Source organism: Ceratotherium simum, chromosome X (genome assembly GCF_057802395.1).
Source record: "Ceratotherium simum simum isolate JZ-2026a chromosome X, ASM5780239v1, whole genome shotgun sequence".
Taxonomy (NCBI): domain Eukaryota; kingdom Metazoa; phylum Chordata; class Mammalia; order Perissodactyla; family Rhinocerotidae; genus Ceratotherium; species Ceratotherium simum.
This window is the reverse complement of record NC_141940.1, coordinates 79,310,085-79,598,442: the sequence shown is the minus strand read 5'-3', so window position 1 is coordinate 79,598,442 and position 288,358 is coordinate 79,310,085. Positions and strand designations below refer to the sequence as shown.

The following is a 288,358-nucleotide window of genomic DNA, read 5'->3' as shown; positions in this document are numbered from 1 at the left end:
ACATCAAGCGCAGTAACATCCGTGTTATAGGTGTCCCAGAAGGAGAAGAGCAAGACAAATGGGTAGAGAATATATTTCAAGAAATAATAGATGAAAATTCGCTAACCTAAGGAAGGAAACAGACATCCAGGTACAGGAAGCACAGAGAGCCCCAAACAAGATAAAACCAAAGAGGCTCACACCGAGACACATCATAATCACAATGTCCAGAATTAAAGATAAAGAGAGAATCCTAAAAGCCGCAAGAGAAAGACAAGTTACATACAAAGGAAACCCCATAAGGCCATCAGCTGACTTCTCAGAAGAAACCTTACAGGCTAGAAGAGAATGGCATGATATATTTAAAGTGCTAAAAGGAAAAAATTTACAGCCAAGAATACTCTACCCAGCAAGGTTATCATTCACAATGGAAGGAGAGATCAAAAATTTCCCAGACAAGCAAAAATTAAAGGAGTTTGTCACCATGAAACCAGTGCTACAAGAAACGTTAAAGGGACTGATTTAAGGGGAAAAAAGATGACCACAAATAGGAAAAATCATCTATTTCCATGATAAGAGGGTAATGGATACAAATGCACAAAAAAGAGGTTAGATATGATATCAAAAACATAAAAGGAGAGAGGAGGGGAGTTAAAGAGTACAGCTTTCAGACAGAGGTCAAACTAAAGAGACCACCAATTCTGTATAGAAGAAGAAAGGAATAGAGAGGGACTACTAAAACACTGAGAAAAAAAAATTTAAAAATGGCAGTAAGTACGTACTTATCAATAGCTATTTTAAACGTCAATGGACTAAATGCTCCAATTAAAAGGCATAGGGTGGCTGATTGGATAAAAAAACAAGATCCATATATATGCTGAATACAAGAGACACACTTCAGACCTAAAGACACTCACAAACTGAAAGCGAAGGGATGGAAAAACATACTCCCTGCAAATGGCAATGAAAAGAAAGCTGGGGTAGCAGTACTCATATCAGACAAAATAGACTTTAAAACAAAAACTGTAAAAAGAGACAAAGAAGGGGCCGGCCCTGTGGCTTGGTGGTTAAGTGCGCGTGCTGCAATGCTGGTGGCCCGGGTTCGGATCCCAGGTGCGCATCGAGGCACCACTTCTCCGTTCATCCTGAGGCCGAGTCCCGCATACAGCAACTAGAAGGATGTGCAGCTATGACATACAACTATCCACTGGGGCTTTGGGGGGAAAAAAAATAAAATAAATAAAATCTTAAAAAAAAAAGAGAGACAAAGAATGGCATTACATAATGATCAAGGGAACAATCCAACAAGAGGATATAACACTTGTAAATATCTACGCACCCAATGTAGGTGCACCTAAATATATAAAGCAATTATTAACAGACATAAAAAGAGAAATAGACAGTAACACAGTAATAGTAGGGGACTCTAACACTCCACTTAGACGAACGGATTGATCATCCAAACAGAAGATCAATAAGGAAACATTGGCCTTAAATGACACACTAGAACAGATGGACCTAGCAGATATATACAGAGCATTCCATCCAAAAACCGAAGAATACACATTCTTTTCAAATGCACATGGAACATTCTCCAGGATTGATCACATATTAGGCCACAAAACAAGTCTCCATAAATTTAAGAAGATTGAAATAATACCAAGCATCTTTTCTGACCACAGTGTTAAAAAACTAGAAATCAAGTATAGGAAGAAAATCAGAAAAGCCACAAATATGTGGAGATTAAACAAAATGCTACTGAACAACGTCTGGGTCAACGAAGAAATCAAAGAATACCTGGAGACAAATGAAAATGAAAATATGGCATGCCAGAATTTATGGGATGCAGCAAAAGCGGTTCTAAGAGGGAAGTTTATAGCAATACAGGCCTATCTCAACAAACAAGAAAAATCTCAAACAAACAATCTAACAATGCACCTAAAGGAACTGGAAAAAGAAGAAGAAACAGAGCCCAAAATCAGTAGAAGAAGGGAAATAATAACAATCAGAGCAGAAATAAATGAATTAGAGACTAAAAAAAATAGAAAAAAATAATGAAACCAAGAGCTGGTTCTTTGAAAAGATAAACAAAATTGACAAACCTTTAGCTAGACTCACCAAGAAAAAAAGAGAAGGCATAAATAAGTAAAATCAGAAATTAAAGAGGAGAAATTACAACAGACACCTCAGAAGTACAAAAAATTATAAGAGAATAATATGAAAAGCTATATGCAAACCAATTTGACAATCTGGAAGAAATGGATAAATGCTTAAAATCATACAACCTTACAAAACTGGGTCAAAAAGAAGTAGAGAATTTGAGTAGACCAATAAACATTAAGGAGATTGAAACAGTAATCAAAAACCTCCCCCAAAATAAAAGTCCAGGACCAGATGGCTTCCCTGGTGAATTCTACCACACATTCAAAGAAGAATTAATACCTATCATTCTCAAACTCTTCCAAAAGATTGAGAAGGGGGGGAAGCTCCCTAACTCATTCTACGAAGCTAACATTACCCTGATACCAAAACCAGACAAGAACAACACAAAAAAAGAAAATTACAGGCCAATATCATTGATGAACATAGATGCAAAAATCCTCAACAAAATACTAACAAATGGCATACAACAATACGTTAAAATGATTATACATCATGATCAAGTGGGATTTATTCCAGGTATGCAGGGATGGTTCAACATTCACAAATCAATCAACATGATACACCACATTAATAAAATGAAAAATAAAAATCACATGATCATCTCAATAGATGCAGAGAAAGCATTTGACAAGATACAGCACTCATTTATGATAAAAACTCTGAATGAAATGGGGATAAAAGGAAAGCACCTCAACATAATAAAGTTCCTATATGACAAACCCACAGCTAATATCATCCTCAATGGTGAAAAACTGAAATCTATCCCTCTAAGAACAAGAACCAGAAAAGGATTCCCACTGTCACCACTCCTATTTAACATAGTACTGGAAGTCCTAGCCAGAGCAATCAGGCAAGTAAAAGAAATAAAAGGGATCCAAATTGGAAAGGAAAAAGTGAAACTTTCACTATTTGCAGATGACACGATTTTATATATAGAAAACCCTAAAGAATCCACCAGAAAACTTTTAGAAGTAATAAACGATTATGATAAAGTTGCAGGATACAAAATCAACATACAAAAATCAGTTGCATTTCTATACACTAACAACGAAGTTGCAGAAAGAGAAATTAAGAATACAATCCCATTTACAGTTGTAAGAAAAGAATAAAATACCTAGCAATAAACTTAATCAAAGAGGTGAAAGATCTGTATGCCGAAAACTATAAAACATTGCTGAAAGAAATTGAAGAAGACACAAAGAAATGGAAAGATATTCTGTGCTCTTGGATTGGAAGAATTAACATAGCTAAGATGTCCATACTTCCTAAAGCTATCTATAGATTCAATGCAATCCCTATCAAAGTTCCAACAACATTTTTCTCAGAAATAGAACAAAGAACCCTAAAATTTATATGGAACAACAAAAGACCCCAAATAGCTAAAGGAATCCTGAGAAAAAAGAACAAAGCTGGAGGTATCACACTCCCTGATTTCAAAATATACTACAAATCCATAGTAACCATAACAGCATGGTACTGTCACAAAAACAGACACACAGATCAATGGAATAGAATCAAAACCCAGAAATAAACCCACACGTCTATGGACAGCTAATCTTTGACAAAGGAGCCAAGAACATACAATGGAGAAAAGAAAGTCTATTCAAAAAATGGTGTTGGAAATAGTGGATAGCCACATGCAAAAAAATGAAAGTAGACCCTTACCTTACACCATACACAAAAATTAACTCCAAATGAATTAGAGACTTGAATGTAAGACCTGAAACTATGAAACTTCTAGAAGAAAACATTGGCAGTATGCTCTTTGACATCGGTCTTAGCAACATATTTTCAATCACCATGTCTGACTGGGCAAGAGAAACAATATAAAAAATAAACAAATGGGGGCCGGCCCCGTGGCTTAGCGGTTAAGTGCGTGCACTCTGCTGCTGGCGACCCGGGTTCGGATCCTGGGCGCGCACTGATGCACCGCTTCTCCGGCCATACTGAGGCCGCGTCCCACATATAGCAACTGGAAGGATGTGCAGCTATGACATACAACTATCTACTGGGGCTTTGGGGGGGGAAATAAATAAATCAATAAATAAAAAATAAAAATAAACAAATGGGACTACATCAAATTAAAAAGCTTCTGCACAGCACAGGAAAGCATCAACAAAACGAAAAGACAACCTAACAATTGGGAGAAGATATTTGCAAACCATACATCTGATAAGGGCTTAATCTCCAAAATATATAAAGAACAAATACATCTCAACAACAAAAAAACTAACAACCCAATTAAAAATGGGGCAAAAGACCTGAACAGACATTTCTCCAAAGAAGATATACAGATGGCCAACAGACACATGAAAAGCTGTTCAACATCATTAACTATCAGGGAAATGCAAATCAAAACTACAATGAGATATCACCTCACGCCCATCAGAATGGCTATAATTAACAAGACAGGAAACAGCATGTGTTGGAGAGGATGTGGAGAGAAGGGAACTCTCATACACTGCTGGTGGGAGTGCAAACTGGTGCCGCCACTATGGAAAACAGTATGGAGATTCCTCAAAAAATCAAGGCTAGAACTACCATATGATCCAGCTATTCCACTCCTGGGTATTTATCCAAAGAACTTGAAAACACCAACGCATAAAGATACATGCACCCCTGTGTGCATGGCAGCGTTATTCACAATAGCCAAGGCTTGGAAGCAACCTAAGTGCCCATCAAGGGACGAATGGATAAAGAAGATGTGGTATATATACACAATGGAATACTACTCAGCCATAAGAAACGATGAAATCCAGCCATTTGTGACAACATGGATGGACATCGAGGGTATTATGCAAAGTGAAATAAGTCAGAGGGAGAAGGTCAAATACCGTATGATTTCCTTCATTAAGTAGTAGATAATAACAACAACAAACAAACACATAAAGATAGGGATTGGATTGGTGGTTACTAGAGGGGAAGGGGGGAGGGAGGAGGGCGAAAGCGATAATTCGGCACATGTGTGTGGTGATGGGTTGTAATTAGTATTTGGGTGGTGAACATGATGTAATCTATGCAGAAATAGAAGTATAATGATGTACACCTGAAACTTTTACAATGTTATAAACCAATGTTACTGCAATAAACAAAAAATAAAAAAAATTAGGTATCTCCCTCTCTATATTGGGAAGAGGGGGATGGCCTCATTTCTAGAGACTTATCAATGTGGAAAGAGAGGCCTTAAATGTGCATAATAACCTTGCTCTTGTTTACTGTGCTTTAGTGGTAATCTCCTGTAACTGACTCTCCCCCAACATCCTCCTTTGTCATTGGCTGAACATGGTATTTAAGCCAAGAATTTCTGCTATTGTGTTGAGAAACGCAGTCTCCCTGCTTTCTCCCATGTATACATGTTATTAAACTTGGTATAATTTTCTCTTGCTAACCTGTCTTGTGAATAATTTGGCCAGCTATGGCTGGAACCTTAAGGAAAAGGGCAGAGGGAGATTCTCCCTCTCTCCCAACAACCCCTTACACACTCATCCACACCCCAGTAACCATCAATCTGTTCTCTGCATCTATGTTTTTGTTTATCTTCCACATATGAGTTAAATCTTATGGTATTTGTCTTTCTCTGTTATTTCACTTAGCATAATACCCTCAAGGTCCATCCATGTTGTTGCAAATGACACGATTTCATCCTTTTTATGGCTGAGTAGTATTCCATTGTATATATAGACCACATCTTCTTTATCCATTCATCTGTTGATGGGCACTTAGGTTGCTTCCAAGTCTTGGCTATTGTGAATAATGCTCCCATGAACATAGGGGTACATATAACTTTTTGAATCAGTGTTTTTGTGTTCTTTGGATAAATATCCAGTAGTAGAATAGCTGGATCACATGGTAGTTTGATTTTTAATATTTTGAAGACTCTTGATACTGTTTTCCATAGTGGCTGCACCAATGCTGATTTTTTAATTTGGTTGTCTTTTTATTGATTGTTTGTAAGAGTTCTTTATGTATTCTGGACACTACACCCTTATCAGATATATGATTTACAAATATTTTCTCCCATTTGTGGATTGTCTTTCTCTTTCTTGATAGTGTCATTGGACACACAAACATTTTTAATTTTGATGAAGTCCAATTTATCTATGTTTTCTTTTGTTGCTTGTTTTTTTTTTTTGTTTGTTTGTTTGTTTGGCGTCCTATGTAAGAAACCATTGACTACTATAAGGTCATGAAAATTTACTCCTATGTTTTCTTGTAAGAATTTTATAGTTTTAGCTTTTATATTTAGGTCTCTGATCCATTTTGAGTTAATTTTTGTATACAGTATGAAGTAAGTATCCGAATTCATTCTTTTGCTTGTGGATATCCAGTTCCCCCAGCACCATTTGTTGAAAAGACTGTTCTTTCCACCATTGAAATACCTTGGCACCTCTGTCAAAAATCAATTGACCAGTAATGTCATGGTTACTTTCTGGACTCTCAGTTATATTCTGTTGATCTATATGTATATTCTTATGCCAGTACCACACAGTCTTGGTTATTGTAGCTTTGTAGTAAGATTTGAAATTGAGACTATGAGTCTTCCAAATTTGTTATTCTCTTTCAAGATTATTTTGGCTATTCTGGGTCCCTTGCATTTCCATATGAATTTTAGGATCAGCTTGTCAATTTCTACAAATAATTCAGCTGGGATTTTAATAGAGGCCGAATTCAACCTGTAGATCATTTGAAGGAGTCTATTTTCTCTGACATTAGTATATTCACTCCATCTCCCTTTTGACTACTGTTTGCATGATATATCTTTTTCCATCCTTTTACTTTAAACCCATTCAGGTCTTTGAATCTAAATTGTGTCTCTTGTAAACAGTATGTGCATCATGTTATGTGTATCAAATCTGTCAGTATCTCACTTTTAATTGGTGAGTTTAACCCATTTACATTTAATATAGTTATGGATAAAGTAGGATTTATGCTTGCCATTTTTCTATTTGTTTTCATACGTCATGGTTTTTGTTCTTCCATTACTGCATTTTTTTAGTTAGATACTTTCTTATGTACCATTTTAATTCCCTTGTCATTTCTTTTACTACATATTTTTGTTTCATTTTCTTAGTGGTTTCCCAGAGGATTACAAATAATGTCTTCTTGTATAATGATATAGGTTGGATTAATATCAACTTTATTTCAATAGTATACAAAAATTTTGCTTCTATATCACTCCATTTCCCCTCCATTATGCTGTTATTGTCACAAATTACATCTTTATACATCACGTGACCATCAACAAAGATTTATAATTATTGCCTTATGCAATCATATTTTAAATCAATTAGGAGTTAAAGTGAGTTACAAACAAAAATAGATTTACAATGTCTTTAATAAAGACTCCAGAATTTCTATTGGCTCCTTTTTATAATTTCCATCTCTTATTGATATTTGGTGAGAAATCAGTCTCATACTTTCTTTTATGAGAAAAGAAAATATCATATTTATTTCTTTAGATATGGTTTCCTTTAGCTCTTTATATTTAAAATAAATAAAATTCAAAATAAAATAAAATAAAACATATTTAAAATAATGGATTTAAAGTATTTGTCTAGTAAGTCCCAAGTCTGAGTTTCATTAGGGACAGTTTCTATTGATTGCTTTTTTCCTTGTGTATGGGCCATACTTTCTTTTGTCTTTACATGTCTCATAATTTTTCAGTTAAAACTACATTTTAAATAATATAATGTGGTAACTCTAGAAATCAGATTCTCCCTGCTTCTCAGAGTTTACTGTTGTTGCCGCTTATTGTAATTGTTTTTTGTTACTTTTGTAAATTTTATGAGCTACTATTTGCAAAGTTCATATTCTTTGTGAGTAGCCACTGAAGTCTGTGGTCAGCTTGCTTAGTCATCAGCTAATGGTTGGACAGCAATTTCCTTAAATGCCTGAAACCAATAAATATCCCAGCCTTTGCTGAGGGGCACTATGTGTATGTTGGGGTATGCGTTCAACAAGCAGCCAAGCAGGTTACAATTCCACCTTAGCTTTTAGTTCCTACTTGTACAGAACTTCAAGGTAAGCCACAGCTGAGAGGGTCCTCTCAGGTCTTACCTGAGCATGTACACAGCCCTAGGCATGTCTATGGCCTTCTAGATTCCTAGGAATATGTTGGAGCTTTTCAAAGTCCCTATGTACATCTCAGTCCTCAGCTTTTCCTTTTAATCTTTTGGATAGTCTACTCTTTGCCACAAACATTATCCATTATCTCAGCCAGCTGCAAATTTACAACACTTGTCAGTGATTGTTTTCAACAAAAACCTGCACCCTTCACAGAGAGAAGTCTTTTATCACTGGGTGAGATCTGAGTCAGTCTTGTTAGGGGAATCTTCCAGGAAACCACCAGACTGGTAAGATAAGGACAATTCTTTGATAATAAGGCTTTAAGAGAGCTGTAGCTCCATTCTGCTCACTCTAGTGGCTGCCAAGATGCTTGCGAATGTGGGCTGTTATTTTTCAAGGTTACTGCATAATTGGAGAGTGGAGGGTGGAACAAGGTCAAAGTAAAATACCACAAATCTCACTGTTCTTACTGAGCTTCAGTTATATTTCTTGAATAAACACTACTTGGGTTGCTGCAAGCCTTTGGCTAACTTCCAGTGTTCTGAAAAAGTTGATTCTGACAAATTTTACAAGGTTTTACATTACTTTTATGGAGGGGCAAATTCTTGGAGGTCCTTACCACCCACCGTTTTCACTGACGTCATCCTATGCAATTACTTTTTAAATTGGTTAAGAGAAGAAACAATAAACAAACATGTAATTGTGCCATCTATTATCATTACCTACATAATTACATTTATTGGAGCTGTTAATTTTTCATGTGTATTCAAATTAGTATCTGGTGTCATTTCCTTTCAGCCTGAAGAACTTCCTTTAGTATTTCTTGTAAGGCATATCTTTAAGCAATGAATTCTCTTAGTTTCTGTTTACCTGGGGATGTCTTAATTTCTCCTTCATTTATGAAGGAGAAATTTGCCACATATACAATTCTTGTTTGACAGTTTATTTCCTTTCTTTCTGCACTTTGACTATGCCATCCCACTGCCTCCATTATTTCTGATGAAAAGTCAGCTGTTAACCTTGTGATTTTCTTGTATGTGATGAGTCATTTTTCTCTTGTTCCTTTCAAGAGTCTGTCTTTGTATTAATTTTTGGCAGTTTGATTATAATGTTTAGGTGTGGATTTTTAAAATGTATCCTACATGAGGTTCATTGAGCATTTTAGATGTGTAAATTAAAGATTTTCATCAAAATTGGGATAATTTTAGCTATTATTTCTTCAAACATTCTTTCTCTTTCTTTCTTTGCTTTCTGGGACTTCTATTATTTGTACCCTTTATGGTGTCCCACAGGCCTCTTCATTCTTCTTCATTGTTTTTTCTTCCTGTTCTTCAGACAGGACAATGCCAATTGATCTATCTTCAAGTTCATTGATTATTTCTTTTGCCAGTTCAGATCTTCCATTGAGCACCTCTAATGAATTTTTCATTTCAATTATTTAACTTTCGTCTCCAGAATTTTTATTTAGTTCTTCATTAGACTTTCATCCTCTTTATTAACTGTCTTTATTTAGTGAGACATTGTCCTAATACTTTTCTTTAGTTCTTTAGAAATTTTTTTCTTTAGTTCTTTCAATATATTCAAAATAGCTGATTTTAACTCTTTGTCTAGTAAGTTCAAAGTTTTTCCTCAGGGACAGTTTCTGTTGAATGCTTTTTTTCTGTGTATAGGTTATACTTGTTTATTTTCATGTGCCATAATTTTTTTTGAAAAATTGTCCTTTTAACTAATATAATGTGGCAACTCTGGAAATCAGATCTCTCTCTTCCTCAGGCTTTGTTTTTGTTTCTCTTTTTATTGTGATGATTTATTTGCTCAGTGGCTTTCCTCAACTAACTCTGTAAAGTCTGTATTCTTTGACATATGTGGTCACTAAAGTCTCTGCTTGGTTAGCTTAACGGTCAGCTAATAATTGTATAGAGATTTCCTTAAATGCCTGGGACCAATAGATTTCCCAGCTATTGCCAAGGAGCTCAGTGTACATGTTGGAGCAAGCCTTCAACACTAGATCAGGCAGTTTTTGACTCTGCTTTACCTCTCATGTTCAGCTTGTGAAAAGTCTAAAAGTCAGTCAGAAGTGAGAGATTAAGGCCTTTTTATGTCTTTCCACTCAAATAAAGAATAGAGCATAAATAAATGAAATAGAGAATAGAAAAACAATAGAGAAAATCAACAAAACAAAAAAAAAAGTGTTCGTTGAAAAGGTCAAACAATTGGCAAAACTTTACCTCAAGTGACCAAGAAAAAAGAGAGAAAACTCAAATTACTAAAATCAGGAATAAAAGAAGAGACATTAGTACCAATTTTACAGAAATAAAAAGAATTATAAGGGAATACTATTAGCAACTGTATGCCAACAAATTAGATAACCTAGATGAAATTGTCAAATTCCCAGGAAGACACAAAGTACTAAAAATGACTCAAGAAAAAATAGAAAATCTGAATAGACCTATTACATGTAAAGAGATTGAATTAGCAATCTAAAATCTTCTTACAAAAAAGTGCCAAGGATGAGATGACTTCCATAGTGAATTCAACCAAAGGTTTAAAGAATTAGCATCAATTCTTCATAAAGTCTTCCAAAAAAATGGAAAAGAAGGAAACACTTCCCAAATCATTTTATGAGGTCAGTATAACTCGAATACAAAAATTAGATTAAGATATCAAAAGAAAATAAAGCTGCAGACCAATGTCACTTGTGAACATAGACACAAAAATCCTCAACAAAAATACTAGCAAACAAAATCTAGCAGCTTATAAAAAGGATTACACATCATGACATAAGTAGGATTTATTCTAGAAATGAGAGGTTGATTCAACATATGAAAATCAGTCAATTAAATACAGCATATCATAAAGGACAAAACTATCAAATGATCATCTCAATAAACACACAAAAAAAGCATTTGACAAAATTCAATACCCTTTCATGATAAAAAATTCAACACATTCGGAATATAAAGGGACTTACTCAACTTGATAAAAGATATCTACAAAAAACCCACAGCTAACATCATACTCGATGAAATACTGAAAGATTTCCCTCTAAGGTCAAGAATAAGGCAATGATGTCTATTCTTGCCACTTCTATTCAACATTGTACTTGAGATTCTAGCCAGGGCAATTAGACAACAAAAACAAATAAAAGTTATCCATATTAGAAAGGAAAAATAGAAATATTTCTATTGGCAAATGGCATTATCTTGTATATAGAATATCCCAAGAAACACACACAAAAAAGTAAACATTAGAGCTAATGAATTAGTTTAGCAATGTTGGAGGATACAAAATTAATATAAAAAAATCAATTGTATATGCTAGCAATGAAGAATCTGAAAATTAAAAAATTTTAATTCCATTTATAATAGCATCAAAAAGAATAAAATACATGGGTATAGATCTAACAAAAGAACTATAAGACTTGTGCATTGAAACAACAAAACGCTGTTGAAAGAACTTAAAGAAGACCTAAATAAATGGAAAGAAATCCCATGTTTATGGATTGAAAAACTTAATATTAAGATTGCAATACTCCCCAAATTGATGTATAGATTGAATGTAGTCTCTATTAAAATCCTAAATAGCTTTTTTTTTTTTGCAGAAATTAACAAGTAGATCCCAGTATTCATATGGAAATGCAGGAGACACAGAAAAGCCAAAACAATCTTGAAAGTGAAGAACAAATTTGGGAGACTCATATTCTCAATTTCAAATCTTATTACAGAACTATAATAACTAAGATTTTGGAGTACTAGCATAAGGATAGACACCCAGATCAATGGAATAGCCTGAGAGTCCAGAAACAAACCCATACATTACTTGTGAATTGATTTTTGACAATGGTGCCAAGCCACTTCAATGAGAGAAAGAATAGTGTTTTCAACAAATGGTGCTGGGAGAACCGGATATCCACAAGCAAAAGAATGAATTTGGATGCTTACCTCACACCACATGTAAAAATTAACTCAAAATGGAACGGAGACCTAAATGTAAGAGCTAAAACTATTCAAAAATTATAAAAGTTTTACAGAAAAACTCTTATGGGTTAAACTGTGTTCCCCCCAAAAAGATATATTGTATTCCTAAACCCCAGCAACTCAGCATGTGACCATATTTAGAGATACGTTCTTTACAGAGGTAATCAAGTGAAAATGAGGTCATTAGGGTGAACCCTAATCCAACTTGACTGGTTACCTTACAGAAAGGGAAAATTTGGACACAGAGAGACACACACAGAGATAATGTCACAGGAAGATAAAGACTGAGATTGGAGGATGCTTCTACAAGCCAAGGAATACCAAAGATTGCCAGCAAACAACCAGAAGCTAGGCAAGGGACATGGAACACATTCTTTCTCACAGACCTCAGAAAGAACCAATCCTATGGACACCTTGATCATGGACTTCTAGCCTCCAGAACTGTGAGACAATACATTTCTGTTGTTTAAGCCACTCATTTTGTGGTGCTTTATTCAAACAGCCTTAGCATACTAATATAAAAACATAAGAGTAAATATTCATGACCTTAAGTTAGGCAATGGTTTCTTATATACGACAGCAAAAGAACAAGTGACAAAAGAAAAAAAAAAGTAGATAAATTGGACTCCATCAAAATTTTAAATTTTTGTGCATCAAAGGACCCTATCAAGAAAGTGAAAAAATAACCCACACAATGGGAGAAAATATTTAGAAATCATATATCTAAGTGCCTAGTATTCAGAATATATAAATAACTTACAACTCAACCAGAAAAAACGCAAATAACCTAATTAAAAATGAGAAGAGGGTTTGAATAGACATTCCTCCAAAGAAGATATACAAATGGCAAATAAGCACAAGAAAAGATGCCCAACATCATTATTTATTAGGAAAATGTAATTCAAAACTGCAAGGAGATACAACTTCACACTTGCAATTATGATGATAATAAAAGATATTTTCTCCCTTTATGTAACCTACCTTATCATCCTATTAACAGAGTCTTTTGCAGAGCAAAAAATTTCAATTTTAGGAGCTTCAATTTATCAGTTTTTCTTTTTGTGGATCACACTTCTGTTATCAAGTTTAAGAACTCTTGGCCTAGCCCTAGATCTCCCCAAATTTTCTCCTATTTTTTTAATTGTTAGAGTTTTACATTTCACATATAAGTCTCTGATCTGTTTTGCATTGTAAATAATATTGAATTTTGAATTCTTTTTTTACACATTCATTGTTATTATATGGAGTTGGAATTGATTTTTATGTATTGATCTTGTATCCTCAACTTTTCTTAGTCTTGTTTTGCCGACAATACCTTTACATTTCTCCTTCATTCACAGGACATTGAATTCACAGTTGACTCTTTTCTTTCAGCATTTGAAAAATGTTCTGCCACTTTCTTTTGGCCTCCATGGTTTTTGATGAGAAATCTGCTGCCATTCAAGTTGTTGTTCTCCTATATATATCATTTCTTTGCTTTCAAGGTTATTTTATTTTTTTTTAGTTTTCAAAATTTATTTATGATTTATTTGGGTTTATCCTATTTAGAGTTCACTCAGTTTCTTGAATATGTAGATTTATGTCTCTCACCAAATTTTAGAAGTTTTCAGCCATCATTTCCTCATATATTCTTTCACCTCCACTCTTTATCTCTCCTTCTGGGACTCCAAAGATATGAATGTTACATCTTTTGTTTTTGTCCAACAAGTCCCTGTGGTTTTGTTCATTTTTTTCAATCTATATTCTCCCTGTTGTTCAGATTGCATAAATTCTACTATGTCCTCAAGTTCACTGATTCTATCCTCTGTTATTTCCACTCTACTATTGAGCCTATCCAGCATTTTTTTAAATTTCTGTTACCGTACATTTTTAGTTTTATAATTTCCATTTGGTTCTTTTTTGTCACTGCTAATTATTTGCTGAGATTTTCTAATTTTTTATTTGCTTTAAAACAACTTGTAATTGGTTATTGAAGCATTTTTATGATGGCTGCTTTAAAATACTTCTCAGATAATAGCCAACATCTGATTTGCCTCAGTGCTGGCATCTGTTGATTGTCTTTTCTCATTAAAGTTTGACTTTCCTGGTTCTTATTATGATGGGTGATTTTTTTATTGTATCCTGGGCATTTTGTGTAGTATGTTAGGAGACTTGAGGTCCTATATAATTCTTTTATTTTAGCAGGCAGTCACCCTGTTTAGGTTTAGCATGCAGGTCCTGGCCTACTTTTGTGGGCTGTGGTTTCAATCACCATTTAACTTCCTTATGGTATTTATGGTACTATTTTAGTCTGTTTGGTCTATCTGGTGCTGATGGAGTTCCCACTCATTTATGCTGATGCTTCCTGAGGGGTGGAAGAAGGCCCCCAGGCCAGGCTACCTGGTGAACCTAGGTTAGAGAAAAATAGTCACTTTGCAATAGGGAGGATGAGCACATCCAAGGTAAGGCCACTTGTTTTTGTAGGATACACCTTGATGGTTCCATCTAGTCACCTAGTGTCTCACAATGGGAGAGAGGAGTTTCAGGCCTGACAGAGAAGGAGAGTGATTCCTCTGGCCACTTATTGTCAGCAGAGCTCCCAATCAATCCTCTTTTCTGGTGCTGCTGGGATCACATGTTGTTGTCAGAGGGACATCTATTATATCTGGGGGCGAGTTGAACCTTCCTTAGCTGCCTTCTCTTGTTAGGTTGGGTGTCAGGAAATGCCATGTCTGGGTCACCTTCTTCTCACGGGTTGGAGGACACATAATGTCCTGCTGTTGTGCTATTCCTCCAATCCTGTGATCTGTAATCAGCTCACCTTCTTTTTACCACTTTTCAAGTTCTCCTTTGGCTGTGTCTTGTGTTATTTCCAGAGTTTACAGTTGTACTTTGGGAGAAGATCTGGACCAGAAGACCCTGTAAAGCATTTTTTAAAAATCTTTATTAACTCTCATAAAGATGAGTAATACATCACTTCTGCCCTCAAGGAACTACCCTCAGAAAGATGAAACAAGAATATAGATATAATAGCAGCATTTACTATTTACTATGTTTCAGTTTATAGTTAGTAAACATTCAGTTTAAGTTAATAAATGTTTAACGTTTTATAACAACCTCTGAGGAAGGTACTAATATGTTTCCCAATTTAAACATGCACAAGAGAACTTAAGCAACTTGCTCAATGTCACACAGTTAGTAGGTAGAAAAGTCAGATTGGGACCTAAGCAGTCTGAATTAAAAGCTGCTATTCTTGGGTCGGCCTAGTGGCGTATTGGTTAACTTTGTGCACTCCGCTTCAGCATCCCGGGGTTCACAGGTTTGGATCCCGGGCGTGGACCTACACACCACTCATCAAGCCATGCTGTGGCAGTGCCCCACATACAAAATAGAGGAAGATGGGCACAGATGTTAGCTCAGGGACAATCTTCCTCACAAGGAAAAAAAGAAAAAGCTGCTATGCTTACCAGAATGCTAAGTTGGATGCCAACAGAAAGAGGCAAATGAATGTCCATAGGGTTCAGAAGAGCAAGTGAGCCTGCCATGATGTGAAAACCAGAAGGAGGTGGCATATAGGTGGTGTCGTGAGGAATAAATAGGATTTTAATGGGTGAAGGTGGTGGAAGTCTATTTAAAAGGGAGATCATGTATAGAGGCCCTGTGGTGGTAATAGTGGGGGCCTACTGAGGAAACAGCTGAAGCATCTAGTATATAGAGTGGTGAGAGTTGAGACTACAAACAAGGCTGGAGACATAAGATAGAAGGCTTTGAATGCCAGGTTGAGGAAGTCAGTCTTGACTTTGTAGGCAACAGTGACTTCACAAAAGGTTTGGCCCTGAGCACCTGAGTGATTTCTAAAGGATATCCTGGTGGCCAGCAGAATGGAGGCATGGAGCTCAGTGGGGGCTAGGGATGAAGGTCTGACCTAGGACCACGGCAGCTGAGATGGAGAGGAGGGGATGAATTCAAGAGATATTTCAGAGGTAGAATCAACAGAATTCGGTGACTGATTAGATGTGGAGACCCAGAAGAAAAAAGAGTCAATGATGACTCCATTTAGGAGCCTGGCTGGCTGGTAACACCATTAAATGAAATTCTGAATTCTTCTGGCTTCAGGAAATGGAAGAAGGCAGTATAGCATCCTCTGTATGTCAGTCTTTTGAGACGTGAAGACTATTATTCTGTTGACAGGCAAAGTTTTTTTCTCAAGGTAAAATTCCTTTTAACTTTCCTCATAGATCCTATTTCGAACTGTTATAATCATTTTCCTTTGCTCTCTTCTGGACGTGCTCTAATTTCTGGTACTCTTAGAATGCAAGACACAGGCAGCGTGGTGAGAGTAGGGTGGAGAGAAAGAGAGAGAGAAAGTGTGTGTTGGGACAATGGGGCTATGGCATAAGGATATGGCCTGAATTCTAACCTTTAACTTAGAGGAGACAATGAGACAAAAGACCTGTGGTTATCTTACCCCATCAGTACTGTGTTTCTCATGTCAGAGCCTTGTCAATTTTGACAAGGAATCAGAGGAAAATAAGGCAGTAATGGAGACTTCAGGGTTAAGACAAGGAACTAGGAGTCCTACGGCCTAACTCAAGCTCCACCTCAGATCATCTGAGGGGCCTTGGGAAATCATCTTCCATTCCAGGTACTCTCCTGTGCTATAGATAACATTCTATTAGGTTGAACCACGTGAAATTGCCAATACTTGGTTAGTTTCAACTGGCACAAACAGCAATATCACATGGTTCGATTTAGTACTTTTGTCTATTGTAATCATGTGCCTGCTTACCTTACCACGTTGCCACAGCATGTATGCATGTGCATTCACATACACACACATGTACACACACATCACTACTAGATTGGCAGCTCCTTTGTGTCTGAAAAAGTTCTGGATCTCTGAAAAATAAAAGTCCCGTATTTGCAGTGTTTGCCGATTTCTATGGTGGAAATCACTCTCATCATTGCCAATTTCAGATAACACTGTGATGTCACTGAATGTGGAGTTGGGAAAAGATGTGCACAATTGGCTCTTGAGAGCTAGTATAAGCTGGCTGTAGCACAGCACTGCTTATCTCTTCATCCCCTTATAGCACTTAGCACAGGGTCTCAGACTTAGCATGAGGGCAGTAATTGTTTGTCAATTTGAAGATGCAGCCTCCTCCTAAAGAACCTAAGCTTCACAGGTAATGCCAGTAATAATGACGACCATTTTGGTACCTTGCTTTACAGTTTTCCAAATACTTTTTATATCCATTTCACAAAAGGGAGACAGGGCAGAAATTAATATTCTTACCTGATGGATGAGGAAGCTGAGGCCCAGAAAAGTGAGGGGAGTTCCCAAGGTGACACAGTCACGGGCAGGCCAGGACCAGAGAAGCAAGCCCCTGATGTAACTCCCGGGCCAGGCAGACACTCCCACTGCTGCTGGACTCTACTCACTGGAGCTCAGCTCCATCTTGGGCTATGGAGAAAAGACTTCCTGGTTCATGAGCCAGGAGCTGGGAGGCTGCAGACTGTTTCCACTAGCTACCCACAATTACTCTGAATAGTGGCTGCTATGAACATGACCAGCTAAGGAGGAAGCCACATGAGGCCATCTGTACTCTGTATGGTCCTCTGCCCAAGCCAGGAACTTGCTCAGCCTTGGTATTGAGAATGAGAAAGACAGGCAGAGAGACAGAGAGAGATCAAAAGACTGAGATAGGAACTGAGAGAGACAAACTGAGATTGAGGAGTTGGGAGCATTAAGAGAGTGAATTCCTTTAAGTATGGCAATTTTTCAAAATCCTAAACACACACACACAGAAGTCAAAAATAAAATTCTGCAATCACTGTGTCTAATGACTGGGCTATTACAGTGTAGGATCTGGCTGCTGGCAGGTGCAAATGGCTTTTCACACGGCCCTGGCCTTATGAGAGAGATGAACTCATAAAGGGCAGACAACCCATGCCAAAGCATTAGAGTAATACTACCACCTTGCATTTCTATAGCCTTTTACAATTTTAAAAAAGTACTTTCACATCTTGCATCTACTGCATTTTCCAGTAGGATAAATGAAGATGGTCTCTGCTGGAGCACAGGATTGGTGGGAAGGAGGCTGAGTAGGCTTACTGGCCCCATTCCCCATTTAGCAGGTGAGAAAACATGCTCAGGGCTGGGGACAGACCTATCCAGGTTCTCAAGGACTTGCCTGTTATATACTCTGGCTCTTCCCAGCACAGTCCTGCCCCAAGCCATTTTTTCAACTTCCAGGTGAGTAGAGTCCCTCTTCAGACTGGCCTACCACTTAGCCCAGCACCAGAGGTGGCATTATAAATACCCTATAAATTCTTGGTTTTAAGGCTGGGCTACCCTGAAAGTAGCCCTCAAGGTGGGCTGAGGCTTTACCCTAAGTAAAGCATTTTAGTGAGTCCTCTGCTTGCACCATGTATGCAAATACGGCTCACTCACCTGCACAGAAAGCTCTTGGGAACTCATAATAGCCCAGCCTTGGCACCAAGCACCAGCCACTGTCATCTCCTTTCCACACACCTGTTTGGTCCCACTCTTCCTCACTTTCCGTCTCTCTTTGCCCACTTTAGTCTCCCTACTTGGATGATTGTTTTCATCCTGATTATGAAGCTAAGACCTCAGTCTGCTCTTCCAGGTACAGCCTGCTGCTCCTGGCTCCAGGCACTTCTAATTTCTGGAAAAAGAACCACTTGCCACCCTTCTCTTTGAAGTCTCCATTTCCACCTTCCCTTGGGGTGGGGTATTGGACCTTGAGCTTGGATGCTGACAGCCCTGGCTCATCTGGGACTCTCAGGTCCAGCCACCAACAGGAATTCACAGAGCTCAATGGGAGAAGCACAAGGGGCCCATACTCTTTCTTCCCCAGCTCCTGAAGCCTCCACAGAGGGTGACCAGGTTGACTGGATTCTCTCCCACTACAGGGTCCAGGCCTACCAAGGATCCAAAGTGAGGCTGCCTATGTGCCAAGGATACAAGCACAATGACAGGTAAGACTGACCACCATCTGGGCAGGGCCTGCATGGGCCAGGCACTGCAGAGAGAGGCTTTATACACATCATTGCTAATCCCCATAAAGTATAGATTATTTCTTTCATTTTACAGATGAAGATGCTGAGGCTTAGATAAGGTCTAACTTATCCAGGTGAGTAGAGTCCTTCTTCAGACTGGCCTACCACTAAGCCCAGCCTCAGAGGTGGCATTATAAATACTCTACAAATACTTGGCTTTAAGGCTGAACTACCCTGAAAGTAGCCCCCATGTGACCTAGTATTCAAGGTCACACAATTGATAGGTCATAGAATCAAAAATAGGACCCAGGTCTGTTAGACTTCAAAACTCAATATCTCTTAGCCTCTTACAGGTTTCCAGGAGTAATGACAAAGGGCCTAGGTGAATTTCTCCAAAGTGTTCACACTTAGCATATTAAAATGAATGGAATTACCTGCTCTGTGGTAATGAGTCTTTAAACTTTGTTCATTCTTTTATTCCTAAAAGAATGTCAATGTTAAAAGGATATTAGAGAACATCAAGGAAAGCAATGGTCCCACATCCCTCTGCCTAGGTTAGGCCATCCTTGTGCAATCATGTCTTGTTCTGGGACCCACACTTGAAGAGGGCCACAAACACTGGAGTGTGTCCAGGAGGGAGTGAGAAGGCTGGTAAGGGGGCTGAGACCCAGGACACATGAGGAAAGATTGGAAGGACCTGGAGCTGTTAAGCCTGAAAAAGAGATGACTCTGGGTGACATGAGTCAGGTGTCATTCTCTGCTCCCATCTGACTCAGGACAAGAGCCAAAGTCTTTACAATGGTCTACAAGGCCCTTTTCCATCTTCCCCACCCCAACATTACCTGTGTGACGTCATCTCCTATTACCGTCCCCCTCACTCACTCCACTTCAGCCACACTGGACTCCTGGTTGTTCCTGGTATCCATTATCTGCTCTTGCCTCAGGGCTTTAGCTCCTCTCTCAAATGTAACCTGTTCCTTGTGTCCTCTCTTGATCACTCTATTTTAAATTGCAACCTCTTGTCTCTTCCCCTCTACTTTATTTTTCTTCATTGTACCTATCACCATGACATACTATATCTTTTGTTTATTTATTTTGTTTATTGTCTGTCCCCCTGCAAAAAAAAAAAAGTAAGCTCCATGAGGGCAGGTGTTTTTATCTCTCTTGTTCACTGCTGTACCCTCGGCACCTAGAACAGAACTTGGCATATAATAGGTATCAATATTTGTTGAACCAATGAACACATTCTCTGCCTTCAGATTTAGAAGAGCTGTTATAGGCAAAGAGAGTAGATAGTAGACAGGATCTGTGTGGCTCCCAGGGACTAAGTTGGGCCAATTCCAGCTCAATATAAGAAGGGCCATCTTAGGCATTAAAACTGCCCCAGGAATCTATGCCAGTGAAGATGAGCAGGAACAGAACAGATGGTGTAGGAGGAATTTAAGGATCAAAAGGGGAAGGGTGAGGAAAGGATTGCAGCCTGAGATTCTAGGTTCTCCAACTCCCTCATTTACAGATGAAGAAACTGAAACTCTGAGAAATCACCCAAGTTTCTATCAGTTGCAGGCAGAGCAGGGACCAAAATCTCGGTGTCCTCAATTCTAGGACAGTAAAATCATTTTTTTTTTTCAATAAGAAGGTACTTTTGTGGCAGAGTAATTTCTGGAAATATTTACATGTGTTTGTGTCTGTTGTCCCTCTGTGTCCTCACTCCTCATTTCCCTGCTCCATGGACCTCTCACAAGAGGGATTTCACAGTATATAAAGCAGAAGAAGGCTGAAGCACCGAATCTATCATGCTTTTATAAAAGCCTGAAAACCCTATTGAGGACATAATGTCATAAAGGAGAAGGAAGAGGCTTTGGAAAGCCCAGAGAGAAAAAAAAGAAGAGCGATTCCTACCACTCCCAGCCCCACCTGGAAAGGGAGAGCTCCTGAGTCTCTCAGTAGGAACTCAAGCACTGCTTAGGGCAGTGCCTCAAGGATGGGGAGGAAATGGCCCTGAGGTACCCAGAAGGAGGCAGAACCTAAGTCTCCAGGGCCCTCAGCTTCTTCTCCCCCACTGTTGGCATGGAAAATGAGGGTATCAGTGGTGATTGGAATAAAGATTAGTTGCCCTTGCCCTAATTTCTGGGTACCACAAGCACCCTCTGGATTCCAGTGCCACCCTGAAGGGGCCCCCAGTTATGACCGACATGAAATTTTCTGCTTCCCTGTTAGGATGGGGAGTTTGGAGTCAGAATTCAGTTACTTTAAAGAAAACAAACAAGGACTATTTCTTGTCCACTCACATCTGAGTTTGTGGACAAAGATGGATGCCCATTCCATTTTCGGCCTCTTGAAGGATGTAACATTACATTTAATCACAGCATTTGTGGCCAGGCAGAGCATCCACCTTCTGTTGATGATGGGTGCTGCACAGGAGCCCTTGGGAAATCTCATGAGATGCTCCACGGGCTGGGAGAACCACATAGAAAATGTGCTCAGGTATCCAGAGGGAGGAAGTGAAAAAGCAGGAGAGAAACTGAAGGAGCAGAGGAGAGCACCCTTCAAGAACCCATCAGACAACCATTATTCTCCCAGAGAATGAGACTGTTTCCCACTGTGGCTATTAAGTGATTTACAATTAAGTAACTCTTCACGAGGTGGTGCTCCAATTGACGGCGAAGGTCTGAGTGGCGGGAGGCCCGTTCTCCAGGCATCTAAGTGCTCACATCTATTAACTCACTTTGCTATTCATCATCTTTCCCAGGCCACTTATTAGCATATTTAAGTGGGAGGAGGGTTGGGACCACCTGGCTGGGAACAATTCCCAGAGATCCAAGGCTGGGGGTGGGAGTTGGGGAAGGGAGTCCCTCCCTGGGTTCACAAGGGCCTGTGACCCAGGCATGGAGCTGGGAGGCTGGGCTGGGCCCAATGGGATAAGGAGCCAGCCTGAGGTCCCTTTTAGCTTTAGGATGCTCTGACCTTGGGCCTGCTGCTGGGAACATTGCTAGGATTCACCCCTAGCATCCTTAATGCACAGCTAACCAGCAGCTTCACTACAAGAGCAATGGAGAAAGCAGGAGATTTGAAGGCCAGTGATCTTCCTGTGTGAACTTTGGCAAGGGTCTTAACCTTTCTGAGGTTCAGTTTTCTCATCTTAAAATGCAGATAACAATGTCAACCTCATAGAGTTATGATAAGGATTACACAAGATAATGTAGTTAAATTGTCTAGTGCCTGGCACATATCAATGATATTATTCGTTTTGTGCTTGGAGAATTATTAGCAGTAATCTTTCTCTTCCATCAAATCTTCCACCCCAGCCTGCCCACCCTCTTTCTCACCCTGACTTGGAGTCAATGTTCTATATTACCATGAGCAAGTCATTTCACTTCTCCATGCATCCATATCCTCAGCTGTAAAGTTGGGATGAAATCATCTGCTCTGTCCATCTGCTTCAGTGAACTTTTAGAAGATAACGGAGATGGAAAGAGTTAGCAGACTAGAAAGTGCTACCCTCAGGGCACTTGCTCTTATTGGCTAGGTCTGGCTCCCAGAAGCCATACAGCCCAGCCAAAGTTTAGGAATTATCCAGAGAGAGAATAACATGGTCAGTAGAGCCTAGAGCCCACCCAGGGTGAGGGCAGTGGGGAGTTAGTAGCTTGCCCACAGCATTCTCCAAAAGGCTTGCACAACGGTCTCTTATCTGTTGGGTTTACATTTGCTCTAAACAGAAACTGGGAACAAAGGCAGCCCTTTTGCTACGTACAACCCCAGCCCTCAAGCGGACCAGAGAACAGCATTGGAGTTAATCAAGGTGGTTTTCTTGAAAATCCAAGAAAAGTCTTAGAAGGTTTCCTCTACAAATGCCCCCTCCAGTATCACAGAGGAACCCCTCTGGGGCCACAGTGAAGGCAGCCATTGGTCACAGCAGAATAGGAGCTCTTATCACTCATCTTGTCCAGCATGTCCAATGCACCAGAGTCAGGTGGGGTACCACAAAAAAGAACTCCATTTGTGGTCAACTGAGTCATAATCAAGGCGGGGAGTGCTGGACTTAGGTAGTTGAAAAAGTTCCATGGTTCACTCTGAGTAGCCACAATCTTCTGACTTGCATATGGAAACCAGTCTAGTCAAATCTATGCTCATGCCACCTGCGTACTATTGTTAAGGGAACTGAGACTCAGAAGGTGAAGGGATTTGCCCAAGTCCCAATTGATTAATGAGGGGCAAAAATCAGGGCAGAAACCCAGGCCTCCCTGATTCCATGACCCCCGTGATATTCCAATGGATATAATAAGACTTTCCAAGAAGGTCTTGCTCCAAAAGCTCCCTGATCAACCACAATCCTCTTCTGCCTTCCATGAGCAGCCCAGGGCAAAAAATTCAATTTCTATGAATTATCAACTCCCCTCCTCACTTTCCTCTCTAATTTGCTTTTATTTTGGCTTTACTTGATTCATGAAGTCCTGGGGGCCACCAAGCTTCTTTGCCAGTCTGGGAAGAGACTCCAGGGAGCCCTCCAATTGTGTCTGTGGCATCACTGTCCATAGCACTTTCAAGCAGTTGCTATTTCAGGCCTTCTGGCTTGGACACGGCAATCGGGTGGAACTCAAGGAAGCCCACCACCAGGTGCCGGATGCCCTTGCTTGCCAGGGACCAAGGGTAAGAATCTGGATTAGAGAAACCAAAGCCATTAGCACCATCACCTTCTCCTGGTTGATGGCACAGGTAGGCCTTTGTGTGGGTAATAGAAAGGGGCAGGTGATTCCTACCTAGGCTAGGACAAGCCTGGAAATCAGAACATGACCCTAAGGTGACTGGATTGTTGCTGTGGTACACCTCTGGTGCCTATCGGATGAGATGCCATGCAATAAGGGACAAAAGCCACATGCTCCCCACTCAGCTCCACAGCTGAATAGGTGGGGCAGGCAGCTGCCCGGCCAGCATCTCTGCCCATAGGTCTGGGTCAAGGATGCCATTCCTGTGGCTTAGCCTGAGAGTCCCACTATTAGACACATCCTTTTGATGGAGCCATCAGTAGGAGGTCCACACCTCTGCCTCCTGGCTGGTGGGAATGCCAGCACATTTACATTAATGAAAGCTAATTTCAGAAGCGCTAGCCAACCCCTGGAAGGTCTCAGGGTGTGGAAGGTGTGATGGAATGTTTACCAACATAGCATCAGACTGAGATGCATGGCATGCCTTGGATGAAAAACTGAGGTTTCCTCTACTTTCAGTTTCAACTCTGGCATCTGTTTCCCCTGTTGGGTCCCCAGCCCCTCACCCCCAACTCCTTGCTTTCTCCATTTCCCTTCAAGGGTAAACCCAACAACCATGGTTCACAGGCATGCTGCTGTGGAACAAACCACAAGAATGCACTTTAGTGACTGGGGGGCTCCCTCTTGAACCAAGTTTATTAGCATTCAGCAAAAGAAATACGTTACAAACAGGCAGTGCATCAAGATATCCACATGTCAGTGAGAGCTAGGATTGAAGAGGCTACAATCCAGGCAATTCTGTGATGTCTCAGGGATAGGGAAGAGGAAGCTAGCACACATCCAGGGGCCACGCTCCCCTTTCTGCACTGGGAGAAAAAGAACTCTTACAACTGGGGTGGGAGGTACTACACTTCCCAATTTCTTCCCTCTGTCCTCCAGCCATTTTATTTAACAAGACCTAAGTATACATTCCTGGTTTCTTCCTCACCCCCCAGCCCTATATACAGCAGGGAAAATAAGCACCAATAGTAATAAAAATAATAATTAAAGCCCTGCCTCTGAGTAGGCCCAAACCTCACACACATACATGCCATGTAGATTTTCTTCTTTGGAGTGACTATAGGATGGAAAAGTGGGGATCAAGCCAGCAATCCATCACCCTGACAGTCACTGTTCCACAAACTACCATCCACATGTGATCTGGAGGAGGGCATGGGAGGGGGAATGATGTAGGGGGAGAGATTCCCCCAAAGCAACAAAAGGGGTCAAGGAGTTCCCCAACGTCTCATCTGGGCAAATGTCACTATCAACCGGGCTCCTGGGAAGTCCCATGCAAGAGTTTCCTAAATGAGACGGCAATTCCTGATGGTTCAAACATCACTGCCATCTGTCTCCCCCAGCTTCTTTGGGAGAGGGGTAATGGTTGAAAACACCTGCCCTCCTCAATGGGTGGAGAATGTCCCCAAAATGCTCCTTTGGAGAAACTCAACATGACAAATAGCACAACACGGACACTCTGGTTTCAAAACGAAAGCACAAAACATAAAGAGGGAAAAAGAGAGACAGAGAGAGACATGAGTACTTTCAGAAGGTCTACACATGGGGAGGGCACAGAGCCCAAAAGAAAAAATAAAGCCATAAGACGACAAGCTGTCTACCAGGGTCCACATGCCTGAGTCACCTGGCATTCATCTTAGTATCTGGGCATCTTCTGCTGTCTCTATCATGGAGGGAGGGATTGGACAGTGAGATACATCAGGAGTGGGGAGAGGGGAAAGAGGGTGGGCCCTGGGCAGTTGAGATGTCAGCCCTCTGCATAAGCAGCAGCAATTTTTGTGTCATCTTTGTTTTGTTTAAAACTGTAAACAGCACCGCTTAAAAATAAAATATATCAGAAAAGAACAATTGATAAACATTGTTTTCCATGAATATAAAATGCAAACAATACAAAAATAGATAATTGACTTTTGATATATATATATATATATATTAAAAACAACTTGGATGCAACATACACATGGGTAAACTTGAAGTCTCCCTGCTAAACTCCCCATGCCTCCCTCTTAGCAATTGGGCCCAGGGGCCGAGGGCAGGTAGGGTGGTAGCACTGGCAAGGGTGGGAAAGTCGCTGGCAGCAGAATGAAGGGAATGCACTGTGGGTGAGGAAAGCTACTTCCCTCCTTGGTACAGCACTGAGGAGGGAGGGAGACTAGTGTTGACCGAAGCCTTTGGCCCAGGAGGCTTCTGGACTGGTGCCCAAGCTGAGTCAAGATGGGCAGGGCACGCCCCAACTGGGCCCCAAAGCAGGGCTTCCTTGAAGGCGCTAAAGCACCAAGAAACTAGCAGCCCTGGTAGAGGCCTGCTAGGTGGCCTTCTCTATCCACAGTCACTGGTTCCCCAAGGACTGGTCTCATCTGGGAATTCTCAGGATCAGAACTATCTGGCACAAGTTCAGCCTGCTGGGTAGCAAAATGAGGGCAGCCACCACCTCTCAAGTCATATCTTCCCTCGAAGTCACATCCAAAAGCATTATCCCAGGACCTTGCAATGCAGATATGGTGTTCACCTGGTCACAGACTAGGAGATGTGGACTTGACATTGATGCCTTGAGTAGTCCGGGGCATATTTGGTGCTAGCCAAGCATGCACTGGCCTATGTTTGAGGACAGGCCTGGAGCTTAGCTAGCTCTCCCAGTGTCACCCTGAGCTACCATCCCCATGTGTCCCCAGCAAGGTCTTCCTTCTTCTAGTCTGCAGCTTGGATTTGGCCATGAATTGCTTAGACCTAGAGTAAGACTCAAAGGAGCCTCCTTCTGCAGCCATGCACCCTGACTGCCCTTCTTCTAGTGGTGAGGATCCTGCTCTTGGGCTGGCCAGGACAGTGAAAAGACTTGCAGGCAGCAATGTTTTCCAAACCATGAGCTGCTGCTCAATCCTAGGCCCTACTCTGTGGTATGCGACCTTCCAAAGCCCAGCAAAGTATGTCAGGGCTACAAATGCTCCCTTCAGAGGCAGCACCTCTTGCTGCCCTCTTGTCACTGAGGGCCGCTCTCACCCTTGGCCAAAGGCTGACTACCTACTTTTTTTCTTCCCAGATAGGCTGGTGGTCCAGCAGCCTCTGAAGGCTGGTGATGGCTCTACTACTTGCTGTGGCTGGCACAGTCCACATACAGATAGGAGCTTAAGCTGCCTTGAAGGACAAGCAGAGACAGAGGAGACAAGTGATCGATGTTCCCCTGTTGTAAAGGCATTTGGTGAGTGTTTACTTCCCGCCAAACAGCCAGGCCAATTTCAGGCCTACCTTCCCAGGGAAGCTTTGGTGAGAGGCCAGATGGTTGAAATTTTGGCACTTCTCTCCTGGAATGGACAGGCCTGGAGCTTAGCTAGCCTGGGAGCTTAGCTGTGCTTGGGGTGAGGAGGGCCTTCCTTACTCTCTTTCACTCTCCAGCTCCATGACTCTTGCATTTCTTCATGACGCAGACAAAGTCAGCCTGGAGAGTTGGTCTAGGTCCATTGAGTGGTGGTGTTGGTGCCATGTAAACTCATGTGGTACTTCCAGGGGTATAGCTTCTACCAGCCAGGTATGTGTAGGTGCACTGGGCCAACCCCAATCTGAGAAATGGTGACAAAGAGCAGCATGGACACATCCCCTGGCCAAGCAGCAGTTTGCCCACAAAGTCACCTTGACTCGAGATGCCAACAACACTCTGTACCCAAGCTAAGTTGCCGTATCTCAGGAATGGCAAGAGCTCTTACTGACCTCTTCTCTTAACAGGCATGGAGATGGGTGGAAGATGGGGGCAGAGATGGGGCAGGGGGTCAAGGATCATAATTTGGGCCAACATACCCAGGCAAAACATGTTCCATATGCTATTTCCAATTAATAAATTTAAAAGGAACCCTCTCATATTGGTGATCAATGAGAGATTGAGCCTGGTAAGATTAGCCTGTTACAATGTCTTCCCGACAGCAACTCTTCCCTACCAGTATTGCCAAGCTGGTTTAATATGAAAACTGTGTGGATATAGGAGAAGGGAAGGTGTCATTCCTTCCATAAAGGGCTGCAACTGCCAGGTATATCAGAGTCCTACAGCTTGGCAGAGTGAGGGCAGGTCACAGTCTTTCCTCTCAAGAAGCCCGGTCCTCTGATGATGCTAAGGACTTGGCTAATTGGAAGATGAAAGCTCTTTAGAGAGCCCAGAGCAGCAGCCTACATGCCTTTGGTATCCTGTCTCTTGGGAGTGCTAGCCTGGATCCTCTTATATCATCCAAATGAAGGGATGGGCAATGCTTAAGGAACTTTTTGTTTTTGAGGGGGAAGCAATTTTCCCTTCTAAGAAGCTGGGTTGCCTCGAGTTCTGCAATGTCTGAAATCTTCTTTCCTGCTGGCTGGGACGAATGGACTTCCTTTTCCTATCCTTCCCTTGCAACTTGCAAAAACCCCAACACCTATGGTCAAGCCTAATTTAGGCCGCTTCTCTTCCTGTATCTCAATTAAAAGAATGTGTTCTTTGTGATGAGATTATTAAAATTTCCTTTGGATGAAAAAAGAACCAAAATTCAAAAGCATCTGCAACTCAGGCAGTCATAAGCTTAAGAAAGGAAGAAGGAAAAAATCCTATCATTCCAGAGCTCAAGACTTAGGGCAGTGTCTACGATAGAACCCTATTTTGTCTTCTCTTTGCAACTTGATGAATTTGATCACTCCATTAAGGGGATTAGCATTTTTGTCTTCAGCCCAAGCTATGGCACGCCAGGTTAAAAGGCCTCCACCTGGGTACGATGCTAAAGTCCACAGCAATAGGCAGTGAGACACATGCTACTTGATCCTCTCTAAGGACAGCTAGCTGGGGTGAATAGATTATAGTCATCTGGTATAATGGTGGCAGCTATTCCAAGACCGAAGGGAGTGGGGATGAGGAGGATCTGTACCAAAATTTCACATTGCTAACAGGAAACAAGCCCCCTGTCCCCAAGTGGGAGGCAGTGCAGACCTGGCTGCTCATCAGTGGTTCATCATTCACTGGGTTGGGAGGGAGTGCGGGGCCCTAAGGGTTCAGCCTGTGTCAAGGATGCATGCTATATATATCATCACTAACTCAGCAACTGGAATAGGCACAAAATTACAGCATCCCAAACCCTGCGTGGGTCACAAGAAGAAACCCCAAAAGCAAAAACCAGAGCACAGCAGCAGCAGCAGCCTCCCTGGGCAGATGGACTCAAGCTGAATGTGGCCACAGATGGCAGAACAGGGAAGTGGGAAAACAAAGGTGAAAACTCATAGGAGTTTTCCCTGGCCAAAAGGATTTTCAAGTTAAACAGCAACCCCCAGTCCCCACCCCTCTGCCCAACCCCCGATCCCCATTCACATGCTCAGGCCCCATGCCCCTACTCCAGAATTCATGATGACTATTCAGCTAAGTTTCCATTTACGGCAGTGGAGGAGTAGCTGGTGGGGAGAGAGGCACCTTGTTCGGCCCTCTCTTTTGACAGGTCAAGGCTGGAAACCTCGTAGTGAATGGGCTGAGGCTGTGGGGTCTCAGGCCGGATGCTGGGCAGCTGAGGGATGCCAAGGGTGATGCCCACAGGCTTGGCATGGGGCAGAGGGCTAGGGCTCAAGCCTCCAGAACTGGAGGAGCAACTAGGCTCATGGATAGGCAGCAGCACATCTCGAGGCCTGGCCCTCATACTCTGGGAGGCCCGAGGCTGGAGGTTATAACAAGGGCCCATGGGCAAGGGTAAGTGCGAAGGCCGAGCTAGCTGAGGCCCGGATTCCCCATGTGCCCTTGACTCTGGCCCCAGTACAGACAACAACATTGACATGGGCACAGGAGGTACACAACAGGCTGCCTGCCCATATGGAGACTGGCTGGAAGCCCCATCCAACTGGCTGTGACTTATCCAGGAAGGGAGTGACCCCACTGGGAGAGGACAGGGGGCCCAGGCAGGCCAGTCATAGGCCCCTGGAGGTTCAGTATAGAGGGACAGGGGACTGTCTCTACCCCATTCTTCTTCCTCTTCTTCATCTGAATCTTCCTGCTGAGCCTGAAGCTCATCAGATTCCATGTAGCCCTGGGCCAGGTGGGAACTGGAGAGCTCGAGCTCCAGGGTATCTGCAGTGTCGAGGGAGCGGCTCCTTCTATTGAGGGCCATAGCAGCAGGTGGAGGTCGAGGGTGCATGCCAGGCAGTCCCAAGTATCGAGGGAGACTGCTCACACCCCAAGGCAGCCCTTGGTAGAATCGGCTGCGGTAGTTGTCAAAGGCATGTTTCTGGTAGTAGCCCAGCTCAAAAGCTTCCAAGGAGGCTGCAAGGTCTTCGTCATTGTGGAACTCAGGATTCTCTTCACACTTGCCTTCCCCATCCCGTTCCACATCAGCGATGTCAAAGGTCACCATGGGGGGTAGCTCAGGGAGGTTTTGAGTGAAGGATGAGTCAGAGTCAGAGCTGCAGGACATGCTGGAGAAGAGGTTCCCATTGCTGGTGAACTCCACGAGGGCCTGTGAGAAACTCACAGTGGCATTCCCTTCCTTTTCAACCTCCTCATCCTCTGGCTCCTCAGGGGGTGAATAAGTAGGGTAGGCCCTCCTGGGAGAGCCTCCAAAATTTGCTTCTTGCATGTCTGGCTCAAACATAGCATCGCTCTGGAAGAGATGCATCAGGCAGGTACTTTGATCTTTCTTGGAGCAGCTTCCCTCAAAACGCTTCTCCAGAGGACGGAAGTCCCTCCAGTCTGGCTCACTGCTTCCAGTAGCAGGGAAAGCTGAGGTAGTTCCCCGTTGGGAAGTCTGAGAGGCTCCTGATGCCCCTGCCACCAGGCCCATCACTGATGGGCCTAAGGGCCTCATCTTATACTCCATGATGGGCTTCTCCTGCCGGGCCTGGAGCTCTCGGACTTGAGCCCCTCGAGCACGGGCCTCCTGGGTTTGGGCCTCTCGGGCACAGGCCTCCCTGACATAGGCCTCTCGGGCTTGGGCCTCTCTGACATGAACTTCTCGGGTGTGGGCCTCTTGGGCATGGGCCTCCCTGGCATGAGCTTCTTGGGTATAGGCCTCCCTGGTGTGAGCCTCTCGGGCATGTGTCTCCCGGGCTTCCTGGGCCTCAAGCTGCTCCCGCTGAAGCTCCCAATACAACAACTGTTTCTGGATAGTCACTAGCCGTTCTTCCTCTGTTTCCATTGCCCCAGGTGGCCGAGAGGAAGAAAAGGGCTCAAAGTTCAAGAATGGGTCAAATATCTCAGAGCTGTGACCGTGGAGGTCATAAAGGCAGTCATCCCCAGGTGGGGAGTTCTCAAGACTGTCATCTGGTTCATAGAACTCATAGAGGGCATCTCCACTGTAGCTGTCTCGGGGCAGGCAATCCCTGTGGACAAGCCCCAAGGCCTCACCTGAATCATCCTCAAATCCAGGTGTGGTGGAGTCATAATATCCCTCATCACTATTGGGGGCAGATTCTTGCTGGTCACTCTGAGGAGTCAAAAGATCCCCGGGGGCTAGACCAGGATAAGACCTGACTGGGTCAAGCAGTATGTAGCCATGGTGGCCTGGGGGTGTGGTGGGATGGTAGCCCAGATTCAGATTGGGTCTTGGGTACATCTGGGCACTCGCCCACAGATATTCTAAGTTATCATCTCCTTCCTCCTTGACTTCCTCTTCTTCCTCTAATTCCACCTCCTCTTCCTCCTCCTCATCTGGCAAGGCCATCTCCTCCCCACCTCCTTGGTAGGTCACCAGGCAGGAACTTCGCTTGGTCCCATCTCGGTTGGCCCTCTGGCCTCCAGAGGCCATGCTATCTGTCATACTGTCCATGTCCTGCTCTGCTATGATATCACCACAACCTGTCAGTGAGTCAAAACTTTTCAAGGATGTGACATCCCCAAACAGGAGGCTCAGCTGGTCCCCCACAGGGCCATTAGGTGGATTTACTTCTCTTGCCTCCACCTTCTCCCCTGTTTCTGGGCTGTGGGGCTCCTCTGGGCCACTGGCTCCAGGGACAGCTTTAGGCTGTAGAAGTGCTGAGGCATAGCCCTCACAGGCCCTGGGTTTTTCTGGATCTTTACAGGCTGTCTTCTCAGTGGCTGCTGGAGAAGGTTCTGGTGCTGAAGAAACTTTTGGCCAAGGGGCATCTTGGGGTTTGGCATTTTCCTTTCTTGGGGCTTGGAGGGTCTCCTCAGTGTGGGACAGAAGGGCTGAGCTCACATGCTCATGAGGCCTGACTCTGGTCCCCTCAGGCCCCTTGGCCCCTGGTTCACTTTGCTCAGACCCAGAGACCTTGCTCTTCCGGTGACGGCGGATACTGCTGAAAAAACCTTTTAGTCCTTTCTTTGGCTTGGGCACAGAGGGGGCCTTCTGGGCCCCAGCTTTCTCTGTGGCTGCAGCCATAGATGTCTTGCATCTGGAGCCTGCCTCCAAAGCCCCATGGGCACTCTGGGAGCTAGGAAGTTGGCAGCGTGACTCAGGCAAAGGTAAGGAAAGGCTGGTTCTTTCACTGACAATGTATTCAGGGCCATGGGCTGCTTCACTCAAACCATCATGGGTCTTGCTCTTGCTAAGACCCTTCTTGGAGCTGCCTTTCCCAGAACCTTTGCTTCGTCCCCCTCCAAATAAACTAGGCAAGGTACAGATTCCCTTCTTACCACCAAAGAGTTTCATGGCAGTTTTCTTCAGCCTACCTGGGCCAGATGAGGGTAGCTCTGATGCTGGCCCTTCTGTCATTTCAGCTGCTTTGTTCTTGGCTCCTTTCTCTTCCCCTTGGTCCTGGGTATCCACAGAGGCTGCTGCTCCCTTGACCTGAGCAGCTTCATCCTTTTGGGTCTCCATGGTGATGGGGACAACTCAGGTATATTCAACTGAAAATGCAGCCTTCTGGCTTCCAGGCACTGTTATAACATCATCAATCAGGAAGCATCACAGTTGGGTCTGGAAGAGACGAAAGAGACAAAGACAGAGAGACAGTACTGGTGAGCAAGCATCCAGACTGGGTTTGTTTTCACAGGTGTCTGTGGTTTCAAGCTTGAGTGGAACCAGAGAGAAAGAGAAAATGTAGGGAAAACCTTAATACACTCCATATGCTTGGCTTGTTAGCCAGCCTCCTCTGGGGCCCAAGGTAGTGAAACCCTACACTCATCAACAGGCAGCCTTCACCCCTACCCCTTTGCTGGGTCCACTCTCTTCAGGCCACCCTAAGCTCAGGGGAGCACTGGGCAGGGGGAACTGCAGATGTGAGAAAGGCCTAGTGGTACTATTGACTGCGGGAGGGATTTTCAAAGGGGGTAGGGTAGGGAGAGGCAGGAAAGGCAGGAGGGAGGTTGGCTCTGACAACACAGAATTTTTGAAAAGCATCTGGCAAAACAGTCCATTGAGTCCTCACCGGGCTCTTCAGGGTCTAGGCCTCGATTTCACATTAGCCAGGGCTCTCAGTGACATTTTGCCTGTGGCTGGGAAGAAAAGCAGACCTGAAGTTTCACCTCCTCCCCACAGTCTCCCTAAATTGCCTGCAGGACCATGCTCAGATCTTCAGAAGTCCAGAGTAGGAGCCTCGCAGACCCCTATTCCAGAGCTGCAATCCAGAATCTGCTAAAACAGCACGGTGGCCTGGGGGCAAGGCATTCTCTGGGCTTCAGTATCCTTAGTCCAAGAGGCCTAGCATTACCTCCCCCTCATAGTGGTTATGTGAGAGGTAGGTCTAAGTCACATTCTCTATTGACTGTCTTGCTGGGAAGAGATTTTTCTTTTTTTCTGAGGAAGATCAGTCCTGAGCTAACATCCATGCCAATCCTCCTCTTTTTGCTGAGAAAGACCGGACTTGAGCTAACATCTATTGCCAATCTTCCTCCTTTTTTTTTCGTTTTTTCTCCCCAAGGCCCCAGTAGATAGTTGTATGTCATAGTTGCACATCCTTCTAGTTGCTGTATGTGGGACACGGCCTCAGCGTGGCTGGACAAGCGGTGCGTCAGTGCGCGCCTGGGATCTGAACCCGGGCCACCAGTAGCAGAGCGTGCGCACTTAACCGCTAAGCCACGGGGCTGGCCCCTGGGAAGAGATTTTAATTCAGCCCTTGGCAACTAGAATGCCCAAGTTCCACTTTAGAACCATGAGGCAGACTGTTTCTTCTCCACTCCCTTCATTATTTTGGCCCCCATCTAGCTCCCTATCTAGAAAGGGAACTCCTTGAAGGCACAACTCCACATGATTCATATTCCTGGCTTGGAAGTTAGCCTCTTAACAGCTATTTAAATAAATAAACCTGGTGCAAGGTACACCCTTCTGGTCTAGGCTCCCAGTCCTCCAAACTTCCAAATGCCACAGAGATGGATAAAAAGAAGAGCTAGCTACTACCCACCCCAACACATGTCCCCCAACCCCCCACAGGTCTGATGTATTCATTCCAGTGACTACAGATGGTCGACAGCTAGATCAGTGACCAGCCTGCAAAAACCAAATGACCCCTCCCTGGAAAGTCCCTCACCACTGTGTCCGCTCTCTGTAGAGTAGCCACCAGCAGATGGGGAGCTAGGGTAGGGAAGGGAGGCAGAACAGCTGCTGGGAGCCAGAGAGAGGCAAGCACCACTGTTGTCCTGGGAGCAGCTGGCTAGCACATCAGCCATGCCACAGTAAAAAGACTCACACATTCACCTGCAGTGGGAGACTATGGACCATCACTGGGGGTGAAGAGATGCTGGCAGCTACACTCTAGCCTCTGACGTCATTTGAAGAACCCTCTTGGAGTCCTTGATCCTGTCTTGCAAACATTAATTTTCTGCCTTGTGCCTTGCTTGACTTGACACTTGAATCATCAGTGTGGTCCATGCTTCCATCAGGAGCACTCTGCAGAACTGAATATTTAACTTGGAGCAAGATAATGGCTGGTTATCCAGAAAAGAGAGAAAAAAAAATTCTTCTGATCCCCTCTCTGAAGAGATCTGTATTGCCATTTGCTCAGGTTAGGGTTTTTTTTCCGTGTGAAATATTTTTTCATGACATTTCCGTGTGACATATTTTTTCCAGTTCAGCCTTGCAACTGATAGCCCCACAAACACACAGTGCCACCCCCCCCAAATACACAATCATACATACACACACAACCACTCAGAGTCTTCTGTCCCAGAGTCTGATGGGAATAGGGGGCCTATCATCTATCTGAATCCCCAACTTTCCAAAGCACAGATGCTTTTACCTCAGCCCTAAAATTACTGACAGTGTTGTCATTATTGTGCTGGGCATGAGGGAGATGGGGTGGCAGTAGTGGAGTTGTTTGTGAAGTTGTATTCCCCCCTGTGGAATTATGACGAACCTCTCCTTCACATTCAGTAAGTGATAGACATTGAGCTCAGAGCTGCAAGGCAGGCCAAGAAGGGAGAACCCCAGCCTTTGCTTTTGGGGAGCTCCTAGGCTAACAGGGAGAGAGTCCTATATGTAAAAGTCTGAAGGAACAGCATGATGCAGGCCTTAAAGAAGAGCCCCCATTATTGCTTAAGCTGGGTGGTGGGGTATCATTCTTTATACTTTGTTATCAAATTCCAGGATAAATTTTAAAGGCAGAAAGATACCCCTTGGGCTCAGAAAAGCTGCCTTGAGGAGGAGGCATTCAATCTGGGCCTTGTCAGACAGGAGTGAGCAGAAATGGCAATGATTTAGGGTGAGACTAGTAAGTTTGGCTGGGCATCAAGGAAGACCAAAGGCCAAGTGAAAAACCTTATGGGCCTAGACATCCTTGTGAATCAAAGACTGAACTGTCCTGCTGAGTTTGGGGCTGGAGTTCCTGTGAACAGAGGCATTAGGCAAATTGAACCTCAAAGAGGGCTGCTTTCCAGAACCTTGATGCCCTGGCTGGAGGGCAGTCCCTTTGGGTCTTCTCTTGCCCTTGCTTCTGTGCTCTGTTGGGGTAAAGGCCAGCCCACTGCTCTCTACATTGTCCACTTCCCTGCCACAGGCATCTGGAGCGTGTTATGGAAGGAGCCATGGGCTACAGGGCTGGGGTCCAGGCTATGCCAGGGGATCCTGAACAGGCCAAGGCACCCCTCCGAGCCTCGGGCACTTGTGAAACAGAGATCAAAATAACTCCTCTATCTATCCTCCCCATCTCCCCAGTCCACTGCAGTGGTGCGAGGATTAGGTGGGATAATGGACACCAAAAGAACTTTGTAAATTGTAAAGTGCAGTACAAATGAGAAAGATTGGCATTACTGTTATTATTACCACCTTCAAGGTCAGATGCTAGTTTTTTAGGAAGTAGCAGACCATGTGTAAAAGGCTGCTCCTTTGGGAAAGTCATTCACTGCGGGGAGCCTGAGGGACCAGCTGCTTTGGCCCAGGCTGAGGAGGAGCCAGGTGTGAGGGGATTTTAAAGACATGTGTGGATTTATACAAAGTCCTCTACTTAGGGAAGTTTAAAAAGCCCTCTGCGTGTGTGGTGGCAGTGGGTGAACTAGGCAGGGTTGTGTCCTCGGAACTGAGATTCTCTCTCTCCAGCTTCAGGCCAGCCTCCTAACTAGGCCCACGGTCATCTTTGCTGGTAAGAACCAGCCTTGAAACTGTGCTGTCTCTCACCTCCCTGCCTTGTCCCTTCCAGGATCATGGACCCCGCACAGCCACTCACAGTGTCTCTACCTGTGTCCCCCCAAGACAGTAGGACAGGAGGTAGGTGGGATCATCCATAGCTGGTAGCCCCCTAGCTCAGCCACCTCTGGCCCAGGCCCCTTCTCCACATTCCTCGTTACCCCACCAGGTCCCAGTGTTGTCCTTCACCAATAGGCTATGCTGCCTTTACTTGGGACCACAGAGTTCATTGGCCAGGAGAGTGAGGTGGGGTAGAAGGCAAAGGGGACAGTGAGGGATAGACTCTGCAGCTCCCCCAGGGTGGGGCTGCCATCCCTCATGGTTCCTGCCAAAAAAGTGGTCCTGCCAAATGCAGGGCCCCTCAAACCTTAGGTTTCTCAACCTGTATGGCTGTCTAAGTTTTAGGTGGACTGGCAGGTAAGAGAATCTTCTAAGGCCACTCTGTGGTCCCTGGCAGGGGCTGCTTGCTGCAGCTGCTGCTGTCATGGCAGGGAGTAGGCTGTGGCCATCCCTGCTCCCAGGGCCAGCCTCAGGCCATTCTGGGACCAGGGCAGAGTTTCTTCCTTCTCCCCTCCTCTCAAAACACAGGCAGGAGACCAGCCACAAACCTGCCCCAGGGATCCTTCTCAGTGAAGAGGAAACAGCTGCAGCATGAGCCTTGCACATTTTGCTCCCAGCCCAGCTTCCTGGGGCCAGCTCAGCCAACTTAGAGAAGGCTGAGTTCAGGGAAGAAGTGTGTGAATTTATGCAGTAGCTCCAGAGGCATGGCCTCAACCAGTCACAGTTCCCCAGAACTCCAAGCAGTTTTCCTGGGAGCAAGCCCACTCTGGTCCCATTCTGCCCTCGTGTATGGGTGGGGGAGGTGGGCTAAGGAAGGAATGGTGAGGATATGGAGGCCCCCCTCCGCAACCCCGCCTAGAGAGTCAGCCAGTTCTGCACTGTAATCAGCTGTGCCTACCTGGGGGAAATCCAACAAGTTCTTTCAGTTTCCTCAATTGGTAAAGGAGGCTATTGAGAGTGCTTACCTCTTAAAGCTAATGTAAGGGACAAAACCAACGTATATAAAGCACCAAATAAAATGCATTATACAGCAGAAGCTCAAAAACATAGCAACTAATTTTCTAAATATTTTATTCAAACTATAGTTGGACAATTTCTAGCAGCAAAACTACCTCAGTCAACATTGAAAAGGGTGCTCCCCAGGGCTCTATGGGTAAGTCACCAAACCTCCTTGGGCCTCAGTTTCCCCAAATGGTAAATGAGGGTGACTGTGTAGTCACTTCACAAGAGGCTTTAGTTGCTCTTTTAGCCAACTTTTGATATTCAGCGAGTCAAAATATTGCCTTGAGTCAGCTACTGGCTAACAGGTCTGGATTATCTGGGAATTTCAACTAGCTAGGTTCTCTAGCCCAGGCCAGAAAGATCAACAATTCAAACTCAGCTAAAAGTACCAACATCAAAGGAAATGCAAATCAACAGACATCCTTCATCCACTCAGGGTACTTACTAGTTTACAAAGTGTTCCCCACTCCCTCACTCCCCATTTGCCCTTCCCACCAATCTATTTATCAGGCCTGGTGGGGAATGGCAACTCCTTGTCACAGAGAAGTAAACTGTCTAGGATTGGGAAAAGACTTTCCTAAGGTCACACAGCGGGATGATGACAGAGTCACACCAGTTCCCAGGCCTCTTGAGTCCCAATTCCATGCCCTTCTGCTTCACTGTGCTGGCCCCCAATCAAAGGAGGAAGACTGAGAGGAAGAACTGTGCAGATTCCCTTCACACCTGCAAGAGCCATCATCTCCCCCTCCCATCGCACCCCTGTCCCAGCCCAGCTGAGCCTTCTCTGCAGCATTTCCAGTTCTCACTGGCTGCCACTATTTTGGCCCCACCTAGCACATTCCAGAAAGCCTGCTGACTTTAGAATCCAAGGGCTGCCAACCCAGCCTGTGGCTGCTCTCCTCATCAGCAACCCCACCACCACCACTCCGAAACCATGGAACATGTTCCTCTACTCTCCTTTTCCTTGGGATATAAGTTTGAGGGGCCAAAAAAAGGTTCAACAGAAACCTGCCAGCAGGGACAAAGATGCAGAATTTGAGCTACTGTTCAAGGAAAATGACCGGTGAGATGATCTGGAACTTGACTCACTCATTTCTAAAGCCCACAGCCAAGGTCCACTCTCAAAACCATTTGTTCACTGCCTGAAGGAAGGGCTGCCTGGCTTGGTACCCTTTGAGCCCCACCCAAGTTACCTCTGCAACCACCCCTCCCCTAATTTGCAGCCCTCCTGTTGCGGGGCACGTTCTCTCAAGGGGGCATCCCACCAACTCTAGATGCAGCACAGATCCCAAACTGGGCCCTCTCATCCCTGCTCCTATTCCCCAACCACTAGCCCCTCAGTTGAGTTGTTAACATACTCAGCCTTGGGTAATTCATTCTGGCAGGCCTCAGTCTGTCCATTCATCTCTCTCAAATGGACCCTCCTTGATCTTATAATCACTACATCTAGCACAAAGCAGGAGCTCAAACAACATTGATTCAACTGAATTCTAATTCAGCTGGAGTTTGTCAGCCCAGAACTGAAATGCCGACTTCACCCCTTACAGGCTGTGGGGTTTGAGCAAGTGGCCTAACCTCTCTGAGACTAAAATGCCTTATCTGTAAAATGAAGAAAGTGCTACCTGCAATGCAGAATTGCAGTAAGGATTAGAGATGATAAATGTAAGTGGCAAACTGCTCGCTAGGTACTGAGCAGATGTTCAATAATGGGCCTTTGCGATGGGGCCTTTTGCAGCCACCTTCTCCACTCCAGCTCCTCAGCTGCCACCCCATGTCCTCTGAAGATGACACAAGCCTCTTAGCTGAGCTCCCTCTGGTCCCTACCTGCTGCAACACTGAAATCCTGCCCCCTTCCATCTCACCCATCCCGCTCACCCTTGCCAGATTAATTTTCTCAAAACCCTGATTTCAGCCCATCACTCCTCTACTTACCAAATTATTCCACACTGCTTACAGGATCGGGGCCAAACCCCTTTGCCTGACCTTCATGACTTGCTCTCCCTGCATGCCCCTTGGCAGGTTTCCTAGCATCACTTCTCCCCTTAACCCCAGCCCCAAATACACAGGGGCTTCTCCAGTCTGGGAGATGTGGTCACCCAGACAATATCTCTCCCTAGAAATGGGCTTTCCTGGTGAGTCTTCTTAATGCTCCAGCTTTCTCCTCAGGCTGCTGAGGTTACCCTCCCCAGCTTGCCTAGAATGACAGGGGCTCTGGGAGCCACCTACTTGCCACTCTCCTCTCAGGATCCCAAACCTCCTTAGAAAGGGATGTATCTGAGGTGGGTGCCATGCCTGCATAGTAAGGCTTCCACTATGTCAGTACTAACCCAGCAAGGGTGGAATCAGAGACAGGTGCCACCCCTCCCCCCACCGCACCGTAGTTCAGATGAAGAACAAGAGAGGAGCTAACCCCAGGGAAATAGATGTGACAAGGCAGCTAAGGAAAGCATGCAGAGGAACAGCTGGGCCAAGTGAACAAAGGAGACCCCTGACTTACCTATGTATCCACTCCCCTATACAGAGCACACCCTATGTGAGAGGCCAGGTAAGAAAATCGAGGCTTGGAAAGGGATTAAGATCAGTGTACTTAGAAGAGGAATCCTTGAATTGAGGGCCAGGAGCTTTGTGCTCCTGTGTAACCTTGGGCAAATCCCTTCCCTGTTCTGAGCCTCAGTTTCCCCGTCTAGAAATGGGAGATTGGACCAGAGAGTCTGCTTGCCCCAGGTTGCATAAGAAGCTAGGGGAAGGGTTGTCCTGTGCCCAGTTTTCTAGTGGCTGCTGAGTCAGGAGACATGGTGGGGGCATTGATTTGGGAGGTCCTAGGCTTTGCTGGGAAGCCTGGGTTCCTAGCTGGGTGAGCCCAGTCCACCACTGCAGGACAGAGGTGCACTGCAGCCTAGTCTCACTCCTCATGCTTCCCCCTGCAACCCCACCCAACATTTTGCTCTTTTAAAATGCACTAGGCCTGGCCTATGAATATTTTCTGTGTGTCCAGAAATAAGGGGTACCAGAATTGGCCCGGCCCAGCCCTCTCTCCCCTGAGAAGAGCTGCAGCCCCCAGCAGGGAGGACTAAGGAGTGCTGGATGGAGGAGGGGGGTTAGCATCTGCTTGGAAGCCCAGCAGGGAAATTAAAAAACCTGTAGGAAGTGAAAGCAATAAAGGCTCTGCAACAACAAATGCAGATAAAAGGGTCACAAAGGCCCCTGCAGCACCAGTATGCTTGCCTCTGACGCCACCAAGCTCCCTTGGGCCATTTTCTCCATTGTCCATATTATCCCCTAATCCCAAAAGGGGAGGTGCAGGGGAGCAATGCACCCTCACTCAGCTGGCACCTGCACCTCTGCAGTGGTTCTGGTTTTCCTGCCTGCTTTGTCAGAGATACACTTACACATACACAGGTTTGAAAAATAAGACCAAGGAGAGGAGATAAAAGGCTCTGTGATTATTTAATTCAGAGAACAGAAGTTGGGGGTGGGAGAGATGGTTTAATGACCATGAAATCGCCAATGGATTGTTAAGCAGAAGAGTAATAATGGTGGCCAGCTGCTCTCAATCCCACTTCCCAACACACACACACACACACACACACACACACACACACACACACACACACACGCACACACACACACGGTTTAAGTATAGCAAGAGGCTCAGATTAGCTCTGAGAAAGAACTTTCTGGCAGTGAGATGGGTGACCCAGGAATGAGTGACACAGGAAGCCTATGAAATGCCTCCTCTGGGGGCTTTACCTTTATCACCAAGTCTATCTGCCCGGATAGCATTTGAGGCAGGGGAACTGATGGAATAACACTGGGCATGCCCTCTTCTAGCCTCAAGTAGCCTATTTGTAAGTGAGGGGACTGAACGCCCCTTCTCCCTCTTTGGTTCTACAAGCAAGCAGGTGACCTGCCAGGCTTGCTGTTATTTCTCTCATTCCCTTATTCCCCTGGACCAGTGGAGCAGGGCTGTTCCCCTACACACACACACACACACACACACACACACACACTCTCACTCTTTCTGAGAGTATAAATGTAACAGTTCTTGAGGAATTTTTAACACCTCCACTATACTAGGTGAGACTCATTGGACTGCCAAATTCTTCCAACTATCTCCCCTCCTTAAACTTTCAGCTCTGGACAGGTTGCAGACCAAGACTAAGAAGCAAAAGAGACATGAAAGGGAAGGAGGGGTTCCCCGGATGGGGCCCCCAAACTAACTCAGCACCCTTTCACTCTTGAGGAATGGGTGAGGTGAGACGAGGAGTTGGTTACTGAGATTTGTGTTGAATCGAGGCTGCTAGAAACAGTGAAATACCGTGGAAAGAGCCTGCACAGGAGGCAGCAGCTTATCCCTAATTGCTGTGTGACCTTAAGCAAGTCCCTATTGCTTTCCAGGGCTCAAGATTCCCATCTGTAAGCATAGGAGTCAAAACTGGTGCTCCCTGAAGGTCTGTCCAGCTGGGAGGAAAGGGGTCAGCAGAGGCTTGAGGGACATTTAGCATACATTGGTATGTAGGCTTCAGGCTCCCTCCTTTCCATCCCACCCCCTGCAAAGCTGAAGGGAGGCTGATATGATACAACTTCCCTCTAGAAATAGCCTGCCCCCCAGCTCTACTTCCAGACCCAAAGGTGGCCTCTTACCTGCCTGACTTATGACATGCTTCCAATCCCTTTCTAAGACCCCATTCTAGAACTCTTTCTAAAACTCTGTTTTTATTGTGGCATATTTGCACACACAAAAAAACCAAAACCTCCCAATTCCCCATTCTTCGACGGCTCCTTCCCCCATTCCTCCAAGATCAGATCCCCATTCCACAGCCTGGCATTTGGGAACCCCCATAACTGGGTACCAACATCCTCTATACCTTAGAGCCATACAATGTCAACCAGAAAAGACTCAGTCATCTCAATCAGCCTGCCTGCCAGCCACCCCCCTCCCATCTCTAATTTTGCTTACACCACTACCTTTTGCTTAACCAAACTCCTCTTTCTGGAAGCTTCTCAGGATGATCCCCCTGCATATACAGATCTCTCATCTCTCTCCATAGTAGTTTCTCTCTAGGTTCATGAATCAGCAAGGAAAGGTATGTGTAGTCTGGAGTCTGGGCAGTCCAGATCCTGAGCTTGTTGTTGAAGGGAGATATCACGATTGATTTTTGTGTTGTAATTGCAACCCATTCCCCTTCTCCATCCTCATTAGGCATACTCAAATATCTAAGCCTTAAGTATCATTTCTCCAATCACTTTCATATGGATCAGGACAAGTGCAAGCTGGCGAGGTAAACGTCTTCTCGAAAGCTCTACTACGACAGCAAGTCCTTCCAGAGCATTCATTAACTGCTATGCATTGCTAGGCTTTGAGGGGGTTGTGGCTGAGTTCCAGATTTCATTTACTTCTCTGAGGGATTCTGAGAGAACCCAGACATCCATGATATCAGGGAGACAAAGTAAAGGCAGGGAAAGTTAATTATAGTTTGCCTCCTATTATAATTTAAGCCCCAAAATGCCCAAGGGGCACAGGCAGTCTGGAGGAGCTCTGAGAAAGAAGAGGTCATCACTGGTTGCAAGAAACAGGCAGGAAAGGCACCAAGAAGGTGGGCCCAGAGCTGAGGCATGAGAGAGAAGAGAATTTGGACAGTGTAGGGTGAGTGAGTTTCAGCGTCGGGGAGAGGAGTTATATATGGTAGATATGTTAGGTGGCTTTTGGTTTGAGGCAGGGCAGAGGGCAGATCCAACCCCGGGCTGGAGATGCCTAGCTGCAAGCAGGGCGTTTGTGTTGGGGCCTGGTCAAGGTGGGAGGTGACTGTAGTGTGGTATCTGCAGTCCTGGCTGATGTTACAAAGCTCCCCAACTAGCCTTGCCCCAAGTGAGGGATTTACTGGGTCTCATTGTCTCCTCTCAAAGGTGACTAAGCTTTGCCTGGGCCCTGCAGACCACAGGGTTCTCCACCCTCAGAGGTTAGTCAAATGTCCAAGAAGAGCCTGTCAAAGCCCGTCAGTGATTCCCTCTTTCCTGTTCCTCAGAAAGGCCTAGAGTCCGTTTCCAGAGGCACACTGCCTTGCAGTTACTGAGCAGAGGGTGGGGTGGAATGAAGGGAGCTGCATTGGGGGAGGGGGCTCTGCTGGAATCCCCTGGGGTGGGGCAAAGAGTCCAACAGCACAGCTCCATTCACCAGGCCCATGCCCACGCAGAGGCAGCAGGTAGGCAGAGCCTCCTCTAGAGGGAGGTGTTGTGTGTAGGACAAAGCTCGACTTGACCCCACGGCCCACACCAAGAGGAACCTGGCCAAAGGGAGGCCAGCTCCGCAAGGCCAGTCCAGCAGCTGCCCAGGCGCGTGGGCTGTGGTGCGCCTGGCCGGCACAGCCCCTCACCACCGGGGAGCCTAGGCAAAGTCCCGCGGTCCAGGGGTCACCAGTGTCAGAGGTGTCTGCAGCAGACAATGACAGCGGCCCCGCGGGCTGGGTATTTTAAGAAACTGCTAAGTTGCAGGGTTTGGCTGCTGCTCTAGCTCTCACACACACCCAGACGGTGCGTTCCCTATTACAATAATTGCTCCCTCAGCCTCTGGCACAGAAAATCCCCCCCCCCACACACACACACAACACCTTGCTTATCGCTATTTTTAAACGGGAGGCTGGAGAGAAAAACGCAGCTAGTGCTCTCCGAGGGGAGAAAAGGCGAGGAGAGTGGGGGAGACAAAGCGGCCTTGCAGCTCTAACCCAAGATCCAGAAAGAGCCCTATGCCAACCCTCTTGTCCACGGGGACAGATGCCAGATGTGCCTGGAGGCCCAGGAGCAGGGGGCACGGCTGGTTGGGGCTGCGAGGCCGAGGTTCCAAACGGAAGTGGGCAGCCCACAGGCCCAACTGAGCTCCCTGGGAAGGAGGGAGACAATGTAGCTACCCCAATCCACGCCAAAGGTAGTGTCCCTCGGGGCCAGGCCAGCGCGCTGGCTTCGTCCGCAAAGGGGAAGGAGAAGCAGGAGATGCGCAGGGGAGGGGAGGGGCGGTAGCAGGGCCGCTGGGGTAAGCGGTACTCGCGTTAACACAGCTGTTCCAGCTAACGTGCTACAACAAAGCTGCGGGGCTCCCGGCCTACAAATGCACCGCTGTGGGTGCTGGCTGGCGGCTCCCCTTCTGGGACAGAGGGGCAGCACGTGCGGGCCCCATCTCCACCTCTCCCGAGAGCCAAAGGCATGGCCCAGGCTAGCCCGCCCGCCTGCCTGCCCGCCCGCCCTCTTCCCCTCCTCTAGCCGCGGTCGCCCGCGCTCAGGGGACTCTGCTTTGCCCCTCACCACACAGTACTCAAAGCGGGTTCCAAGGGGGAGCGGAGAGCGGCCCGGACGCCGACTGGCCCAGCCCCTAGAACCCCTCTCCAGGCAAGCTAGAGCTGAGCACGCGGGACTGCACCAGACAGCGGGCAGGCGGAGGCTCCTGGCTGCGCACAACGCTTACCCGGCCCAGTCACGTTTCCAGTCCGGTTATTGTCTGCTGCGCCACCCTGGATGAGGCTGCCGCGGCTGAGACTGCAGCCACTGCTGCTCCTGCCGCCGCTACCGCGGCTCCAGTCACCTCCTGCGCTGGCTCCCCTTCTCCAGGCTCCGGGCAGCTCCCCCATACCCCTCCCCCAGACTCCACAGCCACGGGGGCGGGGGTGGGGTCAGCGCCCTGATTGGCAGGCGTGTGGCCCAATCGCCACGGTGGGAAGGCGTGCCCCCGCCCGCCCACTGTTTTCCTTGGTGCGTTTCTCTTTAAATGCAAATAAGCCCGGGCGTGGTGTTGGCAGCGGGCAGAGAGGCTGCAGAACCCCTTGCTGGAACTCCCGACTCCCGCCCCCAAGCTGGGCGGGTCGCTGCAGGGTGATACCGTGAGCTCGCGGGGCAGGTCCCGCCCAGGTGTGGCTCGCCGGAGCCATGGAGCTCGGTTTCGATTTTGCATGCGTTCCCATTTCCGTGGCCACAGTGCAATCGCGCTGCAGCGCCCTGGCTGCTACCCGGCAGTTTATTCCAGGGCGAGAGGCGGGCGGGGAGAGGCGGGGCGGAGAGGTTGGGGAACCTAGGGGACTGTAGAGCCTCTTGGCACCTCGCCGGCCCAACCTTAGGCATACAGATAGGTTCCCGTGGCGCGCGCCCCCAGGCCGCGCAGAGGAGGGACTCACCTGCCAGGAAAGCCAATTGCAGTGCCCGCGCCCCACCTTCGTCCGCGTCTCCGTGTCCGTCACACTACGGCCCTTAGAGACCATCGAGGTCAACTCTCACCTCTTACGGAAGGGCCTGCTGCTTCCCAGGTTGGCCAGGCACTTCCCCAATGTCACCCAGTCCGACAACGACGGGGGCAGATTTGGAATTCAGAAACCCTTGCTCCTCGTCCAGGGCTGCTTTCACTTTTCTTCTCTGGAGAGAACTGTTTCCGTAGTTTGACCCTCACCCAAATTTCCCACCTTTCACGGTACTTGAGGAGATCCCCAAGGTCTCTAGAGGATCCTTCAACCTTTTAATCATGAGCCAGGCTTTGCACAGTTCCCTTTCCCTTAAAAGTCTAGATATTGAGAGAAAAATTTTGTCTGGGCCCAGACCAGAGGTCAAGGCTAAGAGTGGAGTGAGGAGGCCTGTACCAGCCTTGCCTGCTGCTGTGTCTGTGTGGCACGATGTGGCAGGGGGCCAGCCTGAACTTGGGTCTCTAACTAGCCCGAGGGCATCAAGTGGTGTAAGTGGCTGCCAGGGCCAGGTGAGCTGAGGCAACAAAAAATCCAGTTCTACCACTAGCTGAAGAATATCCAGAAGGCCCAGCCGTAAAACTCTGTGAATGTCCAAAAAAGTGGGAGGAGGATTAAAGTTGAAGAGAAGGGAGGAATTAGAGAACAATGCCTGCCATTTTTGCATTGCAGAAGGATTGTTCTCTGCTGCTCTACTGGGTCTTGTCTGCATTGAAAGGATCCAGCTGTTAAACTGGTAAGAGGAGGACTGCTGCCTCTGCATGTGTGGAGCACAGGAACTGACATAGCTGCTAGGACTGGGATCTGGCTCCAGCTCTGCCTCAGACTTGCTGTATGACCTTGGCCAGTCCGTTTGCCTCCCTGGACCAGTCCATCACCCCATTTCCACAAGGAAGGGGTAAGATTAGTCAAGCTCCTTCATCTCTTCCAGCTCTGTCAGTTCAACTCAATACTTTCTATAATATTCTGTGATGTTCCATGCCCTTCCATGACATTCTATACATCTCCTACAAAAATCACCAATTTGAACAACAGACCTCTTACCCTAGTCCCAGGTCAAAATAAATGGCAGGGAGGAGGGAACTGCTGCTGGATCATTGTGCAACTTTATTTGGTAAATCTCTTCTCCTCCTTAGCCTCAGTTTCCCCATCTGGATGGTTGAACTATAATATTTCCCTGGAGCTGTGCTTTCCTGCTTTGCAAAGTCCCGATTCTCATTTGTTGGACTTGATGTGGAGGTGTCTTTTTTTCAGCGCCTCCTTCATAGGCTTTCCTACTGCCTCATGCCTCTGGTTGCCTGCCACATGTTCACATTTCACCCAGAACCTTGATTCTCTGATGTTGGCTAAAGATTACAATTTGGAGAAGACAGTTTCCAAATCTGAAGCCCAGGGAAACACAGGGCCAGGGTAGAGATGAGGTGTGCAAAATAGTCAAGTGGTGGGATTGAAATAACCCTGAGGCGAGGGGGCACTGTTGCACTGCTCCTGTCACAGGAGCTAGTCCTCCATGTCCTCTGCCCAGTTGCCAAACAATGCCACACCAGTCGGCTTTGAGACTGACGGATATTGGACATTGGGCTGGGCCCAAAAGAAGTAGGACTTCAGGAAAATGGAAGTAGTCTTTGACATGTTAAAAAGGTCTCCCAGCTGGGTGCCCTTCTTCTTGGTCCTGATATTTCCAAGTCTCAGGAGGAGATTGTGTATGTGTGCATTAAGGAAGGAGGGATGTGTGTGTGTGTGGGGGGGTGACACAGATTCTAGTTTGTATGGCCCACTCCTCCCCCGGGACAATGTATGGAAAGACCAAGTGTGGGCATAAACTTGTACCTCAAAATGCCTTCTCAAAGAGGGAGGTCTCCAGGCCTCCATTCCACATGCTGACTAACACATGATCAACTTGTTTGGTCACTACAGGGGCTGGTGGTGGGGAGCAAGAATACTTTCTTGTCTTAAGTTTCTTAGCCTACAAAATGGAGATAATCCCTCTGCTGCCCAGCATCTTGTGACTGCAGTGAAAAGCCCATGAGAACAGATGTGCAGGCTGAGTGTAGCAACTCCATAAACTCAGGTAGACATATTGGTCCACATGTCTACAATGCTCATTTCTTTCTTCACCAAATATTCCATAGGAACCTTCTCTATGCCAGGCCTTGTTATAGCCATTGAGAGGAGAAAGTACAGTGGTAGCCTTCTGGGAAAAGGGGGGCTCTGGGGATGGAGTTCTGAGAGGAGCTGAAAGCTAGACTAGAGGTCTGGCAAAGGTGATCTGGAGTGTTGCAGCTGAAGAGATTCCTTCTCTCCAGGGTGGGGAGGAGCATCAGAGAAAAGTTCCATGGAGCATTGCCTTGACGATTATGTCAAGTCAGAAAAGTAGGGGAAGGATTCCTGCCCAAGTCAAAGTCCATCTGTGTGAGAGAGTATGGTGGGTTGGGCAAGAGCTAAGATTCTGGACATCTGGGGTGAGTATTTGTATAGGGGGAGAGGAAGAGCTGGAAATTAGGCTGGAAAGATAGATATGGAGCCAAAGTATAAAAGACCATGACTGTGCAGCTAAATTGAGGATCAGCTAGCCAAGTTTGCCTTTCCCAGGGAAGCAAGCAGTACAGTGTAGACTACCTGGGCTGGGATGCTGGCTCTACCACTTAGAAGCAATGTGACCTGGGCAGGTTATTTCACGTCTCTGAGTCTCAGTTTTCTCTTCTGCAAAATGAGAATAATAATAGTACCCATGTCACAGAGTTTTAGTAAGAATTGAGTGAGTATTCCATGTAAGTGCTTAGCACAGAGCATGATACATACAAAGCTCTCAATAAATGTTAGCTGCTACTACTATTATTATTATTGTCGGACTCCTTCTGGCTCAAATACAGATCTTCAAAGTTATAGAACTTGTAATATGACTTTGAAGCCACGTTTTGATATAAACACACATGAGTCTATGATTCCTTATACACAGATTCCTTTTGATTGTGCAGAGCCAGACCAAGTTTCCCAGGGTAGAGGGTTTCTTTGTTCATCTTTGTTCATCACTTCAGCACCCAGCAGAGAGTTTAGCGCAAACTTAGTGCTAAGTATATGTTTGTTGAACATTGTCAATCAAGGCATTTTCTGGTCTAATATCAAGCTTAGTTGACAGCATCCACCAGGAAGTGTGATGTCACTCTCTGAGCACCTCCTCTGTTCCAGACCCTGTGTTTGGTTCCACACCCATAATGGTGAACTAGACACAATTTCTGGCCTCAGGGCAGCCAGTATAGTGCCAGAGGCACACAACCCGTCAGACCAATGCCCTGCAGTTCCAACTTGGGCAAGGCACTGGATGGTGTTGCCATCCACTGAAGTGAGGAATATAGGAATGGGATTAGGAAAATGTAATGATTCTATTTAGGATATTATGAGTTTGACTTGCCTGAAATCCCACCTTCATACCTTTGCACTTGCTGTTCCCTCTACCTACAGTGTTTGTCCTTTGAATACTGACATGGTTTGTGCCTCATTTCCTTCAGATGTCCACTCAAATGTCACCTTATTAGTGAGAACTTCCCCGGACACTTGAAATATGATATAGCAATCCCCATTCCTACCCCCTTCACTCTCTAATCCCTTAATTGTCCTTTTTTTTCTTACCCATAGCATTTACCACATCCTGGCATATTATTTTTTATTTTTATTTATTCATTTTTATTGTCATATTTAATTGTCTATTTCCCATCAAGATAATGAAAGCTCCATGAGGGCTGACAAATGATAAAAAAAAATACATAAGTAAAATATATAGTATGTCAGATGGCAAAAAATATTATGGAGAAAAATAGAGCAAGAAAGAGGTACAGGGATTATTGGTAGCAGGGCGTTTTTTTAAATAGGGCAGTGGGGTAGGCCTCACTAAAAAGGTAACATTCAAGCAAATATCTGAGGGAACTGAGGGAGCAAACTATGAGAATATCTGGAGGAAGAGCATTCCAGGCAGAAGGAACAGCAAGCACAAAGGCCCTGAGATGAGAAGATGCTGGAATTTTAGAGTAACAACAAGGCAGCCAGTGCAGCTGGAGCAGAGTGAGTGTGGGGGAAAGTAGTAGGAGAGGGGGCCAGAGAGGACATGGGAGGCAGATGGTGTATGGCTTTGTGAGTCATTTCAAAGACTGTGGATTTTGCAGAATTTGGAGCTGAGGAGTGGCATAATCTTAATGAAATGTCTAGGGAGATATAGCAGCAAGAGAAGAAGCAGTGAGACCAGGAAGGAGGCTCCTACAGTGATCCAAGTGAGAGGTGATGGTGGCTCAGACCAGGGTTGAGGCAGTGCAGGTGGTGAGAAGTGGTTGAATTCTGGATGTATTTGGAAGATAGAACTGGCCAGACTTGGTGATGGCAACTTAGGTGAAGGGTGTGAGAGAAAGAGAAGTGTAAGGAACAAGAGCCCACAAAGCCCTGAGAGGGAGAGATTGGCAAGGTGAGACTAAAGCCAGGAGAGCTGACTCTTCCAGAAGCTAAGGAAGACAAGGGGGTTTTGTGAGAGGTGGTATTACCAAGAATGTATGTGTCAGATACTTCCCAGAGGTCCAGCAAGATAAAGGTAGAAAAGATGCCATTGGATGTGAATCTGGGAAGTCACTGGTGATGTGGGCAAGGCCAATTTGGAGCAGGGGTGAGGGTGTACACCAGACTGCAGTGGGGTGTCAAGAGAATGATATGCAAAAAAGGGGAGAATGTAGGCAGCCTCCTTGTTCTAGAAGTTTGACTTGCAAAGAGATGGTGGCTAGAGGGAGCCCTGGGTTTTGGGTTTGTTTTTACAAGATGGAAGGATGTGAGCTTGTTTATATACTGAGGGAGAAAAAATCAATCAAGTTGAAGATATAGGAGACAGGATAATTGATGGGTGGGAGGTCCTGGATGGGGGTGGGAGATGGGATCCAGAGCCCCTAGAGATGAGTTGGCCTTGGCTGGGAAGAGGGACCAAGACAAAATGGAAGGATGGGTGGATGCAATCGAGTTTGTTGTTATAGAAAGTTTAAGATGTCAAGCCTAATGACCTCCACCTGCTCTGGGAAGTGGACGGCAAAGTCCCCAAAGTGAGAGGAAAAGCAGTAGGGGGGAGATTCAAGAAAGCTTGCTCATATTGGATCAGGTTTAAAATAGATACTGCAGAGAATGGGCAAGTTAATAAAGGCCTACCTGGGCTGTCATCCAAGAATGTACGGTAATTCCACACAGTTTTGTGAGAGCCTGTTGCTTCCCAGCTCTGTGACCTTGAGCAAGTTACTTAACCTCTCTGCACCTCGGTTTTCTCATCTATAAAGTGGGCATGAGTAAAACAAAGCCATTGAATTAAATGATTTAATCTATGCCCAGCAATTACTGAGCACATTGCCTGGCACATAGTAAGTGTTCAATGCATATTAACTCTTTAGATTTCTATGATGATTAGTTATTTTGATTTCTTCTATGGTGTTCATCAGATTCCCAGGCCTAGGAGAGGATGATGGCTTGATCCAAAGTTAGTGTGTTACTGGGTGAGAGATTGAAGTGATTGAATGAACACAGGGTCAAAGATGGACGGGGAAGGAAGTGAAGAAAGGGGAGGGGGGCAAATATAGAGAAAGTAAGGGATCACTTTATGTCTAAAACACAGAGTCTGGCACAGAGTAGGTCTCAATAAATGTTGGTTGAGGGAAACAATGGGAGATTCTGTGGGGTCAAACCATAGGGTTCCAGGAATGTCACTTCTGGAAAAGCAGGCAATTCTGGCTGGAAAGAGGGACTTGCATTTCCAGATGAGGCCAAGGGAGTAGGTAGTAAAATGGAGGGTAGATGATCATGTGAGAGTAAAGGAGGTGAAGGACTGCAGGTGAAGACATTGGAGGGGTCACTGGACTGGACCCTGCCATCAGCCCAGTCTCTGCTTTTCTACTGGGAGGAGGCAGCCTGTGCTTGGAGGAGACTGGCAAAGTAGGAGCTAGCAAGCAGACTAGTGTCTGGAAGCTAATGTCGTCTGCAACTGTAGGTGGACAGAGCTCAGTAGGTACCAGGATGAAATAGATGGTCGTTCATCTTGCATCTTGGTCAAGCAGATGCCTTGACTGTGGAAGAACAGAGTTTCTCCAGGGGTAGGGGAGCAATGAGGCCCCTTTAGAGTTTAGAAATAACCAGCAAAAGTAAAGCAGGGAAAGGGAAAGCTTTGCTCTCCCCATATGCCCAGCCCCTCACTCTGGACTCATCCCAGCCCCTTTAGCCTATCCCCAGTGCCTGGAGTTGCCACCTTTCCCTGCTTTACCACATCACTCCTTAGTGCCAGCTCTATCATGGAGGCCAGGGCTGGGGCTTCTGACAACTAATGGGGTGCCATCTCTCTCAGTGAGAGAAAGCCACACATACACACTGCCCAGGTCTGTGAAATGAAGTCAGGGCTTGCCCCAGCCCTTCCCCTGTGCTCCGCCCACACATGAGGCAGAACATGGCATCCTGGGAAGAGCCCCATGGCTTCTAGTCCTGGCTTTACCATTTCCTCACTATGTGACCTTGGACTAGTTCCTTTTCTTCTCTGGGCCTTAGTTTCCACATCTGTACAAAAACTGTTCTGCCTACGTCATAGAGTTGTTCTAGAAGTAAATGAAATGATTGGTGTGCAAATAATTTGCAAGCAGTCAAATGCTCTGTGCCTGCAAGAGAGTGGTTAAATTAATTCTCCCAGAATAAACCCAAGAATATGTGGTCAATTAATTTACAACAAAGTAGCTAAGATATACAATGGGGAAAGAACAGTCTCTTCAATAAATGGTGTTGGGAAAACCGGACAGCCGCATGCAAAAGAATGAAAACTGGACCACTGTCTTAGATTATACACAAAAATTAACTAAAAATGAATTAAAGACTTGAATGTAACACCTAAAAGCATAAAACACCTAGAAAGAAACATAGGTGGTAAACTCCTTGACAATAGTCGGCGATGATTTTTTGGATCTGACACCAAAAGCAAAGGCAACAAAAGCAAAAATAAACAAGTGGGACTATATCAAACTAAAAAGCTTCTGTGCAGCAAAGGAAACCATCAACAAAATGAAAAGGCAACCTACTGAATAGGAGAAAATATTTGCAAATCATATATCTAATAAGGGGTTAATATCCAAAATATATTAAAAACTCATACAACTCAATAACAAAAGAACAAACAATTTGATTAAAAAATGGGCAAATGATCTGAAGACTTTTTTCAAAGAAAACATACAGATGGCCAACAGGTACATGAAAAGATGCTCAACATTACTAATCATAAGAGAAATGCAAATCAAAACCACAATGAGATACAACCTCATACCTGTCAGAATGCCTATTATCAAAAAGACAAGAAATAACAAGTGTTGGTGAGAATGTGGAGAAAAGGGAACCTTTGTGCACTGTATGTGGGAATGTAAATTGGTGCAGCCACTATGGAAAACAGCATGGAGGTTCCTCCAAAAATTAAAAATAGAACTAGTCTGTGATCCAGCAATTCTACTTTTGGGTATTCACCCAAAGAAAACAAAAACATTAATTTAAAAAGATAGCTGCACCCCCATATTCACTGCAGCATTATTTACTATAGCCAAGACATGGAAGCAACCTAAGTGTCCATTGATCAATGAATGGATAAAGAAATTGTGGTAAGTATACACAATGGAATATTATTCAGACAAAAAAAAGGAATGAAGTCTTGCCATTTGCTACAACATAGATGGACCCTGAGGGCATTATGCTAAATGAAAGAAGTCAGACAGAGAAAGACAAATATTGTATGATCTCACTTATATGTGGAATCTAAAATTTAAAAAAAATGAGCTTATAGGTACAGAGAACAGATGGGTGGTTGCCAGAGGGGGGGTGGGGACTGGGCAAAATGGGTGGCAACAAAAAGGTACAAATGTCCAGTTATAAAATAAATAAGTCCTGGGGGTGTAACGTACAGCATAGTGACTATAGTTAATAATATTGTATTGTATATTTGGAAGTTGCTAAGAGAGTAGATTTTAAAAGTTCTCATCACAAGGAAAAAAAATTCTGTAACTATGTATGGTGATGGATGTTAACTAGACTTATTGTGGTGACCATTTCACAATATATACAAATATTGAATCATTATGCTGTACACCCGAAACTAGATATGCCAGATTTGCCTTGTGGAGTCAGAGAATGTATGTTCTCCATACATTCAGCAAGTCATTCCTATGACTGTGCATGCCTCATTCTAAGAACTGAAATCTTCAAGTCCAAAAGACCAGAGTATTCAGGGGCCTCTCTAGTCTAGTTCGCAGCCTAGCTCTTGTTCATATACATTGAACTTGAAACAAATTAAACTGGTTACCCAAACTGCCCTGCTTTTTTCCACTTCTATATCTTTGCTTTCTGAGTTCTCTCCACTAATACCTCTTCTTTCCTCTCTACTGATTAAAACACTTTCTACCATTTAAGGCCGAGATCAAATACCACCTCTTCCATCAGACTTTCCCTCAAGTTAGCAGCTGAAGGGGATCTCTCTGGTTTCTGAAGTCCAGTAGGCCATTTTGCACTTTGGATCTAGTATTTGAGGGCCACCTTTCCGAATAAAGCAAAAAAATTTTTCCATTGCAAGAGAGAACGCAGACTGATCAGTGTCGTGTAGAGCAGAGCCGGCCCCAGGCTCATGGCAATGCTAAGAAGGAAGGGAGGGAAGGAAGGAGGGAAGGGGGGAGGGTGAGAGGGAAGAAGGAATGAAAAAAAAGGAGAACAGTATAAGACAGGGAGAGTGGGAGAGGAGGGAGGGAAGGGGCCTAGTTCACCTGAAATGGTTAAGATTCGGCTTTCCTGGAAGCTAGTGGTTATAGTGAGGGGTAGAGGAGGGAGATTGGGTTATCATCTGGGGCCAGTGCCAGCAAGAGACTAAAGGCCAAGGGGGAGATTTCACTCCAGGAACAGTGACATCACCTCTGTCTCCTCCTCATGCCTCCCCGGGAAAGTTGCCTCGGAAGATTCATCATTAGAATTTGTGATGGTCCATTCCAACCGTTGGCCTGTTGTCTGGATGGGAATGGTTAGGCCTGGGGAGGGGAAGAAACTAAGGCACCGGGCCTTGAAGTTGTCTCTGCCTACCAGAAGCACAGGTAACTGGAAAAATAACAGCTGAGCGTAGTCTGGAGAGCTGGGCCACCAATAATGTGGGCACTTAACTTTGTCAGGTTCTCAGTCCACTCATCTGGGAAATGGAGCTAAGGATTTCAGCCCTTGTTCTCTGCCTAGAATTTGGTATGCTCCTACATTCTCCTCAAATGCAAGTCATTTGAAATGCCCAGAGTATACACATGCTTTTATGGGTCAACCAGAGAATCTGTGTCCCAGATGCCACAGGGAAAGCCACCCTGGCCAGGCCCCATTTCAAGGGTCTACTTTCCTGGTTGCCTATAGCAGATGGGGCTGCTGAGGTTGACCCTTAATTCCCAAGGGCCCTGACTAAGGTGATGGGGTCCAGAGCCAGGGGTGGGGTCCTGGACAACTCACCCCTGAGGAGCCCGGATTGAAGGAAAGGTAGAATGAGCTGGGCTTTCCTTCCCTGAAGCCCTCTGTCTCTGCTTATAGCCTAGTCCTTCAATTCTCTTGCTTATTGGAGATAAACAGTTGCACTGCTCTCCAAAATGCATAAGAATGAAAGTCTGGAAGCTGACTGGGGCAGGACCAAGGAGATAGATGTACAGTTTTCTTGCCATACTTCCTTAAGTGTCTTAGACACTAGGAGCTAGGAAGAGTAGGGGAGGTAAAAGGGGGGAGTGGCAAGTCAATTCAAGACCTCATTCCCTGCCTCCCTTTACCCATGATAGGAGATCATAATGTAGGGGAGCTGTCAAAGCAGATCCCAGGAAGAGCTCTAAACATCTAAAGTGTTTCCCAGGTACAGATTATCTGTGCTTTTCTCCTCCACCCCTTCATCTTGTTTCTCTTTTACTGCTCATCCACGTCCATACCCACAGTTGTGCAGGAGAAATACAAGGTACTGTGGAAGGATAGAGATTTAGCAAAATGAAGGTGCCTGGATCTGGATTTGGGTGGTTATCTGTGCCAGTCCTAGGGCCTGTTTGCCTTCTTCTCCTGCTCTTATCTACATCATAGGGGGACTGATCACTGCAGGCTGCATTTCCCAGGATCCCTGTCAATCATCTTCTGGCTGGATTCAACCAATGGGAGGCACTGGTGGAAGGGCAGGAAAAGAGGAGAAGCCAGAGTACAGAGAACCTCTGCCTTTTGTGCCTCTGGTGGTGTCTCTACTGTGTTTCTTCTACGCTACTGCTGTCAATGTGATCCCGGCTCCTGGCTCAGGTCATACCACCTCCTGCCGCTGTCCCTCCATTCTTCAACTTCCCCTGCTCTGCCCTATATTGCAAGAGGGCTGACCCCTGTAGGCTGTATTTCCCAGGCTCTCACATTAGTTGACTTTCAGTTTCCCCCAGTGAGAGAGACATTGGAGGCAGATTGAAGGGCAAGAATGAGGGAAAATAGAGGGTACTTTTTCCTTTCCTCTGGTTTGCGCAGCATCAGTCTTCTATGGTTCGAGCACCCATGTGCTTGTGATTCCACTTTCTATAAGGTGACCCCTATCCCTGGACTCTGGACATACCTCCTCCCTTACCCCTCCAGCCTAGGGGTGGTGTTGGTCTCCTGCTGTCACTAATCTCTGGTTTACCTTCCTGTCCTGCTTGCATTCTCAGCCTATCACCTATGTAACCAATTTCTTTTCTGCACTAAATTCTCTGTCATAAATATTTGGTAGTTTGTTTTCCCAGTTAGATCTTGACTATAAACTGAACTAGTGGGAATGCAGCCTATGATTCAAGGTGAGTGAATGGGAGGCTCCTTGGTCATTTGATTCAAAGTAATAGGGGGTTGGGTGACAGCCCCTGAAAAGGTGCCTTGTAGCAGCCAGAGAAGTGAAGGGAGGTACAGGGCTGAGCAAGCTGATGCTATCCTTTCACCCACTTGAATTCTTCAGGACTTGCTTCTAAGACAACACAGCTCCAAATTCTCTCAAGGGTCTTGGTTGGGAGGTGTGGGCCATTGGGTTAGTTTTCTCTTTTTCTCTTTTAGTGGCCAGGACTCCTATCCTGTCAAATGCCATATCATTATCATCCTTCCCCATGGCCAACCAGATACCTTTCCCCAGTGAACCCCCTCGCCCCGCCCCCGACACACCAGACACAGCAGCCACCAGGATTTATTTTGTTGAGGATTTTATTGTGGAGGATAATACAGGAGAGCAGCTCCAGGTGAGTGGGTAGAGCTGTAGTGCCCACCAGATACTTGAGTGCCTGGGTAGTTTTTGAAGGCATCGTGGGTTTCTGGGCAGGTTGCAAGATTACAGTTGGTGTTTGAGGTAACTAATCAACATGGGGGGAATATCCAGCTGGTTTATGGCTTGTGGCTGGCTGGCCTGGCGTAAGGCTCTGCGGATAACTAAACGGGCCTGTGATAGTAGTGACCGTGGAGTGGCTACAGCAAGGAGAAACAGGTCATGAGAAGCAATTCTCCCACCCAAGCATATATCCACCCTGCCTTGGCTACTGCAGCCCTAATTTCTCTCTCCCTTCTAAGAAATGTCCCCCACCCTGCCTTCAATGCATGGTACCAATGGGGACACACTGAGGCCTAGAGAGAGCATGCTCAAGGTCACAAAACAGTCATTTCAGAGCCAGAACCAGAAATTGAGCTAGTGCTATCCCCCACCTTATCATAGTGATCCCTTCTCCAATAAGGAATCTGTAACCGCTTCTCCACTGGGGCCTCAGGAAAGGGAGGAACATGGTGTTTTCTCCAATTTATCCCAGAAGGATTGGCTTGGGGGGAGTCATCTGGAGCTCTGGGACCTCCAAGCCAGGAGGCCTATAGGGCTGGCCTGTTTGACACTCACCTCGGGCCTGTAGCAGCAATGCAGTGCCTTTATCATCTTGTGAGTTCAGGTCCAGGGAGACAGATGGAAGGTAGACGTTAGCGCCAAAGTCAATTAAAAGCTGGATGTACTCTGGCTCACAATTATGGTGAAGGCAGATTTCAATGAGGGTGCGGGGCCGTGGGACACGAGCCAATAGGTGCTGGTCAGTGCAGTTGTAGTTGGGGTCTGCCCCATACAGCAAAAGTAGGCGGAAACAGTCAAGGTGCCCATAGACTGCAGCCAAATAGAGGGGTCCAGAACATGAAGCTATGTTTGATGCCCAGACTGGTAGTTTAGCCTTGACGTTGGCTTCTGCGCCATGGCCCAGGAGCTCCTGCAGGATGGCAACAGCACCATCACGGGCAGCTGTGAGCACAGGAGAACAGTTGTTGTAGATGCTACCACCAGGACAAGCACCAGCTTCTAAAAGCACACGCACGCAGTCCAGATGGCCATGACTGACAGCAGTAAAAAGTGGTGTCTGTGCCTTGACATCCAAGCTGTCAACATCAGCACCATGTGCCAGGAGGACCTGCAAACAGCTAAGATGGCCATAAGAAGCAGCCAAGCGCAAGGGTGTCCCAGGAACACCCCAGCCACTCCTACTGTTGATGAAACGTTTGTAACGCTCCTGGCGCAAAAGCTGGTCCAAGGTATAGGAGTCATTGTCGTACACTGCTTGATTGAGAGCCTGCTTCTCCCTCGTGTCGGTGTCCTCCTCCTCCTTGTCGGGCTGCAGGAGGGAGAAGATCTTGGTGATGTCCATGAGGTTCATCTTGGCTGATTGGAGCAGAACTATTCTCATTATGAGCAGAAGGATATGCCAGATCTGTGGGTGACAAAAACGGGAGAGAGACTGAAGGCCCTCATCAAAAGCCTGGTTGCCAGCCCTTGCCCCCACCCTTCACCATCAGGCTCTTCACTGCTGGATCCCTTGCTTCTAAGTCCTACTTCAGTTTATTTCAGGCTCCAGAGATGGCTGCTGAAACAGATCAGACCATTTCACAGCTTGGTGCCTTTGCATATGCTGTTCTGCCTGCCCTTCAAACATCTACTTCTAGGAAGCCTTCCCTAGTCTCCTCCTCCCTCCTGCTCAGGGATTCCAAAGGATCACAAGTAGACTTTAACTATGAACTTTCACACCACGTTTCCACATATCTGTGCTTCATTAGTGTGTAAACTCCAGGGTGAGGACCCCTAAATCCATCTTGTATTACTCCACTCCCAGTAGGGCCTACATCATGGCTGATGATTTGGTGGATGCATTTTCCTGACTTCAGCATGTGTGGACTAATGAGACGGCTCTGGTCTTGCAGTTGCTAGACCAACAGGATGGTGCTTTGTGGTGTCAAGCTGTCCTCCCTGAGCATTTTGACATCAGTTTCATGGGGCAGGCCCTCAATTCCACCTCTCAGCTTTTTAGATGGAGTTCAACCTCTTCACAGCCCCTCATATGTGACCTCCCCTCAGACAGGCCCCATGCTTGGGGCAACAGAGTTGCTCAGGAAATGAATGTTGCACGACACTTGTTGATTAAATAAAGAGGTGGCATTACAAAAACACATTCAAGTAAAATGAAGTCAAAAAATGGCAGGAAATATTTGAGGTTTCCAGGGCAAGTCCTCCTCTCTGGTGACAACTGGTTTCTCCCCCAGGACCACTTCAATCTAGGAGTCCCTTTGATTGCCAGCACCTCCTTGGAACCTATAGTTTCCCCATCCCTCTGGGTCAAGCCTTTTCCCATCCTCTCTGGCCTACCCAGCCTGGAGCCTTGCCTCAACCCACAACTCTTCTCTTTCCATCATCCCCAGGCCCTACAAAATTACCCATGGCCAGTTACTGACTCAACCTAACTCCTCAACATTACCAGTCCTGTTCTTAGTGCTCCAAAGTCAGTCACCCACCTCAGTTTGTAATGTCATCAGGGTAATCTGGTAGGGTTTTCAGAGCTTGAGTCTGCCTACTCTCCCATACCCTGCAGCCGTGGTCTCAAGTCCACACCCCTCCTTTTATTCACTATCTGCCTCCACCCCTCTTTGTTAGCCTGGGATCTCAGGTATACACCTCATAGAAAAAATTGTGAGGTGGCTGGGTGGGTGGGATCTCTCTCAACTTTAGGCCCCTCCCCAACTATCAGCATCAACTCCATATATGGTCTTATTATTTATTCATTTTTGGGGTACAATTATAAGAAGAAGATTTTAGATATCAGGCCAGACCTGTTTTCAACTCAGTACCTCCAGTTTCCAGCTGAGTAACCTTGGGCAAGTCTCTTCCCTTCTTTGGGACTCACTTTCTTCATCCAGAAGACAGAAATGATAGTCCCTGCCTCATGGGGCTGTTAAGAGGAAAAGAGCTAGCATATATTAGATCTTCAAAGGTGAGGTTCCTCTCTCTGCACCTTTAATCTTCTCACTGGCTCCTCCCCCTCAACCATCTTGGGAAGCAAAACAAAACACTTCTATGGTCCTTTGTTTCACTCTAGTTACCTTTCTCTTCATCTGTCTCTTCTTCACCAAACATATCCAAAGTATTGTCTACCGTCTACTTCCCCGCCTCCCATTCACTTCTCCACCATCTGCAGTCTGGCTCCACCCACCCTCAATCACACACTGATATAGTTCTTTAAAAAATCATCCTGTGGTTAAATCTACTGGCTGCTTCTCAGATCTCTCCTTCTCTGACTTTTCTGGGGCATCTGTCCCCATTGACCACTTCCTTCTACATACTCCTCTCTTGGTTTCCTGGCCAGCACACTCTCCTGATTTTTTCCCTCTATTCTCCCCTGAAATAGTTATGTTCCTCCTTGTTCTTTCCTTGATCTTCTTCTCTCCAGTCCCAGAGCTGTAGCTCTCACCTTTATTCTGCACTCTCTTCAGCAAAAGGTATGTATTCACTGAGTTTCTTCAGGCACATCGAAGTCAGCAGTATCACACCACCACCATCACCAAACTTGATTCCTATCTCAGTTCCTCACCATACACCTGGTCAACGAAACCAAAAATCCATGACTCATCTAAGTTCTCTTATCTCTTTGTCCCATTCCCATCCAATTGGTCATCAAGTCTTGTGGATTTTGCTTCCTAGAGAAATCTCTAGGCCATCCTCCTCAGGCCCATCCTCATTGCCAGTGCTTTAACTAGGCCCTCATAATCTTTTGCCTCAAATGTTATAGTAGTCTCCTAACTAGTTTCCCTTTTCATTATTATCTCCAATATTGTAGCTAAAGTGATCGTTTAAAAATACAAATCTGGTCTGTGCCAATCCCCTGTTTTAAATCCCCTAATGGCTCCCCTTTCTGTCAGAGTATAACCTAGATGGCTTAGCCTGGCTCACAGGCCCTTCATGAGCAAATCTTGGACAACATCTTCAGTCTCACTTCCTACTAATCCTCTACTTATACCCCAAGATCCAGTGATAAGAGAAGAGAAATGATGGCTCTCCATATACATCGTCCCTCCTCTATCACATGCTTCTGATTGGTTAGTTCCTCCAGAGTCTGTGCTTTTATAGCACTATAGCAGTTATCACACTGTATTTTAACTCCTTCTATATGGGTCTGTTTTGCCCCCACTGCAGATTGAGAGACCATATAGGGTGGTGGTAAAACATGGTCTGGGATTCTGCTTCAACCCCAGCTCCACCACTTAGTATCTGTGTGACATAGGGCAGATCACTTACCTCTGTACCCGTTTCTTCATCTATAAAGAGAGAGTGATTGTAGTACATGCCTCAGAGGGTTATTGTTGGGATTAAATGAGTTTATACATATTAAGTATTTAGAATAGCATGTGAATGTAGTACTCAGTAACTATTTTTACTGTGTTGATTATTATTACTTAGGTCTCCAATTTCTACAACTATTGCTTTCTCCTAAAAGTCCTATAACCTCAGAGCTGGAATGCACTTAATAAATAATTTAATTTATTTTTCTCAATTTAGAAATGGGTAAACCAAGACTCAGAGGAGAGCAGGGACCTTTTCCTAAGGTCACATGGCTGTTATTGTCAGTTGTCTCATTTGCAAGAACCCTGAACACAACTATAATCTTGTGGTTTTCAAAGCTATTTCACATAGTGGAATACGTAATGTTATCCCCATTTTGTGGATGGAGGAAACTGAGGCCCAGGAGGGTAAGGGATTTACTGGGTGCCTTACATCAAGGCAATAGCAAAGCCAGAAATAGAATCCAGGTTTTCCTACTCCCCATCCTGTTCTTTCTATTGCAACCTGGAAAATAAATGCATGCCCCTCCCCCATGCCTCAAGCAGAGTCACATTGCAGCTCCCAGAATCCTCAGCTTTGAGGGTCATGCTGAATTCCAGGGACTTCAGTCATGGACAGTTTGTTTACAAATCATTTCTTCTAACAGCCAGTAGGGATTCCCTTCTTACTATTTTATTTTGGGGAGTGGTGATCCAGGGAGATGAAGAGGGCAGGAATTGTGGAGGGAAATGCTGAAGCTCTCACCAAGGTCATACCACTAGCCAAGCTGACAGCAGGGCCCATCTAATGAGTCTCCAGAGGGAGATCAAGCCATGGCCCCCAGCTGGCTTGGGCATTTGAGTGAATTGCACCTATTAGATAAGATAAGAAATCTAAGTAGTATATTGTCTAACCTCACCTTGCTGTATTTTATTAATCAGAGTTATTATGTGACCATTCTGTGCAAGGATCCCCTTCCTGATCCCTGAAATGCAGGAGTTTTAACGTTTTCTTTGTGAAATTGGCACCTGTGGCAATCTGGTTAAGTCTCTGGTCCCCTCTCAGAATGGTTTTTAATACATAAAATAAAATATATTGGATTAAAGGAAACCACTTATATTGAAACATAGCTATCAAACTATTTTTAAAACTGCATGGTATAGTAATAGATGTTCTTTATTAACACATTAAATAACAAGATCTACTAATAATTTCTAAGTGATGAGCATAAATGACATTTCCAGATCTCTGCCACAACTGTAATGTGATATGAAATGTCTGTGATTTCTTTTGGTGACCAAGCTACAGGAACTGGTAATACTACTGCCATTTGCTGCCTGCATTCATCCTTGAAGGAAATGGTAAATTTCAGTTAGAGATTAGGGGGAAAAAAGGTAATTGTCTGCCCCATCCATGTTTTTGGACCCTTTGAATTCTATCTAAGGCCCTCTTGGGTGTCTGTGAATCCAAGTTAAGAACTCCTATGGGAGAGTGACTGGTTTCTGCGGGCCCTAGAACAGTCCTCCGGGCATTAGTAGACTATTTTTAAGCCTTACCTTCCCCCGCCAACCCTGAGGAGATTTTCCATTTTGCCCTTGAGTCCACCCCTCTGCACCCCCCAACACAGACTCACAAATACCAAAGACAGACCTTCACCCTCCCTGTATTGTATAACTTCAGTTTCCCTCAAGAAGTAGGTCCAGTTGGACCCCAGAGCCTAGACAGACACACCCGCTTCGGACAGACATGCCAGGAAGCCGTCATCATATCTTTCTTTTCCTCGGCAGGAAAGTTTCCCTACCAACCTCCAAGTGCCCCCAGAAACCAGATCCAGTGGGAACAACCTACAAAGGGTAGTGGTCACAGGTCCATGGGCCCACAGCCCTAAGTGTTCATTCCTCCCTGGCAGCATCGGGTCCTAGGTTCCAGGTACTCACCGGGCTTCGGCCAGAGGCTGCGCTGCCCAGACTCGCTGCCCCTGCTCCTCTATGAAGCACTGGGCCCTGGTGGCCCCTCTGGGGGAGCCCCTACTGCCCAGGGGCTAGAGCAGATGGGGCCTTCGGTTCCCACTGTTAACAACACTGTCTAAAGGCTAGGCGTCAGCCCCTGGGCTAGGTCCAGGGGGCTAATTTTAGGCTACCCTCCACCCCGCCCTCCCAGGACCGTGTTATCTTACTAGTGCCATTCTGGGAGCCATCCTAGCAAGAGGAGGGGGGCTACCCATGAGGAAGTCCTGGAAGGACTGACTGACAGACAGGTGCCTGGCAAGGCCAGGGCTCAAGCTCCTAATGTGTCCCAGCATATCCCTCCTCACCATTCAAATGGGCTACAGGGCCAGGCCTCTGCACTGTGGGTGTTGCCACCCTTCCACCAAGGGGCCTGAGAAGGCCCAGTCTCGCCTAGCACAACTTTCCTCTGGGCCTGGACCGCTTTTTTTTTTCTCTCTCTCTAACTTAGCTTCTCTGGATTTCCATTTTTGTTTCTTTAAGGTCCAGCAACTCATCACCTTCCCCTCCCCTCCAGTCCACGACCTCAACTCCCAAGAGTGAGGAGGAGGGTGGGGAGCAGAGAGCTCCATACTTAAATGTGTATCAGTAAGGTTTTCTAAAGTTTAAGAAGGCACTGATCATTTGTAAAGGCCTCCTCAGTCCACTAACCCACTAGGCTCAGCCTGAAGAAAATGTCCAAGGCCTCTCCACTCTTCTCACACCTAAGGCATCAAACCAGATTAATGTGCTGAGCACTGGGAAGTTTGTCAAAAGCTTAGCTCTGAAGAGTATCATTTTACCTCCTTGGTTGCCTTAAATGAAGGAAGTGGTAGGGAGATACCTTTGGAAATTGTCACATTGTCTATTTTAAGCATCACCCAAAAAGAAACTGGGAGGCAGCTTCCTCTTCCCTCTAGGAGGAAATGCCAGCCTAGCATTTGGTATACAAATTATACCACAAACAATCTGATCATGTCTGAGAAACTCATTATGGAGAAACTATCAAGCAGCCACCATGTGTAAGGTTCTAAAGGAAGAACACAAAGAAAAGTAAGACAAGGTGTCCCTTAAAGAACTCACAAGTTATTAGGAAAAACAGACATGGAAACAATTATATTTCACATAGTGCAAAAATACCAGAACTAAAAGCTGCCTATGGTTATCCTGTGCCCATGTCAATCTCCCAAATTAAGTCCAGGGGGTTACTGCAGGGTTGTGTTCCTACATGCCACTAAAAACAATAATAACTTGAATTTTCCTGCAGAGATTCCAGTCTATACAGAACGCTGATCCCAAGACCTCAAAGTCTTTCTCTTTCTTTTCCAGTCACCAAGGAAGAGAAGGTTCCAATCAAGAAAAACAAAAGGCCAGTGAGGAGACCAGAGATGTGTTGGGATAAAGCAGTAGCAGCCCTGTTTCACATGGTTATTTTGGTGTTAGAATCTGCACATTGAAAGGGATTTTTTTACATTTATGAGAGATATTCAATGACTTCTGTTTAAATGCTTCCAATAATAGGGCATCCAGAAGCAGCACATCTCATTATTAGGCAGCTTAGTTAGTCTGAATCTATAAAGCACCCCTGAGGTTACCTACTGATCCTATCTTCACGCACCCTTAGGACCTCAGAGAACATGATCATTTTCTTTGCCCCAAGACAGCCCTTTAGGGGTCAGAACCCAGGTCCTATCCTTCATGTCACCTTGTCTCAGGGAAAACAACCCCAGCTCCTTCAACTATTTCTTTGAAGCTGGTAACTATCCAGTTTCTTCCCCAGTCTTGTCTACCACACTCATGAAGTGGTCATTCAGCCTGCTTACACATTGACAGAACCACAGAGTTCACAGGAGGTCAGATGACTCCTTAGGAAAGTATCAGAGAATCCCAGTGTGATCAATCACTCTGAAGATCAGAAACATCAAAAAGCCTATCTGCTTCAGCTTAGTTTGAGCCAGTGGCCTGTAGCTGTTCATTATCTGAGGCCTCATGCAAGCCTGATTAGCAGCCAATAAATAAGCTATTATGATGCTAAAGATGACAGAGTAGGGTATTATTCTTAAAAAAATGATTAGTAGGATTTTTAATAGAAAATTTTTTTCAGATAATTGTATATTCACATGCAGTTGTAAAAATAATAGAGATCTCTTGTACACTGTACCTTTTCCTTCAATGGTAACATTTTGCAAACTATAGTACAATATCACAAGGAGGATACTGACATTGATACAATCCACCTATCTTATTCAGATTTCCCAAGGTTTACTTGTAGTCATTTGTATGTGTGTGTATTTACTTCTATACAATTTTATCACATATGTAGGTTCTTATGTATACCACTACAAACAATATACAGAATAGTTCTATCACAATGAGACTATCTCGTGTTGCCTTTTTATAGCCATATCCACTTCCTTTCCACTCCTCCCACCTGGGCAACTTCTAATCTGTTCTACACTTCTATAATTTTGTTATTTAGAAATTATATAAATGAAACCATACCTTTGGAATTAGCTTTTTTCATCCATCATGCCCTTGAGATTCATCCAAGTTGTTGCATGTATCAAGTTTGTTTTTGTTACTGAATGGGATTCTGTGGTATGTATGTACCATAATTTGTTTAACCATTGACCTGGTGAACAACATCTGAGTTGTATGTAGTATTTGGCTATTAAGAATAAAGCTTCTATGAACATCTGTGTACACATCTTTATCACTGTAGTTATATTGTAGACCTTATTATTGGGTAGAGTGATTACTCCCACTTTACTCTTCTATGTCAAGATTGTATATAAAAAGAGCCTGTGCCTTTTTATATACATTTTAGAATAAACTTGTCTATGTCTACAAAAAACTTGCTGAGATTTTGGTAGGAACTATGTTAAATCCATATATCATTTTGGGGAGAACTGACTGCTTTACTGTGTTGAGTATTCCAACCCAGGCGCATGGTATATTTTTACATTTATTTAAGTCCTTAATTCTTTCATCAGCATTTTCTACTTTTCAGCATATGGATTGTGTACATATTTTGTTATGTGTATGACTAAGTATTTCAATTTCTTTGGAGCAATTGTAAATGGTATTGGGTTTTGGTTTTGGTTTTGGTTTCCATATGTTCATTGCCAGTATGTAGAAATGTGTTTGTTTTTGTGTGTTGATCTTATATCCTGCCACAGTGCTGAACTCACTAGTTCCAGTTTGTTTTATCTTGATCAATTCCTTGGAATTTTCTATGTAGTCAATCATGTCATCTGCAAATAGAGACAGCTTATTATTTATTTATTAATATATTGTATATTATATTATTAATAATATATTAATATATTATTAAAAATATATTATTATTTCCATCCTTTCTGTATGCCTTATTTCCTTTCCTTGCTTTATTGCAGTGGCTAGAACCTTCAGAACTGTGTTGAATAAGAGTGGTGAGAATGGGTGTCTTTGCCTTTTCCCAATCTTGGGGGAAAGCATTTAGCCTTTTGCCATTAGGTATGATGTTAACTGTAGGTTTTTCATAGATGCCCTTTGTCTAGGTTCACTAAGTTCCATTCTATTCATAGTTTGCTGAGTTTATATCAGGAATGGATGTTGCATTTTGTTAAATGCTTTTTCTGCATCAACTGATGTGATCATATGATTTTTCTTCTTTAACCTGTTCATATGGTAGATTATGTTGATTGGTTTTTAAATGTTGAACCAACCTTTCATTCTTGGAATAGATTCCACTTGGTAATGGTTTATAATTCTTTTTATGCATTGTGGGATTAGGTTTGCTAATATTTTGGTGAGGGATTTTGCATTTAAGTTGATGAGAAATATTGGTTTGTAGATTTCTTTTATTCTTCTGTCTTTGATTTTGGTATCAGGGTAATATTGGCCTTATGAATCGGGAAGTATTCACTCCTCTTCTGTTGCTTGAAGAGATTGTGTAAATTCATAAGATTGGTGTTAATTCTTTAAATGTTTTGTAGAATTCGCCCATGAAACAATCTGGGCCTGGAGATTTCTATTTTGGAAGCTTTTACATAATGAATTGCTTTTTTTCTTTTCTTTTTTTTTTTTGCTGAGGAAGATTTGCCCTGAGCTAATATCCATTGCTGGTCCTCCTCTTTTTTCGCTTGAGGAAGATTAGCCCTGAGCTAACACCTGTGACAATCCTCCTCTATTTTTTTGCATGTGGGACACCTCCACAGCATGGCAGTTGAGTGAAGTAACTCCATGCCCGGGATCTGAACCCGTGAACCCAGGCCGCAGAAGTGGAGTGCATGTAACTTTAACCTCTCGGCCACGGGGCCAGGCCCAAACTGTAATTTTCTTTAAAGGTTATTGAACTATTCATATCATCTGTTTCATCTTATTAAAGTTTTATTAGTTTATGGCTTTTGAAGAATTGGTCAATTTCTTTTAAATTGTCATATTTATGAGTGTAAAGTTGTTCCTACAATTCTCTTTTGTAATTAACTAATTATTTTATTGTGGTAAAAATATATATATATAACATAAAATTTACCATTTTAACCATTTTTTTTTAATTTGTTTTTTTTAAGAGAAGTTTTAGGTTCACAGCAAAATTGAGAGGAAGGTACATAGATTTCCTATATAACCCCTGCCCCTATGCATGAATAGCCTCCCCCAATATCAATATCCCCCACCAGAGTGGGACATTTATAACAATTGATGAACCTACATTGACACATCATAATCACCCTAAGTCCATAGTTTGCATTAGGGTTCACTCTCAGTACATTCTATGGGTTTGGACAAATGTATAATGATATGTATCCATCATTATAGTATCATACAGAGTATTTTCACTGATTAAAACTCCTCTGTGCTCTGCCTATCCATTCCACCCCCACCCCAAGCCCAGGCAATCACTGATCTTTTTACTGTCTTCATAGTTTTGCCTTTTCTAGGATGTCATATAGTTTGAATCATATAGTAGTAACCTTTTCAGATTGGCTTCTTTCACTTAGTAATATGCATTTAAGTTTCCTCTGTGTCTTTTCACAGCTTGATAGCTCATTTCTTTTCAATGCTGAAGAATATTCCGTTGTCTGGATGTACCACACTTTATTTATACATTCATCTATTGAATGAGATCTTGGTGGCTTCCAAGTTTTGGCAACCATGACAAAGGCTGCTATAAACATTTGCATGCAGGTTTTTGTGTGGACATAAGTTTTCAACTCCTTTGGGTAAATACCAAAGAGCACAATTGCTGGAATGTAAGGTAAGAGTACGTTTACTTTTGTAAGAAACCTCCAAACTGTCTTCCAAAGTAGCTGTATCATTTTGCATTTCCACCAGCAATGAATGAGAATTTCTATCGTTCCACATCCTTATGAGCATTTGGTGTTGTCAGTGTTCAGAATTTTGGCCATTTTAATAGGTGTATAGTGGTATCTCATTGTTTTATTTTCATTTCCATGATGACATATAATGTGGAGTATCTTTTCATATGCTTATTTGCCATCTATATACCTTCTTTGGTGAGGCAACTGTTATGATCTTTGGCCCATTTTTAAATAAAGTTGTTCATTTTCTTACTGTTGACTTTTAAGAGATTTTTGTGTAATTTGGATAACAGTCCTTCATCAGCTGTGTCTCTTACAAATATTTTCTTCCAGTCTTTGGCTTCTCATTCTCTTAACACTGTCTTTTGCAGAGCGGTTTTTAATTTTAATGAAGTCCAGTTTATCAATTATTTCTTTCATAGATCATGCTTTTGGTGTTGTCATTGCCATACCCAAGGTCATCTAGGTTTTTTCCTAGGTTATCATCTAGGAGATTTATAGTTTCTTATAGTTTTAACTGTAGGTCTGTGATTCATTTTTAGTTAATTTTTGTGAAGAGCGTAAGGTCTGTGTCTAGATTCTTTTTTTTTTTCACATGGATGTGCAGTTGTTCCAGCACCATTTGCTGAAAACACTATCTTTGCTCTGTTGTATTGCCCTTGTTAATTTGTCAAAGATCAGTTGACTATATTTATATGGCTCTATTTCTGGGCTCTCTATTCTGTTCCATTGATCTATTTGTCTATTCTTTTGTCAATAACACACTGTCTTGGCTACTGTAGCTTTATAGTAAGTCTTGAATTTGAGTAAGGTCAGTCCTCCAACATTGTTCTCCTTCAATATTGTGTTGGTTATTATGGGTCTTTTGCCTCTTTATATATACTTTATAGTCAGTTTGTTGATATCCATAAAATAGTGTGCTGGGATTTTGATTGGGATTGCATTGAATCTATAGATCAACTTGGGAAGAACTGACATCTTGACAATATTGAGTCTTCTTACTCAGTACAAAGAATATCTTTTCATTTATTTAGTTCTTCTTTGATTTCATTCATCAGAATTTTGTAGTTTTCCTTATGTAGATATTGTACATATTTTGTTAAATTTATACCCATATATTCATTTTTTTGGGTGCTAATGTAAATGGCATTGTTTTTAATTTCAAATTCCTTGCTGGTATATAGGAAAGTGATTGACTTTTGTATATTAACTTTGTATCCTGCAACCTTGATAAAATTGCTCATTAGTCCCAAGAGTTGTTCTGTCCATTCTTTCAGATTTTTCTACATATAATTGTGTCATCTGAGAACAAAGACAATTTTATGTCTTCCTTCCCAATCTGTATACTTTTATTTCTTTTTCTTGTCTTATTACCTTAGCTGGGACTTCCAGTATGATGTTGCAAAGGAGTGGTGAAAGGGGATATCTTTCCCTTGTTCCTGATCTTAGTGGGAAAGGTTCAAGGTTTTTACCATTTATCATTCAGGTATGATAGCTGCAGGTTTTTCATAGATATTCTTCATCAATTTGAGGAAGTTCCTCCTCTGTTCCTAGTTTACTGGGAGTTTTTGCCATGACCGAGTGTTGAATACTGTGAAATGCTTTTTTGGCATCTGTTGATATGGTGATGTGATTTTTCTTTTTTAGTGTGTTGCTGTGATTGATTACATTAAGTGATTTGCAAATATTGAACCAGCCTTGTGTGCCTGGAATAAATCCCACTTGGTCATGGTGTATAATTCTTTTTATATATTATTTGCTTTGATTTGCTAATATTTTTGTTGAGGATTTTTGTATATATGTTCATGTAGATATTGATTTGTAGTTTGCTTTTCTTGTTATGTCTTTGTCTCATTTTGGTATTAAGATAATGCCGGCCTCATAGAATGAGGTAAGGAAGTATTCCCTTTGCTTCAATTTCTGGAAGAAATTGTAGAACATGAGTATAATTTCTTCCTTAAGTGTTTGGTAGAATCCACCAGTGAACCTATCTGGGACTGGTGATTTCTGTTTTGGAAGGTTACAAATTATTGATTCAATTACTTTAATAGATATAGTTTCAGATTGTCTATTTCTTCTTGTGTGAATTTTGGTAGATTTTGTCTTTCACGAAATTGGTTCATTTCATCTAGGTTATCAAATTTGTGGGCATAAAGTTGTTCATAATATTCCTTTATTATTCCTTTAATGTCCAATTAGTAATTTGTGTCTTCTCTCTTTTTTGCATAGTTAACCTGGCTAGAGGTTTGGCAATTTTAGCAATCTTTTCAAAGAACCAGCTTTTGGTTTTGATGATTTTTTTAAATTTATGTTTTTGATTTCAAGAATTTCTGCTCTAATTTTTATTTCTTTTCTTCTTCTTTCTTTGGTTTTAACTTGCTCTTCTTTTTCTAGTTTCCTAACGTGGAATCTTAGATTATTTATTTTAGATCTTCTTTTCTAGTTCAATACTATAAAATTCACTCTATGCATTACTTTCATTGCATCCCATAAATTTTGATGAATTGTATTTTAATTTTCATTTTGTTAAAAACATTTTTAAATTTCTCTTGAGACTTCTTCTTTGATCCATGTGTTATTTAGAAGTGTGTTGTTCAATCACCTAGCGTATTGGGCTTTTCCAGCTACCTTTTGGTTATCTATTTCTAGTTTACTTCTATTGTGGTCTGAGCATATACTTAGTTTGATTTCTATTTTTTAATTTATTTTTCCAACTTTATTGAGATATAATTGAAATATAACATTATGAAAGATTAAAGTGTACAATGCGATGATTTGATACATATATATATATTGCAAAATGTTTACCAAAATAAGATTAGTTAAAACATGTTTCACCTCACATAATTTCCATTTTGTTATTGTTGTTATGGTGAGAACATTAAAGCTTTACTCTCATAGCAACTTTCAAGTATAAAATATATTGTTAACTGTAGTTACCATGCGTATCTTAGATCCCCTGAACTTATTCATCTTATAAATGAAGCTTTGTAAACTTTGACCAACATCTCTCCATCTCCCCAATCCCTCAGTCCCTGGCAATCACCATTCTACTGTTGCTATGAGTTTGATGTTTTCAGATTCCACATATTAGTGAGATCATTCAGTGTTTGTCTCTGTCTGCCTGACTTATTTTACTTACATAATGCCCTCAAGGTCCATCCATGTTGTCACAATTAGCAGGATTTCTTTTTTTCATGGCTGAATTATACCATATATATATATAGCATTTGCTTCATATATTCATCCATCAATGGATGCTTAGGTTGTCTCCAAGTCTTGGCTATTGTGTATACTGCTGCTATGAACATGGGAATACAGCTATCTCTTCAAGACAGTGATTTAATTTCATTTGAATATACACCTAGAAGGGAGATTACTGGATAATATGGTAGTTCTACTTTTAATCTTTTGAGTAATCTCTATACTGTTTTCCATAGTAAATGTACCCATTTAAATTCCCACCACCTGTCTATCAGGACTCCTTTTCTCCACATCCTCATCAGAATTTATCTCTTGTCTTTTTGATAATAGTCCTTCTGACTGGTGTGAGGTGATATGTCATTGTGGTTTTCATTTGCATTTCCCTGATGATTAGTGATGTCAAGCGCCTTTTCATGTACTTATTGGCCAGTTGTATGTCTTCTTTGGAGAAATGTCTATTCAAATCCTCTGTCCATTTTTTAATAGGATTGTTTTTTCACTATTGAATTGTACGAGTTTCTTATGTATTTTGCATATGATCCCCTTATCAGATATATGGTTTGCATATATTTTTTCCCTTTCTGTAGGCTGAGGCTGCCTTTTCATTTAGTTGACTGTTTGTTTTGCTGTGTGGAAGCCTTTTAGTTTGATGTAATCCCACTTGTTGATTTTTGCTTTTGTTGCTTGTACTTTTGGTGTTATATCCAAAAAAATAATTGCCAAGACCAATGTCAAGGAGCTTTTTCCCTGTTTTCTTCTAGAAGTTTTGCAGTTTCAGGTCTTACATTTAAGTCCTTAATCCACCTAAAATTAATTTTTGTGAATGGTTTAAGATAGGAATCCAATTTCATTCTTTTGCATGTGAATATACAGTTTTCCCAATGCCATTTATTGAAGAGAGAATCTTTTCCCCATTGTATATTCTTGGCACCTTTGTCAAAAATTAGTTGATTGTATATGCATGGGTTTATTTCTGGGCTGTCTATTTTGTACCATTGGTCTATGTGTCTGTTTTTATGCCAGTACTATATGATTTTTAATACTATAGCTTTGCAGCATAGGTTGAAATGAAGTGTCATATTTCCAGCTTTGTTCTTTTTCCTCAGGATTGCTTGGCTATTTGGAGTTTTTGTGGTTCTATACAAATTTTAGCTTTGTTCTATTTCTGTGAAAGATGCCGTGGTATTTTGATGGGGATAGCATTGAATCTATAGATGACTCTGGGTAGTATGGACATTTTAACAACATTAATTCTTCTGACCCATGAACATGGGATGTCTTTCATTTATGTGTGTATTCTTTGATTTCTCTCATCAATGTATTATAGTTTTCAGTGTATAGATCTTTTACTTCCTTAGTCAAATTTATTCCTAAGTATTTTGTTGTTTTTGATGCTGTTGTAAAGGGGATTGCTTTATTTCTTTTTCATATAATTCATTGTTAGTGTATAGAAATGAAACTTTTTGTATGTTGATTTTGTATCCTTAAACTTTACTGAATTTATTAGTTCTAACAGGTTTTTGTGGGGTTTTTAGGATTTTGTATATAAAAGAGCACATCATCAGCAAACAGAGATAATCTTATGTCTTCCTTTCACATTTGGATGCCTTTTTCTTTTTCTTGCTTAATTCCTCTGGCTACGACTTCCAGTACTATATTAAATAGGAGTGGTGAGACGTCAGCACCCTTTTCTTATTCCCGACCTTATAGAGAACATTTTCAACCTTTCACCATTGACTATATTACCTGTGGGCCTTTGTTATATTAAGGTGTGTTCCTTCTATACCCAATTTGTTGAGAGTTTTCATCATGAATGAATGTTGAATTTTGTCAAATACATTCTTTGCACCTATTGAAGTGATCAGAGGATTTTGGTCTTTTATTCTATTAATGTGGTATATCACATTTATTCATTTGTGTAGGGATAAATTCCACTTGATCATGGTGTATGGTGCTTTTAAAGTGCTGTTGAATTCGGTTTGCTAGCATTTTATTGAGAATTTTTTCATCTATATTCATCAGAGATATTGGCCCATAGTTTTCTTTTCTTTTAATATCCTTATCTGAATTTGGTATTAGGGTATTGTAAAATGCATTTGGGAGTGTTCCCTACTCTTCAGTTTTTTTCAAATAGATTGAGAAGGATTTGAGTTAATTCTTCCTTAATCGTTTGGTAGAATTCCCCTATCAGGCCATCTGGTCCTATGCTTTTCTTAATTGGGAGGTTTTTGATTACTGATTCAATTTTTTTTACCTATTATTGGTCTGTTCAGATTTTCTCTTTCTTCATTATTCAGACTTGGTAGGTTGTATGTTTCTAGGAATTTATCCATTTCTTCTGGTTTGCTCAATTTGTTGGTGTATAATTATTCATAAGTGTCTCTTATGAACCTTTGTATTTCTGTGGTATAAGTTGTAATGTCTCTTCTTCCATTTATAATTTTATTTATACACATCCTCTTTCTTTTTTCCTCAGTAAGTCTAGCTAAATCTTTGTCAGTTTTGTTTATTTTGTCAAAAAACCAACTCTTAGTTACAATGATATTTTCTATTTCATTTATTTCTGCTCTGATATTTGTTATCTCTTTCCTTCTGCTTACTTTGGGTTTCGTTTTTGTTTTTCTAGTTCCTTGAGATGTAAAGTTAGGTTGTTTATTTGAGATCTTTCTTTTTTTTGATCTAGGCATACATTGTATAAACTTCCTCTTAGCACTGCTTTTGCTGCATCCCATAAGTGTTGGTATGCTGTGTTTCCATTTTCATTTGTTTCAAGATATTTTTTGATTTCCTTTTTGATTTTGTCTTTGACTCATTGGGTGTTCAAGATTGTGTTGTTTAAATTCTACATATTTGTGAATTTCAAGTTTTCCTCCTATTATTGATTTTGAGTTTCATACCACTGTGGTCAGAAAAGACACTTGGTATGATTTTAATCTTTTTAAATTTGCTAAGACTTGTTTTGTGACCTAATATATTATTCATCCTGGAGAGTGTTCCATGTGTGATTGAGAAGAATGTGTATTCTGCTGCTGGGTGGAATGTTCTGTATATCTGTGTTATGTCCATTTGGTCTAAAGTATAGTTCAAGTTTAAAGTTTCCTTATTGATTTTGTGTGTGGATGATCTATTCATTGTTGAGTGTGGGGTACTGAAATCCCCTAGTATTATTTTATTGTTGTTTATTACTCCCTTCAGATCTGTATTTGCTTAAAGTATCTAGGTGTTATGATGTTGGGGGCATATATATTTATAATGGTTATACCCTCTTGATGAATTGACTACTTTATCATTATATAATGAACTTCTTTGTATGTTGTCACAGTATTTGACTTAAACTCTATATTGTTTGATATAAGCATAGCTACCCCTGTTCTCTTTTGGTTTACATTTGCAAGGAATAACTTTTTCCATCCTTTCACTTTGAGCCTTTGTGTGTCTTTGAAGCTGAAGTGATTCTCTTGTAGGCAGCATATACTTGTTTTTTTCTTCCTAATCCATTCAGCCACTTTATGCTTTTTGATTGGAGAATTTAATCCATTTATATTTAAAGTAATTATTGTTAGGTAAGGACTTACTATTGCCATCTTGTTAATTGTTTTCTGGCTTTTTTGTAGTGCCTTTGTTCTTTTCTTCCTCTCCTGCTGTCTGTCTTTGTATTGATTTTAATAGTATACTTTGATTCTCTTTTCTTTATCTTCAGTGCATCTACTAAAGGTTATTGCTTTGTGGTTACCTTGAGGCTTACTTGAAACATCTTATTGATATAACAGTCTATATTAAGCTGATAATAACTTAAATTTGATTGCATACCACAACTCTACCCTTTTACTCCCTCCCCCAACATTTTATGTTTTTCATGTCATAATTTACATCTTTCTATATTGTGTATCTATTAACAAATTATTATAGCTATAGCTATTTTTAATACTTTTGTCCTTTAACCTTTATACTAGAGTTAAGTGGTTAACACTCCACCATTTTACAGTATTAGAGTATTCTAAATCTGACTATATACTTACTTTTACCTGTGTGTTATATATTTTCATATATTTTCATGTTACTAATTAGCATCCTTTCAATTCAGCTTGAAGAACTCCTTTCTGCATTTCTTGCAAGACAGGTAGTGGGGATGAACTCCACTAGCTTTCATTTGTTTGGGAAAATCTTTATTTCCCCTTCATGTCTGACAGACAACTTTGCTAGCTAAAGTATTCTTGGTTGGCAGTTCATTTTTTCTTTCAGCATGTTGAATATATCTTCCAACTTTCTCCTGGCCTGCAAAGTTCCTGTTGATAAAACTGCTGATAGCCTTATGGGGGTTCCTGTGTGGGAAAGAAACTTTTTTGTCTCTTGCTGCTTTTAAAATTCTGTCTTTGATTTTAGACAGATTTACTAAAACATGTCTTAGAGAAGATTGTTTTGAATTGAAATTATGGGGTGATTTAGTAGCTTCATGAACTTGAATGTTCAAATCTCTCCCTAGGTTTGGGAAGTTCTCAGCCATTATTTCTTTAAATAAGCTTTCTGTTCCTTTCTCCCTCTCTTTTCTTCTAGCACTCCAATGATGCGTAGATTGTTTTTATTAATGGTGTCCCATAGGCTTTCTTCACTCCTTTTTATTCTTTTTGCTGTTTGCTCCTCTGACCGCATAATTCCAAATGATTTGTCATCAAGTTCACTAATTCTTTCTTTTGTTTGATCCAGTCTGCTATTGTAGCTCTCTACTGAATTCTTTGGCGCAGTCATTATATTCTTCAGCTCCAAATTTTCTGTTTGGTTCTTTTTTATGTCATCTATTTCTTTGCTGAACTTCTTATTTTGTCCTTGTATTGTTTTCCTGGTATAGTTAAATTGTTAATCTGTGTTGTCTTGTAGCTCTCTGAGCATCTTTAGAAAAATTATTTTGAATTCTTTGTCAGGTAATTCCTGTATCTCCATTTTTTTGTGGGCCAGTTACTGGTGGTTTACTGTGTTCCTTTGGTGGATTCATGTTTCTCTGATTCTTTATGATCCCTGTAGCCTTGTGTAAGTATCTGTACATTTGAAGAACTAGTCATCTCTTGTAGACTTTATAGACTGACTTTGATAAGGAACACCCTTTACCTGTGGGTAAGGGCATGCAGGAGCCTTCTGTGACCCTGGGTCTACTGGTGCAGGGTGCCAAGTGCAGGGGCATGTGGCAGCTTCAATTGGGAGGCATGATATCTCATTGGCTCTGGCTGCTGGGGTCCATAGCATCAACAAATGCATGGTGCATCTCATGCACTGTGGGGGTCTGCAGTGGCTCTAAGGGTTGTTGAGGTCCTCAGCAGCACATCCAGTTTCACCAGCTAGGGACTTGGGCAGGCAGTGGTGGTGGCTGGAGCCAGTGGTGTGCACACATTCAGCAGCAAGGCCCAGTTGCAGATTTCTGTGTATTGGTAGAGGCTGGTTGTAGACACACACATAGTGGTGGCGGTCAGGGCCAGCAGCAAGAACCTGGGCCAACTGCAGATGCACTGGGAGCTGCAGTGGCCCTGGCTGTTGACATGCACTCCTGTGGCTGCAGAGTCTCCAACAGGCATGTCCATAGCAGTGCAGCCTGGTGCAAGGAGTCAGGCTAGGGGCATGCAAGTGTATAGCTGGAGGGGCTAGCTGCAGGTGAGCCCAGTGGTACACGGCAGTGACAGAAGTTAGGGCCAAATCTAGGCTTACAAGCAGCTGCAGGGGCTGGCTGTCAACATGCACTCCTACGGCTGCAAGCTTTCCCCACTGGTATCTGTATGGAGGCTAGTAATGAGGGCCCTGTTGGGGGTATTCAGGTGTACAGCTGAGGGGCCTAGCTGTGAGTGAACCAAGTGGTGCAGGCCAGTGAATGGAGATAGGGCCAAATTCAGGCCACAAGCAGGTGTGGGAGCCTTGGCTGTTGACCTGCACTTCTGTGGCTGCAAGATCTCACCATGGGCATGCACACAGCAGTAGAGATGAGAGTCAGGCAAGCAGCATGCAAGTGTGAATAGCCCCAAATGTGTGAATGTCAGTAGGGGTCAGCCATGTGGCTCTAGGCTGGTGTCTTGTACTTGCACAGCTGCCAGTTCAGGTCACCTGGACTGGCTGTCAGAGTGGATCCTGGTCTCTGGTGGGTGTGTGGGGAGCACAGCACGTGGAGGGACTCAGGAGGTTCACATCTGTGAATGTGAATACTTGTGGGGTTAAAACTGGTGAAATCTGCAGATAGTCCACAGTGACTGTGCTGGCTATTGGTTTCTTCAGTGATGAAAGTTGTCTGGGTCCTCTGCAGAGCAGTTCACTGGGAACTGTGGTCACTCCCACTGCATGGCTGATATTGTTATCCCTTGCTCTTCTTCCTTGTTCCTTTTTTTTTTTTTTTGGAAAGATCAAGTGGGTAATTTTATTAAACTAGCAAAAAGAAAAAGAAAAAATTGGTTTAGGTGACAAATTCAGGCTTTATATTAAATTTCATCTTTTAACATTGCCCCATCCATCCTCCTAAGAACCATATACAATTCACAAACCTATAAAAATTTAAAACTAACCTCTGCCCTTTACTTTCCATGCAAAGTACTAAAACAAGTTAAAGTAAAAAAAACAATAATGTAAATTACAAAAAAACTGCTGCAAAGTAGGTCACCAAAAACATTAGCAAATCTCCTGATGTTCCCTTAGAACACTGTCAGCTGCGACCAGCAAACTGAATGTGAGTTAAATAAAGAACAAAGAAATGCCTACTTCTCCACCTCTTAGAAAAGGTACCAAAGCTTAGATTGAAAGGATTTAACAACAAAAGTAATCTCTGACTTGGCTGGGAAGCAGTGAGGGACACAAGTCTTGTATTATCCCAATTTGCTCCAATTCATCTGTTCTTGATAAATGAATGCATAAGAGATCAGTTGGGCTACCAATTTGTGAAATATCACAGTTTTCATATTCCTACTTAACTGATAATCATTTGTCTGAGGCCAAGAACAGTGTTTTTTTTTTTTTTAATATTTGAAGGGGAAACTAAGAAAATTTTCCCTCAATTAACACATAAGGTAAGTTCATTCTCATATATTTTACCTCAATGAGTAATAAAATTAGCTGGACTCAATATTTTAAATGTAGGTCATTATAGTTTCTTAACATTTGATAACTTAAAATGCCAATTAAATAGTTAACAGGTGTCTAAATGCAGGTAGCTGGAATTGCTATAGGAAGGCAAGTTCCAAGGAAAACAATGTTATACTCTAAAGCAATCTGTTATTTATGGCAACTCCAACAAAGAAATTGTCCATACAATATTTCGATCCTTTATCTATTGCTACTTTCTGTTAAGAAACATGGAAATGTACTGGGTAAATGGAAACAGTTACAAATATTAAGCTTCCTCATAGTTTTAAAATATTCTTACAAGCATGTAAATTATGTATTCCCTCTGACTGCAAAAAAATCCTTTCTCATAAAGACTAATCCTAAAAAGTGTCTGTACAAACAAAATAAATTTCTTAAAAAAAAAAAAGGTTGAAAGCCATTACAATCAAAATTAATTTAGGCTAGTCCCAAAACTTTTATTGTAGTTTTATCTCAAGTAGAGACATTTGTGATGTAAAGCAATGCTTTGGACCTGCAACACAGGAACATTATTTCATTAAGCCAAGCTGTATACTGGCTTTAAAAAATCTAAAATATAACTCTACTAGAAAAATATAAATTCAAGTCTTTAAAAGTGTCTTCTACGTTTGCATATACGCAGGAGCCTAACAGTGAATGCTAAAGAAAAGAACTGAACATACTCAGGCTTTCACCCACAGAAGATCGCAACCGCCATAAGGGTAAGATTTCTAACACATCTCAATTCCCCGTAATTCACCCAGCATAAACTCCACAGAAGTCAAATTTATACTGTAACTGGGCACCTTCCTTTCCATCACAATTTGAAATTTAAACCTACACATGCTGCCAAGATCTGAAACTCCTCGTTCTGAACCTCCTTTTCTCCAACTATACAACAAGGAAGTTAAACTTTCTTCTCTAAGGTCTTTCTCAAAAGTCTGCTCCAATTACACAGAAGAAAAAAGATTCAAGGTTATTATCAGAGCCCAACTTCCTGCTGGCGGGAATTTCCCATCATGGTAATATGAGTTTCAAATCCGACGAGGAACACTGTCCATGTTCATTTGCACTGATTCATCTTATTCCATACTTTTCCCAGAAGCTTTTAGGGCGGCACATCCATCAGCTCTTTGTACGAGTCCACGTAGAAAGGAAGCCCACATCCTTTCTTTTTCTTTGTCAGAATCCCACTTCCCACCCCCGTCTCCCTGGAAGCCCACGACGGGCTCAAGCACCAATGCCGCTGCATTGCTCCCAGCAGGCGGCCTGTCGAGGCTGATGCTGTCCCCAGGGACTGGTGCTTTGGGGGCAAAGGTGCCCTGGAGCCGCACAGGGCGCTGGAACAAAGAACAAAATAGGTTCGGGGACCAGGAGTCGGATGGCCGGGGTTCAAACGAATACTTGCCCCTTACCGCCTGTGTTCCTCTGACCATGTCACTCCCCTCGGGGCTTCGGGCTCCGCTGCAAAATGAGGAAAATTATCCTACCTACCTCATCGGGTGGTCGTGGACTAAGAGGCACACAAGTTGCGCAGCCCAGTGCCTGGCACACAGCGAAGGCTTAGAGAAAATATTAGTAATCATCACTCAGGATCCATGCACGCGCTGCTCCCCCTTTACTCCCTGTAAAACCTAGGAGCGACACTTCTGCTTCCCAGGTCAAAAAAAACCTTATCGCACTCTCGTGTCGCCCCCGATCCTAACTAAAGGCCTCTGCTGGTCCAGACCAAGCTGTAGGCCCTCGCCAGGGGAGGAAAGACTTGGCAGGCGCGGGGCGGGGAGGGAGAGGCAGGTGGTAAAAGTAGGCGAGCCGACTGCGCGGCGCCCCACGCTGCCGAGATGGCCCTGGGGCCGGGCAGACGGCCGCGGCTCGCTCTCGCCCCGCATGGCCGTTGGGAGCGGCACGCGGCGGACGTGGATACCGCCACGCGCGCGGGCCGGCAGGGCGGAGTAGGAGGGCAGGCAGAGCCTCCGGGCGCCTGTGTGCCCGTCGCGCGCGCCTGCGGCCGTTGGTGGGTGAGGCCTGGGGGAGCCAGGTCGCCGAGGGCGACGCTCGGACTTCTCCTTCCTCTCACAACCCCCCGACCTTGTCCTAGTCCCTGGCCGCTCGACCCGCTCACACCCGGCGTACCTGTGCGGCTGAGCGCGAGAGGAAAAAGCTTTGCTCCACAGCACGGCGGCAGGCCAAAACCTCTCACGCAACTGCGGCCGCACCTCATCCTTGTTCCTTGCTGTCTCTATATGTCTCAGGTTTGCTGGTTTCTGGGTAGGGTGAAGCTGAACTGGGTCCTTCGTGTGGTGCCCCAAAAGGCTGGGGAAGCTGGTCGCACACACTGCTCTGCCTTTTCAGGTGAGGAGAACTCTTTCTAGCTGGGGAGTTCCCTCTTGGCTCTGAGCAGTGCCAGTCTGGGGGATGTGATGATGCAGGCAAAATAAAGCTGTTCTTCTTTCCCTTTTTATGTGGTTGTTCTTAGGGTTTTTTTGTTACACTCTCCTGCTGAGGTTTCTTAAGTGGTCTCCAGAGCTCTCTCAGAGCTGCTTTTGTTCATGGATAGCTGTTTAATTGTTGATCTTTGTTGAGGGATGGAGGCTGGGGTCTCCTACTTCACCATCTTGGTGATGTTACTCTCCTGATTTCTATTCTTTTGAATGTCTTACAGCCCAGAATGTGGTTTGTCTTAGTGAATGCTCCATATGAGCTTGAGAATATGTATTTGCTGTTGTTGAATGAAGTATTCTATAGATGTCAATTAAATCCAATTGATTGATGGTGATATTCAGTTCAACTATGTCCTTAGTGATTTTCTGCCTGCTGGATTTGTCAAGTACTGATAGAGGGGAATTGAAGTCTCCAACTATAAGAGTGGGTGTATCTATTTCTCTTTGAAGTTCTCTTAGTCTTTGCTTTATGTATGTGTCACTTTGTTGTTAGGCACATACACATTAAGGATTTTTGTCTTCTTTGAGAATTCATCATTTCATCATTATGTACTTCTCTTTATCCTTGATAATTTTCCTTGCTGTGAAGTCTGCTTTTTCTTATATTAATATAGCTTCTCCAGCTTTCTTTTGATTAGAATTAGCATGAGGTGACATTCATTGTGGTTTTGATTTGTATTTCCCTAATGATTAGTGATTTTAGCATCTTTTCATATATTTATTGCCATTTATATATCTTCTTTAGAGAAATATCTATTCAAGTCTTTTGCCTGTTTTTAATCAGGTTTTTTGTTGTTGAGTTGTCAAATTTCTTTATATATTTTAACTACTACTCCTTTATCAGCTATATGATTTGCAAATATTTTCTTACATTCTGTGTGTTGATTTTTCATTCTGTTGATAATTTTTTTGTGTGTGTGAGGAAGATCAGCCCTGAGCTAACATCCATGCCAATCCCCCCCCCCTTTTTTTTTTTGGCTGAGGAAGACTGGCCCTGGGCTAACATCTGTGCCCATCTTCCTCCACTTTATGTGGGACGCCACCACAGCATGGCCTGACAAGCAGTGCATCGGTGCAGTGGAGTGTGTGCACTCAACTGCTATGCCATGGGGCTGCCCCCACCCCCCGTTGATAATGTTTTTTGATGGACAAAAATTTTTAGTTTTGGTCAAGTCTAATTTATCCATTTTTCTTTTGTTTCCTCTGCTTTTGGTGTCATATACAAGAAATAATTGTCAAATCCAATATCATGAAACTTTTCCCTTATATTTTCCAATTTGATTCTTTTGAATATGAATATCCAGTTTTCCCAGCACCACCTGTTGAAAAGACTGTCATTTTTCTATTGAATGATCTTAGCACTACTGTTGAGAATCATTTCACCATATATATGAGAGTTTTTTCTGGACACTCTTTTCTATTCCATTGGTGTATATGTCTATCTGTATGCAAGTACCACATGGTTTTGATTATTATAGCTTTCTATAAGTTATGAAATTAGGAAATGTGAGACCTCCAGCTTTCTTTTTCTTTTTGAAGATGGTCTCTTCGGGGATCCCTGATTCTATATGAATTTTTGGATGGATTTTTCTCTTTCTGCAAAAATGCCTCTGGAATTTTGATAGGTATTGCATTGAATCTGTAGATTACTTTGGGTAGTATTGACATTTAATAAAATTAATTCTTCCAATCTATGAATATGAATGTCTTTCCATTTGTGTCTTATTTAATTTTTTTCAGCAATCTTTTGTAGTTTTCAGGGTACATGTCTTTGACGTCCTTGGTTAAATTTATTCCTAAGTATTTTGTTATTATACATGCTCTGGAATTGCTTTCTTATTTTCCTTTTTGAATTGTTCATTGTTAGCATAGAGAAATGCAACTGATTTTGCATGTTGATTTTATTTCCTGCAACTTTGCTAAGTTCACTTATTAGTTCTAACACTATATTTTATATTTTATCTATTTTATATCCTTATGTCTTCAAACATAGATAGCAGATAATTTTACCTCTTCCTTTCCAATTTGAATCCCTTTTATTTCTTTTTCTTGCCTAATTTCTCTGACTAGGACTTCCAGTACTATGTTGAGTAGAAATGGTGTAAGCAAGCATCGTTGCCTCATTTCTGACTTTAGAGGAAAAGTTTTAACTATTGAGTATTATGTTAGCTGTAGATTTTTCATATATGGCCTTTGTTGCATTGAGATAGTTTCCTTATATTCCTAGTTTGTAGAGGTTTCTTTTTTTTGTCATGAAATGGTGTTGAATTTTTTAAAATGCTTTTTCTTCATGAAATGAAAGGATCATGTGATTTTTTTCCTTCATTCTCTTAATGTGGCTTATTACATTGATTTTAGTATGTCAAACCATTCTTGCATTCCAGGAATATATCCCACTTGGCCATGGTGTATAATCCTTTTAATGTACGTACTATTGAATTCTGTTTGCTAGTACTTTGTTGAGGACATTTGCTTCAATATTCAAAAGGGATATTGGTCTGTACTTTTTTTTTGTAGTGTTTTTGTATGGCTTTGGTATCAGGGTAATGCTGGCCTCAGAGAATAAGGTAGTAAGTGTTCCATTCTCTTCAAGTTTTTGGAATAGTTTAAGAAGAATTGGATTAATTCCTCTTTAATTGTTCGTTAAAATGTACTATTGATGCTATCTGGTACTGGGTTTTCTTTGTTGGGAGGTTTTTGATTACTGATTCAATATCCTTACTAGGTATAGGTCTATTCAAATTTTTATTTCTTCATGGTTCATTCTTGGTAGGTTGTATATTTCTAGGAATTTGTTCATTTCGTCTAGGTTATCCAAGTTTTTGGCATATATTATTCATAGTACTCTCTTATAATCCTTTTAACTCTACAAAATTAGTAGTAATGTCCACTCTTTTGTTTCTAATTTATGATATTTGTATTCTTTTTTTGCTTAGTAAATCTAACTAAAGGTATGTGAATTTTGTTGATCTTTTTGAAGAAACAACTCTTGCTTTTGTTGATTTCTCTTATTGTTTTTCTATTTTTTGTTTTATTTATCAAACCTCCAATCTTTATTATTTCCTTATTTCTATTAGCTTTGTGCTGTGATATCTTCCTAGTGAATTGACACTTTTGTCATTATATAATGTTCTTCTTTGCCTCTTTTAACAGTTTTTGACTTTAGTCTATTTTGTCTGATATTAGTGTAGCCATCCTTCCTCTTTTGGTTACTATTTGCATGCAATATCTTTTCCCATCTTTCTTCAACCTATACATGTCCTTAGATCTATGGTTGAGTCTCTTGTTGGTAGCATACAGTTAGATTCTGGTTTTTCTTTTAATTCATTCTGCCAGCATATGTGTTTTTATTGGGGAGTGTAATTCATTTACATTTAAAGTAATTACTGTTGGTGAAAAACTTACTATTGCAATTTTTAATTTGCTTTTTGTGTTTTATAGTTTTATTGTCCCTCATTTTCTCCATTGCTGCCTTCCTTTGTGTTCAGTTGATTTTTTGTAGTGACATATTTTGATCCCCTTTTCATTGACTTTTGTATATCTTCTATAGACATTTTCTTTGTGTTTACCATGGGGATTACAGGAAACATCTTAAAGTTATAATAATCAATTTTAAATTGTTACCAACTTAACTTCAATTGCATACAGAAACTACTCTTTACAGCTCTGCCTCCCTTTATGTTAGTGATGTCACAAATTATATCTGTATACAGTGTGTACCCATTGACATAGATTTTTAATTATTTTTTAGGCATTTGTCTTTTAAATAATGTAGAAAATGAAAAGTTGAGTTACAAACCAAAATTATGATAATACTGGTTTTTAAATTTTTCAACATGTTTACCTTTTATGGAGAACTTTATTTTTTGTATGACTTTGAGTTCCTCTCTAGCATCCTTTCATTTCAACTTGAAGGACTCATTAATATTTAATGTTTCTTGTAGGGCAGGTCTTGTGATAATAAATGGCTGCTTATAAATGTCATAATTTCCCTAAGAGTCTCACCCTGGCTTCTTAGGACCTAGGCATTTATATTGTATTCCTCTACCAGTATTTTCTTGCTGCTATTGTCTGTGGCTCTGTTGTCCCCCTACAACTTTCATGAGCTGTGTTCACTGCTTCTCATGGATTTTCCTAGCCTGAGATCTGTGTTCCATGTTAAACAATACAGAGACCAATCCTTTAAGGAGCCCCTAGAGAGGTTAGAATTTTGCAAATTAGGTCCATTTTGCTCTATCTGGTTTGAAGGAGTAACTGGTGGTACCGGGCCACTGCTTCCTGCAAACCACCCCACGGCAGCGAGGGAGTGGGTCAAGGGTGAGTAAAAACGCCACAAAATTTCCTAGCTTTTTGAATGTGGCTTTTTCTTGATTGGGCATTTGCTTGGTTGCTATAGATATTTGTCTGATTTCCAGAACACTTATGAAGAAAGTCATTTTACTTAGTGTCTAGTTGTTTTTTAAAATGTTTCTATGAAGAAATGAGGGCTTGGATCTTCCTAGTCTGCCATCTTGCTTTAAGCTTTTATCTCCTTCACGTTTGAAGGATAATATCCCTGATACAGAATTTTAGATTGCTGGCTTTCTTCTTTCAACACTTTAAATATTTTACTCTACTGCTTTTGTGCTTGCATGGTTTTGAAGAGAAGTTTGGTGTAATTCTTATCTTTGCTACATTATAAGTATGGTTTTTCCCCACCCCTACCCCCGGCTCCTTTCAAGACTTCTTTGTCTTTGATTTTCTGCATTTTAAATATGATATGCATAGGAATAGATTTTTATGGTATTTATTCTTCTTGAATTCTCTGAGCTTCTTGGATCTGTGGTTTGGTGTCTATCATTAATTTTGGGAAATTCTCAGTCATTATTGCTTCAAATATTGCTTCTGTTTCTTTCTTCTCCTTCTGGTATTTTCATTACATCCATGTCATACCTTTGTAATTGTCCCACAGTTCTTGGTTATTCTGTTATGTTCTACTTTTCATTTTTTTTATTTCTTGGTATTTCAGTTTTGGAGGGTTCTATTGATATTCAGGCTCATTGATCTTTTCCTTGGCTGTGTCCAGTCTATTGATGAGCCTATCAAAGGCATTTTTCAGTCGTTCTACTACATTATGTTTCATTTCTAGTATTTCTTTTTCATTCTTGCTTAGAATTTCCATCTCTCAGATTACATTACCTATCTGTTCTTGTATGTTGTCCATTTTTCATTAACACTCAGTATATTAATGATAGTTCTTTTAAATTTTGAGTCTGATAATTCCAACATCTCTGCCATATCTGAGGCTGGTTCTGATGCTTGCTTTGTCTTTTCAAACTGTTTTGTTTTTGTTTATTAGTATGCATTATATTTTTTTGTTGAAAGACAGACATGATGTGTTGGGCAAAAAGGAACTGAGGTAAATAGTCCTTTAATGTGAGGTTTTATATTTATCTGGCTAGAGGTTAGGCCGTGTTACTATTTCCTGTAGCTGTAGGTGTCAGTGGGTAAAATTTCCTCTGATGTCCTTGTTTTTGTCTTTTCTGTTGTCTTTGGGTTTTTCTGGAAACTTCTTAAATAAGGTCTGTGATGTGCAGTTCTTTCAATTGTATTCCCGTTGTTATACAGGAGTCTGATTGATGTGATGGTAAGATATTGGGGGGGGGTAGCAGAGAGTGTTCTATTGTCCTATGATTAGGTCTCAGTGTTTTAGTGAGCTTGTGCCCAGGGGTTGTGACTTAGAAGTGCCTCTTATTTTCCTCCCCACCCCCCATTAGTTGAGACAGGAAGGCTAGAGGGGACTGGAGTTGGGTGTTTCCCCGCTCCCAGTTCAGCTAGGCTCCAGCAAAACACCAGTCAGTTAGGTTCTGGTGAAATAGTTTTTTTTGAGGGCAGGCTTTCTTAAGAACAGAATGCTCTGGGTGTATTTCAAAATGGCTACTTTCCCCCTCCCTCTGCTAGAATCATGAGGGGATTTTTCTCTATTCTCCATTGTGAGAAGCTGGTAGGACTCCTGGTGGTAAAACTTATAAAAATGTGGGGGTACCTCTAAGATTGAGTACCGTTAGATTTTTTTTTTTAATTCTTAAACTTGTCCACACTGAGTCTCCAGTAATTCTTCAATTAAATTCTAAGTTTTACTACCTGATACTGGTTCCCATGGAGGTTTCTGCTCTGATAAATTGTGATTCTTCTGTATCTGCCTATCTCTTCAATTTTGGGGGCAGTAGTTTTCCCTGTGAACTCAATTCTTTGAAGAATCTTAAAAAAGTTGTTGATTTTCAGTTTGTTCAGCTCTTTTCTTGTTATTTGGATGGAAGTGATGAGTTCCAAGCTCCTTACATGCTGGACCAGAAACAGAAAGACCTTCAGTGTGTTTTAAAATTTCCTTTGAGGCTTCCTCTTTGTCCCATGGATTATTTAGAGTGTGTTATTTAATATCAAAGTGTTTAGAGATTTTTACCATTCCTATTATTGTTTAATTACACTGTGGTCAGAGCACACACTCTGTATGATTACAATTACTTTAAATTTGTCAAGGTTTGCGTTATGGCCCAGGATATGGTGTCTTTTGGTATATGTTCTGTCGGAGCTTGAAAAGAATATGTATTCTGCTGTTGTTGGGTGAAGTGCTGAATATATGTCAATTAGATCCTGTTGGTTAAATGCATTTTTCAGTTCTATATCCTTACTGATTTTCTGTCTAGTAGTTTTATCTGTTGCTGAGAGGTGGAGTTGAAGTCCCCAACTATAATTTTGGGTTTGTCTCTCTCTCTTTTCACATCTATCAGTTTTTATTTTATGTATTTTGAGGTTCTGTTGTTTGGTTTGTACACATTTAGGATTATTATGTCTTTCTGATAGATTGATCCTATAATCATTATGTTATATCCCTCTTTATAATAATTTTATTTCCTATAAAGTATACTTTACTAGATGTTAATATAGCCAATGTTTTTCTGTCCTTTTACTTTAAATCTACTTATGTTGTTGAATTTGAAGTTTCTTATATACAGTAGATAGTATGGTTGTGTTTTTTAATCCACTCTGCCAATCTCTGTCTTTTGATTGGTGTATTTAGACCATTTACACTTAAGGTAATTGTTGATATGCTAGGGCTTAGGTTGGCCATTTTATTATTTTTGTTTGTTTCCTTTACTTCTTATTCTTGCCTTCCTGTGGGTTACTTGAACATTTTTAGGATTACATATTATTTATAGTGCTTCTGAGTGTATCTCTTTGTACAGTTTTGTAGTGGTTGCTCTGGGTATTAAAATATACCTATGTGACTTATCACAGCCTATGAATATTTTACCACCTTTGTGAAGTGTGAAAACTTTACTTCCATTTAGGTTCCGTTACTCTCCCACTTTTAAAATGGCATTGTCATGAGTATCAGATGGTGTTATAATTTTTGTTTCTATTGTCAAATATAATTTATAAAACTCATTGTATGTACCCATATTTCTGCTTCCTATTGTTCTTTCTTCCTTCCTGATGCTCTAATATTTCCTCTTTTATTGTTTCTTTTCTGTGGAAGAACTTCATTTAGCCAGTCTTTAAGAGTAGGTCTGCAAGCAACAAATTATTTTAGTTTTCCTTCATCTGAGGATGTCTTTTTCCTCTTCATTCCTGAAGGACAGATTCACTGACTACAGAATTACCAGTTTTATGGTAATTACCAGTTTTATGGTAATTCTGTAGTCAGAATTACTAGTTTTTTTCTTTCAGCAGTTGAAAAATGTCCCATTTTTATCTGGCTTCCACAGTTTCATATGAAAAATTCACTCTCATTTGCATTGGTATTCCCCTGTAAAGTCCTATACATAATGTGTCATTTCTCTCTGGCTGTTTTCAATATTTTTTGTCTTTAGTTTTCAGAAATTTAATTATGATGTATTCTGGCATGGATTTCTTTGGGTTTATTCTCTTTAGGATTTGCTCAGCTTCTTAAATCTGTATGTTTGCATCTTTCACCAAATTTAGGAAGTTTTTTCCATTATTTCTTCCAATACTCTTTCAGCCTTGCTCTCTTTCTTCTTTCCTTCTCTGATTCTAAAGATATGAATGTTGGCTTTTTAAAAAAAAATTGTTACACAGGTCCCTGATGCTCTGTTTTTTTTAGTCAATTTTCTCTTGTTTTTCATATCAAGTAAATTCTATTGATCTGTCCTTAAGCTAACAGATTCTATCCTCTCTTATCTCCATTCTATTAGAATCCCATCCAGTGAGATTTTTTTTGTGTGTGTGAGGAAGATTGGCCCTGAGCTAACATCTGTTGCCAATCCTCCTCTTTTTGCTGAGGAAGATTGGCCCTGGGCTAACATCCATGCCCATCTTTCTCTACTTTTTATGGGATGCTGCCACAGCATGGCTTGACAAGTGGTGCATCAGTCTGTGCCTGGGATCTGAACCTGTGAACCCTGGGCCGCCAAAGCAGAGTGCGCGATCTTAACCGCTATACCACTGGGCCAGGCCTCAGTGAGGTTTTTTAAAAAAAAAAAACTTCTGTTATTGTATTTTTCAGTTGTATAATTTCTTTTTGGTTCTTTTTTTTATAACTACTTTTTCTTTCCTCAGATTTTCTACTTTTTCATTTATTTTAAAATAATCGTTTTTTGAATAGACTTTTATTATGGCAGCTTTAAAATCCTTGTCAAATAATTCCAACATCTGATTCATCTCAGTGTTGATGTCAGTTGTCTTTTCTTATTCAAATTGTGATTTTCCTGGCTCTTGGTATTACGGGTGACTTGCTCTTCTATCTTGAACATTTTGTCTAGTATGTTAGGAGACTCTTGGGTCCTATTTAAATCTTCTGTTAGCAGTAACCTTAACTTTAGCATGCAGATCATGGCTGACTTTTGTCAGCTGTGGTTCCAATGGAAGTTTAGGTTTAGAGTCTTTATGGTGATATTTTGGTCTGCTTGAGTTATCTGGTGCCACTGGGGCTCCCACTGGTTTCTGCTTGTGCTGCCTCAGAGGGTAAAAGGGCTTTCCCCAGGCCTGTGGCCCAGTGTCTCTCAGTGGGGGATGGGAGTCTCAGGCCTTCAAGGACAGAGGCTTCCCTGGCTGGTCCCTTCTTTTGACAGAGTGCCCCCTGCCTGTGGTCTTCCTGGGATGAGCACTTGTTGCAGCAGGGCCTCTCTTGTTGATGTCTCCTCGCTGCCCCAGTGTCTCTGAGTAGGAAAGGGCAGGGATGAAGAATGCTTGTCTTAGCTGATTATTAGTAGAAGGTAGGCTCTTGATCAAGCCCCCTTGCTGATGCTGCCAGGCTCACCTCTTGTCAGAGGGACTTGTTTGACCTGGAGGAGAAATGAGCCTACCTGGGCTGCGTTCTGTTGTTAGTTGGGGTTAGGAAATACCCATGCTGGACTGCCTTTTTCTCTTGGGTTGTTAGTTGAGCCTTGGGGTCTCAAACCTTTGGTTGCCTCTTGTATTATTTCCAGGGTTTATAGTTGGACTTAGTTGGAAGGAAGAGTGAGAAATGAGTCTACATCTTGTCTGCACCAGAACTACAATCAACAGGATTTTAAAGTACAAATTCTAAAGAGAGACAATTTTTTAGAGTCAGTCTTGGGTTCGAATAGCCTACATACTAGCTTGATAACATAGACACAGGACCTCAGTTATTTAAGCCACATGAAATAAATTTAAAGCTCCCAGCTCAAGGGCTGGCACAGATGAGCCACTCACTAGGTATTCAATATCTTTCCCTAGAAATCTAGTTCAAACTACCTGTTTTAAACATAAGGCAACAGAGGCCTAGAAAGATGAAGGAGCCTTTCAAATGTGCTGTGACTTACATATACCCAAGTGACATTTTTTCTCCAAAGCCCAAAAGCATAGTCTGTCAATTCTTGATTATTTGGTTCCTTGCTTCTATATGGTAGTTCTGGTTCACTTGGACAGGATTGGAAGAATTAAACTAATAATACCAATTAATATTTGAAAAGCACCTCCAGATTTACAAAGTGCTTTTCCAGTGACAATTTCCCTTGGTTGCCACTATCACAGTGTGAGACTAGCAAGGTAGAGATTATTCTTGTTCTGCAAATAAGGAAACACAGTAAGTCAGGGGTCTGAAACTCATGCAGAGGTGATTTCTCATTCAGGGCCTTCGCTTGACACTTTTTCTCCTGTGAAACCAGACCTTTACTGGGTGACAGGGGGCTATGGAAATAGTTGATTTCAGGGCACCCAGCTTGCTATGTCCTTGGTTATAGCTAACACAGTGGGTTAACTTTGGGGCTATAGAGTAAATGGATTCCAAGTTCAGGCTTATGTTCCATTTGTTGTAAAGTAACCTGAGAACTTGGAGCTCAAATTACCCTTAGAGAGTTTGTTGGTAAAAAAGTTCTCCCAGACACATAAAATTATCCATCTGCATAGGTCACTTCAGGGAAGGGCATATCTTAAGTGAGAAAGGAGGTAGCTGAATTCCAATAAAGGGAAATAGGGCATAGTCCAGGAGGGCAAGATTGAAATTTATTGTAGAAAAAAAGCTGTAGCCTGGCCAAACAATAAGGTGCTGGTTGAATAAACTATAGCTCATACAGTGAAATACTATGTAGCAATTAAAAATGATGAGATCAATTTATATTTATTGAAATGGAAAGATGCTCAAACTAAGAAAGAAACTTATAAAGGAGTGTGTGGTATGATCCTATTTTTGTTCTCTATGCATGTGAGATTTATCTCTGCATAGAGAAGTTATTATACTTTCCTTTTGGTTCTCTATATTTTAAAAATCATTCTATAATGAACAAATATTTCTTAGTTAATTAAAAAAGAAAGACATAGCCTAATCTACTTGTTATGAACTGAATGTTTGTGTCCCCCCAAAATTCATATATTGAAATTCTACTCCCCAATATAATGGTAATAGGAGATGGGGCCTTTGGGAGGTGATCAGGATTAGATGAGGTCATGAAGGTAGAACCCTCATGATTGACTGGGATTAGTGCCATTTTAAGAGTCACGAGAGAAGATGTGTCTCTCTCTGCTCTCTATAATCTGAGGTTACAGAAAAAGATAGCTTCCTAGAAAGCAAGCTCTCACCAGACACCAGATCTACTGGCAGCATGATCTTGGACTTCTCAGCCTCCAGACTGAGAAATAAATGTCTGTTGTTTATAAGCCACCCAGTCTCTGGTATTTTGTTATAGTAGTCTGAATGACTAAAACAGAAATTGTATTATAACTTCATTGTATTGTAACCTGATTGTTTAAAGACAATGTGTCAGGAGTAGGAAGGGGGCTGAATGGAGTTGAGGAAAAAGGAAGCCTAAGAGTAAGAACTGGTCAGTTTAATCAGTAGCAACAGGACTGAAAGGAGGAGGAGGCTGACTAATGTATTTTGATTGCTTTTTTTATGTGACAGGCACTTTACCAGGTAGTACTTTATATGTTAGCTCAGTTAATCTGCACAACCACCCTGTGTGGTAGGTACAGTTATTAACCCATTTTTCAGAAGAGGACTCTGAGGCTCAGAGAGGGGAAGCGACTTGCCCAAGGCCATAGAGCTAGTTAGCTTACGTTAGCTAGTAAATGGTAAAGCTAGAACTAGAACCCAAGTCTCTCTATGTTCTACTCGTTGGGGGCCCTGGGCATGTGGGTTCCCAGAGAGGGAGGCTCTGCTGTGGGGCAAGGAGAGATCACTGGTCTCTTTTGCAGCCTGGAGGAAATAACTCTTGAGTTCATGAGGCTCCATGTGTGAGGATTCTTGCTGGGCAGTGGGGAGAAAGGGCCCTGGAGGAGGGGATGAAGAGCCTGATTCCCGGACAGGGCTGTCTCCCAATGTGAATGAACAAACTGTCATTCAGTCAGACAGTACACTTTTTTTGAGTTAAGTAAGTTGAAGTCAGTCTTGTCCTCACAGCTGATCAATGGCAGCTAGACCCTGTACTCCATAGTGCTGGCCAGAACCAGGCATCCTCTCTGATACCTGTCTTGTTTTATTTTAATATCAACAAGGCATACTTTAACCAACTTTATAAGGTGGTTCATCCATTAAGGCTAAGCCAGGGCACCTTTTGTTTTGTGAAGGTATGCCACCTTCCCTTTTATTTGTAGCTATTACACAGCAACCTCACACACATAAAAGATTGAAGGTTTTTTTTTTTTAATTTTAGACCAAAAAACTGTATCAACCAAACATCTTCAAATTGGAACACAACTGTAGAAGGGGGACAGTGAGCAATTTGGCATTGGACTAAACAAATGGCAGTGAACATCCTGACGGGGGTCACACACCCATACCCCAATGGTATGACAGGTTCAAGATAACACACAACAGGAAGTTTAAGGTTAACCATACACACTGTTGTACCCTGGCAAGTTCAGACTTGAGCTGCTGTGACAGCATCATTCTGTAAACCTGGGGCTAATGAAAAGTCAGGTCCTCAAAGAACCTATGCAGCTTGGATTCTGATTTATACATCAGTTGCATGATGTCCATGCAGGTATGTGGCTAACATTAACACACTACAGATAATACTGGTCATATATTTGAATCCTACTTCTAAAGCTGCCTGATCAACACATCCCAGGGAAAAGGCCAATTGCTTCACCATCACTTTGGTTTTCATCTCTGGCTTAACATACCCTAAATTCCTCATGGCACTTAGCGGACAATATCAAAGTTAGAGGTCTAGCACTAAAAGTGTTTTTTATTCTTAGATAAATTCTCTTCATTTGAATGCCCAAATGACCTGTGAGACCAGATGTTACTAAAGTTAGAGTAAACACATATACAAATAATCTTACTATAAGCTACATTCCAAAAGGACTGAACTTGTTAGCTGTTCCTAAGCCTGAGGCACTGTTAACTAGAATACCGAACATGCTCCGTTTCAGAACTAGAATATGTGCTCTGCATGCCTATTGGCATTTACAAATTATGAAACAACCCTGTCTGCAAATGTGAGTGAGGTGGAGATATTTTATATGAACCAGTGTGTCCAACTGCATGTGAGGTGGGATCAGAGACATCAGTATTTCAACAGTGATCACCTAGTGACTTTGGTGTAAATATTCTCACCTGACTGGTGAAGGGCCTAATGATGTTTCAGCTACAAAGAGGCAAAGAAGGGGTTCAGAACTCATCTGCCTTAGGGACATATTAAGGGAAGAGAATACCACCCACTATCCTTGACCTTTTAAAAGAAAAAAATCCAGGATCACATGTCCTATCAGAGAAAAGTGTTGACAAAGAAAATACACAACTCAGAGCATTCTTAATGAAAGAGTTTCTGCCAGTGTAACAGATAGCCTTAAAAGAAAATACATCAGCCACAGTACTGCCTGGAAAAGAGGACCTTTTTTGGACCTTATTGGAGCACATGAAATCTTAACTGGAATTTTGGTCATCCTGGATATGCATATGCTCCTTTGCTTAACTGGACAGGTGTATTTCTGTTTTACCTTCTCTTCCCTCCTGCCCTCCCCCTCTCAACTTCTCCACAAGTGAGATTCTATGAGGGCTGGTGTAGGGCTCTCTAAAGAGTCAGAGTACAAAGCCATGAAAATGGTTGAAAGGCAATAAAGCTTTGGAAGAGAAAGAGGCTTTTAGTTCACCCCCCAAGCTTTAGAAAACACTAGGAGGCAGAGCACCGGACTTAACATGGAAGCCTTTGGTTTCACACTGGCCAAATTCTGAACATGTTTTTGTTTAGCCCCAGCAAGACACACGGGTCTAAATTAGCTGCTTTCTAGTACACTTGCCTTTTGTGAAGACAATTCACAAATCACAGAGCATGTAACACGCTTTTACTTGCACTGACATCTAAAGGAGACATGGGCTGCCATGATTGGTGACAAAACCAAAACTTCCTATTTAAGGGGAAGGCACAGACTGTCGGTCTCACAGCCAAGGAATTGGAGAAGACATGTTCTGTATGGCTTGAAAATTACTTTTTTTTTGCCTTGGGAAAGCTTCTGTGTTGCCATCAAATGCTTTGAAAACAGAACTGCCTTTAAAAAGATAACAAACTAATAGTCCTTTACAACCCCAAATATTTTCCCTTGTCCTTTGTCTGTTGGGTGTCACCTAAGGGCCAAGCCATTTTTTCACATTATATGAGAAAAACAACCCCACAGGAAAAAATTTAAGGCTTAATCCATGTTTACTTTTTGTTTGTTTTTCAAACTATATCAAAAGTCAGTTCTACATTTGGCACTTAGAAGAAAGCAACCATATTTGGCTGGAATCCTATCTGCCTGTACTATACATAGAATTCCAGGAGCGAGAGGCCTGAGGGTGGGGAAAAGATTTGGTACAACAGATAACACTAAATCATACACATGGGGAATTAAGAGAGAAAGTGAGAACAATCTTCCTAGGTATAAACCAATCTGAAGTATAGTATACCCATTTTGAGAGAAGTATTTTTCTTAAAAGGTAATTTACATTTCCCTGTGCAACTATTTGAAAACAGTTTATAAACTGCCACTTTATAAAATGCTCTCATAGAAAGATTTCCCAGTGGTATATCAAAGGTTAACAGCATCAAGAAAAGGTGTTATGTGTTTAATAAAAACCAGTATGTAACAAAGATCTGACATAGTTATTAAACTTCTCTTTCTGCTAAATTCGGGTCAAGCTTAAATATTTACCAATTTGGTTTGAAAAGCACCTCTTAAAAAGACTTGGGTTCCTTCTGGTTGGAAGGGATCAGGGCAAGATCTTACTTTCAGTGAAGTATGAGGTGTGTCTCAGACAAAATGTGTCCATGCACATCGATAGGCAATGACAACTGACTTGGTAGTAACTGAATACAATTTCTAGGGCGACTTTCCAAAGATAACTGTGCCCAATACATGCACCATAAGCTTTACATTCTTGCCCTGTTAGTTCCAAATAGAGTTTCAGGTTTTCTTTCATATATCAAACCCTATCCCTGAATTTCTTCTTTAAAAAGTCAGACCATTAGCTGTTACTTAGGTTGGTTATTTTGTTATTTTATTTATTACCATGAGGAATCTGTCATTCTATAAAGTAAGTAAATAATTAATGAATTTTAAAAAATGTTGTGCGAACCTGAGCACGGCCACAACACAGGCATAGAGTGTGCCTCATGCTTAGAAAAGATAAGTAGTGACCCCAGGCCCATGAAACTTGTGCAGAAAAAAGGCAGAGTTCCGGTAGTGGATGAGACAGTGGCAAGGGGTTAAATGCCTTCCTATTTAAGTGGGACAGTCACATGAGAATGGAATTTCTGCTCAGGGAACTAGAAGGGTAGGTCAGTGAGGGAGGGAGTCACATTTCTTTCACAGCATAGGTGCTATATGAGGGTATGAAATGAAAGACATTAATAGATCATCTTTTCTAGTACACCTAGCAACTTTCCTTCAGGAGTCTACTCTCTATTGCTAGGCTCCTGACTATTGACAACTACTGGATTTTTAACAGTACATAAATATTTGGATTCCACTGAACTTTTTTCCTCTCTCAGAGTTTCAAATCCAACTGTGAAATGGGGAGGTGTTTGGTGTTGAGAGTAAACAGGGGATCTTCACAAGGCTTTCCTTAGGTCCATGTATATTATATACAAGCAATAATGGGACATGTTGGGGAATAAAAATAATAAAAGATAAAACAAATTGACCTCACAGATCTTTAGGCTGAAATTGATTCCATGGCCTTAGATCCTCAACAAAATAAGACAGTCTTTTTAAAAATTTTGTTTTTGCTTTTGGAAATACCAGTGTGGCTCTTTACCACTTCTCAGTTTAGAACTGTATTGAAAAGACTTTTCCACTGTTGATTAATTTTATCTTGGATCTAAGAAATAAGGTTTGGTACTATGTACTTCCCTTGTACAGGTCTGTAGAAATAAATCTGAGACCCCTGAACTAACTTTTTATAGTAGTTTTATTTGCAAAAACTACTATGTCTCACCATTTGCCTTTTTCCTTTCCCTGAAAAAACCTTAACACACTGTATCTGGAATATCATGGTAATAGACTGTAAAATTCAGATTGAGATATGGGAAAAAGCCCTGGGTATAAAGCGAGACCCAGAATAGACTCAATTGTGGCATCCTCTTTGACAACTTCCTTCACAAAACCAGGGTTAGATGAAGCCTCCAGCTCAAAACGATTTGCATAAATCCCATTTTTTTCCAGAAGTAAGAAGTCAAATGGCAACTGGCAACATCTATGATTTAGGTTGTATAAGCCAAGGACCAAATTGTGGAAAGAGAGGGATCAGAGAAGATACAATTAGGAAATCACCTTGATGCTTTAAAATTATAGAAACAAGGCAGCTATCAAGAAAAGATAAGTAGAAAAATGGCTCCTATTTACACATGAAAAAAAGACAACCCAAATGATTTAGAGTTCTTCCTCTAAAGAGGAAGGTTGTTTTGGGTTCATAGTTTAGCTAGGGGGAAGAAATAAAGGAACTATCCTGGCTCTTCTCTCCACTTCTAACACTTAAATTAAAAGGCACTTCTTTTCTTACAAAGAAAAGTAACTAATAAGGTGATCTTTTAGAGACATTTGTGTTTACAACTGGATGTGGTAGTAACAGAGATGGCTCTTTCACTAACACATCTCATTTTTGAGCTTAAACCAGGCATAGAGTATTTGGAATAGACATCTTAGGTGAGGATTCTGTTGGCAATGGAAATGTTGACAGTATATAGTACATGACCCAAACTGCCCAAAGCTCACCTCACCTCAGCATGTGGAAGCGGGTAAACCATGACTGAATATCCAATAGGAAAGTGTACAGTAAGTACACTTTCTTACAACCCTATGGGGAAAATCTAGTGTTTAAACAACAAGGAACACATATCTTCTCCTAGGAGTATTTGGACCTGCTATAAGAATGAACTTTTTCTGAAAGTGTACATTAGCATAAGGTGATAAACCCACCAGATTTTAAAAGTAGTGCCAATTGTGTCTAAAAATCCACAAACTTGATGTGATGTCTAGAGAAGCAAAACCACTGGTCTTCATAAAAAGACCTAAGAAGAGGGTTGTTTTAGGAAAACTCAGATGGGCACATAGGCCATGTGTAAGCCAGGGTCTAAAGCACTGAGATTTTCAGTTGTCTTCTGAACTGAGGTTGAGATTGCTATTAATCAATGTTATTAATTCAGACCTCACTAATTTGGAATTGATCATTTTAGAATGTAGTGGATTCAAGTTTACCTATGGGCTATCTATGAAAAAAGGAGTTGGCTGCGTATTACAAGACCTAGCTGGGGTGTGGGTTGAGGAAAGCAAGGGTTGTAACTTAAGAAAACTATTTTGTTATATGTTCTAAACCACCAAGCATGCATACTAAGAGTTAAGGATCATTTTCATTTATTTCTCAGGCAAATGTTGGGGTCTCTACTGGCAATAATGTTAGCTTACATCCTATCACTAAACATACCTGAAAGTAAAATTTTCTTTTAAACCATTCTGCAATTCAGTTATCTGCTGCACACTGTGTCTCCATCCCCTCAACAGGGTCTTAGTTCTCCACTGTGACAATATTTCCACTTTGTTCTCATGCTACAGCAATGAGGGTAGAAAAGTAGGGGAGGTTTATCATTAAAAAAAAAATGGAATAATGGAACCAGCCTAATATCTCAGCTGAAAGGCAACAGTTCTAAAGTGAAATCCCATTCTAGAACAATAACATATTCTTTGTTTTGCCTACATTCTTGGCTACTTGACATGCATATACTGGTTGCTTAACCAGTAAAGGCCCTAAATCCCCTTCCAGACTCTTAATGGGAAGAGAGGTACCCTGGCCTCACTCATTTAAACCAATTGGAAAAGCAGCATAACCTTCTTTGGAACAAGGATCATTGTGGGTGCTGCAGGCACACCTAGTAAGGAAGCAGATGAGTAGCTTACTGTTGCTTAGAGCAGCCCGCCTCCTTGGTGCAGGCCTTGGAGATGCCTGTGTCCCCAGAGATGCCCATGCACTCAGAGAAGCCCATGGCCCCAGAGATACTCATGTCTTCAGAGAAGCCCATAGCCTCAGAGATGCCTGAGTTGCCAGAGATGCTCATGGCCCCAGTGATGCCTGTGTCTCCAGAGGAGCCCACATCCCCAGAAATGTTTATGGCCCTAAGGCTACCCATGATTCCACAACAGTCACGGTGGAGGTCTGCACACTGGCTTTTTACTTGATCCATCTGAGCTCGGAGGCCTCCTTCCCTGGACAGGGTACCATTCTCCATCAAGGTATTCAGGTCTCCATCGATACCCATAAAGCTGAGAGGATTGGTCAAAGGACTTCCCAGATGCTGAGATAATAAATTCCCTAATTGAGAACAGGTACAAACTTCTTCTGGTGGCTCATCACGAGCTTTCAGTTTCTGTCACAGGAGCAAGAAATGGTTGAAAAGACTTAGAAACAGGAAAAAAAAAAAACGAGGCAAATACCACATTGACCTGCAGGGATTCTGCCTGCTGTCACTTACATGATAGCCAATGACCTTTTGTCCCCTCCTTATCTCCAAATGTCTTTTCTTCATCATTTGACTTAGTGCTTTAAAAGCCCTACCATTAAAGATCCTCAAGCATCTTGTATCTATAAAATTCCTCTTTTCTGATAAACACAATTTTATTCCTGGGAGCAGGGAGGGCAAGGGAGAAGATCACTAACATTTACTAAATACCTCTAGGTGCCAGTGTCTTTACATATAGTATTTCCTTTTATACTTATAAGAATTCTATTAGTGTAGGTATTAGGTATATTTTACAGATGAGAAAACTGAGGCTCAGAGAATTTATGTAAGTCACCCAAATTCACACATTTAGGAAGTGGTAGACCTGGGATCTGACCCTGCCTCTTCTTAATGCCAAAGCCTACGACCTGTCTACTACCTCATGCTACCTCCAATGGATATTTTCGCTTTCAAGGATAACACAATGATTCACTGATACTTTACAACAGTGATTCTTAACTTTTTGGGGATCATAGACACCTTTGAAAATCTGAAGAAAATGATGGATCTTCTTCTCAGAAAATGTATGCATGCACATGTGTGTACATGAGACAGCACACACACTGTTTTTAGGTAAAATTTCAGGAGCTTCACAGATCGCCCGATGGGCATCTGTGGACAACTATGGGTTCATGGACTTGAGTTTAGAGCTCCTACCTTAGGGTATAGGCATATCATTTTTATTTTCCTAGAAATCACAAAATCACACATCCAAAAAAACAGTGATAACCCTTGAAAGAGGAACTGTATGGGTAGGTAGCTGGGGGAGTCTTTTAAACTTTTCATTTTGTACGTTTTTGTATTCTGCACATTCTAACTTAATACCTGTATTGCCTTTTTTTAAGTGTCAGCAGGGTTATCTGGGTAATAATATTATGGGCCACTTTTGTTTTTATTCTCTGTATTAAAAAAAGAATGTTAATAATTGCCATGTATATATTTTAAAAGGAAGCCTTACTTGTTTACTTCAGAATCAGAGAGTGATCTGATTCTATGTAGAATGAATCTGATTCTTTCTCAAGAATTAGCTAAGAATAAGTGAGAGGGCTGGATCTAGAGTAGGGGACCTGCTCTGGGGAACTTGTAGAGAAGACTGCTAATACCTAAATGGAGAGGCAGGAGACCCTGGGAAAAAGTTTCCCTACTTCTCAGTTCTGCCCAGGGCTTGGTCCTCCTGGGGCTGCTTGTTTTCCCTTTTTCCTATTATTTTAAGTCATGATTCAATTTTGCCTCTTTTTCTTCTTCTTCTTTTTTTTTAATGGAACCAAGTAACTGACTGTTGCCTCCCAAGAGCACATTCAAAAGTTTGGGATCTGATGTAATCACAGTACATTTATTTTCACAATAAAAGAATATTTGTTTACTTACCTTATCTGGCCTAAAGTAGGTTCACTCCCAGTTCCTAAACAGCACACCCTTTCCAAGAATTCTTTTCTAAGAGGTACCCCTCCCCTCTCCTTAAAACACACCCTTAGGGACCCCTAGATTCCAGAAGCAGCTCAGCATTTTCCATATTTTGAAAGGAAATCCTTGTTGACTTGTTTAACCTGTAGTTAAAAACAAGTGTCTGACCTTGGTTTTGCTAGTATCATAATGCAAAATCATCACACATAGCATGACCACTCAATGAACAAAGTTTGCAATCTACATGGGAAGGAAATGAGAATTTTTTTATAAGGTTTTCTTAGTTGGAAATAAAACAATTTCATCGTTCTTATCAGTACACCGACAAGAGATTTTCACATATTGTGGTATATGGGGTAAGTATCTGGGTTCAAAATTGATTTGGCTTGAAGTAAAGAAGCCAGACTTAACGGCCTATTGAACATACATTGTACATCTGCTTTAACCATTAAAGAATGCACTCTCTTAAGATAAGAATGCATACTTCCCCTCCTACACCCTGTTGGTAATACCTGTATTAGTCCCTTTCCGGACATCAGGGTCATGTGGACTTGCTAATTTGTAACTAAATACCTCTTTGAAACTTTGAAAATGTATCCTGGTTGTGTTTAATGTATGTTCTTTGTTCTAAAAAGATAAGACTGTACTGAAAACCATGCTTCTCTGGAACGCTTTCTAAGGCCTTCCTGGGTTATAATCCTCACTGTAGCTCAAGTAAAACTCACCTTATTTCTCTTATCTATAGAATGGTTATTGGTTATTTTGCATCTACAACACCCAAGATATTATACTTATTCTCTTGATGGATAACAAATGCCAGTATGATTTCTCTGTCATTCCCTCTTGTTCCTCCTAATTCCAGCCAGATCCAAAGAAGAAACCGATCCAGTTGTTTAACTAGCTGAGTGTGATATTTACCACTTTCTATGGGAAGTAAGAATGAGTTGTGCCTCAGAGCTTTGTATACACAGGACAGCTGGAAGCCAGAGAGTACAAGCCAGCCAGGCAGCTTCTCACAAGTACGAACTCAACTCCAAGTGGGCTGGGCCTACCCAGAAGGGGCAAGAGGATCTCCTGACTTTTATCCTCACCTTTTCCAGTTTGTGCACATCTGCCTCCAGCATTGCTCTCTGCTTCTTAATTTCCAGGAGGCTCTCTATCATACTCTGTTTGGGCTGCAGCCCTTTGTCAAAGCGGTTATACATCCCACACCAGAACCTTAAATAAACAAAAAGAAAAAAATTGGGTTAGTTTAGCTGGAGGAATAGATTACTTATGTTTTCCTTGTGTGAAGAAAATATTAGCCTGGTAGGTGGGCAGATCTCAAAAGTAAGGTAATTTTGATGACATTAAAAAGACTGGGCATGCTCGTAATTGAAGAGTAAAGCTCTTATCAGAAAGACCTCTGCTGAAGGACACACTTTGGACTTGAGCAAATTTGAGCTTCTTTTTAAAAATTAAATGAATTTTTTAATTTTGAGATAATTATAGAGTCACATGCAGTTTTAACAAATAACAGGGAGTGACATCAGCAAGATGGCAAACTAGGAAGCTCCAGGCCCTTGTTCCCCATCGAAACTCTAAATAAACAATAGATGGACTGAAGTAGCTTTGTGAGAACTCTCGAAATCAGTTAAGAAGCTTCAGCAAGCAAGTGAATGCCTAACCAAGAAAAAGCTATACCCAAAATGGTAGAAATATTCATAGTGCTTTTGCTCATCATTGCCCCACCCCCTCCCCAGTACAGCTTGGTACAATTGAGAGGAAGGTGCCCAATTCACAGTTCCTCCTTTAGGATAGAAGGAAAAGAGTGGAAGTTGCTTGCAATGCTCTGTCTTGTCTACAGGCAGCCTGAGGGATTGGTTTCTGTTTCACCTGACTTGGAGCACTGATTTGAATGGTGGCATAGTTTGCATATCAGGTTGGAGGCTACTCAAAGCAGTGGCAGGTGTGAGCTGCAGGAGGTCTGCACACCCACAGGTGCCTGGGGGCAAGAGATTATGGGCAAATAAATAGAAGAGAACTTCCAAGGCTTCTAAGAAGCAGGGGTAAGACTCTAAGGGAAATTAATACATTTAAAAGCAACCAAGTATATGGGGAATGGGAATAAAAGCACATGCAAAGGCCCAGGGAAGACACATCTCCAGCAAAGATCTGAATTGACCCTGAGCCTTTAAACTGGGCTAATTAGTGAAGGCCTTCTGCTGCAAGGAACCATTCCTCAAAGACTGGGAGAGGTAGCTGGTTTTTAAATGCCCAGATTTCAACAAAAGATGATAAAGCATAAAAAGAAACAGGAAAGGATAGTCCATTCAAAGAAACAAAATAAATATCCAGAAACCAACCCTAAAAAAACACAGGCCTTTGGCTTACTTGACACAGAATTTAAAACAACTGATTTAAATATGCTCAATGAGCTCAAAGACAACACAGACAGATAAACAAAACAAGGAAAGTGACTTAGGAATAAAATGAGAATATCATCAAAAAGATAGAAATGATAAAAAAGAACCAAACAGGAATCCTGGAGTTAAAAAACAACAACAAAAAAAAATGAATTGAAAAATTTACTAGAAAGGTTTAACACAAATTTAATCAGGCAGAAGAAAGAATCAGCAACCTTGAAGACAAGTGTCTTGAAATTATTGAATCTGAGGAACAACAACAACAAAAAGAATAAAGAAAAGTGAGCAGAGCCCAAGGGACTTATGGCGTACCATTAAGTGTTCTAATATAGGTATTATGGGAGTCCCAGAAGAAGAGATAAAGTGGTGGAGAGGTTATTTGAAGAAATAATAGCCCCACCTTCCCAAATTTGAGAACAGACATACAATATAAGAAGCTCAATGATTTCTAAGTAAGATAAGTCCAAAGAGATCCACAATGAGACATGTTAAAATCCAATAACCAAAGACAGTTTGTCAAAGACAAAGAGAGAATCTTGACAATAGCAAGAGAAAAGTGACATTATGTACAAGAGAGCCACTAAAAGATTATCAGTGGATTTATCAGCAGTAACCTTGAAGGCCAGACTGCAGTGGGATGATATCTTTAAAGTGCTAAAAGAAAAATATTGTTAGTTGTGAATACTTTATCCAGCAAAATCCTTATGCTTCAAAAACGAGGGAGAAATTAAGACATTCCAAGATAAACAAAAGCTGAGGGAGTTAATTACCACTAGATCAGCCCTATGAGAAGTGCTAAATGGAGTCCTTCAAGGTGAAACAAAAGGACACTAGACAGTAACTTGAGGCTATCCAAAAATATAAAGTTCTCTGGTAAAAGTAAACCCATAGGCAAACATAAAATCCTGTACAATTGTAATTTTGAGTCTTAACTCCAATTTCAATTATTTTATAGGATTTAAAAGACAAAAGTATAAAGAATAACTATAAATCTATGTTAATGGGTACACAAAATATAATGATGAACTTTGTGAGATCAATATCATAGTGTTGGGGGGCAGGGCTGTAAAGGAGTAGAGTTTTTGCATGTAACTGTAGTTAAGATCTTGTAGTAGTTTGCAAACTACTACAAGAACATACTACAACCAAAGGTAGCCGATGAAGGGAATAATAAAGATTAGAGCAGAGTTGAACAAAATAGAGAATGGAAAAACAATAGAAAAAAATCAATGACACCAAGAAGCTTCTTTGAAAAGATCAACAAAAATAAACAAATGTTAGCTATATTAACTAAAAAAATAGAGAAGACTCAAATAACTAAAAATGGAAATAAAAGATGGGACATTATGACCAATCTTTTAGAAATAAAAAGGATTATAAGAGGATACTATGAATAATTGTATGCTAACAACATAAATAACCTATATGAAATGGATAAATTCTGAGAAACATACAAGCTACCAAGACTGAATCATGAAGAAATAGAAAATCTGAACAAATATATACCTAGTAAGGATATTGAATCAATAATCAAAAACCTCCCAACAAAGAAAAGCCCAGGACCAGTAGGCTCACTGGTGAATTCTAACACACCTTTAAAGAAGAATTAACACTAATCCTTTTCAAGCTCTTCCAAAAAATTTAAGAAGAGGAAACATTTCCTATCTCATTCTATGAGGCCAGCATTACCCTAATATCAAAGCCAGACCAAGATAATACAAGAAAACTATAGAACAATATCTCTTATAAATATTGATGCAAAATCCTCAACAAAGTACTAGCAAACAGCATTCAACAGCATAATAAAAGGATTATACACCACAACCAAGTTGAATTTACTCCTAGAGTGCAAGAATGGTTCAACATATACAAAATCAATCAATGTAATACTCCACATTAACAGAATGATGGGGAAAAAACACATGATCATCAGAAAAGGCATTTGACAAATTTCAACAACCTTTCATGATAAAAAACCCTCAACATACTAGGAATAGAAGGACAGTACCACAACATAATAAAGGTCATACATGAATGGTAAAAGACTGAAAGCATTTCCTCTAAAATCAGGAACAAGACAAGGATGCCTACTCTCACCACTTTTGTTTAAAATAGTCTACATCAAAATTAAAAACTTTTGTACATCAAAGGACACAATCAATAGACTGAAAAGGCAACCTATGGAATAGGAGAAAATATTTGCAAACCATATATCAGGTAAGGAGTTAATATCTACAATATATAAAGAACTCCTACAACTCAAAAACAACAAAACATACAAGTTGATTAAAAAATCAGCAAAGGACTTGAATAGACATTTTTCCAAAGAAGAGATACAAATGGGCAATAAGTACATGAAAAGATGGTCAACATCACTAATCATTATGGAAATGCAAATCAAAACCACAATGAGATATCACCTCATACCCAGTAGGATAGCTACTATTTGGAAAATAAAACAGAAAATAACAAGTGTTGGCAAGAATGTGGAAAAACTGGAACTCTTGTCCATCATTAGTGGGAATGTAAAATGGTACAGCCACTATGAAAAACATTGTAGCGGTTCCTCAAAAAATTAAAAATAGGGGGCCAGCCCGATGGTGTAGCGGTTAAGTTCGCGCATTCTGCTTCGGTGGACTGGGGTTCACTGGTTCAGATCCTGGGTGTGGACCTACTCACCACTCAAGCCATGCTGAGGTGGGATCCCACATAAAGAACTAGAATGACCTACAACTAGCATATGCAACTATGTACTGGGGTTTTGGGGAGAAAAAAGAAAACGGGGAAAGGGAGGAAGATTGGCAACAGATGTTAGCTCAGAGCCAATCTTCCTCAAAAAGAAAAAAAGAGCTTCTTAAAAAAATTAAAAATAGATTTATCATATGATCCATCAATTCCACTTCTCAGTATATATAAAAAGACTGGAATTAGGGCCTCAAAAATATACTTTTACACCAATGTTCATAGCAGTATTATTCATAAGAGCCAAGAGGTGGAAGTTACCCAAGTGTCCATGGACAGATGAATGGATAAACAAAATGTAGTATACACAATCAATGAAATATTATTCAGCCTTAAAAAGGAAGGAAGTTCTGACACATGCTACCACATGGATGAACCTTGAGAACATTATACTAAGTGAAATAAGCCAGATATAAAAAGACAGATAATGTATGGTTCTACTTACATGAGGTATCTAGAGTAGTCAAATTCAAAGAGACAGAAAGTAGAATGGTGGTTGTCAGGGGATTGGGTGATGGGGAAACAGAGAGTTTTTAATGAGTATAGAGTTTCAAGGTTGTAAGATGAAAAATTTCTGGAGATTGGTTGCACAACAATGCAAAGATACCACTGTTGAACTGTACACTTAAAAGTAGTTAATATGGTAAATATTATGTTATGTGTATTTTACCATAATTAAAAAAAAATAATAGAGAGCAATCCCATGAACCCTTTACCCAGTTTCCCCAATGGATAACTGTTGTACAATATCACAACCACGATAATAATATTGATACAGTAACAATTCCCTCACTATAAGGAGTACTGCTGTTGTCCTTTTGTAGCCACACCCACCTCCCTTCCCTCTCTCCCTCTATCCTGTCCTTAACCCCTCGTAATCATTAACCATTAATTTTCTCTTTTCAAGAAATTTATATAAATGGAAGCATACAGTACATAATATTTTGAGATTAGCTTTTAAAATTCAGCACAATTCTCTACAAGGTGTTGTATGTATCAACAGTTCATTCTTCTTTGTTGCTGAGTAATATTCCATGGTATAGATGTACCACAGTTTGTTTACCTGTGAACAATTTACCTGTTGAAGGACATTTGGGTTGTGTTCAGTTTTTGGCTATTATGAATAAAATTTCTATGAATGCTAGTGTACAGGTTTTTGTGTGAACAACAGTTTTCATTTTTATGGGATATATGCCCAGGAGTGCAATTGTTGGATGATATGATAGTTGCATGTTTAGGTTTTTAATAACTGAAAAACTTTTCCAGAGTGGCTGTACTATCTTACATTACTATTATATAAATGAGCCAAAGATGGCCTCTGCATATTGGCCCTATGTTGTTTACTTCTTCATAGCAGGCTGGGACCTGTTGGCTGAAAAGCCCACCAGTGCCAAACTCAAATTTTTACCCATCCAATTGTTTTAAACATAGCCCAAATAAGCAGGTTTTAGCCATTTAAAGCCTACTTGCTTTGCATACCCCGTGAAACTGCACCCAGTATCTGCTAGCCATAGATAAGATAAATCTTGGGGCAATAACTGAATAGATGCTCCAAACCACCAGACTTGTATTGAGTTCTGCTAGAGAGTGCTTCTCACTGGGACACTGCCTAAAGATTAGGTAGAAGCTTAAACTCCTGGGGGAGACAAGAGGGAGGGGAGGACCTTGTGGAAGAAGACTGGTGCCCATTAGAGGGAAAGGCAGCACAATACCATCATGATAGTGATGAGGATAATTTACCCTCTGCTTTCCTGGTAACCACTTGCAAAGCAAAAAAGATAGAAAAGGCAAAAGGGGAGGGCCAAGAAGGAGGGGCTGGTTCTCAGTTGGAGGAAGAGACATGTTCTCTCTCTTGCCCTGAGGCCCAGTTTCTCCTTAAAGACCTAACCCTGGAACCAAGTGAAAAAGGGGCTGCCTGGCTATCTAGAACGAATCTGGTGAAGAACAAGCTTCAGCTAATTCAGGTTGAAATTAAACAATTGGTTGCCATAGTTTATAATGGAAAAATGGTGTCCCTACTAAAAGACCCCACACAATTAGTGTGAAAGGTGGGAATGACCCACAGAGAAGGCTTTGAACCCCATTCCATATATTCCTTGTTGATGGTAAATTTTTATTGCTTGGAAGGCGGACCATGCTATGTTAGGCCTCATAAAGACCTGGATAGACTGTCAATGGAAAATGTTAGCTGAGGCCAAAGATCTTCTCCATCAGCTGGGGATGTTGGAGTGGGCTTATCAGGTAACAGATGGATGCAGTATGGCATGCAGTATGATGACTTGGCAAGTCCAGAGGCGAGTGAATTGAGTCCTGAGTCTATCCAGTTATTTCTCAGGAGGGCTCTTGATAAGTGTAAGTCCTCTTTATGGGCCATGATAGTTAATGTTAAAACAATTCAAGAAGTCATAACTGCCTTGTATTTAACAGAAATTCACGAAAGATAAACTGAGAGTCAAGTGTTGCTTATTCTACAAACAATACCCTATCTGGCCTAAATCAAAATTGCTATCGACAGTGATCCCTTTCTCCTCTAGGTCAAACAAACCGCCTACAACCAGGCCCCCACTTAAGCATGAACTGTGAGATGAACAAAAGCAGTTGTATTGGATCCTAACGGACAAGGGGGATCAAAATTGGATGATTTCTGGTAAATTGGTGGAGCAATTACAATATTTACTAGGATTAGATTATAATCCTTGGTAGACTTCACCGTCAAAGACAGTCTCCCCTTTGAAGCATACCTCTGATCTCCTCCAGTGGCAGGCACCTGCCCCCACACTGGGATCTGGCAGTAACAGAAAGGGCTGTTGCAGAAGCTGGCCCCTTCTAGCAGACAATTATCCTTTTGCCATATTAACTATAGTTTTGGCTCCAAAAACTAAACACCACTCACTGGCTGACTCTGGTGGACACAGTTGCCCAAATCTCCCTAATCCTAGGAGTCACTCATGCTTTAAAGGTACCCCCACTCCCCACCCCATGCAGGAGGTGATCAGCCTGGGGAGGAGGATTAATTAAAGGAGTAATTACCCCCACCCCATGCAGGAGGTGATCAGCCTGGGGAGGAGGATTAATTAAAGGAGTAATTACCCACTTAGCTACTAAAATCGGCCCAGTTCTGCAAAAAGATTCTTCTGTCTTGGTTATACCCCTATCCCCACCAAGACCATCCCTTTTTCCATTATTGAAATGGATCTCTTCAGTCAGCAAGTACCTCATAGAACAAGCCTAAAGTTTTCACAGTATTGGTGGGCACCACACCTTGGAAATCAATTAACCTTCCTTTACTGGTGCAGGTGGTAAAGATGACACAGTATTGGCTAAGGCAAAGCACGGGATTATGGCCTATCAAAGCTGACTTAGTTAAAGAAGGGATACTGATTCCTACTATGTCACTTTCAATTCCCTGGTATGGCTTGTGCTAGAAAGCCACTACTAATAAGTGGAGGCTAACTATAGATTATAAAGAGTTGAACAAGGCTGTTCCCTTTATTAGGGCACCTCTACCAGATATCTTCACCTTAACATTCAAAGCAATGCAGGTAAATGGTTTGGAGTTATAGACTTGACTAACATGTTCTATTCACTAAAACATTTTCAAGAGAGTCAACCACAATTCACCTTCACCTTTGGGGGTCAAAGTATATCTTTTCTTGGTTGCCCATGGGATATGTAAATAACTCTGTGATCATAAAGGTGCTTTGCAGACAGGACTTAGATGCCTGCTCCACATCCCACTAGAAACTCAGCTTTGCCATTACGCTGATGACATCCTCCTCACTGCACCTGACCAAGACTCTGTTTCATAGGCCACTGCAACTGTGAGCAAACACCTCACTGAGAGGGGATGGGCAAATGACCTGCATAAGGTACAAGACCTCTTCCAATCTGTTAAATTTTCAGGCTACATTTGAAACTCAGAAGGGTGAACTATTTCTAGTCTGGTAAAGGACAAGCTCCTAGTGCTTCAACATCCCACATTGGTAAAGAAGGTCCAACATTTAATAGGAATTTTGGATTCTGGCTCCAACACATTCCTCATCTCCAGTATTTGCTGGCTTCTATCTATCAAATCACCTGTAAGTCTTCTACTTTTCATTGAGGATCTGGGCAATAAGAGGTACTAGATAAACTAAAGAAGGTTATTACTTTGTCTCTCACACTAGTGCTCTGAGGGTAGGCTTTACAATTTGAAGTTTCTGACACCTCAAAATTTGCTTCCTGGAGCCTCTTGACAAAATGGACAGATAAGTGCCTATCCATGGGCTTTTAGTGTAACCAACTCCCAGACTCACTTCAAAAATATTCACTAGAGAGGCAACTCCTGGTGGTGTACTGGGCACTTATCAAAAGTGAAGCCCTTACTAGGATAGAGCCAAATACTCCAGACCAAGATTCCTATTATGCCCTGGGTAATAGAAAAAAAGTCTCTGTAAAACTGGATCAGCAACAGAGGCCCTCCTAATTAACACAGAAACGGTATCTACAAGATCAAGCTAAACCTGACTCTACTGGAGTGTCACAACTCTGTGAAGAAATAGCCACATAGCTTGCCAAAATCCCAAGAAATGCCTCTGACTCTTGCTCAGTGAGGACTGAAGTGGAGATGGTCAGCACTCACAGAACAAGAAAAGCAATAGTAATGCTTTACCAATGGAGTGAGCACAGAGTATAAGGGGGTTAGACAATTCAATTCAGACAATTAACCCGATTCAAACACTCCAATTTTTATACAGGGATAGACCAAAGTACCCAATGGTCTGAGCTGCATGAAATACTCCTAGCAACAGAGCATGCCTTTGACAAACATTTTCCCAAGGTTCATATTTTCACTGATCCCTGGTTGGTGGCTAGTGGGCTAACTACTTGGTTAGAACTTCAGCAAAATCAAGGCTGGAAAATACAAGGCTGAGACATTTGGGGTAAAGAGATGTGGGAAAAAATCACCACATTGGCTTTCACTCTGTGCATCCTGGTGCACCATACCTTGGCTCATACCAAACAAGACACAAGGGAGGCACAATATAATGCCAAAGTTGAGTAACTAACCAAATCACCAAATAAGGTAAGCCTCTTAAAGGAGGGAGAATCCCCACAACTTTGGGATGAGCCACCCTACCACTTCTGTTGGTAAGCACACCAGAGGTCAAGGCATTTGGGCATCATGGGGTTGCAAAAATAGATTGTTAATAAAGGAGTTAAACCAGCAGAGAGACATTTACACAAAGCCATTAAGGACTGAACCACATGCCAGAAATCTAGACACTAGGCCTACTACACAGGAGGAGAAATTTATAGAGAAGGACCACATCAAAACTGGCAAATAAATTTCATTGGACCTCTCCCTGCAGTAGATAGAGCCATTAAATATGCCTTAACAATGGTGTATACCTACACAAGCCTTCTATTGGCCTACCTATGCAAGGATAGCATGCTGATGTTATTAAGGGCTTAACAAAAGAGATTTACAGCCTTTGAGAGTGCCACAGTTACACAGTCAGATCAAAATTCCCACTTCACCACAAAGTAAGTGCAACAATAGGCATTACAAAACAATATTGCTTGAGTTTTTCACCTACCTTATTGTCCTATGACAGTAGATACCACAGAAAGATATAATGGGCTTTTAAAACAGGGCTATTGAGAGACCTTGAAGGACAATGATCCTTCAAGTGGTCAAAAATACTGCTCATAGTTCTGATTACATTAAATCCATGCACCCCCCCATGGCATAACTACACCATATTGAAATCCACAACAAATAAAGAAGCCACCAACAAAGACACTGCGGCCCTCACTGGTATATACACTCACACCAGACACAACCCAATTACCATTTTTCTTAGACATGGGAGCCCTGATATTGTCATCCATAGCAAACTAATATCCACCTGGTACTTTCACTTTTCCTTCTCCCTCAGAAAAATCCAGAGCCTAGCTACTTCCCCCTCAGTCCTGGCAAGGACCTTATGTGGACCACTGACTCTGGGACCATCCTCAGCTTGTGTCCACTCATGATTCAATGTAAGCTGAGAAAACCACCCACCACTATCTGGAGAGGTGTCCTCATATGCTGCCCATGTACTTGCTCTGCTAAAGGTATTGTGGAACAAACCTGGACTTACTCCCAACATTCAACTTACTCTCAACATCCAAGAGATGGAATTAATCAGCCCCGGACTGAGTAATACCATTTGGGTAATACCCAGTGGACAATCAGATTCCCTAGTGCTGGCTGCAGATGACATTGAACTTTAATCCCCTGATCTGTCACTGTGCCCCTTTCTACTCTGGCCAGTGTCAACCATACATTCATTGGTGGATCATCCTAGCCCTGAACTGTTCATTCTACAGTTGACAAGGTATGTCGAGAAATAGCACACCACATGCACACCATGGGGAAACACACAACACAGGTCAGACTGGGGACAATGGAAACCATGCTGTTGGCTATTTGGGTCAGCCAATCTTACTAACACAACCACAGACATCAACACTGAAGCTAGACTAGCCATCCTCCTCCTGTCTCTACTACTACTAACAACACTCATTCTGGCTAAGCCAGACTTTAAGATACCACTTGTGACTTATAAATTCCTTCTAAGCCATATGTGCCAACATTTATTTCAAATCAGATGAAACTCACGATTATTAACTAAGGCCACCAAACAAATAGAGCAATGAGTCACTACTTTCTGAGTCTCATTTAAGGAATGCCCAGAAATAGTATGCACCCAGTATTACAACCAGGATGCTAGTGATTGGTGCAATCAAATAAAAAATTCTATAATCCAGAGCCAATACCAACAAACCCTATGGGAGTAGAGATAAAATTATAGCTTTTACTAATGGCGTGAGGATGAAGGTAAAACCCTGCCAAAATGTACACCCTTACAGCTATTGGCCTCTTTTCCTATTAATTGTAATGATTTCTCTCCTCGCCCAGTATAAGTCTCATTTATTGAAGCAGAGAGAAATTGCACTAACCCTATGGCCAAGGGCACCTTACCATGGACTTCCTCCCTGACCACTAATTAATATATTATAAGGAAGGCAATGTATACCACATAATATTGCCTAGGCCAAGGTATAGCTAAAAAATCAGGGAGTATAATCAGCTTGGGAATTCTTCCCCAACCTTCTCACAATACCAAATGCAAATTTTACATAACACATATGCAATGCTAGCTGCCCATAGTAAATAATCATAGCTCTTGGGTGTTACTGCAAAGACAATTCTTATGAAAAACATATTTGATCCCATAGAGAATTCTAACCACTCTCTATATGGGAGTCTCCAACCAAATTGATAACTACTTGCTTAAAGTTATTACAAAATCTGCTTGGCCTACAAAGGTTACTGTTAATAAAGACTTGGGAAATACTTGAGGGAAACTGACACCCAAAGTTACTTTTCTGAGGGGTCCTAAAAAGCATACATACCCCACCGTATGGAAGATAGAAATGATAATGAGAAGCCTAGTAGCAAAGCTAACCTGGGAGGAAATTTATTGGTTTGGTCACACCACTACCTCCCAAGGGGCCAGCGTGAGGCTATTAGAGCTATACAAATGGTTGAACTAGAAAAGTTTCCCTAGAACAGAGGCTATGGGGCAGGTGGTCCTCTCCTGAAACACAGAAATGTTGTGATAAACAAGGACAGAAATAGGCTAAATGTACAATACAATTGATGTCTATTTTTGAAATAATGTGGCCTACCTGTGAGGATCCCATATGTGAATACCCCATAGTTCAGGATCTAATTTGGCATGTGGCTAAATTAACAACTTTTTAGAAAACTCTGAGAGTACCTGCAAAACTTATCCCACAATCACGGAAACACACTGATATTATTCACTATTGGCAACTGGCAAGAAAACAAAACACCAATGTATACCAATCTGAAAAAGGAGGAACATACAATTGCCCACCAAATCAAACCTGCATATAGCCTTAGCCACATAAATACGTAAGATGGCAAATTTAACCACATGCTGGGCTTGCTTCTACCAAGTTGATTTTAGTACACATAGCATAATAAGTTTCTCTTAGCCTAGCTCCGCCATAAACCTCACTTATCAAGATGAGCCTATTCCCCTCAACAACCAACAACATCAACACAAAACAACAAAATCCAGAGGCTTATCTCATATAAATATGTGGGCAATGTTGAGCTGAGGCCATAAGAAATTTAGTTGACCCAGGTGCTGAATGCAAGTTGGATAATACCCATGCTTATTTGACTATAACACTATATGCACCTAAGCCTAACTAGAGAATTGAGGCAGATGCACAGCCCATCCTACAGCCATGCTTGTAGCAGTGCCAAAGCAGAGAGCTCAGGCAGTAGTTCTGCCTACCTGCAGAGCTGAGTCTGTGGCCCTATCTGGCTGGGGAGCTCAGTGGGCAAATCTGCCTGGTTTGGGTCACCAGCCCCAGCAAGCCGAGCTGGCCATGGAGCTCGTTCTGCAGCCACACCTGGTCGGGATCCAAATTCAAAGCCTTCCCAGCTTCTGAATATAGCCCGCAGTCCCGCCTGATCAGAAAGCCTAACCAGAGAACCCAGGCAGCCATGGAGTCCATCCTAAAGCCATGCTTGAGCAGGGGACTAAGACAGCAGTCCCGCCAAACTGTGAAGTATAGCCTCTGGCCCTGCATAACCAAGGAGACTTAACAGCAACCATGGACAGCCTCAGAACCCACCCTATGGTACTTCCAGGCCACTGAGCCCAGCCTACAGCTCTATTCTAAAGCAGAGCCCAGCGTACAGCCTTGCCCAATTGCTGAACATACCCTGCGGCATCACCCAGTCAGGGAGCCCAGCTAGTGACCCCCCCCAATCCTGGAGCATAGCCTGCAGCCCCACCTAAACACAGAATCCAGCCAGCAGCACCATCAGGCTGGGGATCAAAGCCCAACCCTCCACAACAACCAGGACTGATTGTGGAGCCAAGCCCATAGCCCTGTCCAATTGAAGAATTCAACTAGTGGAATCACACTAACAGGGAACACAGCCAGTCACAATGCTTGACTAGAGGTGATTTCAGAGCCCACCTAATGGCCCTACCTGACCAAGGAGCATAACCAGCAGTGGCCCCTGAATAGGGAGCCAAACCAGCAGTCATGCTTGAACATGGAGCCCAATCAGCAAGCTCACCCAACCATGGAGCTATGCCAGTGGCACCCCCCACCCTCCAGCCTCAGAACACAAGCAGTGGCCTTGCCCAAATACAGGCCCCAGTAGGAAGCCCTGCCTGCCAAAAGATACTATCAGCTTATCCATCCAGAACCCCAAGGCGTGCTGACTGGTGAAGAAATGCCCCTGCTGAAGTGAATCTGTGAAGTCTAGAAAAGGAGACTGTGTACTCAAATGTCCAGATACCAAGAAAAGGAATCAAGGATCATGAAGAATCAGGCAAACATGATACCACCAAAGGAAATTAATAAAACTCTGATAACTGACCCTAAAGAAATGAAGATCTATGAGCTGTATGATAAAAAATTCAGAATAATACTCTTTTAAAAAAATCAGTGAAAAACAAGAACACACAACTAAACAAAAATAGGAAGACAATCCATGAAAAAAAAGAGAAATTCAACAAAGAAATAGAAATAGAAATCAAAGAAAAACAGAAATCCTAGAGCTAAAGAATATAATTACTAAACTGAAGAATTCAACAAGAGCTTCAACATCAGACTTGAATAAGAATAAGAAAAAAATCAATGAACACAAAGATAAGTCAGATGAAATTATCCAGTCAGAAGAGCAAAAAGAAAAAAGGATGAGAAAAGAGTGAAGAAAACCCATGCGACTTATGGGACACCACCAAAAGAAACAATAAATGCATTATGGGAATCCCAGAAGGAGAAGAGAAAGAGAAAGGGACAGAAAGTATATTTAAAGCAATAAAGGGTGAACTTCCAAAATACAGTGAGAGAAATGGATATCCAGATTCATGAGGTCCAAAGGCCCCCAAAAAGGTTGAACCCTTTTGATACCAAAAGCAAAGGCAACAAAAGCAAAAATAAACAAGTGGAACTACATCAAACTAAAAAGCTTCTGCACAGCAACAGAAACCATCAACAAAATAAAAAGTCAACCTACCACACAGGAGAAAATATTTGCAAATCATATATTTGATAAGGGGCTAATATCTTAAATATATAAAGAACTCATACAACTCAATAGCAAAAAAACAAACAATCTGATTAAAAAATAGGCAGAGGATTTGAATAGACATTTTTCCACAAAAGACATACAGATGGCCAACAAGTACATGCAAAGATGCTCAACATCATTAATCATCAGTGAAATGAAAATCAAAACCAGAATGAGATATTACTTCACACATGTTAGAATGGCTATTATCAAAAAGACAAGAAATAACAAGTGTTGGTGAGGATGTGGAGAAAAGCAAACCCTTATGCACTATTGGTGGGAATGTAAATTGGTACAGCCACTATAAAAAACAATATGGAGGTTCCTCAAAAAATTAAAAATAGAACTACCAAATGATCCAGCAATTCCACTTCTGGGTATTTATCCAAAGAAAACAAAACACTAATTTGAAAAGATATATGCACCCCCCACATTCATTGTAACATTATTTGTAATAGCCAAGATATGGAAACAATGTAAGTGTCCATTGACAGATGAATGGATAAAGAAGTTGTGGTAGGTACATACACATACACAATGGAATATTACTCAGCCACAAAAGAATGAAATCTTGTCATTTTCTACAACATGGATCTTGAGGGCATTATGCTAAGTGAAATAAGTCAGACAGAAAAATACATATACTGTATGATCTCATCCATATGTGGAATCTAAAAAAAAAAAACAAGGTCACAGATATAGAGAACAGATTGGTGTTTGCCAGAGGTGGGGTGGGGGGTGGGCAAAACGGGTGAAAGTAGTCAAAAGGTACAAACTTCCAGTTATAAAATAAGTCATGGGGATGTGATTCACAGCATGGCAACTATAGTCAATAATAGTGTATTGCATATTTGAAAGTTGCTAAGAGAGTAAATCTTAAAAGTTCTCATCACAAGAAAAAAGAATTCTGTAACTATGTATGGTGACGGATGTTAACTAGACTTAATGTGATGATCATTTCACATTATGTACAAATATTGATTCATTTGAATCATATTGTACACCTGGAACAAAAATAATGTTGTATGTCAATTATACTTCAAAAAAAAAAAAAGGTTGAACCCAAAAAGGGCTATATGGAGAGACATTATAATTAACTTGGCAAAAGTCAAAGACAAAGAGAGAATTCTGAAAGCAGCAAGAGAAAAGTGACTCATCACATACAAGGGAAGCACCATAAAAGACTATGAGAGGATTTCTGAAAAAAACAAAACACTGCAGATCAGTAGATTGTGGGATACATTCAAAATACTGCAAAAAAAGAAAAAAATAACTGTCGACCAAGAATACTATACCTGGAAAAGATGTACTTCAGAAACGAAAGAGAGATAAAGACTTTCTGAACAAACAGAATCTGAGGGAGTTCACCAGCAACAGATCTGCCTTACAAGAAATACTAAAGAGTGTTCTTCAAGAAGAAAAAAAAAGATGCTAATTAATATCACAGGAACATAGGAATGTGTAAAACTCACTGGTGATGGTAAATACATAGTGAAAGTCAGATTGTCTAATATTGTAATGGTAGTGTATTATTCACTTACAAATCAAGATTAAAAGTTTAAAAAGATACATACTAAAAATAACCACAGGAGTGACGTCAGCATCATGGCGGAGTGAGCTTTCCCGTGAACTCTTCCCCCACAAGATACAACAAAAGCAACAGCCACAGACCAACAACAGAATCCCAGAAAGTGAAAAGCTAGAGCGGAGGGATCCACACTGCCGCACATCTGAGAGCGGAACGTGCTGGGCCCCCGGAGGAAGTGGGGAGAGGTAAGGAGAACTCCGCTCCCTCCCCATCAGATCAGCGATCCCGGTCCGCGCGGCTCCCAGAGAGGGGAGAGGGGCGGCCCTCGGCGGGGAAACCGTGGCTCTTCGGACTGTCTCAGCCAGTGGGAAACTCCCGCACAGAGGACTCAGAGGAGCCACAGGGCTACCATCAACATCTGAGCACCCCAGAGAGCAGATAAAGAGGGGCAAACGAGAAGCCCCCCACGTCAGGGACCCAGAGGGCAAAAGAGAGAGCTCCCCCCTCCCCGCAACCCGGAGTCTGTAGCTTGACCAAACCAGACCTAGCGATCCGAGGCAGTCCTGATCAAACGACTGGACCCGTGGATCGCAGCAGGAAAAAAAAAACAAAACTGTGGATTGCAGCAGAAAAACCGGGGCAGAGTGCAGGGGGCTTAGACTACACAGCCCTTTACCACCAGACAGTGGCGACAGGTGGAAATTGCAACCAGAGACTTCCAGGATGAGGAAAAACAAAACCAACACAGGAACCACAATGCAAAAATATATGAAATCACCAGACCAGAAACAAAATGACAAGCACCCAGAAATCAACCCCGAAGACACAGAAATCCATAAACTAAATGACAGAGATTTCAAAATAGCTATCGTAAAAACACTCAACGCAATACGAGACAACACAGACAAACAATTCAATGAGATTAGGAGTTTCTTCACAAAAGAGATTGAAATCATAAAGAAAAAGCAATCAGTGCTGATGGATATGAAGAACACAATGGAGAAGATAAAGGAGAATCTGGAATCTTTAAAGAACAGAGCTGACAATATGGAGGAAAGAATTAGTACTTTAGAGGATAGGAATACAGATATACTCCAGATGGAAGAAGAGAGAGAACTAAGACTAAAAAGAAATGAAGAAAGACTCCGAGAAATATCTGACTCTATTAGAAAATGTAACATAAGAATTATAGGTATTTCTGAGGGAGAGGAGAGGGAAAGAGGAACAGAGAGCCTATTCAAGGAAATAATAGCCGAAAATTTCCCAAATCTGGGGAAGGAGCAGGAAATACCAGTAAGCGAAGCCAACACACACCTATATACATTAACAGACAAAGGCCTTCACCACGACACCTAGTGGTAAGGCTAGCCAGGGTCAACGACAAAGAAACAATATTAAGGGCAGCTAGACAAAAACAAAAAATAACATACAAAGGAACTCCCATCAGGCTCTCAGCGGATTTCTCAACAGAAACTTTTCAGGCTAGAAGAGACTGGAATGATATATTCAAAATACTGAAAGACAAAAACTTTCAGCCAAGAATACTCTATCCAGCAAAAATATCCTTCAAATATGATGGAGAAATAGTAACTCTCCCAGATAAACAAAAGCTAAGGGAGTTCATGGCCACAAGACCCCCACTACAAGAAATACTCAAGAAGGCCCTCAGGTCTGAAAAAAAGAAGAGAAAGGGAACACAAAGCTTGGAGGAAGGAGAAAAGTAGGTAGACAAAATCAGAGAAATAGTAGATCTTTACCGGAATAGGTTAGAAACCACTTAAATACTAAACTCAAAGATCAAAGGAAGAAATTCACCAAGAATAAATTTAACCTCATCACTGTAAACAAACAGCCACAACACAAGATAGAATAAGGTATAACAAGAGCAACTTAGAAGGGGAAGAGGAAAGTGACTGAATTGACTTAGTATAAGGAAATAGGAGGCTATCAGATAATGGACTATCTCATACACAAAATTTTTTGCCCAAACCTCAAGGTAACCACTAAACAAATAATCAAAGCAAAACCACATATGATAAACAAAGAGAAAACTAGAAGAATCATAAGACAGAACAACCAAACTGAATTGGCAGTCCAAAACAAATGGGACAAGAAACAAAGGAAATGCAAAAGAATCAGAAAATAAGTGACAAAACAGCAACATTAAGCCCTCATATATCAATAATTACCCTAAATGTAAATGGATTGAACTCTCCAATCAAAAGATACAGAGTGGCAGGATGGATTAAAAAGCAAGACCCAACAATATGCTGCCTTCAGGAAACACATCTTAGCACTAAAGACAAGCACAGGCTCAGAGTGAAAGGATGGAAGACAAGACTCCAAGCTAATGGCAAACAAAAGAAAGCAGGTGTTGCCATACTCATATCAGACAAAGTAGACTTCAAGATAAAACAGGTTAAGAAAGACAAAGAAGGGAAATATATAATGATAAAAGGGACACTACATCAAGAAGACATATCACTTATAAATATATATGCACACAACATAGGAGCACCAATGTACATAAAGCAACTATTAACAAACCTAAAAGGAGAAATCAACAACAACACAATAATAGTAGGGGATCTTAACACCCCACTTACAGCAATGGATAGATCATCCAGACAAAAAGTTAATAAAGATATATTAGACTTAAATGAAAAACTGGACAAGATGGACCTAGTAGACATATACAGAGCACTCCATCCAAAAACAGCTGACTACACATTCTTCCCAAGTGCGCATGGAACATTCTCTAGGATAGACCATATGTTGGGAAACAAAGCAAGCCTCAATAAATTTAAGAAGATTGAAATCATAACAAGCATCTTTTCAGACCATAAGGCTATGAAACTGGAAATGAACCATGAAAAAAAAACTGGGAAAGTGACAAAAATGTGGAGATTAAACAACATGCTACTGAACAACCAATGGATCATTGATGAAATTAAAGGAGAAATCAAAAACTATCTGGAAACAAACGAAAATGATAACATGCCATATCAAACCATACGGGATGCAGCAAAAGCAGTCCTGAGAGGGAAACTCATAGCGATACAAGCCCACCTTAACAAACAAGAAAAAGCCCTAATAGGCAACCTTAAATTACACCTAACAGAACTAGAAAAAGAAGAACAAACAAAGCCCAAAGCCAGCAGAAGGAGAGAAATAATAAAAATCAGAGCAGAAATAAATGATATTGAAACCAAAAAAACAGTAGAAAGGATTAATGAAACCAAGAGTTGGTTCTTCGAGAAGATAAACAAAATTGACAAACCCTTAGCCAGGCTTACTAAGAAAAAAAGAGAAAAGGCTCAAGTAAATAAAATTAGAAACGAAAGAGGAGAAATTACAACGGATACCATGGAAATACAGAGGATAATAAGAGAATACTATGAGAAATTATATGCCAACAAATTGGACAATCTAGAAGAAATGGATAAATTCTTAGACTTATACAACCTCCCAAAATTGAACCAAGAAGAAATGGAGAATCTGAATAGACCAATAACAAGTAAAGAGATTGAAATAGTAATCAAAAACCTCCCAAAAAATAAAAGTCCAGGACCAGATGGCTTATCCAGTGAATTTTACCAAACATTCAAAGAAGATTTAATACCCATCCTCCTCAAACTATTCCAAAAAATAGAGGAAGATGGAACACTTCCTAAATCATTCTATGAGGCCAACATCACCCTGATACCAAAGCCAGACAAAGCCAATACAAAGAAAGAAAATTACAGGCCAATATCGCTGATGAACATTGATGCAAAAATCCTCAACAAAATATTGGCAAACCAAATACAACAATACATTAAAAAGATCATACACCATGATCAAGTGGGATTTATACCAGAGACCCAGGGATGGTTCAACATCCGCAAATCAATCAACGTGATACATCACATCAACAAAACAAAGAATAAAAACCACATGATCATCTCAATAGACGCAGAGAAGGCATTTGACAAGATACAACATCCATTTATGATAAAAACTCTCAATAAAATGGGAATAGAAGGAAAGTACCTCAACATAATAAAGGCCATATATGACAAACCCACAGCTAACATCATACTTAACGGGGAAAGACTGAAAGCCATTCCTCTGAGAACAGGAACGAGGCAGGGCTGCCCACTCTCACCACTCCTGTTCAACATAGTACTGGAGGTTTTGGCCAGAGCAATTAGGCAAGCAAAAGGAATAAAAGGAATCCAAATAGGTAACGAAGAAGTGAAACTCTCACTATTTGCAGATGACATGATTGTATATATAGAAAACCCTAAAGAATCTGTTGGAAAACTATTAGAAACAATCAACAACTACAGCAAAGTTGCAGGGTACAAAATCAATCTACAAAAATCAGTTGCATTTCTGTATGCTAATAATGAACTAACAGAAAGAGAGCTCAAAAAGATAACACCATTTACAATTGCATCAAAAAGAATAAAATACCTAGGAATAAATCTTACCAAGGAGGTGAAGGACCTATACAATGAGAACTACAAGACATTATTGAGGGAAATCCATGATGACATAAAGAAATGGAAAGATATCCCACGCACGTGGATTGGAAGAATAAACATAGTTAAAATGTCTATATTACCTAAAGCAATCTACAGATTCAATGCAATCCCAATCAGAATCCCAATGACATTCTTCACAGAAATAGAAAAAAGAATACTAAAATTTATATGGGGCAACAAAAGACCCCGAATAGCTAAAGAAATCCTAAAGAAAAAGAACAAAGCAGGAGGCATCACAATTCCTGACTTCAAAACATACTACAAAGCAATAGTAATCAAAACAGCATGATACTGGTACAAAAGCGGACACACAGATCAATGGAACAGAATTGAAAGCCCAGAAATAAAACCACACATATACGGACAGCTAATTTTCGACAAAGGTGCTAAGAACATGCAATGGAGAAAGGAAAGTCTCTTCAATAAATGGTGTTGGGAAAACTGGACAGCCACATGCAAAAGAATGAAAGTGGACCATGTGCTATCGCCATTCACAAAAATTAACTCAAAATGGATCAAAGACCTGAAGGTGAGACCTGAAACTATAAAACTCATAGAAGAAAATATAGGCAACACACTATTTGACATTGGTTTTAAAGGAATCTTTTGGATGACATGCCTACCCAGATTAGGAAACTAAAGAAAAAATAAACAAGTGGGACTTTATCAGATTAAAGAGCTTTTATAAGACAAATGAAACCAGAATCAAAATGAACAGACAACCAACCAGCTGGGAGAGAATATTTGCAAAACATACATCTGACAAGGGGTTGATCTCCATAATATATAAAGAACTCACACAATTGAACAACAAAAAAACAAACAACCCGATCAAAAAATGGGCAGAGGAGATGAACAGACACTTCTCCAAGGAAGATATACAGATGGCCAATAGGCACATGAAAAGATGCTCAACATCACTAATCATCAGGGAAATGCAAATCAAAATGACACTAAGATACCACCTCACGCCCGTTAGAATGGCTATAATCACCAAGACAAAAAACAACAAATGTTGGAGAGGATGTGGAGAAACAAAAACCCTCATACACAGCTGGTGGGAATGCAAATTGGTGCAGCCTCTATGGAAAACGGTATGGAGATTCCTCAAAGAATTAAAAATAGAGATGCCCTATGATCCAGCCATCCCACTACTGGGCATCTATCCAACGCACCTGAAATCAACAATCCAAAGAGGCTTATGCACCCCTATGTTCATTGCAGCATTATTCACCATAGCCAAGAAGTGGAAGCCACCTAAGTGTCCCTCAACTGACGATTGGATTAAGAAAATGTGGTATATATATGCAAAGGAATACTACTCAGCCATAAAAAAAGACAAAATCGTCCCATTTGCAACAACATGGATGGGCCTGGAGCGTATTATGTTAAGTGAAATAAGCCAGAAAGAGAAAGACAAACACTGTATGATCTCACTCATATGTGGAATATAAACCAACACATGGACAGAGAAAACTGGACTGTGGTTACCAGGGCAGTGGGGGTGGGGGGTGGGCACAAGGGGTGAAGGGAGTCATATATGTGGTGATGGACAAACAAAAATGTACAACCCAAAATATCACAATGTTAGAAACCATTAAAACATCAATTAAAAAAAAAAAAGTTTAGAATAAAAAAAGAAAAGAAGTAATACTATCCATTTAGTTAAACAAAATGCCATGTAATTTGAACATTGCATGTAAATATTAATAAAGTTATGATGAAAAAAAAATTCATCAAACTATGCACCAAAAAAAATAAATAAATAAAAAAAAATAACCGCAACTGGGCCAGCCCCGTGGCTTAGCGGTTAAGTGCGCATGCTCCGCTACTGGCAGCCCGGGTTCGGATCACGGGCGCACACCAACGCGCCGCTTCTCCGGCCATGCTGTGGCCGTGTCCCACATACAGCAACTAGAAGGATGTGCAACTACGACATACATCTACTGGGGCTTTGGGGGACAAAAAGGAGGAGAATTGGCAATAGATGTTAGCTCAGAGCCGGTCTTCCTCAGCAAAAAGAGGAGGATTAGTACGGATGTTAGATCAGGGCTGCTCTTCCTCACAAAAAACAATAAAATAAAAAAATAACCACAGCTACAACTATTTCTTATGGGATATATAACATAAAAAAATGGTAAATAATAACATCAATAACCTAAAATGTCACAGGGGAGAGGCAAAAGTATAAAGTTTCTGCATGCTATCAAACTTAAGTTGTTATCAGCCTAAAATAGGACATTATAAATATAAGATTATTTAAGTATGCCTCATGGTAACCATAAAGGAAAAACATATAGTAGACACACAAAAGATTATGATAACAGAGTCAAAACATACCGCTACAAAGTCATCAAATCAAAAAGGAAGATAGCAACAGAGAAGGCAAGGATTTATGATAAAAACTCCGAATAAAATGCATATAGAAGGAAAGTATCTCCACATAATAAAGGCCATATATGACAAATCCACAGCTACTATCCTCAAGAGTGAAAAACTGAAAGCTATCCCTCTAAGAACAGGAAACAGACAAAGATGCCCACTTTCTCAACTCTTATTTAACATAATATTAGAAGTCTTAGCCAGAGCAATCAGACAAGGAAATGAAATGACAGAGATCTAAATTGGAAAGGAAGAAGTAAAACTGTCACTGTTTGCAGATGACATGATTTTACATATAAAAAACTCTAAAGAATCCAAAAAAACTTTTAGAAATAAATAAATACAGTAAAGTTGGAGGATACAAAATCAACTTACAAAAATCAGTTGCATTTCTCTATACTAACAACGAAGTAGCAGAAAGAGAAATTAAGAATACAATCCCATTTACAATTGCAAGAAAAAGAATAAAATATCTAAGAATAAATTTAACCAAAGGGGTGAAAGAGCTGTACACTGAAAACTATAAAACATCATTGAAAGAAATCAAAGAAGACAGAAAGAAATGGAAATATATTCCATGCTCATGGATTGAAAGAATTAACATAGTTAAAATGTCCACACTTCCTAAAGCAATCTACAGATTTAATGCAATCCCCATCAAAGACCCAATGACACTTTTCATGGAAATAGAACAAAGAATCCTAAAATTTATATGGAACAACAAAAGACCCCAAATAGCCAAAGCAATCCTGAGAAAAAAGAACAAAGCTAGAGGGATCACACTTCATCATTTCTTTTTTTTTTAATAAGTTTATTATATTTTATTTCTTTTGGTGAGGAAGATTGGGCCTGAACTAACATCTATTGCCAATCTTCCTCTTTTTGCTTGAGGAAGATTGTTGCTGAGCTAACGTCTGTGCAAATCTTCCTCTACTTTATATATGGGATGTCGCCACAGCATGGCTTGATGAGTGGTGCATAGGTCCGTGCCTGGAATCCAAACCCATGAACCCTGGGATGCCAAAGTGGAGCATGCAAACTTAACCACTATGCCACTGGGCTGGCCCTTTCCTCATTTTTAAGTATACTACAAAGCTGTAGTAATCAAAACAGCATGGTACTGGCAGAAAAACAGACACACAGATCAACAGAACAGAATTGAGAGCCCAGAAATAAATCCATACATTTATGGACAGTTAATTTTTGACAAGGGAACCAAGAACATACAATGGAAAGTCTCTTCAATAAATGGTGCTGGGAAAACTAGGAAGCCACATGCAAAAAAATGAAAGTATACCATTATCTTACACAATACACAAAAATTAACTCAAAATAGATTAAAGACTTGAATGTAAGACCTGAAACCATAAAACTTCTAGAAGAAAACAAAGGCAGTATGCTCTTCAACATCAGTCTTATCTGCATCTTTTTGAATACCAAGTCTCTCCAGGCAAGGGAAACAAAAGAAAAAATAAACAAATTGGACTACATCAAACTAAAAAGATCCTGCACGGTGAAGGAAACCATCAACAAAACTAAAAGACAACTTAAAAATTGGGAGAAGATATTTTTAAACCATGTATCTGATAAGGAGTTAATATGCAAAATATATAAAGAACTCATACCACTCAACAACAAAGAAAAAAACCCAATTAAAAAATGTGCAAAGGATCTGAACAGACATTTTTCCAAAGAGGATATACAGATGGCCAAGAGGCACATGAAAAGATGTTCAACATCACTAATTACTGGGAAAATGCAAATCAAAACTACACTGAGATATCACCTCATACAGGTCAGAATGGCTATAATTAACAAGACAAGAAATAACAAGTGTTAGAAAGGATGCGGAGAAAAGGGAACTCTCATACACTGCTGGTAGGAATGTAAACTGGTGCAGCCACTATGGAAAACAGTATGGAGATTCCTCAAGAAATTAAGAATAGAACTACCATATTATCCAGCTATTCTACTTCTGTGTATTTATCCAAACAACACGAAAACACGAAGGCATAAAGATATTTGCACCCCTATGTTCATCGCAGCATTATTCACAATAGCCAAGACTTGGAAATAACCTAAATGCCCATCAATGGATTAATGGATAAAGAAGATGTGATATATATACACAATGGAATACTACTCAGCTATAAAAAAAAGACGAAATCTTGCTATTGGTGACAACATGGATGGAACTTAAGGGTATTATGCTAAGGAAAATAAGTCAGAGGGAGAAAGTGAAATACAGTATGATTTCACTCATAAGTAGAAGATAAAAACAACAACAACAACAAAGAAACACATGACACACAGATTAGATTGGTGGTTACTGGAGGGGAGGTGGGGAAGGAGGAGGGCAAAAGGGGTGATAGGGCACATGTGTATGGTGATGGATCGTAATTAGTCTTTGGGTGGTGAATATGATGTAGTCTACACAGAAATGGAAATATAATGATATGCACCTGAAATTTACATAATGTTATAAACCTTAAAATAAGTATAGGAAAATTTAAAAATAGAAAAGCTAATATTTATTTAGTATACTGTAATTAGAAACCTTGAAAATTAAGAAAAAAAAGAGAGGAGGCAAGGAACAAGGGATCTACAAAACAGTCAGAAAACAATCAACAATATGGCAATGGTAAGTACTTACCTATCAATAATTACTTTAACCATAAATGGATTAATTCTCCAATCAAAAGACATAGAAATGCTGAATGGATTAAAAAAACAAGATCCAACACTATGCTGCCTACAAGAGACTCATTTTACTTTTAAGAACACACATAAACTGAGAATGAAGTGTTGGAAAAAAAGATATTTCAAGCAAATGGTAACCAAAGGAAAGCAGAAATTGCTATATTTATATCAGACAAAATGGACTTTAAGTTAAAATGGTCAAAAAAACATTGAAGACATTATACAATGATAAAGGTGTCAATCCATCAAGAAGATATAAAAATTGTAAACATTTATGTACTCAACATTGGAGTACCTAAATATATAAAGCAAATATGAACAACACTAGAAGGAGAAATAATCAGCAATACAATAATAGTTGGGGAGTTTAATGCCCCACTATCAACAATGGATAGATCATCTAAAATCCAATAGGGAAAGAGCAGATTTGAACAAGACTACAGACCAAATGAACCTAACAGACATTTACAGAACATTCCATCCAACAGCAGCCAAATACACATTCTTCTTCAGTGCACGTGAAACATTTTCTGGGATAGATCATACGTAAGGCCACAAAACAAGTTTCAAGAAAATCAAGAGTATAGAAAATATATTAAACATCTTTACCAACCACAATGGAATGAAACAAGAAACAAAAACAGAAGGAAAGCTGGAAAATTCACAAACGTGAAAATCAAACAACACACTCCAGAACCACCAATAGATCAAAGAAGACATCAAAAGGTAAATTAAAAAAATATCTTGATACAAACTAAAATGGAAATACAAAATACCAAAACTCATGGTATGAAGCAAAAGCAATTCTAACAGGGAACTTTATAGCAATGAATGCATACATCAATAAGAAAGAAATATCTCATATCAACAACCTAGGTTTACACCTCGAGGAACAAGAAAAAGAATAAACTAAGCCTAAACTTAGCAGAAAAAAGGAAATAATAAATATTAAATAAGAAATAAATGAATAGAGAATAGGAAAATAGAAAAGATTAACAAAACCAAGAGTTGGTTCTTTGAAAATATAAATAAAATTGACAAACTTTTAGCTAAACTAAACAAGAAAAAAAAGAAAGTACCCAAATAAATAAATGAAAGAGGAGACACTACAACTGATACCACAGAAATATAAGAGATCATAAGCGACTACTATGAACAACTATATGGCAACAAATTAGACAACCTAGAAGAAATGGATAAATTCTAGATACATACAACCTACAATAACTGAATCAGGAAGGAACAGAAAATCTGAGCAGAGCAAAAATGAGTAAGGAAATTAAATCAGTAATCAAAAATTTCCCAACAAAGAGAGCTCAGGACAAGACAGTTTCACTGTTGAATTCTTCCAAACATTTAAAGATGAATTAATGCTAATTCTTCTCAACCTCTTCCAAAAACCTGACGAGTAGAGAACACTCCCAAACTCATTTTCTGAGGCCAGTATTACCCTGATGACAAAGCCAGATAAGGACACAACAAGAAAAGAAAATTACAGATCAATATTCCTTATGAATATTGATACAAAATTCTTCAACAAAATACTAGCAAAGTGAATTCAGTAGCACATTAATAGGATCATGTATCATAATGAAGTGGGATTCACTCTGGGGTGCAAGGATGATACAACATAAGCAAATCAATACATGTGATTTGTCACATTAATAGAATGAAAGACAAAAATCCTATGATCATCTCAATAGATGTAGAAAAAGCATTTGACAAAATTCAACATCCACTCATTATAAAAACTCTCAAAAAATTGAGTTTGGAAGGGATGTACCTCAACATAACAAAGGCCATATATGAGAAGCCCACCATCATACTCAATGGTGAAAGGTTTAAAGATTTTCCCCTAGAGCCAGCCCTGATGGCCCAGTGGTTAAAGTTTGGCATGCTCTGCTTCAGCAGCTTGGATTCGGTTCCCAGGCATGGACCCACACCACTCGTCTGTCAGTAGCCATGCTGTGGCAGCGGCTAAGTACTAGAAGGACTTACAACTAAAATATACAACTATGTACTGGGGCTTTGGGGATGGGAAAAAAAAGAGGAAGATTGACAACAGATGTTAGCTCAGGGAGAATCTTTCCCAGCAAAGAAAAAAAAAAAAACACATTAGGTGACTAGCTATGTATGAGCATAGCTGGATCTCAAAAAAGAAAAAAAATGAAAGTTTTTCCTCTAAAATCAGGAAGAAGACAAGGGTTCTCGCTCTCATCACTCCTATTCAACATAGAACTAGAAGTCCTAGCCAGAGCAATTAGGCAAGGAAAAGAAATAGATGCAGCCATATCAGAAAGGAAGAAGTAAAACTGTTTCTGTTTGCAGATGACAGGATCTTATATACAGAAAATCCTAAAGACTCCACAAAAAAACTGCCCAAACTAATAAACAAATTCAGAAAATTTGCAGAACACAAAATGAGTATACAAAAATCAGCAAATATGTGTTTCTATACAATAATGAATTATCTGAAAAAGTAATAAAGAAAAACATTCCATTTACAATAGCAACAAAAACAATAAAATACTTAGGAATAAATTTAACCAAGTAGGTGAGAGATCTGTACACTGAAAACTATAATATATCAATGAACAAAATTGAAGATACAAATAAATGGAAAGATATCCAGTGTTCAAGGATTAGAAGAATTAATATTGTTAAAATGTCTATACTAGCTAAAGTAATCTATAGATTCAATGCAATTCCTATTAATATTCCAATGACATTTTTTACAGAAATAGAAAAAAGAATCCTAAAATTTGTATGAAATCACAAAAGACCCTAAATAGCCAAAGTAATCCTAAAAACGAACAAATAGGGAGGCATTACACTTTTTGCTTTCAAACTATAGTCATCAAACAGTATGATACTGGCATAAAAACAGACACATAGACCAATGGAACAGAATGGGAGCCCAGAAATAAACCCATGCATATATGGTCAACTAATACTTGACAAGCCAAGAATACTCAATGAAGAAATTATAGTTTCTTCAATAAATGGTGATGGGAATACCAGATATTCACATGAAATGGAATGAAATTGGACTCCTATCTTACACCACTCACAAAAATTAAGTCAAAATAGATGAAAGACTTAAATGTAAGACTTGCAACCATAAAACTCATAGAAGAAAACAGGGAAAAATCTCCATGATATCAGTCTTGGCAATGATTTTTTTGATAATGCCATCCAAGCATAATCGAGACCACATCAAAATAAAAACCTTCTGCACAACAAAGGAAACTATCAAGAAAATGAAAAGGCAACCTACAGAATGGAAGAAAATATTTGCAAATCACATATCTGATAAGGGGTTAATGTCCAAAACATAAAAGGAACTCATGTAACTCAATAGCAAAAACCAAATAATCCAATTAAAAAATGGGCAAAGGATCTGAATAGAAATTTTTCCAAAGAAGACATAAAAGTGGCTAACAGGTACATGAAAAGGTGCTCAATATCATTAATCATCAGGAAAACGCCAATCAAAACCACAATGAGCTATCAACTTACATGTCTTAGAATGGCTATCATTAAGAAGACAAGAGATAACAAGTACTGGCAAGGATGTGGGGAAAAGAGAACCCTTGGATACCGTTGGTGAGAATGTAAATTGGTACAGCCACTACAGAAAACAGTATGGAGGTTCCTCAAAAAATTAAAAATAGAACTATCATGTGATCTAGCAATTCCACATCTAGGTATATATCTGAAAGAAATTAAATCACTATTTCAAAGAGATATCTGCACCCTTATGTTCATTGCAGCATTACTTACAATAGCCAAGACATGAAAACAACCTAAATGCCCATCAATGGAGGAAGATATAAAGAATTGTGGTATATACATAAAATGGAATAATATTCAGCCATACAAAAGAAGGAAATCCTGCCATTTGGAACACTGATGAATGTTGAGAGTACAATGCTAAGTGAAACAAGTCAGACAATGAAAGACAAATACTGTATGATTTTGCTTATATGTGGAATCTTAAAAAAAATTAAACACACCTAAAACTAATACACTATTATATGTCAATTATACAGCAATTAAAAAAAATGGGATGGTGCTGGCCTGGTGGCGTAGCGGTTAAGTTCACACGCTCTGCCTCAGCGGCCCAGGGTTCGCAGGTTCGGATCCTGGGCGTGCACCTACACACCACTCATCAAGCCATGCTGTGGCAGCATCCCATATAAAGTAGAGGAAGATTGGCACAGATTTTAGCTCAAGGCCATTCTTCCTCAAGCAAAAATAGGAAGATTGGCAACAGATGTTAGCTCAGGGCAAATCTTCCTCACCAAAAAAAAAAAAAAAAAAAAAAAAGAAATGGGAAAGTGACTTGAATAGGCATTTCTTCAAAGAAAATATACAAATGGCAAATAATTACATGAAAAGAGGCTCAATATCAGTAATCATTAGGTAAATGAAAATCAAAACAACAACGAGATACCACTTCACTCCCATTTGGATGGCTGTTATAAAACAAACAAAACACAGAAAATAACAAGTCTCGATGAGGATGTTGAGAAATTGCACCCCTTGTACACTGCTGGTAGGAATGTAAAGTGGTGCAGCCACTATGGAAAATAGCATGGCAGTTCCTCAAAAAATTAAAAATAGAATTATCATATGATCCAGCAACTTCACTTCTGGGTATATGCCAAAAAGAACTGAAAGCAAGGAATCAAAAAGATATTTTTACAACCATGTCCATAGCAGCATTATTCACAACAGCCAAAAAATTGGAAGCAACCCAAGTGTCCATCAAGAGATAAATGGATAAACAAAAGGTCATATATACATACAATGGAATACTATTCATCCTTAAAAAGTTGGAAATTCTGGGGCCAGCCCCATGGCGTAGCGGTTAAGTTCCTACGCTCTGCTTCGGCGGCCCTGGGTTCACACGTTTGGATCCCGGTGTGGAGCAACACACTGCTTGTCAAGCCATGCTGTGGCGGCATCCCATATAAAGTAGAGGAAGATGGGCATGGATGTTAGCCCAGGGTCGATCTTCCTCAGCAAAAAGAGGAGGACTGGCAAAGGATGTTAGCTCAGGGCTAATCTTCCTCACAAAAAAAAAAGGTAGGAAATTCTGATCCATGTTACAATATGGATGAACCTTGAAGACATTACGCTAAATAAAATAAGCCAGTCACAATAGGACAAATACTGTATGATTCCACTTATGTAAGGTACGTAGAGTAGTCAAATTCATAGAGACAAAAAGTAGAATGGTGGTTGCCAGAGACCCTCTAGGAAGGGGAGAATGAGAAGTTACTGTTTAATGGGTACAGAGTTTCAGTTCTGCAAGATGAAAAAAGTTCTGGGGATGGATGGTGGTGGATGGTTGCACAAGACTGTGAATGTACTTAATGCCTCTGAACTGTGCACTTAAAAATGGTCAAAATTATAAATCTTATGTTATGTATTACCACATTTTTTTTAAATTTCCCATTTAAAAAAGTGAAAATCCTAGAGGGTCTCAAAGAATAAATCTGAAGATTCAAATTTGAGAAAAATTTCTTGAAGGGGGCCCCCCGAAAATCATTCCTTTTCTTTCCCCTCCCCCTCCCATACTTTCCATTTCCATGGGATTGTTTGACATTCTCAGTGCAATTAAGTCTATCTTTTATCTGACTCAAGGCTGTGCTCAAAGACATAGCAGAGATTCTTTCAGTGAGATGAAAGCCTACATGGAAACCTGGCCTTTTAAATCCTGCAGTTGTGCTATGGGAAAAATTGCAATAGAATTAGTCTGAAGGGCTTTGAAAGAAATTTTACCTGCTATGACTAGAAATGAGTTTTACAAAATTATTTTAGGGAAAATAAACAAACAAAAGCCAAACTCATAGAAACAGAGAGCAGGAGTGGGGAGTGGGGAAAATGGATGAAGGCGGTCAAAGGGTACAAACTTCCAGTTATAAAATGAATAAGTTCTTAGGATGTAATATACAGCATAATTACTATAGTTAAAAATATTGTGTTATAGATTTGAAAGTTGCTAAGAGAGTTGATTTTAAAAGTTCTCACCACACACAAAATATTCTAACTATGTGTAGTGATGGATGTGTTAACCAACATTATTACGGTAATCATTTTGAAATATATACATATATAAAATCACTACATTGTACTCCCTAAAATTACACAAAATTATATGCCAATTATATCTAAATAAAGCTGGAAAAAAATAAGAAAAAAAACCCACATTATATGCTTCTACTACCACCTAGAATTGTGAATTGCACTAAGTCTCACAAACTTACCTTCAAAGAAACTCAAAGAATACAGGCAGTAGAAGGAGGCTGGTGGGCATGTAAGGGAAGAAAATGGTTTTCCCTACCACAAGCTTTGCCTTGTTCAACTCTGGACAATATTTCCTGAATTTGGGTTTGTCTCAAAATTCCAGTATATTTTACTCAGCTGAGAAACTCACAGTACTTGCTTCCACAAACCACACTAGCTTCAACTCTCCAATGCGGCAAATAAGGTTTCCCACTTCTCCTCCTGGTACTGACCACCCTGGCATCACTAATTTGGGGAGTAATAGAAGCAGGATAAGTAATTAAAAGAAACAGCCACTTGCAAGGAATTATCTACATGAATTTAACAAATGGACCAAAGGACTGGAACTCCTGGCTGAATCTTTTGTAGCCATGGTGATAGATAACTGCATAGCCCCTCATTACTTACTACCTGCTTAATGGAGAGGTCTGTATACTTGTTAATACATTTTGCTGCATAGGGGTAGATAAAACTCAGCTAAGTTTTACAGATATCCAGGAACATGCATCAAAGGGCCATAATATCACTATGCTAACTAAACAGATTGCACAAATAAAAGTATTTTCCTTTTCTGATCTATTCTCCTGGATTTCCTCCTGTAAATGGGCAAACTGGCTATGAACAGGCTTTGAAATTTTAGTGTGTTCCCTTAGAGGATTTTGGGTCTTTAAGATGCTTTATCCCTGGCTCCAAACTTAGGTATTGTGAAATAACATACAACTTAGATTATAAAACTATATATGGCCGATATTCAATACGGTTAGAATGACCAGAGAGAATATCAACAAGGAAATAGAGGACATGGAAAATCCTAAGAACCAACTGGACCTAATAGGCATATACAGAAATTCCAATTAAAAAGAGCAGAATACACATTTTTCTCAAGTGCACATGGAACATTTCATAGACCATTTGTTAGGTTAAAAAACAAGTCTTAGTAAACATAAAAAGATTGAAATCATTCAAAGTACCTTTTTTGATGACAATAGAATGAAACAAGAAGTCAATAAGAAAGAAAAACTGGAAAATTAACAAATATGTGGAAATTAAACAACACACTTTTAAACAACCAATGGGTCAAAGAAAAAAATCACAAGTGAAATCAGAGAACACCTTGAGATAAATGAAAACAAAAACACAACATACCAAACATTAGGGATGCTGTGAAAGCAGTGTTACAAGGGAAATTTATAGTTGTAAATGCATACTTAAAAAAAAGAAGACTTCAAATCAAGAACCTAATTTTATACCTACAGAAGTAGAAAAATAACAGCAAACTCAACCCAAAGCTAGTAGAAGGAAGGAAATATTAAAGAAGAGTGGAGATAAATAAAATATAGAATAGAGAAAATTAAAACTAAAACTTGGTTCTTTGAAGAGATTAACAAAATTGACAAACTTTTAGCTAGAGTGAATAAGAGAAAAAGAATGAAGACTGAAACTACTAAAATCAGAAATGAAAGTGGAGACAACACTATGGATTTTAGAGAAATAAAAAGGATTATAAAGGCCGGCCCCATGGCTCAGCAGTTAAGTGCGCGCTCCACTACTGGCGGCCCGGGTTCGGATCCCGGGTGCACACTGATGCGCCGCTTCTCCAGCCATGCTGAGGCTGCATCCCACATACGGCAAGTAGAAGGATGTGCAACTATGACATACAACTATCTACTGGGGCTTTGGGGAAAAAAGGAGGAGGATTGGCAATAGATGTTAGCTCAGAGCCGGTCTTCCTCAGCAAAAAGAGGAGGATTAGCACGGATGTTAGCTCAGGGCTGATCTTCCTCACAAAAAACAAAAAAGGATTATAAGAGAATACTATGAACAATTGTACACCAACAAATTCGATAACCTAGATGGAATGGACAGATTCCTAGAAACACAAATATACCAAAACTGACCCATGAAACAACAGAAAACCTGAATAGACTTATAACTACTAAGGAGATGGAATCAGTAACCAAAAGCCTCCTAGCAAAAAAAGCCTAGGACAGGATGGCTTTACTAGTGAATTCTATTAAACATTTTAAAAGAATTAAAATCAATCCTTTTTAAACTCTTCCAAAAGATAGATGAGGAGAGAACACTTCCAAACTCATTCAATGAAGCCAGCATTACCCTGATACCAAAGTTAGACAACAACACAACAAGAGAAGAAAACTACAGACCAATATCTCATATGAACACCGATGCAATGATCCTCAAGAAAATACAAGGAAACCAAATTCAGCAGCATCCATAATGAATATAACCCAAGTGGGATATATATGCAGAATGAAAGGATGGTCCAGCATACAAAAATCAATCAGTGCACTATACCACATTGAAAGAACTGAGGAAAAAAATATGATCATGTTGATTGAAGCATAAGAAAGGATTTGACAAAATTCAACACACTTTCATGAAAAAAAATCAATTAATACCATAGAAATAGAAGGAAAATTCCTCAACATGACAAAGGCCATATATGAAAAATCCACAGATACCAAAGTACTCAATGGTGAAAAACTAAAAGCTTTCCCCCTAAGATAAGGAAGAAGACAATGATGCCCACTCTCACCACTTCTATTCAACACAGTACTGGAAGTCCTAGCCAGGGCAATTAGGCAAGTAAAAGAAATAAAAGTCATCCAAATTGGAAAGGAAGGAGTAAAATTATCTCTGTTTACAGATGATATGATCTTATATGTAGCAAACTGAAGATCACATACACACACAAAACTGTCAAAGCTAATAAACAAATTTAGCAAAGTTGCAGGATACAAAATCAACATGCAAAAATTAGTTCCATTTGCATTTCTATGCATTAGCAATAAACAAAATGTGAACAGGATAATTAAGAAAACAATTGTCTAAAACAGCACCTAAAAGAATAAAATACTTAGGAACAAATTTAATCAAGGAAGTCAAAGACATGAACATGGAAAACTAAAAATCATTGGTGAAAGAAAATCAAGAAGACACAAATAAATGGAAAGATCTTACATGTTCATGGATTAGAAGACTTAACATTGTTAAGACGTCAATAGTACTCAAAGTGATCTACAGATTCAATGCAATCCCCATCCCAGTAGCATTTTTAGCAGAAATAAAAAAGTCAGCCCTACAATTCATATGGAATCTGAAGGGATCCCAAATAGCTAAAACACTTTTGAAATACAAGAATAAAGTTGGACCATATGATCCAGCTATTCCACTGTTGGGTATTTATCCAAAGAACTTGAAAACACCAATTTGCAAAGGTACATGCACCCCTGTGTTCATTGCAGCGTTATTCACAATAGCCAAGACTTGGAAGCAACCTAAGTGCCCATCAAGGGACGAATGGATAAAGAAGCTGTGGTATATATACACAATGGAATACTACTCAGCCATAAGAAACGATGAAATCCAGCCATTTGTGACAACATGGATGGACATTGAGGGTATAATGCAAAGTGAAATAAGTCAGAGGGAGAAGGTCAAATACCGTATGATTTCCTTCATTAAGTAGTAGATAATAACAACAATAAACAAACACATAGGGACAGAGATTGGATTGGTGGTTACCAGAGGGGAAGGGGGGAGGGAGGAGGGTGAAAGGGATAATTTGGTACATGTGTGTGGTGATGGATTGTAATTAGTATTTTGGTGGTGAACATGATGTAATCTATGCAGAAATAGAAGTACAATGATGTACACCTGAAACTTTTACAATGTTATAAACCAATGTTACTGCAATAAACAAAAAATTCAAAAAAAAAAAAGAATAAAGTTGGAGGACTCACACTTTCTGATTTCAAAAGTTACTACAAATCTATAGTAATCAAAATAGTGTTGTTCTGGCAAAGGGACAGACATATGGACCAATGGAACAGAATAAAGAATCCAGAAATAAACGCTCGCATATATGGTCAACTGATTTTCGGCAAGGGTACCAAGACCATTCAATGTGGAAAGGATAGTCTTTTCAATAAATGGTGCTGGAAAAACTGAATATCCACACGCAAAAGAATGTAGTTGGACCCTTACCTTACACCATATACAAAAATTAACTCAAAATGGATTAAAGACCTAAATGTAAGAGCTAAACTACAAAATTCTTAGAAGAGAACATAGGGAAAATCTTCATGATATTGGATTTGGCAATGATTTCTTACATATGACACTAAAAGCACATGCAACAAAAGAAACAAATAGGTAAAATGGACTTGATCACAATTAAAAACTTTTCTGCATAAAAGGGCACACTATCAAGAGAGTGAAAAGACAAACCAGAGAATGAGAGAAAATATTTGCAAATCATATATATGGTAAGGGATTAATAACCAGAATATATAAGGAAGTGCTAAAACACAACAACAAAAAAACAAACAATTCAAAAATTGACATTTAAATAGACACTTCTCCAAAGAAGATATACAGATGGCCAATAAGAACAAGAAAAGACACTCAACATCACTGATCATTAGAGAAATGCAAATCAAAACCATAATGAGATACCACTTCATACCCATTAGTATCACTACTGTCAAAAAAGTTGGATAGAAGAAGAACAGCAAGGCTGTGGGGAAACTGGAACACTTGTGCTTTGCTGATGGGAATATAAAATGGTACTGTTGAAAACAGTTTGGTAGTCCCTCAAAATGTTAAACATAGAATTACCATGTGATCTAGCAATTCTACTTCCAGGTGTACATCCAGAAAAACTGAAAGGACTCAAAAAAAGATAATTGAACACCAATGTTCACAGGAACATTACTCACAATAGCCAAAAGCTGGAAACAACCAAATGGCTATCAACAGATGAATGGTTATACAAAATATGGTAATATATGCAACGGACTATTACTTGCCCTTAAAAAGGAATGAAGTTCTCATCCATGGTACACCATGGATGGACTTTGAAAATATTATGCTAAGTGAAATAAGTGAGACACAAAAGGACAAATATTGAATAATTCCACTTATAAGGTACTTAGAATAGGCAAATTCATAGACACAAAGTAAAATGAAGGTAATCAGGGGCTACAGGTAATGAGAAATAGGGACTTATTGTGAAATGGGTATGGAGTTTCTATTTGGGATGATGAAATGGTTCTGGAAATGGACAGTGGTGGTGGATGCACAATATTGTGAATGCTACTGAATTTAAAATGGTTAAAATGGTAAATTTTATGTTACGTATATTTTACCAAAAATAAACAACAAACAAAAAAACATGGAGTCAGGAGACGGATTGTTATATAAATGAGCCAAAGATGGCCTCTATATGTTGGCCTTATGGTGTTTACTTCTTCATTGCAGGCTAGGACCCATTAGTTCAAAAGCCTGTCAGAAGCAAACTCAAAATTTCACACATCCAATTGTTTTAAATATAGCCTACGTAAGCACGTTTTTAGCCATTAAAAACCTGCCTGCTTACATACCCTGCAGAACTGCACGCAATAACTGCTAGTCTTAGATAAGATAAAACCCCAGGGCAATAAAGACCCCAAGCTGGTGCAAGTATTCACAGTCCTCTGACCCAGAGACTCTCCACCATGCTGCTCAGTGACATCATTTATACCCTTATGCCTATTCTCCAATCCTCCTCTCCCTGAGGAGTTCCTTTGCCCTTCTCCCCTTCTGCATGGTATCCCCATCCTATATGGCAGCATGTTCTCATGCTGTGAGGGGTTTCCTGGGTACGAATCTGTCAAAGCACCACACAAAAAAGCTCTTTGTGTGCTAATGTCAACTTTATCGTATCTTTATCTCTGATCAGGCACGAAAGCAATGTATGAGAAATTCAGTTTTTTAGTATCCAGCATTTGGTATTGTCAGCATTTTTTTTTAATTGATGTTTTAATGGTTTCTAACATTGTGAAATTTTGGGTTGTACATTTTTGTTTGTCCATCACCACATATATGACTCCCTTCACCCCTTGTGCACACCCCCCACCCCCCACCCCCACTACCCCTGGTAACCACAGTCCAGTTTTCTCTGTCCATGTGTTGGTTTATATTCCACATATGAGTGAGATCTTACAGTGTTTGTCTTTCTCTTTCTGGCTTATTTCACTTAACATAATACGCTCCAGGCCCATCCATGTTGTTGCAAATGGGACGATTTTGTCTTTTTTTATGGCTGAGTAGTATTCCTTTGCATATATATACCACATTTTCTTAATCCAATCGTCAGTCGAGGGACACTTAGGTGGCTTCCACTTCTTGGCTATGGTGAATAATGCTGCAATGAACATAGGGGTGCATAAGCCTCTTTGGATTGTTGATTTCAGGTGCGTTGGATAGATTCCCAGTAGTGGGATGGCTGGATCATAGGGCATCTCTATTTTTAATTCTTTGAGGAATCTCCATACCGTTTTCCATAGAGGCTGCACCAATTAGCATTCCCACCAGCTGTGTATGAGGGTTCCTGTTTCTCCACATCCTCTCCAACATTTGTTGTTTTTTGTCTTGGTGATTATAGCCATTCTAACGGGCGTGAGGTGGTATCTTAGTGTCGTTTTGATTTGCATTTCCCTGATGATTAGTGATGTTGAGCATCTTTTCATGTGCCTATTGGCCATCTGTATATCTTCCTTGGAGAAGTGTCTGTTCATCTCCTCTGCCCATTTTTTGATCGGGTTGTTTGTTTTTTTGTTGTTCAATTGTGTGAGTTCTTTATATATTATGGAGATCAACCCCTTGTCAGATGTATGTTTTGCAAATATTCTCTCCCAGCTGGTTGGTTGTCTGTTCATTTTGATTCTGGTTTCATTTGTCTTATAAAAGCTCTTTAATCTGATAAAGTCCCACTTGTTTATTTTTTCTTTAGTTTCCCTAATCTGGGTAGGCATGTCATCCGAAAAGATTCCTTTAAAACCAATGTCAAATAGTGTGTTGCCTATATTTTCTTCTATGAGTTTTATAGTTTCAGGTCTCACCTTCAGGTCTTTGATCCATTTTGAGTTAATTTTTGTGAATGGCGATAGCACATGGGCCACTTTCATTCTTTTGCATGTGGCTGTCCAGTTTTTCCAACACCATTTATTGAAGAGACTTTCCTTTCTCCATTGAATGTTCTTAGCACCTTTGTCGAAAATTAGCTGTCTGTATATGTGTGGTTTTATTTCTGGGCTTTCAATTCTGTTCCATTGATCTGTGTGTCTGTTTTTGTACCAGTACCATGCTGTTTTGATTACTATTGCTTTGTAGTATGTTTTGAAGTCAGGAATTGTGATGCCTCCTGCTTTGTTCTTTTTCTTTAGGATTTCTTTAGCTATTCAGGGTCTTTTGTTGCCCCATATAAATTTTAGTATTCTTTTTTCTATTTCTGTGAAGAACGTCATTGGGATTCTGATTGGGATTGCATTGAATCTGTAGATTGCTTTAGGTAATATAGACATTTTAACTATGTTTATTCTTCCAATCCACGTGCATGGGATATCTTTCCATTTCTTTATGTCATCATGGATTTCTTTCAATAATGTCTTGTAGTTCTCATTGTATAGGTCCTTCACCTCCTTGGTAAGATTTATTCCTAGGTATTTTATTCTTTTTGATGCAATTGTAAATGGTATTATCTTTTTGAGCTCTCTTTCTGTTAGTTCATTATTAGCATATAGAAATGCAACTGATTTTTGTAGATTGATTTTGTACCCTGCAACTTTGCTGTAGTTGTTGATTGTTTCTAATAGTTTTCCAACAGATTCTTTAGGGTTTTCTATATATACAATCATGTCATCTGCAAATAGTGAGAGTTTCACTTCTTCGTTACCTATTTGGATTCCTTTTATTCCTTTTTCTTTAGCCATTCTGATAGTTGATATCTCAGTGACATTTTCATTAGTATTTCCCTAATCCCTAATATGTTGAACATCTTTTCATGTGGTTATTTGTCATCTGTATATCCTCTTTAGTGAAATGTTTATGTCTTTATCCCATTTTATAATTATGTTTTCTTTCTTTTTTTTTTTTGGTGAGGGAGAGTGGCCCTAAGCTAACATTTGTTGCCCATCTTCCTCTTTTTTCTTGAGGAAGATTGGCCTTGAGCTAACATCTGTGCCAACCTTTCCTCCACTTTGTATGTGGGTCACTGCCACAGCATGGCTTGATGAGTGGTGTAGGTCTGCACCCCAGATCCAAACCTGCAAACTGGGGCTGCCGAAGTGGAGCATGCTGAACCCAACAACTATGCCACTGGGCTGGTACCTTGCTTTTTTTTTTTTTTTTGCAGGGAAAGATTCGCCCTGAGCTAACATCTGTTGCCAATCTTCCTCTTTTTTCCCCTCCAAAGCCCCAGTGCATGGTTGTATATCCTATTTGTAAGTTCTTCTAGTTCTTCTATGTGAGCCGCTGCCACAGCACGGAAACTGACAGATGGGTGGTGTGCTTCTGGGACTGGGAAATGAACCTGGGCCACCAACGTGGTGAGAGTGTCGAACTTTAACCACTAGGCCATCAGGGCTGGCTCTAGATTTGTTTTTACTATTGAGTTTTAATAGTTCTTTATATATTCTAGATACTAGTTATTTGTTGGATATGGTTTGCAATATTTTTCCCCAGTCTGTAGCTTGATTTTTCATCCTCTGCATAGAGGATTTCATAAAGCAAAAGTTTTTAATTTTGTCAATGTCTAATTTATCAATCTTTCCATTTATGGATTATACTTTTAGTATCAAGTGCCTTGCCTAAGTTCTGAAAAGTTTTTCCTATGTTTTCTTCTAGAAGATTTAAAGTTTTAATGTTTTACATTTAAATATATGATCTATTTTGTGTTAGACTTTATAAGAAGTATGAGGTTTAGGTGGAGGTTTTTCTTTCCCCCAATGGATATCTAATTACCCCAGCATCATTGTTGAAAAGGCTATCATTCATTGAATTGCTTTTGCAATCAGTCAGATATATTTGTATAGGCCTACTTCCGGGTTCTCTACCCAGTTCTATTGAACTATGTGTCTATCCCCCTCACCAATACCACACAGACTTGATTAATGTAGCTACATAATAAAGTCTGCAAATTGGGCACAGTAATTCCTACCAATTTATACTTCTATTTTTTTTAAGAATTTAAATTTTTATTATTATTTTTTTGGTGAGGAAGATTGGCCCTGAGCTAACATCTGTGCCAATCTTCCTCTATTTCTGTATGTGGGACACCTCCACAGTGTGGCTTGATGAGTGGTGTGTAGGTCCGTGCCTGGGATCTGAATCCACGAACCTTGGGCCACCAAAGCAGAGGGCACGAACTTAACCACTATGACACCGGGCTGGTCCCCTAAAGACTTTATTTTTTTTTTAGAGGAGTATTAGGTTCACAGCAAAATTGAGGGGAAGGAACAGAGATTTCCCATAGACCTCTTGCCCCCAAACATGTTTAGCCTGCCCCATTATGAACATCCCCCACTGTAGTGGCACATTTGTTACAAATGGCATATGATATGGAGCATCTTTTCATATGCTTATTTGCCATCTGTATACCTTCTTGGTGAGGTGTGTCTGTTAAAATCTTTGGCCCATTTTTTAATCGAGTTGTTTGTTTTCTTATTGTTGAGTTTTAAGAGTTTTCGGTATAATTTGGATAACAGTCCTTCATCAGATGTGTCTCTTGCAAAAATTTTCTCCCAGTCTTTGGCTTCTCATTCTCTTAACAGTGTCTTTTGTAGAGCAGAAGTTTTTAATTTTAATGAAGTCCAGTTTATCAATTATTTCTTTCATGGATCATGCCTTTGGTGTTGTCATTGTCATAACCAAGGTCATCTAGGTTTTCTCCTGGGTTATCTTCTAGGAGATTTATAGTTTTTTATAGTTTTACCTGTAGGTCTGTGCTTCATTTTTAGTTAATTTTTGTGAAGGGTATAAGGTCTGTGTCTAGATTCTTTTTTTTTTTCCTGCACGTGGATGTCCAGATGTTCCAGCACCATTTGTTTAAAAGACTATATTTGCTCTATTGTCTTTGTTAATTTGTCAAAGGTCAGTTAACTATATTCAACTGAGTGGCTCTATTTCTGCACTCTCTATTCTGTTCCATTGATCTAATTGTCTATTCTTTTGCTAATAACACACCATCTTGGTTACTGTAGCTTTATAGTAAGTCTTGAAGTTGAATAGTGTCAGTCCTCCAACATTGTTCTTCTCCTTCAATATTGTGTTGGTTATTATGGGCTTTTTGCCTCTCTATATAAATATTATAATCAGTTTGTCAATATCCATAAAATAAGGTTCTAAGATTTTGATGGGATTGCAGTGAATCTACATATCAAGTTAGGAAGAATTGCCATCTTGACAATATTGAGTCTTCCTACTCATGAACAAGGAATATCTCATTTATTTAGTTCTTTTTGATTTCACTCATCAGAACTTTGTAGTTTTTCTCATACAGATCTTATATATATTTTGTTAAATTTATACCTACATGTTTCATTTTGGGGGGTGCTAATGTAAATGGTAATGTTTTCAATTTCAAATTCTACTTGTTCATTGCTGGTATATAGGAAAGTGATTGACTTTTGTATAATAACCTTGTATGCTGCAACCTTGATATAATTGCTTATTAATTCCAAGAGTTGTTCTGTCCATTCTTTCAGATTTTCTACACATAATTGTGTCATCTGCAAAGACAAGTTTATGTCTTCCTTCTCAATCTGTATACTTTTATTTCGTTTTCTTGTCTTATTAATTAGCTAGGACTTCCAGTATGATGTTAAAAAAGAGTGGTGAAAGGGAACATCTTTGCCTTGTTCCTGATCTTAGGTTTCAAGGTCCTCACCTTTAGGTATGATGTAATCTGTAGGTTTTTGTAGATATTCTTTATCAAGTTGAGGAAGTTCCCCTCTATTCATAGTTTACTGAGAGATTTAACCACGAGTGAGTGTTGGATATTGTCAAATGCTCTTTCTGCATCTATTGATATGATATGACTTTTTATTTGTAGTATGTTTCTGCGATGAATTACATTAACTGATTTTCAAATGTTGAACCAGCCTTGCATGTTTGAAATAATCACCCTTGGTCATGGTCTGTAATTATTTTTATAAATTTTTGGATTTGATATGATAATATTTTGTTGAGAATTTTTGCATCTATGTTCATGAGAGATATTGTAGGTCTATAATTCTTTTTGAAAATCATTGTAACTATTCTAGTCCTTTTCTCTTCCATATAAATTTTAGAATATTGACTATATCTCCAAAAACTCACTCTGGGATTTTGATAAGAAATGCATTATACCTGTATATCAATTTGAGAAGAATGGATATCTTTACTATGTTAAGTCTTCCAATCAGTGAATATCCTGTGCCTTCCCAGTTATTTAGATATTCTTTGATTTCTTTCATCAGCATTTTGTAGTTTTCAGCACACAAGACTAATATATGTTTTGTTAGATTTCCACTTAAGTATTTTTTTTTTTTGTGAGGAAGATCATCGCTGAGCTAACATCCATGCTAATCCTCCTTTTTTGGCTGAGGAAGACCAGCTCTGACCTAACATCTATTGCCAATCCTCCTCCTTTTTCTTTCCCCAAAGCACCAGTAGATAGTTGTATGTCATATTTGCACATCCTTATAGTTGCTGTATGTGGGATGCGGCCTCAGCATGGCCAGAGAAGCGGCGCATCGGTGTGCACCTGGGATCCGAACCCAGGCCACTAGTAGCAGAGTGCACGCACTTAACCGCTAAGCCACGGGGCTGGCCCTAAGTATTTTTATTTTTTTTAAGATTGATTGGATGGAATGTTTCCTGGTTACATTTTTTTATTGTGCTAAAAAACACATAACATTAAAATTACCATCTCAACCATTTTTAAGTTTACAATTCAGTATTGTTAATTATCTTGACATTATTGTGCAACAGATCTCTAAAACCTTTTTATCTTGCAACACTGAAACTCTATACTTACTAAACACTAATTCCCTCCTCACCTGCCCCCAGACCTTGGCAACCACCTTTCTACTTTCTGTTTTTATGATTTTGACTACTTTAGATACTTCATATGGTGGAATGATACAGTATTTGTCCTTTTGCAACTGGCTTAGTTGTAGGGCTAGTCACATTATCTATTTTATATCAGGTGAGTGGTGGTAGTCTGAGCTTTATAACGAATTGGTCCATTTCATCTACATTTTCAAATTCATGTGGCTTAGAGTTGTTCGTAGTATTCCCTCATTATCTTTTTGATGTTTGCATGGGTTGTAGTGATATCCCCTGCTTCATTTCAGACACAGATAATTTGTGTCTTTTCTATTTTTTATTTGTCAGTCTTACTCTTTTATCTTTATTATTTCTTTCCTTCTTGTTTTGGGTTTATTTTTCTATTCTTTTTATAGTTTCTTGATGTGCTAGCTTAGAATATTGAGAGTTTTTCTCTTTGCAAATGTAAGCATTTAGTGATATAAATTTCCCTCTCAGCACTATAACTTTCCCTCTCAGCATTGCTTTAGCTGAGTTCCACAAATTTTGACAGCATTTTGTTGTATTTTCATTTATTTCAATGCATATTTTATTTCCCTTGTGACTCTCTGATGCATGGATTATTCAGAATTGTGTTGTTTGGTTTCTAATTAGTAGAAAAGCTATTTTATATTTTCCTGTCATCTTTCTATTATTGATTTCTAGTTTGATTCTATTGTGGTCAGAGAAAACATTTTGTATGATTTCAATTTTTAAAAAATTTGTTGAGCTTTTTTCCTATGTCCTAGGACGTGGTCTATCTTGGTATGTTCTGTGGGCATGTGAAAACAATGTATACTCTTCTGTTGTTGGGTAGAGTATTACATAATTGTGTGTGAGATGCTGCTGATTTATTGTGTTGAGTTCTATGTCCTTGCTGATTCTAATTGTTCTATCAGCTATTGAGAAAGGGGTGTTGATGTTTCCAACTCCATAGATTGGTTCATTTCTTTCAGTTCTATCAATTTTTGTGTTACATATTTTATGTTTCTTTTTCTTGGTGCATATAAACTTAAGGTTGCTATTTATTCTTTTTGGTTTTACCCTTTTACCATTATGTAATGTCCCTCTCTGCCTCTGGTAATTTTATTTCTTCTGAAGTCTATTTTATCTAATACTAATATGGACACTCCTACTTTCATTTATGTTTTCTTGATATATCGCTTTCCATTCTTTTACTTCCAACCTACATATATCATTATATTTGAAGTGAATTACTTGCAGATAGTATATAGTAGGATACTTTTTTTATGCACTGTTACTCTCTTTCAATTGGTGTATTTAGACCATTTACATTTAATATAATTATGATATGTCTAGAACTTTATACTCTCTTGTTACCATTTTTGTTTGTTCTTTCTGTTTTCTTGTCCTGCCTTCCTGTGGGTTACTTCAACATTTTTGAATTTTATTTTGATTCCCTTATAGTGTTTTTGAGTGTGTATATTTGGATAGATTTCTTAGTAGTTTCTCTAGGCAGTATATATATTGTGTGTGTGTGTGTATCTGTATCTATTATCTGTATCTATTAATCTTATTACAGTCCACTGCTGTCAGCATTTTACCAGTTTGTGTGAAGTGTACAAACCCTAGTTCCCTTTTATATCCCTTTGCTCTCTTTCATTTATAATATAATTGGCTTAAATATTTCCTCTACATACACTTAGAAAAAGTGTTATAATTTTTGCTTCCATGGTCAAATATAATTTAGTCAACTCAAGATGAGAAGAAAACTCTATTCAGTTTACCCATATTTTTATTATTTCTGTTGCATTTTACTCCTTTCTGAATTTCCATGATTCCTTCTTCATCACTTCCTTTCTTTTTAGAGAACTTCCTTTAGCCTTTAAGTTAGGTCTGATGGTGACACATTCTCTTAATTTTCTTTCATTTGAGAAAGTCTTATTTCTCCTTCATTCCTGAAGGATATTTTCACCAGATATATAATTCTGAGTTAACAGTAATCTTTTTCAACACTTGAAAATGTTGTGCCACTTCCTCCTGGCTTCCATGATTTCTGATGAGAAATCAGCTGTCATTCAAATTATTTTCTTATAAGTAAGGTGTTATTTCTTTTCCTGCTGTTTTCAATTTTTCTTCCCTTTAGCTTTCATAAGTTTGACTATGATATGTCTTGGTGTGGATTTCTTTTGGGTATCCTGTTTGATGTTTACTCAGCCTCTTGAATCTATAGGTTTATGTCTTTTGCTTTATTTGGAATGTTTTCAGCCATTATTTCTTTGAGTACTTTTTCAGCCCCTCCCTCTTTTTCCCTTGTTTCTGATTTTTCAATGATACAAATATTAGATCTTTTGTTATTATCCCACAGGTCCCTGAAGGTCCGTTTATTTTTTTTTTCAGTTTTTCAGATTGGGTAACTTCTATTTTTCTATCTCAAGTTCACTAATTCTTTCCTCTCTCCCTTCCATTCTGCTGTTGTGCTCATCCATTCAGTTTTTTTTTTTAATTTCTGTTATTGTATTTTTCAGTTGTATAATTTCCATTTGGTTCTTCTTTACGTCTTCAACTTCTTTTCTGAGACTGTTTTTTTTCATTTGTAATTGTTTATTGAAGCATTTTAATGATGGCTGTTTAAAATCTTTGTCAGATAATTCTAACATCAGTGTTATCTTTGTGTTGGTGTCTATTGATTGCTTTTTTCATTCAAGTTGATATTTTCCTTGTTCTTGGTATGATGAGTAATTTTCAGCTGAAACCTAGACATTTTGGAAATTTTATGAGACTCCTGAACTTATTTAAATCTTCTGTTTTAGCAAGCCTACTGTGACACTGTTCTGGCAGAGGAACTGTGGGTGCTTCCTCATTACTGCCAGGTGGGAGTAGAGGCTTAGGTTCCCCACTTGGCTTCCACTGACACTCAAGTTGGGGAGGACTCCCACAGTACTGTTGGGTGGGAGTAGGGATTCAGGCACCCCACTAGTGCTATGCTGGTAGCACCCTAGCTGGGGTGGGCAGAAGAATTTCATTACTTCTCCTCATGTGACGTCCAATGATACCACAGGGTGTGGTCTCATTAATGCTGAGTGGTGGTAAAAGTCTTAATGCTCCACGAGGCCTCCTTTGATACTATCCAAGTGGGGAGAAGGAGAGGTACCTTCTCATCACTGAGTGGAGGTGGAAGTCCAGGGTCTCCACGTGATCTTTACTGACACTGCCAGGAGGAGAGTATCTGGTGGAGATAAAAATCCTGGCTCCCCATTTGACCTCTGACAACACCCTGGGGGAGACAATGTAGGGGAATTTGGGTGCTTTGTTACAGCTTGGTGAGGGCAGAAATCTAGGCTTCCTACTTGGCCTTTGCTGGCTGGGTGGGGACACAGTTTATTTCTTTAGTATATGACTAGAGGAGAGCAGTTATTGTCTAAAAGTTTTCTGTCTTGCTAGGCTGCACCTTTCCTGGTCCTTTGGCTAGAGAAAGCAAGCTTCTCTTATGGCTGGTTTTTCTGTCTCCTTGGTGTTTCTGGTTGCCAGCTTCTTCAACTCCAAGTATGGGATATATGAAGCAAAAAGAAAACTCATGGAACTCACCACTGTGTTGTTCCTTCAGTCCTGTGGACCACAGTCAGTCTGCATTCTTCTCTACAACTTTAATAGTGGTTTAATGTTTGTTTTATAATATCCAGGGGTTTTAGTTTTACTTAGTGGGAGGAGTACGGGAAAATATGTTTACTATATCTTCCCCTTGATCTGGTTTTTACTTATTAAAGAAATACAGTAGAATTTCTGGCACTATAATTATCAAGAAGCACTTATAAACTAGCATCACTTCACTGATAAATTCTCATTTGGAATATCCAAAGATAAGAATAATTACGGCAAGAAAAAATGCCTAGCATTGGTGACATCACTGAAAATTCTGGAGTAGGAATCTCCAAAACTCTGTCCCTTCACTAAAGCAATGATTAAGCAGGCAAAAACTGTAATAATCAACTTTTTTTAAACTTCAGAATATAATCAAAAACTTACAGCAACCAGGGGAATGTTTAAGGAAAAGAGAAGCTGCTAAATTTTGGTAAGAAACTATTACAACATTTTGACTTACCTGTCTGCCATCCTCCACTCCTCAGCTGAGCAACAGCTTTGGGGATGGCAATTCACATTACCAATGTGGCTTTCCAGTGCCAGAGGGAGCAATAGAGACCTTGTTCCCAAAATAATTTGATTGTATATTTTTACCTCTCTGGTATCTCCCTGAGAGATGGGCACAGGGGCTTGTTTTGCCCACCTCAGAACTTTCTCAGCACTGGAGTGGCCTTCCAGACACGTCAAAAGAATGTACAGGTAAATGTACTAGCCACAGTCACCTGAGGTAAGAGATAATAGATGGGGCAAGCAACAGACAGATTTAAAAGTCTGGGAAGGAAGAGGCTTGTGAAGAAAGAGGCTTGGGAAGGAGATACATGGGAAAATAAGGGCACTTAAAAGCTCCTGTATATACCGGAGAATGTAGGCCAAGTACAAGCCCAGGGCTGGACACATGACCAGAGAAGACCTGAGAAGACCCGAAGCTTTCACCTGTGGCTGCCTTTTAGGCTCTGCACAAGCAGGAAGTGAAGGCTAAGTGAGAGTTATAAATGACTGGCTAAGCATTGATGATGTATACCAACACAAAGCCAATCTGCAAAGAAAGGAGACTATTTTATTTTTTTGGCATTTAAGGAGATCTCTGTCAAATCACTAGCTGACCACTAAACTAACAGAAAGAGAATTCAGTCACAACACATGACAAAGAATACAGTCTTGACAAAAATAGTTTAGAAAAGTCACTAACCAAGCAACTACAACCCACAAGTAGTAACAACAAACCCTAAAGAGGGGGGAGAATCTGATTTCCAGAATTATCACATTATAATATTCAAACTGTCCAGTTTTCAACTAAAAATTATGAGTCAAGGAAAGAAACAAGAAAGTATAGCCCGTTCAGAGGAATAAGAAATTAATAGAAACTGTACATGAGAAAGTCTAGACATTGGTCTTACTAGGCAAAGACTTTAAATCAACAGTCTTAAATATGCTCAGATAATTAAAGGAAATCAGGAGAATTAAATCTCACCAAATAACAAGTATCAATAAAGAGAGAGAAATTATAAAAAGGAACCAAATAGAAATTTTGGAGATGAAAAGTACAATAAGTAGAATGAAAAATTCACTAAAGGGATTCAACAACAGATTTGGGCAGGCAGAAGAATGAATTAATTAACTTTAAGATAGGTCCATTGAGATTACTCACTCTAAGAGGCAAAAAGAAAAAACAATGATGAAAAGTGAAGAGACTCTAAGGGACCTGTGGTAGAACATCAAGCATACCAAAACACACTTAATGGTAGTTCCAGGATAGAAGAGATAGAAAGGGGAAGAAAGAATATTTGAAGACATAATGGCCAAACACAGTAAATTTGATGAAAGAATGAATCTATCCATTAATAAACTCCAAATAGGAGTTTATTATGAATTCAAAGAGATCCACACTGAGATATATTTTAATCAAACATCAAAAGACAGAGAATCTTGAAAGCAACAAGAAGCTACTCACCACATACAAGAGATCCTCACTAAGATTAACAGCTGATTTCTTCTTGGAAACCACAGAGGCAGTGGGATAGCATATTTAAAGTGCTAAAAGAAAAAAACTGTCAACCAAGAATTATGCATCTGGCAGAATTATCCTTTGAAAATGAAGGAGAAATTAAGATATTCCCAGATAAACAAGAGCTGAAGGAGTTAATCACTAAAGACTTGTCCTACAAGAAATAACTAAAAGGTGACCTTCAGGCTGAAATGAAAACACACTATATGGTAAGTCTACGCCATACAAAGAAATAAAGAATACCAGTAAAGATACCTAATTAAGTAAATATAAAAGCCAGCATTATTGTATTTTTGGTTTGTAATTCCGCTTTTCTGCCTTAAAAAAAATCTCAAAAACAATAATTATAGGTCTATGTTAATGGGTACACGATGTATAAGATGTAATTTGTGACAAAAATAACATAAAGAGGGGAATGGAGCTCTATAAGAGCAGAGATTTTGTATATTATTGATGCAAAGTTGGTATTAATTGAAACTAGAGTGTTATGAATTTAAGATATTAATTGTAACCCCCAGGATAACCACTAAGACAATAACTAAAAAATATACAGCAAAGGAAAAACAAAGAAGGGAATCAAAATGACACACTTAAAATCAATTTAAGGAAGTACATGTTTAAATTGAAAAGGAACAATGCAAAATGTATGGATATTAAAGATGACCTTGTTCTTGCATTTTTTAAATGGATGATGTGACTTTGGAACGGATGGATATGTTTATGGCATAGATTGCAGTGATGGTTTCACTGGTGAGTACTTATCTCCAAACTCATTAAGTTGTATACAATAAATATGTACAGCATTTTCTATGTCAATTATATCGTAATAAAGTGGTTTTAAAAATAAAAAAAATCAATTTAACACAAAAAAGTAGTAATGGAGAATTGAGGAACAAAAAAGATATAAAGAAAATAAATAGCAAAGTGGCACAAGTCCTTCCTTATGAGTAATTATTTCAAGTGCAAGTAGACTAAATTGTCTAATTAAAAGGCAGAAGTTGGCAAAACGGATAGAAAAACATGATCTAACCATATGCTATCTTCAAGAGACTCACTTTAGATTCAAAGCGAAGAAAATTGAATGGACAGAAAAAGATAGTCCATGCAAATAGTAACCAAAAGAGAGCTGGTATGGCTATACTAATAAGGACAAAATAGCCATTAAGTCAAAAATTGTTATAAGAGACAAAGAAGGACATTATGTATTTTAAAAAGGGTCAATCCATTAAGAATATATAATAATTATAAACACATATGCACCTACCAATAAAGCAAAAAATATATGAAACAAAAACTGATGGAATTGAAGGGAGAAATAGACAGTTTCACAGTAGCACCTGGAGACTTCAACATCCCACTTTCTATAATGAAGAGAACAATGAGGCAGAAGATTAATAAGAAAATAGAGGACTTGAACAACATTACATAACAAATAGAACTAACAGACATATATAGAACACTCCACCTAACAACAACAGAATACAACCTTCTCAAATGATACACATCATTTGCAAAATAGATATCATTCTCCAGGACAGAACATATGTTAGGCCATAAAACTAGTCTTAATAAATTTAAAAAGATTGAAATCACACAAAGTATATTCTCTAACCACAATAGAATGGAATTAGAAATCAATTACAATAATAGAATGCAAATTAGAGAATTCACAAATATGTGGAAATTAAACAACACACTCTTAAAGAACTAATGGATCAAAGAGGAATTAAAAAATACTTTGGGATGAATAAAAACAAAAACACCACATACAAAAACTTATGGGATACAGAGAAAGCAGTGCTGAGAGGGAAATTTATAGCTGTAAATGCACACATTAAAAAAGAAGAAAGATATCTAATCAATAACCTAACTTTATACCTTATGGAACCAAAAAAAGAAGAGCAAATTAAACCTAAAGTTAGCAGAAGGGAGGAAATAATAAAGATTAGAATACAGTTAAATGAAATAAAGATTAGAAAAAAATAGAGATAATAAACAAAACTGAAGTTGATTCTTTGTAAAGATCAATATATTCAACAAACCTTAAAGCTAAACTAAGAAAAAAGAGAGAGTGCTCACTTCAGCAGCACATACACTAAAACTAGAATGATACAGAGATTAGCATGGCCCCTGTAAAAGGATAACACACAATTAGTGAATCATTCCATGTTTGCTATGAAAGCAGAACTTTAATGTTCTCACTATGACAACAGCAACAACAAAATGGTAATTATGTGAGGTAAAGGATGTGTTAACTAATCTTACGGCAAACATTTTGCAATATATACATGTATTAATTCATCACATTGTATACCTTAAATTTATACAATGTTAATGTCAATTATATTTCAAGAAAGCTGGAAAAAAAATGCCAAAAAAACTCTAAAAGCCATAGAAATGCATCATTTAACGTGCATTATTGACTTTATGTACAGTATGCTTTTGATATTACAGGAAATTTTGCCCTCAAAAAAAAAAAAAAAAGAGGGGCCAGCCCGGTGGCATAGCGGTTAAGTTTGTGGGCTCTGCTTCGGTGGCCCGAGGTTCACAGGTTCAAATCCCAGGCGCAGACTGATGTACCACTCATCAAGCCATGCTGTGGCAGCATCCCACGTACAAAAAAAAAATGGAGGAAGGTGGGCACAGATGTTAGCCCAGGACCAATCTTCCTCAGCAGAAAGGGGAAGATTGGCAAGAGATGTTAGCTCAGGGCGAAGCTTCCTCACCAAAAAAAAAAAAGAGGTCTCAAATTAATAAAATCATAAATGAAATTGGGGACATTACTACTGACCTTACAGAAATAAAGGAGATTGTGAGAGAATCTCATGAACAATTACATGCCAACAAATTAGATAGATGAAATAGACAAATTTCTAGAAACATACAAACTACCAAAACTGATCCAAGAAGAAATAAAAATTTGAACAGACCTATAACAAATAAAGACATTGATTAAGTAATCAAAAACTTCCCAACAAAGAAAAGTCCAGGACCAGATGGCTTCACTGGTGAATTCTATTAAAAACTTAAAGAAGAATTAACAACAATCCTTCTCAAACTCTTCCAAAAAATAAAAGAGAAGGAAAGACTTCCTAACTCATTCTATGTGGTCACCATTACCCTGATACCAAAGCCAGACAAGGACATCACAATAAAACAAAACTACAAATCAATATTATTTATAAATACAGATGCAAAAGTCCTCAAGAATATACTAGTCAACAGAATGCAGCAGCATATTAAGAGGATTATACACCACGAACAAGTGGGATCTACCCTAGGAAAGCATAGGTTGTTCAACATGTAAAAATCAGAATGCCGCACCATATTAAGAGGGTTATATACCATGACCAAGTGGGATCTACCCTAGGAAAGCATAGGTTGTTCAACATATAAAAATCAATCAATGTAATACACCACATTAATAGAATTAAGGAAAAAATAACACATAATCATCTGCATTTCAACATGATACAGAAAAACATTTGACATTATCTTACACCCTTTCATCACAAAAACACTCAACAAACTAGGAACAAAAGGGAATGTCCTAAACATGATAAAGGTCATTTGCAAAAAAAACAAAAAAAAAACTACAACTGACATTATACTCAATGGAGAAAGACTGAAAGCTTTCCCCCTAATATCAGGACGAGGACAAGGATGCCCTCTTTCGCTACTTCTATTCAACATTGGAAGTTCTTGACAGGGAAATTAGGCAAGAAAATAAAAGTTATCCAAATTGGAAAGGAAGAAATAAAACAATCTCTATTCAGAGATGACATGATCTTATATATACAAAATTCTAAGGAATACACAAAATAAACTATTAGAGTTAATAAACATATTCAGCTCTGTCTTGCACTCATTCAGCTGTGGTCAGTGAGCACAACAGCCTGTACTTTACACATTTTTGGAAAAGTATAGCAAACAATACCAGCACTTTCTATTTCTCTGTTTTTTCCTTCTCTTTGTTGGGGAAAGGATGGGAAAGAAGAGGAAGATACAGGGAAAGACTAAAAGGAATGAAACAATCTATATCCTGACTAGTTGTATTAGTACAAATCAACTATTATTTCTTGTTTGTTTCCCTAAGCAAGCAACAGCAAAGCCCTAAAAACCAAAATGAGTGTTGTCTTGTTTTCAGAGGCAGCAAGGAATGGGTGATCTGGGGAGAGAGTGTCCTACTCCATAGCCAGGCTTGTGGAGATGATGGCAGCTATATAAGGAGAGGCAAAGCAGCTGAGGCCCTGGGGCCTGCTGTAAGAAAAGAAGGGACAGCTTAGGAACTTACTGAATGTTGTAGGGCACAGTACTAGGATTGAGTACCCCATACATAGTGGAGCCTTTATAGAGAGGGTTCCTGAAGTCTGTTTTCCTCTGAACCAAGAAAGGCCACACGGAATGGGTTTTCTCATAGACTCTGTCAGAAAAGAAAAACAAGTCAAAAATTAAAAGTAGCAAGCAAGTAATCTCAACAGTCCTGCTGAACTTGATAATCAGCTAAATTTTACTAATAAGTAACCTGACTCAAGAGAGAAGAATAGGATATGATAGAAGGAAAATGGAAATAATCGGCTAATGAGCATTGATAGAGTAACAAATTATCTGGGCTTCAATTTGTCCATTTTTTAAATGAATAAGAGGTTAGAAAGAATTCCACATTGGACAGCAGAAGATGCTAAGTCCAGTCTCTGCTGTGCAGTAGCTGTATGATTTAGGAACGTCTCAACTCTTTCTGAGCCTGTCTCCTCATTCGTAAAATTTGTCCTCTAAGATCTCTTCCAAATCTAGGATTCTATGGACTGATGATCTTTCCAATTTAAAAAAAAATATGGAATTGTTTTTAAAAATATGGTAAGTTAACAGACAGCTTAGAGCATGAATTTCTGGCTCTTCTGTATTTTATTTTATTTCAAGCCAGCTTCTCCTCCTCTCAGAAAGTATAAGACAGTGAAAGACAATTGGCAATTTATATTAGCAAATATTTTTGAGTTATCCTAGGTGAGCAGCTAAAGACTGTAATATTTATATTGCAAGACTAATTCTTACACCTTAGTGGAGATCATGGGGTGCCTGCTCACCCAGTAAGGAAGCCCCTTAGTTAACACCTCAAAAAGCAAGGGATCCACTGGTCCCCAATGAGAGCTGCTGCATAAGCATGCATGAGAAAGTCATTTGTACAAACTGTGACCAAGAAAGATTAAGAAGGAGAACAAAGAGGAGTGGCACAGGTGGTAGGACCAAAAACTGTAGTCTTGTAACTTTTACAATCCTCAGACCATTTCAGTGAGGCCAAAGGCTATATATGATCTTTATCATTTGTTGTTGGTTAAAAACAGAAAAAAAAAATCTTGCAAATCTTGCAGAGGTAAGGTACCTAGTATTTATTGAGTATTTACTGTGTCAAGCACTGTTTCAGACTTTACCTAAAATATCACATTAAATTTTCATAATAAAACTCTTTATCCTCAAATTACTAATGAGAAAATGAGACAAAAATTAATTTGCTAATGGTCACATAGTTAGTAGGTCACAGAGCCAAAATGTAAACCCAGGTGTCTCTGATTCTAGAGCCTACACTTTTCCTTTCATGAATGAATGATACTTCTGCTTGTTTTAAATAATCATTATTTTAATATGTTCAACTTTTGTACTTTTACAAAGGAGATTCAGATTTGTGCGGGGAATGGGTCTAGGACATATTAGCCTCATTTTAAGAGGGTGGAAAAAAGAATATGGAAAAGATCTTTGGTTTTAATGCCTAGAGAAGCAAGCCAGAGACAGAATGAATGTATCTAAAAGAATTTGGTGAGAGGGTAAGAAAGGTCTAGTTGCAAAAAGAAAGAGAAACGTGCATAGAAGCTATCAAGTAAGTACAAATGTTAAAGCAGCAAGATTCATCACTGTTCTCTGTGTTGACAAGAAAACGGAATAACAGAGAGGTGATGTCATGCAGGATATGTCATAGAGGGGCCTGAGAACTTCAGCTAACTGCTACTCAACCAACAGCTGTGAAACAAAGAGTGGGTTGTGAGATAGCTACTTTCCTGTCTATTTCTTTCTGTCTCTAAAACAAGGAGAATACTGCTCACAGCAACTCTATCTTGTCAACCTCAAAAAGTATTTATGTTTTGTATATTGTGGGATGTTAGAGTTTAAGTCGGGTGCAAATTCAACTGCCTACAGGAGCTGGGGAGATAACATTAGAAGTGGGCTGAGAATAAACTACAGGGAGTGGTAAGAACTGTGGCAAACAAGAGTGAGTTTGCTTTATCCAAATGGAGCAACCACAATTCAGCTCTAGCTGATTAATGCTTTGTGAAAATGCAGGTCCAGTGTTGCCAGGGCTCCTGATTTTTCAGAAGAACATCTTGGCACAACGGCTTTTCTATTTAGGGAAAAAAATCCTAAAAATAACTGGATTTTTATGTGAAATATCCTGATATTTAAATGTTGACTAATGTAAACTAATTTACAGTTTAAAAAAATACTCCACAGACTAAACAAAACATGCCTGTTGAGCCAGATTTGGCCCATGAGCTGCCATTTTGTGATCGCTGATACAAGTGATAAAGATAATACCAGTGATATAGATAATAACAACTCACACCTGCACAGAATTGATTCTTTACAAAGTTCTTGCATATCCATTGTTTTATTGGTTCCTCACGATTGCTCTGAAAAGTAGATATTATTATCCCCCTTTTACAGATGAGGAATCTGAGGTTCTGAGAAATCCCCATGCAAACATTGAGTGCTTTATGCTTCAACAGTTCTTTTTATCATCGTCATCTCCTCCCCTTTCCTGAACTGCTGTCTCAAATTCAGAATGGTGGTTACATTCCTTTTGCACTGACCCCCTCTCCCTATTCAGTGTTTTCTCACAAACTGAATTCACCTCAGATCTTCCCGATCCTTCTGGCAGTTTCCAAGAAAGTTCCCAAACTGGCAGGAGAAAATATGGTCATGGATCTCCAGCAGGAAGTTTTCATTAAACTCAAAGGCACAAGGAAATTGTTCCATTAATTGCCAGATACAGTCTAGGAACTGGGTGAAGATAGGGGATACCTCTTTAGAGTCTCCATCCAGGTGGCCACACCTGAGAGATGCAAATAAAGGTAAAGAAAGACACTGGTTAACATCAGGGATTACATTGTTTGGAATAGGCCATAACAAGGTCACCTTTTGCCTCTGTTGGCATTGGCAAGGAAACGCCTCATGCCAAAATGCCACCCAGAATCTCAAAGCTCGTTAATCCCAACAGAACTCTTAGCCACTGGCATATTATAAGCCCTTTGGTCATCTATTCTATTCCTTATACCCTCTTTACAATAGAACTTTCTGCATTGATGGAAATGTTCCATATCTGTGCTGTCCAATACGGTAGTAACTAACTATTAAGCACTTGAGATGTGACAGAGGAACTGAATTTTTAATTATATTTAATTTCAATTGATTTAAATTTAAACAGCCACATTTAGCTCTATGTGAGCAAGGATCATATCTGTTATTTACTGTATACTACCTGGTATGAAATAGGTATTTAATAAATATTTATTAAATGAATAAACAAACCTCATCCCAGAACTGTTTACTGTTTCCTCCTCCATGATGCCCTCTTTACCAACTCTACCATCCACTGGAAACCCTATCCCACTGGAAGCAAACACGGCATCCTCAGCTTCTACATTGAATGGTCTACCTTTTCATTTAACCGAAATCTGCCACACCAAAGACACCACCTCTTCTTGGGGTCTAAAATCAAATGGAGAATGCTCATCATTCCACTCTCCACATACCATAATCCTAAAACAGTGCAGAGGTGGGATCAGCTTTGTCCTTGCTCTTACCACTGCTCTCTACTACTACTTCCCCTCTCTTAAAAACACTTCCATTACGAGTTATGCTGTTTAGCTTAAACTATCTTCCCCTTCCTCAATGTTGTCTTCTACCAATCTTTGAGTCACTTCCTCACATTTTCTGAAGAATCTGACTCCTGTCTGAAGTACTTATCTTTGGGGTCGACAAAGATGACCCACTGGCTTAGCAGGTTCCTTAACTAACTCAAATTCAATTATCTTCACTGATCTTTACCTCTACTCCACATCAGCCTCCAGTATCCATGGCCATAGGCTGGTTCTTGAAGTTACCTAGAGGTTCTTATTCCACTTTGAAATCTTAATCTCTATATCCTACTGACTACCATATATTTCCAAAGCCTGCTTATCTTCTCTCCTCCAGCCTTCATCTCTGTACCTCTCAACCTGTCAGATTCCTACTAGCTTCCTTTTCTTCCTTATCCAGCCTATACTCTATGGTCTGCCCCATCAACTCGTCTCTCCTCATTTTCTTCAACTTTCTCGTCATTCTTGTCATTATTCTCCTTCAAAGTCCAACCACAGATGAGCCTAAAAAGTTATGTGCTCTACTCCCACATCCTGGCTGATGAATGCTGTTTGAGAAAATTATAAAACCACGTAAATTACGTCTCCATACCCAGCTAGAACTTAACTGCATCCGAATAATCTTTATATATGTCCTTAACGCTGCTTTCCCATTAACCTTACAACTCTTGCAAATTTTAAGCTATCTTCTCAAACCCCTAACCGATTTCACACTGGTGTCTAGAGTGTCACTGAAAAAGATCAATGCCATCAAGTAAAAATATCTAACGCCTCCCTCTGACACTCACACACTTAGTTCCTTCACTGTTTGTCCTTCCATCCAGTCTCCATGGAAGAGGTGTTCTTTGTGATAGCTCAAGCTAATCTTTTCAGTTGAACTGTAGCTTTCACCCCCTCTTGTCTCCTCAGGAGCCTTATTCTACTAAACATCCACTGTCTCTTTCATATCTTCAACCTTATCTTCTTTAATGTTCTAAAATGCCACCAATTTTAGGAAGCCTTCTTTGCCCCAGAATGGATAAAGTTCCTTTGTTTATGTTTATCCTTGTCTTAGCACTTATCATACTATACTGTCATTGCTGACTTTTCTGTAAAAGAAGACAGAGATGGTATCTGATTCAACATAGTCTCTTTAATACCTGACATATTGCCTGGCCCAATGTTTGTTGATGAAGGAATAATGAATATATGGACCCAAATGGCTAGAGAGCGGCAATCAAATGAAACTAAATGGATACACACGAACGGGAAAGAATAAGACCTGAATTGTAACCTCCTTGAGGGTAAAACTCACATTTTATATGCCTTTGGTACAGGTCAGTGTCTGATATAATATGCAGCACATTGTTAGGTATTTGGTAATATTTTTTGATTGTTCTGATAACATAGGTAAAGCATCAGTGAGGCTGTTTGGCTTATAGTAGACATTAGATAAATGTAAGCCCTTGTACCCACCCATACTAAAGAACAGAAATCTGTACCTGTCATTTTCTTATAAAAGTTTAAAAGGTGTATTGTCTTAGATATTATTCTCTCTGTCAGAACGCCCTGCTCATCCCACTGTTCTGCCTAGAAAACTCCTCTTCATCCCCAAAAATTCATCATGCAAAAGATGCTGCCTATACCTGGAAACCTATCCTGACTTCTTTAAGCAGAGTTAAGTACTTTTTCCTCTGTGGCCCAGGATGCCTTGTTCCTCACTGAAATATTTAACAATTTGATATATTTGCACACTTTGAAGGCAGAGATGATATTCTACTCACCTTTCTAGCCCTAGTCCCCTAGCACAGTGTCTGGAATATGTTTCTTGATTAAAAGAGATTTATGCCATGTTCAACTTACTGTTCCTTTCTACACAAGAACATACTGGGTTTTGATAAACCTCACACTAATGAACTCTCCTTAAACTCCTCCTTTAAAATGAGGATATTTTTGAGAGAAATCAAGATGGTGGTGCAGGCAGACTCTGAACTCACCTCCTCCCAACAGACACAGCCAATTTACAACTACTAGTGGAAAAATTACCCTGAGAGAGAACTGAAAACTGGATAAGAGGAACTCCTGCAACAAATGACAATCCTAACTGAGGTGGAAGAGGCAGAAACTCCCTTCTATAGAGAAAAAATGCAACCTTCACAAGCCGCAGCGCTTCACAGCCACCCGGGAGCAGCTCAGAGCTACACAGCCCTCCCTGGAGGAGTGGGGCTCTGAGCCACGGAGTGTTCCTGCTGTAGGCATTTTGTGGACCCAGCACAACTGACATGAGTGGCATAATATCTGACTTTGCCTGCTACTAAAATATTGGGGAGTACCCCTAGAAAAGCTGGTTCACAAAGAAAATAAAGCCGGCTCTTAAAGGGCCCACACACAAATTCACCTGTTTCAGAAAGAAAGCTAAAATCTACAAAAGAAAGGTGCACAGAGCTTTGGTGAAAAGAGACTCACCTGATAGGCTCTGAGTGCATCTCGGTGAGAGGTGAGACATCTCCAGGGACTGGGACATTGGCAGGGGCCATTGTTGTGGCCTGGTGTGGGCATGCTGATATAGGCGCTGGCAGATGCCATTGGAGTTCTCCCTGGGGCCTGCTAGCACAGGGTCTGCCCAACCCACTAGAACAATGATTTAATCCAGCTCAGCCAGGGCAAGTAGTGCACCCTAGAGACTGACCCCACCCAACAACAAGCCCTCAGGCAATTTGTGAGCTTGCACAGATTGGTGGCTGGATTCTCTGCAGCCTGGCAACTGGGCCCACTTCAGTGGGGCAGGGCGTGTGCAAGGAGTGGGTGGAGAGAGTGGGGTGGTGGTGGAGTGTGTGGGGCTCCTGCCTTGGAGAGACTGGGTCCACGTCAGGACATTGGGGCACGCACACAGGGCAGAACTGTGTTGACTGTGTGTGTGGACCTGTGGGCAGCAGGGCTTGTCAGCTACAGAAGACTTGTGCTTCTCAAGGACGCACATAGGTGGTTTGCCGCACCTTCCAAAGCCTGAAACAATTGGGTGCTCCCATGCCTGAGGTAAGCCACACCCAGTTGCAATACTCAGAGAGCTGACAAGAGACCTAAACGCTGGAGGCTTATAGCAATTGTAAGCCCGAGAGCCTAACAACCTGCCACACTGGAGGCCTACTCAATCAAAAGAAATACTGCAACACAAATATGCTATTAGACCTTGAAGCCAACTGTGCTGGGGTGCCCCACACCTGATAAAGAGACTGAAGGGCCCACAACAACTACAAGCAGCTGAGCATTACAACACCTGGCCAGGTGCATAGCTCAGCATCCCTGTGCACCTACAGGGAGAGCAAGCACGCCACGACAGAAGGACACATGTAGCCCACATAGGGGTCACTCCTGGAACATTCAGAACTGAGGGAAGCACACTGCAGGCCTCATAAGGCATCACTTATATAAGGTCACCTCTCCAAGAGCAGGAGGCGCAGCTGACCTACCTAATACATAGACACAAGCACAGGGAAAAGGGAAAATGAGGAGGCAAAGGAATACATTCCAAGTAAGGGAACAGGATAAAACCCCAGAAAAGGAACTAAGTGAAACAGAAATGAGCAACCTACCTGACAGAGAGTTCAAACAAAGAGTGTTAAGTATGCTTACTGATCTTGGGAGAAGAATGGAGGAACTAAGTGAGAAGTCAACAAAGAAAGGGAAGATATAAAAAAGAACCGATCAGAAATGAAGAATACAATATTGGAAATGAAAAATTCACTAGAGGGACTCGAAAGCAGAGTACAGGATACAGAAGAACGGGATCAGCAAGCTTGACAAAAGACTAGAAGAAATCACCCAAGCTGAACAGGTAAAATAAAAAAGAATTAAAAAGGGCCGGTCCTGTGGCTTGGCAGTTAAGTGCGCACGCTCCGCTGCTGGTGACCCGGGTTCGGATACTGGGCGCTCACCGACGCACTGCTTCTCCGGCCATGCTGAGGCCGTGTGCCACATACAGCAACGAGAAGGATGTGCAACTAAGACATACAACTATCTACTGGAGCTTTGGGGGGAAAAAAAAGAATTAAAAAGAGTGAGGACAGTCTAAGGGACCTCGGGGACCACATCAAGTGCACTATCATCTGTGGTATAGGTGTCCCAGAAGAAAAGTGAGACAAAGGTGCAGAGAATCTATTTGAAGAAATAATAGATGAAAACTTCCCTAACCTAAGGAAGGAAAAAGACATTCATGTACAGGAAGAACAGAGAGCACCAAACAAGATAAACCCAAGAGGCCAACTCCAAGACACATCATAATTAACATGTCCAGAATTAAAGATAAAGAGAGAATCCTGAAAGACGCAAGAGAAAGACAAGTTACATACAAAGGAAACCCCATAAGGCTATCAGCTGACTTCTCAGCAGAAACCTTACAGGCTACAAGACAGTGGCATGATATATTTAAAGTGCTAAAAGGAAAAAACTTACAGCCAAGAATACTCTACCCGGGAAGGTTATGATTCAAAATGGAAGGAGAGATAAAAAGTTTCCCAGACAAGCAAAAATTAAAGGAGTTTGTCACCAAGCAACCAGTACTACAAGCAATGCTAAAGGGATCTATTTAAGGGGAAAAGAGAAGACCACAAATAGGAAAAATTCTCCATTTCCATGATAAGAGGGTAATGGATACAAATGCACAAAATGAGGTTAGATATGATATCAAAAACATAAAATGTGGGAGGAGGGGAGTAAAAGAGTAGAGCTTTCAGACAGAGGTCAAACTAAAGAGACCATCAACTTAATACAGATTCCTATATACGTAGGTTACTATATATGGACCCCATGGTAATCACAAACCAGAAACCTATAATAAATACACAAAAAACTAAGACAAAGGAACCCAAACATAATACTAAAGAAAGCCATCAAACCACAAGGGAAGAGAGCAAGAGAAGAAGAAAAGAATAGAAAAGGATTACTAAAACACCAAAAAAAAAATGTTAAAAAATGGCAGTAAGTACATACTTATCAATAGCTACTTTAAACGTCAATGGACTAAATGCTCCAGATAAAAGGCATAGGGTGGCTTATTGGATTAAAAAAACAAGACCCATATATATGCTGCATACAAGAGACACACTTCAGACCTAAAGACACTCACAAACTGAAAGTGAAAGGATGGAAAAAGATACTGCACGCAAATGGCAATGAAAAGAAAGCTGGGGTAGCAATACCCATATCAGACAAAATAGACGTTAAAACAAAAATTATAAAAGGAGAAAAGAAGGGCATTATATAATGATCAAGTGAACAATACAACAAGAGGTTATAACACTTGAAAATATCTATGCACGCAATGTAGTAGCAACTAAAATATAAAGCAATTATTAACAGACATAAAAAGAGAAATAGAGAGTAACACAAAAATAGTAGGGGACTTGAACACTCCAATTACACCAACGGATGGATCATCCAAACACAAGATCAATAGGGAAACATTGACCTTAAATGAAACACTAGAACAGATGGACCTAGTAGATATATACAGAACATTCCATCCAAAAACCGAAGAATACACATTCTTTTCAAATGCACATGAAACATTCTCTAGGATTGATCACATATTAGGCCACAAAACAAGTCTCCATAAATTTAAGGAGATTGAAATAATACCAAGCATCTTTTCTGACCACAACGTTATGAAACTAGAAATCAACTACAGGAAGAAAATCAGAAAAGCCTAAAATACAGAGATTTACAAAATGCTGCTGAACGATGATTGGGTCAATGAAGAAATCAAAGGAGAAATCAAAAAATACCTGGAGACAAAAGAAAAGGAAAATACAACATGCCAGAATTTATGGGATACAGCAAAAGCAGTTCTAAGAGGGAAGTTTAGAGCAATACAGGCCTATCTCAACAAACAAGAAAAATCTCAAATAAACAATCTAACAACGCACCTAAAGGAACTGGAAAAAGAAGAACAAACAAAGCCCCAAATCAGTAGAAGAAGGGAAATAATAAAAATCAGAGCAGAAATAAATGAAATAGAGACTAAAAAAACAATAGAAAAAATTAATAAAAACAAGAACTGGTTCTTTCAAAGGATAAACAAAATTGACAAACCTTTAGCTAGACTCACCAAGAAAAAAAGAGAAGGCTCAAATAAGTAAAATCAGAAATGAAAGAGGAGAAATTACAATGGAACCTCAGAAACAAAGAAGATTATAAGAGAATACTATGAAAAGCTATATGCCAACAAATTTAACAATCTGAAAGAAATGGATAAATTCTTAGAATCATACAACCTTCCAAAACTGGATCAAGAAGAAATAGAGAATTTGAATAGACCAATCACCAGTAAGGAGATCGAAAGGATAATCAAAAACCTCCCCCAAAATAAAAGTCCAGGACCAGATGGCTTCCCTGGTGAATTCTACCAAACATTCAAAGAAGACTCAATACCTATCCTTCTCAAACTCTTCCAAAAAATTGAGGATGGAGAGAAGGTCCCTAACTCATTCTACCAAGCCAACATTATCCTGAAATCAAAACCCAGACAAGGACAACACAAAAAAGGAATATTACAGGCCAATATCACTGATGAACATCAATACAAGAATCCTCAACAAAATACCAGCAAATCACATACAACAACACATTAAAAAGATTATACACCATGATCAGGTAGGATTTATTCCAAGGATGCAAGGATGGTTCAACATCCACAAATCAATCAACGTGATACACCATATGAATAAAAGGAAGAATGAAAGTCACATGACCATCTCAATAGATGCAGAGAAAGCATTTAACAAGATACAGCATCCATTTATGATAAAAAGTCTGAATAAAATGGGTATAGAAGGAAAGTACCTCAACATAATAAAGGCCATATATGACAAACCCACAGCTAATATCATCTTCAATGGTGAAAAACTAAAAGCTATCCCTCTAAGAACAGGAACCAGACAAGGATACCCACTCTGCCCACTCCTATTTAACTTAGTACCAGAAGTCCTAGCCAGAGCAATGAGGCAAGAAAAAGAAATAAATGGGATCCAAATTGGAAGGAAGAAGTCAAACTATCACTATTTGCACATGACATGATTTTATATATAGAAAACCCTAAAGAATCCACCCAAAAGCTTTTAGAAGTAATAAATGACTACGGTAAAATTGCAGGATACAAAATCAACATACAAAAATCAGTTGCATTTCTATACACTATCAACGAAGTAGCAGCAAGAGAAATTAAGAATACAATCCCATTTACAATTGCAACAAAAAGAATAAAATACCTAGGAACAAACTTAAACAAAGAAGTGACAGATCTGTACACTGAAAACTATAAAACATTACTGAAGGAATTTGAAGAAGACACAAAGAAATGGAAAGATATTCCATGCTCTTTGATAGGAAGAATTAACATAGTTAAGATGTCCATACTTCCTAAAGCAATCAATAGATTCAATGCAATCCCTATCAAAGTTCCAACAACATTTTTCACAGAAATGGAACAAAGAATCCTAAAATTTATATGGAACAACAAAAGACCCGGAATAGCCACAGGAATCCTGAGGAAAAAAATACAAAGCTGGAGGTATCACACTCCCTGATTTCAAAATATACTACAAAGCTATAGTAACAAAAACAGCATGGTACTGGCACAAAAACAGACACACAGATCAATGGAATAGAATCAAAAGCCTAGAAATAAACCCACACATCTATGGACAGCTAATCTTTGACAAAGGAGCCAAGAACATACAATGGAGAAAAGAAAGTCTCTTTAACAAATTGTGTTGGGAAAACTGGACAGCCACATGCAAAAAAAATGAAAGTAGATCATTACCTTACACCATACACAAAAATTAACTCAAAATGAATTAAAGACTTGAATGTAAGACCTGAAACTATGAAACTTCTAGAAAAAAACATAGGCAGTATGCTCTTCAACATCGGTCTTAGTAACATATTTTCAAGCACCATGTCTGACTGGGCAAGAGATACAACATAAAAAATAAACAAATGGGACTACTTCAAACTAAAAAGCTTCTGCACAGCAAAGGAAACCATCAACAAAACCAAAAGACAACCTAGCAATTGGGATAAGATATTTGCAAACCATACCCCTGATAAGGGGTTAATCTCCAAAATATATCAAGAACACATGCATCTCAACAACAAAACAACTAACAACCCAATTAATAAATGGGCAAAAGACCTGAACAGACATTTCTCCAATAAAGATATACAGATGGCCAACACGCACATGAAAAGATGTTCAACATCATTAACTATCAGGGAAATGCAAAATCAAAACTACAGTGAGATATCACCTCACGCCCATCAGAATGGCTATAATTAACAAGATAGGAAACAACAAGTGCTGGAGAGGATGTGGAGAGGGGAACTCTCGTACACTGCTGGTGGGAGTGCAAACTGGCGCAGCCACTATGGAAAACACTATGGAGATTCCTCAAAAAACTAAGCATAGAACTACCACATGATCCAACTATTCCACTGCTGGGTATTTATCCAAAGAACTTGAAAACACGAATGCGTAAAGATACATGCACCCCTGTGTTCATTGAAGCATTATTTACAATAGCCAAGACTTGGAAGCAACCTAAGTGCCCATCAAGCAACGAATGGATGAAGAAGATGTGGTATATATACACAATGGAATACTACTCAGCCATAAGAAATGATGAAATCCAGCCATTTGTGACAACATGCATGGGCATTGAGGGTATTATGCAAAGTTAAATAAGTCAGAGGGAGAAGGTCAAATACCGTATGATCTCACTTATTAAATAGTAGATAATAACAACAAACAAACACATAAAGACAGAGATTGGATTGGTGGTTACCAGAGGGGAAGGGGGGAGGGAAGAGAGCAAAAGGGATAATTAGGCACATGTATGTGGTGATGGATTGTACTTAGTATTTGGGTGGTGAACATCAGAACATGATGTAATTCATGCAGAAATAGAAGTATAATGATGTACACCTGAAATTTATACAATGTTATAAACCAATGTTACCGCAACAAACAAAAAATTTAAAAGAAAATTAAATTAAAAATAAATAAATAAATAAAATGAGGATATTTTTACCTTTGGGAGAACTTGTGGCCCATGGATATCCATTCCTTCTCTATCAGGATCTTCATATTTATACAAAAAGAAAAGTTTGCATTAGGAAAATAACAAAGTGAATTAACCATACATTTAAAAATATCAAAATATTTTTCTAAAATGGACTTTGTACAGTTTGGGTTGACCTGATCATAAATATAAAATTAACTTCCCAAATGATAACTAAGTACATATCTTGGATTTCATTTAAAGGCTGCCTTCAAATTCCAAATGCTCTCAGGAAAAATTATTCTGGATTTTATCCAGTGTCACATTTCTTTTGGCTTTTACATGATGTGTACCAAGCCATTGGAGCCATAACTAAATAAAATCCTGATAAACATGATATTGAATTCAACCTATGAAAAAACAGGAACCCAAAGGCAGTATTTGTGTTTGTACCAAGATTTGTTCTACAATCACATTTTTAACCATTTAAAAAAATAATTTCCCAAAAAATGAGGATGCACTCCTATCGTGAGTTCTGTTTCTTAGAAAGATCAACTAGGAAGCCTTGGATTCAGCACCAGAAAACGATCACAAGTCAGACATATAAACAGCTAACAAGTTGAAGATGATGAGCCCATCAGACGACCTATATAACAGTACTTCATTCAGCTTTGCAAACTTTTTGAGTCTTTCCTACCCCTTACAGCAGCCTGTTACATACAACTTACCTTCTGATAGGTAAGAAACTATGTTGAATGTGCAACAGAAAGTATACAGAATGCAAATGCCTGGTTTAATGGAAAGAAGCTAAACTGAAAAACAACTATTTTTCTAGATTTGGAGCTCTGTCTTGTAGAAAACAAGTTGGTTGAGAGTTCTTTTTAATTTATTCACAATCTGTCACTCACACAAAGTAAAATACAATTGCTTGTTCTCTTACCATGAGTCCTTTGAATGTCCTATAAAATGGATCTAGGAGGATGCTGGCCACAGAGCAGACTTGTGCTGTGCGGTCCCACCCATCAGAACAATGGACTAAGACATTGGCCTTTTCTACCTTCACCGCCTGTGAAGACAAGAGGCAAAAAGTAGCAAAAACAACTTTTGCATAGCATGCTGGGTTAATAAATAGGGTTGCCAAATACTATCCCTACAGCACAGATAACCTGGTCTTACTGGGTTACATTAATTTCTTCTCATAATATTGGCATCTTCTATGGGGAATGAAAAAGAAAATAAAGCAGTGTAACAGAAGAAGGAGAGCTTACCTAATAGGAAAAGAAAATCAAAACCAAGACATGATGCAAGGTAAAAAGAAAAACAAAGGGAGTTCCAAAGTCACAAAACTTCTGAAGAAGACAAGGATCAATTCTCAGAGAGAGAAGTGGGCAGGAGGAAAAATTCATGCTCAAAAACACAGAATGGAGAGTTCTGCATTCCAGTCTCAGATCTGACAACAATTTCCTCTGGAGTCCGTAGCTATTTAATCTTATTAACATAAATCCTTTCAACTTAAGATGGAGAGGTTTACCTGTCTTAGGTCAGTTTCTGTACAATTATAATGATGTAAGGATCTGGGCAGTTACTTAACCTGGGCAGTTGTGACAATGGTAAACATTGGGCATTCACTTATTTATTATAACACTTAATTATGTACCCTTCTGTGCCAGGTATGTGCTTAGTATTAGAGATACAGAGATGAGACTCAGTTTCTGCCTTCAAGGAGCTCACAACCTAGCCAGGGTGACTAAAGGTAAATAAATAAACACAATACAGTAGAAAAACTGCTGCTACAGAGTAATGGTAGTAACTATATCCTTTTGTAGGAGACAGCGAAGCTTAAGCCTTGAAGAAGGATTAGGATTTCCTCAGGTGAGGAAGGAGAAGGAAATTTATTCACTCATTCATTTATCCACCCACCTAGCCAATAATTACTGAGTGACTATATAAGAAGTGCTATAGTGTGCACTGGGGATACAAAGGAGACAAACACTTAAATGAATGATTACAAACCAATGATAACTAAAACAATAAAAGTCCATACCATGTACAACAAAGGCACAACATAACCAAAGAGAAGGAGACAGCTAAAGTGTATCTTGTTGGATAAGTAGGCATTCGTCAGATGGACCAGGAGGAAAGGACATTCCAGGCAGGGGGCACAGCATTACAGCATGTACAAAGGCAAGGAGGCATGACGGAGGTGAGGAACTCTTAAGGAGCTTGGTAATGGTTGAGGCTAGGCTGGGAGAGAGGGAGTGAGGAGAGACAGGCCGGACCAGTAGGGCAAGGGGTGAGACCGACAAGTAGGCGTTTTATCTGGTGGCAACAGGGAACCTGAGTTGTTAAAAGCAGAGAAGTGCCATGATCAGGGATGTGTTTACTGTGGTGGCAGTAAAGAGAATGGATTAGGAGGACATGAGTTTAGATTTAGAAAGACCAGTCAGAGAACTACTAAAATTGTGAAAGGCAATGAGGGCCTGAACTAAGGTAGTAGCAGTGGGAAAATGAGAAAAGGGAGATTAAGAATGAAAATTTAATAGGGCATAGTGAGAGAATGGATATGGGATGAAGGAGAAGGAAGAGTCAAGGATGATTCTGAAATGTGTGGTATAGTAACTAGGTGGATAACAGTACCATTAGTCTGAATAGTGAACATAGAAGAAACAAGTTTAGTTGGTGTTGGGAGTGGGTAAGAAGATTTCAGTTGGGGCCATGGTGAGTCTGAGGTAGTTGAGGGATGTCCAATGGGGAGTCCAGTGGACAACTGGATATGTGGGTCTGGAGTTCATGAGAGGGAGGAAACTGGGTCAGAATGTAGATTTGACTACTATATAAATAGAGATGATAGCGGAAACTGTGTGCACGGCTGGTGGTGTCCAGGCAGAGACCAAAGTGAGAAAAGGAAAGACCTTAAAAGTAGAGGAGGGCCGGCCCCGTGGCTTAGCGGTTAAGTGCGCACGCTCCGCTGCTGGCAGCCTGGGTTCGGATCCCGGGCGTGCACCGACACACCGCTTCTCTGGCCATGCTGAGGCTGCGTCCCACATACAGCAACTAGAAGGATGTGCAACTATGACATACAACTATCTACTGGGGCTTCTGGGGAATAAATAAATAAATAATAAAATTATAACAAAAAAAAAAAAGTAGAGGAGAGGGGCCGGCCCCATGGCTTAGCGGTTAAGTGCACATGCTCCACTACTGGCGGCCCAGGTTCGGATCCTGGGCGTGCACCGATGTACCGCTTCTCCGGACATGCTGAGGCAGCGTCCCACAGACAGCAACTGGAAGGATGTGCAACTATGACGTACAGCTATCTACTGGGGCTTTGGGGAGGGAAAGGGAAAAAAAGGAGGATTGACAATAGATGTTAGCTCAGGGCCGGTCTTTCTCAGCAAAAATAGAGGAGGATTGGCATGAATGTTAGCTCAGGGCTGATCTTCCTCACAAAAAAAAAAAAGTAGAGGGGAAAGTAGAGGAAGGGGTGCTATTACAGGAGTCAGCCTGTGAAAAAGCAGCCTGAAAGTTAGAAAGAGAACCAGGAGGGAGTAGTTGGATTAAAGCTGGGACTACCAAAATGGTTCAAAGAGAAAGGCATTAACAGTACCAAATGCAGCAAAAAAGTCAAAACAGAATGAAGATTAAAGAGTGATCCCTATATTTGACAAGTCAGGGGTCATTAGTAAGCAAAAACAGTAGTAATGGTATGGAAATCAGATCACAGTGAACAAAAGAGTAAAGGGAGGTGAGGAAGTGCTAATGGGAAAGGCCAACTACTTTCAAGAAAGCTCTAACCAAGAGGAAAGAGGACAACAGCTAAAAGAGGATAAAAAAAGTTCTTTTTCTCTAGGAATTAGAAAGTATTTGAGCATATTTCTAGGGATGAAGCCAGTCAAAATGAATAGGTTGAAAATGTAGGCAAAAGAGGTTCCTTGAAGAAAGAGGGGATGGAATTTAAAATATAGGTGGAAGGGATTAGTCTTACACAGAAGATGGGGCACCATTTCCTCCGAGATAGCAAGGAAAGACACAAATAATTGGTAAGGATTACTAGTGGGAAGATAAGAGATAACCTTAATTTCTCAACGAAGAAGGAGACATGTTTGAATATGTGCTTATAGAGAGGGGAGTAACAGTGGTGTAGCCAGCTTGAAAGCAAGGTACAAATTAGGAATACCTGCTTGGTGGAACAGGACTGGGACCCAACCAGGAACACATAAAATGACTGCTAAGTGGCCCAAAGACTACAGGACTACAGCTAAGATTATAGACCATAAACGTATGATAGTACTAATTAATAAGGCTATGGGATTTATTTCTTGGCAGCAATGTTTAGTAGTCAGGATATAAGAGCAGAGAAAGTAGAGAATGACTGGGATTAGCAGGGCAGGTAGAGTGGAAGGATAATGGGCAAGGTGGAATGGATGAGATGCTACACCACCAGGTCTTGGCTAGATAGGGAAGAAGGTGGGAAAAGGTGGAAAAAGAGGAGTTAAAAGTGTAGAAGTCTCCATGGGATAGAAGAACCAAGTTAGTCAAAGTAAGAGTGTGAGAACTGGAGTATAAAAGCTCAAAGAACTATCAGTGCAGAGTGTTTGATAGGTTGTACATGGACATTCAAATCTTCTGGAATGAGAGAAAGAATCAGGATGGAGAGGAAGGTGGTAAGGCCATTCCCAAAGTCCTTAATGGGGAAGGGAGAGTAACTAGGAGAGGTACAGAGTGGTATACCTAAATGAAATAGACCTGAAAGGAGGAAAGAGTTTTGTAAGGAGCAAGGGGAATGCTGAACCTGCTGTGGGCCCTGTGGATCATGGGGTGTGGGAAAATGAGCAACCTTTGTAGTAGAAGGCACAAAAGAAATGATATTCCTAGAAGAATAGGTAGGTTGCAGGTGAGACAAGAGTTAGAGAGACCTGGAAAAAAGTTTCTCAACCTTTTTAACTTCTCAGTTAACCAGACACCTCAGGTAGTGTCAGAGGTCTGACAGTAGCAACTACACTCTTTCCTTAGGGCTCCAAATAGAGTGAAAAGTCACTAGTGGATAGGAAAAGATGCTCGATTTCACTAATGATTAAAGAAATGCAAATTAAAACATGACATAAAGTGCATCACCTATCATATTGGCAAAGATTAAAAAGACTGACGATAACTATTGCTGGCACTGTGAAGAAATAGGCATTATTGGTGGGAATGGAAACTGGTGTGACATTTGGAGGACAATTTGGCCACATCCAGTAAAGTCTGAACTATTTATGCTCTTTGACTCAGAAAATCCACTTCTAAGAATGTCCACACATATAAAGATATATGTCCAAGGGTATTTGATGCAACAATGTCTTGCATTTGTGAAAAACTGGGAATAACTAAACTGCCCATTAACAGGGGACCACGGTAAATTCACATAATGGAATATTATACAGTCACTGAAAAGAATGAGGTAGTACTGACTGAACTGACCTAGAAAATGTTCATTATATATTAAGTATAAAAAGTCAGTTGCAGAACAATATGCACAGTATAATCCTATTTTTACAAAGTAGCAATAATGTAAGTAAGGAGATATGTTGAAAAACTCTAGAGCTGCACTGTCCAATATGGTAGTCACTAGCCACAAGTTGCTATTTAAATTTAAATTCATTAAAATTAAATAAAATTAAAAAATCAGTTGCTCAGTCTCACTAGCCACATTTCAAGTGTCCAACTGCCACATGTGGCTAGTAGCTATTGTATTAGTACAGATCTAGAACATTTCCATCATCATAGAAAGTTCAAGTAGACAGTGATGATCTAGAGGCAGACAAACTTTTAATAGTGATGTGTGTGTTGTGGGGCAAACTACGGTGGATGTTTACATTTTATGTTATATATTTCTGAAATGTTTACTTCTTTGATAGTAAATGTGTATAACTTTTGTAATGAGATAAAAATAAAATAAAGATAATGAGAGAGAAAGAGAGAGAGGGAGAGGTACCATAGTGTTTTTGAGAACAACAAGAAGTTCACTATTGCCAGGATCTTATAGGCAACAGAGAGCCATTGGAGGATTTTGAGCTTAAAGTGACATTATAAGATATGCTCAAGAAAGATGAGTTTAGAAGCAATTTGGTGGCCAAACTGGGGAGCAACTACTAGAGACAAGTAAACCAGTTAGGAAGTTATTATATACTTTAGGCAAGGGATGACGAATATCTTAACTAGGGAAATAGCAGTAGAGGCTGAAAAGAAAGGATAGATTTGAGAAACACTTTTGAGGTAGAACTGATAGGACTAGGCAATTGTCAGATGGAGGGGAAGAGAAAGAATTCAAAGTTGACTGAGTTTCAAGCTTGGGATACTGGATAGGCGGTGATGGAGATGGGGAGCAGAGGATAATTGTACAATCCCAAGTCTATCTTTTTCATTCACTCATTTTAATTCAACCAATATTTATGAAGTTGTACTGCCTATCAAATCTATCCCTCTTCTACATCCTCACTCTTTTTAGTTTAATGAAGTCAGTTTCAGAAAGGGAATACAGATGTATGGGTGTAGGACATGTAAAAAAGGAACAGTATGAAGTATCGTTAGAACAATGGGCTTGAAACAACCAAGTAGGTCACATAGTAAACATTAATGAACAAATTACAATGAAAAATGTAGGCAACAGGACTAGGAAAGTGAAAAGCACTAGGGCTGGATATTTAAGGCAGTTAATTACACACATTGTTCAAACCTTTTAAGCCAGAGGTTATATAACTTATTACCTTCAACCAAGAAGGTTGAAGTAGGAGTGAAAAGTCATTCTCTCCTTTTCTTTACTTCTAATGGGGGTGGGGTGAAAAGGGAGCGTTCTCATGTAGGAATATATATAAACAAAACATCAAAATGAGAAAATGTACACTCCAAATTTCTTTTCTTTTTTTTTTTTACATCACCTAGCAAATGATACAAAGGCCAGGGTTCTAGCGGTCAGAAAATAAGTGAGTCAGCATAAATGCAGCCTGCCTATACTGCATTCAGAGGCAGACCTATACAACGAAGTCAAAAAGGTCTGCTTTATACTCGAAGCTCTGAAAACCCAGAGACACACAAGCTCTGCATTTATTTTACACCCATTCTTACTTCCACTTGATATCTTAGAATCAACATAAAAACACATCAGAGAGTATTTGAGCTGGAAGGACCATTAGAGATCATCTACGAGTTTTTAACCTGAGGTCCACAGGTCTGTGGGCCCTGTGAAATTAAGGTCCATTTTCTATATGTATATCCATATGTACATTTTTCCAGAGGGAGAGGATCAGTCATATTCTCAAAGAGTTCTGTGGGCCCCACAAAAGTTATACCATTAGATTCTAGTCCAATCACATTCTTTTACAGATGGAGAAACTGAGGCCCAGAGAAGGGAAGAGATTCATCAAGGCACACAGTAAATTAGTAGCAGAGTTGATTCTAGAAACTAGGTTTCTTTTCAACAATCTTTCCACCATGGTATGCTGCTACCTCAAGAGATCCCATAATTAAAGTCAGTGCAAGTTCTTAAAAGTCCTGGTTATTACCTTTGCAATGAAAATTCCAGCATCCATAATAGCTTTAATGTGTCTCAACCACCCTGAGCTCTCCAGGCCGCTAAGAAATTCACTCATTGTTGGAGTTTTCAATTCACAAACTAAGGTAGAAAAGGAAGCAAAGATTGAAATTCACAATCACCTCAGTTTATTCACCAAGAAAGGAGACAAAGTAGATCCCCATTTTGTAAATGAGGAAGCTGAGGCACAGAAAGGATAAATGATTAGTTGGAAACCACACAGTGAGTCAGAGACAGGACTAGGGCTAGAGCCTACCACATCTCTCAGCTTGGGTCTCTGCTTTCTTGAGTTGTAGAACCCTCCCCAAAGCCCACAGAAATCTCTGAAGAAGAAAGCCAGAAGACTGAGTCAGCAACCACAGAAAACACTCACATTTCCTTTGATTAGAAAATACATTTGATTCCCATCCTAATTCCACTCATTCATCCTAACTCTGCAGGCCATTAACATCTATCTTTTCTCCCACACCCCTACCAATTCCCTTCAGCCCTGTGCTGTCTCAACAGGTTGAAAAAAAATTACCAGTTAATTTCATGCACTTTGTACTGGTTAGCCAGCAGAGGGCAACCTTTTGCTTCAAAAATTTGTAAAAAGTCCCCTTCTCCTATACTCCTGTAGAACATTCCGGGACAAAAAGAAAGGAGGAAGAGACCCAAGGAAGAGGAACACTAATATCCTAAAAGGGATGCAGACTGAAGAGACAAGATCTGACAAGGGTTGTATAAGGGAGAGGTCCTGACAGATAGCATAAGTACAAAATTGAAGAAGAGAGGAAGAACAGGGAATTCACTGAAGAAGGCAGGTTTTCACTATTTCTTCCTGAGTTGACATACCACATCATGGAATCCTAGGTAGTGGCTTTGGGAGAAATGTTCTAGACTCAGAAGTCCCGTAAGGCCTCAATTTTACCTTTACCCCATTCTGACTCCAATTATTTTGCAGTCATGGCAGATGACCCAAATTGTCTGATACCAGCTTTATTCCTTGGAAGTCTAAATTCACCCCCTTTATCAGCACAGTGATGAAATCAGACTGACTCCTTAGAGCAGATTAAATGAGGTGATTTCTTACCTTGAGGATGATGAAATGAATCCCAAATTCATTTATACTTATGTTGATCTACTCACCCCTGAACACCAGCCTCTGTAATTCTATAGAGAGAAATGATTTCAACAGCAACTAAACCCAGATGGACTCCACCAAGTTTTGAAACTGAACATCTCAGTTCCTCTGTCAGACCAACACTGCTATAATTCAGTACTATGTAAGCTGGATTCATATTATAGACAAAAACCTTATCACCTACTGACCCTGATCACCTGGCTGCTTTTATATTCTATCCCAAATCGGGCATGCTTTTTGTGTATATAATAACGCAAAGCTATGGCCTCTGGCCTAGCCAAGGTGAAATTCCTGTACCTTCCAAGAGTTTCTGCAGGCTGCTCCGCATCACATGGATGTTCTCAATCCCCATGAACCTGAAGCGAATGTTGGCATAGTTGTCTTCGTTTTCATAACCCTTCCCAGCTGCTCGGTTGGCCATGGCATTCAACTGCAATAGTTGAGGACATAATAGAGCAGATAGGGAAGATGATAAAAGAACAGCGTTCATCAATATCAATGCCTCATTCTAAACAGTTTTAAATCTTACCCATTTAAAAAGAAGTTAAATCAGACAGGGCACATTCTGGAATGGAGAGCATTTCACTAGTGTTTAGATCAGATATCTTAAGTAACAGAGTAGTATAGGGAAAGAGAGGGAGATTTAGTGTTTTTGTGTTATTACTAAAACCCCGCTTAAGAGACTGAAGGATATGGCAGCTATGAGGATATCTGATCTGAAGAACTCAAATAATAATTTTGAGTTTCCTATCACAAACAAATGTTTTCTCAGCTGAAAGGGCTTTATACTGAGAAACGTGCAAGTTCAAAAATCTTCACAATTGAGAAGCTCCAGAAAGAAGTCTAAGAACTTCAGGGCCAATTAATTTTAAATAGCTATTCTAGAAAAATGTCTCAAATATGACTGCTTGAGATAAATGACTTTCACTCACTGATAAAATTGAAATGGAGATACCAAGAGCTGTTTTAACAGTATGGTCAGCTTGTGGTAATCAGTATATTTCTAGGTCATATGAAGAATGTTGCAAGGGGTAGAGAGTAAATGAGACTTGCAGAGAGGAGATATTAATACAATAACTAGAAAGTAGCCAAGATACCTATGATGATAACCATCTTACTAATTAAATGTTTTTCTGTTGTCTGGGCCTGTTTTCTCATCTTCTAGTATTGTGCATTTCAGAAGCCAGGAGGAGCATGTTTGTGGACCGGGCGTAGTTTTTGTATTAATAGAAAAGAATGCCATTAAAACCTCAAAAGCACAAACTATTAACGTTTACATATGCAGAGGGAAAAAGCCTAAATGTCAACATATTCTGTTTACAATGTAAGATACTCGTTAAAGGGAGAAATGTGATGGTAATTTTGATCTCTTACCACAGAGACAATGTCACTGAGCTTTCATTAAATTAATGACAAATGTCAAAGGAACATCTGTGAAGGTGCAAGCAACGGCCACATAGTAGCAAGGAAGTTTTCTGTGATTGATGGATGCTTCAGAAAACAAAACAATAATTACAGCAGTCCCTACACAGGTCTGGGCAGCACTGGAAAGGCCAGCTACTGCAGATAGCTACTTATGTTGTACCAGTATACACTCTTTGAGAATATGTCTGGCAGATCTGAGAAATAGCTACATATTAGCAGCCTAATGTTCAAGTAGGGAAGAGATATAATATTTATTAAGCCCCTAGTATGTGCCAGACACTGTGCTAGATCCCTTACATACATTATCTCATTTAATCCTCACTACAGCCCCCCCAAGATAGGTACTATTATTATTCCTATAAGAAAGCAGGCTCAGAGAGGTGAACCAATTTCAACCAGGATAATATGGATAAGAGCTGAAGGCAGGATCTGAACCTAGGTTTGTCTGACTCCTAAGACTGTAATTTTTTTTCACTACAATACAGTTTCTACTAAAAGTATAGATCTAACCATACAGAAGAGAGGGGTTGCTAGATGTTTCTAGGCCTTCTGAAAGAGGAAAAAGGGACCTGTTAAAAGAGAGCTTTTTGGTCTTGGGTTTGGTCAAAAGGCATCAATCCTTATTTTTTCAAAAGCTGGTTTGTTTCTCTTTACCATTTTAAGATTATTTAATCTTGATGAAAGATACAGATTTGATTAAACTCTTTCCAATCCCAGAATTTCAGATGCCGTCATGGTTGAAGGAAGACGGTAAACTTCTAAGAAACTGAAGGATGGGGCCTAAGCAGAAAGGGAAATTATTTTCTCTCTTGACCCCAGTCAGTCCTAAGTAAGTCTGGAGAACAGCCATGAGAGATCCCCTAAACAGGGAAGACAGATGTCTAAGGCCACTATCTGGTTTTGTTTGCATCCAATTGCTCAACTCTGAAGCCACAACTACCTGGCTTAGGCTTAGATCTAAATCACTGACTTGGCAATCACTAGTTAGCAATGAAACCTTCCAGTTAGCCACACTCCACACATCAAAGTATAAGCAAAATTATTTCTTTCTAGGGCTGTTTGTGAAAAGGAGAGCCTTTAAGAAAAGGTATTCTGTCCTTTACTTGCCCTCATGGGGCACAATTAATTCTCCTACAATACCTTATAGACCTAAACAAAATGTTGAAGGTCAAGGAATTAATGCAGAGAGTTTAGGCTGATACTTAACTTGATCTGAGGACCCTCCTTTGTGTGACATTCACCTTTGAAAGGGACAGCCTGGGAAAACACACTGTAACAAATCACATAGCATCTGGCTCTTGGAAAGATCAAAGGATTTCACTAGGCCTATGTTAAAATCCATGGCAAACTTACGTTCCTGGTCTTTTCTTATTTTCTGGGACCAAGATTTAAACCACACTTCATTGAATTGGAAAAAAACTTAATCAGCAAATAGTGCTAGGTTCTAAAAAATTACTGCCATATGAGCCAAAGAATTTTTGTTAATCATATAGCAGTCGCATTCGTGAACCCTGCTCCTTCAGGAGACACCAAAGTATTATTAACCCACTGTGGTTTAATACATTATGTACAGAAAGATATGTTGGTATTAATAAGTTTCCAGTGTTAAGTTGAAGCACTTTGATAGTAAATTTAGACCACGAAAGAGGAATACTGAAAATTCTGACTGAGGAACAGATTTAGTGAAAAAGATGAGGGAATGTCAAAGAGCCTCCAGGTCAGTCAATTCAGATGTCACAAATACAGCAGGTGGCAAAGCTAGGTTGTTCAAAGTACCTTCTCACAGTCTTGCTTCATAGTGACAAGCTACAATAAAAGGAGCTCCAAATGGCTTGCTAAATGATTTTACACTATACGCCCATATACACAAACCTAACTTTCCCAGTAATACTGTAAAGCTCAACATGTGGGGAAGGGGATTGCAAGATGAATGAAGTAGGAATATCAAAAAGGTCATTGATAGATAGATACCTTTGGTCTTGTGTCTACAACGTACATAAACTGGCCCCCTGGGTTCGTTTGGCTAATAGCCTCTAGCAAGAGCTCATCATCTATGCAGCGAGTGTAAAATCCAGACAGAGGCTGGCTACAGCGGCAAATGGCAGCCTGTAAGGAAAAAATGTGTCAGTTGACTGATCATACACACAGGTGGTCAAAATTTCTCCTTGATCCCAGGTTCAATGAGCAGAGGAAGAGGATGCACCAATTCAGGATGGTGAAGCAAGGAGAGATGTAGCTCTGAAGCCCAGCCATTCCACTAACATTGGGCGCAGCCTCCTGCCTCCCCTGGGCATGTTGGTTGTGTTACCACAAACTGCTGGTCAGAATAGTCTTTTTATCTTCTATATGGCTAAGATTCCCAACCTAGTCTTGACAAATCCAGACTACAAGAAAATCATATCTTGAGTGGTTTCTTAATAAAATTCTATTCTCAATATGTATTAGGCTAGTATTTTCTGAAACTGCCCCGCTTTTTATAGTCCCAGTAATATCTCCCATATAAACCAGAGGTTTGCAGTGGCAGGAGAATTCAAGATAGAGCAAAGATCTAGTGTCTTAAGAGAACAGGGTTCACTCATTTCTGGAGTTAATGCCAAATTGGAGGGCTGGTCTGTTTCAAGCCACTTCAATATAAAAACAACATAGCTATTTAGCAGGTATGTCTGACAATGATTAGTTAATGGACTGCATTACACTCTGTTTTTTAAGGAGTCTGCTTACTTTGATAGTTTAACCCAAGGACACCCACTACTCTTTAGCACTTGAATAGTTGCCTACTTGAGAACTTGACTATTTGTCTAACTCCAGATCTCAGAATGACCACAAGAGGCAAGAACTATTATCCCTTTCTATGGAAGGGAACTCAAACAGAAGAGCTAAGTGCTTTTCACTTCTTCCTTAAATTATACGAAAAGTAGTGAGAAAGAATCAAGGACATCTATGTTCTAGTGGGAGGCTACAGTCCCCAAATATCTTCTCATACAACTTGCATTCAACAACTTCCCATCAAGCTGGACCCTGCAGAGAAGGAAAGAAACAAATGAACACACTAAAAATGTCACTTAACATCTGCACAACACTTTCCAATTTACAGAGTACACATATTTTTCCCTCATGTGACCCACTTAAAAAACCCTCAGAAGTACTAAAGTTCAGAGAAGTAACTTGCTTGAGGTCACATAGCTAGCAAGTGGCAGTGGTGGGACTTAAACCCAGGTCTTCTAGAGCCAAGTTTAGTTCTCATGAGAGAAGTTTGCTTAACTCACATTGTTCTCTTTGTAGAGATAGGAGAGCACAGGGACACGTTCTTTACTTCTGAACTTTGAACTTCCAACTACCGTTCCCAAGGTAACAGATTTAGGAACCACTATTTCGGGAGGGTAGGTACTGCATATCTAAAAGAAAATAAAATCAATTTTTTATTACATTTTTCACTTGCTAGCAACAGGTTGGAATAGCAATCACTCAAACATTAGCTGTTTGATATTTATCATTTAGAATCACTCATTCTTCAGAAACAGGAACAAAAATATCCTTGGTATGTAAAAGATTTTCTAAGTATGCTGTTATTTTCTAGAAAGGAAGGTAGTGAGACATACAAGAACAAAATGTACCTGTAGAATAACTAACATTATAGGTAGAAACACACATATAACCCTACCCTGAAATTCCTACATTTGCCTATCAGAACAAACAATGTATATTGTAAACAAGTAAATTAAAACAAACAGACTCAAATGTAAGGCAGAGGTGGAAAAGGAGGAAACATGATTTACTCTTTCTTAAAATGCATACTAGGTTCCTAGTATGCACATCTTGAGGGCATTTAAAACACTAGTCTGGAGGTGGAGGTGTTGACATTTTAGTTGTGACTTACTCTATAAAAAGACATAAATTTTCTTAAATTTACCAGCTTTTAGTGGTTACCAAGATATATCTTTCCAAAGAGACAGTGACAGAATATTATAACAGCATAGACCTGACATTGCCAAAATAATTCTAATCACTATTGTAAGTAAAGAACACCCTTAAACATTTGACAATGAATCAAATAAAAAAATGAAGAGGCAAAAAATGCTAGAGGTGGATCAGATCAAGAATGTTCTGCATAACTCATTAAATTCAATATCCTCACAATGCTGAACATTTGAAAGAGAAAAAGTTCTCTACCTATCCCTTTACCTGGACTTAGCTGGTCATACAAAGAGAAATAAGTGGAGCTTCCCTTTCAACTCAGAGGGCTACATGCATCTAAGGTGCCAACATAGATATTTCAGTCCTCATTTGGGGGACTTAAACACATATTTGAACTGGAAAGAATTCACCTGATCTCTACTCATTCTTGTCAAGTATGATCCTAACAAGCCACCTCACAGATGGTCCTGCTAAGTGACAGCTCATCAATGCTCATATCAAGTGGATATTCAAAACTGTGTTACCAGAAAGCCATTACAACTACTGTCTTTTTATGATAGTAAAACCTGGAAATAAAGATCCAACAATTCAGAGATACCACTTAAACACCAATGACTCCCTATGCAGAAAATTTATCATAGCAGGCCTGACTGCTTATCCTTAGACAGGCCTGCTTTCAAAGTTGGCCCTTGGCTGGTACCTGGGAACTTGGATTTTGGAAGTGTTCCCACCATTCCCTAACTGATAAGAGTGACTCACTGTGCCTAAACTGTTTGTACAAATAATGCAGTTTATGCTGAACACTTGCTTTCCTTCTGGGCATCTGGAACTTTGATATACACTAGACAGAGTGCCTATGTGACCAGCCCCAACAAAAATCCTGGGCACTGATTCTCCAATGAGCTTCCCTAGTAGATAAAATTTTCCACATGTTGTCACAATTTGCTGCTACAGGAATTAAGCATGTCTTATGTCACTCCTCTGGGAGAGGACTCTGAAGCTTGTGCCCGGTTTTCTCCAGACTTCGCCCCTTTTCCCTTTGCTGATTTTGCTTTGTATCTTTTCGCTGCAATAAATCACAGCCACAAGTACAACTATATGCCAACTCCTGTGAGTTCTTCTAGTGAATCACTGAATCTGAGAGGTGGTCTTGGGGACCCCCAACACATTCCCAGAGCTCGCTCTTGAGATCCAGACTCAAACACTTGATATCAAATACTCAATATCATTTTAATCACCTTGAACTCAAGTCTAAAACCACAGACACTGACATTCCCGTTTCTTGTGCTCTTTACATCTTGGCTAACATACCTATTACCTACTAGGTTACCTAAGCCAGAAACCAGGAAACCTGGGATGCATACTAAACTTCCCTTTTTCTCCTAGCCATATTAATCTGTCACCAGGTTCCGGCAATACTACCACCTAAATATCTCTTAAAACCATCTCCTCCTCTCCTTCCATAGCCATTGCCTTAGCTCAGGTTCTCATATCATTCTCCTGCATTCTTAGCCCCAGAAAACCAATTCTCCACACCAATACCAAAGTTATTTTCTAAAATAAAAATACATTCACATTCTTTTCCAGCTTATAATACTCTAGTGGCTCCTGTCTTCAGGATAATGTTCAAATTCCTTAATTTGGCCATGAAGCCCTTCATGATCTGGCTTCACTTCCTGACCTCCTTCCTTCTCTCTCTGTATAAATTAGGATAGATTTCCTTCTTCAGGCTATTCCCCAAAGCATCAAGCTGTTTCTGGCTATCCAGACTGAAGTCCACATACTTCATCTATGCTCCCATAGCACCCTATGCTTTAGACTATGAGAACTCTGTCTCAGTGTCTTGAGTGCAGTAGATACTTAATAAATGCTTGTTGAATGGATGAATGTTGAATGAAAAGGAGAGATTACGAAAGATTATTTTTCTTTTTCCAAAACCTTGTTTTCTGATATTCTTCTGTTTTAATTAAATGGACCAAAATGAAAGCAACAATGACAAAATTACCTCATAGTTTTTGTTCCCATCTGTTATGGTCCAGTACCTATTGGGTATTCCCATACGCCCAAAGTCTGATATTGGGTCAATCAGTTTCCATCCATTTTCCCTCATCCCTCTTGAGGATTTGGGATTATAAGAAAAAGCATACAGATCTTCAGGTAATGCTGGAAAAGAGAGATAGGCATGGAAACAAAGTAATAATGAGTAAAACTTCAAGAACATCAAATAATGCAAAAGAAGAGGAAGAGGGGCTGGCCCCGTGGTGTAGTGATTAAGTACAGTGCGATCTGCTTTGGCAACCTGGGTTCACAGGTTTGGATCCCGAGTGTGGACCTACACCACTCGTCAGCCATGCTGTGGCGGCAACCCACGTACAAAATAGAGGAAGATTGGCACAGGTGTTAGCTCAGGGTGAATTTTCCTCAAGCAAAAAGAGGAAGGTTGGCAACAGATGTTAGCTTAGGGTGAATCTTCCTCAACCGAAAAAAAAAAAGAGGCTAGATTTCCTTCTCCCAAAGGGAATGTTTGTCAAACAGCCCCAGAAAAGGATAGTGATTTGTGTACAAGGTTGACTTTATGTAAGGAATAAGAACTGACATATTGCTTCAGAGTCTTCTTTTAAAAATGTTTTAATATTTTGTGATACCAATAAAAATCAGGAACATTCTGCCTGGCTCCCTGAGAACTGCTGGATAATGGACTGAACTGAAGCTTCAAGGTTTCACATGTGGGAATGTGGTCCTTACCAAAAGTTTTTAACTGAACTTCTATGTCCTAATCGCACTGTTGTAACATTTCGCAAAACATTAACAGTGTTCTTGTATTATACTTGTCAGGTCAATACCTGCTTCTGGCTGATAAATGGCCATTTCTTCTCTTCTTCCTGTCAACCCCACTTCCTTTCTTCACAAGATGCAACACGCAATCAATAATTTATTTGACCAATTTATGTGGCAACAACTTTTCCAGAGATGGATGGAGTCTGCCAGAGCCTTCTAAAGTGTTGGACTGGCTGACAGGTAACCTCTGTCAATAAAATACCAGCAAATTCTGAGGAATTATTGTAGGGAAAGGGTGGAAGAAAATGGGAGGAGAAATGTAAGAGCATGGAAATTCTACAGACTAAAATCAGAGGAAGCTGATGGGTTAGTCACCTAGAGATAGGGCTGGGGGATGAGAGGGTGAGGCTGAAGGAGGCAGGGATAACTGCATTATTAAGGAGTCTGATGAGCTGCCCTAGTCTTCTAGTTGGAACTGAAGGTAGGGGTTGGAACAGCGGGCCAAACATAAAGATTGCAGGACAACAGGAGACAAATTTTGCTCCAAAGCAGTCTTCCTTCCTGGACTGATAAAAAATTTACAAGTTGATACATAAAAGGAGGGAAGGAGAGAGAAGGAAATAACATCTATTAAACATCTACTATAAACCAAGTACAGAGTAAAATGCACGAATGCATTTAAGCTTCAAAACAACCCCCATGGGGAGCTTATACTATCACTACTTTTACAGGTGAAGAAGCTGAGCTCAGTGGTTTATATAATTTGCCTAAATACCATGGAGTTGGTAACTGGCAGAGCCCAGATCCAAACTCTGCTGTTTAATTCCACAGCCCATGATCTTTCCTTTATGCCATTCTGAGGAAAAAAATTAAAATGGTTTTAGATAAAAATACTATCATAACTACCTGGCTGAGAAAGCTTGAGCAGTGAAATATAAACCTCATGGCACACAACGTCAGAGTCTAAAACAAAGTGTGCCACCCGGAAGTTCTTGCAGTGGAGGATCAGGGGAGAGCCCAGGCTAGTGATGGGCAACTTCTCCACAGTGGCAATGTGATGCAGTGCAATCTACAAAACAGAAAAGAAGCAAAATAAATTCACAGACATGCACTAGTTCTATCACTATCAGTGTGCCTGACTCTCAGTAATGGTAACACCATGGCCGGAGATGTGATTACATCTACAGCGTACAACCATGTTTTGTAAGGCACAACTGGGTTTCTCTCAAACAGAAGTAAATAGTGGTAAAGCAATGAGAAGCAAACTGCAGTGTTATAAAACTTCTCTCTCCTTAGGGATATAAGATTAACAGGTTTGTGGGGCAATTGTGGTAAACTGGCTCAGGAGAGATGGCTTCTAGCATGCAGTGGTGGAGTTTACAATCATAGTAGAATAATTGTCACAGAGGAAAACAGAACTTCCTTTTGTTCTACCAAATTACTAAGTAAAATTATTATTAATTGGTATTCTGTTTTATTGCTCACAAGGTGGTCTATGATCCCTGTAATAACCCCTTGACGTCTCATTTCAGGAATAAAGAAACCAAAGCTCTGAGAAGGGCATTCCTCATCAGAAGTCACATAGCCAAAAAGTGGCACAAACAGGATTTCAACCACAGCAGTCTAACTTCAAGTCCAGGGTTCATTCTCTAGCAATTCTAAAAACTCTAGTCCTGGAATTAGGATTTAGCTAGAAATATTAGGGGAAAAATTTCTCTCCCACATTTTAGACTCTAGTGACAGTAAAGCAAAGAATGAAGGATGATTAAATCTTTAATCTCATCACTCCTGCTCATGCTTATGCCAGCAAAAAAGAAATGCATGGAAAGGAACTGGTAAAAGAAACTGTATCCAAATAAAACAGTTCTCTCTTTATAGATTCAAAAAGCCATGGAATCATGGTTTTGCATTTTAATCTTTGATGTTCTCCTACTGTGTCTCTGATGTTTCCTGCAGCTAGAATCTGGATACACTCTTTTCATTCTTTGGACTCCCTGTCTTGTGCCTGGAATGGCCTTCTAACCATCATTGTCTTTTCTTTTCTTCCACTCCATATACTCCATGCTCCAGCCCCAATTTATTTGGAAAAGACATCTCTTCCAGGAAAACCTTTCAATCATATCCACCATCTAAGAACGGGGCAGGTGTGGGTACCATTCACAAATTCCTAGCAGGGATTTTCCATCTTAATTTCTGTCTTAACTATTTTGTCAAACTCAATTCCTGCCATGGCAGCTTTGGAGGGGCCACAAATTATAATGTAATAAGAATCAATATATCAAATTTCAAGAAAATCAAAGCCCTGTTGATCAACATGGGAGATCTGTGTTTGAGTAGTAAAACACTGATCATCAAGATCAGGCGCCAGGCAAAAAACTGGTGAATTTGGATGAGGGTGAAAGTGAAGCAGGCTAAGGCTATGAAGAACTTCATTAATACTACTAATTGGGTAAATAAGCCTCCTTTGACATGTAAAATAATTAACATATGTTTTCCCTTCCAGATCTAGTCTGCTGGGTTTGAAATAATACCTAGGAGGAACAAATCTGGGGACATGTGTACTGTCTATAAATGCAAGTAGAAATGAGAAAGGCTCATGACACAGTACTAAAGAACTGGTTCCTAAACTGTTAGAAATGGAAGAGTCTTGACAAAATTATATAATCTAACCACCTCATTTTACAGATGAGGAAATTGAAGCTCAGAGAGCAAGAGTCACTCGCCCGAGGGCATATAGCCAGTTAGTGCATAGCTGAGTCTAGTGAGCACCAGCTCTCCTGATTCCTCTTTTGGCATTCCTTTCATCACACCAAAGGGAGCAAGATACAATCTCATATGGGGAAAGCTCATGGTATTTTAAAAAGGAAATATTAAAATACTTCTTTCATATGTATATTGTTTAATCTATTTTATACTTAAACTTATACTTGAATACTATTATAATAGTATTTATCATGTGCCGGGCACTGTTTTAAATACTTAACATTAACTTTTTAATTCTCATAATAAATATTATTATTATCCCTATTTATAGATGAGGGAAGTGAGAGACAGAGAAGTTAAATAAGTTGCCCAAGGTTACAAAGGTAGTAAATGTTGAAGCTGGGATTTTGCCCTGAGCAGACTGGCTCTAGAGCCTGTGATCTTAATCACTATGCTATGTTGTATACCAGAAGCATGTTGTACTTGTTATAAATAAAGAAGTCTAAGCATAAATGGCTAATGATCAAGTTAAGATTAAATGGTGCTACTTTAGGATGGTGAAGGCATAAAGTAATGTTAGGGGTGCTAAACTAATTAGAAAATATTGTTTAAAGGTGTAACAAGAAACACACACACACACAGAACACACCCTGTCTTACAGATGGTCTAAAATATTGATACCCAGGGTGCAGTCCATGGGCTATCAGCATCACCTGAGAGCTTTTTAGAAATTTAAAATTTTAGGTATGAGACGCTGCATTTTTAACAAGCTCCCAGGTGATACAGATGCTGCTGGTTCTTTGGACCACATTTTATGGGTAGCAAGGCTTTAAATTACTTCAGGATGCTTAAAAACTAGGCTCAGAAAATGAGCAGAGACTACTCTACCTAAGAATATTGAGGAAAAGTTCCACGTAGTTTAAAACGACTAAGATGACTTTAGTCAATAACTTGAGGGATGAGGAGTAACATGATTTGATCTATGAAAAGACCCCTACGATAGGTTCTTTGAAGAAAAGGTTTTACAGCAATTTAACTGTTACTTGAAATTTCAAGAAACTATCATATTAGAAAGCATATATATACAACTCTTCAAGACCATTTGATATTTATTCTTTTGAACATACCCATGTTTCTTTCCGGGCTGCACCAGAAGCCTCCACATAGATCAGGTGGGTTGCAGTAAGATATAGAATCCCATTAGCTGGTTTCTTACCCACATAACGATCCACTAATTTCACATTTTCTACCTGTTATATAGGGAAAAATTATTGATTAAGCCACCTGTGATTAAAGTGGGATAATTCAAAGCAAGATAAACACTGTTAATTTGCTACAAAATTTCTTTGAGGATTTCAAGTTCCTGACAAGGTAGCAAACTAATAATCTGTGTTTCCTTTTCCTAAACCAGCCCTGGAGAAACTATAAAAGTGAGAGGGAAACATGAATTCTAGGAAGGATTAAAATTCTAGATGATATTACCATGATGGGGTAGGTGTGGGTGGAAGATAAATAGGACATAAGAGCCCGCTGAGGTACTTATCTTGTTGGAAGAAGCTGCAGTCATTGTATGTGTAAAAAGTCAATAGGGGTGCATGTATCTTTATGCATTGGTGTTTAAATACCCAGCAGTGGAATAGCTGGATCATAAGGTAGTTCTATCCTTGATTTTTTGAGGAATCGCCATACTGTTTTCCATAGTGGTTCACTGCAGCTTTATTCACAATAGCCAAGACTTGGAAGCAACCTAAGTGCCCATCAAGGGATGAATGGATAAAGAAGATATGGTATATATACACAATGGAATACTACTCAGCCACAAGAAACGCTGAAATCCAGCCATTAGTGACAACATGGATGGACATTGAGGGCATTATGTAAAGTGAAATAAGTCAGAGGGAGAAGGTCAAACACTGTATAATTTCCTTCATTAAGTAGTAGATAATAACAACAATAAACAAACACATAGAGACAGAGATTGGATTGGTGGTTACCAGAGGGGAAGGGGGAGGGAGGAGGCGAAAGGGATAATTCAGCACATGTGTGTGGTGATGGGTTGTAATTAGTATTTGGGTGGTGAACATGATGTAATCTATGCAGAAATAGAAGTATAATGATGTACACCTGAAATTTATACAATGTTATAAACCAATGTTACTGCAATAAACAAAAAATTAAAAAATAAATAAAGTGGTTGTTGCTTTAAAAAAAATAAATTGTTTACAAATTCGAAAAAAAAGTAAAAAAAAAGTCAATAGGAGTAAATAACATGGTTAGATCTTAAAGGGCAAGAAAATAGAATATATAACTTTCTATAAAGCAGGAGAAAACTTGATCTATCCATTGGAAAGCAGGAAAGGAAGAAAACAAAAAAGCAAAAAGACAGTGCCATAAATGGAAAGTATAAAATGAAATGCCAGAAATAAGTTCCAATATAAGAGTAATTACAATACATGTACATGAATTTTACTTACCAATTAAAGGACAGACTTACAGACTGGATTAAAACAAAATGCTCAACAATATCTAGTCTAGAAGAGATATATTTAAAATAGACATAAATAAGTTGAAAATAAAAGGATAGAAAAGATATAGTAGGTAAATATAAACCAAAACAAAGCCGGGGTAGCATTTGCAATATCTGACAAAATAGAATTAAGTGACAAAGAACAATAAGACAAGAAGATATACCCATCATAGACGCATATGAATTTTACAACACAGTTGCAAAATATATCTTGCTTGATGTGCTTGCTTGTAGCAAAACTGCAGAGAGAAAAAGAACACATGGATATTTTAACACTCTAGTTATAAATTCATAGATCAAGCAGACAAAAAGAACAAAACACAAAAATGAGTAGAGATACAGAACACTTGCACAGCATAACTAAAAAGCTCAAGCTATTAGATATACAGAGTAGAACTCTATATCCAACAAATAGAGAACATATAATCATTCAAGAGACCAAACAGAACACTTCCAAAAAGACACCATGATAATGGCTATAAAGAAAGCCTTGATAGGCCCGGCCCATGGCTTAGTGGTTAAGTGCGCACGCTCCACTACTGGCGGTCCGGGTTCAGATCCTGGGCGCGCACCGACGCACCACTTCTCTGGCCATGCTGAGGCCACATCCCACATACAGCAACTAGAAGGATGTGCAACTATGACATACAACTATCTACTGGGGCTTTGGGGGAAAAAAAAAGGAGGAGGATTGGCAATAGATGATAGCTCAGAGCCGGTCTTCCTCAGCAAAAAGAAGAGGATTAGCATGGATGTTAGCTCAGGGCTGATCTTCCTCACAAAAAAATAAATAAAACTGTTTAAGAAAGCCTCGATAAATTCCAAAGGCTCAATATCACACAGTCTACATTCTCCAGCCATAATACAATGACATTAGAAATTAATAACAAAATAATAGCCAAAAATTAGCATACATTGGGAAGCCAAATAGCATATTATTAAATTAGCCTTGGGTTATAAGGAAATCATAAATAAAATTAAGAAATATTTAAAAGTGAATGATAAAAACATAACAAATGAAAATCTGTGGGACACAGCTAAAGCAGAACTAAGGAAATGTATAGTTTTAAGTAATTTATCATGAAATGAGAAAGGTTAAAAATAAACTCAGAATTCAATGCAATGAGAAAAGGAGAAGAATAAATAAACAAGGAAGACAAAGACCAGAAATTAATAAGCAGAGAATCCTCCCCCACACATACACACACCAAAAAACCCCAATAGAAAAGATGAACAAAACTAGATTTGATTCTTTAAAAGGTAGTAGATCTTTGACAAGTCTGATCAGGAAAAAAAGGTAAAAAAGAGGAAAATGAACAAAATACAGAATGAAAAAGGAAAACAATGTAACCAAAAAATTTTTAAATGAAACTATTACAAACAATACACTAATAAAGAATAAAAACTACATGAAGTGAAAAAATTCCAAGAAAAATATAAAATGGCTATGGTAGCAAAAGATTTTTCTCTAGCAAAAAACTAAAGCCTCAATGATTTTATCGGTGAATTCTACCAAACTTCCAAGAAACAGTAAATAACTACTTTATCAAATTGCTTCCAGTCATTAGAAAAAGAATGATTACTCAGTTTATTCTATTAGGCTAGTAAAAACTTGATTCTAAAACCAAATAGACAACTCTAAGAAAATAAAATTTAGACTCATTTCACTTATGAAATGTAGATGCAAAAAATTCCAAACAAGGGGCTGGCCCTGTCGTGTAGTGGTTAAGTTCACATGCTCTGCTTCAGCGGCCCAGGGTTTGCAGGTTCGATCCCGGGCACGGACGGATGCACCGCTTGTCAAGCCATGCTGTGGCGGCGTTCCATATAAAGTAGAGGAAGATGGGCACAGATGTTAGCCCAGGGCCAATCTTCCTCAGCCAAAAGAGGAGGATTGGCAATAGATGTTAGCTCATGGCTAATCTTCCTCACACACACACACACACACACAAATTCCAAATAAAATATTAGCTAATGTATCAACAGTATATTTTAAAAAATACATTTGGTGAAGTCCAATTTATCTCAAGAAAGCAAAAATAGGAGTGATGTCAGCATCATGGCAGAGTGAGTTGTTCCCTTTGTCTCTCCCCTCTAAGTTACAACTAAACAGACATCCATTAACCAACAGAGGATTCCTTACCCAGCACAACAGGATGCCTGAGAGACTGCAGCTATACATATGAAGGTGGGTGGACTGGACCCCTGGGAAGCAGTGGAACTAGGGGAGCGGCCCCCTCCCCCTCCCAGTGGCAGTGATCCAGGTCGCAGATCCTTACACAGCATCCAGCGTGACTGTGAGTGGAGGAGGGGGCAGCCTAGAACACGTGCGACTGCTCATAGAGCAACAGTAGCCTGGGCCGTGGGAGTGCCCTTCAAGCCATGAGAGCCCTTCCCACATAAGTGCTCCTGGCTGAGTGGCAGTGGCTCAGGCTGCACAAAGGCGCTGAGCCCGAGTGGCAGCCCCACCTGCACGAACATGACCCACCTGCTGAGCATGGTGGCCTGGCCCCTGCAAAGGTGCCCTGCTGGGTGGCAGCCCTGCTTACAGGAGCACGACCAGACTGCCATGTGGATGTGGCCTGGCCTGCATGAATGTAGCCAAGTGGCACAATTATGAGCAGATGGGGAGGAAACAGAACAAACAGCCCCTGCTCCCCCCAACAGTGGCAGGTGGAATCTGTGACCAGAAGCTGCAGGAACCACAACAGAACCGGTGACCCAGCCCCCAGTGGTGGCAAACTCACACCAGCTCCACAAGCAGCGGGGGCAGTATACAAGTCTCTGGGTCCCCAAGTCCCTGCCAGTGACAGTGACACCCATGAACCCAGAACCTCTGGCAGTGGTGCAACCAGCAACCCAAGACAACCTGGGAACAATAGTTCAGGTGGTGCATGGGACAACAGCATCTGAGGCCACAGACAGCCAGTAGAGGAACATGAGACATAGGTGACCAGAACCAAAGTAATCAAAGCTTTACTCAAATAAGAAAATGTGATTACTATCACAAATGCGTTGGCAGAGGATCAATTCATCAAACACCATGAAATAATATAGTAACACTTCAGAACAGCAGGAAAAATGACAACTCTCCAGAAACCAAACTTGAAGTCACAGAAGACTAGAATCTAACCAACAGAGAATTAAAATACCTGTCATAAAAAAATTCAATGAGTTACAAGAAAACTCAGAAAGACAGTTCAATGAGCTCAGGAGTAAAGTTAGTAAACAGAAGGAATACTTCACCAAAGAGATCAAAGCTCTAAAAAAAAACCAAACATGTTCTGGATATGAAGAACACAATTAATGACATAAAAAATAATGTAGAAAGCACGAAAAATGGAGAAGAGCATATGGAGGAGAGAATTAGTGACCTCGAAGATAGAAACCTAGAAATGCTTCAGGTGGAAGAGGAGAGACGATGAAGATTTAAAAAAATGAAGAAATTCTTTGAGAGATATCAGACTCAACTAGGAAAAGTAACATGAGAATTATAGATATCCCAGAGGGAGAAGAGACAGAGAAAGGAGCAATGAGCTTGTTCAAAGAAATAATAGCTGAGAACTTCCCAAACCTGGGGAGGTAACTGGACATACAAGAACATGAAGCAAATAGAAGTCCTAATTACATCAATACAAAAAGACTTCCTCCATGGCATATAATATTAAAACTTTCAAAAGACAATGACAAAGAAAAAATATTAAGTTCAGCAATAGGGAAGAAAATAACCTACAAAAGTATCCCCATCAGGCTTTTAGTGGATTTCTCGGCAGAAACCTTATAGGCAAGGAGAGAATAGAATGATATATTCAAAATACTGAAAGACAAAATTATCAGCCAAGAATACTCAATCCAGCAAAATTATTCTTCAGATATGACAGAGAAATAAAGGCTTTCACAGATAAACAAAAGCTGAGGGAGTTTATCGCCACTAGACATGCTTTACAAGATATAATGAAGGGAGTCTTCCTACCTGAAATAAAAAGGCAAAGGTTTACAAAGCTTTGAGTAAGGAGATAAATAGATAAAAATCACAAAATTGCAGCTTTATATCAGAATAGGTTAGGAAACATTTAACTATAAAATAAAAGATAAAGGGAAAGAAAGCAACAAAAATAACCATAAACACTTCAATTTAGTCACAAACTCACAACAAAAGAATAATTTGTGACAACAAAACATAGAGGGGGTTAGAGGAACGGGATGGAACCTGCTTAGGCTAATGGAAATAAGAGGCTGTCAGAAAATAGAAAATCAAACCACATGGTAATGACAAAATAAAAAATGAGAACAGAGTCACAAATCATTAATAAAGAGAAAATTGACAAAAACATCATAGAAAACCACCAAACTGAAACAGCAGTCAGAAATATAAGGGAAAAGAAACAAGAGAAATATAGAACAACTGGAAAACAGATCAAATGGCAGCATTAAGCCCTAATATATCAATAATCACTCTAAATGTAAATGGATTGAATTCACCAACCAAAAGACACAATGTGACTGGATGGATTTTAAAAAAAGACTCAACCATATGCTGCCTCCAGGAAACACATCTCAGCTCTAAAGACAAACACAGGCTCAGAGTGAAGGGATGGAAGATAGTACTCCAAGCAAACCACAAGCAAAGGAAAGCGGCGGTAGCTATACTTATATCAGACAAAGCAGACTTCAACATAAAAAAGATAATGGGAGACAAAAATGGACATATAGGGATAAAAGGGACATTCCATCAAGAAGACATAACACTTGTTAATATATATGCACCTAACACAGGAGCACCAAAGTATATAAAGCAACTATTAAGAGACTTAAAGCTAGAAATTGATAGCAAAACAATAATATTAGAGGACCTCAACATCCTACTTATGTCAATGGATAGATCATCCACACAGAAAGTCAACAAGGAAAGAGTGGCCTTAAATGAAACACTAGACCAGATGGACTTAATAGATATATAGAGAACATTCCATATAAAAACAGCAGAATACACATTCTTCTCAATTGCAAATGGAACATTCTCAAAGACAGACAATATGTTGGAAAATAAGGCAAGCCTCAATATATTTAAGAAAATTGAAATTATATCAAGCATCTTTTCTGAACACAATGCTATGAACTAGAAATCAACCACAAGAAAAAAGCTGGGAAAGTCCCAAATAGGTGGAGACTAAGCAACATGGTACTGAATGACCATTTGATCAATGAAGAAATCAAAGGAAAAATCAAAAAATACCTGGAGACAAATGAAAATCTACTCCTATGGGATACAGCAAAATTGGTACTACGAGGGAAATTTATAGTAATACTGACTTACCTCAAAAAACAAGAAAAATCTCTAATAAGTAATCTTAAACTACACCTAAAAGCACTAGAAAAAGAAACAAAGCCCAAAGTCAGTAGAACTAGGGAAGTAATAACAATTAGAGCAGAAATAAATGAAATTGAGACCAGAAAAACAATAGAAAGCATCAATGAAACTAAGAGCTGGTTTTTTGAGAAGATAGATAAAATTGGCAAACCCTTAGCCAGACTTACTAAGAAAAAAGGAGAGAAGACTCAAATAAACAAAATCAGAAATGAAAGAGGAGAAATTACAACAGACACCAGAGAAATACAAAGGATTATAAGAGAATACTATGAAAAGCTATATGCCAACAAATTAGATAACCTAGAAGAAATGGATAAATTCTTAGAATCATAGAATCTCCCAAAACAGAATCAAGAAGAAATAGAGACTATGAATAGACCAATTAGAAGTGAGGAGATTGAAACAGTAATCAAAAACCTCCCAAAAAAAAACTCCAGAACCAGATGGCTTCGCTGGTGAATTCTACCAAACATTCAAAAAAGACTGAATACCTATCTTTCTCAAAATATTCTGAAATATTGAAGAGCACAGGATGTTTCCTAACTCATTTGATGAAGCCAACATTACCCTGATACCAAACCAAACAAGGACAATGCAAAAAAAGAAAATTACAGGCCAATATCACTGATGAACATAGACGCAAAAATTCTTAACAAAATACTAGCAAATCACATGCAACACATTAAAAGAATCATACATACACCATGATCAAGTAGGATTTATTCCAGGGATGCAGGGATGGTTCAACATCTGCAAATCAATCAATGTGATACACCAAATTAACAAAATGAGGAAGAAAAATCACATGATTATCTCAATAAATGCAGAGAAAGCATTTGACAAGATCCAACATCCATTTGTGATAAAAAACTCTCAACAAAATGGGTATAGAGGAAAGTACCTCAACATCATAAAGGCCATATATGACAAACCCACAGCCAACATCACACTAAATGGTGAAAAACTGAAAGCCATTCATCTGAGAACAGGAACAAGACAAGGGTGCCCACTCTCACCACTCTTATTCAACACAGTACTGGAAGTTTTGCCCAGAGTAATTAGGCAAGAAAAAGAAACAAAAGGATCCAAATTGGAAAGGAACAAGCAAAACTCTCACTGTTTGTGAATACATGATTCTCTATATAGAAAACCCTAGAGACTCCACCATAAAACTACTAGAAATAATCAACAACTACAAGAAAGTTGCAGGGGACAATATCAACATACAAAACTCAGCTGTATTTCTTTTTTTCTTTTTTTTTGAGGAAGATTGGCCCTGAACTAACATCTGTTGCCAATCTTCATCTTTTTTCTCCCCAAAGCCCCCAGTACATAGTTGTATAACATAGTTGTAGGTCCTTCTAGTTCTATGTGGAGAGCCGCCTCAGCATGGCTTGATGAGCGGTGAGTAGGTCCGTGCCCAGGATCCGAACTGGCGAACCCCAAGTCACCGAAGTGGAACATGTGAACTTAACTTCTGTGCCACCGGACCGGCACAATCAGTTGCATTTCTATACACTAACAATGAACTAGCAGAAAGAGAAGTCAACAATACGATCTCATTTACAATCACAACAAAAAGAATAAAACACCAAGAATTAATTTAACCAAGGAGGTGAAAGACCTATACAATGAAAACTATAAGACATTACTGAAAGAAATCAAAGACATAAATAAATGGAAAGATATCCCATGCTCATGGATTGTAAGAATAAATATAGTTAAAAATGTCCATATTACCTAAAGCAATCTACAGATTCAATGCAATCCCAATCAGAATCCCAAGGACGTTCTTCACAGAAATAGAGCAAAGAATCCTAAAATTTATATGGAAAAACAGAACACCCCGAATAGCCAAAGCAACACTGAGAAATAAGAATAAAGCTGGAGGTATCACAATCACTGACTTCAAAATACACTACAAGGCTATAGTAATCTAAACAGCATAGTACTGGCAGAAAAACAGACACATAGATTAATGGTACACAACTGAAAGCCCAGAAATAAAACCACACATCTATGGACAGATAATCTTCAACAAAGGAACCAAGAACATCCAATGGAGAGAGGAAAGTCTCTTCAATAAATGGTGCTGGGAAAACTGGAGAGCCAGGTGTAAAAGAATGAAAGTAGAACATTATCTTTCATCATACACAAAAATTAACTCAAAATGGATTGAAGATTTGAATGTAGACCTGAAACCATAAAACTCCTAGAAGAAAATATAGGCAGTACATTCTTTGACATCAGTCTTAGCAGTATCTTTTCAAATACCATGTCTACTCAGGCAAGGAAAACAACAGAAAAAATTAACAGATGGGACTGCATCAGACTAAAAAGTTTCTGCAAGGCAAAGGAAACCATGAACAAACAAAAAGACAACCAATCAAGTGGGAGAAAATATCTGCAAACCATATATCCAACAAGGGGTTAATTTCCAAATTATATAAAGAATTCATACCACTCAACAATAAAAAAAAATCAAATAAAAAAATGGGCAGAGGATACGAACAGACATTTTTCCAAGGCAGATATACAGATGGCCAATAGGCACATGAAAAGATGTTCAACATCACTAATTATTAGGGAAATGCAAGTCAAAACTACAATGAGATTTCACCTTACGCCCATCAGAATGGCTATAATTAACAAGACAAGAAATAACAAATATTGGAGAGGATATGAATAAAAGGGAACCCTCATACACTGCTGGTGGGAATGGAAACTGATGCAGCCACTATGGAAAACAGTATGGAAATTTCTCAAAAAGTTAAAAATAGAAATACTATATAATCCTGCTATCCCACTACTGGGTATTTATCCAAAGAACATTAAATCAACAATTCAAAGAGATTAACACGTCCCTATGTTCATCACAGCATTGTTCACAATAACCAAGACATGGAAGCAATGCAAGTGCCCATCAATGGATGAATGGATAAAGAAGATGTGGTATGTATATACAATGGAATATTACTCAGCCACAAAAAAAGACAAAATTGTGCCATTTGTGACAACATGGATGGACCTTGAGGGTATTACGCTAAGCAAAATAAGCTGGATGGAGAAAGACAAACACTGTATGACTTCACTCATATGTCCAAGATAAATACATGGATGAGAACAGATTAATGGTTACCAGAGGGGAAGGGGGTAGGGGGAGGCCCAAAGGGGTAAAAGGGCACACATATATAGTGATGGATAAAAATTAGACTATTGCTGGTGAATGCAATATAGGCTATAAAGAAATTGATATATAATAATGTACACCTGAAATTTACACAATGTTATAAGCCAATATGAGCTGAATAAAATAGTTTTTAAAAAAAGAAAAGAAAACAAAGATAGTTCAACATCAGAACATTTCAATGTTATACATAACATGAACAGATTAAAAGAGAAAAATTAAATGCTTTATCTCAACTGACAGAAAAAAATATTTAATTAACTTCTATTTATGGTGATAACTGTTAGTTAATTAGGAACAGAAGTAAACATCCTTAAGTTGCTAAAGATTATACACCAAAAACCTACAAAGATCGTCATGCTTAACGGGGAAACTAAATGCATTAATTTAGTACAACAAACAAATCAAATTGGACCTCAACTATCACTACTACTGTTTTAGATATCCTAGCCAACACAATAAGGAAAAAGAGGGAAAATTAAGAAATGCAAGGATTGGAAGTGGCGTGTTATATCTGGCACGATTTACAGGGAAAATAATCATCTACCAAGAAAAAAAACAAAAGAATAAACAAACTATTATAACTAATATGAGAGAAATTCAGCAAGGTTGCCAGATAAAATATCAACCTACAAAAATCAATAGTTTTTCTCCATACCAGCAATGACCATTAAGAAAATACCATTTAAAATGGCAACAAACCTACATAGAGTCTAGGAATTAGATTAACGAAGCATATACAAGACCTTTACAGAGAAAACTTTAAAACTCTAATAAAGGAAATAGAAGATAACTTAAACAAATGAAGAGACATCCACGATCTTAGATGGGGCAACTTAACATTATAAAGATGGGAATTATCCCCCAAATTAATCTATAAATTCAATGTACTTTCAATCAAATTTCAAAGTGGATTTTCCCCAAATTTATTCTAAATTTAAATAGAAAAATATAACCCCACAAATAGCTAATTTAATTTAACTGTAAAAAAAAAGAGTAAAGAAGGGAATATTTGCTCTACTAGATATTAACACATACTCAAATCCATGGGGGAAAAAACACAGGACTAGTGCAAGAACAGACAAATAGATCGTCGGAAAAGGACCAAAGCTCAAATGCAGATTCATGTATAAATGGAAGCCTAATATAGCATAAACATGGCACTACAAATTGATGGACAAAAGATAAGCATATTTACCAAATATGTTGGGGAAACTGTATCAGTATATAGAAAAAAATAAAATCAGATCCTTACCTAACACCATATACAAAAGTGGACTCTAGTATCTATATGTAAAAGGTAAAACTATAAAGCTACTAGAAAAAAATGCAGACTACCTTGGATCTAGAGACAGGAAGACTTTAAAGGTTAATCAATAACAGAATGGAAGAAAGTATGTGCAATGTCTAAAACTAACAAGGGATTATTATCTAGACTATATAAGGGACTCCTTCAACTCAATAAGAAAAAGACAGAGGCCCTAATAGAAAATAGGCAAAACATAAGAACAGGCAAGTTACAGAAAAAGAAATCCCAGATGCATACAACCATGAGAAAATGCTCAAAACATTGGTAATCACAGAAATGAAAATTAAAACGACATGATATTGCTTTAAGTCTGTAAGACTGGCAAAACCCAGAAGGCTAGAAAATACCATGTGTTGGTAGGGTTGTGGGGATATAAGAACCCTCGTCTACTACAACTGGGGAAGTATAGACAAGGTGGGACCATTCAGGAGTGCAATCTGGTACTAAATAATCAAAGTAAAAAAACGTATACTCTTTGACCCAGAAATTCTGTTCCTGAAAGAAGCCCAAGGAAATTTTCATATAGGTCCATAAGAGGCCATATACAAGGATGGACATGTCTATCACTTGGAGAATAGATAGGTCAGATGTGGTAGAGTATTAAGCAGCTATTAAAAGTAATGGGTTATTGGTACACACGGCAAGAGGAATGGATCTAAAAAAGAAAAAAATATAAGGCTTAGTGAAAAAATAAGAAACAGAATGATATACTAAAGACATCACTAGTTACATAAATTAAAAATTTTTGCATACAAGACAACCATCACATTTTGAAGGAGATATTTAAATATAAATATCACATTAATCACATTAGAATGCTTGTCTATGATAAGGGAGAGAAATAAGAAAAAGAGGGCTAAATAAATAAATAAGTAAATAAAACAAGAAATGGCCTTGCATTGACCAATGATGATAATGTACCATGAATTAAAGAGCATGTGATGAACTCAATCCTGTCTATCTGAGGTTAAAAAATAGGAACAAAGAAGCCACCTTTCTTTTTAAGAAATATGGGAAATAATATTAGACATTTAAAAGATGTTCTATAATGTTGGCCTCTTTAACTCATTTACACTCATGGTTGCACCCATGGTTCTAACATATGTACCTCCACAACCTTAGGTGTCATGATTCTCATTTATAAAGGGAGAAAAAGGGAAAAGCCTGAGATCACATCAAAATATAAAATAGCCAGCCCAATGCTTTTTTAATTTCATATATTCTTATGAACACATTCAGGAGTCACCTGAAATTGGGTCAATGTGACAAATTACTATGCAGGCAAATTGCAATAGCTAAAGGGATTACACAGGGGCCGGCCCGGTGGCGCAAGTGGTTAAGTGCGCGCGCTCCGCTGCGGCGGCCCGGGGTTCGCTGGTTCGGATCCCGGGCGCGCACCGACGCACTGCTTGGCAAGCCATGCTGTGCCGGCGTCCCATATAAAGTGGAGGAAGATGGGCACAGATGTTAGCCCAGGGCCATCTTCCTCAGCAAAAAAAGAGGAGGATTGGCGGATGTTAGCTCAGGGCTGATCTCCTCACAAAAATAAATAAATAAATAAATAAATAAATAAAAAATAAAAAATAAAGGGATTACACAGAAATGGTATCACCTCTTTCCCCAGAGACATTTAAGAACAGGATACTCATTTATCTACTGGAGACTTGACTGTTTTTTCTTATATTTCTAAATGTGTTTTTAATAAGGAAAATATCATAAATACTAAAGACATTCTCCTTATTATGTATCCCTGTAAAATTTAAATAGCTCCTTTGCATTTATAAGAAAAGCATAACAGGGCCGGCCCCATGGCTTAGCAGTTAAGTGCACGCACTCCGCTACTGGCAGCCCAGGTTCGGATCCCAGGCGCATACCGACACAATGCTTCTCTGGCCATGCTGAGGCCACATCCCACATACAGCAACTAGAAGGATGTGCAACTATGACACACAACTATCTACTGGGGCTTTGGGGAAAAAAAGGAGGAAGATTGGCAATAGATGTTAGCTCAGAGCCGGTCTTCCTCAGCAAAAAAAGAGGAGGATTAGCATGGATGTTAGCTCAGGGCTGATCTTCCTCAAAAAAAAAAAAAAAAGAAGAAACAAAAGAAAAGAAAAGCATAACAACCTCAACAGATAAAGTAGCAAAAGAATATGAACAAATAACTCACACAAGGGGAAATAAAAATGTGAAAAGTTCAATTTCACTAGCAATGACAGAAATACTAATTTAAAATGACATAGAGCCACTATTTTACACTCATTGACTTTTCAAAATATCCAATGCTGGCAAGATGGCGGTAAAACTAGTACGCCAATTGCAATGCTATATCTCTTTTGGAAAGCAATATAGAAATATTATCAAGAGCGTGTAAGTATAACCCAATACTCCTTTGATCCAGGATTCTCACTCTTAGGTCCCATGGACCTTTCACCCAGTCTCTGTCAATTTAACATCTTGCAATAATTATAGTAAATCATCAAATCCAGGAAAATGACATTGGTACAGTCCACAGACCATATTCAGATTATGCCAGTTATACATGTAACTAAACATGTATACTGTATACATGTTCTACAGTTATATACTGTGTGTATATAGCTGTATGAAATTTTATCTGATGTATAGCTTTGTATAATCACCACTACAATCAAGATACATAGATATATAACACAAGACTCCCTCATGCTATTCCATTATAGTCACAACCACCCTTCTCCATTTATCTATCCCTACCTTCTGGCAACCACTAATCTAATCTGTTCTCCATCTCTAAAATTTTATTTTTAAAGAATGTTATGTAAATAGAATCATTCATAATTTTAAATTTTAAGATTGGCCTTATTCACCCAGAATAATTCCATTAAGATCCATCTAAGTTTTAGCACGCATCAATATTTTGTTTCTTTTTATTGATGACTATTATTCTAACTGTATGGATGTACCACAATTTGTTTAACCATTCACTCATTGAAGAACATGTGGGTAGTTATCAGTTTGGGGCTATTACAAATAAAGCTTTTATGAACATTTTTATACAAGTTTCTGCATGAAAATAAGTTTTCATTTCTCTGAGATAAATGGCCAAGAGTTCCACAGCTGTAATATCTTTATAACAAATTAAAGTACATATACATACACCTAAAGAAAAAGGATACTTCATTGACAGACATAATAATCCTCAGAGGCTTGGCCAATCAATCCACAGACCCTAATAACAGCTATCTAGGGGATATGTTCCAGGTCAACAGAGGGAACAAAGAAAGAAGAGATGCTAAGTACTGCGGTATATTCTACACATGTTATCTTATTTAATGCTCATAATAACTCCGTAAGATAGGTGCTATTGTTAGTTTCATTTCATATTTGTGGAAACTGGTATTCAGAGTTGTTAACTGACTTGTCTAAGACCACACAGATGGTTAAGTGGTGAAGTAAAAGCAGGCAAGCAAGAACCCAAATTCTTAATCATTACACTATACTGCCACAGACCTATTAACTGAGTGTGACTGGGGAGAGGAAGGGAACTGTCTTAGTCCATTTGGGATGCTATAACAAAATACCAAAGACTGGGTAGCTTGTAAACAACAGAAATTTATTTCTCATAGTTCTAGAGGCTGGGAAGTCCAAGATCAAAGTGCCAGTATGGTCAGGTGAGAGCCCTCTTCCAGGTCAGAGACTTCTTGTTTTATCTTCACATGGCAGAAGGGGTGAGGAATCTCTCTAGAGCCTCTTTTCTAAGGGCACTAATCCCATTCAAGAGGGCTCTGCCCTCATGACCTAATCATCTTCCAAAGACCCCACCTTCCAAAACCATCACCTTAAAGGGTCAGGACCCCAACACATGAACTTTCGGGGGGACACAAACACTCAGACCATAGCACTGAGTGTGGTTGGGGAGAAGAAGGGAACTGAAGATCTCCTACTCCTATGGCTTTCCCTCTAAAACAGAAAAGAAAGGGTAATGAAACTGTGATGAAGGCATGGAGGCTAAGAGACGATGCCAAGATACCCAAACCAAAGTGTAGTCTACTCTTTTCTGGCAGGGACAGGGTAGAAGAGACAAGGAAACTGACACTGGGAACTTCCTGCCAATGTAACTAAGTTTGAAGACCATTGATCTAGCTGGAAGATGGTACAGCCATGGGCCCAGGGAAAGGAGCCATATGGCCTCAGGAAGTTTTCTTTCAGCCATATATCTTGATAATCACTGAATCCCAGAGTCAGACACCAGAGAAAATACAAATAACTGAAGCTAGATTTAATTTACTAATCCTTTATTGAATACCTCCTATGTACCAGATTGTGAGTTATCATGCTATGGGGAAGTAAAAGAAGAGTGTATGAGACATGGTCCCTGCACACCCAGGAGTTTACAATTTCTCAAGAACACACAAACATGGACCCAACTTAATGTAATGCAAGACATCCTGTGATAAATGCCAAAACCGAGGCATGAATAGTGTACTGGAGCAATCAGAGGTCCAGGTTTCAGAAAGACATATCAGGAGACATCTAGAACCAAGTACTCAAAGGTTCCTTTACTCAACATTTCTTGAGCACCTACTATTTTCAAAGACTGAAGTTAGGTGCTTCAGGGGAAACTGAAATAAATAGGGCACAACTCCTGCCTACATTTAACAAAAAATTTTTGAGCATCTACTATATGCTAGGCACCGTACCAAATGTTATGGAATTAAAAGCATGCTCTTTAGCCTCAAGGAGTGTTCAATCTTAATAGGAAAAGTAGACATGTAAAACAGGAAAGAAAAAGCTGGATGGTACACATAATCATATACTTATTTATAAAGTATATAAAATTGTGACAGTAATGGGAGTGATCTATGTCTAGGAGATGGGAGGCAACAAAGGGAGGCTCTTCACAGAGGAGTCAATACCTAAGCCTCACTCAGTATGCTAAACTTCTGAAAGATGAGAGGGGATTCAGCATGTGAGAGGGTAGAGAAAGAAACAACATTCTAAGCACTGAGAGCACTATGAAACAAGGAGGCAGAACCTAAAGTGGGAGTGGAGGAAAAGTCAAAAAGTGAGGCTTGAGAGGTAGGCAGGGGTCAGATTATAAAAAATCCTGTATGCCAGGTGAAGGAGTTTGGGAACTCCTAAAGGTAATTGGAAGGTGCAGAAGGCTTTTCAGCTTAAGAGTAATGTGGTCATAATTGTGTTTTTGGAAGCTCATTCTGGCCGCAATGTAGAAATCAGATCAGAAGCAAGGCTCTTGTAGCTAGTACTCCAGATGAGAAAAGATGAGTCTTTGAACATAAGAGTGGCAATAGTTGTGTGCAGGAGAAGATGGATCAGAAGGATATTTAGAAGGAAAAACAGACATTGACAGGGCTTGATGACTGACTAAACATGGGGGATGAAAGAAAAGGAGGACTCTAAGATGACCCTCAGGCTACTGGCTTGGGTGACTGGATAGATGGTAGATGGTGGTGTCATCACTGTAACTGCAACTGTTAGAGAGAAAATGGGATGAAGAATAATATTAAGTTTACTTTGAGACATGTTGAGTTTGATATACCCGTGGGATATTCAGATGGAGATGGCCACTTACTGGATTTATGTTCACATCTGGAAATCAGAAGAGTTATTTGGCCTGGAGAAAATCATTTAGAGTCGTTAGTTCATAGTGATGTAAAATAATAGAAGATGGGATTACCAAGGGAATATGTACAGACTGACATGAAAGCCAAACATGGAACTCCACAGAGGCCACACCACAACATTTATAAGGTAAACAAAGAAGAGGTTTCAGCAAAAGAAACAGGAAAGTAACAGTCAGAAGTAGAAGGCAAAACCAAGAGAATGGTATCTTGGAAGCCAAAGGAATGGAGAGTTTCATGGAGGCTCAGGAAACTAAGAACTAAATATGTGTATATGATATGGCAGTGAGTGAGGTCACTGTCGATGTCAGCAAATGAATTCTCAGTGAAGGAATCAGAATGGAAACTTGACTGAAAAGTTCCTGAGAGATAAAGCTATATCCAGAGAGTGAGCATAAACTGCTCTATTGAGACGTTTTGTTGGGAAAGAAAGTATAGAGAAAGGGTAGTGGTTATAGAGGGAGACTATTGATAAAGGAGGTCTTTTAGAATGGAGACATGAGCATGATTCCAGGCCAGAGAGAAGAATACAGAAAAGAAGAGTGTAGACATGAGAGAGAATATTAACAATGGATCAAGATCCCAGAGGCCACTGGTGACCCTGACGAACAGTTTTGGTGGAGTAACTGGGGTGAAATCCTCATTGGAGAAGGTTAAAAAAAGAATGGAAACTTCATGAATTCCAGTTTCCAGACAAGGATGTAAAGAACTCAGAAGTCATCACTCTTGTCCTCACATAAACACAAAAACTAAACAAACTGAAAATCAACAACCCCTCTTAAATTCATCAGAAAATTTAGATCACAGGACAAACCACTGTCCCCCAAATTGGAGAGACAAATATGTAGATACAGAAAATCACAACTTACTCAAACAGAAGCCCAGGAGCAGAAATCTCCATAGGAATCCTTACTGGGTTCCTTTTACCCAGTACATCATGACTGGCTTTCAACAAAAAAATTACAGGGAATACTAAAAGAAAATAAAAGAAAAAAAAACACAGTTTGAAGAGATAGTAAGCATCAGAACGAGACTCAGATATGGCAGAAACATTGGAATTATCAGAAGAAGAATTTAAAACAACTATTATTAACATGCTAAGGGCTCTCAAAGATTAGTGCAAGAACAGACGGGTAACATAAGAAGAGAGATAGAAACGCTAATGAAGAGTCAAAAGGAAATGCTACAAGTCCAAAACACTGTAAGAGAAATGAAGTATGCCTTTGATGGGCTCATTGATAGACTGAAAACAGCCAAGGAAAGAATCAGTAAGCTTGAAGAAATGTCAAAGAAACTTCCAAAACTGAAATGCAAAGAGATAAAAGAATGAAAAAAGAATAATCAGGAACTGTGGGACAATCACAAAACGTATAACATTTATGAGATGGGAATACCAGAAGGAGAAGAAAGAGAGAAATGAATGAAATATTTCAAGCAATAATGAATAACAATTTCCCCCAAATTAAGGATAGAATCTAACCAGACATCCAGGAAGCTCAAAAACCCCAAGCAGGATAAACACCAAAAAATCTTCAAAGAAGCCAGAGGGAGAAATAAAACACACCTTACATATAGAGGGAAGAGGACAGGGGACTTCTCTTCAGAAATCATGCAAGCAAGAAGAAAGTGGAGTGAAATATTTAAAGTGTTGAAAGAAAAAACCCACCAACCTAGAATCCTGTATCCAGGGAAATAATTCTTCAAACCTGAAGGAGAAATAAAGACTTTTTCAGACAAACAAAAATTGAGGGAATTTGTTACTAGTAGACTTTCCATGCAAGAAATATTAAAAGAAGTTCATCAGAGAGATTGATATGTCAAAAACTTGAATCTACATAAAGGAAGAATAATAGAGAAGGAATAAATTAAAGTAAAATTAAATACTTTATTTTTTTATTCTTAATTGATCTAACAGTTAAAAGTTTGTTTAAAATAATAATAGGAACAATGTTTTGGTGATTATAACTGATGCATATGTGAAATGAGTGAAAACAGCTTTATAAGAGAAAGGAGGGAGAAACTGGTAACACTCTGTTATAAGGTACTTACACTACCCATAAAGCGGTATACTGTTATTTAAAAGAGGTCTTGGATTACTTGTAAATTTATATTGTAAACTCAAAGACGATCACTAAAAAATGAAAAAAAATAGTTATGCAGAGAGAAAAAAAGCAGAATCACATAAAATGCTCAATTAAAACAAAAGAAGGCAAAAAAGAATAAAAGACAAAAAAGGAAACAACGGTCAAGGGTAATAAATAGAAAACATTAATAAATATGATAGATATTAATTCATCTATATCAGTAATCACTTCAAATGTCATTGGTCTAAATACACAAATGAAAAGAGAGAGACTGTCGGAGTAGAAAAAAAAGACTCAACTAGATGTTGTCTATGAGAAGCCTACTTTAATATCAAGACACATATACATTAAAACTAAAAGGATGGAGAAAGATATGCCACAGTAATTATCTTGAAGTATCATTTTAGAGTTGATTTGTGGCTCAAGGTTATTTTTTTTTTTTTTTTTTTTTTTTTTTTAAAGATTTTATTTATTTTATTTTTCCCCCCAAAGCCCCAGTGGATAGTTGTATGTTGTAGCTGCACATCCTTCTAGTTGCTGTATGCAGGACTCGGCCTCAGGATGAACGGAGAAGTGGTGCCTCGATGCGCACCCGGGATCCGAACCCGGGCCACCAGCATCGCAGCGCACGCACTTAACCACCAAGCCACAGGGCCGGCCCTCAAGGTTATTTCTTAATTTAAGAATTCTGGATGGATGGTGTCAAGATGGCAGCACAGGCAGACTCTGAACTCACCTGCTCCCATGGACACAACAAATTTACAATGACTCTTGGAATAATTATCTCTGAGAGAGAACTGAAAACTGGACAAAAAGAACCCCCACAACCAGGGACAGTGCTGACCAACGTGGAAGAGACAGAAATTCCTTTCTGGAGGAAAAAAAAGCCACCTTCAAGCCACGGGGCTTCACAGATGGCTGGGAGCAATCCTAAGGTATGAAGCCTTCTCTGGGGGAGTAGGGGATCTGAGCAGGGGAGCATTACCACAATAGGCAGCTTCTGGATTCAGCACAACTGAGACAAGTGTCATAATATTGGGCTTTGTTGGCGATTAACTACAACGGGGAATACCTCCAGAAAAGCTATCGGACATAAGGGGAAAAAAAGCTTACTCTTAAAGGGCTCAAGTATAAATTCACCCATTTTGGAAAGCAACCTAAAATCACCAGAAAGAAAGGTGTACAGTCCTTTGGTGAAAACAGACCCACCTGATAGACTCTGGGTGCATCCTGGTGAGAGCTGAGACCTCCCAAGTGACTGAGACATTGGGGGCAGCTACTATTGTGACCTAGTACAGGCGTAATGACAATGATGCTGGCAGATGCCACTAGAGTTCTTCCCCTGGCCAGTTAGTGCAGGGGCCTACCACTCCCACTAGAGCACTAATTTAATCCAGCTCAACCATGGCAGGAAGCCCACACTAGAGACTGGTCCCACCCAATAGCAAGCCCTTGGGCAACTTGTGGGCCTGCATAGGCAGGGTGCCTGGAACATCCGCAGCCGGGCGAGTGGGACCAGCTCTGCAGGGCAGGGCATGCATGAGGAGCAGGCCTGCGAGTGGGTCAGCTTCAGTGGCTCAGGGCATGCGCACAAGGCAGGACAGTGTTGATGGAGTGTGTGGCCCTGCAGGCAGTGGGGAATGCCAGCTGTTCTAGACTTTTACTTCTCAAACAGCCACATAGGGGATCAGCCACACCTTCCAAAGCCTGAAACAATTGCGTGCTCTGATGCCTATAGCAAGCCCCCATCACCTGCAATCTTGAGAGAGCTAACAACAGCCTTGCAGGCAGGAGGCCTACAAGAATTATAAGCCCCTGAGCCTAGTAACCAGCCACACTGGGGTCCTACTGATTTAACAGAAAAGCTGCAACAGGATTGAGCTATTAGACTTTGTAGCCAACAGTGCTGGGGCTCCCCATGCCTGATAAAGTGACCACAAGGTCCATAGCAGCCACATGCAGCTGAGCATTACAACCAGCCGGCCAGGGGTCAGGCTAGGCTTCATGGGCACCTGCAGGAAGCACAACCCTGTCACAACAGAAGGACATATGTAGCGCACACAGGGGACACTCCTGGAACATTTGGAATTGGTGACAAGAGGGAAGCACACTGCTGAGCCTCATAAGGCATCTCTTACATAAGGTCATCTTTCCAAGATCGGGAGACGTAGCTGACCTACCTAATATGTAGATATAAGCACAGAGAAACAGGGAAAATTAGCAGACAAAGAAATATGTTCAAAGTAAGGAAACAGGACATATCCTTAGAAAAAGAACTAAACAAAAAAGAGATAAACAATCTACCTGACAAAGACTACAAACTAACAGTCATAAGGATGCTAATTTACCTAGGGAGAAGAATGAACACAGTGAGAACTTCAACAAAGAACTGGAAAATATGAAAAAGAATCAATCAGAAATGAAGAATACAATACTGGAAATTAAATATTCACTAGAGGGACTCAAAAGCAGAGTAGATGACACAGAAGAATGGATCAGCAAGGTGGACAAAAGAATAGAGGAAATCACCCAAGCTGAACAGAAAAAAAAATGAATTAAAAAGAATGAGGACAGTTAAGGGACCTCTAGGACAACATCAAGCATACTAATATCTGTATGCTAAAAGTCCCAGAAGAGTGAGACAAAGGGGCAGAGAATCTATTTGAAAAATAATACCTGAAAACTTTCCTAACCTAAGGAAGGAAACAGACATCCAGGCACAGGAAGCACAGAGAACATCAAAAAAGATAAACCCAAAGAGGCCTACACCAAGACACATTATAATTAAAATGTCAAGAATTAAAGATCAAGAGAGAATCCAAAAAGCCGCAAGAGAAAGGCAACAAGTTACGTACAAAGGAAACCCCATAAGGCTATCAGCTGACTTCTCAGCAGAAACCTTACAGGCTAGAACAGAGTGGCACATTATATTTAAAGTGCTAAACGGAAAAAGCCTACAGCCAAGAATGCTCTACTCGGCACAGTTATCATTCAGAATGGAAGGAGAGATAAAGAGTTTCCCAGACAAGCAAAAACTAAACAAATTTATCACCAAGAAACCAGCCTTACAAGAAATGCTACAAGGAATTCCTTAAGTGGAAAAGAGAAGAACACAAATAGGAATAAGAATATTACCAAAAAAAAGTAATAAAATCACTGGTAAAGGCAAATATACAGTAAAGGTAGCAGATCAACCACCAATGAAGCTAATATGAAGGTCAAAAGACAAAAGTACCAAAATTATCTCTTTCCATAAGAGGGAAAGAAATACATATGCACAAAAAAAGAGGTTACATATGAATTCAAAAACATAAAATGTGGGAAGAGAGGAATAAAAGACTAGAGCTTTTAACAAGAGGTCAAATTAAAGAGACTATCAACTTAACATAGATCGTTATAAACATAAGTTATTATACATGAACCTCATGGTAATCACAAACCAGAAACCCATAATAAATACAGAAAAAATTAAGAGAAAGGGGCCAGCCCGGTGGCGCAAGTGGTTAAGTGCATGCGCTCTGCTGTGGTGGTCCAGGGTTCATCGGTTCAGATCCCGGGCGTGCACCAACGCACCGCTTGGCAAGCCATGCCATGGTGGCATCCCATATAAAGTGGAGGAGGATGGGCATGGATGTTGGCCCAGGGCCACTCTTCCTCAGCAAAAAAAAAAAAAGAGAGAGAGAGGACGATTGGCAGATGTTAACACAGGGCTGATCTCCTCAAAAAAAAAAAATTAAGAGAAAGGAACCGAAACATAATACTAAAAAAAGCCATCAAAGCACGAGGGAAAAGAGCAAGAGAAGAAGAAAGGAAGAGAAAAGAACTACTAAAACACCCAGAAAAAAAGTAAAAAAAAAAATGGCAATAAGTACATTCTTATCAACAACAAATGATAACTTATAAACTCTCCAATCAAAATGCATAGGGGTGCTGAATGGATAAAAAAATAGACACATATATATGCTGCATACAAGAGACACACTTCAGACCTAAAGACAATCACAAACTGAAAGGGAAATGATGGAAAAAGACACTCCATGCAAATGGTAATGAAAAGAAAGCTGGGGTAGCAATACTTATATCAGACAAAATAGATTTAAAAAAAAAAACGTAACAAGAGTCAAAGTAGGGCACTACATAATGATAAAGGGAACAATCCAACAAGAGGATATAACACCTGTAAATATCTATGAAGCCAACCTAGGAGCATCTAAATATATAAAGCAATTATTAACAAACATAAAAGGAGAAATAGACAGCAACACAATAATATTAGGGGACTTTAACACTCCACTTATACCAATGGATAGATCAAACAGAAGATCAATGAGGAAACATTGGCCTTAAATGATACATTAGACCAGATGGACTTAGAAGATATATACAGAACATTCCATGAAAAAACACAGAGAATACATATTATTTTCATATTCACATGAAAGATTCTCCAGGATAGATCACATATTAGACCAAAACACTAGTCGCAACAAATTTTAAAAAATTGAAATTATACCAGGCATCTTTTCTGACCACAACAGTATGAAAATAGAAATCAACTACAGGAAGAAATTTGGAAAAGGCACAAATATGTGGAGATTAAACAAAATGCTACTGGACAACGATTGGGTCAATGAAGAAATTAAAGGAGAAATGAAAAAATACCTGGAGACAAATGAAAATGAAAATACGATATTCCAAAATTTAAGGGATACAGCAAAAGCAGTTCTAAGAGGGAAGTTTATAGCAATACAGGCCTATCTCAACAAACAAGAAAAATCTCAAACAATCTAACAGTACACCTAAAGGAACTGGAAAAAGACGAACAGGGGCCAGCCCAGTGGCATAATGATTAAGTGTGTGCACTCACTTCAGCAGCCCAGGGTTCATGGGTTCAGACCCCTGGCACAAATCGAGAGCCAAGAAATAAACCCACACACCTATGGACAGCTAATTTATGACAAGGGAGCCAAGAGCATACAATGGAGAAAGGAAAGTCTCTTCAATAAATTATGATGAGAAAATTGGACAGCCACTTGCGAAAGAATGAAAGTAGACCATTATCCTACACATACACAGAAATTAACTCAAAATTCATTAAAGACTTGAATGTAAGACCTGAAACTATGAAACTTCTAGAAGAAAACAGGCTTTACACTCCTCGACATCAGTCTGAGCAACATATTTTCAAGTACTATGTCTGACCAGGCAAGGGAAACAATAGAAAAAATAAACAAATGGGACTTCATCAAACTAAAAAGCTTCTGCACAGCAAAGGAAACCATCAACAAAATGAAAAGACAACCTAACAATTGAGAGAAAATATTTGCAAACCATACCTCTGATAACGGGTTAATATCCAAAATACATAAAGAACTCATACATCTCAACACACAAAAAATTTAACAACCCAATTTAAAAAATGGGCAAAAGATCTGAACAGACATTTCTCCAAAGAAGATATACAGATGCCCAAGAGGCACATGAAAAAGATCTTCAACATCACTAATTATCAAGGAAGTGCAAATCAAAACTATGAGATATCACCTCATGCCTGTCAGAATGGCTGTAATTAACAAGACAGAAAATACCAAGTGTTGGAGAGGATGTGCAGAAAAGGGAACTCATACACTGCTGGTAGGAGTGCAAACTGGTACAGCCACTATGGAAAACAGTATGGAGATTCTTCAAAAAATTAAGAATAAAACTACCATATAATCCAGCTATTCCCCTGCTGGGTAGTCATCCAAAGAACATGAAAACATGAACGTGTAAAGATATATGCACCTCATGTCCATTGCAGCATTATTCCCAATAGCCAAGACTTGGAAGCAACCTAGGTGCCCATCAAGTTATGAATGGATAAATATAAGGTATATATACACAATGGAATACTACTCAGCCATAAAAAAGATTGAAAAATCTGGCCATTTGTGACTACATGGATGGACCTTGAGGGTATTATGCTAAGTGAAATAAGTCAGAGAGGAGAAAGTCAAATTCCATATGATCTCACTCATAAACAGAAGATTACAACAAACAAACAGAGACACAGATTGGATTGGTAGTTACCAGAGGGGAAGTGGGGAGGGAGGAGGGCAAAAGGGGTGATTAGGTACATATGTATGGTGATGGATGGTAATTAGTCTTTGGGTGGTGAACGTGATGTAATCTACACATAAATAGAAATAGAATGATGTACACAAGAAATTTACATAATGTTATAAACCAATGTTACTGCAATAAAAAAATGATATGCCATACTAACACTAATCAAAAGAAAGTTCGAGTAGCTATATTAATAGCAGACAAAGCAGACTTCAGAGCAAGGAAAATTATCAGAGATAAAGAAAGGCATTTTATAAAGATAGAGGGGTCAATTCTCCAAGAAGAAACAATGATCCTTAATGTGTATACACTTAACAACAGAGCATCAAAATACAGGAGGCAAAGACAAATAGAAATGTAAAGAGAAATAAATGAATCCCCTATTATAGTTGGAGACTTCAACACCCCTCTATTGACAGATCCAGTAGGAAGAAAATCAGAAGGACATAGTGGAACTGATCAATCCACTGGATCTAATTGAAATCTATGGAATACTTCATCCAACAACAGATAAATACATTTTCTCAAGTTCACATGGAACATTCACCAAGACAGACCACATTCTGTGCCATAAAATACACCTTAACAAATCTAATAGAATATAAATCATGCAAAGTATGCTCTCAAAACATAATGAAATCGGGCCGGCCCTGTGGCTTGGTGGTTAAGTGTGCGCGCTGCGATGCTGGTGGCCCAGGTTCGGATCCTGGGTGTGCATCGAGGCACCGCTTCTCCGTTCATCCTGAGGCCGAGTCCCACATACAGCAGCTAGAAGGATGTGCAGCTACAACATACAACTATCCACTGGGGCTTTGGGGGGAAAAAATAAAATAAATAAAATCTTTAAAAAAAAAAAAAACATAATGAAATTAAACTAGAAACCAACTACAGAAAGACAGCTGGAAAACCTCAAAATACATGAATATTAACACACTTCAAAATAACACATGGGTCAAAGAAAAAGTTTCAAGAGAAATTTTAAAAAATATTTCTAAATGAAAATAAAAATATAACTTATCAAAATGTGTGGAATGCAACAAAAGCAATGCTCAGAGGTAAATTTATAGTATTGAATGCATAAAAAAATTCTAAAATCAATAATCTAAGCTTAGGAAACTAGAAAAAGAAGAGCAAATTAAATCCAAAGTAAACAGAAGAAAATAAATAATAAACATTAGAGCAGAAATCAGTGAAATCACAAGCAGGAAATAAACAGAGAAAAATCAATGAAACCAAAAGCTGGTTCTATGAAAACATCAATAAAATTGTTAAATATCTAGCCAGGTTAACTAAGAAAAAGGAGAGAAAACACAAATTACTAATATCAGAAATGAAGAAGGAGCCATCACTACAAGACATTAAAGGGATAATAAATAAATATTAGAATAATCCTATGCCTACACATTTGACAACCTAGATGAAATGGACCAACATCTTGAAACATATAATTTACCAAAGCTCACATAAGAAAAAACAGATACAGAGGATTCTGGGAAAATGGCAGATAGGAGGACTCTGAATTTACCTCCTTCCATGGACACAACAAATCTACAACTAGCTATGGAGGAATCACCTCTAAGAGAGATGTGGCAAGTGGATAACAGGAATTCCCACAACAAGGGACAACACTGACAGGGGTGGAAGAGGCAGAACTACACCTGAACTGAGGAAAAAAACACATTCTAGCCATGGTACCTCACGGCCGGGAGCAATCTTGAAGGTATAAAGCTTTTCCTGAAGACACGGGGGGATTTGAGCAGAGGATCTATGCTACAATAGGTATCCCAGCCTTTAGATTCAGCACAACTGAGAGGAAATCTCATAACACCTAGCTTTGCTGGCTTTGAAAACCGATGGGGAATGCCCCCAGAAAAACTATTGAACGTCAGAGAAATTACAACCTGCTCCTAAAGGGCCCAGGCAAAGATTCACCTATTTTGAAAAAAAAACACAAAAAACACCAGAAAGAAAAGTGCATAGTCCACTGGTAAAAGAGACTCACTTACCAAGCTCTGAGGACATCTCAGAGAGGCAAGGGGCAGCTGGGACTACCTCCCCAGGGGCTGAGACAGTGGTGGCAACAATTATTGTGACCTAGTTCAGTCGTGCTGACATGGATGATGGCAGATGACACTGGATTCATTTCTCTAGTCTGTTAGCACCGGGGTTTGCCCTGCTCATGAGAGCACCAATTTAATCTACCACAGACAGGGTACGTAGCCTGCCCAAGGGACTGGCACCACCCAGCAGCAAGCCCGCAGCAAACTTGTGGACTCATGTAGGCAGAGTGGGTGGGACCTCTGCAGCAGGGTGAGTAGGTGCACCTCTCCAAGGTGTGCATGCAGGCAGGCCTGTGTTGGTGGGGTGTGGGGGCCTGTGGGCAGTGAGGCGTATTGGCCACAACAGACTTGTGCCCCTGGTCATCTCAAACAGCCACACAGAGGATCTTCCCAGCCTTCCAACACCTGAAAGGATTGTGTGCTGCCATGCCTGGGGCCAGCTCTACCCATCTGCATTCCTGAGGGAGCTTATGACAGCTGCATGATGAAGATAACCAAACCAGAGTCCTGTAGCAATTGTGAGCCACTGAGCCTAGCAACCAGCCACACTGGGGCCCTGACTCACCTAACAACAAAAGAGAAGTAGTTGTGTGTTATTAGACCTGGGAGCCACCCACGCTGGGGATTGCCCTGTCCAATAAACTGAACATAGAAGCCACAGAGAGCTGAGCATTACAAGCAGCCAGTTTGGGGGCCAGCCTAGCCTGCCCATGTGCCTGTAGCAAGAGCGACCCTGCCACACAGGGGAAACTTCTGGAACATTTGGGATGGGTGATGAAAGGGAAGCACATTACTGGGCTACAAAAGGTATCTCTTACATAAGGTATTTCCAAGATCGACAGACATAGCTGATCTACCTAATACATAGATATAAACACAGACAAGTAGGCAAAATGAGGAGACAAAGGAATATGTTCCAAATAAGGGAACAGGACAAATACTCAGAAAAAGAACTAAAAGAAACAGAGATAAACAATCTACCTTATAAATAGTATAAACTAATAGTCATAAGGGTGTTCACTTATCTTGGGAGAAGAATAGATGAACACAGGGAGAACTTCAACAAAGAATTGGAAAATATAAAAAAGAATTAATCAGAATTGAAGAATACAATAAAGGAAATGAAAAATTCACTAGAGAGAATCAACAGCAGAGTAGATGACAGAAGAACTGATCAGCGATCTGGACAAAAGAGTAGAGAAAATCACCCAAGCTGAACAGAAAAAAGGAAAAAGAATTAAGAACGAGGACAATCTAAGACACCCCTGGGATAACATCAAGCACACTAACATCTATATTATAGATGTACCAGACAGAGAAGAGAGGAACAATGGGGAAGAGGACCTATTTGAAGAAATAATAGCTGAAAACTTCCCTAACCTGAGGAAGGAAACTGACATCCAGGTACAGGAAACACAGAAAACAACAAACAAGATGAAACCAACGAGGCCCACATGAAGATACATTATAACCAAAATGTGAAGAATTAAAGATAAAGAGAGAATCCTAAAAGCTGCAAGAAAAGGTAACAAGTTTTTTACAAAGGAAACCCAATAAGGCTATCAGCTGACTTCTCAGCAGCAACCTTACAGGCCAGAATGGAGTGGCATGATACATTCAAAGTGCTGAAAAGAAAAGAATCCACAGCCAAGAACACTCTACCCAGCAAGATTATCATTCAGAAGGAAGGAGAGCTAGAATTTTCCACACAAGTAAAAACTACAGGAGTTTGTCACCACTAAACTGGTTAAAGGGACTTCTTTAAGTGAAAAAGAAAAGGCCACAAATAGAAATAAGAAAATTATGAAAGAAAAGATATTATTGGTAAAGGCAAATATATAGTAAAGGTAGTGGATCAATCACCTATAAAGCTAGCATGAAGGTCAAAACACAAAACTACTAAAATATCTATCTCCAGGATAAGAGGTGAAGGGATACACACACAGGAAAAAGAAGTAAAATATGATCTCCAAAACATAAGGGCCAGCCTCGCTGGCCTAGTGGCTAAGTTTGGCGTGGTCTGCTTTGGCAGCACAGATTTGGTTCTCGGGTATGGACCTACAACACTTGTCTGTCAGTGGCCATGCTGTGGCAGTGGCTCACATAAAAAAAAAAGGAAGATTGCTAACAGATGTTATCTCAGGGAAAATCCTCCTCAGAAAAAAATAATAAATAGCAATAATTAAAAAAAAAAGATAAAATGTGGAGGAAGTAAAAGTGTAGGGCTTTTAGTATGAGGTCAAACTTAAGAGACCATCAACGTAATACAGATTGCTATTTACATAGGTTATTATATACGAACCTCATGGTAATCACAAACCAGAAACCTATACTAAATACACAAAAAATTAAGAGAAAGGAACCCAAATGTAATAATAAAAAAGACATCAAATCACCTGGCAAGAAAGCAAGAGAAGAAAGGGACACAGAAGAACTACTAAAACACCCAGAAAAATAAGGAAAAAAATCCACAAAAAAGGTAAAATGCAATGAGTACATAACACCCCCCAAAAAAGTAACAAAATGGCAATCAGTACATACTTATCAATAGCTACTATAAATATCAATGGACTAAATGCTCCAATCAAAAGACATAGGTTGGATAAATGGATAAAAAAAAACAAGACCCAGATATATACTGCATACAAGATACACACCTCAGACCTAAAGATATTGACAAACTGAAAGTGAAGGAATGGAAAAACACACTCCATGCAAATGGAAATGAAAAGAAAGCTGAGATAGCAATACTTATATCAGACAAAATATACTTTATTTATTTTTTTATTTATTTATTTTTTTTGTGAGGAAGATCAGCCCCAAGCTAACATCCATGCCAATCCTCCTCTTTTTGCTGAGGAAGACTGGCCCTGGCTAACATCCATGCCCATCTTACTCCACTGTTTTTTTTATGTGGGACACCACCACAGCATGGCCTGACAATCGGTGCCTCGGTGCGTGCCTGGGATCCGAACCCAGACCACCAGCAGTGGAGCATGAGCACTTAACCGCTACACCACAGGGATAGCCTCAGACAAAATATATTTTAAAACAAAAACCAGAGCAAGAGACAAAGAATGGCACTAGATAATGATAAAGAGAACAATTCAACAAGAGGATATAACAATTGTAAATATCTATGCATCCAACATAGGAGCACCTAAATATATAAAGCAATTATTAACAGACATAGGAGAAACTGACAATAACACAATAATAGTAGGTGATTTTAACACTCCACGTACTTGAATGAATAGATCATGCAAACAGAGGATTAATAAGGAAACACTGGCATTAAATGACATGTTAGACCAGATGGAATTAGTAGATATATACAGAACATTCCAACCAAAGACTACAGAATGTACGTTTTGTTCTAATGTATGTGGAACATTCTCCAAGATAGTAGATAGATCACATATTAGGCCACAAAGCAAGTCTCCATAAATTTAAGAAGACTGAAATAATGCCAAACATCTTTTCTGACCACAACAGTATGAAACTAGAAATCAACTACAGGAAGAAAACTGAAAAAGCAACAGATATGTGAAGATTTAACAAAACGCAACTGAAGAACTTTGGGTCACGGAAGCAATCAAAGGAGCACTCAAAAAATACCTGGAGACAAATGAAAATGAAAGTACAACACACCAAAATTTATGGGATACAGCAAAAGTGGTACTAAAAGGGAAATTTATAGCAATACAAGCCTAACTCAACAAACAAGAATAATCTCAAATAAACAATCTAACAATATGTGTAAAAGAAGTAGAAAAAGAAGAACAAACTAAGTCAAAAATCAAGAGAAGGAAAGAAATAAAAAAGAATCAGAGTGGAAATAAATAAAATAGACTAAAAAATCAATAGAAAAAAATAAGTGAAACTAAGAGCTGCTTCTATTAAAAACATAAACAAAATTAACAAATCTTTAGCTAGACTCAACAAGAAAAAGGGAGAGGGCTCAAATATATAAAATCAGAAACAAAAGAAGAGAAATTACAATGGACAACACAGGAAAACAAAGGAATATAAGAGAACACTACAAATAGCTATATGCCAACAAATTGGATAATCTAGAAGAAATGGGTCAATTCATAGAATCATACAACCTTTCAAAACAGACTCAATAAGAAACACAGGATCTGAATAAACTGGTCACAAGTAAGGAAATCGAAACAGTAATTAAAAGCCCCCCACCCCCCAAAAAAAGGTCCAAAACCAGATAACTTCTCTGGTGAATACTACCACATCTTCAAAAACTTAATATTTATCCTTCTCAAAAGCTTCCAAGAAACTGAAGAGGAGAGGAAACTTACTAACTCATTCTACAAGGTAACATTACCCTAATACCAAAACCAGACAAGGTCAACACAAAAAAAGAAAATTACAGGCCAATATCACTGATGAACATAGATGTAAAATCCTCAAAAAACTACTAGAAAATCAAATAAAACAATACATTAAAATCATTATACACCATGATCAAGTGGGATTTATTCCAGGGATGCAAGGATGGTTCGACATGTGCAAATCAATCAACGTGATACACGACATTAATAAAATGAAGAATAAAAATCACATTATCGGAGAGAAGTCAAGATGGCGGCATAAGCAGTCTCTGAACTCACCTCCTCCTGTGGACACAGCCAATTTAAAACTACTCGTGGAAAAATTACCCCTGAGACAGAACTGAAAACTGGATAAGAGGAACTCCTGCAACATAGGACAATCCCAATTGAGGTGGAAGAGACAGAAACTCCCTTCTGGAGGAAAAAAACGCCACCTTCACAAGCCAAAGTGCCTCACGGCCGCCCAGTAGCAGCCCTAAGGTACGCAGCCCACCCTGGAGGAGCGGGGCCCTGAGCCAGGGAGCGGCCCCGCTTGGGGCATTGTGTGGACCCAGAACAATCGAGATGAGTGGCATAATATCTGACTTTGCCTGCTACTAAAACATTAGGAAGTAACCCCAGAAAAGCTGGTTCACAAAGAAATTAAAACCGGCTCTTAAAGGGCCCATGCACAAACTCACCCATTTCAGAAAGCAACCTGAAATCACCAGAAAGAAAGGTGCACAGTGCTTTGGTGAAAAGAGACTCACCTGATAGGCCCTGAGGGCATCTCTGTGAGAGGTGAGACCTCTCCAGGGACTGGGACATTGGTGGCGGCCATTGTTGTGGCCTGGTGTGGGCGTGCTGACAAAGACGCCATTGGAGTTCTCCCTGGGGCCTGCTAGCCCAGGTCTTCTGCACACACTAGAGCACCATTTAATCCAGCTCAGCCAGGACAGGCAGCCCATCCTAGAGACTTACCCCACACAACAATAAGCCCTCAGGCAACTTGTGGGCCTGCATAGATTGGTGACTGGATTCTCTGCAGCCTGGCAACTGAGTCCACTTCAGAGGGGCAGGGCATGCACAAGGAGTGGGTGGAGAGTGTGTGGAGGTGGTGGAGTGTGTGGGGATCCTGCCGTGGAGAGACTGGGACCACTTCAGGAGGTCGGGGCATGCACACAGGGCAGCACTATGTTGACTGTGTGTGTGGACCTGTGAGTGGCAGGGCTTGTCAGCTATAGAAGACTTCTGCTTCTGAAAGACCCACACAGGGGGTTTGCCCCACCTTCCAAAGCCTGAAACATGTTGGTGATCCCGTGCCTGAGGCCAGCCCCACACAGGTGCAATCATCAGAGAGCTGACAAGAGATCTAAAGGCTGGAGGCTTCTAGCAATTGTAAGCCCCTGAGCCTAACAACCTGCCACGCTGGGGGCCTACTCACTTAAAAGAAATACTGCAGCACAAATGTGGTATTAGAACTTGCAGCCAACTGTGCTGGGGCTCCCCACACCTGATAAAGAGACTGAAGGGCCCACAACCACTACAAACAGCTGAGCATTACAACAGCTGGCCAGGAGCATACCTCAGCCTCCCTGGGCACCAACAGGGAGAATAAACAGGCCACAACAGAAGGACACACGAAGCCCATATAGGGTTCACCCCTGGAACATTGAGAGCTGAGGGAAGCACATGGCAGACCTCCTAAGGCATCACTTATATAAGGTCACCTATCCAAGAGAAGGAGATGTAGCTGACCTACCTAATACGTAGACACAAGCACCAGGAAAGAGGCAAAATGAGGAGGCAAAGGAATACATTCCAAGTAAGGGAACAGGACAAAACCCCAGAAAAGGAACTAAATGAAACAGAAATGAGCAACCTACCCGACAGAGTTCAAACAAAGAGTCTTAAGGATGCTCACTGCGCTGGGGAGAAGAATAGATGAACTCAGTAGGAATGTCAACAAAGAAAAGGAAGATATAAAAAAGAACCAATCAGAAATGAAGAATATAATACTGGCAATGAAAAATTCACTAGAGGGACTCAAAAGCAGAGAAGATGATACAGAAGAACGGATCTCTGAGCTGGACGAAAGACTAGAAGAAATTACCCAAGCTGAACAAGTAAAAGAGAAAAGAATTAAAAAGAGTGAGGACAGTCTAAGGGAACTCTGGGACAACATCAAGTGCACTAACATCCGTGTTATAGGTGTCCCGGAAGTAGAAGAGCGAGACAAAGGGGCAGAGCATCTATTTCAAGAAATAATAGATGAAAACTTCCCTAACCTAAGGAAGGAAACAGACATCCAGGTACAGGAAGCACAGAGACTCCCAAACAAGATAAACCCAAAGAGGCTCACACCAAGACACATCATAATCACAATGTCCAGAATTAAAGATAAAGAGAGAATCCTAAAAGCCGCAAAAGAAAGACAAGTTACATACAAAGGAAACCCCATAAGGCCATCAGCTGACTTCTCAGCAGAAACCTTACAGGCTAGAAGAGATGGCACGATATAATTAAAGTGCTAAAAGGAAAAAACTTACAGCCAAGAATACTCTACCCAGCAAAGTTATCATTCAAAATGGAAGGAGAGATCAAAAATTTCCCAGACAAGCAAAAATTAAAGGAGTTTGTCACCAAGAAACCAGTGCTACAAGAAATGTTAAAGGGACTGATTTAAGGGGAAAAGAGAAGACCACAAAGAGGAAAAATTATCTATTTCCATGATAAGAGGGTAATGGATACAAACGCACAAAAAAGAGGTTAGATATGATATCAAAAACATAAAAGGAGGGAGGAGGGGAGTTAAAGAGTAGATCTTTCAGACAGAGGGCAAACTGAAGAGACTATCAATTCTGTATCGAAGGAGAAAGGAACAGAGAAGGACTACTAAAACACTGAGAAAAAGAAGTTAAAAAAATGGCAGTAAGTACATACTTATCAATAGCTACTTTAAATGTCAATGGATTAATGCTGCAATTAAAAGGCATAGGGTGGCCGATGGGATAAAACAGCAATACCCATATATATGCTGCATACAAGAGACACACTTCAGACCTAAAGACACTCACAAACTGAAAGTGAAGGGATGGAAACAGATACTCCAGGCAAATGGCAAGGAAAAGAAAGCTGGGGTAGCAATACTCATATCAGACAAAATAGACTTTAAAACAAAAACTGTAAAAAGAGACGAAGAAGGGCATTACATAATGATCAAGGGAACAATCCAAGAAGAGGATATAACAATTGTAAATATCTACGCACCCAATGTAGGTGCACCTAAATATATAAGGCAATTATTAACAGACATAGAGAAATAGACAGTAACACAATAATAGTAGGGGCCTTTAACACTCCACTTACACCAATGGACAGATCATCCAAACAGAAGATCAATAAGGAAACATTGGCCTCAAATGACACATTAGAACAGATGGACCTAGTAGATATATACAGAGCATTCCATCCAAAAACCGAAGAATACACGTTCTTTTCAAATGCACATGGAACATTCTCCAGGATTGATCACATATTAGGCCACAAAACAAGTCTCCATAAATTTAATAATATTGAAATAATACCAAGCATCTTTTCTGACAACAACGGTATGAAACTGGAAATAAACTATAGGAAGAAAATCAGAAAAGACACAAATACATGGAGATTAAACAAAATGCTACTGAACAACGACTGGGTCAACGAAGAAAAGAGAAGAAATCAAAAAATACCTGGAGACAAATGAAAATGAAAATATGACATGCCAGAATTTATGGCAAAAGCAGTTATAAGAGGGAAGTTTATAGCAATACAGGCCTATCTCAACAAACAAGAAAAATCTCGAATAAACAATATAACAATGCACCTAAAGGAACTGGAAAAAGAAGAAGAAAGAATGCCGAAAATCAGTAGAAGAAGGGAAATAATAAAAATCAGAGCATAAAAAAATGAAATAGAGACCAAAATAACAATAGAAAACTTAATGAAACCAAGAGTTGGTTCTTAAAAGATAAACAAAATCGACAAACCTTTAGCTAGACTCACCAAGAAAAAAAGAGAGAAGACACAAATAAGTAAAATCAGAAATGAAAGAGGAGAAATTGCAACAGACACCTCAGAAATACAAAAGATTATAAGAGACTACTATGAAAAGCTATATGCCAACAAATTCGACAATCTGGAAGAAATGGATAAATTCTTAGAATCATACAACCTTCCAAAACTGGATCAAGAAGAAGTAGAGAATTCGAATAGACCAATCACCAGTCAGGAGATCAAAACAGTAATGAAAAACCTCCCCAAAAATAAAAGTCCAGGTCCAGATGGCTTCCCTGGTGAATTCTACCAAACATTCAAAGAAGACTCAATACCTATCCTTCTCAAACTCTTCCAAAAAATTGAGGATGAGGAGAAGCTCCCTAACTCATTCTACGAAGCCGACATTACCCTGATACCAAAACCAGACAAAGACAACACAAAAAAAGAAAATTATAGGCCAATATCACTGATGAACATCGATGCAAAAATCCTCAACAAAATACTAGCAAATCGCATACAACAATACGTTAAAAAGATTATACACCATGATCAAGTGCGATTTATTCCAGGTATGCAGGGATGGTTCAACATTCGCAAATCAATCAACGTGATACACCACATTAATAAAATGAATAAAAATCACATGATCATCTCAACAGATGCAGAGAAAGCATTTGACAAGATACAGCATCCATTTATGATAAAAACTCTGAAGAAAATGTGTATAGAAGGAAAGTACTTCAACATAATAAAGGTCATATGTGAGAAACCCACAGCTAATATCATCCTCAATGGTGAAAAACTGAACCTATCCCTATAAGAACAGGACCAGACAAGGATGCCCACTGCCACCACTCCTATTTAACATAGTACTGGAAGTCCTAGCCAGAGCAATCAGGCAGGAGAAAGAAATAAAAGAGATCCAAATTTGAAAGGAAGAAGTGAAACTGTCACTATTTGCAGATGACATGATTTTATATATAGAAAACCCTAAAGAATCCACCAAAAAAACGAATAGAAATATTAAATGAATACAGTAAAGTTTCAGGGTACAAAATCAACATACAAAAAATAGTTGCATTTCTATACACTAACAATGTAATAGCAGAAAGAGAAATTGAGAATACAATCCCATTTACAACAAAGAGAATGAATTATCTAGGAATAAATTTAATCAAATAGGTGAAAGACCTGTATAGTGAAAATTATAAAACATTCTTGAAAGAAATAAAAGAAGACACAAAGAAATAGAAAGATATTCTGTGCTTATGGATAGGAAGAATAAAAAGTCAAAATGTCCATACTTACTAAAGCAATCTACATATTCAGTGCAATCCCTATCAAAGCACCAGTGACATTTTACATGGAAATAGAACAAAGAAAATCAAAATGTATAGGGAATAACAAAAGATCCAGAATAACTAAGGCAATCCTGAGAAAAAAAGAACAAAGCTGGAGGTATCACACTCCCTGATTTCAAAATATACTACAAAACTATAGTAATCTAAACACCATGGTACTTCCAGAAAAAGAGACACACAGATCAATGGAACAGAATTGAGAGCCCAGAAATAAACCCACACAACTATGGATAGCTAATTTATGACAAGGGAGCCAAGAACATATAATGGAGAACGGAAAGTCTCTTCAATAATTGGTGCTGGGAAAACTGGACAACCACATGCAAAAGAATGAAATAGACCATTATCTTACACCATACACAAAAATTAACTCAAAATGGATTAAAGACTTGAATGTAAGACCTGAAACCATACACCTTCGAGAAAAAAACATAGGCAGAATGCTCTTTGACATTCATCTAAGCACTTTCTTTTTGAATACCATGTCTCAGTAGGCAAGGAAAAAAAAGAAAAAAATAAACAAATGGGGATACATCAAACTAAAAAGCTTCTGCACAGCAAAGGAAACCATCAACGAAATGAAAAGACAACTTAACAACTGAGAGAAGATATTTGCAAATCACATATCTGATAAGGGGTTAATATCAAAAATATATAAAGAACTCATAAAACTCAACAAGAACAAAATGAACCACCCAATTAAAAAATGGGCAAAGGATCTGAACAGACATTTTTCCAATGAATATATACAGATGGTCAACAGGCACATGAAAAGATGTTCAACATTATTAATTATTATTAGGGAAATGCATATCAAAACTACCATGAGATATCACCTCATGCAGGTCAGGATGGCTATAATTCACAAGATAAGAAATAACAAGTGTTGGAGAGCATGTGGAGAAAAGGGAATCCTCATAAACTGCTGGTGGGAATGTAAACTGCTGCAGCCACTATGGAAAATAGTATGGAGATTCCTTAAAAAATTAAGAATAGAACTACCACATGATCCAGCTATGGCACTACTGGTTATTTCTCCAAAGAACAAGAAAATACTAATTCAAGAAGACATTTGCTCCCCATGTACATTGCAGTATTATTCACAATAGCCAAGCCTTGCAAACAACCTAAGTGTCCATCAATGGATGAATGGATAAAGAAGATGTGGAATACTACTCAGCTATAAAATAGATGTAATCTTGGGGCCAGCCCAGCAGCACAAGCGGTTAAGTGCGCATGCTCCGCTGTGGCGGCCTGGGGTTTGCCAGTTTGGATCCCGGGCGTGCACCAATGCACCACTTGTCAGACCGTGCTGTGGCAGCGTCCCATATAAAGTGGAGGAAGATGGGCATGGATGGCCCAGGGCCAGTCTTCCTCAGCAAAAACAGGAGGATTGACAGATGTTAGCTCAGGGCCGATCTTTCCCCCCTCAAAAAAAGATGTAATCTTGGGGCTGGCCCAGTGGCATAGTGGTTAAATTCGCACACTCCATTTTGGCAGCCCAGGGTTCACAGGTTCAGATCCTGGGCATGGACGTACACACTGCTCATCAAGCCATGATGTGGCGGCATCCAACATACAATAAAGGAAGATTGGCACAGACAGTAGCTCAGCGACAATCTTCCTCAAGCAAAAAGAGGAAGATTGGCAATAGATGTTAGCTGAGGGCCAATCTTCCTAAACAAACAAACAAAAAGTAATCTTACCATTTGCGACAACATGGATGGACCTTGAAGGTATTATGCTAACCAAAATAAGTCAAAAGGAGAAAGTCAACTATTGTATCATTTCACTCATAAGTGGAGCATAAAAATAACAATAACAAAAAGACACACATAGAGAGATTAGATTGGTGTTTATCAGAGGGGAAGCAGGGAGGGAAGAAGGTGGAAGGGGTAATAGGGCACATGTGTATGGTGATGGATGGTAATTAGTCTTTGGGTGTTGAACATGCTGTAATCTACACAGAAATTGAAATATGAAATATACCTGAAATTTATATAATATTTTAAACCAATGTTACCTCAGTAATAAAAGGAGAATAGTTTTACATGGTAAAACATATTTAAAATGATATCATCAAAAACAAAAGAAGAAGAAATAGGGGCCAGCCTGGTGGCGCAAGTGGTTGGGTGCATGCGCTCCACTGCGGCAGCCCGGAGTTCACCATTTCAGATCCTGGGCACGCATCGACGCACTGCTTGGCAAGCCATGCTGTGGCGGCATCCCATATAAAGTGGAGGAAGATGGGCATGGATGTTAGCCCAGGACCAGTCTTTCTCAGCAAAAAGAGGAGGATTGGCAGATGTTAGCTCAGGGCCAATCTTCCTCACAAAAAAAAAAAAAGAAGAAGAAGTAGTAGATTACAGGCATACCTCGGGAGATACTGCGGTTTGGTTCCAGACCACTGCAATACAGTGAATATCACAATAGAGTGAGTCACACAAGTATTCTGGTTTCCAAGTACATATAAAAGATTTGTTTACACTATAGTCTATTAAGTGTGCAATAGCATTATGTCTAAAAAAACAATGTATGTATCTTAAGTTAAAAATACTTTATTGCTAAAAAATGCTGTCATCTAAGCCTTCAGCGAGTCATAATCCTAATGCCTGTGGTGGGTCTTGCGTCAATGTGGATGGCTGCTGACTGATCAGGGTGGTAACTGCTGAAGGCTGGGGTGGCTGTGGCAATTTCTTAAAATAAGGCAACAATGAAGTTTTCATATCAATTGACTCTTCCTTTCATGAACAATTTCTCAGTAGCATGTGATGGTATTTGATAGCATTTTACCCATAGTAGAATTTCTTTGAAAATTGTAGTCAATCCTCTCAAGTCCTGCCACTGCTTTATAAACTAAGTTTATGTAACATTCTAAATCCTTTGTTGTCATTTCAACAATCTTCAAATCATCTTCACCAGGAGTAGATTCCATTTCAAGAAACCACCTTCTTTGCTCATCCATAAGAAGCAACTCCTCATCCATTAAAGTTTTATCATGACATTGCAGCAATTCAGTCACACTACAGGATCCACTTCTAATTTTAGTTCTTTTGCTATTTCCATCACATCTGCAATTACTTCCTCCACTGAAATATTGAACTCCTCAAAGGCATCCATGAGGGTTGGAATAAACTTCTTCCAAACTCCTGTTAGTGTTGATATTTTGAACTCCTCCCATGAATCATGAATGTTCTTAATGACATCTACAATGGTGAATCCTTTCCAGGTTTTTGATTTACTTTGCCTAGATCCATCAGAGGAATCACTATCTATGGCAGCAATAGCCTTATAAGATGTATTTCTCAAATAATAAGACTTGAAAGTCTAAATTACTTCCTGATCCATGGTCTGCAGAATGGATGTTGTGTTAGCAGGCATGAAAAAAACATTAATCTCTTTGTACCTCTCCATCAGAGCTCTTGGGCAATCAGATGCATTGTCAAGGAGCAGTAATATTTTGAAAGGAATTTTTTTTCTGAGCGGTAGTTCTCAATAGTGGGCTTAAAATATTCAGTAAACCATGTTGTAAACAGATGTACTGTCAGCCAGGCTTTGTTGTTCCATTTATAGAGCACAGGCAGAATAGATTTAGCATAATTCTTAAGGGTCCTAATATTTTTGAAATGGTGAGCATTGCCTTCAACTTAAAGTCATCAGCTGCATTAGTCGCTAACAAGAGAGTTAGTCTGTCCTTTGAAGCTTTGAAGCCAGGCATTGACTTCTCTCTAGCTATGAAAATCCTGGAAGCCTTCTTCCAATTCAAGTCTGTTTCATCTACATTGAAAATCTGTTGTTTAGTGTAGCCACCTTCATTAATTATCTTAGCTAGATCTCCTAGATAACTTGCTGCAGCTTCTACATCAACACTTGCTGCTTCACCTTGCACTTTTATGTTATGGAGATGGCCTCTTTCCTTAAATCTCATGGACCAACCTCAGATAGCTTCAAACTTTTCTTCCGCAACTTCCTCACTTCTCTCAGCCTTCATAGAATTGAAAAGAGTTAGGGCCTTGTTATGGATTAGGTTTTGTCTTAAGGGAATGTTGTGGCTGGTTTAATCTTTTATCCAGACCACTAAAACTTTCTCCATATCAGCAATAAGGATGTTTCACTTTCTTATCATTCATATGTTTACTGGAGTAGCACTTTTAATTTCCTTCAAGAACTTTTCCTTTGCATTCACAACCTGGCTAACTGTTTGGCACAAGAGGCCTAGCATCTGGCCTGTCTTGGCTTTCAACATGCCTTCCTAACTAAGCTTAATCATTTCTAGCTTTTGATTTAAAGTGAGAGATGCGTGACTCTCCCCTTCACTTGAACACTTACAGGCCATTCTAGGGTTTTTAATGGGCCTAATTTCAATATTGTTGTGTCTCAAGGAATAAGGAGGCCCAAAGAGTAACAGAGATGGAGGAACATCCAGTCAGTGGAACAGTCAAAACACAGACAACATTTATCAATTTTGCCATCTTATATGGGTGAGATTCATGAAAAAAATTACAATAGTAACATCAAAATCACTGATTGGGATATCATCATCAGGGTCGCATGAGAATATCCTTTTGTCTCTCCCTTTCTATCTACAGTGAGGAAAATATCCATAACGCAACAAAGGCTACATTACACAACACACCAGGACGTTGGAAAGGTCCATACATTGGTACATATAAAGGTGGGTGAGATGGAGGACACAGAGGAGGCTAAATGGGAGAACAGCAGAGGCTGAGACCAGGATCCTGGCTCCTTGGCTGCAGATGAGCCAGTCACCCCCGGCCCCAGAAAATTTGGTGGGCAATAGCAGAGGTGCAGGTGAAACTCCTGTCAGCCAGCCACAGAACCACCTGCAGGCACAGGAAGCGGAGCAGAAGGGGAGGTAGAGCCCTGTGATTCAGGGCCCCCACCCCGGCCATGGCTGGGAACCTGGTAGCAGCATCGAAGGTATGCAGAGGACTCCTACATCACAATCACAGTGGTGCTTTGTTATAACATGTGATAGCTGAGATAGTGGGCCTCGTACCTGGCTCTCTCCCCCCATGGCAGCAGGGCTTCCAATCCAGATGATCCCAGATGAAACTGAGATGTCAGCCATCCTTGTGACCTCAGCAGTAAAGCTAACAACCACAGCAACACCAGCAAAGCAAGGCATCAGTGATTTCCAGAGAAGCAGATGGCCGTAACGAGAGTACTGGTGACATCCCAAATAGATGCAGTGGAATGTGGAACATGCAGATCCACAAATATAGCCAGAGGCACCTCAGGTAGAGAGACCAAAACTAGTACTATAATACCACCTACTGAAAAACAGAAGAATGGCTTCTAATCTGCAAGCAGTTGAAAAGTTTGATTCAGAAAAAACAAAGCTATATCAAGGTAAAAAAACATGTCATACAACAAATGCAACAGCAGAGGAATAACTCAGCAAGTACCACAAAAAGCCATGGTACCATAGCATCACAAGAAAACAATTCAGACACCAAACATAAAGTCATGGAATATTGTGATCTAACTGATAAAGAATTCAAAATAGCTGTCATGAAGAAATTCACTGAGCTGCAAGAAAACTCAGAAAGGCAGTTCACTAAGCTCAGGAATAAAATCAATGAACAGAAGGAATACTTTACCGAAGAGATTGAAACTCTAAAAAAAATCCAAACAGAAATTCTGGAGATGAAGAACTTGATAAATAAGATGAAGAATGCATTAGAAAGCCTTAGAAATACAGCAGATCATACAGAAGAGTGAATTAGTGAGCTCAAAGATAGAAATTTAAAAATGAAGCAGGTAGAAGAAGAGAGAGAACTAAGACTTAAAAAAATGTAGAAATTCTACAAACATTATCAGACTCCATTAGAAAGGGCAACATAAAGGTAATGGGTATCCCAGAAGGAGAAGTTAGAGAGAAGGGAGCAGCGAGCTTATTTAAAGAAATAATAGCTGAGAATTTCCCAAATCTGGGGAATGAAGTGGATATATAAATCCATGAATCTAATAGAACACCCAATTATTTCAATACAAAAAGACATCCAAGACACATAATAATAAAACTGTCAAAAATCAATGACAAAGAACATTAAAAGCAGCGAGAGAAAAAGAGAAAACCTACAAGGGATTCACCATTAGGCCATCAGCAGATTTCTCAGCAGAAACCCAGAGGCCAGGAGAGAGTGGAAAGATAAAAACCATGAGCCAAGAATACTCTATCCAGCAAAGTTATCTTTCAGATATAAAGGAGAAATAAAGGCTTTCCCAGACAAATAAAAGCTCAAGGAGTTCATTGCCACTAGACTTGCCTTAGAAGAAAGGTTGAAAGGAGCTCTCTTACCTGAAACAAAAAGGCAAAGCTATACAAAGCTTTGAGCAAGGTGATAAATAGATATAATCAGAGAATTGCAAATCTGTATCAGAATAGGATAGTATATACTTAATTATAACATAAAGGTGAAAAGGAAAGAAAGCATTAAAAATAACTATAACCATGTCAATTTGGTAACAAACTCAGAATGCTAAAAGGGACAATTTTTGACAACAAAAACATAGAAGGGGGAGAGGAAAAGGATGAAACCTTCACAGGCAAATGAAGATAAGAGGCTATCAGCAGAAAAACACTATCTTATCTATGAGACCTTTTATACAAACCACATGGTAACCACAAAACAAAAATACAGAATAACAAAATTAAAAAAAGAGGAAAATGAGAAACACATCACACAAAACCACCAAACTGAAATAGCAGACAGAAACACAGGGAAGAAAAACAGCGGAAATATAAAACAACCAGAAAACAATGATAAAAAGGGCAGTATTCAGTCCTCATATATCAATAATCAACCTAAATGTAAACGGATTGAATTCACCAATCAAAAGACAAAGAGTGGTAGGATGGATTGAACAAGACCCATATGCTGCCTCCTGGAGACCCATCTCAGCACTAAAGACAAACACAGGCTCAAAGTGAAGGGATGGAAGGTGATACTCCAAGCAAATAGCCAACAAAAGAAAGCAGGCATAGCTATACTTATATCAGACAAAATAGACTTCAAGCCAAAAAAGATAACAAGAGATAAACATGGACATTATATAATGATAAAAGGAACAAACCACCAAGAAGACATAAGAGTGATTAATATTTATGAACCTAACACAGCAACACCAAAGTATATAAAGCAATTATTAACAGACCTAAAGGGAGAAATGGACAGCACCACAATAATAGTAGGGGACATTAATGCCACACTTACATCAATGGCTAGATCATCCAGACAGAAAATCAAGAAGGAAACACTGGCCTTAAGTGAAACATTAGACCAGATGGACTTAATCGATATATATAGAACATTACATCCACAATCAGCAGAATATACATTCTTCTCAAGTGCCCTTGGAACATTTCCAAAAAGAGACTGTATGTTGGAAATGAAACAAGTATCAATAAGTTTAAGAAGACTGAAATCATATCAAGCATCTTTTCCAAACACAATAATAAGAAACTAGAAGTCAACTACGAGAAGAAAGCTGAAAAAGTCACAAATACGTGGAGACTAAACAACTTGCTACTGAACAATTACTGGATCAATGAAGAAATCAAAGGAGAAATTAAAAAATACCTAGAAACAAATGAAAATGAAAACACAACATACCAAAATCTGTGGGGTACAGCAAAAATGGTACTAAGAGGGAAGTTTATAGTAATACAGGACTACTTTCAAAAAAACAAGAAAAATCTCAAATGAACAATCTAACATTACATTACACCTAAAGGAATTAGAAAAAGAAGAACAAACAATGCCCAAAATCAGTAGAATGGCCCATCAGAATGGCTATAATTAACAAGACAAGAAGTAACAAGTGTTGAAGAGGATGTGAAGAAAAAGGAACACTTACACCCTGCTGGTGGGAGTGCAAACTGGTGCAGCCACTATGGAAAACAGTATGGAGATTCCTCAAAAAATTAAATATAGAACTACCATATGATCTGGCTGTTCCACTTCTGGGTATTTATCCAAAGCACACAAAAACACTACTTTGAAAACATATATGCACCCCTATGTTCATTGCAGCATTATTCCCAATAGCCAAGACTTGGAACCAATCTAAGTGCCCATCAGTGGATGAACAGATAAAGAAGATGTCGTATATATATACAATGGAATACTACTTAGCTGCAAAAAAAGATGTAATCTTGCCATTTGCAACAAGATGGATGGACCTTGAGAGTATTATGCTAAGCGAAATAAGTCAGACAGAGAAAGATAAATACCATATGATTTCACTCATATGTGGAAGATAAACAAACACATAGATAGAGAACAGATTGGTGGTTACCAGAGAGGAAGGAGAGTGGGGGAAGGGCAAAACGGGTAAAGGGGCACATGTGTATGGTTTGGTGTGGTACACATTTTAGTCTATATAGAAGATGAATTACAATGCTATACACCTGAAATTTATATAATGTTATAAATCAATTTTACCTCAATAAAAAATAATAATAATTTGGATATATAAAAAAAGATCACAGATCACCAGAACAAATATAATAATAATGAATGTTTGACATATTGTGAGAATTAACAAAATATGACACAGAGACATGAAGTGAGCAAATGCTGTTAGAAAAATGGCGCTGAGAGGCATGTTCATCACAGGATTGCCACAAACTTTCAATTTGTAAAAATTGCATTATCTGCAAAGCACAATAAAGCAAAGTGCAATAAAATGAGGTATGTCTGTAATCTGAGTAGGCCTATATCTATCAAAGAAATTGAATCAATAATTAATAACCTTCCAAAAAAGAAAACCTCAGGTTCAGATAGGTTCACTGGTGAATTCTATGGAACATTTAAAGAAGAAACTCTACCAATTCTCTATAATCTCTTCCAGAAAATAGAAGCAGAGGGAATGCTTCCTAACTCATTCTATGAGGCTAGGATTACCCTTGTAACAAAACCAGAAAGGACATTACAAGAAATAAAAAAATTCTGCTGTACAACATTGTGCACAAAATTAATAATACTATGTTGTGTACTTAAAAATCTGTTAAGAGGATAGATCTCACATTAAGTATTCTTAACATATTAATAACAAAAAAAATGAAAATGTTACTAAACTGACCTCACTCCAGTGGGACTCCAACCCATATTCAGAGGAGCTTCGAGGAGAGACCCACGGGTGGGCCTCGTACCCACAATCTATTCCCTGCCTGGAGGTTCTTTTCTGTTCAGAGTCGCAGATTTGAAATGAAACCAAAGCTGAGCAGTCAATGGTACAAGCTTTTATTCAATGGCCAAAGAATGGAGAAGTGGGAACTAAGTTCACAAATCAACTTCTCAGCTCACGGGGCACGTCAGCAACTGTTATTAGGGGTCTAGGTAATGAAGGGAAGGAATATTCATCGTATCCAGGGAACAGGGCAGGCTTTTTGGGGGAACAAGGGTGCCAACTCTTTTCTTTCCTTGTTTAGTTATATCTTGCTGTTTCCGTGGCAATTGTAAACTGTCCTGGCACTGGTGGGTGTGTTATGTAGCATGGTACTGTTTTACAATGAGCATATAATGAGCTGCGGGGTCTATGTCAGGTCAAGTCAGACTCCATGTTACCTTCACCTGGTTTTAACTGGTTTCGACTATATGTATCAGCCATCTCCTCCTTCCTCTCATTGTGGTTTCTTGTAAGCTAAAGAGAATCTTTTAGGCTTGTTCTCAGCAGGGTTGTGGTTAATGTCTTATGGGGCCAGGGGCCGGGGTAACAAAAAGTGTAGACCAATATCTCTCATGAACACAGATGCAAAATCCTCAACAAGAAATTAGCGTATTTTTTGATTAGTGTATTCCACATGTCATTCCTAGAACTCTCTTTAATAGAGGGCATCCCCTCAACATCCTGTGCTTCTTGTCTACTCTTGATCACCACTGATCACTTATATATTGGTAACAGTGACTAGAATGTGACCAGTGAACTTAGGAGATGGCCACTGACCTAAAATGGTCTCAGGGTAGCACCAATGCTCTGAAGAAGTGGCCGTGGTCAGAGGGACTCAGGGCTGAGACAGCATATGTTGAAGGCTAGAGAGTGAGCAGTGGGACCACACCCCCACTCTTTCCATCCCCACCCACACAGGACAGCTCTTTGGTTGAGAGGCAGAAGGGTAGATATTGGAATGGGGAGATTGTCCCAGGTTAATTTCTTCAAATAAACTTTGTCCTGAAACCTAAAAAAAAAAAAAAAAACAAGAAAATTAGTGTATTAGTTTGTCAGGTAGGGCTGCCATAACAAAGTACTACAAACTGAGTGGCTTAAATAACAGAAATTTATTGTCTTACAGTTCTGGAGGATAGAAGTTCAAAATCGAAGTGTCAACAGGTTTGGCTCCTCCTGGGGGCTATGAGAGAAGGATTTGTTCCAGGCTCTCTCCTTGGCTTGTAGATGGCCATCTCTCTATGTGTCTTCACACTGTCTTTCCTCTACTGCATGCATGTGTCCAAATTTCCCCTGCTTATAAGGATAGCAGTTATATGGGATTAATGCCTACCCTAATGCCCACATTTTAAATTGATTACCACTGTGAGGACTCTGTCTCCCAATAAGGTCACATTCTGAGGTACTGGGGTTTAGGACCCCTATTTTGGGGTCCTAACTTAACTTTTAGCAGACACAATTCAACAGATAACAATTAGCAAATTAAATCCAACAATGTATAAAAAAATGATATTCCATGGCCAAATAATATTTATTCCAAGTATACAAGGCTGGTTCAACATTTGAAAATCAATATAATCTATCACAACAACAGACTAAAGAAATAAATCATAGGATTATATCACTAGATGCAGAGAAAAAACATTTGACAAAATCCAGCATGAAAATCCAGCATGTAATCATGATAAAAACTTTCAGCAAACTAGGAATAGAGGGGAATTTCCTCAAATTGATAAAGAACATTGCCGAAAAAGCTACAGCTAGCATCACACTTAATGGTGAAAAACTAGATGTTTTCCTGCTAAGACTGGGAACAACACAGGGATGCCTGCTCTCACCACTCCCATTCAACATTGTACTGGAAGTCCTAGCTAATGAAGTAGACAAAAAAAGAAAGAAAGAAAAGGTATACAGAATTGGAAGGAAGAAATAAAACTGTCTTTGTTCACAGAACACATGACTGTCTACATAGAAAATACCAAAGGATAAACAACAACAAAACAAAAACTCCAGGAACTAATAAGCCATTACACCAAGGTTTCAGGATACAAGGCTAATATGCAAAAATAAAATGCTTTCTTATATACCATCAGTGAACAACTGGAATTTGAAATTCAAAACACAATATAATATACAGTAGCACCAAAACAATATTTAGGTATAAATCTAACAAAATACTTACAAGATATGAAGAAAACTACAAAATTCTGATGAAAAATTCTAAAATCTAAATAAATTGAATGATATTCCATGTACATGGATAGGAAGACTCAATATTGTCAAGATGTTAGTTCTTCCTAATTCGATCTATAGATTCAATGCAATCCCAATCAAAATCCCAGCAAGTTATTTTGTGGCTATTGACAAACTGATTCTAAAGATTATACGGAAAGTCAAAAGACTCAGAACAATCACAACAATATTGAAAGAGAAGGACAAAGTCAAAGAAATGACTCTACCCAACTTCAAGACACAGTAATCAAGCTACAGTAATCAAAACAGTGTGGTATTGGGAAAAGAACAGAATAGAGAGTCCAGAAATAGACCCAAACAGAGTTAACTGATCTTGGAGAAAGGAGCAAAGGCAATTCAATGGAGAAAGGATAATCTTTTCAACAAGTGGTGCTGAAACAACTGGACATCCACATGCAAAAGTATAAATAAAGACACAGAACTTAAACTTTTCACAAAAATTAACTCAAAATGGATTATAGACTTAAATGTAAAACACAAAACTATAAAAGTCCTAGAAGATAACATCAGAGAAAATCTAGGTAACCTTGGGTTTCATGATGACTTTTTAGACCTAACACTAAAAGCAGGATCTATGAAAGAAAAGAATTGATATGCTGGACTTGATTAAATGTCAAAATTTCTGCTCTGCAAAAGACACTGTTAAGAGAATATAAAGCCAAGCCACAGACTGAGAAACAATATTTTCAAAACACATCTGAAGAAAGACTGGTATCCATATATAAAAAGAACTGCTAAAACTCAACAGTAAGACAACAAACAACTCACTACACAAATGGGCATAGATCTGAATAGACATGTCACTAAAGAAGATATATAGATGGCAAATAAACATATGAAAAGATGCTCCAAATCATATGTCATCAGGGAAATGGAAATTAAAACAATGAGATATTACTATACACCTATCAGAATGGCCAAAATACTGAACACTGACAACATCAAATGCTGGTGAGCATGTGGAGCAATAGGAACTCTCATTCATTGCTGGTGGAGATGCAAAACGGTACAGTCACTTTGGAAGACATTTTGGTGGTTTCTTACAAAACTAAACATACTCTTACCATACAATCAAGCAATTGTGCTCCTTGGTATTTTCCCAAATCAGTTGAAAATTTATGCCCACACAAAAACCTGTACATAAATGTTTATTGCAGCTTTATTCATAACTGCCAGAACTTGGAAGCAACCAAAATGTCCTTCAACAGGTGAATGGATCAATAAACTGTGGTACATCAGAAAATAAAATATTATTCACTGATTAAATGAAATGAGCTATCAAGCCGTGAAAAGACATGGAGGAATCTTCAATGCATATTGCTAAGTGAAAGAAGCCAAGCTGAAAAGGCTACATACTGTATGATTCCAACTATATGGCATTCTGGAAAAGGCAAAACTATGGAGACAGTAAAAAGATGAGTGAACGCCAGGAGTTGGGGGTGGCGGGAAAGATAAATAGGTGAAGCACAGAGGCTTTTTAGGGCCATGAAAATACTCTGTATAATACTATAATGATAGAAACATGTCACTATACATTTGTCCAAACCCATAGAATGTACACACCAAGAGTGAACCCTAACGTAACCTATGGACTTCAGTTAATAATGTATCAGCATTGGCTCATCAAGTGTAAGAAATGTGTCACACTTATGCCAGATGTTAATAACAGGAGAAACTGGAGGGGGTGCTGAGAGTGTATATGGAAACTCTACTTTCTGCTCAATTTTTCTGTAAATCTAAAACTGCTAAAAATATAAAGTCTATTAATTTTGAAAAGAGTAGACTGAATTCTCAGTCTTTATCTCACTTGATCTACAGACAGCATTTAGCATAGTTATCAATTCTTCCTCCTTGAAATACATAAACAGTTACGGCAGGGCTGAGTTTAAAACCCTTTGTTCCATGTTCTAAGCCTTGGAGGAGACAGACTGTCAATGGGAGTTGAAACTGAATGGATGTACTATAAGAGGCTTGGATCAAAAAAGATTCTACTCAAATTGAGTGATTACTTTTTCTGGTTGAAAGACTGAGAGTATATACTCATACTGGAAGGAAGATATATTTCTTACAAGGTTGGGGCATGGCATATGACAGCATAACACTGTGCGATAGGAGTCCTGGGTGCAAATCCAACTCTGCCAATTTAAAACAATTTAATTGGGGTAATCTTAGGGAACTTCATCTCTCTATGCCAGTTTCCTCATCTGTAAAATGGGGGAAATTATGTCTGCCTTGTGAGTTTATTATAAACATCAAATGAAATATATCTGACAGCACTTTATAAACCTGTGGTGATTATTACAGGATAGTGTGACCCAGAAGAGCTCACACATTTAGATTTTCACTGAAGAATTATGTTATGGATGTAGCAACTAAAACTCTGTAGTGTCTTAGCCTCACAAACACAAAACTCCTTTCCGGTAAACCAGTGGTCCTCAACTTGGGCTATATACCAGGGGACCTTTAAAACAAAACAAAACAAAACAAAGGAATATGTAGGCTCCACTCCCCCAAACTAATTTAATTAGTCTGGGGTAGGGCACTGGACTTTTTTAAAGCTCTACAGGTGATTCTAATGTGTAGCCATCACTGAGAACCACTGAATTATTCTAAACAACATATCTAAATAAAACTTGTGGTTGAGAAAAACTTAGACATGGAAAATCCACAGAATCTGAAATTGTTAAAAAAAAAAATTTTAGGGCAGTGGTTCTCATGCTTAGCTGAATATTGGAATCAACTGGGAAACTTTAAAAAATACTGATGTCTGGGTCCCACCTAGAGATCTTGATGTAACTGGTCTTAGGCATTTCAAAAAGTTCCTCAGGTGAGTCTAGTATGCAGCCAAGGTTGAGAACCACAACTTTAGGGAATTACAACTTCATCATCTTATTTTCCAGGTCTAGGTTCCAAGGTTCACCTCCAAATATAGAAACAAGTATAATAATGAAATGGAGAAATTACTATGCACCAAGCATTGTGCTTTACATGCTATATTTCATTTTAATTTTTACTATAACCCAATGCAGTTATGCTTAAGAGAAAAAAAGATCTCTTTTGATCACCTGCCCCTAGGAATGTATCCTGCAAAGTCATTTTTAAAACTGTTCTCCAGTGCTGGAAGTCCTAGCCAGAGCAATTAGACAAGAAGAAAGAAATAAAAGGCATCCAAATTGGAAAAGAAGTAAAATTATCTCTGTTCACAGATGACATGATCTTATATATAGAAAACTCTAAAGATTCCACCAAAAAAACTGTTAAAATAAACAATTTCAGTAAAGTTGCAGGATACAAAATCAATATACAAAAATCAAGTGCATTTCGGGCCAGCCCCGGTGGCCTAGTGGTTAAGTTCGGTGCACTCTGCTTCGGTGGCCCAGGGCTGGTTCCTGAGCATGGACCTACACCACTCGTCTATCAGTGGCCATGGCTGTGGTGGCAGCTCACACACAGAAAAAGGAAGATTGTCAACAGATGTTACCTCAGGACGAATCTTCTTCAGCAAAAAAAAACAAAGAGAGAGAGAGAAAACATCTTCATTAAAAAAAAAAAATCAAGTGCATTTCTATACACTAACAATGACCAACATGAAAAGAAAATTAAGACAACACTCCCATTTACTATGGCATCTAGAAGGATAAAATACTTAGGAATAAACTTAATCAAGGAAGTGAAACACCTGTACACTGAAAACTAGAAAACATTGCTAAAAGAAGTCAAAGAAGATACAAATAAATGGAAAGATAGTCCATGCTTGTAGAATGGAAGACTTAATATTGTTAAAATGTCCACACTATGCAAAGTGATCTACAGATTCAATGTAATTCCAATCAAAATCCCAATGGAATTTTTTATAGAAACAGAAAAAAGATCCTAAAATTTATCTAGAATTCACTTGGAATCTCAAAGGATCCCAAATAGCCAAATCAATCTTGAAAAAAAAGAATAAAGTTGGAGGTATCACACTTCCTGATCTCAAAACATACCACAAAGCAACAGTAATCAAAACGATGTGGTACTGGCATAAAAACAGATATACAGACCAATGCAACAGAATAGAGCCCAGAAATAAACTCTTGCACATATGGCCAAATGATTTTTGGTAAAGGTGCCAAGACTACACAATGGGAAAAGGACAGTCTCTTCAACAAATGGTGCTGGGAAAACTGGATATTCACAAGCAAAAGAATGAATTTGCATCCTTACTTTATATAATATACAGTAGTCCCCTCCTTATCCACGGTTTCACCTTCCTCAGTTTCAGTTACCTGTCATCAATCACAGTCCAAAAATATTAATTGGAAAACTCTAGAAATAAACAATTCATAAGTTTTAAATTGCATGCTGTTCTGAGTAGCGTGATAAAAATCTCACGCCATCCCACTCCGTCCCACCTGGGACGTGAATCATCCCTTTGTCCAGTGTTTTCAACTGGTGTACAGACACCAGGTTAGTCAATTTGTAGCCATCTCAGTTATCAGATTGACTGTCACAGTATCACAGTGCTCATATCCAAGTAACCCTTATTTTACTTAATAATGGTCCCATAGTACAAGAGTAGTGATGGTAGCAATTCAGATATGCCAAAGAGAAGTCATAAAGTGCTTCCTTTAAGTGAAAAGGTGAAAGTTCTCAACTTAATAATGAAAGAAAAAAATTGTATGCCGAGGTTGCTAAGGTCTATAGTAACTTTTATTACAGTATATTGTTATGGTTGTTGTATTTTATTATTAATTATTGTTGTTAACCTCTCACTGTGCCTAATTTATAAATGAAACTTTACCATGGGTATATATGATAGGAAAAAACATAGTATATACAGGGTTCAATACTATTGCAGTTTCAGGCATCTACTGGGGTACTTGGAACGTATCCCTCACAAATAAGGGGGGACTATTGTGCAAAAATTAACTCAAATTAGATTAAAGACCTGAACATAAGGCCCCAAACTGTAAAACTTCTAGAATAAAATATAGAGGAATAGCTTCAGGACATTGGATTTGGCAGTTATTTCTTGGATATGACACCAAAAGCACAGACAACAGAAGGAAAAATAGACAAATGGGACTACGTCAAACTTAAAAACTCTGTGCATCAAAGGAAACAATCAACAGGGTGAAAAGGCAACCTACAGAATGGAAGAGAATATTTGCAAATCATATATCTGAAAAAGGGGTTAATATCCAGAATATATAAAGAAATTCTACAACTCAACTACAAAAAAAAAAAATCCTGATTAAAATATTGTCAAAGGACTTGAATAGAAAATTCTCCAAAGAAGATATACAAATGACCAACAAGCATATGAAAAGATGCTCAACATCACTAATCATAAGAAAAATTCAAATCAAAACCACGAGATATCACCTCACACCACTAGGATGGCCCCTATAAAAAGAACAGAAAATAAAAACTGCTGGCGAGGATATGGAGAAGTTGGAACCCTTGTACACTGTTGGTGGGAATGTCAAATGGTGCATCCATTATGAAAAGTTCCTCAAAAAATTAAAAATAGAATTACCATGTGACTCAGTAATCCCACATCTGGATTTATATCCAAAACAATTCAAAGCAGGATCTTAAAGGATATTTGCATACCTATGATCATTGCAGCATTATTCACAATCGCCAAGAGGTGGATGCAACCCAAATGCCCATGGACAGATGAATGGATAAAGAAAATATGGTATTTACACACAATGGAATACTATGCAGCCTTAAAAATGACATCCCGACACATACTACAACATGGATGACATTATGCTAAAGTCAGTCATAAAAGGACAAATACTGTATCATTCTACTTATATGAAGTATCTAAAGTAGTCAAAATTATAGAAACAGAAAGTAGAAACATGGTTGCCAAGGGCTGGGGGGAGGGGTCAGGGGAAATTAGAATTTAGTAAGTATAGATTTTCAGTGTTGCAAGATGAAAAAGTTCTAGAGATCTCTTGCACAATAATGTGAATATACTTAACTGTATACTTAAAAACGGTTAAGACGATAAATGTAATGTTATGTTTTTTTACCAAAATTTAAAAACAATGTTTTCCAATTCCAAGAAAAACTAGTTTTATTTTCCTGTACAGGCTCAGAAGGCATTCATTTCTAGCACAGTCACCCATGCTAAAGGTACAGATATAAAAGGTGGCTGGAGAAAAAGGAAGAAGGGAAAGATAGCAAGAAGTGTCCAATTACAGAAGGGAGGAAGGGGTGAAGGACAAGGCCAGAGAAAGAGTAAAGAGTTAAGTGAAAAAGCCAGACTCAGAAGACCCAAGTGTAAGATAAAGGAAAATAAACTATTAGAACCCAGGAGACATTTTAAGATCAAAAACCCAAGTGAAGAAGGAAGGTGCTATGGTCTGAATGTTTGTGTCCCCCCAAAATTCATGTGCTGAAATCCTAATGCCCAATGTGTTGGTATTTGGAGGAGGGGCTTTGGGGAGGTGATTAGGTTATGAGGATTGAGCCCTCATAAATAGGATTAGTGGGATTAGTACCTTTATAAAAGAGGCTCCAGAGAAATTCCTTGCCCCCTTCCATCATGTGGGGACACAGTGAGAAGTCCACAGTCTGCACCCCACAAGAGGGACTTTACCAGAACCCAACCATGCTAGCACCCTAATCTTGGACTTCAAGCCTCTAGAATCGTGAGAAATAAATTTAAGTTGTTTATAAGCCACCCAATCTGTGGTATTTTGTTATAGCAGCCCAAATGGACTAAGAAGAGAAAAAAAAAAAAGAACCCATGGTAATCTTCAAGCACAGAACAAGTAGAAGGGTAGGTATGGTGTGTGTGTGTTGCGGGGGTGCCTAGAAAATGCTTATCGAAAAGCTGCAAAGTAACTGTTCCTTTCCTGATGGGGAAGGTGCAGGTAGGCATTTGCCAATCTAAATGCAGAAAGCTATGTAAACTTGATGAGAATAGTTTGGTAAAAGCATTTACTTGCTTCAGCCAATTGAAAGTTAAAGGAAAAGTAGGCTTGTTGTTGCTAGAGGAACTGTATTGTGATGAGGTTAATAGAAGAAATCACTGCCAGTAGGAACAGGGGCTCACTCTCTCACACTCAGGGAAAAAATGTCACAGTTCAGGAAAAGAATAGTCAAGGGGTAAAGAGTATAAATTGAAATTATAAAGTAGCATTAGCTCTCTCTTGCCTCTCCTAGGACAGGCAGCCTTGAACGGTAGGAGATCTCAACAAGGAGAAAAATTGTCCACTCAGAAAGAGTTCATGATAAGGCCCAGAGCACTACCCTTGAAAAGGCTACAACGTCCCTGTACGAAGGGTGCTGTGTGCCTCTTGGACGATAGTCCCTGAGGAAGCCTCGGAGGAGGGGAAAACTGTTGATAAACAAAATTGTTGATATGGACTTCCTATGGGGCTCCACACTGCAGGGAACCTGTGTCTATTAGCACATAGGACCTTCTAAAAGACCTGCAATTACTCAGACCCACCCTTTTCTCACCCTTCTAGTTCCGACACAGTGTGGTAAGAGGGTTCCTCTGCCTGACGTGCTTTTATTCCACAGAAACCCGGGTCCCATAGTTTGTGTGTGTGTGTGTGTGTGTGTGTGTGTGTGTGTGTGTGTAGGGTGGGGGGAAGAGAGAGAAAAAGAAAGACAGATGGGGAGGAGGGACATAAGGGGAAGGGAGAAAGAAAGGAAAGGCGGGGAAAAGAGAGAGGGAAGCAGAGGGATGGGAGAAAAAGGAAGGAGGAAAGAGAAAGAAGAAAAGAAGAGAGGCAGAGTAAAGAGAAAGACAGAGATGAGGGAGAAAGAAAGGGGGAGAAAAGAGGCTGATCATCAGTAGTTACTACACAGACTCTAATTCCCAGGTCACACAATTGCTTTGTTAGTTTTGCATTCCTGGGCTGTAGACAGAGCACTCTGACATTTACAAGACCTTTGCTCTTGAAGAAGCTGTGGACCATAAACCATGTTGTTTTTTTCATTTCCCTTCCAGGAAGAGAAGAAAGGAGGAAATCAGGTGCACTTCAGAGGTCTCTGAATCCATTTACTATCCTGATTTGCCACAATTATTGGTAATAACTTGGATACACTGCAAAAATAAATAAATAAAAGACAACAAATCTAGCTCCAGGATGACAAACAATGTGATGATATCCATCAGCTGTAAACATGACCCACATAAGCCCTGCCCCGTGTGGCATCACCTTTGACAGCAGAGAATATTCATCATGAAAACAACTGCCGCGCCCTGCACATAGTAAAAGAGCTTTCTCCTACTTTCACAACAACTGTCTCTGATTTAAGTCTCTTCTTTAAAGTAATAAGTGAGAAAATATGTCATGTGGCAGGAGGGAGGAAAGGAAAAGGTGCAGGGCAAAGAAGTCTTGTGTGCCAAGATGTACAAGGTCATTTGAAACAAATGTTGAAAATGCAACCCAGTGGGGCCAGCCTGGTGGTGCAGTGGTTAAGTTCGTGTGCTCTGCTCCAGCGGTCTACGCACCTCTTATCAAGCCATGCTGTGGTGGCATCCCATATAAAGTAGAGAAAGATGGGCACAGATGTTAGCCCAGGGCCAATCTTCGTCAGCAAAAAGAGGAGGATTGGCAACAGATGTGAGCTCAGGGCTAATCTTCCTCACCAAAAAAAAAAAAAAATGCAACCCAGATTGGCCTTGAATTTATACCTCCTCACACTCTATTTATCAGCACCCCTTCAATTAAAGCAAATTTGAGACTCAGAAAGGAATGCTGCATTTCATAGCCCACCCATCTATCACTATTAAGTGTTAGAAGCACTTAAGAGTTAGAATGAACCTTCCAGATTGACACCAGCATTTCTCAAAGCATGTTCTATAAACCCTAGTTCCACAGGATGTTAATAGGTGTACAGACACACAGTTCTGTGACCAGGTTAGGGAAACACTGGATTAAATAAATATAAGCAGGTTTCTTTATTGCAGGGTTTTTCAGAGACCTTAATAGGTGAAAAGTCACCATGAATCTCTGCAGTATTTGTGGTATCAACATATTTTACCTTAGAATCCTTTTTGTTTTTTAAACAACTTATCTTGTGGGTCTAGTGGTCAACAGGAACAAGATTTAGGAAATCCAATATGCTCATTTTATTGAAGCAGTACAGTGCAGGGCTTAAGAGTACAAACTTTTGAGTCACAGACTGTCTGCTTCATACTCTGGCTCTCAGCAAGTTGCTTAAGTTTTCTGGGTCTTGATTTCTTTATCTTTAAAATGAGGATAATAATAGTATTATTGTGAGTGTTAAATGAGTATATAAATATGTAATATTTATGTAAAGCACTTAGAATAGTTCCTGGCACATAGTAATTGCTCAAGAAAGGTAGATATTATTATTTTACCCACAAGGAAAATGAACCCTAAGGTCACACTGCATGTCAGTATCAGCTGGGACTAGAACCCAGGTCTCCTGACTCCCTATCCAGCATGGATTTCTCAAATAATGAAAATGTCTTTGGAGCTTATCAAAAAACCTTTCTAAAGCATTTAAGTATCACACCACAAAACCCACAAAATGATATATAAAAAGATACAACCCTAAAACAAATCCCAGTGGTTTCTAGGAGTAATGGCTTAGTTGTGGTTTCCCGAGTACAAACTGAGGTCAAAGGAGGAGGTTTTGGTGGTGAGGAAAACGATTCCAATGCCTATAAAATAGTGGCCAAAATGTCAGACCACTGCCACCAGGACTTCCTGGGTAGCCTCTCTCTTTGCACTATAGTACCAAGAGCCTTTCTGGATTCTCAGGAAAATCTTCCTCTTTGAAACAGGCTGATCTTTGAGACCTCCCAGGATGAATGTATACTAAATGTCTATCTACTAAAGCCTCTACAATTGTTTGGCTCTGATGGAAAAATAAAGGAATACACAGTAATGGAGCACTTCAAATGTGCCAGGCCCTTATCATACCTTATCTTAATCTTTACCATAGTCCCAAGAAGTAGATATTATCCCCATTTTACAAATGAGTAAACTGAGACTCAGAGCATTTGAGTGATTTGCCTAAGAACTCAGAGCTAATAACACATCTGGAATTCAAACTCAACTCTGTTCATGTTTTTTCCACTATATTAACACTACTTCCTAGACTGACAGAATCAAAGTGAAGCCAATTGGATTTGGACTTTTGAAAACTGAAAGGGGAGTACAATCCTCACCCCTAGAAATCACATTTCCTGATCATGAAAACACTTTACCTAGTTTTATCTTAATTTATTGTGACCCTGCCTCTTTCCTAAATGAATTTGAGGTGGTTTATAATAAAAGACAGATCTACAATTAGGTTATTAGAATGGAAAATCAAAGTCATGAAAAGGAGGAGGAAGCAATTATGCTAAGTACAAGGGCTAATGTAGTTAATATGATTGAACACTAAATTTGGTTCTTAGTTTCCTAGAAGTCAAGCCAAAAATTATCTGCTTTTAGGAAAGCTTCATATATATTGTAATCTTGAGAGCAGATAGGGTGGCTTGAAAAGCATTGTGTAAATAGTAAACTACTATAAAGTGTTATTACTTATTATTATTATTTCCCAGAATAGCATTCTATACCCACCCAGCATTTCCAATTATTTTGGCTGTTGTTTCAATGATAACTCCATACAATTTATCATAGTCTGAACCAGTCATGCATACTAAACAACAAAAAGACAATGCTAACTCTGCCACTTGTTAGATGTTTGACCTTGGACAAGAAACTTCAGTGATCTGGGCCTCAGCTTTCACATTTGTGAAATGAGAGGCTTGGACTATCACTAGATGATCTTATTTATTTATTTATTTATTTATTTATTTATTTATTCAATTATTAGTAGCTTTACTGAACTTACATACCATAAAATTCACTTGTTTTAAGTGTACAATTCACTGACTTTTTTAGTAAATTTACAGAGTTGTACAACCATGACCACAATATAATTTTAAAACATTTCCATCACACCAAAAAGAAACTGCATTCCCATTCCTTATTTAGATAATCTTTTAAAAGGTCCTTTCCAACCTTCTATAGTCTACATTTCTAGATTTATAAAGCTTTAGCAGCTCTTTGCTACTTATAGAACCAAGTTCAAATTCCTCAGTGTAACATTCAGGGTCCTCCACAATCTACAAAACTTATCTCTTCAACTTAATTCCTTGCTGCATTCCTCTCACTCCCTTACCCTAATGAGCTTATGTTCTTACAGTTCCCTTGGTAGGGAGGTCCTCCCACCTCCCTAATCTCTGAAGTGTATAATCCCATCCATTATTCAAACTCAGCTTAAATGTCACTCCTTCCATAAAGCTTTCTTCATTTCATACGTCTTACACTCATCTAGAACTGGACTTTATTTGCCTTTAAACTCCAACAGTATTTCAATTGTCCCTCTCACAAAAGATCTCACTTTCATTCTTAGATCTTCTTTTTTTTTTTTTTTTGAGGAAGATTGGCCCTGAGCTAACATCTATTGCCAATCTTCCTCTTTTTCTCTTTTTTCTCCCCAAGGCCCCAGTACATAGTTGTATATTCTAGTTGTAGGTCCTTCTAGTTCTTCTATGTGGGATGCCACCTTAGCATGGCTTGATTAGTGGTGAGGAGGTCTGTGCCCAGGATCCGAACCGGCGAATCCCAGGCCACCAAAGCAGAACACGCGAATTTAACTGCTATGCCATGGGGCCAGCTCCTCATTCTTAGATCTTATGCTTGGCATCTCATCACCTTACTTGATTAAGAGATCCTAGAGGGCAGTTGCTATATCTAAGACAGCTATGTATCCTTAACTTCCAGTGTGGGATTCTGTAAATAGTAACAATTAATAATGATAATGATGATAGTAATTGGTAGCTAAATTAACCATCTACGATATGCCAGGCACTATTCTAAGCACTTTTACAAATATTAACTCATTTAATCCTTATAACAACCCCGTGAGATGGGAACTATTATTATCACCACCATTTTACAGATGAAGGAACTGAGGCACAGAGAAGTTACATACTTGCCAAGATCACCAAGCTGGGTAAGTAGCAGAGTTGAGATTTGAATTCAGACAGTTTGGCTCCAAAGCATACACTCTTAACCACTACAGTAAATTTCCAGGCCAATGGAAACTCAGTAAATATGAACTGAAAAAATCCTAATTAATAAGGTTCCATTCCGGGAAGGAAAGGTAATTAAGAATTCTAGGCGCTAACTGACATAGAAGTTAAGGGGGTTGGGAAATGTACAAAGAACAAATTCTGATTCATAAGGGAGACTCACTGAACTTTTAGATAGGCCTGAAGTGCTACAAAAATTGTTGAAACCTAAGGTTGTAACTTAAAAAGACAGTTCCTCTCTCATGCATGGGTGATGGGAGTGCAAAATTGGTAGTATCTACCCTAGCTGAAAGTATGGGTATCCAATGATCCAGAAATGCCAGTCCTATGTGTATCCCAACAAAAGATGGATATGCACTTGCATATCCACCAAAACAATGTTCTATTTGTAACAGCCAGAGCTAGAAATTCCTCATCAACCGAAGAATGGCTAAATCTATGGAATGTTAACAAAATGAAATACTATATAGCATTGAGAATGATCTATAACAACAAGGAATAATATGGATGAGTCTTTCAAACATAATGTCAAGCAAAAGAAGCCAGACACAAAAGAATACATACTATATGAATCCATTTATATTAAGTACAAAAAAAGGGCAAAACTAATCTATTCTGTTAGAAATCAGGATACCGGTTATCCTTTGAAGGGGTATCGACTAGAAGGGGAATGAGGGGACTCCTGGTAATGTTCTGTTTCTTGATCTGGGTGCTGGTTACATGGGTGTGTGCAGTTTATGAACATTCATGGAGTATAAATTTATAATCTATGAATTTTTCCATATGTATGTTACACTTCAATACAGTTTTTAAAAAAGTCTTCCCAAGAAGAGAAAAAGACTCAAGCAAGAGCCAAAAATAAAAGTCACTTTTGCACTTGACATGCAGCACTAATGACTGACAAGCTCATGGTTATCTCTTTGTCCTGAGATGGACAAGACAGATGTCTTTCCCTGTTGTGGAAACAGTGAGTTAACAAGAGAGAGGCCATTTTAACCCCTAGCCATTAGTGTAACTCCAATCCTTCCCAGAAACTTATAATAATAAAAGAAAAAAAAAAATAGACTTTTGGCAGCATGCCACCTGTGGACACTTGCCAGGCACCAAAAGAAATGCCAATTTTATTTGAAGAACTAAGCCTTCATTTGGAATTTTTATTTGTATTCTAAGACTCACAATACCATCCATGCAGTACAAATGGAGTCTGGCCATGATGCCAGTTAAAGTTTTCTTGAGCACTAACCCCATCTCCATACCAGTCTGAAACTGAGCACTCTTGTCTTTATTAGACAAGTCATTTCACCTCTACGGATCTCAGTTTCCTCGTCTGTAACATGGGACTAATAATAGTACCCCCTTTGTAGGCTGTTGTAAGGACTGAAAACATTTCATGTAAAGCATTTAGCACGGCACTGCCACATAGTTAAATACTTGATGTGCTAGCTGTTATTATTATTTTGATATGGGCAGGATAATGGTATCTCCTCCCTTACCATACAGCTAGCCCAGTTTATAGCTGTAATTCCCAACAGGGGGATTTTAATATTTTAAATATTTTAACACTCAAGCACAAGGGCAGTTCTGCCTCTCCCTTTCCCCCAGGTCAAAAGAGAAAAAAGGGAGAATTCAGATGAGCTAATTTTGAACTGGACAAGTAGGGTGGCTCAGGGTTAGGTGGGCTGGGAGAAGAGGGAGTCTGGATAGCAGAAGCTCCATTGCTTTGATGGTGTCACCTTGCAAATGACATGACCTGGAAAGGAAGGGACCTAGAAAAAGGTTAAGGCTGGATGGTGCAAGAGATATGGTTATCTTCAACAGAGTAGGGGGCTGAAGTAGTCAGGAAAGAAGACATTTGAAGATTAGAGTTCCTGCTTTGCCCATCAGGCAACATCATAATCTTAAATTAACAAGTGGGCAGAACACTTTTCTAGTTACAAAAACGCTTTCACATAAATCCTTCTATTTAGTCCTCACAACCACCCTGTGAAGTGAGCAGAGCAAATTTCATTATCCCCATTTGGTAGAGGAGGAAAGAAAGGTTCAGATAGGCTAAATAATTTGTCCAAAGTCATCAGCTAGTTCTTGAGGGGACCAGCGTTCTAATTCAAGTGTTCTGGCTTCAAAATCCATGCTCTTTCACTTACAACATACTGGGCCTTTATGTGGACTTCGGTTAGCCTGGGCCACATCTGTTATGGTCGACAGAAAAAAGTTAAGCAGAGACTAGTTGTGAACTGTTCCCTGATCCTCAGCCTCAGATGGTAGAAAGAAAAGTGACAGGCGGGAGGTGGGTTTAGAATAGAAAGAGGCTGCTGTTGCAGAGGCAAGAGCAGGGTCTGGGAAGAAGAGAAAAGAAATAGGACCGGCTCTAACTGGTGGTCGGCCGTAAACAAGCGTCAACTGGCCTGGCAATGTCACAGCTTGGGTTTTTCTTCCCGGCTGAGCAGGGCCAGGTCCACTCTGCTACAGCTCTTTCCTTTCCCACAGCCTAGCTTGGGCTGGAGAGATGCTGTTGCCCCTCCACAAACCTACACACGCATGCCAGGGAGCTGGGCCTGGGACAGTGGGTGGTGGTGGTCTGGACAGCCATCGGGGCAGGTTAGAGGCAGAGGAGCCAAAAGGAGGGTAGGGAAATGCCGGATAAAGGAAGTTAACTTTCCAGGAGGCTATGCCGTGTGGGGCATTCGAGAAAGGCGGTTACAAGTGTGGCGAGTGTGAATAAGAGGTTGGAGTCAAGTGGGTGTGTGAAGTGACGGCTGGGGTGCCAGAAGGAGCTGGGGTCAAAGGGACAGAGGAGGGAGGGACTCGGCAGGCCCGCACCCAGAGCGGGGGCCGCGTCGCACGAGGGGACGGTTGACGCAGACCACCTCTCCTCGGCGCCGCCACTGCCTGCACGCTGATCCGGAGAAGAGTTCAGTTTGGTTAAAAGGGGTGTGAACTGAGAAAGAGAACGCGGGTCCTGGCGCGGGAAGGGGGCGTCAAAGAGCACCCTGAGAAGGCTTGAGGGGGTGTGCCTGGGCTCCCGGCTGAGCATCGAGAGGGAGCTTGTGGCTCCCAGCCTCGCCTAACTCTTCTCCTTACCTTGGGCACCGTGATATGGTCCATGACCGCGGTTCACGCCACCGGAAGTCTTCAGTGCTACTGAGGCTGCCACTGCCGCCGCCACCACCACTGCTCTCGCTGCCTCGGAGTTTGCCCAACCTGGGCTCCTGCCGCCCTCCCTCCCTGTCCTGGCTCAAACTTCCGTCACCTGATCCTCCCAGAGGTTCCTATCGCGACATTTCGCCCGCGGCCGCTCCCGCCATCTTGCTTCCTGGCAGATGCCCTTTTCTTTGGACCTACTGACTGTTTTGGTTCCAGCTCCAGGTTTGGCCCAGGAGTTCTTAAGTCCTAGACTCTAGTACTGCCACCCTTTTCACACCCCTTGATTCTGTAAGGATTCTGAGCATGATATCATTCCTCTACTATCTAATGTTATCAGTGATGGCACCCTATAGAGATAGCACAGACTGTCCTGTGCTGACAGCTGGGTTTCTCAAGAGCTTCCTAGCTGTGAGACCTTGGGCAAATCACTGTAGAATATATAAATATATTTATATATTTATATATATATATACGTATATATATATATATATAAATATATATATATATATTTTGTGTGTGTGAGGAAGATCAGCCCTGAGCTAACATCCAATGCCAATCCTCCTCTTTTTTGCTGAGGAAGATTGGCCCTGGGCTAACATCTGTGCCCATCTTCCTCTGCTTTATATCTGCTGCCGCCGCAGGATGGCTTGACAAGCACTGCATTGGTGGGCCTGGGATCTGAACCTGTGAACCCTCTGGCCGCCAAAGCGGAGCCTGCACATGTAACCATTGCGCCACCGGCCAGCCCCTGTAGAATATTTTTTTAAATGGTTTATAAATATATCCTCCTCTCACTTCCCTCCTTTGCAAGACTACTGCCATCAATCTGGTTAAGGCCTGGACTATTGCCATAGCCTCATAACTTTTGTCATCACAGATGTAGGAAAAGGACCAAGGGCCCACAGGACCACCTCTCAGATGAAGGGCAGATAGGTGCATTCACTTGGTGGTGTTCTCTGAATCAGACTTGTGATGGAAAAAAAGAACAGTCTGGGAGTTGGAAAAACTGAGTTTTACTCTCAGGTCTGCCACGAACTTGCTGTGTGATCTTGGGCAATCATGTGACCTCTCTGGGCCTTAAGTTGACCAAGATTACAATCAGGGTATTGGCCACTATCTCTGGAGTCATTTCTAGCTCTAGTATCATGATGTCATGGTTTGCAATCTAACCTCCCCTACAAAGTGATTTCTTTCCTCCTTGAGTGTCCATAACACTTGCTAGTTAAAATACTCATTCACCATATTCTGCCTTCTTCTCTGGACCAAAAGTCCTTCCCTCAATCCATGGCCTAATTATCCCTTGAGCTGTCATACCATGATTTGCAGTTATTTTACTACCAAACCTCTCAAAGGAATAGTCTACACTTATCATCACCTCTACTTCTTCATAACACACCCATTCTTCCCTAACCACTCCCCTCAAGTGGCTCTTTTACATCATCCTGAACTCCAATTTCTGCATCCAGTAGCTGTTCTTAGTGCTCAATCTCCATTTGTTTTGCAGCATTTAACACTGTTGATTCATATTCCTTTTTGACACTCTTTCTTCCCTTGGCCTTTGTTATAAAGCAGACTCACTGCCTGCATTCCTAACTGTTGCTTCTCTGCCTCCCTCCCAGCTCCTATTTGTCCTTCTTTAGCCATTTCCCAAGCTTCTGTCCACATCCCTCTTCTCTCTATTTTCTTTCCCTTGGTAATTTGATCTCTTCCTCAAATTCAATTCTTACTCTCTGGTAGAGGACTCCTAAATTTACATCTCAAGTTCTGTGACCTTTCTCCTGAGCTCAAATTTGGAAATTCCAGCTGTGCCATGAGAGTTCCATTTGGGTGTTCCTGACAGCACATTCAAAGCATCATGGCCAAAAACAAACTCCTAATCTTTCACACCCTCCTCCTGCCCCCTGCACTCTCCCACCTCTACCACCTGCTCTTTCTCAAGTTTTCCCTCCCTATTAATGCCACCACCATACACCCAGTTGCTCAGACTCAAAACCTAATTTCCATGCAGTTTGGGATAGTGAAGAGGGGCATAGACTCTAGATTCAAATTTTAGCTCTGCTGTTTGCTGATGGTACATGATCCTGGGCAAGTTACACAACCACTCTGGATCTGTTTCTCATCTGTAAACCCATTCTAATAAGGTGCTTGTGAGGATTCAAAGAGGTAATGTATATCAGGTGCCAGGAATATCATAAAGGAACAATGAATACTGGTGGTTACCTTCCTTTCCTCAACTCACTTATTAAACATGTCTTTTCTTCTCCTCTCTCTCAAATGATTACTTTGCTTCCTAGTTCACTGATAAAATAGAAGCCATGAGAAAGGAACTTCCACATCCTCCCACAATGAAATCTGCTTGCTTCCCTGCATGTGAACCCGTGCAATCTGCCTTCAATAAATCAACTGTTTCTCAGCCTTCCTAAGGCAACCCATCCACTTGTTTACTCAATTTCATCCTCCTTTGCCTACTCAGTTGTCCCTTCTTTTCTTTATCATGAAATATTCCCACTTTACCAGATCATTTCCATCAGCATAAAAACATAATATTTGCGATCTTAAAAAATCCTTTCTTGACCCACATTCCTCTCCCCCACCTTCCATCTCTCCCATTTGTCTGTTGCACCTTATAGCAAAAATCCTCCAAAGATTTGTCTAAATTCATTCTCTGCCCTAGTTTCTTTTCCTCTCCTCCCATTCTCTCTTGAAACCACTCTAATCAGGTTTTGCCCCCACCACTCCAACAAACTGCCTTTGTCAATATTACCAGTAATCTCCATATTGCAAAATCCATTGGTCATCCTCAGACCTCTTCTGGTTCTCTCAGCAGCTATTTGATCGCTGCCTTCCTCTTCATACATTTTTTTTTCACTTGGCTTCAGGGACACTACTCTCTCTCCTACTTCTCTAACTTCTCTTTCCCAATCTCCTTTGCTGTTTCTTCCTCATCTTACCTATCTCAACATGTTGGAATGCTGCCAGGGCTCAGACCTTGGTCGTCTTTTCTATTTATACTTATTACCTGAGTTCTGTCATCTAGCTCCACACCTTCCAAAATTTTATCTCTAGTCCTGATCTGTCCTCGGAACTCTTAAACTTACATAATATCCAACAACCTACTGGACATGTCTACTTGGATGTCTTATTAGCATCTCAAATTTACCATATCTGAAACAGAACTTTTGATTTCTACTTGCATCCTCAAATCTGCTCTTCCCATAGTATTTCTCATCTCAGGAAACGGCAACTCCATTCTTCCAGTTTTTCAGGCCCAAAGCCTTGGAAGCATCCCCTCGCTCTCATATCCCACACATGACTCATCATCAAATCCTATCAGCTCTTCCTTCAAAATATTCTCCAAATCTAACCACTTCTCACTCCTATACTTTGACCCAAACATCTATTTCTCTTGCCTGGATTATTGTCAGAGTCCAGTCTCCATGTTTTGGCCCTGGTCCCCCTAGAATCTATTCTCTACATAGCATCTTTTAGACTCTAGAATCTATAATGATGTGGCTCCTCTGCTTAAAACTTTCCAGTGTCTCCCCATATCAGAGTAAACAACCTCTCTGTATCAAGCCCTTACTCATGGCCTCTGAAGCCCTACATATGATCTAAGCCCGGTACCTTTCTGACTATATCTTCTATCACCGTTTCTCTCAAGTCACATTGATCTCCTTGCTGTTTCTCAAAATGCCAGACATGCTCCTGCCTCAGGGCCTTTACACTTGCTGTTCCCTCTGCCTAGAATGCTCTTACCCCAGATATCCACATGTTCACTCCCTCATCTCTGTCAAGTCTCTGATCAGATGTCACCATGTCAGAGAATCCTTACTTGAGCACTTTATATAAAATAAAACCACCACCACCTCTTCCCCAGCATTCTCTACCCTCCTAATCCTTCATCTTCATAATTATCAACACTATTTGATATATTATAAATGTCTTTGTCATTTATTATTTGTCTCCCCCTGTAGGATGTCAGCTTCATGAGGGTGGGGACTTTTTGTTCACTGCTGGATCTCCAAAGTCTAGAACAGACCTGGCACACATTAAGTACTCAATAAATATTTGTTGAATGAACGATGAATTTTCAAAGCTATCCCAGATTTTCTCCACCATTCAGTTTAGCCATTCCTCCTAACATTATCTCCTTAAGGCAAGGTGAGGTCATTTCAGAGGAAATAAAGGCACAGATGGTGATTTGCCGAAGGTTGCAGAAGAGTCTGAAGTTAGATTGGACCCCCACAAGAGTAGAGAAAGCCTGGCAATAGAAGGAAAATTTGGAAGAAGAAAGTATTAGACTTATAAAATATTTTCAGTGAAAGAGGTACTATTATCATCTATTTATTATTTGTTTGTCACCTCCCATTATGATGTCAGCTCCATGAGGTTGCTCTCTGTTCACTACTGTACCCCACTGCCTAGAAAAGTACTTGGCATTACATCTAGTAGCATACTCAATAATAAAATATTAAAATCCTTCTTATGAAGAACAAGGCAAGATTGATTGCAAAGGAGCATGAGAAATCTTTCTGGAGAGATGGAGATGTTCTATACCTTGATTAGGTGGTGTTTACTTTGATATATATACATCAAAACTCATTGATCTGTGCACTTTAAATGTGTCCACGTAATGGTTTGTAAATTTTACCTTAATAAAGTTGTTTCAAAAAGTGGAAAAAAAATGTCTCTTCATATCCTTTGCCCATTTTTTGATCTGGTTCTCATTTTCTTGTTGTTGAGTTGTAGGAGTTATTTATAAATTTTGGAAATTAACCCCTTTTCAGATATATGATTTGCAAATATTTTCTCCCATTTGATAGATTGTCTTTTCATTTTGTTGATGGTTTCCTTTGCTGTGCAGAAGCTTTTTAGTCTGATATAGTCTCATTTATTTTTTTCTTTAAATTCCCTTGCCTGAGTAGACATGGTGTTCAAAAAGATACTGCTAAGACCAATGTCAAAGAGCGTACTGCCTGTGTTTTCTTCTAGGATTTTTATGGTTTCAGGTCTTACATTCAAATATTTAATCTATTTTGAATTAATTTTTGTGTATGGTGACATCATAGCATTACTCACAATAGTCAAGACTTCAAGCAACCCAAGTGCCCATCAACAGATGAATGGGCAAAGAAGATGTGGTATATATATACAACGGAATACTACTCAGCCATAAAAAAGACAACGTTGTGCCATTTACAACAAAATGGATGGAGCTTGTGGGTATTATGCTAAGAGAAATAAGTCAGACAGAGAAAGACAAATACTATATGATTTCACTCATATGTGGAAGATAAACAAACACATAGATAAGGAGAACAGATTGGTGGTTACCAGAAGGGAAGGGGTTGGGGGGAAGGCGAAAAGGGTAAAGGGGCACATATGTGTGGTGATGGATAAAAACTAGACTATTGATGTCGAACGTGATGCAGTCTATACAGAAGCAGAAACATAATGATGTACACCCGAAATTTACACAATGTTATAAGCCAATATGACCTCAATAAAATAATTTTTTAAAAATTGGGAAAAAAAGAAAAGTATTTGGCACATAGTGAATGCTTGATAAGTACTTGCTGAATGACTAGATGAGGATAAATGACTCACAGCTGGTGTAGGCCAGAAGCTAAACAAGAGGGAACGAGTCTGGAGGCAGGGAAACCATTAGGAGGCTAGTGCGGTTGTCCCAAAAGAAGTTGTGAACCGATGAGCCTGTGGGCTTTTTCACTTTGTGCCTACTGCTCAGGTCTCACCAAGATTAGTCAACATCTGAGATACTGCAACTGAGTTGTTACAGTAAATCTCACCTGTTCTGCTTTATATCCAAATCTCCAACTCAATTATTGCTCACTTATGTTCTACTTTGAGGGCTTTTCCACTATTGGATGTTGGTGATCTTCCCATGGTATCCTAGGGAAGTAAGTAGATGTACTTTGCACCATTATCTCACTAGCTAGAGATACAGACTTAGAAAGCTAATGCCAAAGGTCACCCATGATGTGCTGGATGATGACTATTTAAAATGTCACAGAGCCTTTGTGACCTCACTCTTGTTCTAGAGGTAGCTTGATAAGTCATAGCAGAGGGTAGCTAGGACATAACTTCATATAAGTCACCAAGACCTCCTCCACCTTGCTGCTGGTTAGAGGCCATCAAAAACAGACTGTATTTTTAGCTTATTTCAGTCTCAGTTTATCAGTTATCTTGAGCCAACTACCCACAAACTTCTTTTGAAGACCAGCTTGCTAGAAAGCACTTTACTCATCTTTTAGAGACAGCTTACTTGAATCATGCAGTGCATAGGGGATATCAGTGAAGAGGTCTGGCAAGACTGCATCACCCTCTTTCTACAGACTGGGATGTGCTGTGACGCAGCGATTATCACCAATTCCCCACCCTGGTTGTTAGCTTCTTATCCTGAAGGCAACTTCTTCCAGTTGACCCAGGAAGAAATTCAGATCTTGCTGGCCAGAGAGGGGAGAGAGAAGTTGTTTCTTCAGGGAATTACCCTTGCAGGGACAAAATGCTTATTGATACGGGACAACCTGTACACTGAAGGCAACAATACCATGGACCTCCGCACCAAAGGCCAGAGTCGGGGCAGCCAGGCAGTGACAGTAGTTCAGATTGAGTCTGTATACCTTGTGGTGATGGGACAAAAAGGAACAGAAGGAGGGCCTCTCAACCTCAAGGCTTTTGAGATGGCAGGTTACATCAGAGAGGCCATTCATCAACACATGGCCCATTTCTAACTAAATTAATAGGATTTGGTGTTTGACCTGGAATTTTAATTTGGTGTTATCTGTTTTACCTACTAAGTTAACATGGTCTTGAGGAAAAAAGAAAGGGAGATCCCAGATCAGGTTTGGAGATGGGTGTGTATATGTGTTTGAGCGTGTGTGTATATGTGTGTGTTCAGGGGGCTGGGGGCAGTTTGGGGAGTGAGTATTCAGGCATTTGGGTTTCTGGGCCCTTTTAAAACCTAGAGCACCATCCCTCCCTTCTCAGCACCTGCAGTTGAGAGAGGTGGACTGGGAGCTAGAAAATCTTGATTCTAATCCCAACTTTTTCCTGACTTACTATGAGATCTTTCTCTCTCTGGGCCTCAGTTTCCTTATCTGTACAATGAGGAGTGCACTATGTCTCTAAGGGCTCTTCAAGCTTGGAAAATCTATGATTTTGTAACATCACACACATCTTTCAAGGTCCAGCTCAAGGACTACCTCCTCAGGGAAGCTTTCTCTGCTTGCCTCAACTCTTAGGGCTGACCCTGATTTGAACTCCTAGGTCACTAAGATTCTGGGTCATTTGTTTGGTCTTTAATTATACTCTGCCCAACATTTCTTGGACATCTGTTCTGTGTTCTTGTTTAACTTTTCACACACACATTAGTTTTGTTTCCCACCTTGATTATAATCTCCTAAAGGGCAGATAGTGTGTCTTCTACTTATCTTATTTTCCTCCTGGGATAAGCCAGCATGGGACTCTGTCAGGGGAGTTCGTTACATGCATAAAATCACTTCTGAGGAAGTGGGGATTCTGGTGGGTGTGGATAATCCAGGGTGCTTGTGGCTAGATTTTCCTCTTTCAATTTGTAGCTCAGCTTTGGACAATTTACCTGTTCATTGTTGTTACTGTCAGGAAAAGCATGGGTGGGCAGGAGCTAAGAAAAGAGGTGAAAAATTCTAACCAATCAATCTTGCTTGTTGCTAGCAGGTCTGGGCAAGCTTGGGTGAGAGAAGGCAGTAATGAGAAAGATTAGGTTGAGTAATAAACCATAATGCTTATTTGACCCTGGTGCTTATTTGACCCTGCTGTCCCCAGTCCCCAAGGGCATTGATTATGGAGAACCTTCTTCTGTGTTAATTACAAGGAACCACCTTTACTTGCCCCCCACATACACGCACCCTCATGGGCTTGTAATGGTCAGCGTTTAAACATGGGGGTTGTCAAAATCTCTAGAGCAGTGCTATTTAATACAAATATAATGCTAGTCACATACGTAATTTAAAATTTTCTGGTAGCCACAACTAAAAAATAAACAATGAGGGCCGGCCCCGTGGCTTGGCAGTTGAGTGCGCCCGCTCCGCTACTGGCGGCCCGGGTTCGGATCCCAGACGCACACCGATGCACTGCTTCTCTGGCCATGCTGAGGCTGCGTCCCACATACAGCAACTAGAAGGATGTGCAACTATGACATACAACTATCTACTGGGGCTTTGGGGAAAAAAAAAGGAGGAGGATTGGCAATAGATGTTAGCTCAGAGCTGGTTTTCCTCAGCAAAAAGAGGAGGATTGGCATGGATGTTAGCTCAGGGCTGATCTTCCTCACAAAAAAGAAAAAAAAAGAAAAAATGAAACAAGTAAACCAAATTCTAGAAATATATTTTATTTAACCCATTACATCCAAAATATTATTATTTAAACATGTAATCAATAAAAATATTATTGATGAGATATTTTACATGTTTTTATGCCAAGGCTTCGAAATATGGTGTGTATTTTACATTTGCAACACATCTCAATTCAAACAAGCCTCATTGCAAGTACTCAATTTTCACATGTATCTAGTGGCTACCATATTGGGCAGTGTGAGTCTAGGCCAACTTCACCGAATGTTTGAAGCCCCTCTGCAACATCCCTTCCAATACATTCATCCATCCATCCAACACACTTCATGCCAGACATTGGCTAAGTAATTGATGAAAATGTCAAAAAAGAGGAAAAAGAGGCTTCTTAGATAAAATTCTAGTGGGGACAAGACAAGTGAAAAGATAAATTACAATACAATGAAGTAAATGCTATGAAAAAGTTTGTTTAGTCAAATATGTATTGAGCTCCCACTATGTGTCATACACTGTTCTAGACACAGCAGTGAATAAAATACATAAAAATCTTATGCTCATGCAGCTTACATTCTAATGAGAGAAACAGATAGTATGTGTCAGGAGATAATAAGTGTCATGAAGACAAAAAAAAGCAGTATAAACGGAGATAGAACATGATGGGAGGGACTATTTTAAATAGAGAGGTCAGGAGTAGTCTCTCTGGAGAGAGGATATCTGTGCAGAGGCCTAATGAAGTGAGGCAGTAAGCCATGTCAAAAACTGGGGAAGTGTTTCAGGCAGAAAGAAGAGCCATTCAAGGGCCCTGAGGCAGGAGTGTGCCTGGTCTGTTGAGGAACTATCAGGAGGCCAATGTGGTTGTGGCCTCTCGAGACAATGCTCCTTTCCGTCCCCACTTGCAGCATCTTCAAGCATGGTGGTGAGGCAGTGGGTGCTGCCTGCTGGGACAGAGCAGCAAAGCAGAGTAAATGCCCTCATTGCCCTCCTTCTGGGCCTTCTCTTTCTAATGAAGTTGCCTTAACTTTTTGTGGCAGCCACATCATACTGCTGACTCACTTGAGCTCCTAGTTAACTAAACCTGCTAAGGCTTTTTCACACTGGCTGCTTTTAAGAAAAGAGCTTGAAATAGTGGTGAGGCAATAAGCCAGGAAAAAAATTGTGGAAGTGGCTTCTCTAGAGCCTTTATCTTGGACAGAGCCTCAATGTGGCATGATATATATCCCTGAAGGGAAAGAGACCAAGGTGAGATGGGGGGGTGAGCAAGGTGAATCCTTAAGATAACTGAGCCTTCTACATTATTCTTTGCAGCCTGGATCTCCCAAGTATAGATGTGTTCAGGAAACAGGGCACTGAGGAAGAATGGCCTTGTCAGTTAGAGGGGCCCAGGCAAATCTTTCATTAGAGGACAAGTTAAAGAACCCAGATGCCCCATTGAACAAAAAGCTTAATTGGGCCTATGGCTGACTGAGGCCCAGGGTAGTAAGCTGGGAGGGGGAAGGGAGCCCGGGTGGTGGCCACCCAGCAGAGATCCTGCCCTTTCCCTCCAGAGAGAAGCACTTCACTGCCAGACCAGGCCATGGCCCTAGCCTGTTGCTATGGTGAAGTCTTTCCCTGGAGATTGAATGTGTCTTGCATAAATAAGCTGGAACTGAATGTGGAGAGAAACTCATTCGGCGTGCCCTATTCCCAGAAGGCATCAGGGGAGGCCATCATGAAAGGGCTCAGGGTCATATCAGGGAAGCTTGAGCCTTGCTGGGAGAACCCATCTCCTCTCTCCATCCACTCTGTGCGCCCCTGGCATTTTGGGTGCTCACTTAACCTTTCTCTGCCACCTGGGTGACCACTTTTCCTCTCTGTGTCCAGCTACACTGGACAACTTCATTGTTTTCAGAACATGCTTCACAATTTCCCCCATAGTGTTTTCAGAATTCAAAACCACCTGTCCTCCCTCTCCCATTCCCTAACAATTTCAAGCGCATCTCCTACTCATTTTTTCAGGCCCAGCCACCAGACCCATTCCTCTAAGGATATTCCTTACTCTCCAAGTTTGGAGGTGTTCCCTCATGCCTTGGAATTCCCATCTCATTCTTTACACCTCTCCCATGACCCTTAACTCTTTCAACTTTCAGTCCTTACTATGCATGTACATAACTTCTCTCCCTTATTAGCCTGCAAGCCTAGAGATAACTATTTGCTTGTGACCCCCATTAGCAGGCTTTTGCACTAGGAAGTTCTCAATGGATACACAAATTGCTGGATGATTAAATGAATGACAGACATAAGAAATGAATGGATAAAGGAATGATTTTCCAGCCAAGCACCTTCCTTGGTTTCCCACAGTTTAAATGAGTGGAGGATGGGTGATATTGTTGATGATTCCTCTTCATCCCTCCTCTGCCCCACTCCCCAGCACCAGTCACTAATTCCCTTGCATCTAGGCAGAGAGGTGTCTCACTCTGGGAAATCTTTAGCTCTGGCTTTGAGGCTTTATATGATTATTATGTTCCTTGCATAGAGTGAGCTCAGTGCGAAGTGAATGGTAGACATAGTTAGTGGTATAGGAATTGAGTAGAAAAACTCCCTTTGAGTGCTGTCCTTGCTCATTCTGCATGGAATGTGCATACTCTTTGCTAATTAAGAGTTCTACATGCAATCTATTCATTTATTCATATGTTTATTTTCTTGTTGGATTGTTTATACAGGCATTTACAATGGAGTGAAAAGGCTTGAATTCTGAGAATCTAAATCCCAGCCCTGAGCTATCACTTATGAGGTATATAACCCTGAGCAAATCACTTACCTCTGTGTGCCTCTGGCTTTTCACCTAGAAAATGGAGATGTTGATACCTGCAGGGTTGGTGTGGAGATCAAACGAAAAAATGGGCACAAAATGCTTTGGAAAGTGTTAAATGTTTTGGATATCAGGTCAGCCGTGGGGATGGGTGTCAGAGCTAAGCTAGAGACATCTGTCTTCAAGCAGGTACTTGTAAGTGGGGGTGCAGGCTGAGCTCCCATGCAGCTGACAACCGAGTCTGGAAACTTTGGGTTTAAAGTGCCAGTTACAGCAGAGGCATTTACTGATTTTGAGGTGGCCACGGGTGGGGGTGGCAGAGTAAGAATAAAGTGCTACCTCTTGTGGAAAGTTGGAGGCGGTTTTCAGGAACAGCAGCAAACAGCCTCATCCTTGTGGCCTAAAGGGGAACAGGGTGGCCATTTCCTAATGGTAGAGCATTGAGTGCCTTACAGTTTATAAAAGGCTTTTGTCATTCATTCATTCAGCAAATATTTGTTGAGTGCCTACAATGTACTTACTGTGAATAGAGAAATGATAATACAACGTAGTAAGTGGTATTAGAGAGTGTATTCATTCATTCATTCATTTAAATATTTACTGAGTGCTAACTACGTTTCAAGCACTGTTCTAGGAACTGACAACACAACAGTGCACAAAAAAAAGCAGAGAAGGGGGGCAGGAAATGTTGGAGCAGAGTGGAGATTTACAATTTTAAATAAGGTAGTTAAGGAGTGTTGTCTTAGTCCTGATCAGGCTGCTATAACAAAAATACCACAAATTAGGTAGCTTATAAACAACAGAGATTTATTTCTCACAGTTCTGGAGTCTGGGAAGTCCAAGATCAAGGCACCAGCGTGGTCCTGTTTTGGTGAGGACCCTTTCCCTGGTTCATGGCTAGCACGTTCTCACTGTGTCCTCATATGGTGGAAGGACTTAGGTAGCTTTGTGGAATCTCTTTTATAAGAGCACTAGTCCCATTCATGAGGGTTCCACTCTCATGACTTAATCACCTCCCGAAGGCCCCACCTAGTAATACCATCACCTTTGGGGGTTAGGATTTCGACATATGAATTTTGGGGGGCACAAACATTCAGACCACAGCAAGTACCTTACCCATAGGCAACATTAAAGAAAAGACCTGAAGGAGGTAGGGGAGCAAGTCATGTGTATATCTGGGGAAAGAGTATCCCAGGCAAAGACGAAGGCAAAGACTATGAGGTAAAAGCAGAATTGGTACGTTTGAAGCTGGAGTGAAGGATGGAATGGATTGAGCAAGAAGGGGAGGGGAGTAGTAGGAAATGAGATCAGAAAAGTTAAGTGGGCTAAATCTTAGAAGGCCTTATAGGAATTTAGCTTTTATGCAAAATTAGTGGGAGCTTTTGGAGAATTCTCAGCAGACAGATGATATGATCTGACTTGTGTTTTAATGAGATCACTCTGGTTGGTATGCTGAGAATAGACTGCAGGAAGGCAGAGGAGGAAGCACGGGGACCAGTCATAGGGCTACTGCAATTATTCAGGTAAGAGATGGTGGTGGCACAGAGTAGGGTGGTAACAGGGGAGATGCAGGTGAACAAGCAGTTGGATTCTAGATGTGTTTTGAAGGTAAAGCAAACAGAATTTGATGACATATTGGATATGAGATGTGAGAGAAAGAGAACATTCAAAGGTAATACCAATATTTTTGGCCTGAGCAACAGGAAGGAGTTGCTATTTGATGAAATGGACAAGACAGCAGGAGAAAGTTTATAGTGAGGAGGGTGTGGGGGTTGTAGATGAGGTGCTCAGTTTTGGTCATGTTAAGTTTGAGATACCTATTAGATATCCAAGTGGAAATGTTAAATGTTAAGTAGGCAGTTGGTGAAATGAGTCTGATACATGAGTCTGGCATCGAGGAGAAATGTCTGGATTGGAAATATCAATTAGGGAGTTTTCAGAATATATCTGATACTTAAAGCCACAAGAATGGATGAGATCACCAAGGGTGTGAGTGTAGATAGATAGAGAAGCCACATGGTTAGTCTGTGACAGGATTGGGATCAGTGGTGTGCTGGTAAATGTTTAGCAACCAGTTCTCTGAAAGAAAAAAAGCCCTAATTTGTAGCATTTGCCAATTTCCATGATGTAAATTCTCCCATTATGGCCAATTTCAACCTACCAACGTGATGTCAACTAGTCACAAAATTCCTGAAAATTTAATAATTGGCTCTCACTAGGTGATACAGGTCAGCTCAGCTGGAATAGAATCTGGATCCCAGTCACGGATCCCTTCTACTGAGCCCCAATCTTCTTGATACTTGGGCAATATTAGAGACATGCTGAAAAGGAGGGAAATACCTGAATCTTGAGTCCTTTTGAGATTGGCCCTAATACTACTTACCAGAGGGATGTGGAGTGTCCCTCTCACAAGAAAACCTTCCTGTCTACAAATGTCTCCAGTGTCTGATTTTCCACAGTGCCTCTTTTAATAAAGGCATCCTCTGCCAAAAACCTCTGGTAAAATGCCAAGCTCAGTCCTAGAAGGGATGGCATACTAACTCATTAGCCTTAATTAATATGACTAAGCTTATCACATTAGCTCTAGGTAGTTACTCTGCTGAGCACAGGGTTCTAAGGGAATGAGATCCAGGAACAGCAAATTTTGATTAGATGTGATTTGATTAGGGACAATGGGAAGGGGGTGGGAGATAGAAGTGATTACATCCACATCTATACAATATAATTGTTCCTCCTCTGCAGAAATGGCACTACCATTTCCCCAGATGATCAAGGCAGATACTTGGCAGTCATCCTTCATGCCTCCTTCTCTTGTAAACCCACCCTCACACAAAGTCAATTATGAAGTCCTATTAATTATACTTCCTAAATACCTCTCAAGTCTGTCCACTTTCTCTTCATTGCCACTGGTACACACTAATCCAAGTTACTTTCATATTTTACCTATAATTTAGCCTCCTAGCAAGTTTTCCTTCCTTCAGGCTACCCACCTGAAGGATTATGTTTTTTAATTTACACAAAGCAGCTGGGATTATGCTTTTTAAATGCAAATCTGATGGCACTCTTTTGCTTAAAACAGTTTTGTGGTTTCCAGTTGCCCTTAGGATAAAAACAGAAAACCCCACCATAGCCTACAAAACCTTGCAAGGTCAGGTCCTACCTACCTCTTGAACTTCACTTTGTACTATACTCCTTCCCTCTATACCACAGCCATAACCAAATGTATCAAGAGCTTTGCACTTTTGTTTCCCTCTTCCTGGACCCCTCTTTCTTCTCCTTTTACTTCTGTTCCCCAGTGTCTCCTGATAATGCCTTCTCATCCTTTAGATCTCATCTGAAAAGTTGTTTTCTCTAGGAAGTCCTCCAAGAATATGCATACTAGGTTAGGTCCACCCAGTATATGCTCCTAAACACCATGCGCTTGTCCTTCAAAAGTTCAGAGAACTTTTTCATTGTCTGCCTTCCCTGTCAGGCTGTTAGCATCAGAAGAATTGGAATTAGTTTATCTTGTTGACGGCTTCACTCCTCCTATATCACATAATAGATGATCAATAAATATTTGTAGAATGAATCGATGAATTAATATATTTCAGGACCCTCAAATTCATTATATCCCAAACTAAATTTATTATCTCTACTTCCACCACCATACCTGCTCTCTCTTCTAGTATTTCACATATTAATTTATAACATCACTGGCTTATTTAGGTTCTCTCAAAAACAGAGCCTAAGACAAGTATTTATAAACAGTAATTTATTTAGGAGGTGATCCCAGGAAACAGAAGTGAGGGAGAAGACAGAGACATTGAAGGAGGAAATATAATGTAAAGATGCATTACTGAGGTAACTACTATAGACAACCGATCCTTGATTCCACCAGGATCTCTGAGAAGCATGCAGAGTGTCTTCCAGAACTATCTACTTGAATATCTTTCAGAGGCTAGAAAATATAGCTAATCCCATTTCCCTTTCTCCACTGATTGAGCGTTGCCCTTGAGGGCATTAATTTTCCCTGCACTTCTGGGTTACCTTTGAGAAAGCTCCATGACATCAGAAAAGGCACTGGGGCAAAACGCAGAGAGATGTTCCGTGTGCTCTTGAGGTAGAGCACTAGTGTCTAGAGGTGAGTCAGAACTGTCCACTACAGCTGCAGCTAAAAATCAGAAGTGGCCCAAGGGGATGTGATATAGGTGCCAAAAGTTTCTGTTCAACCACTGTATTAGCTTCTATTGCTGTGTAACAAATTACCACAAACTTGGCTGTTTAAAAAAAGCTCACTTATTAGATCAAAGTTCCATATGTCAGAAATCTGGGTGGGTTTAGCTGGGTTCACTGCTTAGGGTCTCACAAAGCTGAAATCAAGATGTTGGCTGGCCACGCTGAGCCCTTATCTGGAGGCTCTGAGGAATAATCCACTTCCAAGCTCATTCAGATTGTTGGCAGAATTCAATTCCTTATGGTTGCAAGAGTGAGGTCCCTGTTTCATTGCTGGATGTCAGCCGAGGGTCGCTCTTAGCTCCTAGTAGCCACTTTCAGGTACTTCCACATGGCCTCCTCCATTTCAGAAATGGAGAATCACCCTCATTTCAAATTCCATTCACTTCAAATATTTATGAATTCTTCTTTTGCTTCCTGCTAGAAAAACGTGTCTGCTTTTAAAGGACTTGTGTGATTAGGTTACGCCCACCTAGATAATCTCCTTTTCTTAAAGTAAACTGATTAGTAGACAATTACATCTACAAAATTCTCTTTGCCATATAATGTAACATAATCATGGGAGTAACACCGGGGGCAAGGGTCATAGGTACCATCTTAGAATTCTGCCCATTTTAACTACCATCTACTTAGTTGTCTCTTTCCTCTCCCTGTCTCCCCACATCCAGTCACTACATCATGTCTATTTTGTCTTGTCTCCAATTTCTCCTATCTGTATCCTCTTCTCTCCATCCCACTGCTTAGTGTCAGGCCTTCATCTTCTCCTACCTGCATAATTGAAACAATCTCTTGACTGGTTTCTCCACTTCCAATCCCACCTCTTTTTTTTTATAATCCACAATGCAGTCAGAATTGTCTTTCTGAAGTGTAGACCAAGTTACATCACGCTGCTTTTAAACCTTCCATAGCTCCCCACTGTTTAAAGGATAAAGCTCAAATCCTTTATATTTTATTTATCAAAGTCTTTATACCTTACATTTCTCACCAAGGAATGTGGCAATTTATAACAATATCTCATATAGTATTATAGTAAATAAAGTTATAACATAAAATAATGAAATATAAACAGAAAATGAGGACCAGGGAAAAGAAAAATATAAAATGAAGATTGTAGGCCTAGATGAGTATTAAATTTGGTTCTAAGCTCCCTGGTAGCCAAGACAAAAATAGGATATGATCAATTACATTAATCTCATTATCATAAAGGAGGAAGTAAATCTTTTATTAGCTCAGAATGATGAAAGATGTCTTGCCACAACATTTGTATGGTAAAAGCAGCAATGGATTTCAAATGACTAATTGAAATGACTGGGTGGGGCAGAGCAAGTTTTTCACAATTTATCTTTTGGCTTCCCAGACCAACTCCTGCCATTCTCCCAGAAAGCATTTCTGCCTTAGTCCTCGGAACTACTCTCTGCCCTGCAATCATAGCCTATGGGTTCATTCATCCATGATTTTGCTTGGGTTAGTCCTCTGCCCATTTCTTTTAGGTCTAGGTCAAATGATATTTCCATGTGAAGTGTTCTTGTTACCTACTCCAGAGTTCTTCCCTTTACATGAGAGGTTGAAAACTCAAATGCTTTCTGGGGTCAGGCAAATATAATATCTGCCATGGAGAACTTATTACATTAACTCTTTAAATCCTCACAAACTCCTTATGAGTTGGCATTATCATCCTCCTCATATACAGATGGGAAATTGAATGACAGCTATTAAGTGGCAGATCTAGGCTATGCAAGTAGGATGTCTGAACCTAGATCCCCAGTATTTTTAACCACTGCACATACTGCCTCTCAGACAGCAGGTATAAGACAACAGAGAGTAGTTTGGACTTGAGAGTTCATACCTCATGTAAAAGTCATCATGTTAATATTTTTTAAAAACATCATGCTAGCCAAACAATGCCTGACTTTAGGCCTTAAGAATAGCTATCACTAGTTTGTAATCCTTGCTTTATCCTTTTACCATATCTGCCTGAAGCACCCCAAACCAGGGTGAATCCTGAGGCTAGGTCTGTCTTTTATGAATATCTCTTCTACCTACCCCTCTACTTCCCATCTAGGTTTCAGCCAGTCAGAGGGCCCAGCAACCATAAATTAGTCCCAGTTGCCACTTCCAAGGGGCCAGGAGGGGTGTAGAGCTTAAGCTCTGTCTTTCTCTCTCCCCAACAGAGTTCCTGGCACTGAGTCTGTGACGGGAGGATCTAATGTCTAATGGGATTCCACCCATCATGCAGATCTGCTGTTTAATTTCCTGTAACTGAACAAGCTCTAATACTAAATGCTGGTAACAAAAATAGCCACATTGCTGCTTGCAGTCTGGGTCTCTCCTCCTCCTCCTCACTACTTCCTACAGTGCAACACGCTATAACTTTGCAAGACTCAATGCCATCTCTCCTCTGCCTTTCTTCACCAAACACCCTCCACAAAACAGGGTTCTAGTTCACTTCTGGCCTGGCCCAATAAGAGAAACTTATCAAACACTTTTCTTCAAGTATTGAAACCTATTTGAGGAGAAAAAATTCTGCTTTTTACACAGATCAAAAATATGACCCAGAGTTCAAGTGATTCAACAAAGAGCAAGCCAAACAACCTCTCAATTTTAGAAATTTTCTCTGAGTCTCTGGTTCAGTTTAGAAAACAGAGTCTTTGTGTGTTTCCTGCCTGAAGCAGCTCTCAGATCCTGCTTCAGAGTTGAATTGTGAATATGTCCAGTTTAGTCAAGGCCCTTGACTCAAACTGGGACAGAGGCACTAAGTAACTGTGGAGTAGGGTGGATTCCTGAAGACCAAGGAGCAAAAGGAGGAGGTAAACCTAGAAGGTGAAAGCCCTGTGCATGAGGTAAGCCCTGGAGTCTAAACTAGCCATGGGCCCAGAATTCATTCAACAATCCCTGCTTCTATTCCATCAGTCTCCTATCCTCACCTTTCTTGATTTATTTTTAACTCAGTTCAGGTCAACAGGCCCTATGTAATTTGGCTCTTCACTACTTCTCTGACCTTGTCGCCTAACACTCTTTCCCTCTCTCTGCTTCGGCTACATTGGCCTCCTTGCACGCTCCAACTTCAGGACATTTGCATTTGCTGTTTCCAGAACTTGAAGCACTCTTTCTCTAGATATCCTCATGTCTAATCCCCCTATTTATGTTAGATATTTACTCAAATGTCACCTTTTCCAAGAGGTCTTCCTTGACTCTCCTAACATAGCCCCTATCCTTGTCACTCTATCTCTCTTACCATGCTTTAGTTTTTTAAATAGCGCTTATTACTACCTAAAGTATGATATATTTATTTGTTTTCTGTATTCCATAATAGAATGTAAGTACCATGAGGACAAGGATGTTTAACTGTTATGGTTACTGTTACATTCCCAGTAACTACCACAGCGCCTGGCATATAGTAGATACTCAATAAATATTTGTTGAAAGAGTGAATGAACAGACAAACATTTTCAAGGGCCTATTATGCTACAGATCTTGTGTTAGGCTATACTGAGAGGAGAGAGTGAGTTGGAGATAGAGTCTCTGTCCTAGGGTAGGAGGAGGAGGCTTACAGACTAGTCAGGGAGTCAAATTCACCCACAAGTAACTCTCCTGAGGTAGAATGTGGTAGCTGCTATAATGAGGGCCTTCGGTCCTCAATGAGTGGACAGGGGTGAGACATCTTAATCCAGAATGGGGTAATTTCTAAAAACTTGCAGAGGAGCTGTGGTTATGTGGATGGGCAGAACTGTAAAAGGTGAGAGAAGCAAAGGGAAGGGAATTTCGGGTAGAGAGGACAGCTTGAGCGAAGGCACAGAGAAGAAAAAGTGGCAGTAGTGTTTGGATAGACAACATAAGGTCCTCCAGGGTGGCTGGCTGTAAAGTAAGCTGCATCAAAGTGAATGGGAAAGGAAGACTAGGGTTAGGGTGGTAGGCATCTGGCTCTTTAGGCTAACTATGAAAATTAAGAGGCATCTGACAGAAATGAATAGTGTACATTTATGAAAACAAGCAGCAAGCATACTGAACTCACTTTATTTCAAAAAGTAATGCCAACCTTCAGTGTGCAATTAATGCTTTACACCATCAGAAAAATCCCTGCAGGGGCACTAATGCATAGTGAAAAACATAGGGAATATTTTTCAGGCACTTTGATTTTTCTGAACCTGCCTGCAAGCCTGATTTTAGATGTCCCAAAAGGTTTCTCACTCAATTCTCACAACTAGGACAAATTATTGCCGCTAAAGGCATCTGTTCTCTATCAAATGGCCCATCATCCAGGTAATCTGAAAGAATTGCATGCTATGTATAAAAAATCATTTGCACATTGCTTTTGAAAAATCTTCCAAGCCCCCATTGCTGCTTCTCAGCACTCTTGCAATGTCAGCTATATAGTGCACTTTGCCCCATCATCATCATCACTATCATTGTTATCATTATCCTCATCACCACAAACATCATCATATTATTGTTTTAGAGTGAGGAGAGGGGACAGGAATATTTCAGTAGTTACTTGAAGAAGTCCTTCATTTTCACAGATCTGCCCTCTCTGCCTCTAGTACAGGCATCTTTGTTTTTGAGTGTTTATTGTTTTTACCTTTCCAGCGCCCCTTTTTTTCCTTTTTGTAGAAGTCTCCCCAATTTCCCTTTGGGGAACCTCCCTTCTCCACCCTCATTGCACGTGGTTCAGGTAAGCTGACACACATCCTCCTCCTGATTCATTGTTCCCCTGACCACAGTGAGTGGTTCAGGGATGAGAAAGTGGCCGACACTGGGCCAACTCTGGAACTTTTGCTGGAACTATTGGTAACACTATGTTTTGTTTTCATTGGAATTACTATATATAAGAATGAAGATAATAACTGCAAGAACTTGTTGAGTATTTACCATTATTATAAATCTTTTATGTGGATTAACTCATTTCATCATCATAGTAACTCTATGAGGTAGATAATATTATTATCCCCACTTTACAGGGGATACAGAGAGTCAAGTAACTGTCAAAGTCACACAGTAAGTGGCAGAACAGGAGCTCCTCTGGAAGTAGAACTCCAGAGCTGATGCTCCTGACCACTAGGCTATATTGTAAATGAATATATGATATAATCCTGAAGTTACTGGGGGTGGAGCTGGGAGTGACTGAGGATTAAACTGAACTTTGAAGAGAGAGAAGCCAGGTCCTAAAGATGTCATGAAGCTCCTGGATCCAGCTATCCTTGATCTTTTGAGGTATCTGAATCAATATATTTTCTTTTGCTTAAGCCAGTTTGAATTGAGTTTCTGTCACATGCAGCCAACGTAATCCTGACTAATCTTTCTTCCCTTTTGTGTTACTGAGGTCTCAGACTTCCATGAGTTGGAAGGAGGGGAGGAAGTGTCCTGGATAGCATCAGGCTCTGACTGACTCCCTCATCTCCTACATCTGGAACTACATGACCTCTACCTGCAGGCCCAAGACTCTGGTCTTTGGAACAACCACTGACCTAAGACAAGGGAATTGAAAGCATGGCTGAGGAGATTTCCCATCAAGTGCTCTTGGCTGGAAGCCTTGCTTCAACCTTGATCACAGTACTACTCACTAGGCTTCTGCCTTGTTATCAAAACCCTGTCCCCACCTTAAATTCTGGTTTCAGTGGTTCAGTTGCTTCCTGTATTACTCTTTTTTTTTCACTTCCTCAGCTATCTGCCTGATATCCCCACCCTCAGGGAAAAAGGTCCAGGCTTGTCCTTGCTATTTCCTTTCCCAGCTACTGGAGTCTATCTTGAAGCCCCAAGATGATGGCTTAGGTTCTGTTACTTGTTGAGAGACTTCCCAAATGCCAAATGCCTGACTGATTTCCTTATATCTTGTATATCTGATTTCTATGTGGTACTTGCTGCCAATATGCTTTAGTCTCATCTTTGGCATATAGGACATGCTCAATAATAGATGGCTTATTATAGTGGGCATTTATTGTTTACCTTCTTAACATCCATCCTGGAACATTTTCCTTCCCCCAAATCCCTGATTTATTTTTGTGGATCCATGTGATAATGTTTCAAGGAAACTGACTCTACCCTTAAGTTCAGGAGTTGAGCAATCAATACACTCTATCCTTTATCCACAAAGATTAGTTCAAGGGTGGTTATGTGACTTAAGCTGATCAAATCAAAATGAATCTCAGGCATATAATGGGAAAACTGGAACAAAGATGCCTTTTATTTCTTGAGATGTAAAAATTGAAGCATGTAGGCCTTGAAGGTGTTGGCAGCCATCTTGGGGAGCTAGCCTTAGTCTGAAGCCAACAACACAGAAAGTAGGGTGAAGAGAGGGAAAGAAATCAGGTTCCTCTTGACAATGTTGAGCTGCCAGATAAAGCCTCACCTGAAGCTAACCCTATCTCTGGACTTCTCAGTTATGTGAAATAATTTTACTTTTTAAGTCAATTTGAGCAGGATTTCCTTCCACATTTAACCAGAAGAATTTCAAGTAATGACTTATTGGTTTTGTGGTCCCAATTATTTCTGGTTAGCTGCTACCTGGGCCATATGCAGTAACATTGAGAGACAGGAAGCTAAGATATGCTTTAGGAAAGGCATAGATGAAAAAGGACAATGTGTGGAAAAAGCATGGGGGCAAGATCCGTGGGAAAGTGGATGGTTATTTTTTAAGGTCTAGTGTTTCACTGTCAAATACAATAGCCACTAGCCATATGTATCTATTCAAATTTAAATTAATTAAAATTAGATGAAATTAAAAACTCAGTTCCTCAGGCTAGTAAATTTCTAGTGCTCCATAGCCACATGAGTGGCTACTGTATTGGATAGTGCAAATTAAAGAACATTTCCATCATCAGAAAAGTTCTATTGGACAGTGCTGCTCTAAAGCAAGAAGCAAGAGTAATCATTCTCAACCATGGCTGCACATTGGAAAACCTAAAGACCTTAAAAAATAAATACCCATGCTCATGCTCCAGGCTAAATCCAGTGAATCAAGGTTTCAAAGGGTAGGGCTCACATATCAGTTTTTTAAAAAGCTCCTCAAGTATTTCTAATGTACATCCAAGTCTGGGAAACATTGCTGAGTCTTTCTATTTAAAATGTGGTCAGAGAGGAGTGACATCTGCATCATGGCAGCATAAGATGTTCCTCATTTTTGTCCACTCTTTAATAACTAAAATTTGGTACCCATCCATGAACAAAAGTCCCTTTGTGAGAGTTGTGGGATCCAGCACCATATGTCAAGGGACGCAGAAGAAGTCTTGCCCATCTGTGCATCAGATAATAGGCAGACAGACCTTGGTATGGGCTGAGGAATTGGCAGGAACCTGTTAACTGGCTTCAGTCCCTCTCAGCCATGGTCTGAGAGCACGTGGAGAATACAGACTTGGGCAGAGACCCATGTATGAGAGTGCCTTTGTAGAAGTCCAGGTTTCCAGAGAAGAAGTTTCAGCACTTTGTTGAAGCAAAAAAACAAAACAAAACAAAACAAAAAGAATGAATTTGGATGCATTGGAGTGGGTAGGAGGAACTTTGCCAGCATCACCCTTTCCCACAAGGCAACACAGCTTAGAGCTAGAGGAGGCTGACGTTCTCTCCCAGGAGGGAAAGGAAGAGTGATTAGTGAGTAACTTGCTTCCCCAGCTTTGTGGGACACTGCTAAAGAAACTCATTTCTCTCCTGTAGCACACAGAGTATTAAAGTGGGACCTCCATGAGTGGGAGGAGAGAGGAGATTGGAATAGAGGCAGGTAAGAATATCAGAGGCCATTAAAGAAACATGATTACTGTTGACTGTGTTATGGACTCCATCAGACATCCTGTCCATGAACTGCTGAGAAAATCTCACGTGAAGATTTCCTCAACTGGCCTATGGGCACCCCCAATGCCCTAATGACAAATTCACACCTCCACTCACTCTGCGCTTGGCTCATTGTGCACATTTCTGAGGGCAGCAGTGAGAATGAGCTTGTGTAGGCGGGAAGCACAGCAGAAAACAGGCCAGGTTTGGCTGGTGAACGAGAAACGCCAATCTTGAACTGTAGTGCCACCTTCAGGAAAACAAAAGAAAGGTTTCTAGCAGCAGGCCTGGTGCATTTTAAGATCAAGAGAACACATACAAGCTTAAGAATTCTACCACAAGAGGGAGCAAGAAGCATGGAGCAGTCTATTCATACAAGGCAAGAGAAAGCATTAGAATATACATCAGAAACAACAAAAAGTATCACACATCTGAAGGCAGCTACTAAAGTTAGAAGGAGGTGACTTCTGCTTCAAACACAAAAATAGCAATACAAAACTCAAGGAAACACGACAGCACCAAAATAACATAATAATCCTTCAGTAATAAACCAAATGACATGGAGATATGTGATTTACCTGATAAAGAATTCAAAATAGCTGTTTTAAGGAAACTCAATGACCTACAAGAAAACACAGAAACACAATTCAACAAAATCAGGAAAACAATACACGAACAAAATAAGAAATTTAACAAAGAGATAGAAATCATAAAAAAAAGACAGAAATTCTGGAGCTGAAGAATTCAATGAATGAAATAAAGACTACAAAGAGAGCATCAACAGCAGAATAGATCAGGCAGAATAAAGAATCAGTGAGTTAGAGGGCAGGAACTTTGAAATAACCCAGTTAGAGGAGATCAAAGAAAAAAGAATGAAAAGGAGTGAAGAAAACCTACATGATCTATGGGATTTCATCAAAATAAAAATATTAGAATAATCAGAATTGCAGAAGGTGAAGAGAGAGAGAAGGGAGCATAAAATTTATCTACAGAAATACTCATTAGGGAATAATAGTCTGTTCAATAAATGGTGTTTGGAAAACTGGATAACCACATGCAGAAGAATGAATGGACCCCTATCTTTTACCATTCACAAAAATTAACTTGAAATGTATTAAATTTTTAAATGTAAAACCTGAAACTATAAAACTCCTAGAAGAAAACATAGGGTAAAATCTCCTTGACAATGGTCTTGGCAACGATTTTTTGGCTATGACACCAAAAGCACAAGCAACAATAGCAAATGTTAATAAGTGGAACTACATCAAACTAAAAAGCTTCCATACAGCAAAAGAAAGCATCAACAAAATTAAAAGGCAACCCCAAAAATGGGAGAAAATATTTGCAAATCATATATCTGATAAGGGGTTAATATCCAAAATATACGAACTCATACAACTTAATAACAAAATACCCCAAACAATCCAATTAAAAAATGGGTAAAGGAACTAAATAGACACTTTTCCAAAGAAGACCCGAAAATGGACAACAGGTACATTAAAAGATGCTCATTATCAGTAATCATCAGGGAAATGCAAATCAAAGTCATAATCAGCTATCATCTCATGTCTGTTAGAATGGCTATTATCAAAAAGACAAGAGATAACAATTGTTGGCAAGATTGTGGTGAAAAAGGAACTCTGTGCAGTAGTAATGAGAATGTAAATTGGTTCAGCCACTATGAAAAACAGTATAGAGTTTCCTCAAAAAATTAAAAATACAACTACCATATGATCCAGCAATCCCACTTCTGGATATATATTCAAAGAAAATGAAAACAGGATATCAAAGAGATATCTGCACTCCCATGTTTATTGCAACATTAGTCACAACAGCCAAAATTTGGCAACAACCTAAGTGTCCATCAACAGACGAATACATAAAGTAAATGTAGTATATCTACACAATGGAATATTATTCAGCCATGAGAAAGAAGGAAATCGTTCCATTTGCGACAACATGGATGGACCTTGAGGCCATTATGCTAAGCAAGATAAATCAGACAGACAAAGACAAATATTGTATGATCTCACTTATATGTGGAATCTTAAAAAATCTAACTCATAGAAACAGGGAATAGAACAGTGGCTACCAGGGGCTGGGGGGTGGGGGAATTGGGGATATGTTGGTACAAACTTGCTGTTAGAAGATGAATAAGTTCTAGACAATCTAATGCACAGCATTATTATTACAGTTAACAATACTGTATCACACACTTGAAAGTTGCTGAGAGACTGAATCTTAAATGTAGTCACCATGAAAAAGAAATGATAATTATGTGACCTGATGGAGATGTTAGCTAAAGCTACCATGGTGATTATATTGCAATATATAAGTGTATCAAATCAACACATGTGCACCTTAAACTTACACAATATTATGTCAACTATATATAAAAAAGTGTGTAGTTAGAGAAAATGAGCAGCATTGGCATCACCTGTGAGTGTGTTAAGACTATAGGATTTTAGATATCACCTCATGTCTACTGAATCAGATGCTGAATTTTAACAAGATCTCTAGGTGATTCATATACACATTAAAGTTTGAGAAACACTGCTCTGTGGGAACTCAGGAAGGGCCAAGAGAGGAACAACATTAGAAGGTGTGGACCTTAAGGAATACCCAAGCCTAGCTAGAAAGTTTCACTTTTCTCTCTAAGTTTCCATTTCTCTAGCTGTAAAATAAATGGATCAGACAACATGATATCTATGGTCCTCTAACTTGCTTGACTGTGTTGACAGAGACCTTAAAGGTCATATGGCCCAATGTTTCCCAACCCAAACTAGACTTCAGACTGGTAAACTCTCTAACATGAATCCCAGGAGTGAGGAACATGAATTGAGGAGCAAAAGAATTGAGATGCAACTTCTGACACCTGGAACAAGGTGAGAGAGGGAGCAGGCTTGAAGAAGTCAAAATATGCCTCAGTCAGCTAAGGGCCAGTGGTTGAGAAATAGTGCTCTGGCTAACCCCTTCCCACTTGAAGTTTTAATTTGTCTGTGGCATCACATCTAGATGATTGTCCAGCTCCTCCTTGAATACTTTGAGTGATCAGGTGCCCCCTCACTCTTTGACCAGGCCACCCATTCCAGCCATGGTCAGTTAATTGTTAGAAAGTTCTTCCTTGTGTTAAGCAGAACTCTATTTCTGTATGCCTTCCACACATGGGTCCTAGCTCTGGCCCCTTGAGTGACACAGACTGCACCCTCTGACTTGTGACAGCATTTCAAAGGTTCAAAGACCATGTCCCCCTAAGTCTTATCTTCTCTGAGCCAAAGAGTCCTAATTCCTTCAACCTAATTCATTGGGTTATAGCCTCCTCTCCAACCTGCTCGCTTCCTTCTTGATATGCCCGAGGTTGTCTGTCTCCTTCTTGAAGTGCAAGGCCTAAGACTGAACAAATACTCGAGGAGGTGTCTGATTAGCACAGAATCAGTTATTTAATGAAGACTTACAGCAGAAAGGCACACATATCAGCAGGCAATACTTTTTCATGAGTCAGAAGCCAAGGCATTGCCAATGCCTGTGCCCAATCCAAGACCACCCCCCTCCTCAAGCTATGAAGCATTCACCTATGTTACTGATCTGATGACCTCTTCCCTAAAGGCCAGAACTGGAATTCATGCTTTCTTGCTCTAATGAAGACAAGAAACCATATAAAAGCCAATGATCTAAGTTCATTTAGGTGAATTTGTATTATCTTGTAGAAACCACTATGGATTTACATTAAAGCATTAATTAAATTAATTAAATTACTTGACAGCTCTTTTTGGGGGTAGCTGTGTCTGCTGGCAGAATTTCAGGAAGCAGAAGTGCAGGAGGAAAAGTATCAGCCAACTCATCCTGGAAACAAACTGAACTCACTGCCAACACCACCAAGTTTGGTACTTTTGCTAGTTTCTTCAGACCTCATGATTCCTTGCTGCAGAGGGAATGCCATCTGAGAGTCAGAATTCTTAATGGAAGTTACAAGACTTGTCCTTCTAGCCTCTGGGTCCAACTGCTATTCACTTAGAGGTCAAAGACGCCTCAATATCTTTGAAAGCCTCAGCTGCATTTATTGAGCACCAACTATGTGCTAAATACTGTGCTAAGCACCTTATGTATACAAGAACATCTAATACTTCCCATCCTTGGAAGCTATTATTATCTATACTTTTCAGATGAAGAAACTAAGATCTGTAGAGGTTATGACTTGTTGAATGTTACCCAGCCAGTGTGGTGGAGCTAGAGCTCAAACTCAGGACTGTCTTGCAAGATGATGTTTTTTCTATGCCACAGCTGTCCCCTTCATAGTATTCCTCAAAGACCAGTCAATGAGCATCTCCAACCTAAGTCATGACAATTTGCTTATTAAGCCGATGGTTGATGTTCTCATCAGCACTGTGTTTGGGCCAGTGAGCCAGTGGGCCTGAGAGAGCAGAGGCTCTGAGCAGGAACAAATTTGATTGTTTATATTTTTATTTACTGATTTCTTATTAGATTGGAAGTTGCCTGTATCTTCAAGTGTGAAATGAACAGACCTGGAGTCAGGCAAGCTGTCAGAATGTGACAAAGTCTGGATTTAGACAAAAGAGTGACTAGAGAGGTAGTAGAATTGATGGAAGGCATGACTATAGGTAAGCCTGAGGGCATGGTTGACCAAAACAAATTCCAGGCAGGCAGATAAGTTGGAGAGTTGGGGCTAAGGATTCAGAAGGGAGGGCTGAGAAGCAAGGCATTACATATACATTCACTCTTCATCCCAGCAATCCCAATTCTGATAATTTATCTTACAGATTCATTTGCACAAGTATGAAATGTTGTTTATATGAGGTTATCCATGTAATAGATGTAAAATTTGCTTATAATATCAAAGGGCTGAAAACAACACTCATCCAACAATAAGAACTTGGTTAAATATGTTATAGTATATATGTACAATGGAAGATTATGAAACTATAGAAAAGAATGAGGAGATTCTTTGCAATTACATAAAATACCACCAAGGAGAGAGAAGTCAAGAAGGCAGCGTAGGCAGAATCTGAACTCACCTGCTCCCACGGACACAGACAATTTACAACTACTCGTGGAAAAATTACCCTGAGAGAGAACTGAAAACTGGATAAGAGGAATTCCTGCAACAAATGACAATCCTAACAGAGGTGGAAGAGGCACAAATTCCCTTCTGGAGAGGAAAAATGCCACCTTCACAAGCTGCAGCACTTCACGGCCACCCGGGAGCAGCCAAAAGGTATGCAGCATTCCCTGGAGAAGAGGGGGCCCTGAGACAGGGAGCACCCCTGCTATGGGCATTATTTGGACCCAGCGTAATAGAGATGAGTGGCATAATATCTGGCTTTGCTTGCTACTAAAACATTGGGAAGTACCCCTAGAAAAGCTGGTTCACAAAGAAATTAAAACTGGCACTTAAAGGGCCCATGCACAAACTCACCCATTTCAAAAAGAAACTTAAAATCACCAGAAAGAAAGGTGCAGAGTGCTTTGGTGAAAGGAGACTCACCTGATAGGATCTGAGTGCATCTCAGTGAGAGGTGAGATCTCTCCGGGGACTGGGACACTGGCAGCTGCCATTGCAGTGGCCTGGTGTGGGCGTGCTGACACAGACGCTGGCAGATGCCATTGGAGTTCTCCCTGGGGCCTGCTAGCCCAGGGTCTGCCCCACCCACTAGAGCGCTGATTTATTTATTTATGTATTTATTTATTTATTTGTTTATTTGTTTATTTATTTATTTATTTTTTATTTCTTAATTTTTGTTTATTGCAGTAACATTGGTTTATAACATTGTATAAATTTCAGGTGTACATCGTTATACTTCTATTTCTGCATAGATTACATCATGTTCACCACTCAAATACCAATTACAACCCATCACCACACGCATGTGCTGAATTATCCCTTTCGCACTCCGCCCTCCCCCCGTCCCCTCTGGTAACCACTAATCCAATCTCTGTCTCTATGTGTTTGTTTATTATTGTTATTATCTACTACTTAATGAAGGAAATCATACGGTATTTGACCTTCTCCCTCTGACTTATTTCACTTTGCATAATACCCTCAATGTCCATCCATGTTGTCACAAATGTCTGAATTTCATCGTTTCTTATGGCTGAGTAGTATTCTATTGTGTATATATACCACATCTTCTTTGTCCATTCGTCCCTTGATGGGCACTTAGGTTGCTTCCAAGTCTTGGCTATTGTGAATAACGCTGCAATGAACACAGGGGTGCATGTATCTTTACACATTGGTGTTTTCAAGTTCTTTGGATAAATACCCAGCAGTGGAATAGCTGGATCATATGGTAGTTCTATCCTTGATTTTTTGAGGAATCTCCATACGGTTTTCCATAGTGGCTATACCAGTTTGCACTCCCACCAGGAGTGTATGCGAGTTCCCTTCTCTCCACATCTTCTCCAACACATGTTGTTTCCTGTCTTGTTAATTATAGCCATTCTGACAGGCGTGAGGTGATATCTCATTTTAGTTTTGATTTGCATTTCCCTGATAGTTATATGATTTTGAACATCTTTTCATGTGCCTGTTGGCCATCTGTATATCTTCTTTGGAGAAATGTCTGCTCAGGTCTTTTGCCCATTTTTTAATTGGGTTGTTAGTTTTTTGTTGTTGAGATGCGTGAGTTCTTTATATATTTTGGAGATTAACCCCTTATGATATGCATGGTTTGCAAATATCATCTCCCAATTGTTAGGTTGTCTTTTTGACTTGTTGATGGTTTCCTTTGCTGTGCAGAAGCTTTTTAGTTTGATGTAGTCCCATTTGTTTATTTTTTCTATTGTTTCTCTTGCCTGATCAGACATGGTGCTTGAAAATATGTTGCTAAGACCAATGTCGATGAGCATACTGCCTATGTTTTCTTCTAGAAGTTTCATAGTTTCAGGTCTTACATTCAAGTCTTTAACCTATTTTGAGTTAATTTTTGTGTATGGTGTGTGGTAAGGGTCTACTATCATTTTTTTGCATGTGGCTATCCAGTTTTCCCAACACCATTTGTTGAAGAGACTTTCTTTTCTCCATTGTATGTTCTTGGCTCCTTTGTCAAAGATCAGCTGTCCAGAGATGTGTGGCTTTATTTCTGGGCTTTCGATTCTATTCCATTGATCTGTGTGTCTGTTTTTGTGCTAGTACCATGCTGTTTTGGTTACTATAGCTTTGTAGTATATTTTGAAATCAGGGAGTGTGATACCTCCAGCTTTCTTCTTTTTTCTCAAGATTCCTTTGGGTATTCGGGGTCTTTTGTTGTTCCATATACATTTTAGGATTCTTTGTTCTATTTATGTGAAAAATGTGGTTGGAAATTTGATAGGGATTGCATTGAATCTATAGATTGTTTTAGGAAGTGTGGACATCTTAACTATGTTAATTCTTCCAATCCAAGAGCATGGAATATCTTTCCATTTCTTTGTGTTTTCTTCAATTTCTTTCTGCAATGTTTTATAGTTCTCGGTGTACAGATCTTTCACCTCTTTTGTTAAGTTTATTCCTAGGTATTTTATTCTTTTTGTTGCAATTGTAAATGGGGTTGTATTTTTAATTTCTCTTTGTGCTACTTCGTTGTTACTGTATATAAATGCAACTGATTTTTGTATGTAGATTTTGTATCCTGCAACTTTACCGTATTCATTTATTAGTTCTAAAAGTTTTTTGGATGATTCATTAGGGTTTTCTATATATAAAATCATGTCATCTGCAAATAGTGACAGTTACTTCTTCCTTTCCAATTTGGATCCCTTTTATTTCTTTTTCTTGCCTGATTGCTCTGGCTAGGACTTCCAGTACTATGTTAAATAGGTGTGGTGAGAGTGGGCATCCTTGTCTGGTTCCTGTTCTTAGAGGGATAGGTTTCAATTTTTCACCATGATGATGATATGAGTTGTGGATTAGTCATATATGGCCTTTATTGTGTTGAGGTACTTTCCTTCTATACCCATTTTATTCAGAGTTTTTATCATAAATGTATGCTGTATCTTGTCAACTGCTTTCTCTGCATCTATTGAGATGATCATGTGATTTTTATTCTTCATTTTATTAATGTGGTTTATTACGTTGATTGATTTGGGAATGTTGAACCATCCCTGCATACCTGGAATACATCCCACTTAATCATGGTGTATAATCTTTTTAACATATTGTGGATGCGATTTGCTAGTATTTTGTTGAGGATTTTTGCATGGATGTTCATCAGTGATCTTGGCCTGTAATTTTCTTTTTTTGTGTTGTCCTTGTCTGGTTTTGGTATCAGGGTAATGTCAGCTTCGTAGAATGAATTAGGGAGCTTCCCGCCCCTCCTCAATTTTTTGGAAGAGTTTTAGAAGGATAGGTATTAAGTCTTCTTTGAATGTTTGGTAGAATTCAGCAGGAAAGCCGTCTGGTCCTGGCCTTTTATTTTTGGGGAGGTTTTTGATTACTGTTTCTATCTCCATACTGGTGATTGGTCTATTCAAATTCTCTACTTCTTCTTGATCCAGTTTTGGAAGGTTGTATGATTCTAAGAATTTATCCATTTCTTCCAGATTGTTGAATTGGTTGGCATATAGCTGTTCATAGTATTCTTTTATAATCTTTTGTATTTCTGAGGTGTCTGTTGTAACCTCTCCTCTTTCATTTCTGATTTTACTTATTTGTGCCTTCCCTCTTTTTTTCTTGGTGAGTCTAGCTAAAGGTTTGTCAATTTTGTTTACCTTTTCAAAGAACCAGCTCTTGGTTTTAATTTTTTCTATTTTTTTTTAGTCTCTATTTCATTTATTTCTGCTCTGATTTTTATTATTTCCCTTCTTCTACTGATTTTGGGCTTTGTTTGTTCTTCTTTTTCCAGTTCCTTTAGGTGCATTGTTAGATTGTTTATTTGAGATTTTTCTTGTTTGTTGAGATAGGCCTGTATTGCTATAAACTTCTCTCTCTGAACCGCTTTTGCTGTATCCCATAAATTCTGGCATGTCGTATTTTCATTTTCATTTGTCTCCAGGTATTTTTTGATTTCTTCTTTGATTTCTTCGTTGACCCAGTCATTGTTCAGTAGTATTTTGTTTACTCTCCAAGTATTTGTGGCTTTTTTGATTTTCTTCCTATAGTTTATTTCCAGTTTCATACTGTTGTTGTCAGAAAAGATGCTTGGTATTATTTCAATCTTCTCAAATTTATGGAGACTTGTTTTGTGGCCTAATATGTGATCAATCCTGGAGAATGTTCCATGTGCATTTGAAAAGAACGTGTATTCTTCGGTTTTTGGATGGAATGCTCTGTATATATCTACTAGGTCATCTGTTGTAGTGTGTCATTTAAGGCCAATGTTCCCTTATTGATCTTCTATTTGGATGATCTATCCGTTGGTGTAAGAGGACTGTGAAAGTCTCCTACTATTATTGTGTTACTGTCTATTTCTCTTTTTATGTCTGTTAATAATTGCTATACATATTTAGGTGCACCTACATTGGGTGCGTAGATATTTACAAGTGTTATATCCTCTTGGTGGATTGTTCCCTTGATCATTATGTAATGCCCTTCTTTGTCTCTTTTTACAGTTTTTGTTTTAAAGTCTATTTTGTCTGATATGAGTACTGCTATCCCAGCTTTCTTTTCATTGCCATTTGCGTGGAGTGTCTTTTTCCATCCCTTCTCTTTCAGTTTGTGAGTGTCTTTAGGTGTGAAGTGTGTCTCTTGTATGCAGCATCTATATGGGTCTTGTTGTTTTATCCAATGAGCCACCCTATGCCTTTTAATTGGAACATTTAGTCCCTTGACATTTAAAGTAGCTATTGATAAGTATTTACTTACTGCCATTTTTTAACTTTTTTTTCTCAGTGTTTTAGTAGCCCTTCTCTGTTCCTTTCTCCTTCCATACAGAATTGATGATCTGTTTAGTTTGACCTCTGTCTGAAAGCTCTACTCTTTAACTCCCCTCCTCCCTCATTTTATGTTTTGATACATATCTAACTTTTTTTGGGCATTTGTATCCATTACCCTCTTATCATGGAAATAGATAATTTTTCCTATTTGTGGTCTTCTCTTTTCCCCTTAAATCAGTCCCTTTAACATTTCTTGTATCACTGGTTTCTTGGTGACGAACTCCTTTAATTTTTGCTTGTCTGGGAAATTTTTGATCTCTCCTTCCATTTTGAATGATAACCTTGCTGGGTAGAGTATTCTTGGCTGTAGGTTTTTTCCTTTTAGCACTTTAAATATATCGTGCCACTCTCTTCTAGCCTGTAAGGTTTTTGCTGAGAAGTCAGCTGATAGGGCTTCCTTTGTATGTAACTTGTCTTTCTCTTGTGGCTTTTAGGATTCTTTCTTTATCTTTAATTCTCGACATTTTGATTATGATGTGTCTTGGTGTATGCCTCTTTGGGTTTATCTTGTTTGGGGCTCTCTGTGCTTCCTGTACCTGGATGTCTGTTTCCTACCTTAGGTTAGGGAAGTTTTCATCTATTATTTCTTGAAATAGATTCTCTGTCCCTTTGTCTCGCTCTTCTCCTTCCTGGACACAAATAACACGGATGTTAGTGCCCTTGATGTTGTCCCAGAGGTCCCTTAGACTGTCCTCACTCTTTTTAATTCTTTTCTCTTTTACCTGTTCAGCTTGGGTAATTTCTTCTAGTCTTTCATCCAGCTCGCAGATCCGTTCTTCTGTATCCTCTACCCTGCTTTTGAGTCCCTCTAGTGAATTTTTCATTTCCAGTATTATATTCTTCATTTCCAATGGGTTCTTTTTTTATATCTCCCATTTCTTTGCTGGCGTTCTCACTGAGTTCATCCATTCTTCTCCCCAGATCAGTGAGCATCCTTAACACTCTTAGTTTGAACTCTCTGTCGGGTAGGTTGCTCATTTCTGTTTCATTTAATTCCTTTTCTGGAGTTTTGTCCTTTTGTATTAGTTGGAATGTATTCCTTTGCCTCCTCATTTTGCCTCTTTCCCTGTGCTTGTGTCTACGTATTAGGTAGGTCAGCTACGTCTCTTGCTATTGGATAGGTGACCTTATACAAGTGATGTCTTAGGAGTCCTGCAGTGTGCTTCCCTCAGTTCTCAATGTTCCAGGGGTGACCCCTATGTGGGCTATGTGTGTCCTTCTGTTGTGGCCTGTTTGCTCTCCCTGTATGCGCCCAGGTAGGCCAAGTTGTGCTCCTGGCCAGCTGTTGTAATGCTCAGCTGTTTGTAGTTGTTATGGGCCCTTCAGTCTTTTATCAGGTGTGGGGAGCCCGAGCCCAGTTGGCTGCAAGTTCTAATACCACACTTGTGCTGCAGTATTTCTTTTAAGTGTGTAGGCCCCCAGCATGGCAGTTTGTTAGGCTCAGGGGCTTACAATTGCTATAAGCCTCCAGCCTTTAGGTCACTTGTCAGCTCTCTGAGGATTGCAGCTGTGTGGGGCTGGCCTCAGGCACAGGAGCACCCAATTGTTTCAGGCTTTGGAAGGTGGGGCAAACCCCCTATGTGGGTCTTTGAGAAGCACAAGTTTTCTGCAGCTGACAAGCCCTGCCGCCCACAGGCATTCACACACTGTCAACACAGTCCTGCCCCGTGTGCATGCCCTGACCTCCTGAAGTGGACCCCGTCTCTCCACGGCAGGATCCCCACACACTCCACAACCACCACACACTCTCCACCCGCTCCTTGTCCACGCCCTGCCCCACTGAAGTGGGCTCAGTTGCCAGGCTGCAGAGAATCCAGTCACCAATCAATGCAGGCCCAGAAGTTGCCTGAGGGCTTGTTGTTGGGTGGGACCAGTCTCTACGGTGGGCTGCCTGCCCTGGCTGAGCGGGATTAAATCGGTGCTCTAGTTGGTGGGGCAGACCTGGGCTAGGAGGCCGCAGGGAGAACACCAATGGCATCTGTGTCAGCATGCCCACACCAGGCCACAACAATGGCTGCCGCCAATGTCCCAGTCCCTAGAGAGGTCTCACCTCTCACTGAGATGCACTCAGGGCCTATCAGGTGAGTCTCTTTTCACCAAAGCACTATGCACATTTCTTTCTGGTGATTTTCAGTTGCTTTCTGAAACAGGTGAGTTTGTGCATGGGCCCTTTAAGAGCTGGTTTTAATTTCTTTGTGAACCAGCTTTTGTGGGGGTACTCCCCAATGTTTTACTAGCAGGCAAAGTCATTTATTCTGCCACTCATGTTTGTTTTGCTGGGTCCACAAAATGCCCACAGCAGGGGCACTCCCCGTCTCAGGTCCCGGCTCCTCCAGGGAGGGCTGCATACCTGTGGGCTGTTCCCGGGCAGCCGTGCAGCTGACGGCTTGTGAAGGTGGCGTTTTTTCTCTCCAGAAAGGAGTTTCTGCCTCTTCCACCTCAATTATGGTTGTCCTTTGTTGCAAGAGTTCCTCTTATCCAGTTTTCAGTTCTCTCTCAGGTGTAATTTTTCCATGAGTAGTTGTAAATTGGCTGTGTCTGCAGGAGGAGGTGAGTTCAGAGTCTGCTTACGCCACCATCTTGACTTCCGCCTTAGAGCACTGATTTAATCCAGAGCAGCCAGGGCAGGCAGCCCACCGTAGGGACTGGCCCCAACCAACAGCAAGCCCTCAGGCAACTTGTGGGCCTGCATAGATTGGTGACTAGATTCTCTGAAGCCTGGCAACTGGGTCTAACTCTGGGTGGCAGAGTGTGCACAAGGAGTGGGTGAAGAGTGTGGGACATTGGT

The 288,358-nt window shown here is 39.9% G+C and overlaps 3 protein-coding genes and 1 non-coding gene across 5 annotated transcripts; 2 read left to right on the top strand and 2 right to left on the bottom strand.

Annotated features, from left to right (window-relative positions):
- Positions 1-29,250: 29,250 nt before the first annotated feature.
- On the bottom strand, positions 29,251-45,114 carry AMER1 (APC membrane recruitment protein 1). The gene is made up of 2 exons (XM_014794917.2): positions 44,966-45,114; positions 29,251-32,808 (listed from the first exon to the last, which is right to left on the bottom strand). The coding sequence occupies exon 2, from the start codon at positions 32,707-32,709 to the stop codon at positions 29,302-29,304; it is 3,408 nt and encodes a 1,135-aa protein (XP_014650403.1). The 5' UTR covers positions 32,710-32,808; positions 44,966-45,114; the 3' UTR covers positions 29,251-29,301.
- An 11,964-nt stretch (positions 45,115-57,078) lies between these two features.
- Positions 57,079-252,677, bottom strand: MTMR8 (phosphatidylinositol-3,5-bisphosphate 3-phosphatase MTMR8). Of its 2 annotated transcripts, XM_087426827.1 has the most exons (15): positions 252,532-252,677; positions 189,057-189,179; positions 186,133-186,295; positions 184,454-184,611; positions 181,800-181,928; positions 180,505-180,639; positions 177,406-177,538; positions 175,957-176,066; positions 169,356-169,481; positions 168,446-168,495; positions 158,375-158,575; positions 155,768-155,896; positions 102,308-102,434; positions 57,631-58,480; positions 57,079-57,212 (listed from the first exon to the last, which is right to left on the bottom strand). In XM_087426827.1, exons 1-15 carry the CDS (start codon positions 252,553-252,555, stop codon positions 57,079-57,081), a joined length of 2,592 nt encoding a protein of 863 aa, XP_087282953.1. In that variant the 5' UTR covers positions 252,556-252,677. The 2 variants fall into 2 exon arrangements, with proteins under 2 accessions (XP_087282953.1, XP_014650402.1); XM_014794916.2 differs by lacking the exons at positions 57,079-57,212; positions 57,631-58,480 and adding an exon at positions 93,460-99,680.
- Positions 153,545-153,647, top strand: LOC147911901 (U6 spliceosomal RNA). The gene has a single exon (XR_015550782.1). It is a non-coding gene; the product is annotated as a U6 spliceosomal RNA (small nuclear RNA).
- Positions 252,678-258,884: 6,207 nt separating the features above from the next.
- On the top strand, positions 258,885-259,346 carry LOC101395279 (profilin-1-like). Its single transcript, XM_004439911.3, has one exon. The coding sequence runs from the start codon at positions 258,885-258,887 to the stop codon at positions 259,344-259,346; it is 462 nt and encodes a 153-aa protein (XP_004439968.1).
- Positions 259,347-288,358: the final 29,012 nt, after the last annotated feature.

What these genes read in the sequence shown, in the direction of transcription:
- MTMR8 (XM_087426827.1), bottom strand. Translation starts at nt 252,555, where the DNA reads ATGGACCATATCACGGTGCCCAAG. An exon ending in CTGGAATTTTCATTGCAAAG is followed by an intron (nt 169,482 to 175,956) that starts GTAATAACCAGG and finishes TTGTCTTCACAG; the next exon opens with GCGGTGAAGGTAGAAAAGGC. An exon ending in AAGGATCGGGAAGATCTGAG is followed by an intron (nt 155,897 to 158,374) that starts GTGAATTCAGTT and finishes CTTTTCTGACAG; the next exon opens with AGTCTATGAGAAAACCCATT.
- AMER1 (XM_014794917.2), bottom strand. Translation starts at nt 32,709, where the DNA reads ATGGAGACCCAAAAGGATGAAGCTGCTCAGGTCAAGGGAGCAGCAGCC.
- LOC101395279 (XM_004439911.3), top strand. Translation starts at nt 258,885, where the DNA reads ATGCAGTGCATAGGGGATATCAGTGAAGAGGTCTGGCAAGACTGCATC.